The following is a 275,510-nucleotide window of genomic DNA, read 5'->3' as shown; positions in this document are numbered from 1 at the left end:
CTGGCAGGAGAGAGGGGAGGCTCGGTCAGGCCGACCCAGGAGCCCAGCCCCAGGCCCAGGGAAACCTGCCTCATCCCCCCCACCAATCCAGAAGATACCCTGTCCTAGCACTTGAAGAACTCTGAAGGATGATTTTAAGCGTGTGAGGGCAACATGTTCATTTAAAAATATATACATATCCAGTACATGTATTGTTCTTATACACCAACTAGAGAAACTCAAAATATATGGGGTTATGCAAAGACCAGAAGAAGGGAAAGATGTCTTTGACCTCAGATTGCCAGGTATATTATTAGGCTCTTTTTCTCTTTATGAATAGCACCCCTGCCCTTTTTTTTAAGACTTTATTTATTTGACAGAGAGAGTAAGAGTACAAGCAGGAGGGGCAGCAGGCAGAGGGAGAAGCAGACTCCCCACTGAACAGGGAGCCTGATGCGGGGCTCCATCCCAGGACCCCGGGATCATGACCTGAGCCAAAGGCAGATGCTTAACCCACTGAGCCACCCAGGAGCCCCAGTCTGTCCTATTCTAAAACCTATGTTCTGAACCCCTCTACCAGATGTCTTCCACCCTGGCTGTGCGGCAGAATTATCTGGGAGTTTTGTAAAACTAACGCAGAGACCCGAGATTGTGGGTCAGTGAAATGAAAAACGCCTGAAACGCAACTGGACATTTTTGGAAGCTCCTCCGTGATTCTGCGGGGCTCCCGCAGGGCCTTGAAAGACAAGTACTGGAATCTGTGCTCACTGAGGCACCGCCAGTAGTAGCTAACATTCTCTGAATGCTTACTGTGGGCCAGGCACTGTGCAAGTAATGTCTGTACGTGTATGATGAGCTCATTCGGTCCCCTCAACAAGTCTGAGGTAGGGGCTCTTAGTGCCCCCATTCTACAGATGAGAAAGTCGAGGCACAAAGATGTTCAGCAACTTGCCACCAGTCCCTGACCCTGGGAAGGGGCCAGATCCAGGTCCCACCTGTCCCTCCCTTGGACACTGCCCCCCTACCCCCGCCCCACAGCAAGTACCTCGACGGAGGAAGGGGATGTGGTCATCTTCTACGGAGCCAGGGGGCTCCCCCGGCTGGAAATACATCACTTCCTGGGGATGAGACTGTAGCAGGTTCAGGCGGTGCAGTCGCTTCTCTGGTGGCAGTGGGGGTTAGAAAGCAAGGGTCAGCCTCTCAGGGTCAAAGAGTCCCCTGTTCACAGATAAGGGCAGGGCGGGGGGGCTGGGGGTGAAGCACTGATCACGCCCACAGGGATGCAGTTTGCTAACCCTTACCATGGGCTCACTGTGTTCCCGGTCTCCTCTATTCCCTCTGAGCCTAGAAGGTAGATCCCCCTACTATTGTTATCATCGTGCCCATTTTACAGATAGGAAATAGAGGCTCAGAGAGATGAAGCCACTAGTCCAGGTTCACCCAACTGGGAAGAGGAACAGCCAGAATTCAAAGCCAAGGCTACTGGACCCCAGGGCCTGTGTGGAATCACTGCACTTGATTGCCGTGGGATCTTTGTGTGTTTCTGCTCTTAGAGAGACAGCAGGGAGGTGGAGGGCGGCTGGATGACCCCTCAGAAAACAGGTACCCGCCCCGCCCGGCTGTTCCTCCAGCATCCCAGGCCGCTGCCCGCCCCCCACCTTCATGCTTACCGATGCTCCGCAGCCGATGGAACCAGCGGGCTGTGTGAGGGAAATGACTGTAGAAGTTCGGATTAGGGGCGCCCAGGAGATCGAGAAGCATGAAGAGCTCCTAGGAAGAGAGAGGCCGGGTGGGATATCGCCAACCTTGTGTTGCCCTCTCCCGCCCTCACCGGAACCCAATGGGGGCCCTGGTCTTACGATAGCCTGGATCCTGGTGGGGCCTGGGCTGTGGGGGGCAGACTCCATGAGCTGGGCTAGGTGCCGGGAGCCATAGAGGGAGTCCTGGGGCCCCCACTCCTTCAGGGCCTCTTCACCGTCCAAGAAGAGCAGCTGCAGAGTCACCGGGGCCTCCTGTGGGAGCCGGGGGTCAGGGCCAGCTGGGCTCCAGCCCTCGGCCTCGACCCGTCCACGTTTCCTGCCTGCCTGCACCACTGAATAGGGCAAACTAGGTCTCTTCACTTGCAGAGCGTGGGGGCCAGAAGTTCGGAACCTGAGCCAGACCACCTGGGTTCAAATCCTGGCTCCGCCCCTTCGTAGCCGAGCAGTAACTTACAGGTAAGTTACTAACTTCTCAAGGCATCAGATGACAAAATGGGATTAATAACAATTCTAATCATAAGGTGCAAATCATAGGGTGCAAATCCAGGTCCTGGAACAGCACCTGGCATATAGTAACTAAGAAGGGGCGGCTCTGATTATTATTATTATTCTCTAGGCTCCTTTAACAGAAGAGACGGACCCACAGACGAATCATTACGCAGTGAAATGCGGTTGGGACGAATGCTTCCAAGAACTCTGGGGTTCCAAAAGAGCACGGGAAGGGAGTGGGGGATAACCTGGCCCGGGGAGCACTTTGGGTCTGCTGGGAAGGGACGTCTGCACGGAGGTGAGTGGGGGCTGGCCTGACAAAACGGGGCAGAGGGGCGAGTGTTTCCAGGCAAGAAGCAATAGGGCCGAGGGTTGGCACCAGAGCCAGAGAGCTTTGTGAAGAGGCCTGAGGGGGTCTGAACCACGGAAGGGGTCTGAGCAGGGGAGAAGCAGGAGGACACTTGTGCTTTCTTTTATTTTTTTTTTAATTTCATTTTTTTTCTTTTTTTTTTCATTTCATTTCATTTTCTCTTTTCTTTTTTCTTTTCTTTTCTTTTCTTTTCTTTTTTTTTTTTTTTTTTTGCTTTCTTTCATTTGCAAATCCTACACATTTCTCTTGACGTAATTTACTGCCAGGTAATCTTCTGGACTCAGGGAATACAGCAGAAGACAAGAGCTCCCAAATCCCGGCCTGAGGGATTTTGATTTAGCTGGGCAGACGGACAAACACATCCACATTAAACACCATAAAGGCTTGGGATACTGACGGGGCTCTCTCAGGGCGGCTGGGAAACCATCTCAGAGGTGGTGACATCGGAGTGGACACTTGAATGAAGGGTGGGAACCAGCCAGGAAGATGTCTGTGAAATGCATGTTCTAGCCAGACCAAACAGTAGGTACAAACGCTCTCGGGCGGGAATGAGCCCTGTAAGTCCGAGGAACTCGGAGGAAGTGGAGGGGTGGCTAGAGCGGGGTTAGGAGGGACATGGGAGGGAGAGGAGACTCACGGCCCCTATTAGAACTCTGGCTTATGTCTCCAATGGGGTGGGAGCCATGGGAGGGTTTTGGGCAGAGAGGAAACGGGATCTGACACTCAGGGGAGGGAAAGGTCCCTGTGACTGCAAGTATGGAACGGAGATAGAAAGACAAGTCCAGGCAGGGAGGTTGGACTAGGGTCGAGGCAGCCCCGGTCTCCCACCCTTCCCCCCACTCCTCACCTGCTCCTTGGCTCTACTCAGCTCCTTGTCGAGGGCCTGGGCCAGCTCCAGCAGCAGGGCGCAAGGCACAGCCGAATCCGTGGCCCCCACAAAGGGAGTCGACCCAGATGGGAAGAGCTTGGAGTCATAATGGCAGGCAAGGGTGAGGTGACGGGCAGCCCCTGGGTCCAGCGTGGCCACCACGTTGCCAAAGTCCAGTGGCCCCAGGGGTGTCGAGGCCGTGAAGGGATCCAGTTCCACATGCCAGCCTGCGGTCAGGGTCCGCAGAGTAGCCTCCAGGAACTAGTGGCAGGAGAGAGGTGGGAGGGTGGGTAGGGACTGGGGAGGAGGTTGGAAGAAGGGCCATGTGACCTGAGCCATGCAGAGCACTTGGGCTGACTCCTAATCCCCACTTTGGTTTAAGTCATTCCCTTGACACGCTTTTGCTGAGGGCCTACTGAGTGCCAGGTGTGTCATGACCTTGCCTCTCCACGCCAAGGCTAATCCCAGCTCACTCGTCCATAGCACTCTCTGAGTGCCAAGCCCTGTTCTAGGAACCCTGTAGGAATAGGGACTGTCGATGGCTCCATTTCATAGCTGAGAAAACTGAGGCACAGAGTGGTTAAGAAACTAGTCCAAGGTCACACTCCAAGTGGCTGAGGTGGGATCTGAACTCTAGGGATAAGTCTTCAAATGACTAGATGTTTTCTGGGAGTGTGCCAGCCCCGGAGCCAATCTGTAATTTGATTGAAACCCTAGGTATGACATTTATTAGGTCTTGATTTGGCCAAAATGCCTAACTGCTCGGGTCCTCAGTTTCCATCTTCATAGTGAGGATTACATGGGTGCTCACCTCATAGGGCTGTTGCCTAGCACACAGTAAGCTTCTGCGGGGAGTACAGACAACAATACAGCCTAGTGGATACCAACGTGGGACTCTAGATTCAGGTTAGCTCCAGTCAGAGTCCCAGCTCTGCGTCTTAGCTGCTTGGGGGATCTTGGGAAGAATGCCTATTTCCTATTCCCAGGCAGGTTGCGGGGCCAGGGGTTGGAGGTGGGGGCCCTTACCTTTCTGACTTGGAGATTGCCTGGGCTGCCCGGGGTCCGCACAACCAGCAGGGGGCGCAGGTAAGTGTTCCAGAGACGGTCTGGGTCCAGCTGCCCCACCACCCTCCGCAGCCGAGCTTCGGGGAGGCTTCCGATCAACCGGCCCTTAGGAGTGGATGGGATAGGGAAGAGCCGAGCGTGAGAGCAACCTCCCTTCCGACCCCAACCCGGATGCCATCGCCCCTAAGAAACCCCGGTTCTTCCTCCTAATTCGAGACTCCAGCATTGGAGGTTTCCAGGATAAATGTTAGACTCCGGAGAAGTCCCTGTAAGCCCCTGAGGTCCAGCCCACCCCACTCCTGACGCGGAAATCAAGGCCGAGAGAGAGGATGGACTCTTCCAAATAGCTGACTTTCAGATTAGAACCCAGAACTCCCAAGTCTTACTACTCCGGACCCTTCCTCTTCGGGAGAACCACCTATTGCAGAATAAGCCCCAAGCCTCAGTTCTTTCGCAACGGGCATGCGCTTTAACGATGGAGACCGCAGCACCTGCGGCTGGGGCCATCCGATACAGCCACGTCAACCTGAGACCGCAGCGAAGGGGAGGCAGGGATCGAGGGCTCCCGCGGTGCCCCTGTCCCTGCCCAGCCTCACCCCCAGCTCCCGGCCCCGCGGCAGCTCCTCAGTCTGGCGGAGCCAGCCGCTCCAGATGGTGTAGAACGCCGAGGCCACAGCCAGGGACAGCAGAAGCAGGGGCAAGAAATGCGCCCGCGGGAGCAGGCGGCGCTTGGGCGGTGAGGGTGGCTCCAAGAGGCCACGTTCCCCGAGCCGCAGCCGGGACCGCCCGCGGCCCCCGGAAGGCATGGCAGCTTCGCCCAGAAACCGGTCTCTGGCCGCGGATAGTTTAGGCCCAGCCAAATCCCACCCATGGAATCACCGGACCAATGAACAAGAAGAGCGGCTGCACCATCCCACCCTCCCTCGGTCAGTGAAGCCAATGAGGGCTGTAGTCCTGAGAACACGCCTCCTTGTCTCCCTGGGGCTTTTGGGGTTGGTTCCCCCGAGAGTTGAACAACCCCAAAAGGGAGAGAGAAAGGGGTAGGCTCCGCCTCAGCGGAGGAAAGGAAGCCAATGAGAAATGTTTGATCGCGGAAAACACTGGACCCAGGTGCAGGTCCACGCCCCTCCCGTACGAAGGCAAAGGATTGGTTACTCGGAGTCGGAAAGATCAATAGACACGTAATAGAACAGACCCTGAAGGAAAAGGGGCGGTGACCGTCCCTGAAGCAAGGAGCCGATTGGCTTCGTGGAGGCCGCGCCCCCGAAGGCAGGGCCGGCGGGCATTTGGAAAGCGGTGTCCTTTCCCTCCTTCAACCTGTGCCGCTCTACAACGAAATGATTTGAGTCGAATCCGTTTTTTCCTTCTCTCCATTGTCGTGAATATCTGCCCCGTATGGTCCCGCAACTCCTTGAACTACTAGGCAATGCTTCCATCCCACCTCTGCGCGGCGCTGGCGCGGGTCGCTATGGCAACAGGCCACGCCTCCGCAGGTTGGGATCGCGCAGGCGCCAGCGGAAGTGAGCTGCCGGAAACGGAAGTCCCGCCTGTCGCTCTCCCTTCAGAGGCAACCGCAACGCGGAGGAGACGGTGCTGACCTGGAACCGCGGCCACTATTACCATGTGAGGCCGGGCTAGGCTTTGGTGGCGGGAGTGGGGTTGAGGACGTAAATGTGGCCGCTTACCGGTGGCGGGCAGAAGCGGGACGAGGACAGAGATCTTAGGGGTAAAGTACGCACCTTTCTCCTGACGAGTTTGAGGACGGGCGTGGGGCCTTTGACGGGTCCTGAGTTCGAGACAGAAGGCATCTTTATCCGTTAACAGGCTAGGATTTCCCAGATAATTGGTCTTACTGAAACGGATTTTAAGGGGAAGCAAAGAACCTGGGAAACAGGAGTGTGGAGTTTTAGAAATAACGGCTTTAGGTGCGGGACTTTTCTGGACAGTTTGAGCGGGAGGCGGTTGGCTTTTCACCTCATTCGAGAGTTTTTCAGCTCACGAGTCGCCGAAATGACTTTCCTGATTTATTTACTCACTCAGCAGTTATTTATTGAGCAATCCCTTATCGGGCACTGCTTTAGACACGTGGGATACATCAGTGAATACCACCCCTGCCCCATAAGAAAAAAAATCTCCCCAGCCGCAGCTTCGGGGGTGGGAAAAGGCCGGCAAGGAATACACTGATAATAACATATAAAGCATAGGGCGTGTTAGGTGACCAGAGCTGTGAGTAAAAAAACAATAGAGCAGGGTAAAAGCAATGGGGTGTGCCAGTTTTGAGAGAGAGTAGCTTAATAACCAGTGCAGGACACAATGAGAAAGCTACAGTTGAACAAAGACCTGAAGACCCTGAGATCCTCCGAGATATCTGGGGAGGGTAAAGACAGAGGGAAAGCAAATGCAGAGGCCCAAGGTGAAAGCTTGCCTGATACCTTAAAGGACCACCTAGGAGGTTACTGGTGGACCAGAGGGATGGGCAGATGCAAGGCATTGTAAAAACTTCGGATTTTATCTTTTACAAAGAGATGGAAGGCATGGGAGGGTTTCGAAGCATGAGAAGATACGACTTACCTTTTGATACAACCTCTGGGACTCCTCCGGGAAACAGACCGCTGGGGAGCATGAGTGGAGGCAGGGAGGCAAGTAAGGCTGTTAGAAGAGAGAGGTGATGGAGGTTAGGCCATGGTAAGAAAGGTGAGCTTTTGGGTCTATTTTAGAGACAGATGACAGGATTTGCTGGCACATAGAATGTAGGATGTGAGAAGAGTCAAACTGATATCAGAGTTTTTTGCTCAGGGAACTAGAAGACGAGGAAGGCTGTGGATGGAGGAGGTTGGGGGTGGTTGGGAGATCTAGAGCTCAACGGAGGGTGTGTGAGGTGTGTGAGGCTGGCAGTGTCTGTTAAGCATCCGAGAGGTGATGACAAGTGAGAGGGACTGAGCAGGAGGGTGGGAGTGTTGGGGAAAGGTTGGGGAGACACCCCCAAGTGCAAGGCCATGTGACCACACAAGCTCCAGCACTGCGCCTCCTCACCTGTGGGTTCCATGCTTGCCCACTCAGGAGCCTCCTCAACAAGCCCAAGAGTGAGATGACCCCAGAGGAGCTGCAGAAGCGGGAGGAGGAAGAGTTCAACACGGGTCCACTCTCTGTGCTCACGCAGTCAGTCAAGAACAACACCCAGGTGCTCATCAACTGTCGCAACAACAAGAAGCTCCTGGGCCGTGTGAAGGCCTTTGACAGGTGAGCGCGGGGGTCCTGGAACGTGTTCTGCCCAAGCCCAGAGATGTGGTCCCAGCTCCAGTGGGAGGAGCCCGAAGTCAAGATTTTCAGAGTCCTGGGGCATAAGTACCAGCAGACCACAAGGTGCGACAGTGTCTTGCCATGTCTTGCGGTCCGTCCAGCCATGTGGTGCAGTAGTGCTGGGCACGAACATGGGAGCCAGGCTTCCTGGATTCGTGTCCCAGCTCTGCCTCTTAGCAGCCAGGCGACCTTCAGCAAGTAACTTTATCTCTTCCATACAATGACGCTAATTCTGGTGCTTGCAGACTTAATACATGCGATGTGTAGTGAAGTCATCAGCTAGTACAGCCTCGGGCACGCAGGAAGCTCTTCATCACTTTTTGCCGTTATAACGTAGAGTACCCGTGCCCAGTACTTGTTTTAGGGTCCAGAGACAGCAGTGACTAAAGCAAAGATGGGTCCTATACTCCGAGAACTTACGCTGTGGGTCGGGAAGCCGACAGTGGGCACGTAAATAATTTGTCATAAGAAAAGTAAAGCTAGGGGCGCCTGGGTGACTCCATTGGAGGGCATCTGCTCCCATGTACGTGTCATGATCCTGGGGTCAGGGGATTGAGCCCTGCGTCAGGGTCTCTGCTCGGTGGGGAGTCTACTTCTCCCTCTCCCTCTGCCCCGACCCAGTTCGTGCTTGCTCTTGCTCCCTATCGTGAATGAGTAAAATCTTAAAAAAAAGGAAAAGCCAAGTGAGACTTTGGAGTGCTGGGAAGGAGGTGCTGTCCTAGACTGTAACGCGAGAGGCCCCACAGGAAGAGGCCGTGACGATCAGACCTAGATACAGTGAAGGAGCAAGCTTCACTTGCGGTCCGAGTGTTCCGGCCAGACGGAACAGCGAGTGGTTTTTTTCCCTCTCTGGGCCTCAGTGTCCTTGTCTGCAAAAAGGGCCTCATAAAAATAGCCCTCGCAGGATGGTTGTGAGGATTGAGGATTTCTGTAGGAAGAGTCCTTGGCTCAGTAGCTCACGTGGTAAATGCTCAGTAAACATATATCCTGCAGGCTTCAGGTAGCATTTGGGAAGTAGTGTGGCAAAGCGGAAGTCTAGAATGTTTTTGCCACACGCTGTTATGTGACCGTGAATGGGTCTTTTCACTCTGAGCCTCAGTTTCTTCTCCAGGACAATGAGAATGAGAACAGGAAGTGCCGAGCCCATGGAGGCAGGTAGACCTGGATTTGAACGCGGGCTCTGCCACTACCAGAATGTCATCCCACTGTGCCCGGTATCCTGCACTGGAAGCTGGAGGTGACCCTAGTGTTTGCCTCCTGGGGGTGAGATGCAGTGAGGACTGTGGACTTCGTGCTTAGAAGAGGGACCTGGCACTTAGCAACAGCACAGCAGGTGGTGGGTTATTTATATACGTGTGTGTGTGTGCGCGCGCACACACATTTTTTTTAAGATTTATTTAATTTAGGGTGGAGGGGCAGAGGGAGAGAGAGTTCCAAGCAAGACTCTGCACTGAGGTCAGAGCCCAAGGCAGGGCTCAATCTCACAATGTGAGATTGTGACCCAGGCTGAGACCAGAAGTCACCGTTCAACCGGCTGCACCACCCAGGCACCCCACAAGTATACTTTTTTCCCCCCTTTTTTAAACATTCTATTTATTTATTTGAGAGAGAGACAGAGAAAGTGACAGAGATGGTGAGCTGGGAGGAAACAGGGAGAAGTAGGTTCCCCACCGAGCAGGGAGCTTGATGGGAGCTCGATCCCAGGACCCTGGGATCATGACCCGAGCTGAAGGCAGATGCCCAACTGACTGAGCCACCAAGGCGCCCCTGGTTTTTTTGTTTGTTTGTTTCTTTTTTTTGTTTGTTTTTTTAAGGTGATTCTCTCCTCTTCCCCTCCTGCTGCTTGTCCCCACATCAGCTTCCCACCTCTCCACCCTGCCCAGCCTCTCACCCTAGAACGTATCCTGCCACACCACACTGGACTCACACACATGCAGGGACCCCTCTGTGGTGTTAGCGAGCAGCTTTCTTGAGGTCTAATTGACATGCCGTCCTGTCATAAACTTAATTGTTTTTAAGACTGAATCTCCCCTGTGCTCTTCTGCATCTTGTTTTCACACTGTACCAGTGGTCTGAGAACGTCCCTGCAGGGCGCTAAGGCGTTCCTAACCCTGGTACTTACTGTATTAATTACGCTACTTTCTTGGGGGAGCAGGGAATTCAGTTGAGGCAAAATTGAAAAGAAACAAAAGCGCCCAATGAAGAGTGAGTCTTTGCTCCCTGCCCACCAGTTTCCCTCCCCACGAATCCCTCCATGGCGAATTCCTCAGGTCTGTCTCCTTACATGACATCAGACCGACGGACAGAGGAGGGTGCTTTCCTTTACTTTTAATTCACTTGCTAACGGCACATCACACAGTTTTAGACCTCAGCTTTTTCACTTAACAGTATACCTTGGAAATGTTTCCATATTGGTACGCTACTTCTTTTTTTTTTTTTTTTTTAAGATTTATTTATTTATTTATTTATTTGACAGAGACCGCAAGTAGGCAGAGAGGCAGGCAGAGAGAGAGGGCGAATCAGGCTCCCCGCTGAGCAGAGAGCCCGATGCGGGGCTCAATCCCAGGACCCTGAGATCATGACCTGAGCCGAAGGCAGAGGCTTAACCCACTGAGCCACCCAGGCGCCCCCCACTTTTTTTTTTTAACTTATTTTTCTCTAAATTGCTGACATGTTCACAGGATTCAAAAAACAGTAGTAGCAGTCTAATGAAGACTTTCCATCCAGCCTGTCCCCAGTCTACCCCGGTCACCCCACTGCCCCCACCCCCATCTCTGAATGTTTTCTAGGATTCTGTATTGTACAAGCAAGTGGGCAACATTGATGCTCCTCCTACCCCCTTTCTTCCCCTCAAAAGAATCAATTTCCTCGCGTACTTGGCATTTGTCACTCAGCAGTCCCTCCTGGATATTACTCCTTAGCAAGGTGCAGAGCTTCCCCGCTCTTGTTAACTATTTTCTGTTTTCTTGCCACTCGGTAACATTTCCTTCTCTCCTATCCCTTCGCCTGGCTTTAATTGTTCTTCATAGCAGGTAACATAATCTGACAGTGTATCAGGGCCGTCTGTTGACTTCTGTAGCCTGTAGACCAGGAATGCAGACCCGGTCAGGGCAGGGATATCTTCTGTGTGCTTCAGGGCTGTATTCATTTTAAGTGCCTGCGGAGTGAGCCAATGCATCCTGTCCTCACACGCGTCCCTCTGGCACCATGAAGAGACAGGGACCACGCGGGCCGGCAGTGGAGGCGTCGTGTACCCTGGGGCCTCTGGTTCCGCAGAGAAGCGGCTCCTTTGCTGCTGCCTTCGGAAGTCCTTGGAATTCGGAAACTCAAGCAGACCCATTTTGGTTACCTTTACCTTGGGCCGGGGCCCTGTTCTGAGTCTTTACGAGAATGCCGTATTGACTTATCCTCACGGCAGCCCTATGAGGAGGCTCTGGGAATGGCTCCATTTTAGAGAGCAGGACGTTGGGGCCCAAAGGGGTGAAGTTCTTTGCCCAGGCCTCAACCTGAGGACTGGCAGAGGTGGCGTGGGAGCCCCAGCTGTCCTAGTCCCAGGCCTGCACCTTCTGTGGGTGCTGCTGGAAGAGGGGCGGATGGAAGGTTCCCCCCTCAATCCCGGTGCCTCCCCCCACCCCAGGCACTGCAACATGGTGTTGGAGAATGTGAAGGAGATGTGGACCGAGGTCCCCAAGAGTGGCAAGGGCAAGAAGAAGTCCAAGCCAGTCAACAAGGACCGCTATATCTCCAAGATGTTCCTGCGCGGGGACTCGGTCATCGTGGTCCTGCGGAACCCGCTCATCGCTGGCAAGTAGGGGCCTCCTCCCTGCCGTCAGAATTCCTGCCCTCATCCTGCGAAGACCTGCCCTTTGTAATGGGGATAATAAAGTTCTCTGTTTTTTCTAGTGGCATCTGTCTGTTCCCAGAGCCTGCGAGCAGGTCAGACTTGGGGAAGGGAGGCAGCTAGGTGTGGGGCCGGGTGCTTGGGGTTAGGACATCTCTGCCTCTCCGGGGCCTCACTTTCCCCATCTGTGAAGTGAGTGGGCTGGATACGGAGAGTTCCCTTTCCTTTCCTAATCTTTTCTAGCTTCTCCTCATCACTGCATCTCTCTTCCCTCCCTCTGCCCCTCTCTCAGTAAGCGGAGTCTAGCTCAGAACTTCTTGCAGTCTTTTCCATTTGTTTAGTAGAAAACAGCCCCCCAAGTGCCGCCTCTGCCGGGTCTGTTTGCAGTGCTGGGGACCCAGCAGCACCCAGAAGAGCCCCGACCGGCCCTCACTGACAGGAGGAGGATGATCTAGTTAGAGCAACCAGTACCCAAATACTGGTAGCGATCGCGGCTAACACCTGCCGAGCTGTCAGGGTGCCAGGCCCTAGCCTCTGTGCTGATCTGACCTCTTCTCAGCCACCGTGAGCAGACACTGTTAAGGAAGACCTCCATTTCCAGAGGAGGAAACTGAGGTACAGAGAGGGGCTAGCACTTACCCAGGGGTACCCAGCCAGGAAGTGGTGATGGTGTAATTCAACCCCACCCTGCACCAGAGCCTGGGGCTTAACCCTGAGCTCCACTGGCCTCAAATTACAACTTCATTAGCCCTGGGAGAAATTCTCTGACCAATGTGGGGAGATAGAGATGGGAAGGGCTGTTCTCACTTATTGTGGGGGGATAAGGAAGATCCTGGTCTTGCTCTGATACGCACACATTGTGCTCTCCCCAACCCGTGTCTCTGTGTTCTGTCTCTGCCTACATCTCGCGCTCTGTTCTCCAGATAAGACCAAACACCAGGTGGGTGCGGGAGTTTGCAGGCCTCAGATCAGGATGAAAGGAGATGTCTGATACACTGACTTGTGGAAGGCACATCCTGAGTTAGTCCATGAGTCCGGTAGTGACAGGAAGAGGAAGCTTGACACGGGGCGACAGCTGTGAGGTTATAAAGATGCACGTTTACTGAGTGGCCCACATCTAATGGGAACAGTCACCTAGTGGGCAGATATTAGAGCCATTTTCCAGAGCCATTAGAGCCATTTTCCAGGTGAGATAGCTGAGGCCCAGAGAGGGTGAGTGACTTGCCCAGTGTTACTCAGGAAATGACGGAGCCAAGTTATGTGTAATGTGGGGGCAGTGGTGCCGCTGCAGGAGATGCTCCTGCCCCACTCCCCGCCCCTACAAGGATTTGATTCTTGTGCGGAGCTGGGACAGCACAGGCTCTGGAGTCCCAGTCCTGGCTTCAGATCCCTGCCCTGCGGGCGGGCAGCACAGGTCCAGCCTCGGGCACCCTGCTGGCCTTCAGGCTGAGTTTCCTCACGTCTTCGCCCAGCCCTGCCCAAATGGCTTCTAATCACCTCGTCCTTCAGTGGGTAAAAGCGAGAGCAGAAACTGCAGGAAAAGCACGCATCGTGCGCCAGGAATTACCTTAAGAATGACTCACTGGAATCTCAGACAACCGTAAAAATGTAGATATCATCATTATACCCACCTTCCAGAAGTAGGAAATGAGGCTGGGAATTTTTCCCAAGTCGCACCGCTAACAAGTGGCCAAACCGAGTTTGGACCAGGCTGGTTCCTGCAGTCTTACTCTTCCTACACTACCGTTTAGAGAAGCAGCCCTGGGAAAATGTTTGGCACATACACATGATTTTAATTGTATACACTGTAAATAGTTAAGTACGGGGAGATCACATGAGCAATCCCAGCAGGGCTTTCTCTTAGGCATGGGGGACAGGGGCGGCACATGGCTGCAGAGACTACAAGGTCCCCACGGGGGGGGGGGGGGGGGGGCGGGGGGACAGCCTGCCTCTTGTTTCTCCTGATGCCCTGACCAAGAAGATTCTCCCACACACCTCCCATGCACAAAGATAGAGCTGTTTCTCAAGCTTGAATGACAAGGCCTTAGAGCACGATCCCAAGCTTGAAGGACTCCAGCTGCTGCGGGGCACATCTGTCCAGGGGCTGGGGACCCTAAGGAAACCAACACCCAGGTGCTAACTGGATCTGAGTGTAGATCTGAGTGGCGGACGGATTTAGGAGCGAGAGTCTTCTGTGTGTACAGGTGGTCCAGATACAGGCTGTCCGCTTCTCCCTAGTTCTCCTAGTTCCCCAGGGGCTGCAAAGGAATGGGGGAGGTGCATCCACCACACCCTTCCCCGGGACCCCAGCCAGCAGCGGTCCTGCTTTCAGCTCTTGAGGCCTGCCCTGAATGGCTCCTGTTTAGTCTACACACCAAACCCTCCTTTCTGGCCCCCCCAGTGCTGCCCACATTTCTCTTTCCATCTCTCACCTCTCCTGTGAGCTCCAGGGCCTTTTTCCCAGGCTGACTTGCCCAGAGAGCACCTGGCTCACCCCACCCTGACCCCATCTCTCTCTCTCCACCATCCCAAACCTAGGAGGCTTCCTTGACTTCTCTTGATACACTTCCCTCCTGCAAAGCAATGGCAAATTCTCAGTTCTGCCTTTAAATACCACCGGCGCCCGACCACTTCACACCCCTCCGCAGCTACCTCTCTTGTCCCTAGTAATCTGTCTCATCACATGGCAGCGTCTGGTCCTGTCTGGTCCTCAGGCAGCGCCAAGCTCTTTGTTGTGGAAAGGCCTTTGCAGATGCTGTTCCTTCAGCCTAGAATCTTCTTCCCAAAGGGTCTCCTTCACCTCTTGCAGGCATGGCTTAAGTGGCACCTCCTCAGAGATGCCCTCCTGAACCACCTTAGGCTCCCTTCCAATTTTCCCTCATTAGCCATTCCAGAGTGTGTGTCTAACTCATCTGTCTTAGCTGCCCACCCCCGCCCCATTATGACCTGTGAACTCTAGGAGAACAGGGACCTTGTCTTGTTTCCCCCTCCCACCGCACCCCAGTTTCTCCAGCGCCCTCCATGCTGGGCCTGGTACACAGTAGGCTCTCAACAAATGCATGCGAACTCGAATGGACACAGCACGCCGCTGCCTAGCAGTAACTTTCCAAGACCCGGCTGGCCTCATCCCCAGGCCCTGGGAGGGTCCCCAAGGACAGGGCGCAGTCAGGGGCGCCCCGGCAGGGGCCTGAGCCGGAGGGCAGGATCCCCGAGGCGCGCTCCGATGGCTGGCGGCGCTCCTCCCCGAGGCTGTGGCGCAGGCGACAGCGGTGCCAGCAGCGGCGGATCTCCGACTGCACCTGCAGGGCGACCGCGCTCAGAAAGTTCCCCGCGCTCCCGTCCGTTCCCTGCGCGGCCGCCAGAGGGCGCGGGCGGCGAGCCAGGGCTGTCCCTACCTCCTTGTTGATGAAGCAGTACAGGACACTGACCATGAAGCCCTGCCGGGAGGAGGCGTAGAGGTTAACCGGAGAGTGGGGGCACGATCGCAGATACCCTCCGAGTGAGCTCGGCTCCTTACCGGGTCCCAAACCACCTGGGCTGCCGCCACCCCAGTCCTAGACCGCTTCAATCACCCTCTCCCTTGCCCCCGCTTGCCCTCGCCTCGCCCCTCGCCTCCCTTGCCCTCCCGGGTTTGCTGAGCAATGAGGGGGTTAACAGGGGACCCTGGAGGTAGGCTGCCAAGATATGAGAACTGCTTCCCCACTTTCTGACCCACTTGGGCAAGCACTTAACCCCTCTGGGCCTCAATTTCTTCATCTGGAAAATGGGGTCATAATACAGTGGTGGTTGTGAGAATTGTAATAATATGTAGGAAGCTGGAGTGCCTGGTACATAGCGTTAACCTTAAACTTGTTATAACATTATTATATATATTACATATATTAATAAATTATTTTTACTTAAGAATTCTCTTTATATAAGTATACATTTTACATATAAACTTTATAAAATCTAATTACGGGGCACCTGGGTGGCTCAGTGGGTTAAAGCCTCTGCTTTCAGCTCAGGTCATGGTCTCAGGGTCCTGGGATCAGCCCCGCATCGGGCTCTCTGCTCAGCGGGGAGCCTGCTTCCTCCTCTCTCTCTGCCTCCCTCTCTGACTACTTGTGATCTCTGTCTATCACATAAATAAATAAAATATTTTTAAAAAATAAAATAGGGGCGCCTGGGTGGCTCAGTGGTTTGGGGCCTCTGCCTTCAGCTCAGGTCATGATCTCATTGTCCTGGGATCGAGCCCCACATCAGGCTTTCTGTTCCATGGAGAGCCTGCTTCCTCCCCTCTCTCTGCCTGCCTCTCTGACTACTTGTGATCTCTGTCAAATAAACAAATAAAATCTTTAAAGATAAATAAATAAAATCTACTTACTATTGTTACTTGATAGAGTAATACAAATCAATTCTTTATGTTAAGATCTTACAAATTTTGCTATTAATTTCCATGATCCTGTTAAAAATCTAACTCTGATCACATCCCTCTGCTCCCATGGCTCCTGACTCCCTTGGGTCAAAGCCAAGGTACTCACTTGGCCCAAGGATCTGCCTGGGTACCTCACTTCTTTGTCGTGTCCCCCCTTGCTGCCTCTGGCTCCCACCGCCTCGGGCATGTTGCCCTTCTTCCATCAGGAAGGGTACTCTCTCCCATATTGGGGATCTCGCACTTGACTTTTCTCTTCCTGGAACATTTCCCCCAAATATTTGCCAGCCTGGCTTATTCTCTCCAGGTCTCTGCTCCAATGTCTTCTTGGTGAGGCTCTCACCAGCTGTTTATAACCCCATATTTTATCTGCTCCTCTCTTTTCTTGCTCCTTCCCTTCTAAGCACATCTCTCCGTCTGACACTCTGTATATTTTATTTATATAGCATGTTTAGCATCTGTCTCTCCCGCTACAGGTTAGGCACCATTTGGCTCTTGGCCTCCAAGAGTGCTTGGTACACAGTAAGGGCTCAATACATTTCTGCCGAATTTAATGAATGAACAGCCTTGTGAGGTGAGATTAGTATTGTTCCCACTTAGAGATGAGGAAACTGAGGCCCGACAAAGAAAGGCGGCATGGTGACTAGGGTCAGGCAGGGCAAGTGCAGGGTTGGCCTTAAATTTTGGAGTGCCTCCTTACATTTTGGGCCGTCGGCACCCCATTTACCTCACCGTAGCTCAGACTCTAGAAGGCCACAGAGCGGTGAAGTGGCAGAACCTGAACTTGGCCCTGGTCGGGCGGGGCTGCAGAGCCCTCCATCTGCACTAGGGGGCAGTGCTGCTGAGGCTTCCTGGTCTGTCCGCCTCCCCAGCTCAGGACAGAGCGAGCCCAGTTTTGTGCAGAATGTTTGAACGAACACGTGATCATGTTCACACCCCATTCAGGGGCCGCATCACTGGACGATTGTGGACCCCGTGCCTGGGGAGGAGGGGCCCAGGACGAAGGGTATAGCCCCTGCACCCGCCTTAGCGCCTTAGCACCTGGAACGAGCTGAGGAAGATCTCAAAGCTGAGCTTGGTGAAGCGCAGGGCACCCCGGGCCTGTTCCTCTGTCACCGGAGCAAACACCACCTCGTGGACGCCCAGCAGGGGCACCAGCGTCAGCGTAGAGCGAGCCAGCCTGGGGGTAGAGGGTGGCAGTGGTCCCGTAGACCCAGGTCCTCCATCTCGCACCCGCCCCTTTCCCTCCATCCCAGCCCTGCTCCCTCACCTCAACCGGTAGTCGGGGCAGCGCATCTGTCGCGTCCTCAGCTTGGACACGAGGATGCCAAGAATGCGAATGAAAATGAGGAAATTAATCTGCAGGGAGAGATAGAGGCTGAGTCATCCTGGGAGGCAGAGGGTGGCGCCCTGTTTCCCAGGGTGAGCGTTTCCAGAGGGTGGCCTGGAGTCAGGGTCGGCCGTACCAAGATGGTCATGAGGATGGGGGTGCGTATGATCCACCAAATGGCCTTGACATCGTTCCGTTCCCAGCACCTGGGGGAGGAAGAGTGGAGCTAAGAGAAAAACCCGCGTCTCCCTGGATCACACACCCTCTCTCGCCAGCTCCGCCCACTTTCCTTAATGCCACACCCATGTTCCTTTGAAGCCCCGCCTGCTACTATGCAGGCCCCGCCCCCATTCCGCCCCCCCTCCTTCCAGGACACCATCTTTCCTAGCTCCCCATTCCTTTAGATCCTACCCATCCCCTCCAAGCCCCTGCCTGCACGTGCCCTTCAAAGCTCCCCACTTTTCCATCACAACCCGCCCCAGTCCCTCAAAGCTCCGCCCGCCTCCCAGGCCCCACCCCAGACCCCAAGACTCACTGCGTGTTCTCGTACAGGTACCTGACGATCACCCAGGGAATGACGAAAAGCGCGGGGGCCCCTGTGCAGACCCGACCCCCGCCCCCCACCCCGCCGCAGCTGTCAGCGCGCGCACGGGCCCCGCCAGGCCCAAGACCCGCGGAATTTCCCCCGCCGGGGTGGGGAGGCAGAAGCCCAGAAAGGGGAGGAGACCCCCTGAGGGAGACCAGCAGGGGAGTCGGGGAGTGAAGGCGCACGGGACTGGGCAGGGGACAGGGTCGGGGCTCACCCCAGCCGAGAAGCAGGTAGCAGCGGAAGTGGCCCCCCTCGGAACCTCCCACAAGCACCAAGAGACTGTGTAGGTAGACACCCTCCACCAGCAGCCACGTGTAGTTGGCACCCACGCAGTACTGGGTCACGATCTGGGCTGTGCGGCAGGCAGCGAGGGCCTAGGGGTTGGCCAGACAGGGGGAGGGGGCGGTCAGGGCCTCCAGGGTGTCCCCAAACCTTCCTCCTCCACCTGGTCGTCCTTCTGCCTCCATCTGCCAACCACTATTCACTTCCCGCTCTGCAGCACCAGAGTCTGGTGTCTGGGATTGATTTCTCTCTTCCATTCTCTTCCCCTCTGTGAGCTGTCCCGCTTTTACCTCTTTAACAACTGGTATCTTCCATCTTGCTATCAGAGTCCCCTCCCCCACCACACCCCACCCCACACATGGGCCCCCAAATATGGTCTCTCCCACCTCATCACCTTCTAAAAATTGAACTCAACTACTTCACCTATCAAAAAGTTTCTCCCACCCCGTCACCCTTGTCCCTCCAGCACGGGAACTCCTCCACCCAGGAGGGGTGAGATAATGAGAGCCAAGTAAGGGAAAAGTCCCATATAGTAGGTGATGGGGCAGGTGATGGAGGAGGCTGAGTCGGGAGGACCCCTCTCCAAATGTGTTTGGAGAGGTCAAGAGAGAGAAACTGTTGATGGTGTAGGAAGTAGTAAATGGGCTGGCAGCCTCTTGGCCCCACCAGAGGAGGCAGAATCCCAATTTGAGAAAGAGAGGGGTGCTGCTCACCGGGTTCCACGGGACAGGAGCCTGGCCCCCGGGGTAGGGGCCCAGTGGAGGTAGCAAACGGTCTCGGGTGAGGATGGCTGCCGCCCGCAGCATGAAAGACGTGAACAGGTTGATGTGGATGTAGTTGCGAGTGCAGTGTAGCCGCCTACGGGATTTGGGACACAGTCTGGGGACCCCTGGAGACCTGTCTTCGGCCACACAGAGTCCCTTAAATCACCTCCCCGCCCTTCCCGCAGAACCCCATTGGAGGCCTGTCGCTCGTGGAGCCTGACCACACCATCTTACTGGGTACACTGAGGCCCAGGCCCTGCTGCTGTTACTCAAGGCTGGAGGTCGCACCTGAAGAAACTCAAGATGAGTAGGGCTAGCAGCAGCGTGGCGAGGGACAGGGAGTAGCCCACGGTGTACATGACCTGCAGCCGCTCCAGAATCAGCCGTTGATCCTAGGTCGGGGTCGGGGAGTGGGGGTTGCAGGAGGATAGGAGGACACAGGAACAGTTCAGTGCTTCCACTCAGGACCAGAAAGGGACCCCGCTTTTTGTTCCTGCCCAACATTCTCTATAACCTCCTACACGTGCAGACACACACACATACATACACAGTGATTATGGCAAGCTGGATGCATGACCCAAATTATTGGTCCTGGGACATTACATTAGAGCTATTAAGAACACAGTTCAGTCTCCCAGTCTTGTTTGGGAGCCTGGTGCTAAATAATGAGGACCACAGTTTCCATCCCACAGAACAGATGAGATCATCACAGAGAAAAACAAAGTCATGGTGTGTTGAGAGACAAAAAGATTCCCAACATCATTGAGCATCTAGATCCAGCTGTGCCTGAAGCTGATACTTTATACTTTTCAATCACAGAAGCCAATACATTTCTCCTTCTTTCTCCACCCAGCAAGTTTAAGCTGGGTTTCTATTGCTTGGAACCTAGAATCTTGAATAGTATAAGGGGTTTCAGGCTTGGCCTGAGGCAGCTGCCTTTTCATCTCTCCCTGCACATCCTGACCTGAATCCCTCACTGCTTCTTACCTGAAAGACCCCATTCTTTTCTGGATTCTCACACTGCGAATGGTCTCTCCAAGGTCCCCATTGGCCATCACTGCCGCACTGGCGGAGGACAAAGCCTTCAGCCACTGTGGGGGAAACAAAAGAAGGGGTCAGAGGCACAGAGAATGAAACAGAAAGACAAAAGTAATACAAAGGCAGAGATAGCCAAAGTGATGTGCTGATAATAAACCCTTATGTGTATAATTAAATTAATATTCATAACAAGCCTATAAAAATGATACCGCTATCAACCCCATCTTACAGAAGAGGAAGCTGAGGCATAAAGAAGTTAAGTAAGTTGCTGTAGGCCAAACAGCTAGTTAGGACAGGAAGACCAAGATGCCCAGAGAAAATAAGAACTCTTTGGTCCTCAGAGAGATAAAGAGACAGAGAAGGGGCATTAAGTGACAGAGCCAGGGTTGGTCAGGCAGGGGGAGACACCCAGCTGGACAGAAAGGTGCTGGAGATCAAGTGTAGGCAAACTCCTGGGAGTGGTGTCTAGGGAAGGGGCAGGAGCTAATTTTGTCAGGGGTGGGCCCGGGGTCCAGGGGATGCCTCACCATGACGATGCCAGGGCAGGTACCAGGGGCAGGACACACGGGCAGTATCGTTGGGGGCAGCGTAGTCCCAGCAGACGTACATATCGAAGGACGCGTTACAGGCGAGGCCTGAGGTGGGCGTCGAGGCCAGACATCGGGTGGATGAACCGCTCACAGACCAAGGCTTCTCCGCGGTTCCCAAGCAAGCTCTGCCCTGGCCCCGCCCACCTGGGGTCGTCCAGTCCCGGGCTCCGTCACAGCCCTTCCCACCAGACACCCCCGGCCCCGCCCCATCCACCGTCCACTCAGGCTCCACCCACCTGACTGCAGCCCCGCGGGAGACTCCGAGCTTCTACCCGGGCTTCTACCACTAATCCACGTTGCGCCCCAGTTCCCCAGCCACTCAGGTCTAGGTCCTTCCCACCGAAGCCAAGCATCACACAGGCCACTCCGACCCAGCCCACCTCTACCCCAGACTTCCTCAGGCTCCGTCAGTCAATCCTAGCCCCGCCTCAAGCACACCCCTCTCAGCCCCAGTCCTTCCCCTGCGCCCCAGTCTCCGCCTGCCTAGTCAAACCTGCTGGGGGGTCCAAGGCTTCCAGCGTCTCTTGGCACTCTCTGCGGTACCGTTCCCAGCGCTGGTACAGCTCCCCCGCCGTCTCCCCGACAGAGCCTGTCTATGGAAAGAGAGGAGGGAGACCCCCCCAACTCCGACCGACCCCCGCCTCCTAGACAGCACGGTTGGTGTGGGCTAGAAACACCCTACAGAGACTTGACGAGGCTGCCCTGTCCTGTCCCGGAGTCTTGGGTGACTTAGAAACCTCTTCTAGGTCTTAAGTGATGCCTAGACCAGGAGAGTTACTTGGGGAGGGTGGGGGGGAAGGGGCTGAAAACCTTCAGGAAAATTAGGGGAAGGAGCCGCTGGAAATCATCAAGAGGATTTGAGGGGGAAGGAAGAGAGACTGGAAACAACTTGAATCTGGACAGGTGGGCAGTCTTAAAAGTCTCTCTGCTGTGGCGGGAGCCTCAAAACTGTCCCCAGACCTCCCTTCTAGCCTTGGACTCCTGTGGTTCGTCGGGGTCCTCACCTTCGCCCTCCGGAGCAGCGGCCCCCACCACAAGAGCAGCACCAGCAGCCGCCAAGGCGGACAGTTCAGCATCATGAGGGCGGCGGGGCATCGGGGGCGGAGGGGCTGGTCTAGAAGGGGCAGTCCGGCCTAGAGGGTCAGGGCACAGAGTCAGGAGCCTTCGCCCTCCGCCTCCAGCCCCAGCGCCACCCGCTCCGCGATTCGAACAGGCGGACTAGGAGGCAGTGCCCCCCTCCTTCCCCACGAGTGGTGAATTGAGGGGTGGGGAGGGAGTGGAAGTGGCCAAGATCCAGCACGTGATTCCCAGGCCCGCCCCCAACTGTTGCTGGGGCAGTGGCGGGGGAAGGGGGGTGTTTGCTGAGGGCGAGGTTGCCCTAGAGCTGCCCGGGGTGGAAGCGCTAATGTCACCGGGAGTCTAGACCTAGAGATTCTGGGGAACCTGGGGGACTGCCTGGGAGAGGAGGGCACAGTAACCGTCAAGCGTGGAGCTTGGAAAGACCCTCAGGGCTCCCGCTGTCTAAGCCCAGAGGGTTCTCAAATGGCAAATAGGATCCCGACCCTATAAAACTTGCCGGCTGTGCATAAAGCCCAGAGTCAACGGAACAACCCTTTCCCTAGAGACCAGAGAGGAGTCAGACCCTGCCCAGATGAGGAGAGGGGCCCAGATGCCTGAAAATTAGTCTAACCCCAATTCCTCCCCCCACAGCACTTTGTGGAGAAAGGGGGAAGCAGAGGAGATCTCAGACAGAGCCCCAGAAATGGGTGAAACAGAAATAGAGACTGAGAGACATACAGGCTGAGCAGAATGAGACACGCAGCAAGAGATCAGAGAGCAAAAGACAGATACAGTGTGGGCTAGGAGACAAAGAGGGGCTAGAGACATAGAGAGAGACACAGAGAATGGGGCAAGGAGAGATGAAGGTACAGAAACAGAGCCATCCAGAGGCTAAACAGAGATGGGGAGACATGGAGACAGAGATATGAAGAGACGGGCAGACTGGAGAAGAGAGAACACAGGCACAGAGAGACAATGAGACAAAGGCAGGGGCTAAGAAACAGAGAAACAGGGACCCCAGAGGCTTGAGTGGAACATGGGGGCGGGGGGACGGGCTGGGATCGGGAAAGCCCTCACCTGTCCCAGATCTGCTCTTGGTAACTCACTCCAGCCGCTGCCGCTGCCGCCTCTGCTGCTGCCTCTACAGCCTCCTTCGCCTGGGCTCTGGAAGAGGTGACAGCCTGGGGTGGTGGGAGAGGGCGGGGCCAGGGAACAGGAGGGGGAGCTCTGGGACAGAGACCTGGGAGGGGGGGCAGTGGTGCACGAGGATCAGAATCACTCAGCGTCATGTGGAAGAGCAGTCACGGAGCCGGGGTCACAGTCTCTCCCACTGACCTGCCCATCCCACCCAGCCAGGGCACACAGCCGCAGTCACTCAGAGAGCTGAGGTCTCCCCCGCAGGCTGACAGCGACACAGCCCTGCGCCTGGACTCCGCTCACAGAGCCACGAAATCACGGCTTCCCACAGTTCTTGGGACACCGTGTCAGTCGCACAATCACTAGGTCTCGTCTCCCCACTGGCCTGCGGTTCCCACTGGGTCCCCAGAGCCGTTCAGCACAGGCTTGGGCATGGAGCAGAGGCTGGAAGGATGACCCCGATAGTGACATATACACACCTATACACGGTCCCTTGCGCATATAATCCTTGCCTTCCCCCGCTGCAGGCCCCACACTAGGTCATGCAACCATTACCCATCAACACTCTCACAGTTCCCACGGTCCCCAGAGTCCACAGCCACACCCGAACAACACACTTTCCCCAACTGTCAGTAAGGCCCACACTCTCAGGGTGTCATGTTGTCACGCTGTCACCATCACACGGTCACAGCCAGTGCCACGGTGGTAGGGATGCACGACTCTGCTCCCCATCCTCACCCATGCTCACGAGTCCCACAGAGTCATACACACATCGCATGCCACTGTGCCACCCTCATGGCATCCCACACCCCACGGACGCACACAGGATCACACCCCATCATGCCACCTTCACACACAAACCCACAGCCACACAGAGTCTCACGGTCACAGACGCCACCAAATCACACACCTTCCCACAGTCTCCACTTCCAGTCTCTTCCTTTGTTCTAAAATACAGGGAACGGGGAGCGTCTGTACAGGAGGGGGGAAGCCTTAGAAACCCAGTGCCGAGTGCCTTGCCGGTTCTCGCTGTTCTCATCTCCCAGTAATACAAACCGCCGATGCATGCACATTAGTCAACTTGTAACACTCAGGAGTACTCCGTCCCCTGGGACCCAGGGACTAAGTGGGGCAGAGGTGAATGTGCCCACTTTGCAGAGGAGAAACTGAGGCCCTGATGTGCCAGCATGGGCGGGGAGTAGGAGGGATACAAGGTCCAGCACCAGGAATGGGAAGGAGACAAGTCTGGGAGAGGGGGGTGGTCAGGGGGGTGGTCCTGGCTCCCTGGCCTCCAGCTGGCCTCCCTGCTCTCTGCCCCACATTCCTGACGCCCTCTGGGTCCTGGGAAAGGCTTAGTTCACGGAGTGGAGAGGGAGAGGGGTCTGAGATAGCCAAGCACCTCGGGGAGAAGCTGAGCTTGGGAGGGAGTCTGTCCTTGGCCCCAAGAGAGCCGAGGGTGGGGGGGGGCACTCAGCTAGGGCTGGGACTTTGGGGGGAGGCTAGGAAGGGGGAGGAGAGAGACTGGGGAAGGGGAAAGCAGTGGAGAGTAATTGAGGTGGTGAGAGAGACAGGAAGGGAAACTAAGGGCCCAGAGAGACCAGAGACAGACAGACAGGAAGAGACAGAGACAAGAGAAACCAAGAGAGACAGAGAGGAAGATATCGAAAGAGACAGAGACATAGAAGTACACACACAAACACAGACAAGGACAGAGAGAGAGAAAGAGATTGAAAGAGACAGAGAAAGATACACAGAGAGAGAAAGACAGATAGGGAGAAAGACAGAGACTGATATAGGGGAGGGGGACAGGGACAGAGCGCAGATCACATTGAGAGGAAAACAGGGAGGATGGAGGGAGAGTGAGCCTGAATGATGGGGCTTGAGGAGGGGCGAATGAGCCAGGACTCTGCTGGGGCTCAGAGGTCCTCACCCGCAGCCCTGCGGGGGACTCCGGTGGGGGGGGAAGGGAGCATGGGGTGCACAAGAGGTGTGTTGCCTGGGTCCCTGACTGGCCTTTTGCGCACTGCAGCCCTCCTGGGTCCTCTGCAGTCTCCCAGGGTCTGGGGAGGGGACAGGAGACACGCACACACACACACACACACATACACATACATAGCCCTCTCTGAATCCCACACCTCTGTTCTCCAGGTCTCTCGTTTCCCATCTTTAACCTTTCTCCTTTCCCTTCCCCTTGTCCCATCTCCTGTCAGCGCTCAGGGTCTCTCAGTTTCTCTCTCTCCATTGCCTCAGGTCTTAGATCTTGGCAGGGTGCCGTTGTCGCCCCACCCCGCAGAAAGGAGCAGGCAGTGCCCCTCAAGGGAAGTTGCTGGAAGGCCTGCGTCTCCCCCCGCTGGGGCTGTGGCCAAGCAGAGCCTGTGGGGAGCAGGCAGGGGCCCGGAGTGCCAGCAGATGGTACAGGAGAAATGAGGCAAAGAGAGATGGGGAGCGGGGGCACCCCATGGGGACTGAGGCCAGAAATGGGAGGCTGAGGGGGGCCCCCCTGAGATTCAGAACTGCAGATAGATGAGCCCTGAAAGACAGAGACCCACAGAGACACACACTACGTGTACACACAAATAGGATCCAGAAAACGCAGGAACCCAGAGATAGAAAAGAGACAGGGATCCAGAGACAGGGCTCAAGAGACAAACACAAACATGGGATCCAAGCGAGAGACAGAGACAAAGACCCAAAGAGAGACTGAGATGTAGAGACATGAAACCTAGAGAGAGACAGAGACATGGGGAAGCCTAGAGCTGGGAGACAGGAAAGAACAGAGACAGAAACCCACAGAGATGGCCCCCCAGAGAGACAGAGACCCGCAGACAGGTTTCCAGAGAGAGACAGAGCCAGGGATGAAGAGATGGTCCAGACAGAGATTTGGAAAGCAGACAGACGGGGATGGAGGTAAACTCTCCCAAAGAACCAGAGATGAGGCAGAGGTGCCCAGCACCCCTAGCCCTCTTCCCAGAGGGGATGCTCCCCCCACACCCTGCCTTTTGTTTCCATAGCGACCTCCCCGATCCTGAGGGCAAATATTGTCCTGGCTAGAAGCAGCGGGGCTGTGTTGACATAATCTCCTGCCGGTGGGGTGGGGGCTCCAGCGGCCCAAGAGGCCAGGCTGGGGGCAGGAGAGCAAAGGGGCTCTCAGGCAGGGGGTGGGGCACAGTTATCTCCTACTCCCCCCCAATCCACCACCACCAAAGCGAGGTGTAAACCTTTCCACCCTCGGAAAAGACGCAGGGATTCAAACCTGTAGCCTTGGCTGCCCCCTGGTGGTTGTGCGAACCTCCGTTCCCAGCAGCAAGAACAGGCCGGTCTGCGCATTTTTCCTCCAGGTTTCTAGAATCTTCCCCCAGCCCCTGCTTTGGTCCAGGGCCCCTCTCTCCCCAGTCACACCCCATTTTTTTTCCCATTTGCAACACCCCCTCCCATAGGACAGCCAGGCAGCCAGAGAGGCGATGCTAAAGCACAAACTGCCCCAGTCTCTCTCCAGCTTAGAACCTGCCATGGCTCCCCGGTGCCCTCAGGAGGAAGCTCGGGCTCCCCTTCGTGGCCTCCAAGCCCCTTGCTGCACTCCTCAGCCTTCTCTCCGAGATGTCCCAGCTCTTCAGACTCTTCCTGGGCCCTTGACCTTTGTTCCAGCAGTATTATATGCCTCAAGTGCCTTACCCAATTTTTGTTTTGTTTCCCAAGCCTGCCTGAGAGTTAGTTAGCTCACTCACTCATAAATCCATTCAACCAATAACTACTTCCTCTCCCAGACTCTGAGCTCTGCAAGGACAGGATCCCGGCTCTCTCAGTGGCTTCTGGGGCCCCAGCATCGCCCAGAGTAGGGTTTTATTCATTTTACTGGGTACTTGTTATATATCAGGTACTGTCCTTGGCCATGCTGGGGACTCCCAGGGGCCTGGCCCTCCTGCCCAGCCCAGTTGTAGACCCAAACAGGGAGACAGATTAACAGAAGGAGAGGGAGAAAGAGAAACACAAAGAAGAAAGAATCAGAAAGACGGGGGAAATAAAGCGATGGAAAAACAGTGTAGGATCGGAAGTAGGAGTAGCAGAGAAAGGAGGTCACTTGCTCAAGGGGACATAGCTCATAAGTGAGGGATCAAGAACCCATTTCCAGAGACATAAAGGGAGACAGAGAGAGAAGAGAGAAAAGTGGCCCAGAGAAGGAAAACTAGAGGCAGAGAGAAAATCCAAAGTCAGCCCAGGAATGCCCTCTCCGCCGGAGCAGATCTGCCTCCTCCCCAGTCCCATCTTCCAGGCTTTTGACATCTCCCTGTGAAATCACTTGTAATAAAACTCGCTCCATTAGTCTTACCCAAAAGCCACTCTACTGAGCACTTGACAGGCCTGAGCTCACTGAACCTGCTCTTCTCCCCTGGGAAATGGGTGCTGTGGCTCTGGGCCAAGGTCACTGAGCTCACGTGAATCCCAACACCTGGAGGGCAAGGACTGGCTCATCTTTGTGTCACCCCCCCCCCCATACACACATACACACAAGCATACAACACACCTGGATGAACTCCAACTGCCTGTGGTTCCACACCCTCCCCCAACACACGGAGCTTGCAGGATCTGAATTCTGGACTCCCACTGGGGGCCCTCTGGGGGCACGCCAGTAACAGCCTTTAGCACAATGCTGCCAGTGCAGAGTTCTGAGCTCATGGAGGTAGAGGGTGGGAGAAGTGGGCATTTGGGAGGCAGGATATCTGGGTTCTTGTTTTGTTTCTGTCAATAACACAACCAGTTTTGATCATAGAAGGATAATGGTCCACATCTACCTTGGCCATCACTTTGAACTCATTATTGACCTTGGTGCCTTTCATAGTAAGTGTTCCCTGAGAAATGGAGGGGAGTTGCTATCATGTGCCAGGCACTGTACTCATATGTGATTTACATCTGTGCCCTCACAGAATACAGGAACAAACTGCAAACATCTTCCCACATCTTTGAGGTCCTACAGGATCTGGTGCGTCTATCACCTCCCTGACCTCATCTACTTCCTGCTCTCCTCTCCTGCAGCCCCAGCCTCATCAGCCTCCTTGTTGCCCCAGGAATAGGCCACACTCATGCCTACCTCAGGATCTTTGCACTTACTGATTTCTCTGCCTGGAAAGCCGTCCCCCACACAACTTCATGCATGATTGCTTCCTTGTCATTTACATCTCAGCTCAAATGTCGCCTCCTCGGAGAGACCTTCCCTGACCCCATGCTCCCTAAATTAGCCTCACCCTCCTGTCCTTGGTCATAACACTCTTTCTTGTCTCTGGAATACCAGGCTCTGAAATTATCTTACCAACTCTGTGCCTGTTTCTTCACCTGTAAAACAGTGATGAAAATAGGGCTTGTGGTGAAGATAACTGGGTGTTTGGCATGTAGTAAATGCTCAATAAATGTTAGCTATGATTACTTAATTGTTTTGTGTATGACGGCTTACCTCTTCCATCACCCTGCAGGATCAATGAGAGCAAAATCTGGCATTAACTTGGTTACTAATGAAACTCCAGCACCTAGAACAGAGCTTGACACATCGTAGATGCTCAGTAAACATTTTTGTTCCCCCCACTTTTTAAATCAGTAAACATTTTTTTTTTTAAAGCTTTTACCTATTTATTTGACAGAGAGCACGAAAGCACAAGCTGGGGGAGCGGCAGAGGGAGAGGGAGAAGCAGGCTCCCCGCTGAGCAGGGAGCCCTATTCGGAGCTCCATCCCAGGAATGACCTGAGCCAAAGGCAGATACTTAACGGACTGAGTCACCCAGGCGCCCCAAATCAGTAAACATTTTTTTTTTAAGATTTTATTTATTTATTTGACAGAGATCACAAGTAGGCAGAGAGGCAGGCAGAGAGAGAGGAGGAAGCAGGCTCCCTGCTGAGCAGAGAGCCCGATGCGGGGCTCTATCTCAGAACCCTTAGATCACGACCTGAGCCGAAGGCAGAGGCTTAACCCACTGAGCCACCCAGTTTACTGCCCCTCAGTAAACATTTTGGAACGAATGAGAGAGGTAGGCACGATACGACCGCCCACGTTTCAGGTGTGGAAACTGAGGCTCAGGGTCACAACCAGAAACTGCTGGAGTCAGGATTTCAACTCGGGTCCATCCGTTTCCAAAGCCCCGGGCTTTCACGGTCTGTGTGTCCTATAAATCTCTTCCCGCTTTGAGGTCTCTTCTCCTTCCTATGCAACATGGTCTGGTCAAGATGTGGTGCTGGGAGCTGGGGGAAGGTGGTCCACTGTTCTTGAAATCCATTGTCAGGTTTTCTCCCCTCCCACCTCCCCCAACGACAGAGCCAGCTCCGACTGACACCGCCAGCCCTCCCGGCGTCACAGCTGAGCCTATGTCAAAACCCGGACTGGATAATGAAGTTGCGGGAGACGAGGGCTTTCGGAGAGGAACCAAGGGACGGTCGATAAGAAGGCGGAAGGAAAGGTTGGGGAGCTATATCAGACTTGGGGTGGGGGGTTGGCTAAACCCGGGGCAGAGCTAATCCTAAAAGAAGGCAGGATCAAGGGCTCTGGGCCAAGTACCCTGGCCCTCGGATACCTTGAGGGCGGTGCCAAAGACTCTGGGGGCAGGAATCGAACTTGAGCTCCCGCAGGATTCTGGAGGTGGAGCTAAGAGCCTGGGGGCGGGCCTACAACGAATAAACAAGGACTCCAAGAATTAGAGTTCGAGGGCGGAGCCAGCGGATATCTAGGGAGATTTGAAGCTCTAGGGTCGAGCCCAGTCCTGCGAGGGGACTTTTGGGAAATTCAGTAAAAGATTAAGGAGAAGGTTTGGAGGTTATGGGAGTGTCTTCCTCCACTCTCTCTTCCTCTCAGAGCCCGGGGCTACGCTTCAGGCTGAAAAGCAGGGAAGGCCCTGCCCCTTCCAACCCTTCTGCATCCCTATTGGTTGAGGGGCCTGCGCGACAGGCTCTCATTGGTCCTGAACTGGCGAGGAGGGGGTCTAGGGAGAATACGCGCCGATTGTGGGCGGGACCAGACGGTACCTACGGGGATCTAGGCTCAACCAATCCCGGTTCAAGGATTGTGTTGGGGGGCCTGGCAAGGGGTGTCCCGACCCCCCTTTCTTGGCATCCTGGGGGATGACCCCGGTGCCAGGCCCGGCGCCGGCCGCCTGATGCCGGGCGGGCCGAGCCGGGGATGCTGGAACGAAGGGCGTTGCTATGGCAACGGGAGGCAGGGCCTGGAGGGGGGGACCGGGCCCAGACTGGGGCCGGGGGGGGGCCGGCGGTGGCTGTGGCGGGGCGATGGCGGAGCGCGGCCCGGCCTTCTGCGGCCTCTACGACACGTCCTCGCTGCTTCAATACTGCAACGGTGAGACCCCTCCTCAGTTCCGACCCTGACTCCGCCCAGGGCTGGACCCATTTCCTCCTGCCCCAACCTCCTCCAAGTCCCCATCCGCGCCCCTTGCTGAAGATCTTCCTATCGCCCCCCCAAAAAGGACTCTACCCCAGAGCAAGGTCCCTGATCCCCAAAGCCCCCATCCCAGTCCCCCACCTGCTTCTACCCTCCCCTTCTCCGGAGGTAGCTGGATGAAGAGGAGGGGGAAGAACCTTCAGGAGCTTGGGGTTGGAGGGGGCAGGACTGAAGGTCTGGAACTCTGCTCTTTCCCCCTCAGTCCTCTGGGACCCTCCTCCTTCTTCCTGGCGGAGGGACTGACAGATGGGGGGGGTGGGATTTGGGGTTGGTTTGTGGGCTGGGTGTGGGAGCAGGTAGGATGACCAGAGGATTTAGCCTCCACTGTACCCCCAAATCCTCAGGCTCCACCACTTCTACCCATTAGGACTCACCCCATCTTCCTAGACACCCCTACCTTCCACCCGAAGGGCCACTGTGAATGTCAGGCCTAGATGAGGGGAGCTGGAGGTGGAGGGGAGGTGGAAGGGAGGGGAGGCTGAGAAGCCAGGGCTGGTCTCTGGGCAAAAGGGCTGGGGCTGGGGGTGGGGGTGAGGATGCTCAGGTGGGAGCCAGAGGACTTGAGTTAAGGGGGGTTGGGGGGGATGGGTCCAAGGCCTCAGAACGCAGCTGGCCTCTCCGGGTGGGGACTTGAAGGACCAAGGTTCTTTCACCTCCATTTCACTCAGGGGGCCCTGAGAAGGGACTATCTTCCAGTTTGGAGGTTCACTCCCCTGGTCACGCTGGAGTTGGCGGAGGACAAGATGCTTATTTTGGCCTCCTCTGCCCCTTTAAGAGGCAGCCTGGGTCCAATGCTTGTTCTGCTGCTGCAAGGCTGTGTGTCCAGGCACAAGTAACTTCATCTCTCTGGGCCTCAACCCCCTTCCTCCTCCCCTCCTCCTACAATGGAAGTAATACCACCATTACTAGGGTTGCCTGGAGCAGTATGTACCATAATAATAGTTAATTATATTCTGGGTTTACTGAGCACCATACCAGGAGCCAGGAAACCAGTCCTAAGTGAACAGTGCTAAGTGCTGGAAGAGTCTTGTCACACGTAAACTCCCTATACAGCTATAAGGGGCCTCTCTCTCCCCTCCCTTTTTTGGGTGTGTGTGTGTATAGTATTAGTAGTGGTAGGTAAGAGGAGGTCTGGCACAACGAGGTCATGGGGCCCTCCTGCCCCTTCACCTAGTGACCGGATTAGTCTAGGAACACTCCCCCAGCCTCCCTTAGTTTCCTCCTTTGGAAAATGTGATCCCAGCAGGACCCTGAGGGTCCCTTCCCTTAGAGTTCTAAGTCCTGACAGCTCCCTTTCTCCGACTTCGGGAGGCCCCCACCTTCCTCTGCAGGTCCAAGCACCGGACCAAAGAGGCGCTGGTGGGGGGCAGGGCGGGCGAGGCCAGGCTGGCGATTGGGCCGCCAGAAGGGGGGGGGGGAGGGAGGGGAGGGACGGACGGCTGCACTGCGGAGTCCAGCGGGCGGGCGGGGCAGCCTATGGACGCGGGATGGCAGGTGCGACCTCCACGCCCCGTCCCTGTTAATGACACCGCCTTTACTTCCACCCGGCTGGGAGCCAGGACTTCCTCGGTTGTTGCCAGCAATGAGTCTGGGTATGAGTGGTCTGGGAGGGAGAGTGGAGGGGGACGTCTCAGTCATCCACCCCTCCCACTTCGGGAAAATGGGCTGGGTGGGGAGCGATGGAGGAGTTATTTGGTTGAACCCATGGGCTGGAGAGGAGAGGGAGAGCCGAATCTGGGGCGTGGGGTACAGAAGTGAAATAAGGAAGACGAACAGGAGAGAAGCTCTGGCTGGGATAGAGAGTTTGGTTGTCAGATCCCCGCCCGCATCTCCCCCCCCCGCGTGGGTCTCCTGGGTCTGTGATGCGCTGCCTGCAATCCCCAAGTCTACCGCCAGGGGCCGCAGAAACTCTGTCCTTGCAGCCAATTCTGGGGTCGAAGCCTAAGGTGAGGAGAGAATGCGAAGGGGAGGGACCAGGCACGACCTTTTGGCTTGGAAAGTCTTAAGAAACAGAAAGGAAACGTTAGTACCCGGGATAAAATGTTGGTATTCATTAGAGAATATTGATGATCAGTTCTAGAGCGTTAGTGTCACTAGGAATAAGCTGGTGTCATTTAAAAAATGTCGGTATGGGAGCGCCTGGCTGGCTCATGAGCAGGCAACTCTTTTTTTTAAGATTTTATTAATTTATTTGACAGAGATCACAAGTAGGCAGAGGCAGGCCGGGGTGTGGGGGGGAAGCAGGCTCCCCGCCGGAGCAGAGAGCCCAATGCAAGGGCTCGATGCCAGGACCCTGGGATCATGACCTGAGCCGAGGGCAGAGGCTCAACCCACTGAGCCACCCAAGCGCCCTGAGCAGGCAACTCGATCTCAGTCAGGGTCGTGAGTTCAATCCCCACGTTGGGCGTGGAGCCGGCTTAAATAAAGATAAAAATTATTGATATCACTCATAGTTAATTTAGCATCTTAGTCATAAAATCTTGAAATCAGAGCCGACAGGCTCTTGATTGGTAGAATCTTAAAATGTAAGAGAGGAAGGGACTTCCCTAAGGTCACACCTCCAGGGCGGGCAGAAGAGTGTGGGGGCCTAGATCTGAGAGCGGTGGGGATTTCCTTCCCCCTCGGAGCCCTCTTCCTGGCCCATCTGCGAGCGTCCCAGCCACAGGTTGAGGGAGAGGAAGGGGCAGTGGCTGGCCCCTCTTTTAACCCGGGAAGGTGGCGGGACGGTAGGGGACGCGGGGAACACCTTAAACCTTGGAGCTCCGGAGTGGCCCCGGAGCCAGCGCTACCCTTCCTTCCAGATGACAATTTGTCGGGCACGAGCGGCATGGAGGTGGACGACCGCGTGTCGGCGCTGGAGCAGCGGCTGCAGCTGCAGGAAGACGAGCTCGCGGTCCTAAAGGCGGCGCTGGCTGACGCTTTGCGTCGCCTTCGGGCATGCGAAGAGCAGGGTGCTGCGCTGCGCGCGCGGGGAACCCCCAAGGGCCGAGCGCCTCCACGCTTAGGCACCACAGCTTCGGGTATCTTTGCTAGACTGGAGGGATGAGATGGGGAGGTCAGAACCTGGACCTCATACTCACAACTTCCGTCCTCTAACCCCATCCTCTAGTGTGTCAGCTCTTGAAAGGCCTTCCCACCAGGACGCCCCTCAATGGCGCGGGACCCCCGCGGCGCGTGGGCGGCTATGCCACCTCCCCATCCTCCCCCAAGAAGGAGGCGTCGACCTCCGGGCGCAGGTAAGGCACGGAAGCTGGAGTCCCCAGCCTCCTCCAAGACCCAGTGGGAGACGGAGGATGTTTATACGAAGAGGGATGGGCTCAGGGGCCCGAACTCCAGCAGTGGAAAGTGCCAGGAGATTCTCGCCCGCCTCGAACACCAGCCTACTAACCTCATAGGATCCTAACTATGTGCTCTCTCTTCGCAGCGCCCGCCGCTATTTGTCACCAGAGCGCCTCGCCTCGGTGCGCCGCGAGGACCCCCGCAGCCGCACCACATCTTCTAGCAGCAATTGTAGCGCCAAAAAGGAAGGGTAGGTGTCTGGGCGGGGTTATGTCACAGAGGTGGGCCAGGACCCCAGACAGGAGTGGGAGAGGGGATGGGGAATTTGGGGTGATGCCCCAGGCCACGAGGTGATATCTTAGAAAGAGGGCATGTAGTTCCGAACACAGGGACAGTGACGGAAACTTGAAGAGACCAATCTTGAGGTAGCATGGTCCAAGTGGAAGGCCTGGAAAGGCGCGATCGACATTGGGGGGCGTGGTCAAGCCTTAAGAGGCTGGACTAGGACTTGGGGGAAGTGAGTGGTTAGGGTCCTTTGGGTAAGCAGGGGTGGAACTTAAGGAGGAGCCAGGCTTGTGGGCGAGGCCATTGAGGTAAAAGAGTCTCCATCGATTCTCAGGGGTGGGGGCGGGACAGAAGCCTCAAAGGACTTTCTGCAGGTAATAGGGGAAGAGAGGGACGGGTATGATTGCGATTTGAGGTCACAGGCAGAGTGTTAGCCTGGCCGAATCAAGAGCCTGGGATGGGGATCACTGGTGGCAGGTGGAGCCAGGCTGGTACTAGGCCAGAGGGGCGGGGACAATCATCAGGGGGCGGGGCCAACCCGGAGGCTTTGAAGGGACTCTACCCTGGGACTGGATCCCGATAAAGTAATCTCAGTAGAATGCCTGGGGGACCCGAGGCGAGGGCTCAGGGGGAGCAGTCAATTATCAAGAGGGGTCAACTCTGGGAACAGATCAGAGAGGGAGGTGGGTGTGACGAGAATGTTGGGCGTGGTCCATTCCCTGGAGGCAGGACCACACTGACGGTCTGGGCAGAGTGAAAACCTGAGGGGAGTCACGACGCTGTGGGCTTAGGGCTGAAATAAGGCAGGAACTGGGTCAAAACCACACATTTCAACCCGACTCAAATAATAGAAAACACGTCCATAGGGCTATGTGCTAGGCACTACTCCAGGCGCTTTGCATGAATTAACCAGTATAATCCTCGCAATCACCCAGCGGGGTAGGTACTCTTATTCCCATTTTTTAAAATAAGGAAACCGAGGCAGAGTTTGGGCAACTTTTCCACTCTGCTAGGAAGTGGCAGAGGTGGGGTCTGAACTCAGGCAGACACACCGGCTGGTCCTGGTCTCAAACAACACTCTCCCCCCACTCACCCCCCCGCAAAAGAGCCTGTCAGGACCCCACAGCCCAGGATCTGAGACCCAGTGTGACCCGCCGGCTCCCGGGGTCGGCCGTGGAGGGCGGGGCAGGGCGCGGCGGCGCGGGCACCTCCCAGGGCCGGAAGCGGCGGAGCCCGTCCCGGCTCCACCCCCGGCCCCGAAGCTCCGCCAGCCGCCGCCATGAGTAGCTTTGGAGCTGGGTGAGACCCTCTCGCAGACCCTCGCCTCCCTGCACCCCTGGGGCCTGGAACCCAGGTCTCCCCTCGCCCTCGCTAGGGACCCAGGCTCCCGAGTATCAACCCTTTCCGCCGGCGAAGGGAATGCGGAGACACGCCCCTTCACCGCTTCCCTTGCTGCTTGAAGTTTGGGGCACTGTGGGACTGGGGGTGGGGAGCGCTGGGAGCTCTGTGCTGATTAGGAGGGAGGGGTCCCTGGTGACTCCCGTCTTCCAGGATCGCGTCCCTGCCACTTCGTGCTTTGTGATCTTTGGCGATCACTGCCTCTCTGGGCCTGTGTCTTAGGCTCTGCAAGATCAACCGAGCAAAGCACACGGCCTGCAGAGAGGCAGCGCTCCGCTCCTTACGCGGCACACCGCCCCCCCCCCCCCCCCCCCCGTTATTCCTCAGAGATCTCCAGGGAACCGGTGGGGCAGGGGAGTGGTTTCTCCCCTTTTCTGACCCGTCTGCTAATTAGGGTGTTTTTTTCCTCCCGCTTTCCTGACAGCAAAACCAAAGAAGTTATCTTCAGCATGGGTGAGTGGGGAGAGGTGGAGGGGCGTGGTTGGGGATCGCTGGAGGTCAGGGGACCTGGCTTATGGAGCCTTTGCCTCTCTGGTCTCAGTTTCCCCGCCCATTTTTTTTTTTAAGTGAAGCCTGAAGGGGAGAGGGAATAGGGGGTAGGGGCTGCTGTCAGCGCCTGACCTTTGGGGGTGTCCTGGCAGAGGAGGGCTCCGTGAAAATGTTCTTGAGGGGGCGCCCTGTGCCAATGCTGATTCCGGACGAGCTGGCGCCCACCTACAGCCTGGACACGCGCTCCGAGCTGCCCTCCAGCCGTCTCAAGCTGGACTGGGTGTATCCTTTTGCTGTAATCCCTTCCTCCCCGCCCCTCACTCCCCAGGTCTGGAGGGGACAAAAGTCCTCCTGTATGGCACTTCAAGAGGGAAGATCTTTGCCCTGAATCAGGAGGCACTTGCAGTCCTCTGTGGGCCTGAGGGGTCAGGATGGCCCTGGAGTCAGAAGAGAGCAGGAGAAAAGCAGATTAGCTGAAATGACCTTTTATGATTCATGAAAGCAGCCAAATGTTTGCTGAGTGCCTTCCATATGTCAGATTCTCTTCTATATTCCAGGCGTGAACCGGAGCTCACCTTCTAAAAGCGGGATGGGGGCGGGGGGTGGGGTGGGGGAGAGAAGGTACCAGAAGCCAGTGGTCAAATAAACAAGGTAATTTCAGTTAAGTAATAAATGCTGGGAACACAGGGACCCAAGGTCATGTGAGAGGAGTCATTGTGTGACCCTGGACAAGTCACCCCGCCTCTCTGTGCCTCAGCTGTGTCCTCTGAAAAATGGGTTTCGTGATCTCAGATTTATAAGGCTATGAAACAGTGTGTAAAGGTGCCAAGCTCAAACGTGCCTCATAATCAGGGATTGATAAATAGTGACTACTCATTATTTGAGCAGTTAGATGCCAGGCACTGTTCTCAAGTGTTTTATGGATAAATACAGTGAATGATAAAATCCTTCTCTTTTGTAGAATTGAGAATGTATTTGTACAAGCAGAACTTCCAAGAGCTCTCTGAAGCCTACAGGTTGGGAATTATGACCCCCACTTTCTGGATGAGAAAACTGAGTCCAAGAGAGGGACCCTAGCCCTGTCCTAGGGAGTCAGAACAGCTCCGAGGCAAAGAACTCCTAACTATGTGGCCCAGGCTTTTTCCAAAAAGCCCACAGGGGCTTGGGGTCAGCATCCTAGGGATCCGGTCCTTGTCCTCTTCTCTCAGGCTTGGTTTCTGCCCTGGGGGAGGCAGGGTTGTTGGAGCCCAGAGTCCCTTTGAGACAGCTGGAAATATTCACGAGAATCAAAGCATACTAAGCTGTTGTACCAGGCTGGATCAGCTAAGGCTGCAGAAATCAGCATGGGCCTCAGATGCCTGTCCCCAAAATAACCACGGGCTAGAGCAGTTTTCTGTGGGGTCACGATACATGCATGGGTCAGCATTCATTCGGATATTTTCTGAACATCTGGGGCCAAGGGGTGGGCGCCTGCCCTCCTAGGGCTCCCTGTCCAGTGTGGGGACAGACTCCTTGACAGTGACAACTCACAGTGATCAGGGCTGGGGTGGGGGAACCCAGAGGGGCAGCTGACCCAGCCTGGGGGTCGGGGAGGGCTTCCCAGAGGAGGAGTTAGAGAAGTGAATGAAACAGCCCAGTCTTGGCCACTGTGGAACTCACAGTCTCATTGGGGAATGGGGACAGTTAACATATAGATTAACCAGGTAATTACTGAGGGAGGTGAGGCCAGAAGAAGTGACAGCTGAGAAGAGTAGCAGGTCAAATGTATGAGGCGAAGCGGAAAAGGTTAGCGTCAAGGCCTGGAGTCATGATCTTGGAATTTTGAGGGACTCCATGATCAGAGAGAGTCAAGGAGGGCTGAAGCCCTGTTGAGGCCAGAAAGGGCCCAGCCAGGCCAATGGGGGGAGCCCCAGAAAGTTCTGAACAGAGGAGTCCGCCATTCCTTCATCAGATACTGAATTCCTGTGTTTGCTCTGTCCCAGGCTCTAATCTGGGCACAAAGGATACAGCAGCAAACCAAACAGTGCCTCCTGGAGCAGATACTCTGGCTGGGGAGACAGTTAAAACGTGTGGGATTCAGATGAGTATAGGACAGAAACAGGAGTGGGGAGGGGAGTGGAGGCAGTGAGGGTGAATGAGTTTGCGGTTTTAAATAGCATGGGCAGGAAAGGCCTCTCTGAGTTGAGCAAAGACCTGAAGAAGGTGAGGGAGCCATGGAGAGAGGAAGGGTAGAAGAGCTCAGGCAGAGGGAACAGCAAGTGCAAAGGCCCTGAGGTGATAACAGAGCGGAGGCCAGTGTGAGTGGAGCCTGATTCAGGAATGAGGAATCCGGCCCAGATCAGGCCAGGCCTCATGCCTGGACTTTTGTAAGGATTTTGACTTTTGCTCCGAGTTACTTGGGACCCATGGGAAGGTTGGAGCAGATGTGAGCTGACAGGTCTTAACAGGATCCTTCTGGAGAGAGGAGGGCACGGGCTTGTACTGGTGCTCTGTGGCTGCTGTAACAAATTACCGCAGGCTTCAGGGCTCAAAACAAAGTTTCTCTCACGGTTTTGGAGGCCAGAAATTGAAAGTCAAGGTGTGTGTGTTGGGGGGGGGGCGATGGACAGGTCAGGGCACGCTCCCTCTGGAGGCTCTGGGGGAGAACTTGTCCTGTGTCTGTCTTCTGGCCTTTGGTGGCTGCCAGGAGCCCTTTGGGGGCTCTTTGGCCTGTAGCCACTCCACATCACTCCAGTCTCTGATTTTCCTATGGTCCCTGGTGCACCCCCCCCCCCCCCCCCGCGTTCTCATCTTTTCCTCTCTGACTCTTTTACAAGGGCACTTGTCTTTGGATTTAGGGACCACCGAGATAATCCAGGATAATCTCATCTTGAGATCCTTAATTATGTCTGCAAAGACTCCTTTCCCCAGTCAAGTCACATGTGCAGATTTCCCCAGGGTTAATATTTTGGTGGACATGTTATTGGAGGGGATACCATCACCCCCACCGCTCGCCAGGGATCTGAGTGGAAGCAGGAAAACCGAAGCTCAATGCTTGATTCTGGCAGTCAGTGCGCATGTGCAATGCAAAACAGGCTCCTTGACCGGCCCCTGGGCATCTCCAGCTATGGCTACCGAGGACGAGACTGCCGGACCAACCTTTACCTGCTGCCCACCGGGGAGATAGTGTACTTCGTGGCCTCCGTGGCCGTGCTGTACAGTGTGGAGGATCAGAGGCAGCGGCATTACCTGGGACACAACGATGACATCAAATGGTAAAGGCCTGGGGGGTTGGAAGGGCAGGGCTTTGCTTGGCCTACAAGCTGGACTCAGGGGAAAAACAAAAAATGGATTGCTTATCAGTATTTTAAAGGGCGGTGAATTCACCCAAATGCCTGGATTTTTCACTTCTTTCGGAAACTAGCTAGTGCCCCAGACAATCCCACGGCATGTGGGAGCCAGGTAGAGACGGCCGCTTTAAGTGGGTGCACTCTCCTGGCCACTGTTTGGGTCCAGGCCTGAGTCCTGCAGGTATTGGAGTTAGAGACCCCAGGCCAGAGTCTTGCTTCTGAGCCCGAGTGCCCAGAAAGTGCCCCCTTCTTGTTAGCGGACAAAATCGGCGTTTATGGGCGAAGCAACTCACTCAACCAGCTTGTGGAATGAATAGCCAGGCCTGTGACATCGGCCTGCTCTGGGAGGGGTCCCAGGCTGCCCTGAGTCCCCTCCCTCCCCCTGAGCCCTGTCCATCTGTCCTCTCCCTCAGCCTGGCTGTCCACCCTGATATGGTCACCATTGCTACCGGACAGGTGGCAGGCACCACGAAGGAGGGGAAGGTAACAGATTGGAGGGGGAGGCACCTGGAGACCGGGGTGGGGTGGTGGTGGGGGAAGACAGGTGAGCCCCCCCCCAGGTAACAGGCCTCTTTCTTCCTTGCAGCCACTACCACCCCACGTGCGCATTTGGGACTCAGTTTCCCTTTCCACCTTACATGTGCTGGGCCTGGGGGTGTTTGACAGAGCTGTGTGCTGTGTGGGCTTTTCCAAATCTGTAAGTCCTGTGGGCCCTGCATCTACCCCATCACCTCTGAAGTCAGAAGCCTTCAGCCCTTACCCCTTCAGCCTTCCCCCCACCCCCAGAACTTTGGGATGGGGCCACACCTTCACTGTGATGCTGCAGGTATAGGCCACGACCCCTGGCAGAATTCCAGGCCCTCCAGGCTGAGCCCCCATCTTTGTGACCTCACAGGGCTCCTCCATTAGCCATTTGGAGGGGGGACCCACATGACCTGATTGTCCCCACATGAACTCCTCAGAGATCTTTGGATTGGCGCATGCTTGTAGCATTATTTTTGGCATCAACTTTCATTCTTCAAAGGTCCTTACCCCTTAGGCATTGGAGCCCGGTGTGTAGGGCCTTGTAGATCCCTGTGCGGGGCCTGGATGGGTGTTGGCAGGATGGGCGTTGGCAGGTCTGGGTGAGATAAGGCCAGAAATGGAGAGTAAGTCTTGAGGAATTTGTAGAGCGATTTGACATTTTCCACAACATCCAAGTCTGTGATTGGTGGGCTTTTTAAACATACTTTAAGTTTTTATCAAAATGTATTCTACCAAAGTACTGATATGCAAGGAATTGAGGAATGACGGTCCTCCCACCGATTGTGTAAGAAGCACTGATTAGAGGCTCCTGGATTTCCTGAGGCTCAAGGAGTCCTTTGAGGGCTCTGGGTGTGGGGGTGGGGAGGGGAGAAGAGCTCTTTTGTTGCCACAGTGTGTGTGTAGCAGCAGGGAAACCCTGCAAAATCAAAATTAAGCTGTTTAACCAAAGCTGTAAACACCCAACATTTTGTCAACTTGATTGTTCAATTACACGTATATATAAAAGTTTCTCCTTGTAAGAGTACGGATTGGGTGCTCTCGGGATTCCTGACCACATGGGGACTGCAGAGAAAAAGCTGAGGATGAAGGAGATGAATTTCTTAGGGACGGGTCATTTCAAAAAGAAAATTCTAGAAACCCTTTAAAATACGTGTCTGGCTGCCGGACAGGGAATGTATTTGAATGTGTTTCCTGTAATGTGGGCCCGGAGCTTTGAAAATCTTACAACAGACCTGCATGGGAAATGTCCCTGTGGGGAAAGTGTTGAGGGGATGGCCTCTAACCCACCTTCTCTGCCCCCTTCCTCTCTCTTCCTTCTAGAATGGGGGCAACCTGCTGTGTGCAGTGGATGAGTCCAACGATCACATGCTGTCTGTGTGGGACTGGGCCAAGGAGGCCAAGGTGGTGGATGGCAAGGTGGGGTGCCTGTGCTCATCCCCTCTCCTTGGGGTACCTCTGTGGGACTGGCTGGAGCTCAGCAGTTAGGAGTCTGGAACCTGAGACACTCATATCTAAGTTTAAGCTTTACCATTTGGTGGCTGTGTAACTTCAGGCAAGAGGCTTGCCTCTCTGAGCCTTGATTGCCTCATCTATAAAATGGGGATGATGGTAGTATCTTCCTAGTAGGGACTTGGCTTTGATGTTGGGATGCAGGGGTGCTGGACCAGACCCAACAGAAAGGTCGGTATGAGGCAGCTACTGACCATGGCCTTGCCATGTCCAAAACAATGACTTGCATCTCTGTGTGGGCCTGACTTCTAGATCAGTAATCTGAAGCATGGTAGAGGGGACAGCTCCTTGCTTCAAGGTCATGTGCCTGTTTTGGGCATGGCAGGAGACCTAGGTTCTGGATGGGCCCACAGTTTGGGGACAGAGACTTTGTGTTTGAGAGGCCAGGCTCTGGAGTCAGACCTGTGTTAGTTGATTTTGGATTTGACGCTTCCCTGGCTGTATGGCCTAGGGCAGGGGACTTCCCCTCTTTGAGCCTCACGTCTTCATCGGTGATAGAGAGCGCTAATGAGCTTCCACTCACAGGGTGCTGTGAGGATTACAATGGATGAGAGGCTTAGCACAGTACTTGATTCAGAGTTGGGGAGCTCCAGGGTCTGCTGTGACATTGACGAAGATGGCCTTAATGCTTGGCTGGCTGGCCCTGCCTCCTGTACTTTAGTTTGCCTGTATAGTAAAGACACAGGCAGTCAAGGTGTGCAGTGTACAACCTGCACAGCTGTGTAGGGCAGCCCTACATGGGGTGGCCCTGGTGGTTTTGAGGTCCTCATTCAGAATCTTCCCCACTCCCCAAAGTGTTCCAACGAGGCTGTGCTGGTGGCCACCTTCCACCCCACAGACCCCACCCTGCTCATCACCTGCGGGAAATCCCACATCTACTTCTGGAGTCTGGAAGGGGGCAGCCTGAGCAAGCGGCAGGGCCTCTTTGAGGTGAGTGCCACGGGAGTGGATACAGGCTGGCCCTGAAGAAGGCAGGCAGAGACACCCAGACAGACAACAAAACAGGGACCCAGAGGGTTCCAGAGCGTTCTAGAGGGTTCCAGAAGCTGGAGATTATGGGAATGCCAAGGTATTTCCTGCCAGACTGTGAGGGTAATCCTTCTTAACTCTCAGGTCGTGAGTCTTCAGGGGTGAAAAGTCTAGCAGCCCCTAGCAGATAGTAAGTGCTCAGCAGTATTGTGCTTGCCAAGAATATGGAAAAACACCAACGTCAGAGGCCGACTGGACAGAAGAGATGTGCACCCAGACAGACAGACACTGAGCGGGAAGCGGAGGGCATGGGAGAGAAGATGCAGGAACACCTCTGATAGGGCTTTCACCCCAAAAAGGGAGGCCCTGAGAACACTGGGTACAGATGAAACAGATATTGAGGAAAGGGTGGGGCAAGGCAGAGAGAAGGACAAAGAGATAGAGGGTGGGGAAGGAGAGGGGAAGAGAGAGGGGCAGGGGCAGAGCAGGGGAGCCAGGGATGGAGAGGGGAAAGCTGGGGACAGAAAGAGGGGGAGACCCAGGACAAAGAGGGGGAGACCCAGGGATGGGGAGAGGGAGATCCAGGAACAGAGGACAAGGGAGAGCCAAGGATGGAGAGGGAGAATCAGGGGCAGAGAGAGGACAGGAGAAAAGTCAGAAAGGAGATAGGAAGTGGGTCCGGGGGTGGGCAAGGGAGACAGCAGGGTCAGAAGCTCTCAGCCACAGAGCACCCATGGAGGCAGGTTGGAGATGGTTGGAGATGGGATGCTCCGCACTGGGCTTCACACCCAAAAGCATGGAAGGGATCCCCTGGACCATGGTCCTGGATGGGGGGTGAGCTCTGGGAGGCTCTCTGCTTCAGCAACCTTCTGACACCTTCCCTTTCTCCTCCACCCTAGAAACATGAGAAACCGAAGTATGTGCTCTGTGTGACCTTTTTGGAGGGCGGCGATGTGGTCACCGGGGACTCTGGGGGGAACCTCTATGTCTGGGGCAAAGGTTGGTGTCACCCCATGTGTTTGGTCCTTCACCCAGTCCTCCCCAACCCCCTTTGGCTGAGCCTTCCTCTGCCCCAGCTTGTGTGGAATGTCTGATAAAATAGGCCGAATCCTTACTTGTCTAATTCCCACCCCACCCCCCCATCAAGGCTCAGCTCCATATCCCGCTCTCCATGAAATCTCTTACTCCCCTCCCTTGTCTCCTGCAAATTCCATGGTCGGGATCAAGTGTGAATGATAAACAAATGAGCTGGTTAACCCTGTGTGGGTGGATGGATGGATGGGTGGGTGGGTGGATGGTTTGTCCCAGAGCAGTAAATGAAGAATAAGGGAATGAGGGAAGGGGTTGTCCTACTCAGTGAGTGGAAGGTTGAGGGAGTGAGTGCACTCTCCTCTTTGGTGGTGAATGGTTAAGTGAATGAACAAGTAAATGAATGAATGGTTGTCCCAACCAATGGCTTGGTGTGCTGTCCCAGCAAAGGCTAATGGGTGAATAAAAGCTTGTCCCGGCAGTTGGATGGTGTGAAACAGTCACTGAGTTTTTTGGCCTGGGTACGTTTGCGTTCATGTACGTGAGGCTCCTTATTCAAGGCTGCACTAAATCTTCCCATTTCACAGATGAAAAACCATAGGCTCAGAGAAGGGCAATGACCCAGCAAGTGGCCAAGCTGGGCATCCCGCCCCACCACACATGGGTGTATGGGAGACAGGCCCGAGTCAGGTGTTGCTTTGTGACGGCGACTCAGTTGCCCTATCAGTAGTATGGGTATAATAGCATTGCCTCCAACACCACATTGTTTGGAACATCCCTTGAGCTTAGACAGCTGAGAATAAGCTCGGAATCACCGGGCTATGTCTTTCTCAGCAGGCCGTGAGTTTTCTGAGGGCAGAGACTGTGGGTGATTCATTTCCATATCCCCAGACCCACTGCTGGGGCCATGCCCTGGGCTGCAGGGTGGGTGGGAAGATAAGTGGACAAGATGATGTACACGCACGTGGTTCCGCATCTGGGTTGAGGGATTTGGTCTGAGGAGGACTGTTCCTCTGAGTCCCTGTCCCAGCCTCCTCCCTGATCCTTGGCCTGTAGTCTTGCCTCCTGGAATTTCGTTTGTTCTCAACCAAGTATAAATCTGACCCCGTTCTTCTCCTGCCAGACTCTTCCATTGCTCCTTAGTTTCCTCAGGACAACGTCCAGGTTCCTCACTGAGGCCTCCATGACCCTGCGTGGTCTGGCCCTGCCTTTCCTGGCCCCTTCCATGTTACATGGAGTCACACCAGATTTCTTTATGAAGACTTTATTTACAAGAGAACGAGAGCATGTGGGCCTGTGCACAAGCTGGGTGGGGTGGGGTGGGAGAGGAAGGAGGAAAGAATCCCAAGCAGATACCTCGCTGAGTGCAGAGCCCAAGGTGGGGCTAGGGCTCTGTCTCACAATGCTGAGATCATGACCTGAGCTGAAACCAAGAAGTCAGATACTCAGCTGTGCTACCAGGCAGGCACCCAAGACCAGATTTTTATAGTTCCCTAAATAGTGCGTGCTCTCTCTCCCTGTCTTCCCTTTGCATATCTTGTTCCTTCTGCCTGCAGCACTTCTCCATACTCTGTTGTCCTCCTCATCCTTCAGATCCTTGCTCAGCCATCTTCTCCTCCAGGGAACTCTCCCTGACCTACCAGATGGGGTGTCCTCTCTGGGAATCCCACAGTCTCCTTGGTTTCCCCATCCTAGCCCCAACCACCTTGGGTTGCCACTGACTGGTAGTAGGTCTGTCTCTGAAATGGAACTGTGATCCCTGTGACAGCAAGATCTGAAGTTGTCTTGGTCACGACTGTGTCCCCAGTATCTCCCAGCATGAAGCTGGGCCCAAGGCAAATTCAAGTGAAATAATTGTTGATTGAGTGGGTTAGTGGATGAAGGAGTGGATGGTCAAATGGACAGCTGAGTGAACAGATGGGTGAATGGGTAGATGGATGAGAAAACAGACGGCAGATGGGCGGATGTTTGAATAGAAGGATAGATTTACAGGTGGATGGTAGTTGGATAAAAGAAGTGAATGGATGGATGAGAGGTGGTCATGGGTGGGTGGATCAGTAGACAGGTGGATGGATGGATGGATGGGGAGGTGAATAGATGGGTGGATGACAGTGAATGAATGGATGGATGAGGGGGTGAATGGCTTAAGGGGTGGATGGATGGATGAGGGGGTGAATGGATGGATGGATGGATGAAGGAGAAGATGGATGGATGAAGGGGTGGTAGGATGGATGGATGGATGGGGGGGTGAATGGATGAGTGGGTGGATGGATGGACAGACGGACGAAGGGGTGGATGGGATGGATGGATGAAGGATGTATGAATGGATAGATGAGGGGGTGGATGAATGGATGGATGAGTGGGTGGATGGATGAAGGGGTGGATGGGATGGAGGGATGAGGGGGGTGAATGGATGGATGGGTGGTTGAGGGGGTGGATGGATGGGTGAGGGGATGAGAGCATGGATGGATGGATGAAGGAGTAGATGGATGGATGGGTGGGTGAGGGGGTAAATAGATCCAAAGTGGATGGGTGGATGTTAGTTCAGCTGCCTTAATGGATGGATAAGAAGGTACTGGAATAGATAAGTACTGGGTAGCTGAATGGCTAAATGTAGGATTGAGCATTCCAGGTGCATTCGGGGATCTGTACAGGCACAGCCTCCCCGTGCTGATCCCAGCCCCTGGCCACCCCTCCTCACCCTCACAGGTGGGAATCGCATCACACAGGCAGTCCTGGGTGCCCACGATGGCGGTGTGTTTGGGCTCTGCGCCCTGCGGGACGGGACGCTGGTGTCCGGAGGGGGCCGTGATCGTCGGGTGGTCCTCTGGGGTTCTGACTACAGCAAGCTGCAGGAGGTGGAGGTGAGGAGGGGGAGAGGTTCCTGTGAAGGTGAGGGGACCTCCTCCCCATCCCATCAGGTCTCCGAATAGACCCTCCTCTCCCCAGCTGGTCTCCCCCCACCCCCTCTCTGTATGGGTCCTACCCTCATCTGCCCCTACCCTCCACCCTCAGGTCCCGGAGGACTTTGGCCCAGTGCGCACCGTGGCGGAGGGCCGGGGGGACACGCTGTACGTGGGCACCACCCGCAACTCCATCCTCCAGGGCTCTGTCCACACCGGCTTCTCACTGCTCGTCCAGGTGAGTGCCTCTCCCGCGTCTGCCCTCCTCCCCATGTCCCTCCATCTCTCTTCCCACCATCCTTTCTCACCACATCCCTGCCCCATCCCTTTTCCTCTGGCCCAGCAAACCCCACTCACCTTCCCATTATGTGTACCCACCCCATAAACCCACCCCCATCCTAGGACCCCCGCCACAGAACTCCCCATGGTCTGGTAGCCAGTGAGTTACTGCTGGCAGAGCAGAGGGGCCCCAGGACCCCCGCTGCAGCCGTGCCGCCCTCTGCCCCTCTGATCAAGGGTGGTGTCCATTTCTGTCAGTAAGTGCCCGGGCACGTGGTCCCATGGGCCACACACATCTTGGGCCACACACCTCCCAGCACCCAGTCCCTGGATCTGGGAAGGGCCCCTGGAGGCTGCCTTTTCCTTCTTGCACCTTAAGTGCCCTCTCCTCCCTCCTGTCATGCCCAAACACTACCCTGCACCCAGTGACCACGCCACCCCTACCCCACCCCTGCCCCACCTCCCACTGAGGGGCCTCATAGTATATTAGGCTGGTTTGGGACAGGAATTCTGGGGCGTGACTGCCTGGGATCGAATCCCCTCCCTGTCACTCTCTCACCATGTAATACGAGATGGTGAGGAGCGTCTGTGTCTCTGGGCAACAGGACAGTAACAGAACCCATCTTCGTCGGGGTATGTAAGGACCCCATGAGTCCGTTCCCATCCATCATTTAGGATGACCCTTAGCACAGAAGTCTTGGCCAGAATTATTTCTTGATGGTGGTTCTGCTTTCTTCACTCCTTCCATGCCTCTTCCCTGTCACAGGCCAGCTGAGGTCCATGCTCCTGCTTCTAGCTCTCTCTGCCTCTGGCTTCCATGGCACATGGAGGCAAACGAGGGTTAGAGGGATTTTCTAGATGTCCTAAGGCCAGAAGGGACCTTAGAGACCCCTAAAAATGGTATCAGTATTACATATTGTTGATTACATAATTAATAGGTTAAGGGGCGCCTGGGTGGCTCAGTGGGTTAAGCCTCTGCCTTTGGCTCAGCTCATGATCTCAGGGTCCTGGGATCGAGTCCCGCATCGGGCTCTCTGCTTGGCAGGAAGCCTGCTTCCTCCTCTCTCTCTCTCTGCCTGCCTCTCTGCCTACTTGCGATCTCGCTCTGTCAAATAAATAAATAAAATCTTAAAAAAAATAATTAATAGGTTAATGTATTATTTGAACTTTATTATTCACATTAGTCATTATACTAATGTCAACAATTATATGATCACTGTTCATTGTTATTCCATAGTATAGTAATAGCATGTGATAATAATAGTCACTTCCACTTCCTGAGTACTCTGCACTAGCCTCAGACACTGTCTGTCCATCCATGATTCAAGTGAGCACAGCAGTGTCTTCAGACACATGTGGTGATGAGTCCCATTTTACAGAAGATTAAACTAAGGATCCAGGGAGAAGTCACCTGACCCGTCAGTCACAGGGAACTGAGGTCAGACTCCCCAGGCTGAGTACCCTCCACAGGTTTCCCACGGCCTTCTGGACGCCACCTGACTCCCAGGGTCCAGCTCCTTCCCGGCATGGCTCTCCCCCATCCCCCTACAAACAGGAGAACAGAGGCCTGGGGAGATGCAGCATTTGCCTGGAGCCGCACACCAGGGCCAGGGGCTGCTGGCCCACAGCCTGCTCCAGACACACGGGGAAAAGGATCTTCCCTGGGTCCCCTGTAGCCCCAGTGTGTTGCTGAGGCTAGTCTAGCACAATTTTGTTTTTAAGATTTTGTTTATTTATTTTGAGAAAGAGAGCATGAGTGGGGTGGGGTGGGGGGGTGCCGGAGCAGAGGGAGAGGGAGAAGCAGGCTCCCCACTGAGCAGCGAGCCCGATGACATGGGGCTGGATCCCAGGACCCCGAGATCATGCTCTGAGCCTGGAGCCCTAAGCCGAAGGCAGATATTCAACCAGCTGGGCCCCCCAGGTTCCCCTAGTCCACCACTTTTTCTTCTTCCTTTTTTTTTTAAGATTTTATTTATTGGGGCACCTGGGTGGCTCAGTGGGTTAAAGCCTCCGCCTTCGGCTCAGGTCATGATCCCAGGACCTTAGGACCTGGACCTTAGGACCCTGGGATCATGACCTGAGCCGAAGGCAGAGGCTTTAACCCACTGAGCCACCCAGGTGCCCTCCACCACTTCTTTCTGGCACCAGGGTCTTGGGGAAAGGGCCTAGATTGGCCGTCTCCACACTGCTGTCTCCCCTTTCCACCAGGGCCACGTGGAAGAGCTGTGGGGCCTGGCCACGCACCCCAGCCGGGCACAGTTTGTGACATGTGGGCAGGATAAGCTGGTGCATCTGTGGAGTGTGGAGTCCCACCAGCCCCTGTGGAGTCGGGTCATCGAGGTAAGGGGAGGGGGGACCCGGCACCCTGTTCTAACAGAACCACCTGTCTCAAGGTGTCTGGGCTCCATGTAACGAGTGGAAACCACTTCAAGTCTTTTTAAGCAGACTGGGATTCGTATATATGCATACACACACATATATATATCTCTCTTTTAAGATTTTATTTATTTGAGAGAGCGCATGTGTGCCGGAGTCGGGGGAGGAGCAGAGGAACAAGCAGACTCCCTGCTGAGCACAGAGCTAGACATGGGGCTCGATCCCAGGACCCTGAGATCATGACCTGAGCCGAAGTCTGATGCTTAACCCACTGAGCCCCCTGGGCGCCCCGAAGCCAAAAGGGATTTAATGCAGGGACATGGGTGCTTACAGACTTGCTTGGAAGGGCCGGAGGAACGGGTTCTTCCCCAGAAGGAGGCCCAGAACCCACCCCTCCCTCTGCCACAGTCAGGAGCACCGGGTTCAAGAAAGTGCCCTTGTCCTCGCCTGGGAACCAGGAAGCTGCGGTCATTGTGCGGGCTGGCCCGGGAGCTGCCCCATTCAGTACATGTGGCTCGCCAATGAACTGTAGAACGTCAACAGAATGAAGACTTCAGTGCCTAGTGGCCCCCGTATTAGGAAGTACAGATCATGAACATCTCCGTCACTGTAGAGGCTTCTGTTGGACTGGCTTGGCCTCCGAGCAACCCAGCACTGGCCCCATTTACACTGTGTACTTGATACTCCACGCTCTTACCTTTCAAGGCTGGTGACTTCCTACGAGGGTAGCAAATGGCATTGCTTTCACAGCGCAAATGATGGATGGAAGAGTGGGGCGTCTGCCTTCGGTCTTCCGGACCCCAAGAGAGCAACAGATCGTCTGACCCAGATCACAGTGGGGACCCTCGCTGCAAAGGATTCTGGGCAGTATAATTTTTAAGCTCCCCTGCCTGTCCCCCTGGGACATGAGAACATCAGTCCATCATATCCCCCGCACCACTCTTTGAGGCTTTGCTCCAGGAATGCCAGGTTACCTCTGATCCTAGAACTCTTGATGGCCTTTGAACTCCTCTGAGTTCAGGCATGGTATGCTCTGGAAATTGTTAGGGCCAGGTATCATCATCCTTATTCCGGCGTCGAACTACCCGGGAGTCGCTAGAAACACAGAACCCTTCACCCCCTCCACAGAGCGTCTGATTCAGGAGTTCTATATTTGGGACCCAAAATCTGCAAGTTGGTAACGAGCTCCCTTAGATTCTTCTGATGCGGGCAGCCTGTCAACCACGACCAGAGGTGCTGGCTTTGCATGGTACCCACTTCGTCCTTTTAACTTCTCACAACCTCCCCAAAGCATTGGGGATGACAGATCCCCGCTTGGAAGGAGGCATGGAAGGTTAAAAAAATCACTTTGCCATCATCACCATGTAATTTCAGTCAGAACCAGCCTTTGTGGAGTCCTTCTGTAGGCCATCTGGCTTACCGGCTTACTGTTCCTGAGGACTTCACGTCTTGCCTGTAACAACCCTGTGAAGGATTGATGTTCTCCCTTTGCCAGATGAGGCAGGCCAGGCTCGGACAGGAAAGAGTTTTATGTCACCTAACGAGGGAGCATCAGAGCCCTCATGTGAACCCAAGTCTGATTTCAGGGTGCTCCATCACCCTGGGAACCAACCAAATGCCCCCAACATTCAAAACATGGAAATACTTTTAAAAAAAAAGGTGGGGGGGGAATACTCATTGCTGGGAACTTCACAAAAATGTGGAGAAATTGGCTCTCAGACCTGCCTGGTGAGGAGTTGATAGAATTTTATGGAAAGCAAAGTTGGCATTATCTATCAAAGGTCTTCAAACTCTGGATACCCTGAGTCCCAACAAGTTTACTTCTGCAAAGTTACCTAGGGGAGTCACAGTTGAGTAAAGCTGGGGGAATTTAGCCCAGGAGTATGAAAGGCACCAGTCAGCAGTGACAGCAGGGATGTTTTCTGTTTGAGCTGAAATGGTACAGGAAGGGAGAGTGGTTTGGGAATGTCTGTGGCCGCAGAGGAAGGTGACAGCCCTTGGCTCTGGGGTCGGGGAATGATGGCCAGATAGATTGTGGAGACCCCAGTTCTCAGTCCTGCTTCCTCTTTCCCCTCAGGACCCTGCCCGCTCTGCTGGCTTCCACCCCAGTGGCTCTGTCCTGGCCGTGGGCACGGTGACTGGCAGGTAAAGCTGAGTTGGGCATTTGGGGAGAGCTTCTCTGCTACCGTGAGAACTGTCCCTTGACACCCATCCCCCTATCCTATGTCCCTAGAGCCCACAGAATCTCTAATTAAGACTGTTCCCCAGACTGCTTTGACATTTGTCTGGAGTCAGCCTCTCCCTCAGATCTTTTCTGGGGTCCCTCAGGCCCCCCACATTGCTGCCCGCCCCCCCCCTCCCCACCACACACACACACACCAGATCAGCTCATACCCCCTCCCCCAACCATGCCTTCTCCTTAAAGATGGCTGCTCCTGGACACGGAGACCCATGACCTGGTGGCTATCCACACGGATGGCAATGAACAGATCTCAGTGGTCAGCTTCTCTCCAGGTAAGCGGCGGGGCCCAGGGATCTTGGAGAAGCCAGGCCTGGGAACTGAGGCTCAGTCATTAGCAGGGGGAAGGCGTGGCGGCTGTGTGGCAAGGCCGAGTCTAGGGCTGTAGTGGGGACGGAGCTTGGGACAGCTAAGGAGTCTGGAATAGCAGGGGACTGAGTCAGAGAAGGGGGTAGAGCCTGGGTGCCTCCTCATAGCCCCCCCCTCCCCCTCCCCCAGACGGGGCGTACCTGACCGTGGGCTCCCACGACAACTTGGTGTACGTGTACACGGTGGACCAGGGCGGCCGCAAGGTCAGCCGCCTGGGCAAGTGCTCGGTGAGTGGGCAGTGGCCCCCAGCCTGCGCCGCCACCCCGTCCAGGGGCTGCAGAATTAACCAGTTTTCTCCTTCAAGGAAGCACAGCTTCAACGCTACTGACTCTGCCCTGATCACTTCAAGGAGTCTTAGCCCCGCCCACACGTTGCCCCCACCCCCATCCCCTGTTATAAGCCCCCCCTCTGTGTCTAGCCTTGCCCACCTGTTCTAAACTCCCCTTGTGTTCTAAGCCCTTTCTGTCTGGCCCCGCCCACCACAGTCTGGCCCCGCCCCCGGGAGTCTGGCCCCGCCCCCGCGCTCCAAAGGCTGTGTATCCTTCCTTTGGCCCCTTTGTGTTCTCACCCTACCTCTGTATTTTGCCTTCCACCTCTCCTGGTCCAACCCCACCCCTTCGGGCTCTAACTCCACCCCTTCCCTCCCCCTCCCCCCACAGGGCCATTCCAGTTTTATCACCCACCTGGACTGGGCCCAGGACAGCAGCTGCTTTGTCACCAACTCAGGGGACTACGAGATACTGTACTGTGAGTGCTTTGAAAGTCAAAGGCCACCCTCCTTCAGCTTCCTTATTTCCGTGTGAGATTTCCGTAGGCTTCCCTGGCCTCTCTCCTCTATTCAGGGGCTGTTTTGATTGATCGGGTCTCCTGGCTTTGGATTTGCTCCCCTTTCTGGTTCAATGGTTGGGGTACAGGTTTCTGAGCGGATCTCCTGCTCAGGCCTGGGGCTGTCACGACTGAAATTCTAGTGACTTCAGTCAAGTCTGGAGAGGTGGAATGAGCCCTAGGACCTTACCCTCTTGTCTTGGACCTCCATAGCCCTGGACTGTAAAATGCATGGGATAAGTCAATAGTTCTTTGTGCTCTGAGCACACCCCCCCCCCCCGTTTTCTGCCCCAGGGGACCCAGCTACCTGTAAGCAGATCACTAGTGCAGATGCTGTGAGGAACGTGGAATGGGCCACAGCCACTTGTGTCCTGGGATTTGGGGTGTTCGGTAAGTTCTGGAATGGGGGAGGTCCCACTCAGGATAGGAGTTCCAAGAAACATCCTTGACTGGTGATCTTTGGAGTCTCTTACTGGTTATCCCCAGGCCCGGCGTGGGCCCTGCCATCCTGAGCCTCACAGGCTAGTGGAGGAGACAGACCTGTCTGTCCCCAGATAGCCCAGAGTCAGCTGGGTGGGGACTGGGCTGCCTGCCACCTGACCCCAGCCTGGGAGGGAATCAAGGAGGGCTTCCTGGAGGAAGGGCTATCGAAGCTGGACCTGGAGGATGAGGAGGCAGTGAGGAAGGAAAGCAGTCCTGAGGCATAGGGAGTCATAGCATGTCTCCCACAAAAGCAGGGAGGTGGCAGAGAACTTGGCATTTAGAGAAGTCCAAGAAGGCAGGAGGGCTAAATCATTGTGGGGTTCAAGGGGAGCCCTAGGGAGGAGGAGGCTGGAGCAGCGGTGGGCAGAGCCTGGGGGTCATGCTGAGAAACCTGGGCTTTCTGGGGAGCCTGGCTGGCTCAGTCGGAAGAGCTTGTGGCTCTTGATCTCGGGGTCGGGAGTTTGAGCCCCGCCTGGGGTGTAGCAATGACTTACATAAATTAAACTTAAAAAAAAAAATTTTTTTTAAAGATTTTATTTATTTATTTGTCAGAAAGAGAGAGAGAACACAAGCAGGCAGAGTGGTAGGCAGAGGCAGAGAGAGAAGCAGGCTCCCTGCCGAGCAAGGAGCCCGATGCGGGACTCGATCCCAGGACCCTGGGATCATGACCTGAGCTGAAGGCAGTGACCTAACCGACTGAGCCACCCAGGCATCAAAAAAATTTTTAAAAAGAGGCAGCAGTGGCCTGGGCTTTCTCCCAAAGCCACCAGGGAGCCACAGAAGGATTTTGAGCAGTGGAAGTCCAGGGTCAATTACACATTTGAAAAAGATCATTGTAGTTCTCATCCCTGGCCAGAGACAAGCTAGGTGGGAGGAAGGAGGGAAGCTGGGACCTGCTCACGCCAGCTGACCACTCACCCCCACCCACCCCTCATCTTGCCCACAGGGATCTGGTCCGAGGGAGCAGATGGTACTGACATCAATGCCGTGGCCCGCTCCCATGACGGGAAGTTGCTGGCTTCAGCTGATGACTTTGGCAAAGTCCACCTGTTCAGTTATCCCTGCTGTCAGCCCCGAGTGAGTCCCCACCCCGGGGGGCTGGCGGGGTGGGGATGACAGGCAACAGGTGGCGGTGAGAGTGAGGCAACACGTCCCCAGGCCTGTTTCCCCATCTGTACAAGGAGCGCAGTGACTTGATCCTAAGGGTGGTTCTTGACCTCAGAGTTGATAACTTTCTGTCTCTAGCGCTAACGCTCTTCTCGAAGTATCTGCGATTTGGAGTTCTTTGGTTCTCTGATCCTTATTCACAGCAGAAATAGTCACTGAGCCCCTACTGTATGCCTGGCACAGGGGCTCCAGCCAGGAAAATGACATCACCTTTCACATCTTTCTCTCCCTCCCCCAGGCCCTCAGCCACAAATACGGCGGACACAGCAGCCATGTGACAAATGTGGCCTTCTTGTGGGATGACAGCGTGGCCCTGACCACGGGGGGCAAGGACACCAGTGTGCTGCAGTGGCGGGTGGTCTGAAGTGGGAAAGGAGAGTCCCAGGGATGTGGGGCCAGGGGAGAGTCGGGGCAGGGCCGGAGTTCTATTTTCGGGAGATGTCTATTGCCGAGTAGAGTAATATATACCCAGAGTACGTCTATAGCAGGGGGGTTCCGGGGGCGGGGGGGTGGACTGACAGAAATCTCTATTTATCGGGGTGGGTAGAGGGGCCACATTGCTTTGGGGGAGCCATTAAGGTGTTTGAGTTGGAGTGTTTTTTTAAGTTCATTCTTTTATATCATCCAGAAATAAAGACACATGCACTGACGCAGGGGGGTCAGGGTCTGTGTGTGTCCGTAGAGTCGGTGGCTTTAAGCGAGTGCGTGGGGCGGGCGGGGGGCGTGTCGATGACCGTGTTTGCAGTGAGGGACCGTGACTTGGGTCTCAGTGGGCCCCCATTGCCAACTGAGAAAGGCAGGTGTGCCTCCCGGCCTTAGAGCCATCGAAGCAAAGATTCGTGGGCAGTCAGGATATTCCCTCCCTACCTCCTCTGGCCTTTCACGACCCAGAATTTTTCTCTGGGACCAGCATCTTCTACGCCATAGAAACAAGGCTCTGAGGCTCTTTAATTTCCAGCCTCGGGCCTCACATCCCGGGGAAAAGTTGTGATTGGCTCATCTGTGGCTCAATCAGCGTGGCCTGGCTGCTTGGGCTACTGCGATTGGCTCCCCTTGGGTGGAGATCAGCCGGGGACCCATCCTCTGGGGATTGTGTGAGGACATGGCAGCCTCCACCTGAACCATAGTTTGAAGCAGGCACGGGAACTTTTCAGAGAACCCAGCCGGTGACACAGTAAATGGCTGGGAGATGGGTTGAGGACCCTGGGTTGCAAGAGCCAGAAACCCAACTCTATCTAGCATAAGTAATAATAAAAAGAAGTTGCCAGTCATGACACTGGGTGATCCAGGAGGGGCCCAGCTGCATTGGGTGGGACACACATTTTTAGCTTTTTATCGATCTTTAATGTAATATTCAGGGAAATAACACTCGTCAACAACATACAGTCTCCTGGATTCTCAGGTTCATCCAGCCCTACAAGCCAGCTCCCAGGCAGATGGCCAGAGCCCCCAGGCCCCCAGCAGCCCTCTCCCAAACATTGCTCCCCCCCCCCACAACAACCACCCCCTTGACTTCTCACACCACAGAATAATAAATCAGAGATCGGCAAACTGAATACTTTAGACTGTGAGCCACCCTGTCTCTGTCCCAACTAACTTGGACACTGTCCTATGAAAGTGACCACAGACAGTGCATACAGGACCAAGCCAGACTGTGTTCCATAAACTATTGATGGGTACTGATGTCTGAGTTTCTCGTTTTCACCTGCCACAAAATACCATTGTTTTGATTTCTTCTAGACATTAAAAAATATACAAGCCATCTTAGCGCATGAGCCTTTCAAAGACAGGCAAGGGGGAGGGGATTTATTATAAGGAATTGGCTCCTTCTTACGGAGGCTTACGGAGGCTGATAAGTCCCAAGGTCTGTAGGGTGAGTGGGCAGACTGGAGACCCAGGAAGAGCTGATGTTTTGGTTCAAGTCCAAAGGCAGGAAAAAGCCAGTGTCCTAGTTGGAAGGCAGGCAGGAAGGAGGATGTCTCTCTTACTCAGGGGGAAGGTCAGCCTTTTTGTTCTATTCAGGCCTTCAACTAGTTGGATGAGGCCCACCCACTCTGGGGAGAGCAATGTGCTTTACTCAGTCTATCGGTTAAATGTTCGTCTTGGGGGCCTGGGGGGCTCAGTTGATTGAGCGTCCAACTCTTGGTTGTGGCTTAGGTTGTGGTCTCAGGGTCCTGAGATGAGCCCCACATGGGGCTCCATGGTCAGTGTGGAGTCTGCTTGGGATTCTCTTCCTTTCCCTCTCCTTCCCCCTCTGCCCCTCCCCCACATGCTAACTCTCTCTCAAGTAAGTAAAATCTTAAAACAAAACAAAAACAGACTCTTTTGGCAAGATTTCTCTGGTGCTCATGGTTCAATTCGATCTTAACTATCCATGAGCTATATGGGCAGTCATGAGACCCTATAAGGATGTAACAACCAGTACTTATTTGATCCTTATCAAAACTATGCAGGTCAGCCTTCTGGGCTAAAGGTGAACATTTTTTCTGCTTTTATCCCTCACTGTTTCCCCCCTTGACCAATGTTCGGTCCTTGAATCTTGAAGGGCAAAGTGCACATAGTCTGTAACTGCTTGAAGCTGGGAGGGGTCCTAGACATGTCCTGACCTGTGGACTGAAACTGATCACTATCTATCCGTGCAAGCAGTTATTATGGGAGGCCATTGCTGCAGGGTCCAGAGGGGACATCGAGGTGAATTTGTTTCGAACAGTAAGGATCATCCGTCAGCTGGGCCAAGAAGTCAGGAACTGCTTGCATGCATATCAGCAATACAAGAGAACAAAGCAAAAGAGACAACATGTTAAGATTACTACTATAGGGGTGCCTGGGTGGCTCAGTGGGTTAAAGCCGCTGCCTTCGGCTCAGGTCATGATCCCAGGGTCCTGGGATCAAGCCCCGCGTCGGGCTCTCTGCTCAGCAGGGAGCCTGCTTCCCTTCCTCTCTCTCTCTGCCTGCCTCTCTGCCTACTTGTGATCTCTGTCTGTCAAATAAATAAATAAAATCTTTAAAAAAAAAAAAAAGATTACTACTATAATAGGGACGCCTGGCTGGCCCAGTCGGAAGAGCATGCAACGCTTGACTGTGGGGTCATTAGTTCGAGTCCCCCTTGGATGTCAAGGTTAAGAAAATAAATAAACTTCAAAAAAGGATTAACATTATAATAAAAAATGAGAAGTGTGGTAAGAAGACCCTTTAGGGGCGCCTGGGTGGCTCAGTGGGTTAAGCTGCTGCCTTCGGCTCTGGTCATGATCTCAGGGTCCTGGGATCGAGTCCCGCATTGGGCTCTCTGCTCAGCAGGGAGCCTGCTTCCCTTCCTCTCTCTCTGCCTGCCTCTCTGCCTGCTTGTGATCTCTCTCTCTCTCTCTCTCTAAATAAAATCTTTAAAAAAAAAAAAAAAGACCCTTTGGGATGGACCCGCAGTCCACCTCCGGACCAGGTGTTTAACCCATCATCAAGTGATCAGTGTGGTTATTTATATCAGTAAGTAATCCTGTATATTTTGTCATAATCTGGAACACAGATGCGATATCAATGGTAATAATGGCACATGTTCCTCCCTGTGCTGCCCTTCAGACATCTCATGCCATTCTGTGTTTGAGTATTGTGTTACATGTTTGGGTTACTTAAGCCTTTAATAACGTAAATGCTCGGGGCGCCTGGGTGGCTCAGTGGTTAAGCCGCTGCCTTCGGCTCAGGTCATGATCTCAGGGTCCTGGGATCGAGCCCCGCATAGGGCTCTCTGCTCTGCGGGGAGCCTGCTTCCTCCCCTCTCTCTGCCTGCCTCTCTGCCTGCTTGTGATCTCTCTTCTCTCTGTCAAATAAATAAATAAAATCTTAAAAAAAAAATAACGTAAATGCCCCTGGGGCCCCTGGGTGGTTCAGTCCATTAAGCATCTAACTATTCTATTTTTTTTTTTAAGATCTTATTTATTTAGTTGAGAGAGAGAGCACAAGTGGGGGAGAGGGAGAAGCAGGCTCCCATGCTGAGCAGGGAGCCCGATATAGGGTTCAATCCCAGGACCCTGAGACCATACTCTGAGCCGAAGGCAGACACTTCACCGACTGAGCCCCCCAGATGCCCCTCCATCGTTGTTTTCGGCATGGAAGGTTATTTGGACACGTTAGGGTCTTGGTGCTACAGGCCGTCCATCCAGACAGAACCTAGGACACAGCTTCCAATGCAGCCTGGTGGAAGCCACGCCCCCAGTTTGGCCCCATAACCACTGCGCTCTTAGGTACCAGCCGTCTGATGCTGGGTCGCCTTGCCGGGCCAGTAGCAAGCCAAATGGTTTGCAAGGTGGTAGAAATAATGGTATGGTCACAGGCTTCTGGGGGGAGTACTCTTTGGTGAGTACTATCGGGCCATGAATCAAGGGTATGGTTTTAAAGGGCCACTTTTTAAATTTGTGGGTGACTGGGTGACTCCGTGTTGGGTTGGGTTCAAGGTGGCCTCTGTATGCTCAGCTGATGCCTCTACTTGTTTGTTTGTTTTATTTAAAGATTTTGCTTATTTATTTGTCAGGGCAAGAGAGCACAAGCAGGGAGAACAGCAGGCAGAGGCAAAAGCAGGCTCCCCGCCTTAGCAAGGAGCCCGATGTGGGACTCAATCCGAGGACCCTGGGATCATGACCCTAGCCGAAGGCTTAACCGACTGAGGCACACAGGCCCCCCCTGATGTCTAGCCATAACCATATCCTAATCACCAGGAATCACTGTTAAGTGCAAGAGGACATGTCTCAGGAGCTAAGGGCATCACTAAGTGGGTTCCCCAATCCGATTATAAAGAAGGCGGGGCCAATCCTTTAGCTTCCATAAATTCATAGTTAACCCCATGGCGTGGGGTACACTCTTTCAAGGAGTGATTTTGTTATCTCAGCCACATGGAATTGATCAAGGTGACAACCAAGTTACACAATTATACTGCTTAAATAATCGTAAGCCCACGGCGTCCCTTTCATTACCCCCACAGAGGAATAGTCTGTATTTGAGCTCTGATGGCGATCTCTCTGAAGCCTCCCTCAGGCTGTCCAGCTTAAGCAAACAACACACATTTCAAGACGATTACTCAAAACTTGAATCTAACATCCATAAGGTTGTGCTATTGAAGCATAATTTTTCTCTCTAAATTCACCCTTGTTTCCAGAGATTGCCAAATCAAGACTAGTTCATTTGAAAAAACATGTCCACCCAGGGGCGCCTGGGTGGCTCAGTGGGTTAAAGCCTCTGCCTTCGACTCAGGTCATGGTCTCAGGGTCCTGGGATGGAGCCCCTCATCGGGCTCTCTGCTCGGTGGGGAGCCTGCTTCCCCCTCTCTCTCTGCCTGCCTCTTGGCCTACGTGTGATCTTTCTCTCTCTGCCAAATAAATAAAATCTTTAAAAAATAAAAATAAAAAAAATCTTAAAAAAAAAAAAAGATCTGATAGGAGAGTTCCTGATAATGCAGTTGACATGGAAACCTGGTTGTATCTATGACACACATTTCAAGAATTCAAGTAATGACCTTATATCAGGACGTATTAAAACTTCAGGAATTTCATATATTTTCTGGAATAGTTCTATTACTTACCCGTTCAGTACAACCTAAGGCTTATCGTTATCTGTTGGACATGCATTCCAAGTAACTTAAATTGGGGGGCGTGTGGGTGGCTCAGTTGGTTAAGCATCTGAGTCTTGGTTTTTGGCTGAGGTCTTTTTTTTTTTTTAAGATTTTATTTATTTGACAGAGTAGGCAGAGAGGCAGGCAGAGAGGAGGAAGCAGGCCTCCTGCTGAGCAGAGAGCCCGATGCGGGGCTTGATCCCAGGGGCTTGATCCCAGGACCCTGGGATCATGACCTGAGCCAAAGGCAGAGGCTTTAACCCACTGAGCCATCCAGGCACTCCTTTGGCTGAGGTCTTAATCTCATGGCTCCTGACATCACGCTCTACGTCTGGGCTCTCTGCTCAGCGGGAGTCTGCTTGGATATTCTCTCCCTCTGCCCTTTCTCTCTCTCTCTCTCTCATAAATATTTTTTCAAAACAAAAACAAACCCAAGTAACTTAACATACCAAAGAAACAAGACTGATTAGTCAAAAGGCATTCGTTTAGAATTTAAATCTGGGGAATTTTGTGGAAAATCTCAGAAGGTTTTAAAGCACATGCCCAAATAGAATTACAGATCGTTATAAAACTATATTTCACCAAGGTGGCAATAAAGGGTCCTATTGGAAGTTACACAGTGGTGAGCAAAACTCGGCTCCTTTAATATTGAGAAGTTTTAACTTTAAGTAATCAAAGCCCTGATAATATCAAGACAAAACATCGAAGCTTCGGTTTTCTGGGAAGATAAAAGAAAAAACTTTGTTTACATTTTCTTACCAAGAGGAGACTGACAGTCTTAGAAAACTCTGTGAGAGAAAGAAAAGCAGAATTTCATTCTTAAACCAGTGCACTTTTAAAATCCTATTCATTTTTATCATAGTCAGTCCTGACCACATATAAAATTCTTCTGCAAAGACTTCCCTTTACAAACCTTCTATAACTTTTTTTCTTTTCTTCTTTCTTCTTTTTTTTCCTAGAGTCATGTGCTCTACCGACTGAGCCAGCCAGGCACCCCTGTAACTTTCGTTTTCATTTATATTTCGTCCTAAGCCCTTTCTCTCCAAACAACCAGTCTTTTTTTAGGACACAATTACTTTCTTCTTCCCTCTACAAAATGTATTCCCATGCCTTACATCTTTCTTATTAAAAACGCATCGTTTCTTGCATACGGAGTTCTTCCCTTATTTCCAGGAGTCTTTTTTAATTAAATTAAATTTATTTGTCAGAGAGAGAGAGACAGCACAAGTAGGGGGAGTGGGAGAGGGAGAAGCAGGGGCCATGCTGAGCAAAGAGCCAGATGTGGGGCTCGATCCTACAACCCTGGGATCATGACCTGAGCCGAAGGCAGATGCTTAACCAACTGAGCCACCCAGATGTCCCTTCATGAGTCTTAATTACATTACATTAATTATTTTTACATAATCTCTACACCCAATGTGGGGCTTGAACTCGCAACCCTGAGATCTAGAGTCACACATTCTTCCAACTAAACCTGACAAGGGCCCCTGGAATGAAAGTTTTTATATTTAGGGGCACGTGGGTGGCTCTGTCAATTAAGCCTGCAGCTCCTGATTTCAGCTCAGGTCATGGTCTCAGGGTCGTGAGATGAGGTTTCACTCTGGGCTCAGAGCCTGCTTTAGATTCTCTTCTCCCTCTCCCTCTCCCTAATCTCTCTCCCTCTCTTAAAATAAAAAAATAAAAAATTAATAATAACAATAAGGTTTTTATATTTAATGCTGAAACTCTACAGATATGTTTAATTAAGCTAACAACTTAAATTAGTTTAAATGCCAAATATGTTGCACCTGGGTCCACCAAAAGTCAACCAATTTGCCCCCGCATTGCTCAGTTTTAGATGGGGCACCTGGGGGGGAAATCTGAGGTGAGCGATGAAGTCCAGGGAGGGGCGGTCTTCGCCCTGTCATAGCGAGGGTAGGAGAAGCAGGAGCCAATGGCCTGAGGCACTGAGGATGGTATAGAACCAGTTATGAAAACCGAGCCCATGGTGGTGCAGAGACAGGAATGGGGGGGGGGGGCTGGAGCGGAATAGGTAGGTGCTCCCCTCAAAGCTGGAGGCAGATAAAAGCCCAGAGGGCAGAGAAAGACAACTCCTATCCTAAAGCTCATCCGCTTGGACAGACCAACAGAAACACGTTTTCTTTCCAGCAACAAAAAGTGAAAATAGGTTGCAACCGGCAAACAAACGGTGTCTGGGCAGCTGCTGGAGAATATTCCTTAAAGCCCTGTGCTGACTCACCAGGTGATTGCCTCCTATTCTCCTGTTCCTTAACCCAGGAACGAATGATGGGGAAACCCCACACACAAGGAGAGGCTGGCAGGACCCATCCAGGCCTCTCTGTTCCAGATCTGACGCACAAAAGAAGCAGCAAACAAGGGGGAGAGGTTGGGGGGGGGATGCAGAAAACGGAGAGAGGAATGGACAGGACCGGGCAAAGGTTGGGGGGGAGTGGGGGTTGCAGGGAACGGGACAGAACAGTGAACAGCTGAAGGGCCCGAGAGAGCGGATTGTGGAGAGGAGAGGGGTGTCGTCAAGGAGTGTGGACAGATCAGGTGTTTGGGCACAGCGACATAAAGGCCAGACCATAAGGGATTTTGGTCCATTTTTCTGCTCAGACGTTCCCATCTTCTAGCTTCTATCGAGGCCAACAGAGTTACAAAAGAAGCAGAAGGGAAGGAAACACACGAGGTGTCCTTTTTAGGCCTTTTCCTGTTAGATCAGAGAGAGGAGAACAAAGAGGGACAGTGACTAAGCAAGTCTCTGGCCGGAGGAAGGCGAGAGTGGGAGACTAACCGAGGAAGGGGGGCGCTCCAGAAAGATGTGCCCGGTGAACTGGGGAGACTCCGGGCCCCTGGGTCTTGACCTAGTTGACCCCAAAGGAATCCCCACGGAAGGTTTTTTGGGCTTGTCACCAGAAGGAGTTCAAGGACAGACGTGCAGCACAGTGGGGAAGGGTATTAAAGCAAAAAGGACACTCTTGAGATCTGAGAGCAGGTGTGCTCAAGAGAATCGCGTAAGCCCCCCCCCCACCCCCCAGGGGTGGGTTTTGTGCTTTTTTTTTTTTTAATTTCTTGCAAAGATTTTATTTATTTATTTGAGAGAGAAAGAGAGAGAGGGAGAAAGCGCAAGGGGTGGGGGGAGGAGTGGCGGGAGGAGAATCAGACTCCCCGATGAGCAGGAAGGCTGATGGAGGGCTCAATCCCAGGACCCTGGGAACATGACCTGAGCTGAAGGCAGACACTCGACGGACTAAACCACCCAGGGGCCCCACTAGAAGTATTTTCAATCTGGGAGCAGGATCAAGAACACCAACTAGCCCATGTGTAAGATCAAATTAAAGCCATGAAAAAAAAAAATCAAAAGATGGAACTTAGACAACTTTCTCCCAAGCTTTCTCCACGATCCAGCCCCAAGGGAGCAGCCCCCGCTTAGGTGAGTGCCCCACCTGGGTAATAGCTCCAATCGGTCCCTTTCGGGAAGCACACAGTCAGACGTATCTTGACTTTTTGCTCATCGAGGGATCACACGTGGTTATTTGGAAGGAAACCTTATATGGGAGTCTTAAGAACACAGGCCGTCCTGATGACATGTATGGCTGTCTCACGCCGAAGAAGAATACAGGTATTAAAAGAGCAGGTAAGGGGCATCTGGGTGGCTTAGTCATTAGGCATCTGCCTTGGGCTCAGGTCATGATCCCGGAGTCCTGGATGGATCCCTGCATCTGGCTCCCTGCTTGGCGGGGGGCCTGCTTCTCCCTCTCCCACTCCCCCTGCCTGTGTTCACTCTCTCACTGTGTTTCTCTCTGTCAAATAAATAAAATCTTTAAAAAATGTTGGAGGACCTCCTTGGCCCAGTTGGTAGAGCATCTGACTCTCGATTCCAGAGTTCTGAGTTCAAGCCCCACCTTGGGTGTGGAGTCTACTTAAAAAAAGAGAGAGAGAGAGAATGTTTCGACCAGACCAGCATTTATTTAATCCTTCCCAAAACTATGCAGGCTCTACTTCAGGCTTCTGGGCTAGAGATCAACATTTTGGGGCACCCGGCTGGCTCAGTCTGTAGAGTACGTGACTCTGGCATACGGGATTGTGAGTTGAAGCCCCATATTGGGCACAGAGCTTGTAGAGGCTGCTTTTAGGCAAACAGGCTTGAATGGGTGAATGTAGGAAGGGCCCACAGTGACCTCAAAATATCTTTAGGCTCTCACTGCCCAGTGGGCTACTTAGAACCAGGCTCACTTACCAGAAAAGGGAGAATTCCATATATCGCCATATGCTATGTCCTCATCTTCTCCCTTTATTTTTTTTCTTAAATTTTAAAAATTTTACTTGTTTATTTGACAGGGAGAGAGAGAGAGAGTGCACAAGTAGGGAGAGGGCCAGAGGGAGACGGAGAAGCAGACTCCCTGCAGAGCAGAGAGCCCTATGAGGGGCTCCATCTCAGGACCCTGGGATCATGACCCGAGCTGAAGGCAGACACTTAACCAACTGAGCCGCCCAGGCGCCCCTCATCTTCCCCCTTTAAAAAAAGGCCCCCACCCACTGCCTCCTTGCAGGCAGCCTCTCCTCCGCTGTCCTGCCCACTGCTCCCTTGCGGTGTGTTCGGTAAACGTCTATCTCCTTTATTCTGTCTCGGTGAATTCTTCCACTGTCCAAGCCACCGGCTTCCACCTGATCATTGCCCCCTATTTGGGGACCCCCATCCAATCGAGAGAGACACCCTATTTAGACACCACAGAGCTTTATTTTTTTTAAAGATTTTATTTATTTGACACAGAGAGAGAGATTACAAGTAGGCAGAGAGCCAGGCAGAGAGAGAGGCAAAAGCAGGCTCCCTGCCCAGCAGAGAACCCGATGCGTGGGCTCGATCCTAGGACCCCGAGATCATGACCTGAGCCGAAGGCAGAAGATTAACCCACTGAGCCACCCAGGCACCCCAGAGCTTATTTTAAAATAAAATAAAATAAGATAAAATAAAATAAAATAAAATAAAACAATGGCTCATAGTCTTAAAAAAAATAAGTGAACACTTTCCTGCTTCTATCCCTCATTAGAATAACCGATAGCATCCTATGAGGGCAAAACTGCTAGAATATCACCAGTGACCCTACCAAGTTGCCGGGGGAGGGGAGGTTTTGAAATGTTCTGATCTTCTCCATCTCTGATAGCCAAGATAATTTATAGGGATGCTATCTAATTACATCTTGTTTTTTATTTTTTTTTAAGGTCTTATTTATTTATTTGAAAGAGAATGAGTGGTGGGAGGAGCAGAAGGAGAGGAAGAAGCAGGCTCCCTACTGAACAGGGGATGTGGGACTTGATCCCAGGACTCTGGGATCATGACCTGAGCCGAAGGCAGATGCTTAACCTACTGAGCCACCCAGTCACCCTTACATCTTGTATATAATGTTGGAGGCGCTTAGAATTGCTTTGGGAATTTTTTTTTTTTCCTATTCTCTAGTTCAGTAGTTCTCAAAGCTGAAGATATATTAGATATAGATATATTAGAATCACCTGCAGGCTTTGTTGGAATGAAAATGCATTTTCTCCTCTTGGTCAGCCTGAGGTCCTCCAGAGAATCTGCATTTCCAAAGAGTTCCCAGAAGAGTACTGATGCCCTGAGCATCACACTTTGAGAACCACTGCTCCTATAGAAACATTCTAAGGTAGCAAACATATAGGATTCTTCTGGACAAAACAATACATAGGAATTTTGTGGAGGGGCTCCTGCCCCGCTCAACTGGTAGAGCACATGACTCTTGATGTCAGGGTCGAGAGTTTGAGCCTCAGGTTGGCTACAGAGATTACTAAAAAAAAAAAAAAAAAAAAGTGGGGGGGGGGCACCTGGGTGGCTCAGTGGATTAAGCCTATGCCTTTGGCTCAGGTCATGATCCCAGGGTCCTGGAATCGAGCCCCGCATCGGGCTCTCTGCTCTGCAGGGAGCCTGCTTCCTCCTCTCACTCTCTCTGCCTGCCTCTCTGTTTACTTGTGATCTCTGTCAAATAAATAAATAAAATCTTTTAAAAATGTTTTAAAAAAAGAATTTTGTAGAACATTACACATTTGTGGGTTGTTTTTTTTTTTTTTGCTCAACTTGCAAGACGATCTCTTAGGTTCTTTCTGTTCAGAGCCTTCTAGTTTCAGAGTGGCAAATTAGCGTGCTTGCTTCAGCAGCACATATAATAAAAAAAGAGTGGCAACTTAGCAAGCCCATCTCTTCCTAAAAGAGGAAAAATTTATTGCAGGAGAAACCTGCAAAGCCCCTTTTGGTCAGTAAGGAGGATTGTCTGTGAGTCTCCAGAAACAGCAACCTAAGCTATAATTTCAATTATTTCTTTATTTTAAAATATTTTATTTATTTATTTGACAGACAGAGATCATAAGTAGGCAGAGAGGCAGGCAGAGAGAGAGTGGAAAGCAGGCTCCCCGCCAAGCAGAGAGCCTGATGCGGGGCTCGATTCCAGGACCCTGAGATCATGACCTGAGCCGAAGGAGCACTAATCATAGGTATCTTGAGGACAAGATAGCTTTCCTTGAGGCGACGTATTCTCAAAGCAGGTGCACAATGTAGGCTTGACGAACTGTAAATCAGGCTTTTAGTTTCAAGAATGTGTACACATCATCATGCTGACTTAGAAAGAAATCTTGAAGTGGGGGAGCTCCTGGGTGGCTCAGTTGGTTAAGCATCTGTCTTTGGTTCAGGTCATGATTCCGGGATCCTAGGATCGAGCCCCGCATTGGGCTCCCTGCTCGGCATGGACTTTGCTTCTCCCTCTCCCACTCCCCCTGCTTGTGTTCCTTCTCTCTTGCTGTGTCTCTCTCTGTCAAATAAATAAATAAAATCTTTAAAAAAAAAAAGTGGCTTCCCTTATATCTCAGGCCTTTAGAGAGTTTTTTCTTCTCATCAGATCTCAATTGATATGACCAGAAGTCAATCAGTTATTCACTAATCAATTGCTCACAAGGGTGAGGATTTTGGCTTTTGAAGATTGTATCCCCAGTACCTAGCACAGTGTCTAGCGGGCAGTAAATGCTTGACAGATACATATGTTGATGAATGAGTTAATGAATTCTTTAATAGGGCAAGGAGCATACTTATTCTTTTTTAAAATTTATTTGGTTTTTATTTTTTGGAGCATGTTTATTCTAGGCTATGCCTTGAGCTGGGCAATGGTTGGACACAGTGCTGAGTGAGACTGCCCCGTCCTGCCCTCAAGGTACTCACAGTCCGGTGGGGAAGGCAGACCCATGCTCAGACAATGGTGACCTTGAGGAGGCAGAGGAAGACTAAGGGGGCATCCGGGAGGGCTTCCTGGAGGGGACAACTGAACTGAACACTGAAGGTTGAGTAAGAAATGAACCAAATGAAGGGAGTTGTTTTGTGTGGAAATTCTGAGACTTTTGTCCTCCCTCCTTCCTCCTATTTGCCCAACAAACTGTGACAAAACCCCTCTGGGTTCCAGCATCCCCCTTGATCCAAGGGGTCCCTATAAGGTATACATCTGTTACCCCCACACTGGCTGCCAGCCCAGGGAGAGAGGGGTCATGGCTGCTGTGGTCACTGCTGTGTCCCCAGCACTGCCTAGCTCAGCAGCAGGGGATCAGGGAATGTTTGCTGAATGAGTATTCCAGTTTTATCTGGGTGTTGAAGTGTGTGAAACAATTGTGTCCTATATGAAGGGGGTCGAAGTTCAAATTCCTCAACCCTGTTTCCTGCTCCGAGAAACAGCATAATCGTGGTGAAAGCATCGGAACCCGCTACCAAAACTGCTGCTTTTTGACAGCATCTGTGCCTCATTGTTCTCATCTGTGAAATGGTACCTCCCATAGAGGAGATTTTCACAGGAAGTGCTTAGAACTGCCTGGAATGCAGTCAATGCTCAGTGCGTTCAGCTGCCCTCCCCCCCACTTTTTCCCAATTCTCTCTTCATCTTTGCTGTTTCAGCCAGAATCTTCTCCTGTCCCCAGTTTTCATCTCCAGCCATTTGAATCACCCGTATTTGCCCTTCCCTGTGACATTTCGTGCCTCGGAGCCTCCATACACGCTGTTCCCTGGGCACCCGCCCCGCCGCGTCTGAACGCGTCCTCTTGGAGAACTCCTACTCGGCCACCAGGGCTCAGCCATTATATCGCCCCTCCAGATCTCCAGGTTTCAGAAGCCAGTTTCTGCCGCTCTCGGTTCATAGTCTCCTTTACTGTCCCCCACCTTTCGACCCCTCTCGACTGTCCAAGTTCTGGAGGGGTGGCAGGTGCTGGCGAAGCGGCCTTTTCATTGGTTCTCTTGATGCTCTGTCGCCCCCTTGTGCCCAGTCTTAGCCCTGCAGGGAAGAAGCGCTGACGATTCTCTCTATGTGCCCCCCAGAGTCACCCCCAGAATCACTTTGAAGCCTTTCTCTCCCTGCTCTGGACCTTGGGAGACCGCCGTGCGTGATCTCCATCCATGGGGCTCCCTTGCCCACAGAAGCACTGATGGGAAATCGGAATGTAGGAGGAGAAAAGTGGGAGTATTTATTTGGGTGGCCCCCTCCCCGCATCCCTGCTGTTCTGGCAGTAGCTTTGTTCTCTACCTAGAGCTACAGGTTCTATGGGCTCCTCTCCAAATTCCAGCTTCCTGCCCTAAGCGTGGTAATGGCTTGGCTCTACCCATGGCCAGTCCCTTGGTGTTGCCTCCTGCTGTGTGGGTTCCTTTCGCCTGCTCACCCCTCTTAAATATCGCTTTATTAAGTGCTCCCACTTAAGCTCTGAATGGCTACCTATTTCCTACCAGGATCGGATCCTCAGAGAACCTAGAGTGAGCCTAAGAGAGAAGAGGATCCTCCCCTCCTAGAGGACCCTTGGAATTTTTTCTTAAGAGGAGCTTGGAATGACCAAGGTTCTGACAGGAGGGCTCTGTGGGACTTGTCTTGAGGCTGATAGGATGAGGCCGGGGTTATACATGGGGAGGGGCCACAGCCTTCGGGATACCTTCCTTAGTTCTTTTCCTGTCTCCTTGAGGGAACAGGAAAGGAAAATGCCTTCATTCCCATGTGCATTGCAGGTCTCTTAGTGAACTCCCTAATTTTCCGTGTCCCTCAAGAGCCCTGAGAAGTAAGTAATAGGGCTCAGAGAGGTGAAGTCACTTGTCCAAGAGCACACAGCAAAAGTTCTAGAACAGGCAACACTAATGTCTGGTGTAAAAAGAGTTGCCGCCGGGGGTGAAGTAGACTGTGAGTATTGCCTGGAAAGGAGCAAAGAACAAGGTTCTTAGGTGCTAGAAATGTTCTGTCTTGATTTGAGCACTTAGGCACACAAGTGTATCTGTCACAATTCATTGTCTTGTTCCTTAAGATCTGGGCTTTTTAACTTTTATTAAAAATGAAGAACGAGGGATGCCTGGGTGGGTCAGTTAGTTAAGCGTCTGACTTCAGCTCAGGTCCTGGGATCGAGTTGTTCTCCTGCTCCAAGCTCAGCAGGGAGTCTGCTTGTCCCTGGCCCTCTGCCCCTCCTCTGGCTCATGGTCTCTCTGTGTCTCAAATAAATAAATGAGATCTTAACAACAACAACAAGAACGGAAGAAAAAAGAATTTGTGATCAGGGGTGTCTGGGTAGCTCAGGCCATTAAGAATCCCTCTCTTGGGACGCCTGGGTGGCTCAGTTGGTTGGGCGGCTGCCTTCGGCTCAGGTCGTGATCCCAGCGTCCTGGGATAGAGTCCCGCATCGGGCTCCTTGCTTAGCGGGGAGCCTGCTTCTCCCTCTGCCTCTGCCTGCCACTCTGTCTTCCTGTGCTCATGCTCTCTCTCTCTCTCTCTCTCTCTCTCTCTAACAAATAAATAAATAAAATCTTAAAAAAAAAAAGAATCCCTCTCTTGATTTCAGTCAGGTCATGATCTCAGGGCGGTGAGATCGAGCTCCATGTTGGGTTCCATGTTTAGTGTGGCGTCTACTTGAGATTCTCTCTCTCCCTCTCCCTCTGCACCCTCCCCCCACTCCCTGGCTCGCGTGTGCTCTCTCCCTCTCTCTAAAAAAAAAAAAGAATTTGTGAACCCAATAGCTATCATTTCTGAGTGCTGCCTGATGCCAGGTGTGTCCCAAGTGCTCTGATCGAGAATGAATTCTCACGACCAGTTTATGAAGGATGTGATGATCATAATAAAAATCAGCAAATACTGTTTTACCCTTATGTATTCACTCCCTGAGAACATGTGTCTTGCATACCTATCGCGTGCCTAGCCGGCTTCCAGGCAAAAGACACACAACAGTAAACAAACCAGATGCAGACATGACTCCTCCCTGCTCTAGCGGAGGGGGACAGATAATTTAAAAGTTCTGTGGGGAAAAGTAAAGAAAATGGAGAAATTGAAGCACTGGCGGGGGTCATGTTTTACAGACTTGATAGAATTGACACTAAAATGACATTCGCCTGACAAAGAGACTGTGAGTGACCACTTTGACAGACGGGAAACTGAGGCACAGAGGACCATTATGCTAAGGTCTGGTTGACCAAGAGGCAGGACTCCTTACAGAGGTGGCCCTGAGTCCAGCAGTGAGGACAGACTAGTTTTCACTCTTCCTCGGGAAGGGAGGCACACAATCATCAGAGTTAAGGACTTGGGCCTCAGAGGGGAGGAAATGGCTCAGCTCAAGGAGGGTCAGAGGCAGAGGGCTGGGTCAGGCAGGAGGTGTAGGGCTGGACGGAGGGGAAGCAAAGGGGTTAAGGAGATGGGGGCCTCCAGGCTGGGGCCTTGGAGGGGCTGGGGAAGGGGGTTGCTGAGGCAGCAGGTGAGGTTTCCCCCCTTCTTACCCCCACCCCGGGGCTGGAAGCCTGGAGTGGGGTGAAAGCCTAAAGGGGTTAAGGGGCGGCGACAAGGGAGGGGTTAACGGGGGCGGGGCTGGCGGGGGCGGGGCTTCGGCCCGCGGCTCCGGCCCGGGGCCGACTGGAGTCGCCGCGGGGTCCCTGCTCCGCGGTCTAGCCCAGACGTCGCCGCAGCCCGGAGAGACGCCGCCCGCCCCGTCCAGCCGCCGCGCGCAGGTAGGCGCCTCTCCTTCCCCTGTCCGCGCCAGGCGTCCGGCCGCCGCGGGGCCCCTCCTCCGCGCGCCCCTCGGGGACTCTGCGCCCCTGCGTCGGTGCCTCGGTCTCCGGCGCCGCGCGGCCCGTCCCCGCCCCTCTCGGGTGCTCCCGCCGTCTCCGCGCGGGCCGTGTCTCTGGGTCCGTCTCCCTCTCTCCGCCCGTCTCGGATGGGTCTCCGTCTGCGGTCCTTTCTCCCTCTTGGGTGTGCCTCTCCTTCTGCATCTCTGGGTGTCTCTGTGTCTTTTTCTTTCTCTCTGCTTCTCCGTCTGTCTCTAGCTCTGTCGCTCCCTCCGTCTCTGTAGCCTTTCTCCCTGCCTCCCTTTGCCTCTATCCCTCAGTCTCTCCAACTCTCAGTCCCCGTGGATTTCTGTGCCTCCCAACTCCGTGGTTCTCCCCTGTCTCTGTGCATCTCTTTGCCCTTTCCCTTCCTGTGTCTCTGTCTCTTTCTCTGTGTTTCCTGAGACCCTGTTCTCGACCCCACCGTCATCTCATTCCAAATTCTGGTCCATCCCAGAGCTTTCCCCTGGGCTGAGGAGCTGCTTGAGAGTGGGGTGGGGGTGGGGTGTAGGGTTGCCGCTTGGGGCAGGTGGCCTCTGAGGGACACTGTGACCCCAGCGCCCCCTTTAGAGAGTCCCCCCACTGCTCCTGAGGTCGCACCCACCCCACCCTCCGATTTCAGGAATTCCTGGCTGGGGGGTGGACTTCCTCCCTCACTTCCTCCCTTCCAGGATTTGGCTAGATCACCATTAACTCCTTCCTGCCTCCACCAAACTCCCCCCACCCCCTGCTTGCACAGGACATCCCACCACCCCCAACAAGGCTGAAGGACAGCTCTGGAATTTCTGTGAGCCATTGTTGGTGGTGGGATGTGTTGTGTTAACTCAGGCAGGATGTGCGCTGGGGTACTTACTGACACAGATGGAGCTGATAGGGGCCACCCCCTAGTGCCCCCAAGCCTGGGCCACGCCACCAGCTCCCCTCCTCCTGAACCCACCAGGAGGGTATCTCCCAATCTCTCTCTGTAGATGAACTCAGCTTCAGGTTTGGGGTGAGGATGGGGAGATTTCCTTTTTTGAGGGGGTCCCAGTAGGAGGAAATAAGAGAGATGATAGGTGGCTCCCGGGCTCTGGGAATCATAATCAAGAACCCTTGAGCGTGAAGTCTTTGAATGGAAGGACTCAGGATGGGAGAATGATCAGAGGGAGGCCTGGGGCCCCACAATCTTCAGATCACAAGTCCTCAGGATATATGAATGTTTCAATCCAAAAAGATTAGTGTTGGAATCTTGGGCAGCTTTCAGGGTTCCAAGCAGAGAGAGCTCAAAGGGCTTACGGAGCCATGGAGGTCAGGCACCCATTTTACAGATGGGAAAACTGAGGCCAGGGAGCGGAAGTCCCCATAATGAGTCCGTGCCAGGCTGGGGGCTGGGAGTCCGGTTCCACTGAAGCCCAAATGCAGAGAGCTGGCTTCTTTTGCTGCCACTAAGTCGGATTAATTTGGGAAAAGAGGTCTTCACAGTGAGGAGGGAAGAATGCCAGGGTGAGTATGAATGGTTGGAATCCAGAGGGGAGCATTTGAGAAGCAGAGGAGAGAAAATATTTCCAAAGCCATGTGCTGTGGAGAGGAGAGGGGACAAGAGTTGGTTTGGGTGGGAGGGGTGGAGTTTCAGAGAAGGAGGGAAGAAGGGAAGGGAAATGGGGGGGCAGGGATTAACTCCCGCCTGCTTCTGTCTCCTGACCCTCCCCATGAAGCCCACTGTTCCCTCGGGACAGGGCCTATAATTTGGTTTGTGTCTAGACAAATAATAACTCAGCTGGTGTGAGCGAGCTGGAGGGATGAGAGAAGGCCGGCAGGGCTCGGGATGGAGGCAGTGGGGGCTCCTAGCAGTCCCCCCAGGGCAGGGAGAATTTAGGAGCTAGGTGGTGGTGACAACCAACCCAACTCCCCCACTCCCAATCTCCCGTGAATCTCCCGTATTTTAGAATTCTGTGCCACTTTAGACCTTCGGGCTGCTGGGTCGTTCGTTAACAAGCAGAATAGATAAGGAGGGAAAAAGGAAGTGGGGTTTCACGGTATATAGAGTGTGTTCCCATTTCTGTAAAAAAAAAAAAAAAAGGAAGGGAAATACGTATTCATGTTTGCTGGGCCAAGATAATAATCACTGAGAGTTTAATAATAGATGATGAAAGTCGTAGAAATGTTTAAAAAAAATCATAGAGCGTTCTAACAATAGAACTTTAGGATCTTGGAATGTGAGACTCCTGGAATATTAGAAACTTAAAGGGTAAGGACATGGAAAGCCGCTAGGATAATAATAATAGAATGGAAGAAAGGTAAAGCTCTAGAAGGTTACAATAATAGAACGGTAAACTGTGAACTAGACTAACAATAGATCCGGAGGATTTTCTGAGTGCTGGAATGGATGATGTCGGAGGGGTAGAGGAGGAGGACTCCGGTGTCCCCTCTGGGTGGTGTGGGAGCGGTGGGGGGGGGGGGTTGGAGATGGGGACTACTTTGGTAGAAATGGGGAAACTGAGGCCCAGCAAGGTGGTCACGGTGGCCTGACTGCCCCCTGGTTTCCGGCGGCCGCCAGGGCACCAGGTGGGGAGCGAGACACGGTGATCACATTTCGTCCCCTAATGAGCAGACCGGAGCTGGCCCGTCCCCTGGGGCTGCCAAGGGGGTGGCGGGAAGCAGAGCAGGCAGAGGAGGGAAGGGGGGCAAAGAGGCAGTCCGGTGGCTTCTAGGACAAGGCTGGTGAGTGAAACCTGACGTTGGTCAGGGATGCGGTTGGGGGGGGCGCTGCATCACCTTTCCCTCGTGTCCTCTCAGCCCTCCAGAGTCCTTTAGCCTTACTGGATTTGGGGTGGCTGGTGGGGTCCAGAGTCTTATCTGGCTTGAGCAGCCAAGAGACGAAGTGGGGGCTGGGGTCTGACCAGTCCTTCCGGTCCCCTCACTATCACTCCACACTTGGGCTTATCTCTCCTCCCTTCCCTGGGAGGGGCTAGCAGGGACCAGAGATGGGGGCCTGGGGGCTAGGGGGAGTTCCTTTTTTTTTTTTTAAGATTTTATTTATTTATTTGACAGAGATCACAAGTAGGCAGAGAGGCAGGCAGGGGGGTGGGGAGCAGGCTCCCCGCTGAGTAGAGAGCCCCATGCGGGGCTCGATCCCAGGACCCTGGGATCATGACCTAAGCCGAAGGCAGAGGCTTTAACCCACTGAGCCACCCAGGCGCCCCTAGGGGGAGCTTCTTGTTAAAGACTTGGGGGTTCAATCTCCAATAAACCTCAAGTAAGGGAGGAAACATAGATCCCAGCTAAAGAGGAGCTTGCCCCCACCCCCCGCCCCGGCCCGCCCCAGGCTAGGCAAGGGAGTCAGGTGTTGGGGGTGCACAAAAACACTGTGGCGTTGCTTTTTGGTGGGGAGAAAGTCCTTCCTTGTATCTTTCAGCAGGTTCTCAAAGGCGGCTGATAACCCTAGAAGGACTTGAGAAACATTACAGGAGCACAGGGAGTGAGGCGAGAAAACATTTGGGGAAAGGGGAAGCTCTTGGGTCAAGAAGGACAGGAGATCTGCCCGACGCTGACACGTCACGTGACTCAGACAACGGTCTTGCTGCTCTGGGCCTCAGTTTCCCCACATGTACAAGGAAGGGGTCAGAAACAGCCTTACACTCCCAGTTGGAGCGTATAGACCTATAGCACTGTGAAATGCTTTGAGTCTTAGTTCTGGTTCTGTGATTTTGATGGTTTGATGGTGGGCAGATCTTAGGTGGCGAAAAGAGAGGGCTGAGTGCCCCCCGCCCATGCCCAGAATCCCCAGGAAGCAGGTGAGTTGAGGAGGAAGGAGGAGGAGGGGGAGGTGAGCCCCCAGCTGGTTCCCCCTCGAGGAAATTAGCCATGAGAAGCGTATTTCCTCTGGTGTCTGGAAAAAAGTCTCACGCTTGCTGTGCTGTACCCGCTCCAGGCTCAGCAGAACCCAGGAGGGTCTGGCCAGCGCAGGGCAAAGGGAACTCCCAGCCTGGGTTCCTTTCTTGTCTCAGCTCTCCTGTGCCTGTGGAATAATAGTAATTGTTCAAATGCTGCGCATTTTGCAGATGATATGCCATCCTACCAAGGATTTTCTCGTCTGTGATGTGAATAGTATAAACGTTTTGCTCCCTCCCCCTTTATACAGAAAGGGAAACTGAGACTCTGGAAAAAGCATGAAGTTTCTCGATGTTACAAGAAAAGGGAGAGACAGAGGACGAGAGAGGAGGGTTTTTTGCGTGGACCTGGTCTGGGTGGAGAATATTCGAAGGGAGGAGCTGGATTGCCCTGTTCCAGCCCTGGGAGCTTGTGCTGTCTCCACCCTTTGTCCACAGGATCCAGGAACCGCTGTCTGCGAGTCTGAGGTGGGGGCAGCCTGAGGTGGGGGCAGCCGCTGGACTGCTAAGGACCCCACAGGGGGTAGGGTTTACTAAGCGGGACTCAGCCCTGACCTTTCAAAGTCAATTATGTAGCGGATAGATCCTGCCCTTTTCATTTTATTTCCCTTCCGACCTCTTTCCCTGGGACCCTGCAGGGACTTCTTTGAACTTGCAGCTGCCTCAGAGGGAGAGGGAGCCTGCTTTGCAGGATGGGCTGACCAATGCCTGTTCCTTCGACCCACAGTCATTTACTGAGTGTCTACTATATGCTCGGCCTCTTCTGGGTGCTGGGAGACAGCAGTCCACACAAGGTTACTGCCCTCCTGGAATGTCCATTTCAGACAGACAGACAGATGGGAACAAGATACAAGGTGATGTGAGGTGACAGCCCTGGGGGTGGGTGGGCAGGACTCTGGGGGATGGGGAGGGCCTCCCTTGTGGGAGTGAAGGAGGCGAGGTAGCAGAGTCCTAAGAAGATCCGAAAAAGAGCAAAGGTTCTGAGGCTGAATCAAGAAGGTCATGGGTCTTGAGCCTGCTGAGGTGGGGGAGGAAAGAGGCGGGGGGGGGGGGGGGGAGTGAGGCAGTGCCTTATTCCCTGGGGCAAGGAGTTTGGATATTATCAGCAGTCTACTGGGAAGGCACTTGGGGATTTCAGGATTTCAATTTCCAGCAGAGAGGTAATGAGCGCTCATTTTCATGTTAACAAGACCTTGGCAGCTGCCCTGTGGGAAGTGAGTTGAAGGAAGCCAGAATGGCAGCCAGGAAAACCAGTGAGGAGCTACTGCACAGGTCCGAGCAAGCAGCGATGGTGGTGCAGAGCAGACAGGGGCAGGAGGTTCTGAGAGATATGCATGGATTCAGGGTTTATTGTGGAGGTAGAGCCAAGAGGACTTTCCCATGGAAAGATGCTTTGGCATCTGGGAGGTTCCCAAGAACCCAGTGTATGATGTTGGGCTCATCCCTTCACCTCTCTGGGCCTTGGTTTCCTGATAAATCCAGTTGACTCAACCAGTGGTTTTCTAAGTGTGTCCTGGGGGCTTCTTCAGAGGTGGCGTCCCCTGCCCCCCACTTGATTTCATTGAGAACATAGAGCAGCTTCATTTTTCCACTGTCTTGGATGGCTTTCCAGTTTAAGATCTTATTTAAAAGGATAGTTATAATACTAATAAAACCTTTCACATCTTAAAAAACTAACCCCATGCAAAGCCCTGGATAGAGTGACTTACAAAGGTGCCTCTGACTCAGGACTTCGCTCCCCTACCCTCTGGGCTGACAATGGTCAGGATCTTGGTCCATGACTGTCCTTTGCCCCGTGTTTGCAGGTCTTCCCAAGGGGGTGACAGGCCGAGGGTTCTCACTCAGGAAGTTGGCTGGGGACAGAGACAATGAGGGAAGCAGACCCTGAGGGAGGGATGCTGGCCCTGCTGCCAGGGCTCCCCTTGCTGCTAGAATGTGATCACTTCCAGTAGCCCCTCCTCTCTCCCCCCGCCAAAGCAGCTATGGTTCCCAGCCCCCACTGCCCAGCCCAGGGCCCTTTCTGTCCAGTTATTCTTGGGTGGAAACGTGCACAGGCTGGAGAAAAGGGGCGAGAGCCGATATTATCCCTCAGTCATCATCAGGACCTTGGACAGGTCTCCGAAGGGCTCTGTGCCTCAGTTTGCCAATTAGGAATGATAACGATATGTTCGTTGTAGGGATCTTGAAAATGTAGTGTATTAATGCCCATAAAAGTGCTTAGAACAGGGTCTGCGATGTAGTAGGGCTCAATAAGCTTTAGCTGTTATTATCTGTCTCTGTCATTGTCAAGGATGGGGTGTCCTGGGTTAGCAGCAGAAGACTGATTCCAGCCCTAGTTCCATCACGACCTTGCTGTGCATCCTTGGCGGGAGTGAGCAGTCTTTCTGGGCTTCACGTCTGTTTGGGAAATGACAGGTTAGCATTTGCCGAAGCATGATACAATTCTTGTGCGTTTTACACAGTTTCTGGAAGGAAATTATAAAATCTGAGTGGGGTTATTAATGTCTATCAGGGAAAATAGATCCGGACCCCCAAATCTGCATTTACAGAGATATGTTGCTTAGAACGAAGCTCAATTAGATATCGCTAGGATGCCCGCTCTCAGCAGCCCATGGGTTATGGTGAGGGGTGGGGAGAGAAGGGGGTGTCCGTGACTCCCCTCACTGCAGACCTCTCTCCCCACAGGCACCATACAGTCAGCTTTGAACTGTGAGCTCCCACCACGACCAAGCCAAGCCAGAGCCCCTCCCCTGCCCCCTTCAAATTCCTCACTCCATCCGTAATCCTCCTCCATAATAGCCTTTACTCACCTCCTTCCTGTTTCTTAAACACCCTTCCCACATTTCCCGGACTAAGGGCACCTACTTTTCCATAATCTTGTTTGTTTCCTTATTTCTTACTGGGGTCCTAGGGAGCACCAGCACCCAACTGACCCTGCCTGGTGTTTTCAACCCTCCCTAACTGTAGTCTGTCCTATCTCAACACTATCGCACATATTTCATGCCTCTTCTAGAACATTCCATCCCCCATCCCTTCAACGTGGCCACGCGTACTTTCTATATCCTCTACCAATATCTCCCTCTTACGACTGCCCTATGAGGCCTCCATCTCTTCCATAAACACCCCCTTCGGCCAGTTCTTGGGCTACCCCTCAACTCCCTCCTTTCCACTCTGTTTGGGTCTGTAAATACCCCCTTGACAAAGCTTTTTTTTTTTTTTAATACCCCCTCCCACCCCAAGCCTCCCTCTGATCATAATTCTATCCTTCCCCTGACTTTTCCCTCTCAAGCTCTCCCCTTCCCTGCCCAGGCCAGTCCAGGATTCACGGTCACCCTCATCTCTCCCCCGTGGACTGCCACCCACCATGTTCCCCTGAGCCTCCAAGGAGGGGGCTCAGGGGGCCCGATGGCCTCCCGCCCCCCGTGGCCCCACAGCCCCCGTGGGCCGGGGGAAGAGCCTCGGGAGCCCCAGTGCCGAGGATGGGCAACCGCACGTGGGACGGCTGCCACGTGGACTCGCGCGTGGACCACCTCTTCCCGCCGTCCCTCTATATCTTTGTCATCGGCGTGGGGCTGCCCACCAACTGCCTGGCCTTGTGGGCGGCCTACCGCCAGGTCCGGCAACGCAACGAGCTGGGCGTATACCTGATGAACCTCAGCATCGCTGACCTGCTGTACATCTGCACGCTGCCACTGTGGGTCGACTACTTCCTGCACCACGACAATTGGATCCACGGCCCCGGCTCCTGCAAGCTCTTCGGCTTCATCTTCTACACCAACATCTACATCAGCATCGCCTTCCTGTGCTGCATCTCGGTGGACCGCTACCTGGCGGTGGCCCATCCACTGCGCTTTGCGCGCCTGCGCCGGGTCAAGACAGCTGTGGCTGTGAGCTCCGTGGTCTGGGCCACGGAGCTGGGGGCCAACTCAGCGCCCCTGTTCCACGATGAGCTCTTCCGCGACCGCTACAACCATACCTTCTGCTTTGAGAAGTTCCCCATGGAGGGCTGGGTGGCCTGGATGAACCTCTACCGGGTTTTTGTGGGCTTCCTCTTCCCCTGGGCCCTCATGCTGCTGTCCTACTGTGGCATCCTGCGGGCTGTGCGGGGCAGTGTGTCCACTGAGCGCCAGGAGAAGGCCAAGATCAAACGGCTGGCCCTGAGCCTCATCGCCATTGTGCTGGTCTGCTTCGCGCCCTACCACGTGCTCCTGCTCTCCCGCAGCGCCGTCTACCTGGGCCGCCCATGGGACTGTGGCTTCGAGGAGCGTGTCTTCTCAGCCTACCACAGCTCGCTGGCCTTCACCAGCCTCAACTGCGTGGCTGACCCCATCCTCTACTGCCTCGTCAATGAGGGGGCCCGCAGTGACGTGGCCAAGGCCTTGCACAACCTGCTCCGCTTCCTGGCCAGTGACAAGCCCCAGGAGATGGCCAACGCCTCACTCACCCTGGAGACCCCGCTCACTTCCAAGAGGAACAGCATGGCCAAGGCCTTGGCAGCTGGCTGGGCAGCGGTTCCACCCTCCCAGGGGGACCAGGTGCAGCTGAAGATGCTGCCACCCGCTCAGTGAACCCCCAACTCGCGCAGAAACCCCTCACTCCTCCAGTCTTAGCTCCCTTCCCTTCAGGTCTGCTGTATGCAAATTGTATGTAAATGGAGCTGTGCTCGTATTCATAAGAGTAGAGGAAAACAGGAAAACAGTGAGGTTGGTGGGTCACTGGCCAATCATCAGCCTCTACCATGACCCCCTAACAACTCGGTTGAACAATTCAGGGGCACTGTGCTGGGTGGTGCTAGTGACACAGTGGTGACAATCCTGGCCCTCACGTGCTCCCACTCCCATGGGGGAGACAGACCTGCCCCCAGAAAGGGATGACCCAGAGGGGGTGAGGCTCAGACAGGGGCACCCAGAGGGCCTCTGACCCAGTCTGAGGGTCAGGGAGGGCTTCCTGGAGGAGGAGACAAGTAAATTAAGTCAAACATTTGGTTTCCAGAAGGTAACAACAAGAAGTGGGGGGGGTGATAAAATTTGGGGACTGAAGAAGATGGGAGAAAAAATTCACCGAGGGGTAGCATGGTCATTTTTGCCCCTGGGAAGCCCCTGGTCTTCTAAGGAAGTGAGGGCATGAAGGGCACGTGTGAGTTTCTGGACAAACAGCATTCTCCAAGTCAGGACTGGGGAGGAGGGAGACTCAGAACCCAAGCAAAGGACAATCGGGGCAGACTAGCTGGAGAGCTGACTAGGCAGGCTGGGGCAGGGGCTCAGGACAGGAGAAGGGTATTTATTCATTCATTCAACAGAAATTTATTTATATCTACTCTTGGCCCAGCCCTGTGCTGGCTGGGGCTGGGGAACGCGAGGGTGACCAAGATAGCCTAGGCCCCCACCCTCATGGGGCTTACGGTAAACAAGTAAATAAAAATAAATATAATGTTTGGAATTGATAAGAGTGCTGGGGGCAAAATAAACTCAATGTGGGGGGGCAGCCACTGGCATGGACTCGGATCTAGAGGAGGTGGTCAGGGGAGGGCTCAAGGGAAGGTGAAGGTGAAGGTTGGAACAAAGAGCAGGTGCTGGTAGGCCCTGGGGCTGTCAGGGGGAAGAGGACTTCAGGCAGAGGGAACAGTCAGTGCAAAGCCTCTGGAGTGAGAGAGTGCCTGAGTTTTGAAGGAGAGCAAGTGGAGCAGGGCAGCTGGAGCAGAGGGAGGCCGGGAGGGTGAAAGGAATGGTTGATGATTGATGGGACTGGCAAGGGACCAGCCGATCTTTTTGGATCTTTTGATCGGGGCTTTGTAGGTCCTGTTGAGGACTTTGCCTTTTACTCTGAAATAAAGGAGAGCCACAAGAGGGCTCTTCGCGGAGGAGGGATGGGATTTGACTTAAATGTTAACAGGATCCCGCTGGCTGCTGAGTGGGAAACAGAATATGGGAAGGGAGCTGCCAGGAGGCCAGTGACAGGTGACTGCAGGAGGCCAGGAGGCAGCTGAGCAGGATGGTGGTGGGGTGAGCAAGGAACAGTGGTCAGCGCTGGGATTTGTTTTGGAGGCATACTTCAAAATGACGGAAGAAGAACAGGGCGTTTTGGGATTATGTAACACAAGCCCCTTGCCCATCTTGAGAAAAAGGGCGACCAGGGGCCCTGAACTGGAAGGACCTCTCAGAATGGTCCCGGGCCCTGTTCCAAGACGGTCACCGGAGAGGCCAAATGACTAGGCCAGGGTCACAAAGCTGGTGAGTCAGCGCTGGGGTTATCCTGGGCTCCCTCTCCCCTCTCCATCTCTGCCTCTGTTCCCATGCCCCAGGGTGGCCGAGGCTGCCCGCCTTGGCTGATGGGGTCACCCTCCCTCTCCTGGCCCTCGGGGATCACCAGGAATGGGCATCCTTCCATAACCAGGCTGGAGAGCAGGAGCAAGCACCCAGCTCTGGATAGGCCTTGCCCTTTCTGCTAGGTCACCTCCCTCCCTTCCTCCCAATGGATGTATAATAGGCTCCAAGCTCCTGATGAGATGTGAAGATCCTCCTACACATACACACCCCGCCTTGTCCCAGAAGTTCCCAGAAGAGGTTCCTGGAAACCCTTCTCAGAGAAAGGAAGAGGAGGGCGGAGGGGAATGAGAAAAAAAAAAATGAACTTAATGAGGAAAATGGTTTTACAGGAAGGGAGGGGGGATCACTGAGATGCAGGAAGTTGGGGCTTTGGTACTGGGTGCGGAGAGAAAAGAGGGAAGCCTGGGATCTATGGGGCCCAGTAATTTTCCCACCCTAAAGCCATAAAGCTACTGGGATGGAGATGTAAGGGGCCAGAACCTTTTGGAACACAGTGCCCTCGGAGAATCAGATGAAAGCCTGCACTCCACTCCTCCATGAAATGCTCATTCCCATTCATTCAATAAATATTTATTGAGCATCTACTGTGTGCCAGGCACTTTTCTAGGAGCTGAGGAAACAGCAATGAAATAAACAGAAAAAAAGTCACGTACAGTTTGGAAGTTTCCTAAATCCATCCTGGGAACCTCACCCTCTGAGTAGGCCCCTAGGCCCCCTGACTACCACCCTCAGGAATCAGGAGATGACTTGATTGGGACTCAAGAAATCCCAGCCTTGGCTCCATCCTGATTATGCCTGGAACTTTGGGTAAATCCTTTTCTTCCCCTAGCCTCAGTTGGCCCGTCTGTAAAATGGGAAGGGGGGTATCCCAAGGAGATAATGGACCTTGAATAGACCCCAAGCTCTATCACACCTTCAGTCCAGAAGGGATCTTGCAAAGTGTTGTGGTTAGTTTTTTTTTTGTTTGTTTATTTTTGTTTTTTGTTTGTTTTTTTATTTTTTATTTTTATTTATTTATTTTTTATTTATTTGACAGAGAGAAATCACAAGTAGGCAGAGAGGCAGGCAGAGAGAGAGGAGGAAGCAGGCTCCCTGCTGAGCAGAAAGCCCGATGTGGGGCTTGAACCCAGGACCTGGGATCATGACCTGAGCCGAAGGCAGCGGCTTAACCCACTGAGCCACCCAGGCGCCCCTGTTTTTTTAAAAAGGTTTTATTTATTTGTTAGAGAGGGAGTAGGGGCGGGGCGGAGGGAGGGGCTGAAGAAGAATCCCAAACAGACTCCCAGCTGAGTGCGGAACCTGACCTGCCAGGCTCCATCTCACGACCCTGAGATCATGACTGGAGCTCAAATCAAGAGTCGGACTCTTAACTGACGGAGCCATCCAGGCGCCCGGGAAGGTTGTTTTTATGGAGTCTTGGTATTTTAAGGAATTTAGAATATCTGGGTTCATGCATGTCAGTGCCATCATTATTACTGATGGAGAAATGGAGGTCTATTTGTGTCAGGGATTTGACAAAAGGACACAAAGGAGCTGGAGTGGATGCTGAGGAAAGCCCTGAAGGCCGAGGGGCCCCGATGGGGTTTCCGCCTACACACTGCTCCTCTGCTCCTCTCTCTTCCCCTTTCCCTCTCTTAGACGTTCTCAATTACCCACCAAGACTCGCCATCCAGAAATTTCTCTCAACCCTTTCCTGACCTTGTTTATATGTTCTTGCTCCCTGATGGCTAAAGGACGACAGCCTGAAACATGTCCTTAAACTCCTTGAGCCAGCTCCCTGGGGACCCTCGCCCACCAGTGGAGGAAGTGGGGCTGCTTGAGAACGGGTGTGGTTTTAGCAGCCAAGACACGGGGCCATCACCTTCTGGGGGCTGAGAGACCTTCTCCCGCGGCCCCCTCTCTGGGCCTCCGCTGGTCAGTTCCTCAGGAAAGGGCTGGATTCGCTAATTCTGGGATGAAATGCACCCTCAGGACAGTGTTCAGACCCGCAGAGCAATAAGGGCTGCTTCTCGGGGGCTGTGCCTGGCACCATTCTAAGCACCTACCACGGTTCCCTCACTGTTTTTACATTCAATATTTGCATGCAAGCCTTACAACTACCCAACAAGGTGTTCTTATAGTTCCCATTTTGTAGATGGGAATACTGATGCCCAGGAAGGTTACGTCACTCGCCTAACATCACAAGCAAGTAAATGGCGGAGCTGGGATCCCAGCCCAGGTCTGTTTCACTACAGGGTCGGTTTCTTCTTATTCCCAGGGAGAGGTCTAACCTGAGAGGAAAGCGTATCTGGGACTCATTATCCCTAATTAGGACTAATTAAGAGCCTCTTTTAAGCGGGGAAGCCACCTATGTACAAGACGTCACGAAGGAACACGGCGACAGCAGCCAAGGCGGGCGTGGGAATCCAACCACGCTCCGGCGAACAGCCGTTTAACGGCACCGCCCCCTGACCCGCCTCACTACCGCCTTTATTTGCATATTCAGCGATCGGACGTCAGGCGTCAGCGTCGACGCGGTGACATCAGGGAGCGCTCCTGCAGTGCTCCACCCCCGAGCGTACGTACGTACGCACGCACGGAGACGAGAGGGCGGGGGAGGGAGAGATCGGAGGCGCCCCGCCCAGTCAGCAAGGTTGCGCGTGCCCCGTGCGACCGCCAAGATGGTGGTGGGCGCGTTTCCTATGGCGAAGCTGCTATACCTGGGCATCCGGCAGGTCAGCAAGCCGCTTGCCAACCGCATTAAGGAGGCCGCCCGCCGGAGCGAGTTCTTCAAGACCTATATCTGCCTCCCGCCGGCTCAGCGTGAGTTTGACCCCACGTCCCTCCAACCTTTTCATTCTCCAACCCCTCTCTGGTGGTTGCTCAGGGGATGGACTTCTCTTTACAACCAATCACAGCCCGAACCGGCAAAGTCCTGCAGCCAATAGGGAGGGATCCTGGAAGAAGGGCATGGGGGTTACCCAATAGTCCGCTCAGGCGTGGGGCAGGGAGCGGGGCGGGACGCTGGGGGGAATACAAACCAATAGAGGAAGAGAGCGCGTGGAGACTGACGTCCAGACGAACCAATAGTAGGGGAGAAGTGAGTAATATGGGTGGGACATCCCAGGACGAGAGGAGTTGGGGGCGGGACTAAGGAGAGACTTGACCGGGTGGTTTGCCGGGCCACTCTTAGATAATTTGAGTTCCAAAACCCCACCCCGTGCTTCAGTTGCCCTCTTGTCCTGGGCGGTGAGGTGCCTGACCTGGCATGGCGTTCAGGGAGGGCTTTCTGACAGAGGAGACCTCTGGGCGGGGATCTGAAGGGTGAGGAAAACCTCACCAGACCGCAGGGATGATGTCGAGGGGGTGCGGGGAGCACCAAGGCCAGATGGTTAAGGGGAGCGTACCTTTATTCCTTGTGAGTGTGGGTGCACTCATAAGTTTGCAGAATTTTTGGTCCTTTGGTGTTTGTGGGGCCTCTGCCAGAGTTGCGGATCTGAGAATGGAGAAAGTTACCAAAGTGCTCTCCTATAAGCTCTCTCCTTTGACCCTCGCTTGTTTTTGTCCCCACGTCAGGGAGGGGAAATGACTTCCCTAGTTTATAGCAAACAGGCCTCGAGACCAGAAGTGAATTGCTCAGGTCACACGTGGAGTCTATGCCAGGGTCAGTACTTGAATCCCAGAGCAAGTTTGTTTCCTGCCACTGGCTTTCCCATAAACCGTGTGATGTGTCTTAGCGCCCCCGTGTAGAAAGTGGCTTCTTGGGTCAGACTGGCATGGGTTCTCATCTGCACAACCCACCCCACCCCCTGGCCGAGTCACTTAACCTCTTCGGAGCTCCGGTTTTCTCTCCTGTACAATGGGTATTATATAATAGCAACATTTAATGGGCACTCGACTTTGTGCCAGACCCTACGCTAAGCACTTCACTGGCCTTCCATCCTTAAATCCTCACAAATTACGAGGTAGGCGCTGTTATTTTGTGTATAGGCTCTGTGCATTTATGCTGTAAATAATACTTATGTTGTTATGAGGAGTGAATGGATTTCAAATGTTAAGTCAGTGGGTGGCACCAAGATATGGCTGTTGTGTAGATGGTGTGGTTACAGAAAAGAAGCAACGGCAAAAAAAAATCTTGTCCTTGGGAATTTTACATTCTTGGGGCGGGGATGGGGTGAGGGAGTAGCCAGCCAGTAAACAAAATAAATGAATATGAATTAAAATATGAATTATATTAGCTAGCAGTACTTGCTCTGGAGAAAACATGAGGGAGGCAAAAAGAGGACTGTCTGGGGGAAGGCTGGAAGTTTCCATGGGGTGTCAGGGAGACCTCAGTGAGAATAGGAGGAGAGGAAGGAACAAGCAGTGCAGGTACCTGAGAAAAAGCATTCTCTCACATGCAAAGGCCCTGAGGTGAGTTTGCCTGGTAGGTTTGATGAATGGCTACGTGGACATTGCTCCTGAGTGGATGGGTCTCACCAGAAGGAGGGACAGGGTCTGAGGCATATGTTAATAGGATCCCTTTGGCAATCATAGGGAGAGGTTGGATGCAGGGAGGAGGTGAGCCCAGTACTCAAGGTGGGAGGTGAGTGGGGAGGAAGGGTCAGTTTCTGGAGACTTTTCTTCTCCCATTCTTTTTAAAATTTCAGACCCTCAGAACAGTTGAAAGAAAAAATGGTATAGGGGCACCTGGCTGGTTCAGTCGGAAGGGCATGTGACGCTTGATCTTGGGATCATGAGTTCGAGCCCCACATTGAGAGTAGAGATTACTAAAAAAATAAATAAACTTAGAACAATAATTATTAAAAATGAAAGGAAGAATGGGATAGTCATCAGTTACCGCCTACCGAACTTTACCACCTACCGAACTTTACCACCTAGTTCACTAGTTATTAGCTTCCAGCAGATTTGCTTTGTCTTCATTCTTTTTTTTTTAAGGTTTTATTTATTTATTTGACAGACAAAGATCACAAGTAGGCAGAGAGAGGGGGAAGCAGGCTCCCTGCCGAGCAGAGAGCCCAATGTGGGGCTCAGTCCCAGGACCCTGGGATCATGACCTGAGCTGAAGGCAGAGGCTTTAACCCACTGAGCCACCCAGGTGCCCCTGTCTTCATTCTTGTATATGGATGTGTTTATATATGTATACACTTTTTTTTGGTGAACAATTGGAAAATAAGTTATGGATGTAACACTTTACTCCTAAATGTTTTAGCCAGTGTTTCCTGAGAGCAAACACATTTTCATATATTACACAGCACCGATATCACACCTGAACAGTTTAACATTGATAATAATGATATTGATACCAATATTATTTAATATATAACTAATATTTAGTATGTAGCTCATAATCTGATTTCTCCAGTTATTCCCAAAATGTCCTTTTTAGCTATTTTTTATTATTGTTATTTTTTAAAAAGATATTTATTTATTTATTTGACAGAGAGATCACAAGTAGTCAGAGAGGCAGGCAGAAAGAGAGGGGAGAAGCCCCGATGGGGGGCTCAATCCCAGGACCCTGGGATCATGACCTGAGCCAAAGGCAGAGGCTTAACTGACTGAGCCACCCAGGTGCCCCTATTTATTATTCTTTTTAATCTAAGATCCGCTCAGGGATCATGCACTGCCTTTGATTAGCGTCTGTTTTTAGTACATGTGCTGCCAAAGCGAGCACAGCATGCCTCTTTACTATCCTTTAATCTACAGAGCCCAGCAATCCCGCCCACAGCCTGTCTTTGTAAATAAAGTTTTATTGGCACACCTGTTGGTTTGCATATTGTCAGTGGCTTCAGAGATGGGTTTTATGGCCCAGAAATCTAGAATATTGACTCTGTGGCCTTTTACAGAAGAAGTTTACTGATCCTCCTCTCTACTCATGTTCTTGTTTTTTTCTTTCTTTCTTTTTTTTTTTTTTTAAGGGCGTTGACATTTGGAAGAATCCAAGCCAGTTGTCCCATAGTGTCTCACAACCTGGAGTTTTCGGACTACTTCCTCTGATTTGATTCACACTCAGCATCTTTGGCAAGAACCCCACACACATGACGGTGTGTCCTGAGGACATCACCTCAGGGGGCTCCTAATGTCTGTTTGTTCCGTCATTTGTGATGGAGACTTGGATCTCTCGGTTAAGGTGGTGACCACTGAAAGAACCTTTCCTTTTCCCCTTGGTAATGAATACCCAGTAGATTTGTTTAGAAGACCATGCTGGCAGGATTTCCCCTGGAGTGGGCGTGACCTGGTTGGACAGAAAGGACCAGGCGCTCCGTTTGGGATAGGTCTAGTGGGCCATGATGTTATTACATATTGGACTGTGCTGATATTGATACTTTAAAAATCACGTTGTTTCCATCTTCATGCTGCTGCTTGCCCTTTGCTGTGGCCCTCCCCGTGTGATCGGAATTTTCCAGAGCTGATAGCAGCTGTGTGTTCTGGGTCAGGCCTCCAGTGCTGACCGGCACATCTAGCATCTGTGCCTCTGGCTGAAGTTCTTTTGACTCAGCAGGGTGGGCTGGCTGTCTTCCCCCAGCAGAGGCCAGAGTGGTGGGTGTGAACAGTAAATGCAGGAGCATAGATCATCAGTGATGCGCTGTGGAGGGGAAGCAGGGATCCTTCTTTCTTTCTTTCGATAGAAATTTATTGGATACACAACAAGGGAGCAGCGGGCAGGACAGCAAAGGAGAGACTGTCTGCCAGGAGGCAGTGGTAGGGGCTACAGTTAAGAGGGGGAGTGAGGAGGTAGGAGAACATGTGGAATTTTCCTTTTTTGGTACCTGTGCCTGGTTATAAGTAACCTGTTGGGCAGCTGGGGCTTATGGATATTTCCAGGTGGGCTGTCTGTTGGGCCTCTGCATTCAGCCAGAGGGTCACCGTGGGCCCTTTGAGCTTACTCAGGTTTCCACTGCTCAAGTCTGTTGCCTAAAGGTGGCCTCTACACTGCTGCCCCCCCAACACAGATGGACAATGATGGATCTCTGGCACTGGGGCAGAGTTCCCATCTTCAGTAGCTGCTTCATGGTGGCGGGGGGGGGGCACTGTCCCTTCCTGGACAGGTGGTCTAGCAGGGGTTCTGTGCAGTGACACACCAGAGCATGGTGTTAGTTTAACATGCTGATAGATGATTTGGGGGAACTTCCTTGGTGGCCAGAGCCAAGGGATTTAGGAAAGGGGACCCTGGGATGGTATGGGCTGGAATTCTTGTTGGACCATGACTTGTATATGGAATTGGTGGATTCACTCAGACGCTTAGGAATGTGTCTGTAGATCAAGATGGTGGCTGGACCCACGGGAACGAAGGGAAAAGGTGGAGAGGAGGAGGAGGAAGGTGGCTGAGAGCCAGCATCAGGGGAGGGTCCCATCTGAGTCCGTAATGTGTTGTCTGAGGGGTATGAGGGTCAGGCTGTCGAAGGGCCAAAAAGAGAAAGGAGAGGGAGGGAAGGATCCCTCCCAAGGGTACGAGGGGGAAATCCTTCACCCTTTGGGGCAAGGGCAGGCGGGCTGGATCCCCCTGGGGCTTTGGATCCTCACCGAGGGGAAGTGCCAGGAAATTCCCAGAGAATCAGGGGAGAGTCCTGGGCTGCAGAGGGTCCCCACGAGGGCCACCAAAGTGGGGCAGCCGCATTGGGTGGGGGCCTGCAGCACGGGCTGGGCAGTGAAAGAATTCACCCGAGGCCCAACAAAGGAGACACAAGTTTATTGAATCTACTGCAAGGAAGCAGTGGGAGAGCAAAGGAGAGCCTGTGTGCCGGCAAGGATCTTTTTAAATACGGCTATCTGGGGGAGAAAAAAATAAAAGGTTGGTGACGCTGGGCGGGTTGGGACCGCTCTTGCTGAGGGCATCGCTGATGTTTTCCAGAGGGGCCATGGGGTGCGTCTGGGCAGTGGGAAAATTCCAGTTTGTTTCTGCCTATTCATTTAGAGTATGCTGGTCCTTTGTCTAGTGTACTACTCATGGTAGGCCGCAAATTGCCCCCCAGAGATGTCCCCATCTTAATCCCAGGAACCTGCTGAATGTGTTCCTTCCACGACAGAGGGGACTTTACTGATGTGATTAAATCAAGGATTTGGGCCTAAGGAGAGTGTCCTGGCTTATCCAGGCGGGCCAGTGTAATCATACGGGTCCTTGTAAGTGAAAGAGGGAGGCGGGAAAGGGACTGATTTGAATATGCTGCCGGGCTGGTTTGCAAGGTGGAGGAGGGGCGGGCAGCCTTTGGAAGCCAAAACAGGTGAGGAAAAGAATTCTCCCCTGCTCACACCTTGAGTTCAGCCTCCTGAGCTCTGTTCTGAGCCACCAAGTACCCCTCCTCTGGAGCTAGGCCGCCTGTGTGTGGATCCCAGTCCCACCACGTTCCTTGTCACCCTGGCCAGGCCACTGAGCTTCTTTGGGCCTCAGTTTCGCTGTCTGTACCCTTATTGTTAGGCCGATTCCATGGGTTTCTACCCGTGGAGTGTTCAACAGTGCCCCAGCCCTGAAATGCCGCATAAACGTTTGTTGAGTGGCTAGAAATGCCAGGCATCATGGTCATTGCTTCTGTCTTCATCCTCTTCGTCCTCTTAATGCAAAACCTTCCATTGAGATCCTTCTCGTGCACTCCTGGCCTGCAGTACTTCCCGCCTGCCCATGGTATGGGTCCCTCTTCCCTCAGTCAGCACTCGCAGGCTGACCACAGGTGGAAGGCTCTGGGCTTTCCCGAGAATGCTTCTCACTAGCAGCGGGCAGTGACCCTGTGTGTCTGATTAGGAGCTGGGGTTGGAGCTCTGTCTCTGAGTCAAGCAGAGAGAGGGCAGTATGGCGCAGTAGAGGGCCTCCCACTACCTTATGCTTCACAGAATACTTAAAGCATCCTTTGAAAGGAATGTTGAACCTGCAGGGAAGGAAACTGACTCCTCCCAGAGCAAGGAGAAAGCAGGAGCAGGGAGCCAAGGAGGGGAGTTAAGTACTGAAGGTGCCTTATATACTCATGGGGATGTGGGCAGATGTATATGGTCTTGGGGACAGGGGCTATCCTGTGGGAACACTTGGCAGGGGACTATCTTGTGTAAAACCAGATCCCAGGAAAAGTACCCCTTGGGGACAGGGTAAACTAGGAAAAAACCCACCCTGCAAAGGCACAGCCTTAGGGGTGGATGGAGATGGAAAATGTCTCCTCTGAGAACACTGCCTGTCCCTCCTGTGGGCCTGGGGGACTGAATTATACTCTCTGAAAGGCCAGAAGCAGCAAGCTGAGAGTGAATCCAGGTCTGTGTGCACTTGACAAGGACAAGACCTCTCTGGAGGAGTGCTCCCTCTGACTGAGCCTTGGAGAATTCCTTCAGGTGGAGTTGGGGCCTATCTCGTGATACAGAATTACACACTATACAGAAAAAGAGGCACCATGAGTGAGAGTCACCAGACACAAAACATGGGAGGTCAAGACCTCCACTGTGGCTATCAGAATGAAAAGATGTGGGTATAAAATATGTTTATATAGGAAAAGGATAAAATAGGGCTATGGAAACATGAGTACAATCAGAAATTACCAGGAAGTTGGAACAAGAACCAACTAGAACTTTGAGAAATGATACAGTTGACGTTCAGAGCTCAGTACAAGGACTAAATAAATACCAGATGAAACGTAGCTGCTGAGAGGATTGGTGTGCTGACAGACATCTGAAGAGGGGAAGAAAAGTTTTGTGGGGTGCTCCCCCTAGCTACCCAGTAGGGCCACCTGTGGGTCCTGATTGGGTCCATCTGGGGAAGGAAGGGCTGGACGTTTTTATTTTTAACATTGTCTGGAGGATCGCATGAACGTTTGAAAAATCACTTCCCTGGAATCTATTTATAATCTCGAGAGCACCACAGGCGTTCTCTTGCCTGACAGCCAGGCTGCTGCTGGTGACCTCCACACACTGCTTTTATTATGGTCTCTTGGTAAGGAAACATGTTGTGCATTCTGTGTGTGTGTGTGTGTGTGTGTGTGTGTATGGTCAGCACTATAATACAGTGAATATGTTGTATGCATTTTAAAATGTTAAAAATTAGAAAGTGTGGGGGTGCCTGGGTGGCTCAGTGGGTTAAGCCTCTGCCTTGGGCTCGGGTCATGATCTCCAGGTCCTGTGATCGAGCCCCGCATCGGGCTCTCTGCTCATCAGGGAGCCTGCTTCCTCCTCTCTCTCTCTGCCTGCCTCTCTGCCTGCTTGTGATCTCTGTCTGTCAAATAAATAAAATCTTAAAAAAAAAAATTAGAAAGTGTGGCAGATGCCTGGGTGGCTCAGCCTGTTAAGCATCTGCCTTCAGCTCAAGTCATGATCCCAGGGTCCTGGATCAAGTCATGATCCTAGGGTCCTGGATCAAGTCCAGCCTCAGGCTCCTTGCTCAGCGGGGAGCCTGCTTCTCCCTCTGCCTCTGCTGCTCCCCCTGCTTGTGCTCATTCTCTCTCTCTCTGACAAATAAATTAAAAAAATCTTTTTTAAAAATTGGAAGGTATGGAATTAATATACACATTTTAAAGATTTTATTTATTTGTCAGAGAGGGAGGGAGGGCACAAGCCAGGGGAGCAGCAGAGGCAGAGGGAGAAGCTGGCTCCCCGATGAGCAAGGAGCCTGAGGCTGGGCACCCGAGCCCAAGGCAGACACTTAACCCACTGAGCCACCCAGGCATCCCTGGAATTAATATTTTAAAAATATTTTAGTTTATATATTCATGGCTGCCCAAATATTTTTGCTCTCGTTAAAAATATTTTCTTACGCAGACATTGTTAAATACATTTGGAAACTCTTGGTGTAGCCCTTCGTAAGAGTCTAGTTTTGACATTCTTTGTGTTCAGCTGTCAGAGCTGGCAAAGACCTAAGGGAGGCACAGAGAGCCAAATGAGAGAAGCGTGCCGTTGGCTCCATTTAATCCCGCTGCTCATTTTTCAGGCCCACCCTTCATATGCAGAGGCACTTGTTGGAATTTGCCTGATCTCACATTGTTTAAATCTTCAGTCCATGGTTTCCGAGCAGGAGTCTTTTTTAGGAAGGCCTTTTGTGCGGGCTGGTTTGAATCACAGTCTGGGAATATCCCCAGGAGTCCATCAGCCTGGGCTGCATTACGCAGAGTGGCCAGGAGAGGGCGCCCGTGCCGCCCTTTCAGCATCTGGGGTTTGCTGATGACACCTGTCTGCTGAGAGGCACTAGAGAAGCTCGATTTCTTCTCTTCCTCCCCCCATTCCCTTATCTTGTTACTCTTCCCTTTTCCTTCTTCCTCCTTCCCTCTTCCTCTTTCAAGACATAAGCATAAGTTCTGACGTTTTCTTCCTGTGCCCCAGAGAAACACCTTGTCTACTCTGTGCTCACCCCTCCTTGAAACTCTAGTCATTTCTTGAGAGACCTTCCCTGAAGGCTCGGCCCCCCCAGGATGTCCCTCTGTCCCTCCCTGGAGTCCTACCCCGCTTCCAGCTTCTTGGCTCCTCTTTTCCTGCTCTCCAGCTCCAGTCAGCCCCAGCTCATACCCCCATATAGCTGGTGATGGCCTCAGGAGCTCCCTCGGTCCCCCTGTGTACTAAGCTGTCCCTCTGCTGTCAGACCCACTCAGGCCCTGCCTTCGATGAGCATAAGGCCACAGCAGCTACCCTCTACTGAGGGCCTAATGTGTAGCCATTATTATTTCTCTTCTTAAATTGGATCAAAGTTTATGTTATTTTGGGGCTTTAGGTTTTTCTTCTCCGTTGAGGTTTTCTTTTTTTAAAAGATTTTATTTATGTATTTATTTATTTATTTGTCGGGGGGGGGAGCACGCAGGCAGGGGGAGAAGCAGGCTCCTTGCTGAGCAGGGAGCCCAATGCAGGGCTTGATCCCAGGACCCTGAGATCATGACCTGAGCCGGAGGTAGATGCTTAACCGACTGAGCCACCCAGGTGCCCCTCCTTTGAAGTTTTCTGAAGCAACTTACTAAATTTACGAAAGTCATATACGTTTATTGTGAAAGAAAGAGCAAGATAGGAATCGGTTTGTGCTCCTCTGTGCTTAATTGAAAACCCAGCCAGGAAATCTTAATTAAACCTAAATCAAAAGGATATTTATTGTTCGTGGAGGAAGGTGACTCTGTGGTTGGTTTGGTGGCTTGGTGGCTTGGTGGTGTCATTAGGGACCTGAGACTCTTTCTGTCTCTACCATCTTCGTGTTCAGGCAGTAACTCTCCTCAAGTCTTCAGAGGGCTGCTGGAGATCCAGACATCATGCCTTTATACAGCAGTGTCCAAGGGAGGGAGTGTATGTGTATGTGAGTGTGTGTGTGTGTGTGGGTGTGTGTGTGTGTGGAGGGATGGAGTGGGGCTGGGAAATGCGAGTGTGCTCTTCAGACAGAAGAGTCTTTTCCCTGAAGCCCCCAAGAGACTTCCTTCACTGTTTATTGGCCAGAATTGAGTCTCATACCACTGCTTGCTATCTGGGAGGTCAGGGGGCTGAATGGTGCTTCCAGACTCTAACAGCAGGGAAGGATATTATTAACAAGACAGTAGAGACTTGTATACAGCAGGGGCACCTGGCTGGCTCAGTCAGTAGAGCACACAACTCTTGATCTCGGGGCTATACGTTCAAGCCCCCCATGGGATGTAGAGATTACTTAAAAACAAAAAAGAAATCTTTTTTTTTTTAAGATTTTATTTATTTATTTGACAGAGAGAGATCACAAGTAGGCAGAGAGGCAGGCAGAGAGAGAGGAAGGGAAGCAGGCTCCCTGTGGAGCAGAGAGCCTGATGCGGGGCTCGATCCCAGGACCCTGAGATCATGACCCGAGCCGAAGGCAGAGGCTTTAACCCACTGAGCCACCCAGGCGCCCCAAACAAAAAAGAATCTTAAAAAAGAATAATATAAAGTCGCCTTACTGGTCATGTAAGCACGAATACTACCTTAATGGCTGAAGAAACTGAGCAGAGTTGTTCAGTGACCTGATGTAAGTCATGCAAAGCCCTGAATGTGCCAGCTTCCCCACAAGCCAAGAAGAACGATCTCCATTTTGAGAAAGAGGAATTGGAAATGCCAAGAGGTGGAGAAATTCGCCCAAGGTCACAGCAAGTAAGTAGCAGAGGCAGGACTTGAATCCAGGACCACCCGGCTCCGAGCACCCCTAGCCTTGAGCTGCCTCCCTTGTGCCTCCGAAACTCCCCGATGCCGCGTGTACTGAGTCAAGGTGGTCTCTCCGGGTATCGGTGGGGGCCAGCGGTGGGGTTATTCTCTGGGACAAGGACATGCTTGTATAATCCACTCACTCCACGGAGCCTTGCTTAGTGGCCGCTGGATGCCAGGAACTATTCTAGGAAGTTTGACTAACTCTGCAGTCACCAAAACAGGCAAAAATCCTCTGCTCTCGCAGAGCTCACATTTGAGGATATTAATTAGCTGCCTGGTGACTCTGGGGCCCAGAGAGGTCCTTCTTCCCAGCAGTCCCACCCAGATTCCCAGGCTGAATCTCGGTGGTCCAGATGGCTCATGCCCATCTTGAGCCAGTCGTCATAGCCCGAGGAAGGCAGTCTGATGGGCCTGTCTGAAGGGCAGGGTTCGTCACTGCTGAATCCTTTGGACCCAGTGTGGAGGACATGGGATTCCCCTAGATGCTGGGTAGACAGAGCCAGTCGTGTCCCCTCTGCTGACTGGTGGCAGCGTGTGTCCCTGCTGTCTCCAGAGGCAGTGATGGAGGAGGGGACCACATCCCTCCATCCGGGGGTGGAAGCTTGAGTCTTGAAATGCCCGGGGCAGTGTTGGGGTGGGCGAGCAGCGGACTGGAACACAGCCAGGAAGGGCCTTCCTGGACAGGGCATGGCTCGAAGCTATTTACTCTTGATCATAATTTCTTAACTGATGATAACAGTTTTCATTCATTATGGTTCCTATGATCTCAGCAAATATTAATCACTTTATTAGGGAATTTATGTGATTGTCCTGGTTTTTATGAGTGGGGACATGTCTCAGCGAGGAGCAAGTTCCCTGAGGAACAAAGAATAAGAAATCAACCCCTTGGCTCCCACATTCCTCTTGCGTTTAATTTTTATTTTATTTTTTGCATGTCATTTATTGTACAATATCTATATAACAATGTACAGATCTAAAAGGTGTAGTTTAGGGGCGCCTGGATGGCTCAGTGGGTTAAAGCCTCTGCCTTCGGCTCAGGTCATGATCTCAGGGTCCTGGGATTGAGCCCCATGTGGGGCTCTGTGCTCGGTGTGGCGTCTGCCTAGGGTTCTCTCCCTCTCCTTCCACCCCTCCCCGCCACTCGTGCACGTTCTCTCCCTCTCTCTAAGAAAAATAAAATAAAATGTCTCGTTCAGTGAGTACTGATAAATGCATATGCCCACGTAACCAACTTCCAAGTTCTAAAACATCTCCATCACCCCTGGGGTTTCCTCCCTTTCCTGTTCTGTCACCTGTGGGACCGCCATCACTATACATCACTTTTACCTGTCGTTAAGCTTCGCCTTTGTTCACAGGCTGCTTTAGAGCTATTTCTGCTGCAGGTATGAATAGTTTGTTTCTTTTGCTGCTCTTCGTATGTATCTTTTATTCCAACATGTGAGCCTGCTTTACTTGGTTTATCTAGTCTCTTAATGATGGACATTTGGACCCTTGGGTGTCCTTTTTCTTTTTTTTTTTTTTTTTTTTTTGTTATTACCAGTAAGGCTACTATGAACATTCTTGTACAAGTGTGTTTTCATTTATTTTGGGTGAATACCTAGGAGTGAGATGTCTGAGTTATATGATAAGATAAAGTTAATTCTTTTTTTTTTTAATTTAAAGATTTTTATTTATTTATTTGAGGGAGAGAGGGAGAGAGCAAGGGGAGGAGGAGAGAGAGGGGGACAAACAGACTCAATGCCGAGCGCCGAGCCAGACGTGGGGCTCGATCCCACGACTCACATGATGGGACCCAAGAATCAGATGCTCAACTGACTGAGCCCCCCAAGCGCCACCAAAGATAGGGGGGTCTTCATTTTATAAGAAACCACCAAAGAGTTTTCCTGTGGGTCTAGTTGCTCCATGTCCTTGCCAGTAATCCTTGTATTCACAGGTTAATTTTAGCCATTCCAGTTGGTGTAAAATGGCAACTCACTTGCTTTTCTCTGATGAATTGTGATGTTGAGTACTTTTTCGTAGGAAAATAAACATTTATTATCTCACACAGTTCCTAAGAATTCAGGAGTGGCCTTGCTGAGTGGTTCTGGCGCAGTGTCTCAAACAGAAAGCTCGCCAGGCACTGAGAGGTCTGCTTCCTGGCTGACTCATTGGCCTGGTCGATGGCGGGGCTCAGTTTTTCACTGGCTCTCAGGCCAAGGGCTCTGTTGCTCTGCCCATGGACCTCTCCTTAGGGCTACTCATGGCCTGGCTGCTGGCTTCCCCCAAAGAGAACGATCCGAGACTGAAAATGACTAAGACTGAAGGGTCAGCGCCTTATTACGTAACTGTGGATGTGACATAGACCACTGGGCCATATGCTGTTGGTCACATGGACCAACTCTAGCATAACGTGGGAAAGGACTATAAGGCTGTAAATGCCGGGAGATGGGGATTATCAGGGGCTCTCTTGGAGGCTGGCAACCACAGTTCTATTGCTACCATGAATGCAAGTTATCTTTTTTTTTTTTTAAAGAATATTAAATCAGTCTTGTATTCCTGGATAAATGCTGCTTGGTCATGGTATGTGATCCTTTTTATATATTGGTGGCTTTGATTTGCCACTATTTTCCTAAAGATTTTTTTTTAATACCTGTGATCATGAGTGATATATTAGAGAATTTTATTTTCTTGTAATGTCTTTGACAGGTTTTAATATCATGGTTTTGCTGACCCTGTTAAACACTTGGGAAAATGTTCCCTCATTCTCTATTCTCTGCAAGATTTTGTATAAAATTGGAATGATTTCCTCCCTAAATATTTGATACAAGTGTCCATCTGGGCTTTCATTTTTCTTTAAGGGAAGGTTTTTATTTTTTATTCTATTTTTTTAAAAAAGATTTTATTTATTTACTTGACAAAGATCGATCACAAGTAGACAGAGAGGCAGACAGAGAGAGAGAGGGAAGCAGGCTCCCTTCTGAGCAGAGAGCCCCATGCGGGGCTCGATCCCAGGATCCCGGGATCATGACCTGAGACGAAGGCAGAGGCTTTAACCCACTGAGCCACCCAGGCGCCCCAATGGAGGGCTATTAATAACATTCAATTTCCTATCTTTGGAAAGGAATTTTATATGTGGTCAGGATGGACTAAGATAGAAATAAATGGATTTTTAAGTATACTGGTATAGGATTGAAATTCTGCTTTTCTCTCTTAAAAAAAAAGGACAGTTTTCTCGGATAAGAAAATGTAAACGGGGCACTGGGTGGCTCAGTAGGTTAAGCCTCTGCCTTTGGCTCAGGTCATGATCTCAGGGTCCTGGGATTGAGCCCCGCATCAGGCTCTCTGCTCAGCAGGGAGCCTGGTTCCCTTTCTCTCTCTGCCTGCCTCTCTGCCTACTTGTGATCTTGCTCTCTCTCTGTCAAATAAATAAATAAAATCTAAAAAAAAAAAAAAAAGTAAACAAAGTTTTTTTTCTCCTCTTTTGACTGCCCAGAAAACCGAAACTTATGTTTTGTCTTTATCAGGTCTTTGACTACTTAAAGTTAAAACTTCTCAATATTATAAGTTTTGCTAACAACTATATAACCCTACATATTTGCCTTTAGAATCTCTTATTGTCACCTTGATTAGATAAATAATTTTTAAGTTTCATCGTGATCTATAATGTTATTTAAGCATGTGCTTTATAACTTTAGGAGGTTTTTTTTAACAAACTGCCCCAAGATTTAAATTGTAAATGAAGTCTCTTTGATTAGGCTTCTTTATTTGGTGTATTATGTTCTGGTATAAGGCCGTCACTTAATACTATGATTATTGAAGTGTTAGGTGTCACAGAGATAACTGGATTTTCTTGTCAACTATAGTATAATAAATTCTAATCAGATCTTTAAAAACAAAACAAAACAAAATTCAATTTTCTTAGTATTTATAGGACTGTTCAGATTTTCTACTTCTTTGTATCAGTTTTCATAAATTATGTTTTTTTAACATATATAGCATTCATATAAGTTGTTGAATTTGTTGGCATAAACCATTTCATATTCTTTTAGTACTCATTGATAGATTTTATTTTTTTAAGTAATCACTAAACCCAGCGTGGGGATCCAACTCACAATCCCAATATCAAGAGTCGCACATGGGCCGACTGAGCCAGACTGCCCCTCCTGCTGTATCCTTTTAATAATCGTAGGATCTGTAGTAATGTCTCCTCTTTCATGCCGGATAATGGTAATTTATGTTTGTTTGTTTTTTTCTTTATTCTTTTTTTTTTAATTTTTTAAATTAATTAATTAATTAATTTTTTTTTAAAGATTTTATTTATTTATTTGACAGAGAGAGACCACAAGTAGACAGAGAGGCAGGCAGAGAGAGAGAGAGAGAGGGAAGCAGGCTTCTTGCTGAGCAGAGAACCCGATTCGGGACTCGATCCCAGGACCCTGAGATCATGACCTGAGCCGAAGGCAGCAGCTTAACCCACTGAGCCACCCAGGCGCCCTATTCTTTTTTTTTTTAAGATTTTATTTATTTATTTGACAGACAGAGATTACAAGTAGGCAGAGGGGCAGTCAGAGAGAGGAGGAAGCAGGCTCCCTGCTGAGCAGAGAGCCCTCCATCCCAGGACCCTGGGATCATGACCTGAGCCGAAGGCAGAGGCTTTAACCCACTGAGCCACCCAGGCGCCCCTCTTTATTCTTGATCACTCGTCCTGCTAGTGGTTTATCAGTATGTATTTCAAAGAATCACTTTTGACCTTGTTATTTTCCTCTCATTTGTCTGTCTCTCGCTGTCTCTCTCTCTCACTCTCTGTCAAATAAATAAAATCTTTAAAAAAAGAATCTTAGATTATTGCTTTCTTCTTTTTAAAACATTTTTAAAAAGATTTTATTTATTCACTTATTTATTTGAGAGAAAGAGATCACGAGTAGGTAGACAGACAGACAGATAGATACAGAGGGGGAAGCAGGCTCCCTGCTTAGCTGAGAGCCAATGCGGGGCTCGATCCCAGGACCCTGAGATCATGACCTGAGCCTAAGGCAGAGGCTTTAACCCACTGAGCCGCCCAGGCACCCCTTCTTTTTAAAAAAAATTTTAAAAGATTTTATTTGACATAGCATAAGTAGGGGGAGTGGCAGGCAGAGGGAGAGGGAGAAGAAGGCTCCCCACTGAGCAAGAAGCCTGATGTTGGGCTCAATCCCAGGACACTGAGTTCACGACCTGAGCCAAAGGCAGACACTTAGCCTAGTGAGCCACCTATGTGCCCACTTTCTTCTTTTTTGTATATCTAAATATAAATTTCCCTCTAAGCACTGCTTTATTTTTTGAGTAGGCTCTATGCCCAAGGTGGGACTTGAACTCATGACCCCGAGATCAAGTGTTGCTTGTTCTTCTACTGATTGAGCCAGCCAAGTACCTCTCTAAGCACTACTTCAGATGCATCCAACAGAATTTGATGTGTTGTGTCTACATTGTCATTCAGTTCTGTGTATTTTCTAGTTCCTCTTGTGATGTCTTCTTTGATCCATGGGTTATTCAGATGTATGTTGTCTAATTTCCAAATATTGGGGCCTTTTTAGATTTCTTATTGTTACTGATTTCTAATTTAATTCCATTATGAACAGCAGTAATGTACATGGTAGAAAAATTTAGGTGGTAAAAAAGGATTGAATGTGGTAGAAAGTACATGTTTCCCATCCCTGCCTGCCTTCCCCCCTGCCTGTCTTCCTTCTTTTCTTTTTTCATTAAGAAATATTTGCTAGGGGTGCCTGGGTGGCTCAGTGGGTTAAAGCCTCTGCTTTCGGCTCAGGTCATGATCTCAGGGTTCTCGGATCGAGCCCCGCATCAGGCTCTCTGCTCGGCAGAGAGCCTGCTTCCTCCTCTCTCTCTCTCTCTCTCTGCCTGCCTCTCTGCCTACTTGTGATCCCACTCTCTGTCAAATAAATAAAATCTTTAAAAAAAAAAGAGAGAGAAATAGTTGCTGAACACCTTCCTGCCAGGCACTGGGGCTGTATCCATTTAATAAGAGACCCAAGTCTCTGCTGTCCGTATAGTATTGAGCTTCTCCTGATAGGAGACAGATAATAAACAAGTTAAGGAAGTAAAATATATTCTGTGTCTGGTGACAATGAGTAGGAAAGAATGAAGCAAGGAAGGATTAGGTGTGATGGGAGAAGGTAAATGCTCTGTGAGGTTGGGTTTAGGAAGGCCTCTCTGATGAGGTGAGTGATTAGAGACTGGAGTAAAGTGAGGAAGTGTGGATATTTGGAGATGTGTGTTTCAGGCATAAGCCATAGTAAGTGCAAAGGCCCTGAGGGCAGAGCATGCCTAAGGCCAGAGGTCAGAGGGGGAGCCACCAGAGGTCACCCTGAGCCACCTTCCAGAGGTATTCTGTGCATGACCAAGCATAGTCTAGGTATGTGGTGTTTAATTCACATAAACGGCAGTATATTTATTCACTCTCTTTTGTGTCCAGTTTTTTTCTTCTTCACAGCATACCTTGAAAATCCATCCCACATTCTTTTTCATAGCAGTTAGTACAGAGTGTGAATGTACCAGGCCCTGTTGGTGGACATGGAGGTTATTTCTGGGTTGTGCTTATCCAAAGGATGCTGACAGCAGTGCTCCAGCTTATGCGGCACTTGGCGGGCAGGCTTCGGACCGAGGTACACGTGCCCCACATCCACCCCATCCCTGTACTCCTGCTTGGAAGGTTTTAAGGGAATCCTTTACAGATCTCCAACTTCACCTGACTTGCCTGAGGAATCTGCTGGGTTTTCCTTCCTTTCTTCCCTTTCCGATGGCCCAGCTCTCCGGAAAAGATAGGGGGGATGTAAAGTATGGAAAGAAATCTCTTCCTCCTTTCTAGTCATACAATGATGCCTTGCTCCACGTGTAAAAACCTCAAGAATCACAAAAGAACAATTTGAGATGTCTATGACAAACACATTTTCCAGCCCACCTTATTAAGGCATGTGACTCTGGTAAAAAAAAAAAACTGGGGGGTGAGGGCACCCAACTGGCTCAGTCGGTAGCCGTGCGACTCGATCTCAAGGTTGTGAGGTCAAGCCCCATGTTGGGCGTGGAGCCTACTTAAAAATAAATAAAATTTTGGGGCACCTGGGTGGCTCAGTGGGTTAAAGCCTCTGCCTTCGGCTCAGGTCATGGTCCCAGGGTCCTTGGATCGAGCCCCGCATGGGGCTCTCTGCTCAGCATTGGGGTGGGGGTTGCTTCCCCCTCTCTCTGTCTGCCTGTCTCTGTCTACTTGTGGTCTCTGTCAAATAAACAAAATCTTAAAAAAATAAAAAATAAAAATTTTTTTAAAATGTCAGTATCTCTCAAATGCCAGAAGTTCATGCTCTTTGCAGTTATTTTGACTTACAATGGAAAAGTGGATAGGACAGTCTCAAAGTTTATAAAGACTATGCTAAGGGGCGCTGGGTGGCTCAGTGGGTTAAGCCGCTGCCTTCGGCTCAGGTCATGATCCCAGGTCCTGGGTTCAAGCCCCACATCGGGCTTTCTGCTCAGCAGGGAGCCTGCTTCCTCCTCTCTCTCTGCCTGCCTCTCTGCCTACTTGTGATTTCTCTCTGTCAAATAAATAAATAAAATCTTTTTTTTTTTAAAGATTTTATTTATTTATTTGAGAGAGAGACAGTGAGAGAGAGCATGAGCGAGGAGAAGGTCAGAGAGAGAAGCGGACTCCCCGCGGAGCCGGGAGCCCGATGCGGGACTCGATCCTGGGACTCCAGGATCATGACCTGAGCCGAAGGCAGTCGTCCAACCAACTGAGCCACCCAGGCGTCCCAAATAAATAAAATCTTAAAAAAAAAAAAAAGACTATGCTAAGTTTTTTGAAAATTTGGTAAGAGTGTATAGGAGCAGCAGGTTGTGCGGACACTGATTTAGCTACTGCGCAGGTGTGTCTCCCTGTAATTATTCCCTGGGTGTGTATTCTGGGGATGTGAGCGGTATTATCGTTGCTTGCCACCCAGAGTCCCCTCCCCACTGAGCAGCATGGTCCCCTTCCTTTGCCCATACACAGGGCCAGGCCACTTGATCTCTTCCAGTTCAAGAGGTATAAATCAATTTCTCATTTGCAGTTTCCATTAGTACTTCCCTGCAAACAGAGGTGTACGTCTTCTCATCTGTCTAAGAGCCATTTGAATTTTTCAGTAATCACTCTGAAGTCTCAGCCCGTTTTTCTAGCAAGTCATTGGGGTGTTCATCTAATTAATTTACAGGAGCTCTTTCTATGAGAAAATGAACAAATCTTTTTTTCCAATATTGTCATTTGACTTTGTTTATTGTGTTTTGTTGTTTAGCATGTAAAACCTTTTTTTTTTTTTTAAACCTTAGTCAAATCTCTTCATTTTTTCTCTTATTACCTTTAGGTTTTGTGGTGTATTTAGAAAGATTATTTCTAGATAATAAATGGTTTCTCTTCTGTTTTCTTCTAGTAGTTTTTTTTTTAAGACTTTTTTTTTTTTAAAAATTTGAGAGAGAGAGAGAGAGACAGCACAAATGGGAGGAGCAGAGGGAGAGGGAGAGAGAGAATCTCAAGCAGACTCCACACTGAGTGCAGAACCTGTTGCTGGGCTCAATCCCAGGACCCCGAGATCATGACTTGAGCTGAAACCAAGAGCTGGATGCTTAACCGACTGTGCCACTCAGTCACTCCTCTTCTAGTAATTTTATAGTCCTGTTTGTGGACATGTTTAAGTCTTTGATGCATCTGCAGTTTGTTTGGGGTATTAGGTGTGAGGTAGGGATCCTTATTTTATTTTCTCTTGCCGTTGGCTGTCTGCTTGTCCCAACAGCATTGATTGAATAATGTGTCTTTTCTTCACCAAGCTGATATGTTTTTATCTCACTTTCACTTTTGTTCTCATTCTTTGAACATACCTCCCATGAACTTCTTTTTATTCCATGCTCTGTGCTAGGTGCCTAGGACACAGGAGTGAAACAAACCCTGTCCTGACCTTGTTTGTTCATCTTTCTCTCATTCATCCACCCAGTGCTTCCTGGAGTCTCTTCCCTGTTGGGTCCTGTGCTAGGTAGTGGTCACTAGACAATTGGTCAATGCTAGGCTGGGGGAGCCTTGCGGGGAGGGTCCTTAGTGAGTATGGAGCTTGGGGAGGGCCCCCAGAGAAGTGGATGGCAGAGTCAAGGAAGAGTGTGCCAGACAAAGTGGAAAGATGGAGGCGTGGGTAACCACATGTGCCAAAGTAAAGCTGTAACGGGGAATTTATGGGAGGCTGGCTTGGCTGAAAAGTAGCCGGTGGGACCGGAAGTGGTAAGAGCAGAGCCTGAATGGCTCTTCAGGGACAGATCATGTTAACACATTTAGACTTGATCTTGAGGGCAGCGAGGACCCTGTGTCATGGTCACAAAAGAAACCGAGGACAAAAAAGGAATGAAAGAGAATTTGCTTTACTGTTTTTCAAAGACAGTTGCCATTACTCTGTGCAGAAGACCTACCCATGTTTATCCGCCTAGGCTTTTTGCTATGATGTTGGTGCCTACTTGAGATCTCTGTCTGTCAAATAAATAAATAAAATCTTAAAAAAAAACAAAACTTAAAGGATCAAGGTCACAAAATACTGTTTCTCTGTGCTGTCTTCTTTCTCAGGCAAGCTCTCTCTTTTGGGGGGACAAGATGGCCTCGTTGGCTCCAGGTTCACATCGTGTTCACGAAGCAAACCCAAGGGAAGGAGAGGATGACTCTTCTGACATTCCAGGAAAAATCCCAGGGCTGAATGTCAGCACCTAAAGCTGGGGGGTGGGGTTGGCCTTCCCTGAACAATGTGGAGGAAGAGTGAGGGATGGGCTTCCCCCAAAGAGAGTTAGGGGCAGTTTTCAGAGAAAGGGGAGTGGATGGTGGCCCAGTAATACTAGCTAATACCCATTTCACTGTGGCTTTGGAGGGCGAGAAGGGAAGGGTCCCTGTGTTCCTGGAGAGGGGAGCAGGATCTGGAAGTTATTGAGATGTCCTTGGCCCAGTCTTTCTGAGCTCCTGGGATGACCAAGGCTCGTGGTTGAGGAGAGCCCCTTTCTGCATCTCATGGGAAGGCATGGTTTCACCCCCACCAAATCCATGCAGGGTCACTGAGGTTCAAGTCCAAGGGCTAGCAGATGTCTGACCTCTGTGCATTGGCCACCAACCCCATGCCAGAGGGGCAGGCCTGTGTTCACCATGGTCCCCCGCCCTCCACTGTTCCTGGAGTCCCCCTGTTTCACCCTCTGAAGTCTCCTATGTCAGGCTTGGGAGGGTCCTGGGGGTCCTCAGCTTATCTCCACTCTCAGAGTGACCTGGTGCCTGCTGTTCTAGTCTCTCAGCTCAGCTGCCTCTCGTTGCCCCCCACACCCCTCCGTGGGTACCCAGAGCCTCCCTTCTGGCTCAGTCACCTTGCCGCTGTCGGCGTCCCCTAGCTAGGCCTGTGTGGATTTCCTTCCCTTCACTTCCCTCCTTTCCCCAGGGTTCACGTGACTTCTAGCTTCTTTATACCCGACTGCTGTCTTTGTGGGCTTAAGGAGAAAGCAGAGTGTTCAATCTAACAGGCTTGACCAGGAATCCTGGGCTTGGGGTGGTTTGCTTGTTGATTGATTGATTGATTGATTGATTTTTTTTTTTTAAACTACAGCCTGTTTAAAAGATAATCAGTTCGCATGCCTTAAGGTTCAAAAGAGGATGTGATTGGTAAAGTCTCCCTCCACTTCTGTGCCCTGGGCACCCTGTTCCCCTCCAGCAGAGCAAACCACTCTTACCTTGTGTGTTTTCTGGAAAAAAACAAAAACAAAAACTGCCTTTCCAAGCAAATGCTGATACGCACCCCCCTCCACCTCGCCTTTTTTCCCCATGCGTAGCAAACTGAATGTCCCGTGCTGGACCTCACTGTTTCTCACCCACCTCAGTACCCGGGAGAGAGGCACCGATCAGCACGTAAACACCCTCCTTACTCTTCCGTTCAGCTGCTGGCTGAATGACTATAATACAGGAGGCCAGAGGTAGTCTTGGAGGGTCTCTGCTGGCTTTTCTTCATTGCTTCTGTAAACGGTGCTGCAGGACTAACGTGCCGGGCCAGGCTTCCCCACTTGTGTGGGTGAAGCTGGCATCCGTCCCCAGAAGGAGAGTTACTGACTCTGGGGTGCTTAGCGAGTAGAGAGGCTCCCTGTAAACACAGAACCACGAGCAAACCCAGGAACGAATGAGTCTCAGCACGGTCACCGCCACGACGGACCTCATTCATGGTTTACCAGTTTTCCCACCAGTGTCCTTTTTCTGCCTCAGGATTTTATCCAGTTTCCCTTTGTATATAGCTGTCCTGTCTTCTTGGTCCCCTTTAATCTGTGACAGTGTCTCAGTCTTTGTTTTTTGTGACCTTGACCCTTTAAGTTTTTTGTTTTTTTTTTTTTAAGATTTTACTTATTTTTTTTAAAGATTTTATTTATTTATTTGACAGACAGAGATCACAAGTAGGCAGAGAGGCAGGCAGAGAGAGAGAGAGAGAGAGAGGGAAGCAGGCTCCCCGCTGAGCAGAGAACCCAATGTGGGGCTCGATCCCAGGACCCTGAGACCATGACCCGAGCTGAAGGCAGAGGCTTTAACCCACTGAACCACCCAGGCGCCCCAAGATTTTACTTATTTATTTGACAGAGATCACAAGTAGGCAGAGAGGCAGGCAGAGAGAGCGGGGGAGGCAGGCTCCCTGCTGAGCAGAGAGCCCGATGCGGGGCTTGATCCTAGGACCCTGGGATCATGACCTGAGCCAAAGGCGAGGCTTAACCCACTGAGCCACCCAGGCACCCCACCACATCTTCTTAATCCTTTCGTCTCTCAATGGACACTTGGACTGCTTCCGTAATCTGACTGTTGTAAATAATGCTGCACAAACATCAGCGTGTATGTATCCCTTTTAATTAGTGTTTTTATATTCTTTGGGTAAATACTCATTAGTGTGATTATTGGATCATTGATTGGGTAACTCTATTTTTAACTTTTTGAGGAACCTCCATACTGTTTTCCACAGGGGCTGCACCAGTTTACATTCCCACCAACAGCGTTAAGAGGGTTCTTTTTTCTCCACATCCTTGTCAACACTTGCTTACTTGTGTTTTTTGATTTTAGCCACCCTGACAGGTGTCAGGTGATATCTCCTTGTGGTTTTGATTTGCATTTTCCTGATGACAAGTGATGTTGAGCATCTTTTCATATGTCTATCACTTCAGATGTGGCCATCTGTATGTCTTCTTTGGAGAAATGTCTGTTCATGTCTTCTGCCCATTTTGAATTGGATTGTCTGTTTTCCGGCTGTTGACTTGTATAAGTTCTTTATGTATTTTGGATACTAGTCCTTTATCAGATATGTGATTTGCAAGTGTCTTCTCCCATTCCATAGGTTGCCCTTTAGTTTTGTTGACTGTCTCCTTTGCTGTGCAGAAGCTTTTTATTTTTTTTATTTTTTATTATTTTTAAAAAATGTTATTCATTTATTTGACAGAGCTCACAAGTAAGCAGAGAGGCAGGCAGAGAGAGAGGGGGAAGCAGGCTCCCCACTGAGCAGAGAGCCCGATGCGGGGCCCGATTCCAGGACCCTGAGACCATGAGCTGAGCCAGTAGCAGAGGCTTAACTCACTGAGCCACCAAGGTGCCCCCAGAAGCTTTTTATTTTGATGTAGTCCCAAAAGTTCATTTTTGCTTTTATTTCCCTTGCCTCAGGAGACATATCCAGAAAAATGTCACTGTGAGAACTTGGCCCTTTTGAAGAGTACTGATTAGTTATTTTATAGACTGTCCTTCGTGGGTTTTTTTTTAATTAAATTTTATTTTATTTTATTTCATTTGTCAGAGGGAGAGAGAGCACAAGCAGATGGAGTGGTAGGCAGAGGGAGAAGCAGGCTCCCCACTGAGCAGGGAGCCTGATCCTGGAGTCGATCCCAGGACCTGAGCCAAAGGCAGGCACTTATCAAGACTGAGCCACCCAGTGTCCCTGTAGACTGTCCTTCGATTTGCGTTTGTCTCATGCTTTCTCGTGATTGGAAAGAGCTTCTGCATTTTTGGCAGTAATGCCCCAGGAATGACGCTGTGTCCTCCTCAGCGCGCTGCATTGGGACATCACAGTGTCAGTTTGTCTCATTTCTGATCGTACTGCCCTTGGTCATGTGGTTGCTAGGTTTGTCCACGGTATTACTTTTTTCCCTTTGTGAGTTAATAAATATATTGGAGAAGATAACTTTGAGACAATGCAGATATCCTGTTTCTCCTCCAACTTTTGCCCACTAATTTGAGCATCCATCTGTGGGTGATGATGGGAAGGTGAAGCATGTGCTTCTGGAACCCCTTACCCAGAGTTCTTTGTGGCAGAGGAGACATGCTAACATCTGTTAGCAAGCGCACAGGCTGAGCTGAAGGCCCCAGGCTGCCGAGTGCACCCCAGTGCGGTGTAGGAGCTTCTCTCTGCAGCTCCTCCTTCCTGGCAGTCCTCCTGAGCTGGGGCCTCTCCCTGGACATCCTCATTGTGCACTTGGTTGAGCATCCGACTCTTGGTCTCAACTCAGGTCATGATCTCAGGGTCATGAGATCGAGCCCCGTGTTGGGCTCCATGCTGAGTGTGGAGTCTGCTTGAGATTCTCCCTCTCCTTCTGCCCCTCCTGCTCTGTGCACTCTTCGCTCTCTCTCTCAAATAAGTAAATAAATCTTTTTAAAAATTTACCAAGAGGGGTACCTGGGTGGCTCAGTGGGTTAAGCGTCTGCCTTTGGCTCAGGTCATGATCCCAGGGTCCTGGGATCGAGCCCCGCATCAGGCTCTCTGCTCAGCGGGAGCCTGCTTCTCCCTCTCTCTCTGCCTGCCTCTCTGCCTACTTGTGCTCTCTCTCTCTGTTAAATATATAAATAAAATCTTAAAAAAAAATTTAAAAATTACCAAAAAAAAAAAAAAAGAAGTGGTGGCAGGCTCAGGAGGAAAGAGGAGAGGTCGGGAGGGGAGGATGCTTCCCAGGACCTTGTTGTTCTTCCCATTGTATTTCCTGCAGCCGTCATGTTCTGACTTGGTGTTGTCCTTGGGGATGATGAGGACATCTGGGGTGCGCTGCACCACTGCGAGCCGCCCACAGCAGCCCCGCATGCCATCCTGGGGGCCCTGACCTCCGTGTGGATCACGAGCACCTCTCCTGGGCCGCCCTGGGACCCCTCTCCCCTCCTCCCTCAAGTTCAGCTCTTCTGTCTGTTTAATGGCGGGGAGGAAGGAACGGGCTCCAGGGCTGCTGAGAGCCGCACAGGCGGGGCTCATGGTCAGATCTGCAGCCCAAGGGGCTCCTCAGTCTGGGGTCTGCAAGCTGCAGGTGGAGGCGGGACAGTTGAGAGGCAGAGCGGTCAGTGCAGGCCTCAGAAGTCCAGGCTTTCCAAGCCCCTGGGAGGCTGCCCTCAAATAGGGTCAAGTGCAGCTCTCATCTACCTTCCGGGAACTGCTCCTCATCCCCCTGCCAGCTCTGACTCCTCCTTCCTGGCCGACTCAGTCTATCTGGCTCTGTTTTATTCTCTTCTGTTTCTTTTCTGTTTGATGGCTCCACTGAAGTAGAACTGACATGCAGTGAGTTCATATTTAAAGTGTACAACTGGTAAGCTTTTCTTAAGATTTTACTTATTTGCGAGCGAGCTGGAGCGGAGAATAGGGAGGGTCAGAGGGAGAGAATCTCAAGCAGACTCCGTGTTGAGCACAGAGCCCGATGTGGGGCTCGTTCCCACGACCCTGAGATCATGACCTGAGCCAGAATGAAGAGTAATCCATCAGAGAGTGGCCACAGCAGGAGGAAGGAGGCTTCAGGGGAGAGGAGAGTGAAGGCTGGCTGCCGGGGTCCACCTGAGGAGCAGAACCAGTGTCTGTCTAGCGGGAGAAGCCCTTGGCCCCAGCATGCTGGCTGCTGGCGGAGCCCACTGCCGTGCTGGTACACGACCCACTCGGTGGCGGGAGAGCTTCCCGACGGAGATCCAGAGGCCCCTCACATCCCAGCTGACGTACTTCCCACTGAACATCCCAAGAACCCATTATCCCAATGAGGATTATTCACAGTGACCTTGTCCTGTGGCCATAAGATCTTTGGGTCACCATTTGCCGTGCACCACTCACATGCCTCTTGCTGTAAAAGTCACCCGTCCACTCCCCTCCTTGGAGTCCCAGCAATCCTGTAGGTCAGCCCCACAGGGGTGGCTGGTGCTCACATTGTGTCCCCGTCCACTAGGGGCTGAGGGCAGAGCAAGTGCCTAGCCCGGATGTTGAAGGAAGCTCCCCGCTAAATGGGCTAGGGGTGTGTGGGGCAGGGATATGTTTCTCTGGTATCTTTCGATACTTTATATAAATCCATGCTTCCTGGGGACGCCTGGGTGGCTCAGTTGGTTAAGCATCTGTGTTTGGCTCAGGTCAGGATCTCAGGGTCCTGGGATCACACCCCGCGTCGGGCTCCCTGCATAGCAGGGAGTCTGCCGCTGCCTCTCCCTCTGTCCGCTGCTCCCCCTGCTTGTGCTCACACACTCTGTCAAATAAATAAATAAATAAATTCTTTAAAAAGAATCATAATAAATCCCTGTTTCCTTTCTTAGAAAAGAAAGTGATAAACTCCTAGAATCAGAGTTGTGGTTCCCGGATTATACAATGAGCATTTTTCCATGTTTATTGTAGAAAAAACTTAGAATATAGATAAGAAATAAAAAGACCGCATACTCTGTATACTAGTGCTGTTAGTGCTGACTGATAACCAAAAGTTAATGTTTGGTATGTTTCCTTCATTTCTTTTTTTCATTCCCTGAACCCTCTGAATGCTTACTCTGGGTCCAGTCTCATGCTGGACATCCCTGGGGACACAGCATCAACCCAGACAGCCCTGTCCCACTGTCCTGGGACTCAGAGTCTATTGGAGGAGACAGACTCCTCCCTAGACAGTGATGGCCCCAAGTGGGCATAACTCAGCTCCGGAGGCTGAGAGAACCCAGAGGGGTACCTGACTTAGCTTAGGGGTCAGGCTTCCTGGAGGAGAGGCCCCTGAGCTGAGCCCTGGGCCGAGGGAGCACACATAAAAAATGTTTTGAATATCGAATATAATTCTGTGCATTTGAAGGACTGGTAGTAGAAGATATGCTGATCATATATATGGGACCTGTAGGTCATTTTAAGGAATCTGGACTTTATATCTTAGAGTCAGTAGAAGCCATTGAAGAGTTTTAAGCAGGGGAGTACCTTGATCTGATGGTCTGTTTGTTTATTTATTTATTTATTTTTATTAAAAGATTTTATTTATTTGACAGAGAGAGATCACAAGTAGGCAGAGAGGCAGGCACAGAGAGAGGGGGGAGTGGGCTCACCGCCGAGTAGGGAGCCTGATGTGGGGCTCGATCCCAGGACCCTGAGATCACGACCCGAGCCGAAGGCAGATGCCCAACCCACTGAGCCACCCAGGCACCCCTCCGATGGTCATTTTAATATGGTGACTTCGGATGTGGAACATGCATGAGGATGGGACCAGAGATCGGAGAGGCAGCTGGGCCAGGGCAGAGGCCTGGAAACCCAAACGCACTGTTTATGTTTCTGGCTTGGACAAGTTGTTTGGTTTTGTGTTATATCGAGGTGTAACTGACATACACCATTATATTAGTTGCAAGTATAGAACATGATTTGGTATTTGCTTATATTGCAAAATTATCTCCACAGTAAGTCTAGTTAATACCGATCACCGTGTGTAGGTATAGAGTGTTCTTTTTTCTCATGAGCACTTTTAAGATTTGCTCTCTAAGCAGCTTACAAATTTGCAGAACAGTATTATTAACTGTAGTCACCATGCTGTATGTGACACCCCCAGACTTGTGTATTTCATAACTGGAAGTTTGTTCCTCTGAACTCTCTGTGCCCATGGGCCTCCCTCCTGCCCTCTACTCCTGGCAACCAGAACCAGTCTGTTCTCCATGTCTGTGAAACTTTTTTTTTCTTGATTTTGTTTTAGATTCCGCCTACAAGTAAGATCATACAGTACTTGTCTTTCTCTGCTGTGTTTCACTTTGGATAATGTCCTCAGGGTCCATCCGTGTTGTTGCAGATGGCAAGATTTCATTCTTCTTTTATGGCTGAATCATATTCCATTGTCCATATATGACACACTTACCACATTTTCTTCATCCATTCATCTGTTGATGGACACTTCGGTTGTTTCCATACCTTAGCGTTTTGGTTTTTTTTTTTTTTTAAGATTTTACCCATTTATTTGATAGAGACCACAAGTAGGCAGAGAGGCAGGCAGAGCGGGAGGGGGAAGCAGGCTCCCTGCTGAGCAGAGAGCCCGATGCAGGGCTCGATCCCAGGACCCTGAGACCATGACCCGAGCCAAAGGCAGAGACTCATCCCAGTGAGCCACCCAGGCGCCCCTATTGCTGGGAACTTCTGTCTTAGAACTGCTTTTGCTGTGTCCTACAAGTTTTGGTACATTGTATTTCCATTTTCATTTGACTCAAGATATTTTTGATTTCTTTTTTTTTTTTTTTAAGATTTTATTTATTTGACACAGAGAGAGAGATCACAAGCAGGCAGAGAGGCAGGCAGAGAGAAGGGGAAGCAGGCTCCCTGCCGAGCGGACAGCCTGATGTGGGGCTCGATCCCAGGACCCTGAGATCATGACCTGAGCCGAAGGCAGAGGCTTAACCCACTGAGCCACCCCAGCGCCCGGTTCATTTCTTTTCTGATTGCTTCGTTGGCTTGCTGGTTGTTCAGTAGCATGTTTCATGTTGACGTACTTTTGAAATTCTCAGTTTCCTTCTTGTAACTGATTTCTAGTTTTATACCACTGTGGTCAGAAAAGATGCTTGATACGATTTCAGACTTCTTTTTTTTTTTTTTAAGATTTATTTATTTGAAAGAGAGAATGAGAGAGAGAGAGAGAGCATGAGATGGGGGATGGCAGACTCTCCGCTGAGCAGGGAGCCAGATGCGGGACTTGATCCCAGGACTCTAGGATCATGACCTGAGCCAAAGGCAGTTGCCCAACCAACTGAGCCACCCAGGTGCCCCAAATTTCAGACTTCTTAAATTTGTTTGTGGCCTAACATATGATCTTGGGGTTCATGGGAGGTTCTGAGTTACCCTGGAAGTGGATGCGATGGAGAATGTTCCATGTGCACTTGAGAAGAAAGTGTACTTTTTTTTCTTTTAGATTTTATTTTTAAAGTAATCTCCACACCCAGCGTGGGGCTCAAACTCACAACCCCGAGATCAAGAGTCACACGCGCTACCCACTGAGCCGGCCAGGCGCCCCATGAAGAATGTGTATTCTGTTGCTTTTGGATGGAATGCTTTGGCTTGGGCAGGTTTTTAAAAATGTGTTTCTGTTTTAAACATTACATTAATTACTGATGTTGTCAAAGGAGTACAAGTACTTAGTTTAAAGAGTCAAATACATTTGTGATTTATGATAAAAAGAAGAAAATGCAGGGGCGCCTGTCTGGCTCAGGCTGAAGGGCGTGCGTGCGTGCGACTCTTGATCTCAAGGTCCTGAATTCAGGCCCCATGTGGGGTGTAGAGATTACATAAATAAATAAACTTTAAAAAAAGAAAAAGAAGAAAATGCAGCCATTTCCTTCCCCACTTCAATTCCTGCTCCCCACAGGTAACCACTTTAACTCTTTCGGCTGGTTTTCACATTTACCACCTTATTTATTTAGTTAGTTTTTTTAAGATTTTATTCGCATTTACCACCTTATTTATTTAGTTAGTTTTTTAAGATTTTATTTATTTGACAGAGAGAGAGAGAGACCTCAAGAGAGGGAACACAAGCAGGGGGAGAGGCAGAGGGAGAAGCAAACTTCCTGCTGAGCAGGGAGCCCGACGCGGGACTTGATTCCAGGACCCTGGGCTCATGATGTGAGCTGAAGGTAGACACTCAAGGCTTGACCCACCCAGGCGCCCCGACCACCTTATTTCTAAAGGAGGTGCCGACACTCCCAGTTTTTAAATTTTTCCTTTTTTTTTTTTTTTTTTAAATTAACTGTTGATCTCCTAATACGGAAGACAAGGATTCAGTGCTTTTATTCCCTTCATACTTCAAAAGGCGCTTCTCTCTCAAACAGTTAACTGTCCCATTACCAGTGACGTCCGTTAGCAGTTCCGTGCTTCATGTCCCTGTCGCGGCCCTCCCGTCACCCGGGCCACCCGCGCAGTACGTAGGCAGGGTGGTCACGATGACCCTTCATGGCCCACAGAGGGGATGGTGTTAGGAACACGCTCCCCTCGTTTTACGAGGAAGCAGTGAGCGTGTGTGTGCAGACGAATCTCCAGCAGTGGGGAGGAGGCCTGTGTCAGCCGCCAAGGTGCCCAGCCCCCACTGGGAAGGAAGAGGAGCCCTTGTCTTCGCAGCACAGTTTCCTGAGGAAAGAGCTACATTCCAGCCACCTGCAGTTCCACGCTCAGGAAGACACCTTCACAACAGTTAGCTGTGGCCAAGTACTTCATCTGGATGGACTCCGTGGGTTAACATAGCCTTCCTTTCCCCTGGAGAACAACTGGGGGCTGGTCGGCCATCGTGCTGTGGCCCGGAGAGTCCGAGGTGCCCAGGGCCTGGAGCTCTGGGGCTGAAGAGGGAGATCCGAGCCCTGGGGTTGGGGTCATGAGGGTCTGAGTTGCCCCTGGAAGTGGTTGTGATGGTTGAGTTTGAAGAGGACCTTGGGCAGCAGTGTCCTGAGACGTAGCAGTCCCTAAGGCCAAGGAAAGGCTTCTCACAGGAGACAGATGGGCAGACAGGGCAGTCTGAGGGGGGAGGGCCTGGAGCCAAGAGATGCCAACACCTCCCAGAGGAGTGGGTGCTGTGCAGTGCCTCCTTGTGTTGAGGGGACAGATGAGCTGGAAAGCAGGAGGGACATGGGTAGAGCCAGGTGAGAGGGAGCCATGCCCGGGGTCCATGGCTGCCACCTGTGGACTTCCACGGATCAGCCCTTTCATTGAGTACCTGCGCTGTGCCCCCCTAAAGGCTGGGGACACTGCAGTGACTGAGTCAGCCCCAAGCCCAGCCCTCATGGGGCTTGCAGTCCGGTTGGGGCAATAGGTTTGTCACCACAGTGATTACCCAGAGTGGTCAGAGCTTTGGCAGGGGAGCCCAGGGCTCTGGAAGTCAGGGCAGGCTTCATGGAGGAGGGGATGCCTGAGCTGGGATACCCTGCGGTATGGAGGACAGATCAAAAGGAACAAGACCTAGGACACAGAGACCAGTGAGGAGACCGAAAACTATTTTATGTAGCCCAAGGTCAGAGCTGAGACCAGTGGGTAGGACATATTTCCAGGAATAAAATTCCAGACAGGAGTCAGGAAGAGTTCACATTTACTAAACGGAGTGATTTCTCACTTAAGCCTCTCATCGCCATTCTCCCAGTCCTCACAGTTGCGTATTTTGACCCCCAGTTTACTGATGGGGGAACTCGGGCTCCGCTGGCACATCCCGAAAGTGAGAGAGCCGAGATTGGAGTCCAGGTCTGTCAGACTCCAGAAGCCTCACTACTTTCGTCCAGCCTGGCCCTGAACTGAGAAGGTTTCTGCAGATCTCATTTCATTATTTCAGCAGCACTGTCCCGCAGGTGGAAGGGTCCTCATTTTGAAGATGAACTAATAAGGCTTAGGGAAGAGCACTCCTTTGCCCGCGGGTAGCTGGCAGGGGTAGCTGGCAGGGCGTGGCCAGCGGGTACACAGGCAGGAAGTGAAAGCTGCACGCAGGGGTGGGGGTGGGGGTGGGGGTATTGTTAGAAGTCCCAGCTGGGTGACTGAGGGCTGACGAACAGGTTAGACAAGTATTGCCTTTTCCAGGGCTAAAACAACCTGTTATATTCTCTCCCCCTCTGGAAAAGCAGCATTCTTTTGATTCTTTGGAGGCAGGCTAAACAGCAAACTTTAGTAAAAGTATAAAATCGGTAACAGACAAGAATGTTGTGAGAAAATGTGGATGCTCATAATGACATTATATACAGCGAATTTGAGGAAACTTCAAGGAAAGATGGGCTGTTCGTCTATTCATTAAACATTCCGTGGTGCCTTCTTGATACCAGGTTCTGGGCTGGGTGTTTCTGGGAAACGGTCTGCCCTTTAGGGACTCATAGTACAGTTTCCAGGCAGTGACAGTTGAGTTACCCATGGAACAGGGAGAATTTGCCGGGGCCTCAAGGAACTTGAAAACAGTGAAACCAGCCTTTGGGGGCTGGTAAGATACATAAGGCTAGTTGAAACATATTTATGTAACTATTTTAAGAAGGAAGAGAGTCTGGATCATATTTTAAAAATAATTTAACCCAGAAGAAACAGTGTTGTGATGAGGGCAGCGCAGGGAGCTTTGGGAGCATTAGAGATTGTGTCTGACTTGGCCTCGGGATCAGGGAGGGCTTCCAGGAAGAAGGGATGCTCCAGCTGAGATCTAAAAGATGAATTAGGGTGAGTTAAGAAAAGAGGATTGGGGGAGTGTTATCCCTGGCAGAGGTTAATTTAGGTGTGAGATGGAAGGGTGAGCCCAGCCATTGCAGAGCCCATGATCCAGTGGGGGAAACAGATGTCACCAGGGACACCCAAGATTGATCAGGGCTGAGATGTAGGAGCCCACGGGGCATCTGACTCAGTGCCAGAGGGAAACACCTGAGCTTCCTCCTTGCAGGACAACTAGGAGTTAGCAGACAAGTAGTAGAGAAATGCAACAAAACCAAAAGATGGTCCTTTGAAAAAATTGATACTACTCAAGGGAAAAAAAAACATAAATTTCCATTAAAGGGAATGAAAAAAATGAGGCATTAGTACGGATCCTAACTATAGGATGACAAAAGGATACTGATCAACTTTAGTCAATAAATTCGATGATGCAAAGGAAATGGATGGTTTCCTTGGGGAAACACAATTTAACAACATTGGCACAAGACGAAATAGAAAATCTGAATAGTAGGGGTGCCTGGCTGGCTCAGTAGAGTGTGTGACTCTTGATCTCAGGGTTGTAAGTTTGAGCCCCACATTGGGTGTAAAGATTACTTAAAAATAAAATCTTTTAAAAAAACGGAAAATCTAAATAGTTCTGTATCTGTTAGAGACATTGAATCGATAATGAAAGACCTTCCCGTGAAGAAAACTACAAGCCCCAGGTGCCTGAGTGGTTCAGTTGGTTAAGAATCGGACTCTTGATTTTGGCTCAGGTCATGATCTCGGAGTGGGAAGATCGAGCCCCGCGTTGGGCTCCATGCTCAGCAACAAGTCTGCCTAAGAAGATTCTCTCTCCACATGCCCGTCCCCCAGCATGCGATCACGCACGCTCAAAAATAAATAATTTTTTTAAAGAAAAGAATACTACAGGCCCAGATGGCTTTGCTGGTAAATTCTTCTAAACATTTAAGAAAGAAACAATACCATTATCTAAACTCTTCTAAGTAATAGGAAAAGTGGAAACACTTGTTTAATGAGTCCAGTAGAATACTGATAGCAAAAACCCAACAAAGTCCTTACAAGAAAGGAAAATTTCAGGCCAAGATCTCTTGCAAACATGGGTTCCGATATCCTAAACAAAAATATTAGCAAGCAGAAGCCAGCAATATGTAAGAATAACAAGTCATGATCTAGTGAGATTTATTCCAAGACTGCAAGGTTGGTTTGCATTTATTTGAAAAGCAATCGATGTAATTCACCTTAGGAATGGGAGAAGTGAGAGAAACCATATGATCATTTTATACAGAAAAGCATTTGATAAAATCAGCACCTACTCATGATAAAAGTGCTCCAGAAACTAGGAATAGAGAGGAGCTTCCTTAATCTGACAAAGCTTATTTTATCAAAGTCGTTCAGTTAACACCATATTTATACTTAAAGATTAAAATGAATACTTTTCAGGGCGCCTGGCTGGCTCCGTCACTAGAGCATGTGACTCTTGATCTTGCGATGTGAGTTTGAGCCCCATGTTGGGTATAGAGATCACTTTAAAAAATAAAAGCTTTAAAAAAGGGGGGGGGGGCCGCCTGGGTGGCTCAGTGGGTTAAGCCGCTGCCTTCTGCTCAGGTCATGATCTCAGAGTCCTGGGATCGAGCCCCGCATCGGGCTCTCTGCTCAGCAGGGAGCCTGCTTCCTCCTCTCTCTCTGCCTGCCTCTCTGCCTACTTGTGATCTCTCTGTCAAATAAATAAATAAATAAAATCTTTAAAAAAAATAAATAAAAATAAAAGCTTTAAAAAGGGGGGGGCGCCTGGGTGGCTCAGTGGGTTAAGCCGCTGCCTTCGGCTCAGGTCATGATCTCGGGGTCCTGGGATCGAGTCCCACATCGGGCTCTCTGCTCAGCAGGGAGCCTGCTTCTCTCTCTCTCTCTCTCTCTCTCTCTCTGCCTGCCTCTCCGTCTACTTGTGATCTCTCTCTGTCAAATAAATAAATAAAATCTTTAAAAATAAATAAATAAATAAATAAATAAATAAATAAAAGCTTTAAAAAAGGGGGGGGGGGCGCCTGGGTGGCTCAGTGGGTTAAGCCGCTGCCTTCGGCTCAGGTCATGATCTCAGAGTCCTGGGATCGAGCCCCGCATCGGGCTCTCTGCTCAGCAGGGAGCCTGCTTCCTCCTCTCTCTCTGCCTGCCTCTCTGCCTACTTGTGATCTCTCTGTCAAATAAATAAATAAATAAAATCTTTAAAAAAAATAAATAAAAAAGCTTTAAAAAGGGGGGGGGGGCGCCTGGGTGGCTCAGTGGGTTAAAGCCTCTGCCTTTAGCTCAGGTCATGATCCCAGGGTCCTGGGATCAAGCCCCACATCGGGCTCTCTGCTCTGCAGGGAGCCTGCTTCCTCCTCTCTCTCTCTGCCTGCCTCTCTGCCTACTTGTGATCTCTGTCAAATAAATAAATAAAATCTTTGAAAAAAAAAAAAAGAGAGAGAGAACACTTCCCCCGACATTTGGAATACGACAAATTTCACCTCTTCTCGTCAATATAATATTGGAGGTTGTAGCTACTATGAAAAGGTACACACACACACCCAGAAAATTAAAATTTTAAAAAAGCTAATTAAGAAAAACTAATTAAGGGGCGCCTGGCTGGCTTAGTCCATAGAGCATGTGACTCTTGATGCTGGGGTCATGAGTTCAAGCCCCATGTTGGGAACAGAGTTTACTTTAAAAAAAAAAAAAAAAACCCAAAAACCTAATTAAAAGCATACACATTGAAAAAGAAGTAAAACTGGTTTTTGGCTGATGATAGGACTATGTACATAAATAAGCCAAAAGAGCCTAAAAACAAGCCATTAAAATAAATAGATGGTTTTTGGAAAGATTGCTGGATACGAGATGAATATACAGAAATCAGTTGTATTTCGATAAGCTGCAAACTAACAATAGGACAGTGGGTCCTAAAATACCGTTCACAATAGCACCAAAAGTCTTCAAATATCTAGAAATAAGTTTGATGAAACACGTACAAGAACTCTACTCTGATGACCTAAAATACGGCTGAGAGGAATTTAAAAATCCTTGTAGAAAACAGATAAAGAGGCAGCTGGCTGGCTCCATTAGTAGTGTGTGACGCAGTCTCAGGGTTGTGAGTTCGAGCCCCACACTGGGTGTAGAGATGACTTGCAAAGAAAGTCTTAAACAGTAACAACAACAACTACCAATCAGATATTACCCTGTTCATGGACTGGCAGATTCAGTGATGTTGTTAAGGCTCCGCAAGCTGAACTCTAGATTCGGTATAACCCCAGTAAACATCTGCACCTGCCTTCTTGTTGTCAGGAACAAGTTGATTCTAAAATGTGTAAGACATTTAGAGATCCTAGAATAGAAGATCTCAAGGAAGAACCAAGTTGGAAGATTCACATGAACAGACCTAAAGACTTTATTTTTTTATTTATTTTTTAATTTTTTAATTTTTTTAAAGATTTTATTTATTCGACAGAGATCACAAGTAGGTAGAGAAGCAGGCAGAGAGAGATAGGAGGAAGCAGACTCTCTGCTGAGCAGAGAGCCCAATGCGGGGCTCGATCCCAGGACCCTGGGATCATGACCTGAGCCGAAGGCAGAGGCTTTAACCCACTGAGCCACCCACGTGCCCCTATTTTTTTTATTTTTTAAAAGATTTTATTTATTTATTTGACAGAGATCACAAGTAGGCAGAGAGGTAGGCATGGTGGTGGGGAAGCAGACTCTCCGCTGAGCAGAGAGCCCGATGCGGGGCTCGATCCCAGGACCCTGAGATCATGACCTGAGCCGAAGGCAGAGGCTTTAACCCACTGAGGCACCCAGGTGCCCCAAGACTTAGCTTTAAAGCTGACGTCATTAACACAGAGGAGTGTCGGTGCAAGGACAGACAACTAGACCAATGGGACAGGATAGACTGTCTAAAATTAGACCTCCACGTGAGTGGCTTTCCAACAAAGGTGGCACTGCACCTCAGTGGGGGAAGGATGGTCATTCGGTAAATGGCGCAGTTGCATAACCATATGGGAAAAAACCCCTTGGTTCCCTCCTTCTCTTGGACATTGGCAATGTCGGGACATACGTTTGGTTGTCAAAACTTGTGGAGGGCTACTGGGAGGGACCAGGGAGCAAAATTGCCCCCAGCTGAGAACCCCCGGCGTGTACAAATGTAAAAAGTCATGGAGCTGAACTCAATGGGGCATTTTTTGTATCTCATTTCTCAACTGAGAAATGAAAGCACACACACACACACACACACAACACACACACACCCCACACACCTCTTGCTGAAAAAGCAGTCCCTCGGTCTTAACCCTAGAGAACAAACTGATGGTTACCAGAGGAGAAGTGAAGGGTAAGGAATGGGTGAAATAGGGGGAAAAAAGTCGTTTCGCATGTTCTATAATTATACATCAGCTTAAATTAGACTGAACTAAATCAAAATATTTCCTTCAAGAATTTAGATTTATGTCTTCTAAAGATATCACACAATTTAAGGCTACAGAAAGTGTATTCATATTTTCTGTGATCAGATGATAAAAATAGCATTCTGCTTTGTGTGTACTAAACACACCTAACAAGAGAGCTATGGGGGCACCTGGGTGCCGCAGTCGGTTGAGGGTCCGACTCTCGGTATTGGCTCAGGTCGTGACCTCAGGGTCAGAAGTTGAGCCCCGCGTCCGGCCCGGGCTCAGCGTAGAGTCTGCTGGAGCTTCTCTCCCTCTGCCTCTCCTGCTCGTGCTCTCTCTCTCTCAAGAGAATGAGTACATCTTTAAAAAAGAAAAAGAGAGCCATGTACTTTAATTTGTCTGGTATTGAACGAGCTGGTCTGTCTCCACCTTATTAAACTTTATTTATTCATTACCAACATTTTACTTCATTTTGCAAGAAGCCTTTTCTCTGCTTTTTATTTATTGACGACCTCAGGAGCATCCGTTGCAATTCCGAGCGTGATGAGAGAAAATAGAGAGCTAATAAAACCTACTGTATGAATCAAAAAAAACAAAACAGAACAAAACAGCCTCTCGAATTCTCTGGAAGTTACCTGGGAGGCAGCAATGAAGGAACCCACTGAAGTCAAACAGTGAGCTGTGGCCCTTTTCACGTCCCTGGGACAACCCCAGCTGAAAGGTCCCCCTGCCCTGGCCGCTCTCCCAGGCTCTGTGAGTAAAGCAGCTGATGGATAAAGAGCGCTGCCTCCCTGTTTTCTGTCTCCGGGGTGAGGCAGTGTCCTGTGACTCAGCCATCTCAATGTTGGGAAAAGTGCTGCTCTAGGCTACCTAAATGCCCACGGGGAGGGCATGGTCCCCACGGGTCCATCCACACAATGAATGACCACTCTGCGATAAAAGGCAGCTACGAAAGCCCACAACAACTCAAGCGATCTCACAGACGTAACACGAGCAAATGAGGACAGAACAGGGAACACAAATGTTTTACTATGAAGAAGTCAGAATAGGACTTGAAGCGTATATGTATATCTATGGGGGAGGTCAGATGGTGGTTTGGGAGGGTACTAACTGGAAGAGGGCTTAAAGGTAGGAAGCCTTGGGCGCCTGGGTGGCTCAGTTGGTTAAGCGACTGCCTTCGGCTCAGGTCATGATCCTGGAGTCCCAGGATCGAGTCCCGCATTGGGCTCCCAGCTCCACGGGGAGTCTGCTTCTCCCTCTGACCTTCTCCTCGCTCATGCTCTCTCTCACTGTCTCTCTCTCTCTCAAATAAATAAATAAAATGTTTAAAAAAAAAAAAAGGAAGCCTTTTGGAGTACAGGAACGTTCTAGATCCTAATCAGGGTGATGCTCAGGTAGGTGGAATGTAGCAATGTTGGGAGTGTTTGAGCCCCACATTGAGTGTAGAGATTATTTAAAAATAAAATCTTAAAGAAATTTTAAGATTTTAAATTTAAAATTTTAAGAATTTTAAAAAACCATCCCGCTCTACACTTGCTAGTTGTGTATTTTATGTAAGTTATTTTTCATTGAAAAGGAAAAAAGAATGAATTTACTGAGGTCATTGGTTAAAAAAAACCCATTTACGTAACTCAGTTGTATTTCTGTAGGCCAGCTGCCACCAAATTGAAAGTGGAATTTTTTTTTGAAGATTTTTATTTTTAAAAAAAGTTACTTATTTATTTATTTGAGAGAGAGAAAGAGCATGACTAGGGGAAGGTGCAGAGGCAGAGGGAGAAGTAGGCTGTCCATTGAGCAGGAGTCTGAGGCAGGACTCGATCCCAGGACCCTGAGATCATGACCTGACCTGACGTCAGATGCTTAACTGACTGAGCCACCCAGGTGCCCTGAAAGTAGAATTTAAAATACCATGAATAATAACATTTTTTAAAAAATCAGTACCTAGGAATAAATATAATCAAAGAGACTTGCAAAGAAGAATTATTTTATTATTTTTTAAATTTAAGTAATCTCTGCACCCAACATGGGGCTCGAACTCACAACCCTAAGATCAAGAGCCCTGAGACTTGCAGAGAAAATTAGAGGCTAAGTGGAAATCAGATATTACATTCGTGGGTTGTGGATTGAAAGACTCAGTATTGGGGAGAGGCCGCTATCCTGGAAATGATCTGTAGAGTCACTGGAATTCCAGTCAGAGTCTAGGACAGTGACTTTCAGCCTTTTGCCTGGGTTCCAGTTACACACGCAGTCACACACAACACAAGAACAAAAGTTTTGGGAAACCATACGTGTCCTGACTAAAGGTTGCCTTTGATGCTTCTGTTACATTCTAGAGTTTGGGGTTTTTTTAATTGCATCCGTGAGCTTGGCTTTGTTGTTATTTCATTCCACATATAAGTGAGATTATAGGATATTGGCCTTCCTTGGACTTATTTCTCTTAGCTTGATGCCCTCAAGGGCCATCTGATGGTTTCTCTTAGATTCTTGATCATATATATATATTCTTAAAGATGTTTTTTATTTATTTGACAGAGATCACAAGTGGGCCGAGGGGCAGGCAGATTGAGAGGGGGAAGCAGACTCCCCGCTGAGCAGAGAGCCTGATGTGGGGCTCGATCCCAGGACCCTGAGACCATGACCTAAGCCGAAAAACCCACTGAGCCACCCAGGTGCCCCTCTTGATTGTATTTTTAATGCCGGTCTGAAATGGATTGCGTGACCCACTACTGGGACAGGACCTGTGGTTTTAGCAATATCACGTGAGGTTAGATCAAATTCTAGAAAATCATTGTTCAGCTGAGAGCCGACTGACACATGGTGGAGTTCTCAGTGGCATGATGGAACATCAGGATAGAGACACCACCTGACTTTGCCACCAAGCCCTCTGCTATAGGCGGCTCCCTTCACGACATAGTCACATCGCACTGGGTGGTGTGTCCGTCATCGTCACGCTGTATGTGCTCTTTTTTTTTTTTTAAGATTTTATTTATTTATTTATTTGACAGAGAGATCACAAGCAGGCAGAGAGGCAGGCAGAGAGAGAGGAGGAAGCAGGCTCCCTGCCAAGCAGAGAGCCCGATGCGGGGCTCGATCCAAGGACCCTGAGATCATGACCTGAGCCAAAGGCAGCGGCTTAACCCACTGAGCCACCCAGGCGCCCCTGTATGTGCTCTTTATTTTAAATTTTTAAAAAATATTACTTGGCGATTCGCAGACCTGTACCCCTGGGGATAAAAATATATGTTTATAAAAATTTAAAAAAAAATTATATAAAAAAAAAATATTACACAGAGTACAAGGGGTCTTACTCTAGCCACCAAACAACCCGGGGGCCAGACCTGGGTAATGCGGAAGAATGATCTGGCCTGGGGATGGGGGAGCAGAGGAGCGCCCGGAAGGAAGGAGACCGTGACAAGCGAACAGTACAAGAAGTGTGTAAACATCGTCTGTGAAAATGGGGAGGCGGAGGACAGCCTGCGTGGGGACGGAGAGCTCGTCTTTTACACCAGGGCTGGGGGCTCAATAGAAAACGTGTAAAAAGCAGCAAATTTCCAGGTGAAAAACTCAGAGGCGAGCGACCTACGCTTACTATCAGATGTCAGGGTCATGGTGCTAGGAGGAAAGAAGGCCAGTTAGGGCAAGATTCAGGGGACCGTTGGGGTGGACCCGAGGATGGGGCCTCTGACTTCTAAGCTTATAGCTTGCGTACTTGAGTTTTCATGTAGTGTGTTAATTTTGTTAATGAAAAGAATGGCGGGTTTTTGTGTTTTGGTTGTGTTTTAACCAGCTTCTAGCACAGTTCAGGGGCAGGGGCGGGAGGCTGGGTGGGGACCTGCTGACGCTTTCAACAGGATATACTGGGGGTCGCCTGTGTGCCTGGCCTGCTGCTGGCAGGGGACACGCAGTGATTGGGACAGCCCCGGGCCCTGCCCCTCATGGGGCTCACGGGCCGGCACAGAGTGCAGGCAAGTGACTGGATGACCAGATCGGTCCCAGTTGTGACAGGTGCTCTGAAGGGAAGACACAGAACGTCAGGAGGGACCGACGTTCCTGAATAGGGAGCTCAGGTCAGGGGACATGGGTCAGCAGATGGGGTGTGGGAGAGACGTTCAGGAGATGGAGGAGACACGTGGCTGAGAGGCTGTGGGGGCGGGGAACACCTGAGTCCCAAGTCTCTCGCCTGGTGACGGGATGGACCCAGGAAGAGGAGCAAGTGTCTGTTGGGGGTGGGGAGCTGGGGTCAGGTCTGGACACATATCCGGGAGATGTCTGGGGACCTGTTGGATGCCCAGGTCGGGTGCTGTCCTGTCTTGTCCTGTCCTGGCTCCTCACGGCTACCCCTTCTTGCCAACCCCCCATTCCCACACGGACCTTGTTTCCTGAGCCCCAGATCCGAGACTGCCATCGGCCCCTGCTCTGAAAGCCTTCTCTCACACACACGCTATTGAACTTTATTTCCTGTGCCTGCGTGTGTGCCTGCACCCCGCATACCCACTCCCATTTGCACACCCAGGCTCGACCACTGACCCGGCTCCTCCTGCTCTGTCCACAGTGGGATGCTGGGATGGGGGGTGGGCAGTAGAAGCTGCCACTGTCTCTCCTCACCGCTCTCCCGCCACTCTGCCTTGTGGTCCTGACAGGCTCATGTGACAGTGACAGGCCCGGCACCCCAGGGCTGGTGTGTGGTCATCACCTCCCTGTTTTACAGGGGCAGCCCGAAGTGGGCTGTCATGGCAGTAGGTGACAGAGCTCCAGGTGGACGCCAGCTTGGCCTGAAGCTAGGGACCTCAGTGTGGGAGGGGTTTGCACAGCCCGGAACCCAGGAACCCCACTGCACCAGGGCCTCTGTAACAACTAGCGGAACAGCGACCTCAGCGGTGGCAGTTTCGGGGGGACCCTGGGAATGCTCCTCAGATCCTCCCGCTGGCTCCAGGCAGAGCTCGTCAAACATTCCCGCCCCCCCACCCCTTTCAAACAGTGAGAAGTTATATACCCTCTAGTGCATTTTCAAGGTGACAGCTAAGACTTCTCCATGAATTCAAGTAGACGCAGAGGATATAATTTCTGATGTGTCATGAATATTGATGTTTTCCCGAGTTGGCGCCATCCTTCCTTCAAAGCATGGAATGCAATCCGCATAACCCTTGTGATTTGGCGCCTGCTGCTCTTGGTTTAAGGAGGGGGGGGGGGTAAACGAACAAGCTGTTCTCTTACAGTCAGGAATTTCATATTGTTCCTTGAACTTTTGTCCTTGAACTTCTATTCATGCTTCCCTTACAGAATTCTGTCTAATAAAGTGTGTGTCAGCAACCACAGTAGGTACAGCCATCCATATTTTAATTTGTGCTTCACTTCTGGGGACCATAAGGTTATAAATGTCCAAACACCTTTCTCTGGATTTTCAAAATCACTAGCGCACAATTCACGTAAAACAGTTCATATGTTAGGCATTTACGTGGATGATTGCAAAACGTTAGAAGCGAAGTGCTGAATGTTGGACCTGAATCTCCACGTGAACTAGACCACAGTTCTGTGTATCCGTGTCTCCTGGACGGATGAGAATTACTGCAGGAGGGAGTCAGGGGCCGGCATCAGCTCTGCCTTGGTTTTTAAGACTCAGATGCCGAGCATCTCCCTGCACAAAGGAGCAGCTAGGCAAGAGAGCTTTGGTTCCAGCAGCCGCAGTGAGCTCGTGAGCCTCATGCAAGGTACGTGCCCCATACCTCACGGCAAAGAGTTCACAGGACCGTTCGCTCCCTCCTCAGGGTTGGTGAAAATCGGGGATGGGAGCCACAGGACTTGCCGAGAGGCTCGGTTAGCCCCGTTCACCATTGCTTCGCGTGTGTTCCTGCATTGCGGGGGCCCTTTCTTTGGAGCCAGGAGGACCCTCTACCCTGCAGCCCTAACTCTGAATTTGGGGAAGCTTTGGAAAGAAATTGGTGGGGGGGGGGGTCTGCCTTTCTCCTGAGAAGTGGGTTGGATGACTGCTGCTTAGCAGTCCCACTGGGGGCTTGAGGGGAAGAGCAGAGTCTGCCCTTGAGCCTTTACCTTCCAAGGACTTTGTGTCCTGGAGCTCCTTGTAACCCTGCAAGGGCGTTTCTGCCCCATCCCCCCCCACCCAACAGACTGAGGACTTCCCTTCCTGGGCAGGGTTTCTGATTCCCGGCTGCTTGGCAGAATCCTCTGGGAAATTGAGAAAGATACCCCGGGCGACCCCAGGCGGCTGACTCAACATCCGTGGGCGAGGCCAGTGCGGTGTTGTTTAAGGTGATCCCGCCTCCTCCCAGTTCTGGCAGTGGTGTCCCCAGTGCTCCAGCCTGGATGCCCCAAATGCGGAGGGGTGGGGCTTGTAGGGGTTCCTGGCACACAGACCTGACCCCTGTCTTCCCCCGCAGTGTACCACTGGGTGGAGATGCGGACCAAGATGCGCATCATGGGCTTCCGGGGCACGGTGATCAAGCCGCTGAACGAGGAGGCCGCGGCCGAGCTGGGCGCCGAGCTGCTGGGCGAGGCCACCATCTTCATCGTGGGCGGCGGCTGCCTGGTGCTGGAGTACTGGCGCCACCAGGCGCAGCAGCGGCACAAGGAGGAGGAGCAGCGCGCGGCCTGGGACGCCATGCAGGACGAGGTGGGCCGCCTGGCGCTGGCGCTGGAGGCCCTGCAGGCGCAGGTGCAGGCGGCGCCGGCACACAGTGCCCTGGAGGAGCTACAGGCGCAGATGCGGGAGGTGCGCGCCCAGCTCTGCGCCCGGGACCCGCCGGCCACGCCCCAGGCAGCATCCGCGTGCAAGGTGCCGGAGTCCGCGCAAGCGTGAACTTGGCCATGGTTGTGTGTGCCCCGATGTGGCCTTCTCCCCGTACTGCCCCCGCCTGCACTGGCCCTGCGGAAACCCCGGGGATCTTGATGGAACTTGGATTCAGTCAGCCCCTCCTGGCCCGCGGGACCTTCCACGGGGGCCAGGCCCCAGCGGTGAAGCCGTCCCCCCAATCGCCCTCCAGCCCTGACTCATCGGTACAGCCCACAGTACTCAGCGCTCCACACCCTCCCTGAAGCACATGGACCTGTGCGGTCCCAGCCAGGAAGACAACAGGCTCGCTCTTCCAGCAGGAGGAAAAACGAACCGGACTTAAGTTGAATCAAGCTGTGACCCCACTCCCACCCCACCCCCATGTCTGTGACACCCTTCCCTGGGACGCTCATCCTTGTCACTGGGACACCCCTCCCCCTTGGTGGGTCAGCACAGACCATTGTAAAGAAATGCAGCGGGGTTTGTGCACTTCTGTCCCGGGCGTCTAAGGTAGGCTCTAGCTGGGTTTCGCCACTCTCTTTGAGGGGCAAACGGGGGATCCTGGCTTGCAGCTGATCCCCCGAATGTTCTGTCTTCCCCCTTAACCGGAGCTGAGGTACCCCGCTGCGACCCCAAGTGGGAGATTCCAGAAGATCCCCCAACACCCCTTTGTGGTGGAAGAATGGCTCCTGCCTAAGGCTAAATCCAGCCCTGGCCCCCTGTTTAGCTGTCCTCCAAGTCCCTCAGCCTTTCCTGACGTGCCCTCTTCCGTGGCCTCTCCCGACACACACTGCCATCACATTTCTCGTGTGCCGTCCAGATCTGCTGACCTCTGTGCCCTTGCCCTTCTCCTCTGGGGCTCTGGACCGGTTCGGCCGTCCCCCTTCGCGCAGTGGCACCCTCGTGCCTCCAGCGACCTCAGCCCCACCTCCATCCCACTAGCCTAGGCCACCCGTTGGTCTTGACCTTTCTGAGTTTCCTAGGGCTACCATAATATGACCACAAACTTGATGGCCTAAAACCGCTGAAATGCGTTCTCTCACAGTTCTGGAGGCCAGAGATCTAAAGCCAGAGTCTCAGCAGGGCCGCGCTCCGTCAGCGCCCCGTCCAGGGCCATCCTTCTTGCCTCTCCTGACTTCCGGGCACTTCAGGAATTCCTTGGCCGGTGGCTGCAGAGCTCCGGTCTCTGCCTGCATCTTCACGCGGCCTTCTCCTCTGGAGTCTCTCATAAAGGCACTCGTCTTTGGGTTTAGCCCCACTCCCCCAAACCTAGAGTGATTTCACTTCAGGGTCCTTAACTTAGTTTACAGAGTTGGGTTTTTCTTCCCAGATATGCTCACGATCACAGTTCCGTGGGTTACTGTGTGGACATGTCTTTGGGGGAGCCACCATTCAACCCACTACACCTCCCCGCCCCAAAGAGGCCGCTGGGACTCTTGCCAACCCCACGGGACATGTGGCCTATCCCCACAGGGATGATAGGAACAATCCAGAAACCAGCCTTTACCACTGGGTGTCTCTCCCGGGAACCTCACCGACGCGGGAGGGCTGTGTGATGTTGCCCTAATGAAAGAGCCCCAGAGTGAGGAAGTCAACTTCAGGATGTGTCTGAGGACATAGGGATCTTCAAAATGGGGGCAAGTCTTGTTAAAATGAGAGAAGCCGATGTGTGTGCATGGGCAGCGATCCCATGAACTCTTTCTCTGATGCGGAAGCTGAGACCCAGGGGAAGCAAAGGGACTTGCCCAAGGCCACGAAGCCCACGAGGGACCCCATGAGGGACCGGCCGACCAAGATGGTGAAGTAGCCAGAGCAGAGGGGGGTTGGGGCTCAGTGAGGGCGATGGAGAAGAAGGGGTGCAGGTGCTAGAGAGCCCCGGTAGGGGAGAGGGGAGCAGGGAGCCGGTTACTGGGGAGGAAGGGTGGTTAGGGATCTCCACAGAGACCCAAGGCATTTCCCAGAGGCAGTGTTGAGAGTGGGGGTGGGGGGCTCAATTTCCGTTCCAAACAGCCCCAGACCACACCTGAAATCTCAGCATTTAGTGAGCAGGGTCAGATCCTAGATCCATTCTACCTGGGCTGGGTTCCAGCAGCTCGAGTTGAAGCGGGAGGGGCAGGCTTTCTCTCAACTCCTTCCTCCCTCACCTCTCTGCCAGGGCGGGCTGGGGCAGGGGGGCCTGGGCGGGGGGATCTGGACACAACTTCTACCCAGACAGAAACCCAAGAAACTGGGGTCCTGAAAGATCATCTTCGTCTTCTAGATGAAGGGGAGAAGCTGATTGTAGTGGGAGCTGAGGAGGTGGCTTCTGGGTGGAGGTGTCTTTACGATCGGAAGTGACCTGAGTGGGTAAATGAGAAGAGGATTCAGAGAGAGTGAGCACTGTGTGGATGGGGTGCGGGACGGAGCCAGGTGAGCGGGCTCAGTGCCCGGTTTCCATGACTACTTCTGGGGGTGCCCTGGGGCACTGACCCATCTCTGGAGCACAGGTCGGGGAGGTCAGTGACTGTGATGTGCTCCCCACTCCCACGATGGCCATAGATAGTGGCCCTTACCAATATTTTCTTCATTGCATTCATGGGAAAATGGAGGCACAGAAAGGGGGGTCACCTGCCCAAGGACCTACTTGCAGGAGAGAAGCAGGAGTGGGACCAGAGATGGACAGTCTGTACCAGAGCCCAAGCCCCACACCCCTACGCCGCTCTTGACCCTGATGCGCCATTACTGTCCCGTCTCCGAGACTCAGACCTCAGAACTCAGCCCTGCGCGTCCTTCCGTGTGGCCAGACCTTGTGGGATGCGTCGGCTTCACGCAGTGGGTGGGATCAGGGTGTGTGGAAATGCAAGGAATCCCCTCTTGACGCACGAGGCTGAGACGGGAGCATGCTTCATTACTCTGGTTTCCTACTAGCTGAAGTTTTGTATATATTTGTGACTTGGAGAGAGGGGTAGAATAAATTCATAAATGGGGGTGCTTGTCTTCAAGTTGATGTATTCTTTTTTTTTAAATCTTCATAAAACGCCTGTTGCAACCTTAGAAAAAAACATCTTCCGACTCCTTTCATTCAGGAAGCTTTCAGGTGTCCGCCGTGTCCCCCGCCCTGCTCTGTGTCGCGCTGGGGTTCCAGCAGTGAGCAGGACAGCCACAACCCTGCCCTTGTGGCATCCCCAATCCAGCGGGGGGATGAGCATATCCAGACTTTGCTTTTACAACGTTAACCTGTGTGCCCTGCGGTGATTTGGGGAAAAATTGCCTCATTGAATCCAGACGGGACTCAGGACCGACGTGGGGGGTTGGTGGAGGGGGGCCGAAATCCATTTCCCATTTACACTGGCTCACAGAAGCCTCAGTGTCTTGAGTGCCTCTCCCATCTCTGCCTCGGCTCCATTGTCCCTTCTGCCTCTGTTGGTTTCCCAGTCAGGCAGCCCCTTGCCTGGAGAAAGCCACCACTAGAGAAAGTGGACTTCAGTAAGCCTGTGCCTGATTCATGGGTCCATATGGCCGGCCCTGGGCGCTAGCCACCGTGACTCTTGAGGGGCCAGGCCTGGGCCCCCGACCTCAGTGGACAGAGGGAGGGAAGCGTGCCCAAAGGAGAATCGAGGGAGCACCTTCCACCCACTCTTTACAGACAAATGTTTACTGAGCACGTACTGCATGCCTGGCCCCATTACAGTAGCTGGGAATTGGCCAGGAATGAGATAAGGGCTGACCTCTAGGGCAGGAGATGGGCAGGAGAGTCGTAAAGGACTGATCCAATGGCAGAGTTCAGGAGTAAAGAGTTTACTGTCCTCTGGAATATAATAAGGGGAGTCAGGGGAACGAAGACCAGCACCCTTGCCTCAGTTGGCCCAGCTCTGGAGGTTCCTCCCAGCTCTGGGCACCCCAGAGGACTGGCGACTTCATCTCGCCTCAACTACTCCAGACACAGCTCTGCTTCCTTCCCTCCCCGCCTGCAGGCGTCATTCGCCAAAGACTCGGCCGTGACCCTGCTACACACGGATCTCAAGTCCACCGGGTGCCTGGGTGGCTCAGTCGGTTAAGCTTCCGACTTGATTTCGGCTCAGGCCATGATCTCAGAGTCATGAGATCGAGCCCTGCATCAGGCTCTGCACTCACCTCGGAGTCTGCTTGTCCCTCTCCCTCTGCTTCTCTTCTCTCTCTCCTTCCCTCTCAAATAAATAAATAAGATCTTTTTTTTTTAAGATTTTATTTATTTATTTGAGAGAGACAGTGAGAGAGAGCATGAGCAAGGAGAAGGTCAGAGGGAGAAGCAGACTCCCCACGGAGCTGGGAGCCCAATGCGGAACTCGATCCCGGGACTCCGGGATCATGACCCGAGCCGAAGGCAGTCGTCCAACCAACTGAGCCACCCAGGCGTCCCAATAAATAAGATCTTAAAAGAAAATAAAGAAGTCCCCATCTCAACCCATGGCGGCAAGCCACAGTGAGAAGCAGAGTTTACGCCATATACGGAGCTATGTAATTTACAGTTCGCACTCGATGTGTGTATTAAAAATAGGGCATAATTCATGCATTATGTGCCATAGTATATAACAATATAAAAATATTTTTATGTAACATAACATTGTATAGTATATGTTGTGTGTGTGAATCATTGGAATGAAAATTTCACCAAACACCCTTAATATGTACTGTGCGGTCTGATACTTCTTACCGTGTATTCCCTTTCATGAAGAAAAACGACAGCTACAAAAGTATCCTACATACCTAAGATGTATTCTTTTTATTTTTTAAGATTTTATTTATTTATTTGACAAAGACACAGCGAGAGAGGAAACACAAGCAGGGAGAGTGGAGAGGGAGAAGCAGGCTTCCCGCGGAGCAAGGGGCTCAATCCCAGGACCCTGGGATCTTGACCTGAGCCAAAGGCAGATGCTTAAAAACTGAGCCACCCAGGCGCCCCCTAATATGTATTCTAAACATATAAAATCTGTTATATGCATTTGATAACACAACATATGTTAACATCATATATTATATATTACATACATGGTTAGAACAAAAGTTCCGGTAAATGTTAATTGCCCTAACCGTGGGCAATGCACACTTGTTACTTTCTATTTTATTCTGTCTCGTAAAGAGGAGCATATACGTCTGTGTGTATTATATAGACCTACATAAAGAGGGCTGCTGTGCACCTTTGGCTTTTATTCTTGGCAAGGCAGGAGCCCCTGGAGGCTCTGAGCAGAGCAGGGACAATGAGCTGACTTAGGACCCCCCAAGCCTTGACGGACTATGGGGGGCAAAGGTGAAGGCCGTCAGTCGGGTAAAGAGATGACTGTGATTAATCAGATGTGGGGGGCATGGTGGCTGGACCGGGGAAGACAGTGGAGGTGGGGAGATGTGGGATTCTGGGCATATTAATATTTCAGAGGTGGACCAGACAGGATTTGCTGAGCGATGGGATGTGGGGAGTCACTGACAGCTTCTAGGTCTTTGCTCTATTCACCTAGAAGGGAAAGCCTATGAGGGAGGCTGCAGGAGAGCCCCCGCCCTCCCCCATCCCCAGCTCAGCTCAGATTTCCAGATTTCCTCTGGCAGGTTTTTGTTACTCTGAACGGTGGCCAGCGAGGGCTGGGAAGACTGTTCTCATCTTTACTCATCTCTGATGTCACTGAGCTCACCCTTGTGCTGTGTCTCTGACATTCTTTATCTCAACCACACCCCCATCAGGGGACGCTCCTGGTGTCTATTTGGGACCTCCTGGAGGAAGGAGGAGAGTGGAGGTGGTGGGCTGGGACTTGGGACCCCTGGGCTGAGAGCACCGCTCACCCCTGGAATGGCAGTGCCCAGGCCAGGCTCCCCGGAGGTGCCTCCACTGGGTAGGGGCGGTCGTGGACCTGGGGGGGTGGGGGCGTGGTCCCCGATGGCTCCGTCACATCCAGTGTGCCCACCTTGCTCGAAAAGCCCATCCCTGTGCTTTGAACTTTGCACACTCTTCATCAAAGTTGAACCATTTCAGAGAAACCAAAATCCTCTCCCTGAAAGGAGTCTTGCCTCTGGTTTGGGGGAACTCTGGCAGATCCCCTTTAGGAATGATCTGGTCATACTTGAGATCCCCTTATGAGCTTTCCACTGCTTTCCGCTTTTGACACTCAGCCGTCTCCATGTGCTTCTCTGCCCTGCATGAGTCTTTCCTTAGGGAGATACCAAGAGCTGAAGGAACCGAATGTGTTAAACATTATTTATAGTTAAAATAAAAAACGCCCTCGAAAATTCTGCGGAGGGGCAGAGGGACTATCAATGCTTGGAATGATCCAACTTGAAAAATTTTCAAGCCATAGATGTGCACATGGAATGTAATTGTTCTTTTAACTTGTATTTTCTTTTTCTTTTTTTTTTTTTAAGATTTTATTCTTTTTTTTTTAAGATTTTATTTATTTATTTGACAGAGAGAGATCACAAGTAGACGGAGAGGCAGGCAGAGAGAGAGAGAGAGGGAAGCAGGCTTCTTGCTGAGCAGAGAGCCCGATGTGGGACTCAATCCCAGGACCCTGAGATCATGACCTGAGCCGAAGGCAGCGGCTTAACCCACTGAGCCACCCAGGCGCCCCTTATTTGTTCTTTTGACAGACAGAGATCACAAGTAGGCAGAGGGACAGGCAGAGAGAGAGGAGGAAGCAGGCTCCCTGCTGAGCAGAGAGCCGGATGCAGGGCTCAATCCCAGGACCCTGGGATCATGACCTGAGCTGAAGGCAGAGGCTTTAACACACTGAGCCACTCAGGCGCCCCTTAACTTGAATTTTCTGCTTACCTGAATGTCGAGCGTCTTCGTAGCTATTTATAGGACATTTGTACTATTTTTGGAAAATGCCTGTTCTCATTGTCCCTTTAATGTTTGTTTCTGGTAGGCCTCTTCCAACTGAAGTTTTTCATCTTAAAATAAGCAAATCCAGGATGCCCGCCTGTCTCAGAAGAGCAAGCGATTCTTAGCCTTGATGTTGTGAGTTTGAGACCTGCGTTGGGAGTACCCATGACTTCAATAAATAAAAATAAAATAAAATAGGGGTGTCTGGGTGGCTCAGTGGGTTAAAGCCTCTGCCTTCGGCTCAGGTCATGATCTCGGGGTCCTGGGATCGAGCCCTGCATCGGGCTCTCTGCTCAGCAGGGAGCCTGCTTCCCCCTCTCTCTCTGCCTGCCTCTCTGCCTGCTTGTGATCTCTGTCTGTCAAATAAATAAATAATAACTCTTTAAAACAATAAAATAAAATAACCAGGTCTATTAGTCTTTTTCCTTTCAGGCCTTTGGTTTTTTCCTGTCCTTATTTGAGAAGGACTCCTTTGCCTCAAGGATATCTGACTACAGCTCTATTTTATCATAGTTTTCTTTGTGTTTCAGTCATCTATCAAGAGTAGCTTTTTGTTCTGTAATGTTTTGGTTTTTGAAGAGTGTAAGTTTGGGATCTGTGTTCTTCAGTTTCCGAATGATCGGTTGGCCCGTGTCTTGAATTGTAAGGGATGCTCTATCCTTTCCGCCTCCCGCAGGAGTGGACAGCAGTACCCACTACATCTCCTTGACGGTCGTGCCTGTTTCTCGGTCCTGTCCCACCGTCCGTTTGTCTGTCACACTCAACACCATCTTGTTTTGAATGACAAGAGTTTGAAATTTTATATAAATATATATAATTATAAATAAATAAATATTTTAATTAAATAATTATTAAATAATTAACTAATTAAATATTTAACTAAATAAAGATTTTATTTGTTTATTTGTCAGAGCAAGAGAGTGAGCACAAGCAGGGGAAGCAATAGGCAGAGGGAGAGAGAGAAGAAGACTCCCTGCTGAGCAGAGAGCCTGACTTGGGACTCGATCCCAGGACCCCACGGTCATGACCTGAGCGGAAGACAGACACTTGGCCAGCTGAGCCACCCAGGCGCCCCTGAACATATGTTTTGATCTCTTCTCAGCCACCCAGGCATCTTGTTCTTATGTTCAGATTTATCGGAGTTATTCTTGTATTTTTAGAAAGTTAATAGACTTTATATTTTTTGAGCAGTGTTAAGTCTCCAGAAAAATTGAGCAGAAAGTACAGAGAATTCCCGTCTGTCTCCCCCCAGCAGCCGCGTACATTCACAGCTGTCCCTGTGATTAACGTCTGGCGCTCATATGGTGCATTTGTTACAGCTGGCGAGCCAATATCGACATGTTACTAAAGTCCGTAGTTTTCACTGGGGTTTCTGCTTAGTGTTGTACATTCTACCGGTTCAGACAAATGAATATAGTATCATGTCTCCACCATTACAGTATCACACAGAATGGCTTCACTGCCCTAAAACTCCCCTGTGCTCCACCTGCCCCTCCCTCCTTCCCTGAACCCCTGCAAGCCCAGGTGTTTTTACTGCCTTTTCCAGGGTGTCAGTAAGTTGGCACACGGACTTTTCAGCCTGGCTTCTTTCACTGAACAATATGCATTTAAGATTCTTCCATGTCTTTTTTTGTGCTTGATCGCCCATTTCTTTTCATCACTGAATATTGGTCACTGAATGGGCGTACCACAGTTTGTATATCCGCTCTGCTAAGTGTTGGTGCACGTTTCCACAACAGCTTCTCCACTGGCTTGGAAAAATTTGCTCTTTATGTTGCAAGACCGATTTGGGGGAGACTTTGTGTCTTTTGCCTTAGGGGTCATGTTTCCTGCAGAACAGCTAAGTTCTGTGGAATAAAATAATAATAATAGTAATAATAACAGCATCAGTCTGTTGAGTGCTTAGTATTGAGCTGGGTGGTCAGTGCTCTTTGTCACAGACCCCTTTAATCCCTCCTGTACCTCCACCCCTGAGCTTTGCTTAGCAACTCGAAGTGCTGGGAATACTGGTGGGACCGAGAGCGGCATCAGTCCTTCCATCTGGCAGTGAATGTCATGTATTATCTTAAAAGCTGTTCCAGGGGGAGATGCCACGTGTGGCAAATCTGCCAGTTGGAGTTGGGAGGGGCGCGGCATCTAAGCAGAAGTCGGAGTTCGTCTTCCAGATTTTAGCATGCCCAGAATTACCGTGTCCCGCGCAAGCATGAGCATCTCCTAGGGACATTCCACCTGATGCCATGTCACCCCACGTCTGTATCTCCCTAGGGGCACCTACAGTCACACGGAAACGTGGTGTCTGGCTAGTCATGCCTGAGCGGGGAGACAGTGGTAGGTGATGGACGCTTAGCTCTCTGCAGCTTTCCTAAATTAAGTTCCGGGTATGTAAAACCAGAAAAACGCAACATCGTTGAGAGCAATGAGGTTCAGGCCAGGGCTGAAGTCACCCCAAGGCTCGACAGGTGCACAGTCCCATTTGCAAGGAGGCTTACTCATGCGGCCAGCAAATCGGGGCTGGCTCTTGGCAGGAGCCTCTGTTTCTCCCCACCAGGACCTCTCCAGTGTGGATCCTTTCCTCCTCCCTCCGTCACTCACTAACTCTCCTGCATTTGCTGAGTCAGCAAATCCATGAGTATTCCAAGATACCTGGCCAAATCCCAGCCAGCCTGTAACCTCCAGCCTCTTCTCCCCTGACCTGGCGTGGGCAGAATGGAATGGTGCCCCCTGTCCTCGGAACCTGTGAATGTGACCCCACGTGATAAAAGTTTTGAAGACGTGAGGAAGCTAAAGATCTCGAGATGCAGAGATTTTTCTGAATTGTCTAACCCGGATCTTAACTGCCCACAGTGTGCTCCTGAGACATGGTCAGAAGGAACACACACACAGGAGAGGCCACATGAAAATGGCTGTGAGGATGGGATGGGGCCTCCGGGAATCCAGGAAAGCCAGCAGCCACCAGAAGCTGGGAGATGCAGAGAACTGACTCTCCTCTTGAGTATTTTGGAGGGACTGCAGCCCACCTGACACCAGTGATGCCTCTTTTGGACTTAGGCCCTCCAGAACTTCGAGAGAATGCATTTCTAGGTTGAGTTGTCAAGTTCGTGGTTGTATGTTACAGCAGCCAGAGGTGACTAATACACTCCCACAGTCTCTCTCTGATGGCTACCCCCAAGACCCTGCTCTCCCAACAGCTCTGACCCCTCAGGGAAAGAACAAGCCTACTCCATTTTGCTGGCAGAATGGGGGGCCCAGATTTTCCAGAGATTCCTTGTGGCTTTCTGCTCTGTTGCCTGGGAGAAAAAGTAATTTCTCAACTATAGACGCGTGTATTTCGCCAGTGCATTTAAGTAGTATATACTGAAAGAGTAATTCTACCTTTGCTGGGTACATTTTACTGAGCAGGTTATTTATTCTAGATTGTCAGAACTCTGTTTCTATCCTCGGGTCATTTTCCTTATTGGATGTTTCTCTTTTCTCCTAATTATGGTTTTAGTTGAAAAAAAAAATAAACATATGGTAAAGTATATAAGCCGCACTGGTATATGTCTCTGTGAATTCTTACACACATGGATATACATAGTAACCAGCACCCAGATGGAGACGGGAGGTTTCCAGGAACGCTCCCTTCTGCTGCCTCCCTGGCAACACCCCCTCCCAGCTGGAACCACTCTTCTGGAATCTGTCACTGTTGATCAGTTTTGCCTGTTCCTGAACTTTGTATCTGGTGAACTGGTATGGAATGTTCTTTTTTTGGATCTGACTTCTTTTGTTCCACGTAGTATCTAAGAGATGCATCTGTGCTGTTCTGTGTTGTAATCCTCTGTTCTTTTTTGTTGCCGTGCGGTATTCCGTTGTCAACTAAAACACACTGTACTTACCAGCTTGTCTCTGTTACGAGCAGAGCTGCTAGGACTGACCTGGCACAAGGCTTTGGTGGGCATTGCGCTTGGTTATATCTAGGAGTGAGTCATAGGTCAAGAGTGTTTACCCTTTTTTTTTTAGATTTTATTTATTTATTAGAACTTGAGCATGAGTGAGCATGCACAGGGGGAGCAGCAGAGGGAGAGGGAGAAGACTCCCAGCTGAGCAGGGAGCCTGATGTAGGGTTCGATCCCAGGACACTGAGATCATGATGTGAGCCAAAGGCAGTCTCCCAACTGACTGAGCCACCAAGGTGTTCTAAGTGTTTACCCTTTGGAGAAAATGCCAGGTTTTTTTTTAAGATTTTATTTATTTATTTGAGAGAAAGAGAGAGGGAAGAGGGAGGAGCAAAGGGAGAGGGACAAGCAGACTCCATGCTAAAAGTGGACACGAGGCTCGGTCCCAGAATCCTGAGATCATGACCAGAGCTGAAGGCAGATGCTTAACTGACTGAGCCACCCAGGTGTCCTGTCCTCCCTCCCTTAAGGGGAGAACCTGTTCCTTGCCTCTGCCAGCTGCTGGTGGCCCCTGGCACTCCTGCACTCGTGGCCATGTCCCTCCCATCTCTGCCTCCATCCTCACACGTGGCTTTCTGCTCTGTATCTGTGTCTTCTCTCCCACCTTTTATGAAGACACTTGTCATTGGGATTAGGGACCACCTGGGTAATCCAGGATAATCTCCCCATTGCAAATCCTTAATTCACTTCATCACATCCGTGAAGTCCCTTTGGCCGTATGGAAGACTCAGAGCTTCCAGGCATTGCGGGGGCGGACGTGTTGGGGGGCCATCCTCCAGCGTCCCACACGCACCTTCTGTAGGCTGCCCATTCTCTCTCCTAGTGATCCGATGTGCCCTTCATAGAATCTGCACGCTGTGTTTGAGATGGGGAGGCTTTCTGGCAAACCTCTCACTGGAGCTGTGCGGTAAGACGCTTAGCGTGGGGAACTCTGTCTGTGCTTCTCTGATGACCCCTAGCGGGTTCGGCGTATGTTCAGCTGTTGATTGGATACTCCAGTTCCTGTGACGAATGCCCGCTTTACTTGTCCTTAATGCTTGTTTAGGGTGTCTTTTGTTCTACAGATTTTGTTTTTGTTTTATTTTGATAAGCCAGATTTTCTCATCTTTTCTTTTATGGCTCTTGCTTTTCCTCCCTTGTTTGAGAAGCGCTTCTTCACCCCAAATTATAAACATCTCCATCCAAAGAGTACAGGGCAATTATGACCCCCCCATTTTACAGAAGAGGACGCTGAGGCAGAGGAAATGACTGTCCTAGATTTTTTTTTTTAAAGATTTTATTTATTTATTTGAGAGAGACAGAGGGGGAAGCAGGCTCCCGGCCGGGCAGAGAGTCCAATGCGGGGCTCGATCCCAGGACCCTGAGATCACGACCCGAGCTGAAGGCAGAGGCTTAACCCACTGAGTCCCAGGAGCCCCAGTGACTGTCCTAGATTTCACATTTATTGGTTTGCAGGTCCTGTGTGAAGGATCTTATAAGAACCACATCTTTGGGCACCTGGGTGGCTCAGTGGGTTAAAGCCTCTGCCTTCGGCTCAGGTCATGGTCCCAGGGTCCTGGGATCGAACCCCACATCGGGCTCTCTGCTCAGCAGGGAGCCTGCTTCCTCCTCTCTCTCTCTGCCTGCCTCTCTGCCTACTTGTGATCTCTATCTGTCAAATAAATAAATAAAATCTTTAAAAAAAAAAAAAAAAAGAACCACATCTTTGACTCTTTGACTCTCTTTGTGTTGGGGGTCCCCCAATGATTTGCTAGGACTCACAGGACTCAGAAAAACTGATACTCATGTTGATTCCAGTGTAAGGACACAGAATGAAATCAACAAAGCGAAAAGGTGCATGGGGTGAAGTCCAGGGTAGGCCAGATGCAGAGAGAACAACACATGCAAAGGCCCAAAGATGCCAGTGGGAAGGAAATTCATAAAAACATTGTTTTTTTAATGTTCCCGTCCCTGAGCATAGAGTATGCAGCCTAGCGGGACAGGACTGAGAGGTCGGTAAGCAGGTTACACAGGCTCTGGGCCACAGAGAGGAGGGCATGTGGGGAGCCTCCACGTGACCGGACACCTGTGAACACTGCTCTGTCCAGAAATGAATTCCATTTGGGTCATTTCTTTGTTTTCCAATCATTATTTTCTACATATCTCAACGCACAGCAGGCTCCCTAGGAAAACTCAGCAACAATGAAAAGCATAAAATGGAAGGATAAAAATCATCTGTGATCCTACTATCCAGAGATGATCAGTGTTCACTTCTAGCTGTGTTTCATGTCCTCTGCACGTGCATGTGTGCCTGCACTGTATAGATTTTGCACTGTATAGATTTTGCACTGTATATTATGCACTGTATAGATCTTGATAGATATGCGTGCATGTACAAAGTGAGAATCATTCTGTCAAGTGTTCTGTGTCTGTCTTCTAAGTGATCGGTAAACAGTCTCAGCGGAGAGGGAAGAGATTTCAGTACAGGATGCAGGTGTTGGTGAAGGGATCCAGGGAAGGATGCTGAGGGACCCAGGGAGCGGGCACAGCAAAACTGAGAACTATCCCGAGATCTCGGCAAAGCCCCAGGAGTGATAAACAGCCAGAACGGCAACCTCAGGTCAAGGGCACAGCCTGCCGCTCTGGCCCTGTGGGAGAACAGGAGAGATGGGCCCTACCAATACCTTCTCCCATCCCCCTCCTGTCTTGTGGGCGCTGCCCAAACCTCCCCGGCATACAGAGGACGGTTCATGATGATGCCTTCCCAAGCACTCGGCCTCCTGGGAGCAGACAAGGGCGGGCAAGAATGGAAGGGGTGGGACTTAGGGAAGTGTCATAGCCCCAGTGGTCTTTTGTGGGGAGCATGAGACCAGGCACCCCAATGCCAGCTGCTCTGGGGCAGAACCTCCCAGTCCTGTTTGCGTTGAGTGTTGGAGCCCAGCCAGTTACTGTAACCGGAGCCAGCGAGAGTTGGTCCCCCCACGTGCAGCAAGCCAGCCGAGAATGACACTGAGCAAAGGGTGCGGTCTTTATTGGTGACACAGGATCCGGAGAAACGGGCAAATAACAGTAGAATCTGCTTATCAAAACCCATTCGTGATATGCACCCTTTGTTTACACGTTGCAGCGTCCGGGTATCTTCACGCAAGAACGCGCACGGGTCTGCGTACTGGTTTTCCTGTTACTCTGCAACATGTAGAGAAGAGAAACCCAGACACCCTGGTCATGACCAGTCCAAGTTTAGAGACAGGGTTTCCCTTGACCTTGAAGTACCCCTGGGAGACCCTTGAAGGGGCAGCAGGGGCACGGCTGCTGGATGGTGGCCACCGGGTGATTTCCACTTGGCCATGACTTCCTACAACCAGATGAGCCTCTCCGCTTTGCCCACACACCCTTTCCTACCTACTTGTGGAGTCAAACATTCTTGCGGGACACCCAGGGGACTTCCCATCACACGCTTGGCGATCTGGGACCTGGTGGTGGGGAGGGGAAGGGGTCAGGAGAGGGCAGTACACCAGAAGGGCTGCCCTGTTGACTTGCAAACAGATAGGACACACCCCTCTAGACCTGTCAGCAGGGTAGGGACCTACCTGGGGTTTCCTGGGTGTACGTCCTGCAGTCCTCAGCCTCGGACTTCTGGGGGTCCATGGGGATGACGATGAACTTGTCCCAGGTCTAGCAGCACCGCTGCGTGGGGTGGTGGAAGGGATAGAAGTCTCTGCAGCAGTTCCACTTGAAGTCCTTGGGGTCCAGGGCCACAGTGCCACAGAGCAGCCACCGCTCCCTTCTGGTCATGAGCACCTCCCCTGGGGGCCACACACGGCTCAGCCTCTGCCCTTCTCCCTTCTCCCGCTCCTTCTTGCCCTTGCCCCCCCCCTTTTTTCCCCCTCTCCTTTTAAGGCGCCAAGTGGGGTTGAACTACAGGAGTTTTCATAGAAAAGCTTCACCAGCTGGGCCCCTAGTGGGACGGGCCTCTTGACTTTGGCTCCTGACTCAGCCCAACACTCCCCTTCTCTCTCTGAGCCCCGAAGACATACCATTTCTGCTCCCACCCGAGAAGCACGCCCTGCCTCCAGCCGCCACATGCAGCTCGAGGAGGGATCCTCACCAGGGCTACCCCAGAACCCAAAGTGGGGAGCATTGGGAGGCAGGTCAGAACTCAGCCCCGAGGCTTACACCGCAGCAGGGCAGGGGCACCTGGTAGAAGGTAGGCAACGCCCTTGCCCTTCCTTTCTGCGCCCCACCCAGTACCAGCTGCTTTCATAGTCCAGGCCCCTGGGGGCCAAGGACGGGGTCCCAAATGGCAGCTCTGTCCTAGGGCCAGCCCCTTCTGCCTTTATGGTTTGTGTCTGAACTTGGCACAATCCCGGTTTGTGAGAGCCCCAACCTTCAGACCCTGCTGTTCCCCTGACTCACCCACGCAAAGCCAGCCCAGCAGGGTCCCCTCCAGAGACCACAGCCTGTGCTTCTGCAGGGACCAGAGCCCTTCTGTCCCTGCCTGGGGCTCCCAGCCCCTCCAGAGACCGAGGTTCAGCTCACCACTCTGTGCCTCAGTTGAACTGGCTGATATTTCATGTTTGCCTCTTAGATGTTCCCCAGAAAGCCCTCCCATCCTCTGCCACCCCAGAGGGGTCAGACTTCCCTGTCCCCGACACCGTGCTCACCTCTGGGGGAATGGAGCCTTCCGTGCAGGGATGGGAGCAGCAGGAGGAAGAGAGCTACGAGAGAGAAAGCAGGGGGTGGACGTGAAGGTGGGGGCTCTGTCTGAAGGTGGGGGCTCTGTCCGGAAGAGGCAGGTGATGGGAGGCCCTTACCCAGGAAGATGAGGAGTCGGGACTCCCAGCAGACGCCACTCCAGAGCTCTGGCCTGCACTGGGCAGCCCCTGGTTGGTGCATAGTGGGGGAGCCATGGCTTGTGTGTGTGTGGGAAGATGTCTGCTGAGTACCTCCCTTAGTCTTTGCAGGGTGACAAAGAAGATATCGGCTAACCAGATTTACCTGTTCTTTTTTTTTTTTTTAAGATTTTATTTATTTATTTGACAGACAATGATCACAGGTGGCAGAGAGGCAGCCAGAGAGAGAGAAAGGGAAGCAGGCTCCCTGCTGAGCAGAGAGCCTGATGCGGGGCTCAATCCCAGGACCCTGGGATCATGACCTGAGCCGAAGGCAGAGGCTTTAACCCACTGAGCCACCCAGGCACCCCCAGATTTACCTGTTCTTATAAAGCTTCAGAAGCTTTTGTTAAATTCATAAGTGATGAGTATATCTTTGTTATGCTACCAAGCTGAATCTGGGTGGGGCTGGTGGAAAGACCTAGCATAAGATGATGAGGAAACCAGCCACAGTCCCTCCTACCCTTTACCTGCTGCAATTGTAGGTAGAATGTTTCCAGAGCATTCTGTGAGTGGTTCCAGTGAAGTTTGGGGCCTGAGGGGTCTTGTGGGATCCCCCTCATTTGTCACTTGGGAACCCCACTTGGCTGCTACCTGGAGTGGGAGGCCTCCTGGGGGATGGAGCCTTCACCCCGTGGAGTCTGCTCGAGCTCCGGGTGATTGGTGCCAGAATGGCAGTACACTGTGCTTGTTGAGCAGTTGGGGTGAGCAAGAGCAGTACCCAGGCTCATTTCTCTTTACCAAAGTATCTTTTCTTTTTTATTTTTTTAAAGATTTTTATTTATTCATTTGACAGAGAGAGAGAGATCACAAGCAGGCAGAGCAGCAGACAGAGAGAGAGGGGAAAGCAAGGTCCCAGCTGAGCAGAAAACCCGATGCGGGCTCTATCCCAGGACCCCGAGATCATGACCTGAGCCAAAGGCAGAGGCTTAACCCACTGAGCCACCCAGGTGCCCCTCTCTTTTCTTCTTAAATTGACAACATGTACATAACACATCAGGAATCATTCTAGCCATTTTAAGTATACAATTCAGTGGCATTGAATACACGCCCAATGTCGTCTAACCATCACCAGCCACTCTCTTTGTGCAGAACGTTTTCATCATTCCAAACAGGAACTCAGTACCTTTTAAACAATCGAGTTATTTTATTATTTTTTTATTTTTTCGCTACACATTGGGCCCCTTAGTCCCCTCTTCAGAAAGTAATTATAGGGAGAATGAATTACTGCTATCCTTTGACTGTTTGAGGGGGAGATGGAAGATGGTCTTTTGGAGGAAAGTGAGAGAAGAGAGGAAGGAAGTCTTTGTAAGCTGTATTAGTGAGCAGGTTAATTCTGTGGGCATCTGATGCTTAATCTTACAGGAGACAGTGGACAAGGCACCTGAGGATTTACTCCCTGCCTAACTGCCCATGGGTCTTGAGGTTTTTTTTTTTTTTTTTTTTAAGATTTTATTTATTTATTTGAGAGAGAAAGAGAGAGCATGAGAGGAGAGAGGTCAGTGGGAGAAGCAGACTCCCTGCCGAGCAGGGAGCCCGATGTGGGACTCGATCCCGGGACTCCAGGATCATGACCTGAGCCGAAGACAGTCGCTCAACCAACTGAGCCACACAGGTGCCCCAATTGAGGTTTATTTTTATGTGTCTGTGTGTGTGTTGTTTTTTTTTTTTTAATTTTTGAGTCCTCTCCCTGCCCAGTGTGTGGCTCAGACTCATGACCCTGAGATCAAGAGTCACCTGCTCCACGGACTGAGCCAGCCACGCACCTTGGGTCTCAAGCTTTAAACTTAGACAATGGAGCTCTCACACACCACACACTGGCACAGCCTCTCCTTGCCCTGGAGGGCACCACTTCAGCAATTAACAGGAAAGGACCTCCCTAGAGAGCCATGCTGGGCCTCAGGGGCCCTGGGCTAAATCTTCTTGCATCCCATTGTGAGTTTCTTAAGAATAATTCCTGGAAATGACAACTGCTCAATCTGATCATGTGTACATTCTGGGTTTTCCTCTCTTATTTAACTGAGCAAGTCCCCAGTATTCAGAGGAGAAAATTTAAACATCAAGACCATCATAAAACCTAGTGGCCAGAAATCATCAGCACTTTTTTACATTGTGGTCTATTTTCTTTATGTACTTAATTTTTTTTTGCATGTATTTCTCTTTGCATGTATTTTGCATGTATTTGCAATATTTTATTGCATGTATTTTGACAATTGGAAAATTGTCAAACCTACCAAAAAATGGAAAAAACTATGCAGTGAACACCCAGATGCCCTTACTAGAGTCACTGCTTGTTCCCATCGTGCCATGTGTGTGCCCTTCAGAGATCTTGGATCTGCGGGCTCAGCAGGAATTTATTTTTTCACCATTCTGGAGGCTGGGAAATCCAAGATTAAGACACTAACAGATTCTGTTCCTGGTGAGGTCCTGCTTCCTGGTCTGTAGACAGCTGCCTTCTCATGGTGTGCTCATATGGTGGAGAGAGAGGCAGGAAAGAAAACCTGGTTTCTCTTTTCTTCTTCTTCTTTTTTTTTTTTTTTAAAGATTTTATTTATTTATTTATTTGACAGGGAGAGTCACAGTGAGAGAGGGAACACAAGCAGGGGGAGTGGGAGAGGGAGAGGCAGGCTTCCCTCTGAGCAGGGAGCCTGATGTGGGGCTCCATCCCAGGAACCCGGGATCATGACCTGAGCTGAAGGCAGATGCTTAACAACTGAGCCACCGAGGCGCCCCTCTTTCTCTTCTTATAAGGACATGAATCCCGTTCAGGGGCCCCTGCCCTCATGACCTCATATAAACTGAATTACCTCCCAGAGGCCCCACCTCCAAATACCATCACACTGGGGGTTAGGGCTTCAACATACGTCCTGGGTTTGGGGGGGGCACAAACATGTAACCCCTACGCTTTATGTCTCTATCTCTGTCTCCATATGTACACAGATTTTTTTCACTGAATCATTTGAAAGTAATTTGCAGATGTCATAGCACTTTACCCTTAAAAATTTAAGTATATGTCTGGGGCGCCTGGGTGGCTCAGTGGGTTAAGCTGCTGCCTTCGGCTCAGGTCATGATCCCAGGTCCTGGGTTCAAGCCCCACATCGGGCTTTCCGCTCGGCGGGGAGCCTGCTTCCTCCTCTCTCTCTGCTTGCCTCTCTGCCTACTTGTGATTTCTCTCTGTCAAATAAATAAATAAAATCTTTAAAAAAAAATTTAAGTGTATGTCTTCTAAGAATAAGAACCTTCTCCCACACAATCCAAAAAGCCATCATATACTAAGAAAGTTCTTTTTTTTTTTTTTTTTTAAGATTTTATTTATATATTTGACAGAGCACAAGCAGGGGGAGTGGCAGACAGAGGGAGAAGCAGGCTCCCTGCCAAGCAGACAGCCCGATGCGGGGCTCTATCCCAGGACCCCGGTCATGACCTGAGCAGAAGGCAGATCCTTAACTGACTGAGCCACCCAGGGGCTCCACATTAAGAAAATTCTTAATAATTTCATAATGTTATCTAAGATACTGCTTGTTTTCAAATTTCTCCAACAATGTCAAAATATATTTTATAGACCTCTTTTCCATACAACCCAGGATTCAGTCATGGCCCACACATTACATTTTACAGTCCTCTCTTTAATCTTTTGAAATCTAGGACAGCTCTGCCTTTTTTGGACTTGTAGGACTTTGGATTTTTGAAAACTTCCAGCTCAGTTGTCCTGCACAAAATGACCCACACTCTGGACTCATGATTAGATCCAGATTGAACATTTTCAGCAGGAAAACTCTGTGGGTGATGCTGTGTCTGTCCCATGCCACCTTCCTCCGGTCATGATGTCATTTTGTCCCATTATGGATGACGCTCAGTTGGACCACTCGGTTTGAGTGCTGACCCTCCAGTCTGTCCACTGTAAGAGTACCCTTGGCTCTTTTGCGGTTGGAAGGTTGTGTATTCATTGGTTGACTGATTGATTGATCGATTGATTAACTGATGTTTTTAATACATATTCCCCGAGTACCTGCTCTGTGCCTCACCCCTTACTAGGCTGTGCTGGGGATACAGGAGTAACCAAGACACTCTTAGCCTTGCATTCCTGGGACTCCCAGTCCATGGGGGAGACAGACCGCTCCCCAGATGGTGACAGCCCAGAGTGGTTGGAGCTGGGTTGGCAAAACCTTTACGGAGGGTGACAGACCCAGCCAGGGTGGTCAGAAAGGGCTTCCCCCAGGAGGAAGCATCTGAACAGGACCTGAAAATTCAGGATGAGTGTAGGAAGGAGTGTGTGTTGCAGGCAGAAAGAACAGCATATGCAAAGGCCCAAAGATGAGAGAGAGCAAAGGGGGCAGAGAGCGCTGAATGAGGTTCCTTTGGAAATAGCCAGAACATCAACAATGGGATAGATCACATGCACCCTTGTGATCACTTTAGAGTCAGGACTTTTTCTCTCTGAGCAACAAACTCTCAGTCCTTCTGTCTGTTTCTAAGCTGCTTGCCCTGCCTTACCTTGGTTTCTTTTTTTCCTGAAGCACCTTTAGTAAGGGATCAGTGACGCACAATATAACACACGGACATAAAGTGTGTAATGACTTTTTACCTATGTATGTCCTTGAGAAGCCACTTCCATGCTGGAGATCGTGAAGGTATGTCATCACTCCCCAAGTTTGCTCAAGCCCCTCCTCGATCCCCTCCCTCAGGCAACCCACGATGGGCTTTTGAGGTCTCACTACCCACCACAAATGCCAGGCTGCAGAGCCTGTGGTGGGCACGTGTGTTCTCACTGTAGCTTCCTGCAGTGGGCGGAGCTCCAGGAGTGGGAGGAGCATCCTGGCCCACAAGCCTGAGAGCTGGTTACCAGGTGGGGAGAGAAGCAAAGAGTCTTCTTGTGGGGGGGGCTATAGAGACGGGTGAGAGCCCACCAGCGAACTCACTTTGGGAGACACTTGGCTTCTTGCCAAGTCGCCCTTCTCCCCTGCCTCTCCATCATGAGAACCCCGGTTGGATTAGGTATGAGCATGTGGCTAGGCAAGGGTATTGGACTCCCCCGAAGGGAAGGGTGGATCCATGACATGAGGCCAGTCTGCTCCTTGGGGTCTCCAGGAAATCCAGTGGCTTCCTCGTAAAAAGGGAGAGATCAGACGCCCATGCTTTCTGACCACCCCCGCCCTGCCATCGGCTTAGAAGGAGGATAGGGCCCCCCAGGGGGACAGCAGGCGTCTTTGGGGCATGTGGCTAAAATCCCCCATCACAAGGGAGGTAAGGCTGGGACAGCGTCAGTCAGGGTCCCCGGTGACATCCAGGGGCCACCATGGCAACCCTGGCTGCTGGTCTCACGCCCTTTGGGTGTGGGAGAAGAGTAATCCCCACCTGGAAGAGCCACGGGGGGCTCCGGGTTCTATGTCCATTCCTGGCTGACAGCAAGGGCGCATCCCCAGACCAGGAGAGGGGTTTCAACTTTGGAAAACTGAACACGCCGCAGATAGGAGCACTCGTTCCTGAGGCCCCTGGTGCTTGGCAGGGTCCCCCCTTGGGCTCAGCAGGGAGCCGTCGTCATCAATCTGAGAGCCCTGCTCATGACAGCATCAGCCCCTTTTGGTGGCAGACGCTCCAAGACCCCCGGCATTTCATTTTGTTTATTTAAACAGTTTTATTGAGGTGTAGTCTACTTGCTGCAAAATTGCTGTTTCCAGTGAATGCTTTTATCATTTTTAGTAAATTTACCCAGCTGGGCGACCATGACCAAAATTCAATTTTAGAATATTTCTGTCACTCCAAAGAAGTCCCGCATGTCCATTAACAGTCACTCCCTCACCCCCTCACCCCTACGGTACCATGCCGCCCCCACTCCCACCCCAGCCACTACTAATCTACTTCCTGTCTCTATAGATCTCCCTGTTGTAGTCATTTCGTATAAAAGGAACCGTTAACACTACATGGTCTTTTGTGTCTGGTTTCTATCACTCAGCATAATGTTTTCAGGACTCATCCATGCTGTAGCCTGGATCACTGCTTCCCTCCTTTTTATGTGTTAAGAATACTCCACTGTAGGGGTGCCTGGGTGGCTCAGTCGTAAAGCATCTGCCTTCAGCTTAGGTCAGGATCCCCGGTTCCTGGGATCAAGCCTCGAATCCAGCTCCCTACTCAGCGGGGAGCCTGCTTCTCCCTCTCCCACTCCCCCTGCTTGTGTTCCCTCTCTCGATGTGTCTCTCCCTGTCAAATAAATAAAATCTTAAAAAATAATAATGATAATATTCCACTGTATAAATACACCAGATTTTATTTACCCATTCACCAGTCAACAGCCACTGGGTTGTTTCCACTTTTCAGCTCTTGTGAAAACGTTCCACTGGGAACATTTGTGCGCAAGCATGTGACGTGTGTTATTTCTCCTGGCATAGATACCCAGGAGTGGATTTGTTGGGTCTTATGGTAAATTGATGTTTAACTTTTTAAGCAACTGCCAAACTGTTTTCCAAAGTAGCTGAACCACTCGACATTCCCACTCAAGGTAGATGAGAGTTGCTTTCTCTCTGAAACCTTGAAAGCAGTTGGGTTATGTTTTTTGTCGTCTTGATTATAGTTATTCCAGTGGGTGTGAAATGGTGCCTCATTGTGGTTTTGATTTGTGTGCCTCTAGTGACTAATGTGTTGAGTATCTTTTGATGTGCTTAGTGGCCATTTGTATGTCTTCTTTGGTGAGATGTCTGTTCAAAACTTTTGCCCATTTTAATTGGATTGTTTATCTTCCTACTGTTGAGGGTATTTTTGGTTTTTGTTTTAAGATTTTATTTATTTATTTGACAGACAGAGATCACAAGTAGGCAGAGAGGCAGGCAGAGAGAGAGAGAGGGAAGCAGGCTCCCTGCTGAGCAGAGAACCCGATGTGGGGCTGGATCCCAGGACCCTGAGATCATGACCTGAGCTGAAGGCAGACTTTAACCCACTGAGCCACCCAGGTACCCCAAGAGTTCTTTATGTGTTCTGGATACAAGTCCTTTATTAGATAGTAATTAAATTCTTATGATGATATTATTAGATAACAAATATATTATTATATATCAATTTATAATATTCCTGTATATTATTTGTAATATTTTCTCCCAGTCTGTGGTTTTCCTTCTTACTTTCTTAATAAAAGAAAGTATAAAATTCCCTTTTTTTTTTTAAAGATTTTTATTTATTTATTTGACAGACAGAGATCACAAGTAGGCAGAGAGGCAGGCAGAGAGACAGGAGGAAGCAGGCTCCCTGTTGAGCAGAGAGCCTGACTCGGGGCTCGATCCCAGGACACTGGGATCATGACCTGAGCCGAAGGCAGAGGCTTTAACCCACTGAGCCACCCAGGCGCCCCCCCCCCCCTTTTTGTTTTTTAAAGTAAGCTCTGTGCCCCAAGGTGGGGCTTGAACTCCCGACCCTGAGATCAAGAGTTGTGTGCTCCACCCAAGGACCCAGCCAGGTGCCCCTAAAATTCCTTTAAAAAAAAAAAAAAAGATTTTATTTGTTTGTTTATTTACTTACTTAGAGCATAAGGTGGGGAAGAGGCAGAGGGAGAGAGAGGCTCTCAAGCAGACTCTACGATGAACACAGAGCCCGACACGGCTCGATCTCACCACCCTGAGATCATGACCCGAGCTGAAACCAAGAGTTGGATGCTTAACCAGCTGAGCCACCCAGGTGCTCCTAAAGTTTGTGGGTTTTTTTTTTTTTTTTCTAAGCAGTCTGTACACCCAGTATGGGGCACAAACTCACAGATCTGAGATCAAGAATCGCATATTCTACTGACTGAGCCAGAGACTAAAATGAATTCACATACCTCATTGATGCTTTGCAGTCAACTAACAGAAACTCGTCCTGGCCTGCTCTGGAATGGGGACTTCCCAGGGAACAGACATCTCCTACGAGTGTCCTAGATTAGCATCCTGCTGGTGACTACTTACCTTCCCCAATAGTTCAGGGTCAAAGAAACCAACACACTTCTATCACAAGATGTCTGCTGCTCATTTAAAAATTAATTTCAGGGGCTCCTGGGTGGCTCAGTTGGTTGGGTGACTGCCTTCGGCTCAGGTCATGGTCCCAGAGCCCTGGGATTGAGTCCCACGTCGGGCTCCCGGCTCCATGGGGAGTCTGCTTCTCCCTCTGACCTCTCATGCTCTCTCACTCTGTCTCTCTCTCAAATTAAAAAAAAAAATTAATTTCAGATAATAAAAGTCTGTATGAAAATAGGAAATATGGGACGCCTGGGTGGCTCAGTTGGTTAAGCAGCTGCCTTCGGCTCAGGTCATGATCCCAGCATCCTGGGATCGAGTCCCGCATCGGACTCCTTACTCATTGGGGAGCCTGCTTCTCCCTCTGCCTCTGCCTGCCATTCTGTCTGCCTGTGCTTGCTCTCTCTCCCTCTCTCTCTCTGACAAATAAATAAATAAAATCTTAAAAAAAAAAAAAGAAAATAGGAAATGTTGGTAGGGGCTTGGGAATGGGTGAGTTCTTTCCAAAGATCACCCTGCAGAGATGTTCAGAGACCTTAGACATCATGCTAGGGACTTTGGCTTTTTTTCCTGAGGACACTGTGAGCCACAGCACATTCTGAGCAGGGGAAGGTCTTGGTCAGATCTGTACTTTAGAAGGACTCTTCTGGCTACCTTGTGGGGGCCATGCTGGAGGGGGCAAGGGTGGGAAAGGAGAGGCCTGGATCAGGGCAGGGGCTTCAGGGAGGGAAAGGAGCTCCTAGAAGGCCCCAGGAGAGACACTGCCTTTGGGTCAGCACCCGGTGTCAATCCTGCCCCGATTTTGGCATTGGCTGGGCAGTGCCTGCACCCCATTTCCTGCACGGTAACCTCAACTGCAGTTAACTTCCAGTTAACACAATGGGCCCACATGCCGGGAGTTCTCACTTAGCTCACTTATCAAGATGTTGATGTGATAGAATCGAGTGGCGACTCTGAACTTGTCTGCATGTTTGGATCTTCTATAATACCATGTTTCGATAAGGAAAGATGATGAAAATCACAAATATGGTTGCCAAATCCCCCTGAAACTGCTGGATGATCTGAAAGGAGAAGTCAATGAAAGCTACCAGGATCTGGAGGAAGAAGGAAGGGTGAAGAAAACAAGAAGAGGGACATCTAGAGGCCTGGAGGGTCAGTGCAGGTGGCGCCTCAGATTGGGCGAGTTCCAGAAGATATAAAGGGGAAACGGAGAGCAGGAAATGCATAGGATGTACAAAGTGAGGGGCTCATTAAGTTCACCCTTACTTCTGACACCAACTGCAAGCTCGGGGGGGACCCCACGACAACCCCCAGTTTCGATAACTTGCTAGAAGTCCTCACACAACTCACTGAAAACTTTTATACCCCTCCTTACAGTTAATTACCGTGAAAGGATACAGATTTTACCATCAGCCAAGGGAAGAGACACGGAGAGCACAGCCCAGGAGAATTCCAAGTGCAAGCTTCCAGCCGTCTCTCCCCGTGGAGTCATGAACAGCACTAACTTCTCCCAGCAACAATGAGTAATAAACATACGGAGTATTGCCAACCAGGGAAGTTCCCCTGAGCCGTGGCATCCGAGGTTGTAGTGGGGATGGGACATATAGACGAGATTTACCACCTGTGTGGCTGACCTTAGTTTCTAGCCCTTCCAAAGGCTGTGCTGATACCACCTGGCCCAAAGCCCCCACCATAAATTACATTGCTGGTATAGATTATCTGGTGAACAAAGATGTCTTATCTGGCAGGACATTCCAAGGGTAAAGACCAGATCTCTGTTTTGGTAAGGTTAATCCTTAGATGCATGTACAAGAAAAATCCCCAGGACTAAAGAGAGAAACAGGGTTCAGATAGAAGGGTATAAAATAAGGGAAACTCACTCATAGGCCCATTCTGGTGCAATGTCGGTGCCACAGGGATGACAAGAAAGCTTGTCTGCCCATTACAGGTAATGAAGGTCTCCAAACTGTTGAGGAATATGGCTTTGTCTTTTGGTGGTTTTTTTGTTTTGTTTTGTTTTGTTTTGTTTTTCTTAATTAAAAAGAATTGGATAGAGTGAGCACAAGCAGGGGGAGCAGCAGAGAGAGAGGCAGAGGCAGGCTGTCCACTGAGCAGGAAGCCTGAGGCTGGAATCAGGACCTGAGCCTAAGGCACGTGAGTAACCCACTGAGCCCCCCAGCGCCCCCAGGCGTATGATTTTTGAACCAGTAATTCTGACCTAAAAACTATCATCTAGTCCAGTGCGAACGTGGAAAAAATTATTTCAAATATGCAAAGATTCAAGGGTACCAAGCACCCATTCTGAGAAGGTACTTAGGGAGAGACTTCAGCCAACCTAGGATGGAATTCCACGAAGAATCAGTTCCTTGAGAGGAGGAACAGTGTGAAGGAGAGCAATGTGAAGACAGGATGAGAGGACGGCCCCTCCGCAGCCCAGAAAATAGCTCACAGGTCTACAGCTGACTATTTGGTAAAGAGAATGGGGGGGAAAGAGAGAGAGAGAGAATAGGAGCAAAGAGCTGGATGGTCTTGGTCACATGGTCAGCTAGGCATTGGTGGGTCACATCGGGCATTTGTGGTGAGAAACCAGTCTAGGGAAAACTAAAAGCTTCATACGGTAAAATAAAACTAAATATGAGAAGACTGGGCACCTGCTTGGCTCAGTCAGAAGAGCATGCATCTCTTAATCTCAGGGTCGTGAGTTCAAGCCCCATATTGGGCATGGAGTCTACATAAACAAACAAACAAACAAACAAACAAATAAAAATAAGTATGAGGGACACCTGGGTGGCTCAGTCGGTTAAGCCACTGCCTTCGGCACAGGTCATAATCCCAGGGTCCTGGGATCAAGTCCCGCATCGGACTTGCTCAGCAGGGAGACTGCTTCTCTCTCCGCCTCTGCCTGCCACTCTGCCTGCTGGTGCTCTCTCTGAGACTCTCTCTCTCTCTCTGACAAATAAATAAATAAATAAATAAATAAAATCTTTAACAAATAAAAAGGAAAAATATATAAAAAATAACTATGAAAAGACTAAAAATGTGACATGACATGTAGCAATGTTTAGAGCCACCAATTAATGTTACTGCTTCAGAATGCAGAAACGAAATTACATCTACGTTATGGGTTCCCAGTGATTAGTATTTATATAACCTTAATTATATACATGCTCTATATTTTCATTTTCAGACTCAGTCTGTGTACCAAGCACTGAAGACTTATTTTAACCTTAGAAAGACACTATGGCGGGGCACCTGGGTGGCTCAGTCGATTAAGCGCCTTACTTTTGACCCAGGTAGTGGTGATCTCGGGATCGAGAGCCACGATGGGCTCCCGGCTCGACGGGCAGTCTGCTTTCTCCCTCTGTGCTTGCTTGCTCTCTCTCTCTCTCAAATAAAGACAGACAGACAGACACAGTGGCAATGTAACAGTGATAGTATGGGGCACTGACCATAGAAGGGGGGAGACTGGGGGGCAGGGTAGGGCAGTTAATATACTGATGGGTACACTTGGCAGGAAGTTCAGGCAATAGGCACATTATCTACAATGACAAAGATTACCAATAAACAGTAAAAAAGTAGCTTAAATTTAACTCACTTGTGAAAGTTGAGAGTGGGGGAAGGAGAGGATACAGAATTGGTGATAAAGTCACATAAGGGCCGAGTTGGAACAGAACAATCAAAACAGAATATTTTTAAAAAATTCAACTTAGTAAGTCAAGAAATGGAGGTATAAGCTTGTTATTTGGCATCGTGGCGATAAGCTGGAAGTAATCAATGCAGAAAGGACCAAAAGTGGCGGGAGTGGGAGCAGGGCTGAAGCTGGAGGTGGGAAGGCGGGCTTGGGTTTTACAGTCTAGCCCCTTGCGTGTGGTCTAAATCATTCCCCCCACGTGCATGTGTTACTCTTCTACCTAAAAGGAAGGAAAGGCAATCATGTCAGGCTGGTTGCGGTGGCAGGGGAGAAGTAGAAGATGTTTTCCTTAAGTTCCTTCCTTAATGAGCCCGGGGACCCGTATTTTCTCGGTCAGCAACTACTTGTCTCTGGATGGATATTAATGATTCCTGGAGTGACTCGGGTTTCAACATCTGTGTTGCGCTTGTGTTGTGTTTATGGACGATGACAATGCTCCCAGCCCTTATTCAGCTGAATAAGTGATTAGGTGAAGAAGTTAGCACAGCCTGGCTTAAGCCCCAAACCCCGCAGCCGACGCGCGTCGGGAGACCAAGAGTGTCAGCGCCACCTTCAGGGGAGGAGGGGAGGAGCCTGGAGGGCCCTCGAGCGCGCTGGGGAAGGAGCTGAAGCAGCAAGTTTTACACCTACCGGTGGTCTGTGACCCCCCACCCCCACCCCCACCCCCGAGGTGCGGCCCCCATTCAGGACCTCCTCTACAGAGCAGCATTTCTCATGCCTGGCTGCTCGCCAGAATCTTCTGGACGCTTTCAAAAGATGACCCCCGGGCCACCCCAGGCCAGATGACGCCCTCCGCCCCAGCGCCTTTCCTCTTGAAAGACGCCCACTCCCTAACGCCGGCGATTCTGGCTGCCCTGTGCCCATTGCTCCGGCCCGGACACCGAGGCGTCGAGGGGCGGGGATTTCCGAGGCTCCCGCGCCAAAGATCCCTTACTCCTCTTCCCCCGCAGTGTACCACTGGGTGGAGATGCGCACCAAGATGCGCCTCATGGGCTTCAGTATGCAAGCCGTCAAGCCGCTGAACGAGAACGCGGCCGCGGAGCTGGGCGCCGAGCTGCTGGGCGAGGCCACCATCTTCGTGGTGGCCTGCGGCTGCCTGGTGCTGGAGTACTGGCGCCACCAGGCGCAGCAGCGGCGCAAGGAGACGGACCGGCACGCCGCCTGGAGCACGATGCGGGACGAGGTGGACCACCTGGCGCTGGCGCTGGAGGCCCTGCAGGATCGGGTGCAAGCGGCGGCGCTGCAGAGCGCCGTGGACGAGCTGCGGGTGCAGATCCGGGAGGTGCGCGCCCAGCTCTGCGCCCGGGACCCCCCGGCCGCGCCCGAGGCACCGCCCAAGGAATAGAGGCCGCGCGCGGAACCTTGGTCTTCGATGTGGCTGTGGTGTCTCCGACGTGACCTCCTCCTGTCCACACTGTCCCTTCCTGAACCGGCCCAGCTAATACCACCCAGTCCTTTTAGGGGCATAAGGGAGGCTGGAGGGGTGCTGGGGCCACCGGGCTTTTTGGTCACGTCCCGACTAACCTGCTCAGTGGCACCTTCCACAGGGACTTCACCCATTAGTGGGTGGAATGTTCCAGCAGTCCCCCTGCCTTCCCAGTCCACTGATTCAGCACTGTGTCATGGAAAGACATTGTCTTCCATTGGATCCCACCCACCCACTACTAGATGGGCCAGCAGGACACACGGACCTTGCTAACTCATTCCGTCACTCACACTTCCACTCATGTGAGTGGCTCCCCGCCCCCCATCCATTACACCAGAACACCCTCTCCCCCTTCTTCATTGGCAAAGACCATTGTAAGGAAAATGCAAACTCCCAGGGGACTTGCAGACCCCGTCATTTTCCATCTACCTCACTTGGAGGGGGCAGACAAGGATAGATCTTGGGACTGTCTTAGGTTGAGTCCCCCCTGTGGACTGTACCACCATCCATTGGTACCAATGGTCAAGTGGTCATCCCAACAGATACCCGCCCCCCCCCTTTAGTCTGTGCCCTAACACACAGAGGAGCTGTGCAGCCCCCCCCCCCCCCATCCCCACCTAGACCTTCTGTGGTCTGTTCCAACTGGAGTTGGTCCTCCGGGGTAGAAAAATTGGTGGTGCCTAGGGATGAACCATTCTGTGTTTTGGTCTTAGCTTTGTTTACCTGTCTCAAGTTCTGGACCTACTGTTGTCCTTGTTCACTGTCCTCTGTTGGCCCCTCATAGGAATCCCCCACCTGTTCCCTTACCTCGTGGGGCACCTGTCACCCCCCCCATCTCCCATCCAAACCTGCTCTTGAATACTCAGGGATTCCTTCTTTCTTCTTGCCTTCAGACTGATCACCCAGCTCACCCTCACCTTCCTTCCTACAAAGGCTTCCTCCAGTGGGACAACCTGCCCCACAGCCCTGAAGTTCCCCACCCCCATCCAAATGGAAAATTCCAACCAGGCTATGACCTGCCAACCCACTGAACCACCAAAGGGGGTGTGTATGAGCTGTCATTTCTGAATTCTGATTTTTTAAAACTGTTAAGTTTCACAATTAAAGGCACTCTGGGGTAAAGAAGTCATCTGTAAGAATGTGTCTGAGAAGCATGGCGTACATCTGCAAAATGGGTACAAGGCTCACTGGTTTTAGCAGAGAGGCTGGGAGGATTCCCAGAGGAACTGGGCAGAGTCATACTATAAGCTGTTTCCCGGATGAGGAAACTGAGGCCTGGGGGTAGCAAAAGGACTTGCCCAATGCCACACAGTGAGGGACTGTCCTTAGCTTTCTCAGGGTGGTAGATCTGGGAACTGGAACAGGTACAGGGTGGGGAGGAGGAAGAGGAGGGGAAGGTGGATTACTGTGGGAGGGGTAGCCCCCATCCTCATCAGAGCAGCCCTTTGAATCAATCCAGCAATCTTCACATTTATAAAAAACTGGCAGATTTATTCCGTTGGGGTCCATTTTCAAGAAGCTAAAGGTGAAGGTGGGAGAGGAGAAGTTTCCTCCCCTTTTCCTTTCTCCCTCATCTTATTTTCCCCAGGGGGTAAAAATAGCCTGGACCCCAAAACCTACCCAAATAAAAAACCAAAAAACTGAGGTTCCAAAAAGTTATAGCATCTTAATTCCTCATAGAAAAGGGGAAGGAGCCTAAGGGAAGGGAGCTCCCTGGGGTGAGGGTAGGGGAGGTGCCCCCAGCCTGGTAGGCCACCCCGCCCTTATATAGCTGCCCCGAATGAGACAAGCCTGGGGTACAGCATTTAAAAAAATTCCCCACACCCCAATTTTATCAAAACCAAAGAGAAACAAAATTTCCCTCCCCCCCCAACCTAAATATATATATATATATATATATATATACTTTTTTTTCCTTAAAAAAACAAAAATTCGAAGGCATTAAGCGTTAAAGTGAATCTAGAACAAGGGAATGTGAAATTCCCTCTTTCCTTCCCCCTTACTCTGGGGTTAATTGGTACATCCCCAGCAGAGGAACCAGCCCCAAGGGGATGGCAGAGGGGAAGGACCAAAGGGAGCAAAGGGTGGGGGCCTCCCCAGCCAATCAGCAGCCAGTATGGGTGTGGGCGGACCAAGGAAGCCACACCCCTTTGGAATTTTCCAAGTAGGAGGGGGAGTGGGGAAGATGCGTTCCTGTGTAGTCTTCAGCCAATTCCAAGTCAAGTCGAGGCAGGGAAAGCGGGGTAACAGGCGGGTGTGCAGAAAGGAGATATGGGATCTTCTGGGGCCCTGTGGTCAGGGAGATCCCCGCTTCCTCAGCTCCTGGACAAACGCTGGAAGGAAACAAGGGCCAGAGATCAGGGGCAGAGCCTCTTCCTCCTTCCCTTCCAACACGGGGCCCTTCCAGGAGACGCAATGCCTCCAAAATATATTCTTAAAATAAAAAACAACCTCACCTTCAATGATTTCCTCTTTTACTTTCTGTAATTCCTTCCTCACCTCTTCCAGAAGCTCCTGGAAATAATGGGGTACAACCAATCAGAAAGGGCTCCTGGACTGCAGAAATGAAGCTGTCCGGTCTTAATGACCGAAGGGCCAGAGGTAGAAGGTTCAAGACCCCCCCCCCCAACACACACACACCCCAAACACGCACAGTGACATCACTGATAAGGTCACAGAGTAACTGGAGAATTCTAGGGGAAAATTCTGGATCCTTGGAGCCAGATGAAAAGGACTGGAGAGCATCCAGTACCAGGGCTGGGAAATACAATCCAGTCTCCTGCCAGTTCCAGTTGGTGCTGGCTGTCTGGGTCTAGTGTGCTGGAAAGGACTCTGGGTGCTCATCCGGAATGAGTGCAGTGGTAGATTAGTAAGGTCTGTCCCCAGCACAGGAAAAGGAGTTGTGGTATGTGTGTCCTCCCCGCTCTGATTCAATCTCTCCCTTGCTCAGGCTGGAAAACTGAGGTTTCTGAGGCCTTTTCATAGAATCCCAGGACAGGTTGGTGTTAGAGTTTGGACCCAGATCTCCTTTCTTCCTATGGCTCCTTTCTGGCCCCCAAACTTCACCTTGGGGCCCCTCCCCAAGCTACCTGTTTCACTCTCTCCAGGTCTGACTCATCACTGGAGCTGGGTGTAGAGGGATGGGCCTCAGAAGTGGTCACGGAAGAAGAGGACTTCATCCTAGGAGAGTCGGTGTGATTTGGAACGAAAATGAGGTTAGAGAGAGGGGTCAGGATCCCTGCTTCCCGGTCCGGGAGTCCCATTGTGCTCCTTCCTACAAGGAAAGGTACACAAATTTGGCAAATCCCTCCTATTTATAGGGGGGTGGGGCCCCAGCATGGATGGCCCACCTCAGCAAGGTTGTGCTGTTCTTCTCCCAAGGTCTCCGCACAGGTTCTGGGGGAAAGGCGACGAATCAGGAAGATCAGGGACAAGGAATGCCCCGCCTGCCTCTTTCCCCCCAGCCCCATCAGTCCCTATTCCAAGAACCTTCTTAGGAGACTCGAATTCCCATCACTGTTTGCACAGACTCCCCCCATCAGGGGGCATTCCCTGTGAGAACAGGGCACCCTGAGACTCCATTTCTGCAGGGTAGATTGGCTCACTCACCGCTCTGGGCTGGGACTCTGGCCTCTGGCTCCTCCTGCTGGTGGGAAATAAAACTGTCAGGAGACCTAGGGCTCATTCTCCTCCTCCGGCTTCAAACCCCACCCATTCCTAGCGCACCCCCGGCCCTCCCCAGTCGCCCTGCCCGAATGGTATGGCCTAAGGTGCGGATGGCAGGAAGAGCCCCTAACTCACATTAGCGGATTCATCCTTGGGGGGTTTCTCCCCAACTTGGGTGGCTTTCCTTCTGCAGGAGGGACAGGCAAAAACAGATGACTTCAGCCCTCCCTCAGCCACTCAGTAATTCTTACCAGAGTTCTAGAAAGGTGGAGTCTAAGGTGTAGAGTTCTGGAATTCTCCAAGGCTAAGGAAACTGGAGTTTTAGAAGTCACCGAAGAGTGCCGCTCTCCAGCTAGGGTGGGGGTTTACGGTTCTCGCATTTAGGAATCACAAAATTCTAAGGAAGCCTCTGTCTCAGGCGGCTGGAATTCTGGGGATTGGAGCTTCCAAGATTCTGAGGCAGGCTCTCCTAAGGGGAGACCTCCTGAGGTCCTAGAATTCTGGGTTTCAGAACATTCTGGAGGCTACCTCGGTGGTTCCAAACCTCAGCCATCTCAGGAGAATGGAATCTCCAGCATTATACCCAAATCTGCCTGTCAAAGAGGGAACTTTCACCCAAAGAAACAGACCAAGCCGGAATCTGAGCCCTCCCCCGACCTCGCCCTACTGAACTGGAATCTCCAGGTGCTAACTGCGGGTCTGAGGGGTTTCTCTCCAGAGCTTTCCAAGGCACTGATGGCTCCAGGCTCAGGCTCACCTCCGGGCCAGCATGGCGTTCATCTCTTCCATGAGCCCCCCACCTGTGCTCCGAGTGCTCTCTGTTTTGGGCGCTGAGGGCCCCCCTGAGGCCTCCTCCTGCTGGAGAAATTACAAAGAGGAGGGGGCTTTATGGGTGGGCTTCTTGGCCCCCTCCAGCCCTCTTGTGATGCACCCCATCCCCAGCAACTCTGGCCTCATCCCATTATTCCATCAGAGCTGTCACCCCACATCCTGCCCAGCGTGGCCCCCTCACCTTGCTGACTTTCCTGAGTTTGGCTCCAGCGATGGCTGCCGCAAGGCCGGGGGCCCCTGTTCCCCCACCACTGGGGCCTTGTGCTGTGGGGAGAGGGGGTGCAGGAGGCGGGCCTCCCCCTCCTCCATGCCCTGTGGCTGAGACCCCTGAGGGGGCACCAGGGGGTGGAGGGGGACCAGGAGGAGGAGGAGGTCCTGGTGGTGGGGGTGGTCCCCCAGCTGGGGGAGCAGGTGGGCCTCCTGGAAGAAACACAGAAAAGGAGGGTGTTAAGAGAGGAGCCTCACTCCTCATTATCTAGCTGGCGCACCCCTCCTCAGGGAGCCCCCCCACCCAGGGTCCCCGTCCCCCCCACCTCCCCCATCCCCCCACCTCCCCATCTCCCCCATTCCCCCGCAAGGCCACCGAGTAATCATCACCTGCATTGGAGACTCGGCGCTCCATGTGCTCTGGTGGGCCCGGTTGCTGCCTGAGAAGGGGTGATGGAACGGCCATCACTCAGGGCCCCAAGGATGGCCAGCAACCTCCCAGCTCCTCTCCCAGGTCTCCAGGGAGGCGTACTGCCAATCCCCGCCCTTGCCTTCCTCCCCCAGGGGCCCAGGAAAGAGATGGGGGCGAAGGACAGGGACAGGGTGGGACCGAGATGTGAGCATTCCAGTCATCAGATTGTCAGGAACATGGAAATTACAAAATGCCCCAGATCTTTTAAACAACCACCTTTTGGACTCGGGGTATGTGGGGGACCAGAGCTTGAGGGGGTCAGAAGGTTCTGCAACTCTGAGTGGGGGAGTTTCTCAGACTCCTGGAGGTGGGGTTTTCTGAAAGCCATTCATTTCTAGCTCCCCAGGGAGTAGTAGGAACACTGTGGAAAGTGAACGCTGGAGCGTTCTCCACTCTGGGAGCCAGGGGTTCTGGAACACCCTAGAACGCGGGCGCTGGTAAGGTTCTCCACTCAGGGGCTGGCCCCACCTTTTCTGCTGCTCCACCTCCTCTGGGGTGGGACCGTTCTGGACAGACCAGGTGGAAGGTGCCGCAGGTGGTGGGGGTGGGGGGGGGCCCCCTCCTGGAAGGCGAGAGTAGAAAAGCATGGTGAGTCAACCCCAGAACCCTGCCCCACCCCGTGACACTCTCCCTCAGCTCTCCCAGGAATCCCTCCCAGAGGTGCTCGCTTCCTCCTTCCTCCAGGACCCTGACCCTGGGGCTGCAGTGTGGGACGCAGGTCAGGCCTGGGTGCGGGATGAGGGTGGGCACCAGCCTCCCTTGTCCGCACAGAAATGAGGCCGGTGCTGTGATGACTCCCAGCAGAAGCCCAGTCACTTGCTCCACGCCTTGCAGACCAGAGCTTGCGTGAACAAGACCAATTCAGGCTGATTTCTAGCATCAGGGCTCTTAAGCACTGTCTCCGCCACTCAGACCCCAGCCCAAGCATGCTTGAAAGTCTCTTCCTCCCGCCACAACCTTAACCACCCACCGTACTCTTCTGTACCCCCAGCCGAGCAAGCCCTTCCCCACTGGCAAGGAGCTTACCCCAGAAAGCAAACGACTCTGCCATTGGGGGGATGAGAAGTCCGACAGCAGCCCCCCACCCCCAGACCCTGGATGCCCCATGGTCTCCTAAAGCCTTGCCCTTCGGAGTCTGGATGGACAGCCTTATGACCAGAGCCCGGGTTACAGATGCAGAGGCTTGGGCTGCACCTGGGGCCCAACTGAACCAGAATCTGCGTTCACGCACCTGCCCCAGGGGATGCCTGTGCGCGCTCACATTTAAGAAATCCCAACTGGTGATATCTTTCTCAAGAGCGAGGCCAGAAAACTAACCCATGACCCGTCACTACAACAACTGCCTAGTGAAAGGGCGCAGGGGCCTTCCGGGGGCTGGAAGGATCCGGATCCAGATCTGGATCGGGGAGGTGGGCCCCTGGGAGTGTGTGTGTGTGTGTAGACACATCCCTCTAGGAATCGTGCATTTTACGCACAGGTGCACGAGGGGCACACAAGAGCCTTGACAAAGTTCTCACTGGATTTCTCCAGGGGAGCAGTGCAGAAGCAATTAAAGAGAACAAGGGGTGATTTGGGAGTGGTAAAGCAGCAGCCCCCAGGCGGGGCTCTGGAGCTCCCCCCCCCCCCCACTCACCTTCCAATGCCTCTAGGGCGCTGGCCATGGCTGCAGCGAACTGCGCCGCGTCCTCCTTGCTCCCGAAGTTGAGGCCCCAGACCTGGCGGGCGTCGCGCCACTGGTGGAAGCTGGGGGTGGCCTGGTTATACTTGATACCCCGGACGATGGCACAGTTGATGACCACCTTGGCAGGAGGGGAAAGATGGGTGAGGATGCAGGGTTGCACGGGTGGGGGCCGGGAGCCACAGAGGGAGAGGGAGAGGGGGGCAGAGGCTTCACCTGCTGTTCCGGCTGCATCTTCCAGCCCACCACCCGGAAGGAATTGGCTGTGGGGTTGTGGTAGATCTGGACGCGGCTGAAAGCCTGGGGGCCCGTGCCTGCGGGCAGCCATCGCTTGTTGCTGTCATCGTAAAGCATGACCGTGGCCCAGCTGGAGCAGATAACCGTCTCACTGCGGGGAGGGGAGCAGGGCCAAGGGCAGGTTAGCAGAGGGGAGCACGGCCCCCACCCTCCAAGGGGCCCATCAGCTGCATCTGGGTCTCCCAGGGACACTCAGGGCTTCCCGGCATGTGAGGGGGAGGCAGACACCCTGAGCGGGGGAGAAGGTCAGAGACAGGCGGATGGGGAGACCAAGCAGAACCTGGGAGAGAGAAGCTGACAGGTGGGACAGGGACACACTGGAAGGGAGACAGAAACACAGGCAAACTGGGAACATGAGGGAGAGGAAGCGTCAGACAGACAGACGGGAAGAGACAAACATACAAACAAACGGATGTGGGGGGAGAGGGGAGAAGGGAGAGACAGAGACAGACCGGGAACAAATTGGAAAGGCAGGGCCTGGAGAGACAGACAAGCACGGAAGGGAGTCAGACAGACAGACAGATGGAGGAAGACAGAGTGGGGAGACGGACAGACAGATGCAGAGGAGCACAGGTGAGCTAGCTGGATGAGGGGACTCAGAAGTGGGAGTGGGGACCCAGCAGGAGCTCCGGGCAGCACTGGGACTAGCCTGGTGCTCTCAGACTCGGTTTCCCTGTCTCTGCCAGGGTGCTTGACCCGTCCCCAGCCCCCACTCCCTGCTCAGGTCAGAAGAGGAAGCCAAGGCTCAGGGAGGGGAAGGGTGAGGTCTGCAGGACGCTGGGCATGGATGCTAGATCCCAGGCTCTTCCGCCCCATCCATCCGGCTCCCCCGGGGCACCAGCGGCCATCAGCAGACACTCCCTGCTCTGTCAAGCCGAGGTCTTGGGCAATGATCCAGACAGCCCCGGCCCCGCCCTCCAGGGCAGGAAACGCTCCTGTCCCCAGATGGTGCCAACCCAAGGCCAGGGCTGGGGTGCCCAGAAGGAGCACCTGCCCTGGCCTGGGAGTCAGGGAGGCCTTCCTGGAGAAAGCGTCATCTGACTCAGGCTTGGCGGGGAAGGGTCAGGAAACTGGTTCAGAGTTCAGGATCTCACATCGACAGACCTGGGTTCAAATCCTCACTGAGACACCTACTCCATGTGACTCAGGGAAGCCACCCTCCCACCCAGGTAACTCTTCTTCCTGGCCGGCAAAGTGGGAGTCTTCCAGCCGATTCGCAGGGAGGGAAAAATGGAGTCTGGGCACAGAAAGCTCTTGGCACAATGCCTGGCACGTACCGAGTGCTTAGTAACTGTCAGCATCCCTTTCAGGGCATCCTGAAAACCTGCCGGGGAGCCCCCACCAGTCCTTCTGGGCTGGTCCCAAGCCCCCTCCCCCAATGAGGAAACTCAGGCTTCCAGATGGGAAGTGACTTGCCCAAGGTCACACACAGACCAGGGGGAAGCACTAGTCCCCACCCCACCCCAACCCCCAGCAGACTTTTTCCTGAAAAGAGGAAGTTGGTGGTCAGGGGTTTCCGGGGAGATAAATTATACCGGGCACGGGCAGTGGCTCTGTCTCGGCAGGCGCTGGGGGCTGGGGTGTGACGCTAGCCTTGTAAAAGGCAGGACAGGAAAAGCCCCTCGGCAGACCCAGCTCTTGGTCCCTAGGCCAGGAAGCTGAGCACCGCCGGCCCCCGGTCCTCCGCATAAGTTTATACAATTGATACACCTCCCTCTTACTGGGCTAGTCCGGTGCTCTAAGCCCTTTCCAGAGACACTCATTTTATTCTCACTGCAGCCCTCCAAGCTGGGCCCTATTTCATCTTCGTTTTGCAAGTGAGGACTGCAACTGGAGGCCCAGAGAGGTCAAGTGACTTGGCCAGGATCACACAGCTGGTAAGCAGCAGAGTGAACATTTGAACCCGGGCCACCTGGCTCTCAGGTCCCCAGTCTTAATTGCCGGAGACTGCGTGGGCCCTACCCCAATTTCAGGTGCTGTTTCCAGACAAGTGTAGCCGCAGGGATGGTTTCTGGCTCCCAGTGCCCTTGGCAGGGCAAGGTTAGGACCTCGCCCACACCTGCCACCCACACCCAGGGGAGACTCTGGCCAGGAGCCCGGGGCTGGAGTTGCTACCCCACCCTGGCTGCACTTTGCTCTCCCAAGCACACTTGCCCTGCTGAGTGTCTGGCCTGGCTGGAGAACTGGGCGTCTGCTGAGTGACCCCAGGCTAGTCCTGCCCCTCTCCAGGCCACAGTGTCCCCATTACAGTACAAGGAGCCTGTTAGAACACAAGTCAGACCCTGTCCCTCCTCTTCTCGGAAAGCTCCTGTGGCTCCCCGCAGAATAAAAGCCAATTCTCTCTGTGGTCTGCGTGAGCTGTGTGATCTCTGATCTCATCCCTTCCCTCCCTCAAGCTTGCTGTTCCAGCCCCACGGCCCTCTCTGTTCCAGCCCCACTGGCCTCCATGCTGCTCCTTCAGCACTGCCAGACAGATTACCCCCTCGGGCCTGTGCATTTTTCTTCCTCAACCTGTATTCTCACCTCCTTCAGGTCTCCACTTACATGTTACCTCTTCTGAGAAGCCCTCCCTGACTACCCTATCTGGGAAAACCCCTCCTTCTGGTCCTGGTCCATAAGTCACAGCGGGGATCCTGCCTGTCGGATCCCTGTCTCCCCTACCAAACTGTCAGAGCAGAGATTGCTTTTCTTTCTGTTCCCAGCTATGTCCCCACAACCCAGAAGGCTGCCCGGCACACAGTACATACGCCTTCGCCACTTAGTTGTTCATGGTTAAAAGGAAAAACTCTCCACGAAGGCGCTGACGTTCATGGGTTAGCTTTGTGTCCCAGACACTGTTTTAGGCACCGGGCCCCCCTTTGCCCGCGACCTCATGGCGTGGGCTCTGGTGCTCACCCTTTTCACAGAGGAGCAGCCGTGGGCACAGAGAGGTGAAGACGCTTGTCCCATGTCATTCAGCAAGAACGAAGAGGGGCTCAAATTTGAACCCTGGTCTACCCAAGTTCTTAACCCCATTTAAAGATGAGGGAACAGGGGCGCCTGGGTGGTTCAGTGGGTTAAGCCTCTGCCTTCGGCTCAGGTCATGATCTCAGGGTCTTGGGATCGAGTCCCGCATCAGGCTCTCTGCTCAGCAGGGAGCCTGCTTCCTCCTCTCTCTCTACCTGCCTCTCTGCCTGCTTGTGATCTCTGTCTGTCAAATAAATAAATAAAATCTTTAAAAAAAAAAAAAGATGAGGGAACAGCTAAGCTGAATTTTTTAAGAGGCGAGGTAGAAACTGGTGTGGATCAGAGGTTTAAAAAAAAAAGGTGAGGGGATATAAATACATCCGCTCACGGGTGGGGGGTGTTGGGGGGGGTGAGGTGACTTAGGCAGAGGTTGCTTCTCAGGAGGATACCCTCGCAGCTGCCTCAGAGGAGGGCCCCCGCCCACCACTGGGCTGCCTGAGGAAGGAGGGAGGAAATGGATGTTTTGTGCTGTTTACTCTTTTGAATTGCTTATTTCTTTTCTCTTTTTCAACCACAGGGCAGGCATTACCTAGAAAACACTAATTCATTACTTAGGTTCAAAAAATACAACTAAACCAGGCGAAAGCTTGAATGGAAAAATCCCACAGCCCAGGAAGCAGGGAGCTGGTCCGTACCAGGGGTTCGCCTGATTCCCATGGGCTCCCCCTCGATTTGACAGGAGAGAGCCGTCTCTCCCAGCCAACCCAGGACCCCACACCTCCCCCAGAAGTCCCTATGTTCTAGAAAACTCGCAAACATGTGGCGGATGACAAAGGGCACAAGTCACTCCCTTGCTACGTGGCTTCACGTCTCTGAGCTGCAGTTTGCAGCCCTGGAAACCAGAACTCACTGGGTTTGCTGTAAGGATATAGAGCAATACGAAAAACCCTAAGCTCAGAACCTGGAACTTGGCACAGACTCTGCTCCGGCAGCTAAGCATCAAAACAGGAGGAAGAGGGTTTCTCATCACTGGAGGCAATCAAGCATAGTCACTCTGGTTTACTCAAGCCTTCCAGATTAGAGGCTTGCCCTTCCCTCACCCCTTCATTCCCCCTCCTCGGGATTAAGCCCACAGCCTCTTTAGCCCATCAAACTTGTAATTCACCCCACAACTCCAACCCTTCCAGACTGCAAGTCTTTGCAACAAGCCTGGGTAAGGAACCAGATCTAGGGTCTTTGGTTTTCTGTGGCTTCACTCTTGTCTCTCCTCCCCAATAAGCCTCAGTTTCCCACAAATGAACAGGAAGCGAAAGGGTTCTTTTTTGCTTATCTGCAGTATCTTAAGTGTTCATATAGAGAAAACCGTGTTACCTGTGGTTTTATTTTCCTTTTTCTGTCATAGCATAATAGTCTGGAGACCGCCCTAAATTCAAATCCAGAGTTGCCTACTTCCAAACTGAGTTTGATAGGTGATTTACTTAATTTCTCTGTGCCTCAGTTGTCCCGTGCGCGGGTGGGGGACACAGTCATAATAATACAGTGCCTGGCACAGAGTAGATGTTTGATCAAATGGTCTCTTACTGTTCTTTAAAAAGAAATTTAAGGTAATAATAATTACCATTACTGGAAGAGGAAAGAAATGGACCCAAATACTTCTTGAGTCCCTTCTACCCTGAGACTCTCAGACCTCTGCCCCCTTTCTCAGCCTTGCCAGAATCCCAGCTGAGTCCCGCACACAGCAGACACTCAACAAATATTTGTCAAACTGGGAGAAAAAGAACGATATCTTGTAATTTTCCATTTTAACATCCTGTCTTCCAACTGCCCCCAAGGCTGTCCCTGGCCAAACCAGACAGAAATCAGAGGATCCCAGTCCCCTCCCCTCCCTCAAAACTGCCTGTGAACTGCTGAGGGATCCTGGGCAGACCTTTCTCTCTTTGAGACTCAGTTTCCCCAGGTGTCCTCATATAGGGGCATGGGTCTTTTGAATCCTAGCTGTCCTGGAAGAGGGGGCACAGCCCAGCAAGTTGGGTGTGGCCATCGGCGGGGAACACCACTCCGGGAGGTGGAAGTAACCCTCCGGTGGGATTCCTGCCCACCCCCCAGGAGGTGGGAGGTTTGGCCGCATCCAGCAGTAGGGGGGCCCTGTGGGAGGGCCAAGGCCTCCGGGACCGGGGGAGGGGGAGCGGCGGGAGGCCGGCCCAGACACTGCTCCTGCCCTTTTACGGTCTCACAGAGAGTGAGGCAGCACTAACTCGGACATCCGCCATCCGCCTTCCACCGGGCCTGGGACCGGAAACGCGAGGGGGGGCGAGGGGCGGGGCTGGGGAGCAGTGGGAGAGGAGAGTCCCCTGGGAAGAGGGTGAGGGAAGTGAGCCTCGCTCCCGAAAAATGCCCCCTCTCCAGGGCAGGCCTTGAAGAGATGTTGCTATAATGGGGATAGGCAGGAGACCTTGAGGGTGTCTGTGGCTTCCTCCTGGCTCCAAATTTTCCAACACTTTCACATCAGGAGGAACACATGAGGAGGGGACTGTCTAATGGTCATAAAAAGCAGTGCCACTCTTGATGTCAGAGGGCAGAGGCATGAGAACGTAAGGGGAAAGTGGGAGGATGTGGTCAGCAGGGGGTTAATCCCCAGTCCTCCTCGGGGGCCTCCCCCTCAAGCTGGGGGCTTTGGGGGCAGGAAGTCCCCGAGAGAGTGGAGGAAGGGAGATAGTATTGTCAGGCTCAGTCCCCAGGGGAGAGATTATGGGGGGGCAGGGGGGAGGGGAGAATGGGGGAGGGTATACTCCGGCCCCCCAGCCCACACTGGCCCCGCCCTCAGGTAAGCCCAGGAGTTCCGAGGGAGGACGGGGTAAGACAAAACCCCTTTGGGCTCCCCTCCCCTAGGATTAAATTCCTGGGAAGATAGCTGGAACTGTCTTGGAAGCCTGAGTCCCATGGGGAGAGGGCTATGACCTTGAAGCTTTACCGCGCCCCTCCCAACCCCACAGCTCCCGATGGCCAGGAAGGGGGGTGGTGGTGAGAGGAGGGGGAGGCGCGTGGTGGGGAAAGCAGCCCGCCCACAGCGCTCCTTGCCCGCTCCCCCACACCAGCTGTCTCGACAGGTGAGTCAGGAAGACAAAGGCCCCTCTTCCCCCAGCTGCCGCGCCCCCTCCCTCTCCAGGACCGCGCAGGTCGGGGCGAAGGGCCGCCCTTCTGGCCCCGGGCCGGGGAGCCGCCCTCCGCGCTGAGCGCAGGAGCTCGGTCCTAGGCACCGCTCGTTTTAAGCAGAATGTAGGTGGGGAGCGGCGGGGGAGGGGAGTCCCAACCAGACCCTCGAGGCTGCGTCTGGATCCACGCGTGGGTCCATCCGCACCAACCTCCACAGGAGGACGAGAGCCCCCCCCCCCAATTTAGGGGGTTAAGTACCCGAAGTTAAGAAGCGAGGTCCCACTTGGTAAGGCTTTTTCGAGCGCGACGTAAAGGGAGATCCAGCAAACCAAGGTCTACGTCTCAAATCTCTCTTCCAGGTCCCAGGGACCCCGAAACCGGTCCCCCCATCCCTCCCAGACCCCAAGTTAAGATTTGGGGGGAGTCTGAGCCCTGCGTAAATCCTGGCCTCTATGCAGGGAGTATCTGCCAACTTGGAGGTTCTCTGAAAAGTCTTTAAGAAATTCGGGAGTCCTTAGAGCGCCCCTAAATCTGAGGGCTTCCAGGAAAACCTCGCAGGCACCACCCCCAACCTTAGGAGTCATGGCGAAGTGGTCAGTATTTGGAACTGGTCCAAGGGGGCTCGGCCTCAAATCAGAGGCCCCCAGTGTCCTGTCCCCAAATTCCAGCCCGGAGCAAGCTGGGGGAGGGGGGACAAAGGCGGGGCGGGGAGCCCGCGCTGAGCGCGGAAGGGTTTGGAGACAGTTCTAGGCTCACCTCATGGCTGCTCAGCAGGAGAGCGGCGCACCCACGGGTGGGTGCTCCCGGGGCGCCCCTGGCTCAAGGTTCAGGGTTTCGGGGCTGGCTCCAGATTCTGCTCAGTCTCCCCCAGGGTCCCGCCCCATAGAGTCCGGCTTCCTGGGGGGAACGTGGACGGGGCCGGGGCGGGTCCTCAGGCGCCTCCTCCCTCTGGAGGTTTGATCCGGGGTCCCTGCGGCAGAAAGGGGGTGCGGCGTCCCGTCCGCGGCGCGCCCCCTCGGCCGGCGGCGGGTACAATGTTACTCTTACTACTGTACTTCTCTTCGCTACATTTCGTTCCAAAATTCCACTCCCCGCACCCACAATGCCCTGCGCCTTAAAGGGGCCGCGGACACCTCAAGACGGTGGGGTGAAGGGCGCTTAAAAGGGCAACGCGGAACCCTAGACTTCCGCTATCTACCTTCTTCCCCAACATTATTGCATAGGGATGCACGCCGAGGGTCACCCCCAAATTAGGGGGCAAATTTGGTGGAGGGTAAGAGATCCTTCCTGATTCCTCGTTCTCTTCCACGATGGAAATTCTTAGGAGGATCTTAATGGGGACACAATTTCTTCTCACTCTCCCCAACGATTTCTCCACTTCTTCACATTCTATTCAATTTGAAGGGGCAGGGGGGGGGCTAAGAGGATCCTCTGGTGAAGCATAGGTTCTCTCAAATTTTGTCCCTTAAATGCTATCTTCAGACCCGCAACGTCTCTCTTCTGTGCCAATTTATGAAGGGTTATTAAGGGGTGAACCCTCCCTTCCCCAGCACGGGAGGGGGATGGGCGGGGAGGGCCTGGTCCTTCTCACCGCCCCCCGCCCGCCGGGGGAAGGTGAGGAGGAAGTGGGCCGAGGGGGCGCGGCCCGCCGCTGACTCACAGCGGAGGGGTGGGGGTGGGGGTGCAGCGCTGGACCTGGGTGGGGATGGGACTCCCAGGTTCCGGTGTGGATAAAGCCCCTAGACCTCTCCCCACGCACGCCCCGCCGCGACTCAGTTTCGCCCGCAGAGGATGGCGGGATCATCCAGCAATAGGAGGGCGCGGAGGCAGGGGCACCCACCCTAGGGCTGGCTCCTGGGAACCCCCTCCCCCATGCGGCAGCTTGGGGCTCGGCCCCAGCACCCTCCTAGCCTTCCGCAGCGGGTCCCGCAGGCCCCGCCCCATGTGACGCCGCTAGTGGCCACTCCCCTCCCGTAGAGCGCCACCTGGCCAGGGTCAGGGACCCGAGGCTTGGGCTGGATGCCTGGGAAATCATCAGTGCAACGTGCCCAAATGGGTAAACTGAGGTCTGGAGGTAAAGAATAAATCTGGGCCGGAGCCCTCTTGCAGGAGTGTAAAACCAACAACAGGGCCCAGTTGACCAGGTAAGGGAATCACCTTTCCCACTCCTTATTCAAGCGTGGCCACCTACCTAGGTGCTGTTCTGACCTCCTTCACCTCATCCTTCGAGGCCATGCTCTGACATTAATTCTTCTCTAAAGAACTGAGTAATATCCCCTTCTCTCCCTTGCTCTGGGACATCTTGAACAGTGATTCACCTAGGTTATGATTATTTCCCACTGTGTCTCCTCAGCTGTGAGTTCATTGGGTACAGGGGTAGACGTGATCAGTTTTTATACCTCACTCAATCCAGCAGAATGAGAACCCCAGTTCTGGGTGACCTCGGGCAAATTTTTTCTCCTCTCTGTTGCTCAGCTTTCCCATCTGTGAAATGGGAGAGCTAGTGCTTTCATGTGTCACCTTGGCACTTTGGGCCGCAAAGTTTCCTTTCTTTTTTCTTTACAATTTTATTTATTTATTTATCAGAGAAAGAGAGAGAGAGCACAAGCAGGGGGAGCAGCAGGCAGAGGGAGAAGCAGGCTCCCTGCAGAGCAAGGAGGCTGATGCAGGGCTGGATGCCAGGATCCTGAGATCATGACCTGAGATGAAGGCAGACACTTAAATGACTGAGCCCCCCAGGTGTCCCAGCAAAGTTTTCTATAAAGGTCCAAATAGTAAGTATTTGGGGCATATCAGACATAGTGTCTTTCACATATTCCCTTTTTCCTCCCATCCTTTTAAAAATGTAAAAACCATTCTTAGCTCAGGTGCCATACAAAACAGGTGGCAAGGGGCACCTGGGTGGCTCAGTCATTAAGCCTCTGCCTTCCACTCAGGTCATGATCACGGGATCCTGGTATCGAGTCCCACTTCGGGCTCCCCGCTCCGTGGGAAGCCTGCTTTTCCATCTCCACTCCTGCTGCTTGTGTTCCCCTTCTCGCTGTCTCTCTCTGTCAAATAAACAAATAAAATCTTAAAAAAAAAAAAAAACAGGTGGCAGGACCCCTACCTAGAGAGACTGACCTATGTACACAAGAAGATTGATCAAGGATCAAGCAGCTGCGATGTCAAAGCAAGAAATTGAAAATAGTTTAAATATCCATCACAGGGCACCTCGGTGGCTCATTCGGTTAAGTGTCTGCCTTTGACCCAGGTCATGATCTTGGGGTCCAGGGATCAAGTTCCATGTGGGGCTCTCTGCTCTACAGGGTCGGCTTCTCCTTCTCCTTCTGTCCCTACCTCCTGTTTATTATCTCTCTCTCTCTCTCATAAAGAAATAAAATCTTAAAAAAAAAATGTCCATCGGGGCGCCTAGGTGGCTCAGTGGGTTAAGCCTCTGCCTTTGGCTCAGGTCATGATCTCAGGGTCCTGGGATCAAGCCCCACATCAGGCTCTCTGCTTAGCAGGGAGCCTGCTTCTCCCTCTCTCTGCCTGCCTCTCTGCCTACTTGTGATCTCTGTCAAATAAGTAAATAAAATCTTTTTTAAAAAATGTCCATCGGGGCGCCTGGGTGGCTCAGTGGATTAAGCGTCTGTCTTAGGCTCAGGTCATGATCCCAGGGTCCTGGGATGGAGCCCCAAATCAGTCTTTCTGCTCAGCAGGGAGCCTGCTTCCTCCCTCTCTCTCTGCCTGCCTCCCTGCCTACTTGTGATCTCTATCAAATAAATAAATAAAATCTTTAAAAAAAAATGTCCATCAAGAGGAGGATGGATAGTGAAAACCATTGTAGATCCCCTTGTCTATAGTGCTGGGCAGCAGTGAAAAAAAAAAAAAATGAGGTGTTTGTAAATAGCGTGAAAGTAGTCTCCAAGGTATCACTGAGGGGAAAAAAAAATAATTGTAAAGTGATCTACAGTATGAAAAAAATTAAGAAAACATCAAAGTTCCCACATACATGTGTGTACATGCAAAGTAAAAGGTCTGAAAAGAGCCACGCCAAACTCATTACAGTGGTTACCAATAGGATAGAGAATGGGCATTTGATGGTCATAGACATGTCAAGACATCCCAAGCCTCATCTTGAAAATGCCACGTTCCATCCAGCCTCTAGGCTTTTGCACTGGCTGTGCCTTGGGACACGCTTCCCTGGGATATTTGCATGGCTGGCCCCTTCTCAGAGAGCTTCCCTTTTTAAAACCCCAGGTGGAAAACTGAGTGGCTGAGGGATAGGGGGCATAAAGACTTTTCATTTTTTTTTTTTAATTTTATTTATTTATTTGACAGAGAGAGAGAAAGAGAGCACAAGCAGGGGGAGCTGCAGAGGGAGAGGGAGAAGCAGGCTCCCCGCTGAGCAGGGAGCCGATCTAGACTCAATCCCAGGACCCTGGGATCATGACTTGAGCTGAAGGCAGATGCTTAACCGACTGAGCCACCCAGATGCTTTCTTTTTCTTCTTTTTCTCTTCCTTTTAAAATTTTATTTATTTATGAGAGAGAGAGAGCACAAGCAGGCAGAGTGAGAGAGGGAGAAGCAGGCTTCTGAGCAGAAGGCAAATGCTTAACTGACTGAGACACCCTGGTGCCCCAAGACATCTCATTTTTGTACACCATTTTGCACCCTTTGAAATTGGAACCAGGTGAACTTTTCCCCCAATCCAAAAAAAAAAAAAAAAAAACCAACAAAGTAGGGGCGCCTGGGTGGCTCAGAGGGTTAAAGCCTCTGCCTTCGGCTCAGGTCATGATCCCAGGGTCCTAGGATCGAGCCCCACATCGGGCTCTTTCCTTGGTGGGGAGCCTGCTTCCTCCTCTCTCTCTCTGCCTGCCTCTCTGCCTACTTGTGATCTCTCTCTGTCCAATAAATAAATAAAATCTTAAAAAAAAAAAAACCAACAAAGTAGTCCCCCTAGACATCTTATCACCCTCTCCTGTTTTATTTTCCTTGAGACACTTATCAGTATCTGAGATACTATCAGTTACCTTGTTCAGCGTTTCCCCACAAAGGAGGAGGTGGCTTTTCCCCCACCCCCGCCGCGGGAGGGGAAGGGGCGGGATCTCAGTGGTTCTGCCAGGCTGAGAGCAGCCCCTCCCCCTCCGCACACAGCAGGTGCCTCAGTACGCATCTGCCAAATGACTAGACAAGTAATGTCTGGGTTGTTTTTGTTTTCTACAAGAGAAATTTATTTTGAGTTCTATATCATTAAAATTTAATAATCAATACTCTTCTGTAACTCCTCCCAAAGCATGAAAAATTGGAAGGAAGAGAAGGTTACTGAACTGGGTGATCTCGTAAGGGTCCATTTAGCTCAAAATATTTCAAAAACACTTGATTTCGTTTGGGGTGGGTTTTTTTTTTTTTTCCTTTCTTCCTTTTCTTTTCTTTTCTTTTCTTTCTTTTTTTTTTTTTTTTTTTTTTCCAGTTCAGAGGGTGGTTGGAATTTCCCCTCTCTTAAGACTTTCTGTGAGAGGGAAGTAGGAGAAGAGGAAATAAGCATTCTGGGGTTCCTCCCCCGTTTGTCTTCCTTCCGCTGGTCTGTGTAGCTGGGGAAGGAGAGTTTTCTTTCTTAGTTCCTTTGAGGCCCCGGCTGGGCAGAGGGTCCCCAAAGGGCAACAGCTGTCAGGCCTCCGAGTCCGAGGAAGAGTCCAAAAGGGTGCTAGTGGGTTTTCCTGCCCCATGTAGGCCCTTCTGGAACAAAGAAGGTGGGAAATGGCTACTAAGAACCTCCTCTTCGTTCTCAGTATCTGCTCCCCTCTATTCTGCAATCACCACTCCTATTTTCCTATCTCCCCATCTCCCAATCCATCAGGTTTGGGTGGAGTCGATCTCAGCCCCAAGTGCTAGGCGTCCCCATCTGGCCCAGCCTGGCCAGTCAGAGACGGGGTGACTGGTCAGGCAGGTGGTCCGGGGTGGTCAATGAGAACCAGCCGCAGAACCAGGGCTTCTGCTGCTGGGAACCTTGTGAGCTCTCTTCGCTGGGGATGTTGGGCTCCTGGCACTTGGGAGGCTAGAGCTGCAACTCTCTGCTACCTCGTGCAGAGATCCTGCCTGCAAATGATGTCAGAGATGAGAAAGTAAAACTAAGAGGTGGTTCCTGATGACATCATCTGACAACTGGAGTAGTCGTGCCTTCAGTCCTTGAAGTCTTCAATTACATGACCCAGTAAGTTCCCTGTTTCGCCTTCCCAGGTGGAATTGGGTTTCTGTCAATTGCAAATCAAGTAATCTTGACAAACACCTCCACTGCTGCTGAGGAATTATCATCAATCACTCCCAGATGGGAGCTATTTACCTGAACTCCCTTTTCTACCTTGCAAAGGACTAGGGGCTTGAGCCCTGGCTTCCTCCCTTCCATTTCCTCCCTGACTCCCATCCCCTGCCTTAGTTTCTGTGGCTCTACCCACCACCTCTTCCCAAAGCTCCAAGCTCTCTCTGAGCCCAGTTCACCACTTATCTCATCCAAGACCCAGACCATCCTCAGAGATGTCCCCGGATGGTCTCTGTAGCACATTCAGGGTTTGGGATTAGTTGTAAACATTCCTGGAATTTCTCTGCCTTATTTATGGATGGAAGCGGTGGTGCTTGGGATGATGGGGCTTTACAGAGTAATGCAGGGGACACATTTCTCAAGAAGAGGAGCAGTCTCTTCTCTGCTTCTGCTTTCCTCCCTCCCCTGCCCCCATCATGTCTAGCACAATGCTTTAGGGCTAGGAGTGAGAATTTATTAATATACCAGGCAAGTCCCTTGTCTAATCTGGCCTTGAATTTCCCCAACACTAAAAGAAGTAGGAGGGCTGGGTTACAGGCTTCCAAGAGCAATGTTCAGGAACATGGGGTCCTTACCTGCCAGCGGCGTCCTGAGGCTTGACGGAGCTGAGAATAAGCTTCAGCAATGACCGTGGCCCTGGAGAGCAGAGAGAAGCTCTTAGGAGGGGACCCTCCTTCTACCACCTCTCCCCCCATCCCACCTCACACCCCCCCACACTCACTTGCAGTACAGCCCTCCCCCAGGAGGTAAGTCTGGGATGTCCTCTGAGGCTAGAGTCCAGAAAACCGTGTTCAGGCTGGGGGGCTCCTGAGCAGACGAACACAGCTCTGAGAGGGAGGCAGGATTACGGGGGTGTCCTTGCCCGCTGACCACCCCTCCCGCTAGGCTCCTGGAGCCTGCTCACCGGCGACCCTGCGGCCCAGGGCTGCGTCCAGCGCCAGCTCCTTCCTGATCGCCTCCTCACAAGGCCTTGGGGCCCCAGGAAAGCAGACCAGGATGCAGGTCATGTTGTCCAGGCTGCCCTGGAGAAAGTGGAGAAAAGGGAGCCTGGTGGGACACAGCTGAATGCCCCAGCACGGGGCTCCCTGTCCTTGGAATTGGAGCTTCCCAACAATCTCAGCGTTCTAGCGCCCTCCTCCCGTCTGATTAGGCCCATTTCTCTCAAGTCTCACCCATCTGCCAGTCTAAACCAAGTCCTCGGACCAGGACCAGACACCTAGACCACGCCCCCCTCACTGTCCTAGTCTTACTCTATCACGGAACCCTGCCCCTTCGCCGAAGCTCCTCCCACTCCGCCACCCTGTTGCTTTTCCTTCTGGCACTAATCATACCTCAGGACCCACTCCTAAAACCCAGGGCAGTCCCGTTCCAAAAGGCCTCGCCCTTTTCTGTTAAGTCCCTCCCTCTTACCTATCCAGCACCACAGGGCTCTCCCACCTCGCTTCAAGACAGCCCTCAGTCTCCGCCCCCTCCATATTTTGGCCCTGCCTACTCCGGCAGGCCACGCCCCATGGTGGACCCTTACCCGTCCTCTAGTTTGAGGGAGCCTCTCCCTCAAAATCCTTTTTCCCTAGATCCTTTAAATTCTTCCCCTCAGTGACTCCAAGCCCCGCCCCCAGGACCTTGCACAGACACGTGTCCAATAGCTGCGCGCAGAGAAGCTCCGGGGCCAGGCCTAAGCAGAGGCGCGACGCCACCAGTCCTGCCAGGGCAGCGCCAGACATCGCGTCCCACACACCGTCAGAGGCCAATAGCACGAACTCGTCCTCAGCCTGGCGAGCCAGGGCGGTCACCTCAGGCTCCGCGGAAACGCGCTGCAACTCAGGGGGCCTTCCCGGAGCCTCTTTGTAAGCAAAGTCGCCCAGCGCTCGGGATACTGCCAGAGAGCCTTCGAGGCGCCGGCGGCAGATGGTGCCTCCCGCGTTGTGGATGCGCTCCCGTTCCCGGGGCCGGAGGGGCCGATGGTCCTCGGTGCTGAAGGCCATGGCGCCGGCGCGACTCAGCATCGCTCGGGAGTCACCGCAGTGCGCCAGGTACAGAAAACGCGGGGAGACGAGCAACGCCAAGGCGGTGGAGCCCCCCGGCTGGCCCCGAGGCCATAGCGCACGCAGCCGTGCGTCTGCGCTCAGGAAGGCTTGGCGTAGCGCCCCGCGCACTCCCTCGGGTTCGCCAGGCGCCGGGCCCAGTGCCTCGAGCACGTGGTCCGGCAAGTGGCGCGCGCCGAAGAGGGCTGCTCGCGCCCCGCCGTGGCCGTCGAGGACCGCAAAGAATGCCCAGCCTGGCGGTAGCCCGGGCAGCGCGAGCCAAACGCAGTGCGCATCCTCCATGTGCGCGCGCCAGCCTTGCACAGCGCTCGCCCCGAAGCTCAGGCCGCAAGAGGCGGCCGCACCCCCGTGCGGCCGCTGGACGCATCGCGGCGCGTCTAGGAGCGACTGAGGCCCGTGGTGAGTCCTGTGCCCCTCCTCCTCTTCCTCTTCTGACTCCTGTTTTTTAGAGGCTGGCCAGAGGAGACGCTCCAGCAGGCGGGCGAAGGCAGCCATCCTTCAGCCCTGGGATCAGGAAGTCTCCACCCTCTGCACCTGGACCCCACCCCCCCACTCCATTAATCCCCTCCACGTTGAGATTTTAAACCACCTAAATCTCCTTCCTGTGCCCTTGACCTGGACTCAAGTCGAGTTACTAGAAGAGACTGGACTCCTGGGTGTCCTCTCTCTTGCACCTTCAAAGTGATGTTTGGGATCTGGGTCACAGGAAAATAATAGTAGTAAACAGCACTTACCATGTGCTACCACTATTTACATAATCTCTGATTTAACGAAAAGGAAACTGAGTCATAAAAGAAGTAAACAATGTGGCAGGAAAACGAACTCTAGAATTCATGTTCTCTATACTCTTAGCTTTGGGTCCCAGCTTTGGTCCCTCTAAGATCCTCCTACCTCAGTGGTCCCGCCCCCAGTTTCAAAATTTTTTAAGTCCTTTATTTAATCTGTTCGAACTCTGCACTTCTGGCTCTTGCCCCGGGACTTCAGTTGCGTCTGTTCCAGGTCCTACCCATCCATTCAAGCACACAGCCTCAGACGCTACTAATTTCCGCAGTTTTAGCTCCTCCTCTTAACTACAATCCCAGTCCCCACATTCTGGAGAGCCTGGCCCCCTCTCGGTAGGTTACGTCTACCTTCTGGGCCGCGCCCCCTCCCCAGCCTGTAATTTCCTATTTTTTCTAGGCCCTGCCTCTACCTTCTTGGTCTTTGACGTCGCCTAACTACCTGCATAATTCTAAATTAACTTAAGCCCCACTCACATCTGAGCCCCTCCCCTTGTCTCAAACTTTCTGAGTAGTTTCACCTGCCCGCTATCCCACTCACTCTGAGGATCTCAGCTCCGACCGTACCTCGGAGCGGTAGTCTTTACACCCTTTCCTGAATGCCTCCCCTGGTTCCACCCCAACCCACTCTGAGATCCTCGCCCTTATTCTAGGCGTCTTCAACCATTCTCCCCCACCGAGCCCCTTCCCCTGCCCTACCCTAGGCTCCTCCTCTCTTCCGCTAGGGGCCGCGCCTCCTTCCATCAGGCCCCGCCCTTCAAGCCTCCTTCCGCGCCTTTTCCTCCCAGTAGTATAGCCCTGCTCCGCCCCTTTCGTAGAAAAGCCACGCCCCCTCCCTTTCCCCTCTGTGATTACCCGCGCCCCGCCCCCACCGCCCTTAGGTTCCGCCCCGCTGGTCCACTGGCCCCGCCCTCTGGCCCAGCGCTGCAGTGCTTTCCCAGCCGCGGCCCCGCCCGCCCCCGCCGAGCGGAGCAGAGGGCGGCGGCGGCCGCGGCTGCTGCTGCTGTTGCTGCTGCTGCTGGAGCGGCCCGGGAGGAGGAGGCGACGAGGATGGCGGCGGCGTCGTGGGCGCGGCGGAGATGAGCGCCGGCGGCCCCAGGCCCAGGGCGGCGTGGCCGGAGTGGGCGGGGGTCCCGATGCAGGCCGAAGGAGGGCCATGGGGCAGGTCCTGCCGGTCTTCGCCCACTGCAGTGAGTAGGGGGAGGCTCAGGCCTGGTGGGGGGCCCAAAGGCCTGGGTGGGCTCCTTCCCAGTAACCCCTCCGTGCAGGGTCGCGGGAGAATTGGGATGCGGGAGGAGGCAAAAGAGACAAAGGAAGCTCTCCCCTCCCCCCCGCGGTCTAGCGGCGATGGGGGCGACTTGGCCCGGAGGACCTGAGTGAGTCAAGACGGAGGTGGGGTGCACTGAGATAGCTAACGGGGGTCGCGCCTGACTCTGGGATATGGCGCCGGACCCCACCCAGAGATGAGTACGCTCTCCGGGAGCTGTCCCTTCGCCCTGGTGCTGGCCGCAGCCAGCGCGGGGGGGGGGGGGGGGGGTGAATGGAGTGGTAGAAACAGGATAGAGAAGAGGGATTTAACCACCAGCCTCCATCATCCATCTTCGCATACCACCTTCGTTTTCTGCCCAGACTCAGGCTGCGCCGACCTCGCCCAAATTGTCCAACATCCTGCCCCTTGGAAACAGCCATCCCTGGGTTGGGGCCAGGACTCCTGGGTCCTTACTGAGCTTTACCACTAGTAGTAACCCTGGAAGACACCCATTCTACCCTGGGCCTCCGATTCACCAGCTGCCAAAACGAGGTGGGGGGCGGGAAGGGCATCTGATTTCAGTTTCCAAACAGTATTGAGCATCTCATGTAGGCAGAAGCCCCAAGCTAGCTCTGAGGGGCTAAGTTCCACAGTTGAAAATACCTTATCTGATCCTCGTGATCTCTGAGACCAGAGCTCTAACAGTCCTCGTCTAACATTTTCTGTCTCACACCCCTGTGGTTTCCGCAGCTAAGAATTTCAGCACTCTCAGGTCTGGCCACTTGCATGTCCTAGGAGTCCAGATGCCAAAATTCTAAGCATTTGTTATTTCAGCATTAAGTGTTATCATCCCAACATTCTAAAATCTTGTCCTTACCTGGGCTTGCAAAGGAAAGCCATAACTGATCCTTAACACCACCACCTCCCTGCCCTCCTCTCCCACCCTTCTCCCTCCCAGTCACTCTGTTCCAGTCATTTCTTCTCACCTCTCTGTTGCTCAGATTTGCCAGGGATAGTGCCTGCCTCAGGGCCTTTGCACTAGGCTTTTTACTCTGCCTGGAAGACTCTTTCCTAGACATCTGTATGGCTCCCTCATTTCATTCAAGGCTCTATTCAAATGTAATCTTACCAAAGAAGTTTTCCTGGCCACCCTATCTGAAAATAGCACCCTCTCACTTTCTCTTCCCTCACCGTGCTCCATTTTTCCCCACACACTTAGCACCCAGCATCATATATGTGTGTATTGTCTTTCTCGCCAGGAGAGTGTAAGCCCCAGGAGGGCAGGGATTTTGTCTGTTTTGTTCACATTTGTATTCTCAGTCTAAAACAGTGCTTGGTACAAAGTAGGTGTTCAATAAATGGTTTTTGAAAGAGTGAACTAATAGAAACCTCCTAAAATTCCTAATTTGAAAACTCCTGAGATTAAGATTCCTTGATTTGAATTTATAAGGCTGAGCTTCTGGTAGCACTATAGTAAGGTTTTACAGTCTGTATGTAGAATGTTCTAAAGGTCCTGTGATTCAAATATTCTAAGATTCCTTAATTCGGACCATCCAAGTTTCCAGGACTGGCACACTTCTGTGATTCCGACAGTCTAAGCTTCTAAGAATCTTCGATTCTTTCCCTCTCGCAGAAGAAGCTCCGTCTACAGCGTCCTCTACCCCTGACTCCACAGAAGGTAAGGGTGGGGAAATGTGAGAGCGGGACTTAAAGGGGCTCACAGCCGGGAAGGGGAGTGAAGAGAGTGGGTCGGGGTCCCACTTAGAGTAGCTCATACCCTCCTTTGCTCACTGCAGGAGGGAATGACGACTCAGATTTTCGGGAGCTTCACACAGCCCGAGAATTCTCAGAGGACGACGAAGAGGAGACCACGTCGCAGGACTGGGGCACCCCCCGGGAGCTGACCTTCTCCTACATCGCCTTTGACGGTGTGGTGGGCTCTGGAGCGCGCCGGGATTCAGCTGCACGCCGCCCCCGGCCCCAGGGCCGCTCAGTCTCAGAACCGCGAGACCCACTCCCTCAGCCCGGCCTGGGCGACAGCTTGGAGAGCATCCCCAGCCTGAGCCAATCCCCGGAACCTGGGCGCCGCGGTGACCCCGACACTGCCCCTCCGGCCGAACGCCCTCTGGAGGACCTAGGGCTCCAGCTGGACCAACTGGGCTGGGCAGCCCGGGGAGCGGGGTCCGGAGAAGACTCTGCCACCAGTAGCTCTACCCCACTAGAGGACGAGGAGCCTGACGGGCCAGAGGCTGGAGAGGCCGGGAAAGGTGAGATGTCAGAAGGTGCTGGGACCAAAGCCACAAGGGGTGGGTGGTCTCTTCTCAGGGCACCTCCAAGGTGAAAGCTCACAGCGTTCTCTTTCTAACGCGCCAGAACTGGACCTACAACTTGGACTCCCTCAGTCCTCACCGCCGCCAGAAGTCTTGACTCCGCAGCCCAGCCCCGGCTCTGGAACCCCCCAGGCCGGTACCCCGTCCCCACCCCGATCCCGGGATTCGAACTCTTGGCCTGATGAGCCCTCGCTGGACCAGAAGGAGGAAGAGCCGAGGGGGCATCTGGAGCGGGAGCCAATCACAGGGCAGTGCCTCGATAGCACGGACCAATCAGAATTCACATTGGAATCACTCCTTCTAGGTAAAGTGCCTGAGCGAAGGTACTCCCTTGGACTATAGTTAAGGTGGGAGGGTTGGAATTTAAAGGGACCAACCTCGTGAAGGAAGTGAGAGTGGAGAAGAGGAGGTATTGCTATTGGCTAGATATAAGCTCCGCCCTTCAAAAATATTTTCCCGTTTTCTAAGGTTGCCATTGGCTCTTTATGTAGTTCTCCCTCCCACTTGAGCTGTGAGTCCGCCTTTGAGCATTGGGATTGGCCGACGGCTAGAAAAAAACAATCCCTCTTTTGGAGTGCTCCTCCTAGAGGCTGATTTTGGACAGGACAAACCCCTGAAAAAATAAGGCTGTCTTGTGGTTGTGGCCATGGGACATTTACAAGTAAACTCTATGCCTTTTTAAAACGCTATCCTTCCCTGACTGCATCCATTGGCCAGTTGCAAATAGAGCCCGCCTTCCTCTAAAATACTCTTACCCTCCGCCGTTGTGATTGTAGACATCATTGCTTTTGGGTGTTTACAAAGAGAGCCACCCCTTTTTGGAGCTGTCCCCACCTCTATGGAGAGCCATTGGCTGGGTACAGAGGGGCCCCGCCCCCTACTCCCTCCCTCCGGGTTCCACTGAAGTGGGCAAAATCCCCGAGAAGTAGCAGTGTCCTGTCCTCAGCCTCTCACTTGGAGCAGAGATGGGGAGTAAAGGTGGGCTTGCGGAGCGGGCCGGTGGGACCGGGGTTGGGGGATGGAGCAAACGGGTCCAGATTTTCTCTCATCTCCCTCAAATCTGCGGGTATGTTTCCTATTGGTCCCCGATTCCCCAGAGCTGCAGGCTGAAGCTGGGGGGTTGTGGGGGTGTCTAGAGAGGGAGTGGAGTGAGCGTGGGGTCCCCTCTCCCCCGAGCCGAGGCTTTGGGGCCCAAGAGCATGGAGGGCCCCCTCCCCCAGTCTCAGGCCCAGGCGGCGCTGTCACTCAGGACCCGGACAGGCCAACACAGCTGCGGGCCAGGCACCCCCCCTCCCCCCAGCGTGCCTAAACTTAGCCCCCGCCTCAGGCGACCCGGCCCCTCCCCCTCCCACTGGCACAGGCCTTGGGGAGGCTACAAGGGAGGGCCCTGCCTGGCAGATAGGGGGAGGCCTGCCCTAGTTAGAGGTGGATGGGATGGTGAGTGTTAGAACAATACAGAAGTGGGGGAAGTCAGACCCTGAGGAGGACCCATCAGGATGGGTCAGAATTTGAGCAGGGGGGGGGGGGGGTGGAGGGTCTGGAAGGATATTGGGCTCCCAGCTCAGGGCTGAGAGGGGATCACATTATTGTCAAGGCTGTTAACGTTTAGATGGGCAAAATGAAACATGGGAGGGGCACCCAGCTGGCTCAGGGGGTAGAGCCTGTGACTCTTGATCTCCACTCTTGATCCTGGGTCCTGAGTTCAAGCTCCACATTGGGCACAGAGCCCATTTAGGGGGAAAAAATAAAGAAGAAGAAACATTGGAGTCCAGAGGTCAGGGCTCAGGTTGGGCTTGTGAGGTGAATTTAGCATCTCAGAAAGGGGTCAGAAATTTGAATCAGGGCTTAGAAAGGAGGATGTTGTTATTAATACATGTAGGACTTAGAAAAGAGCGTGTGGGTGGGAGTATCAAGAAGATACCACTTTACACTTGTTAAGTTGGCAAAAAAAGAAAAAGAACAATAACACCCATTGCTGGGCAGGATGCTGGGAAAAGATCATGCTCAAGTTGCTCATGGAAATGAAGATTGTTAACAGTTTTGTTAGTAAACAATCTGTTAGTATTTATGATGTTCAGAAACACAGAACTAGTCCACCCAGCAATTTCTCTCTGGGATTCTATCTCTGAAATAGACTCTCTCTGCAGGAAGATAAGAATATCTGTAGAGGGCTGGTGCTTGCAACACTGTTGAGGAATGGGGGTTAAGAAACCAAGTGAATGACCCAGCAATAGATAAATGTTGAATGAAATGAATGATGGCACAGCCACATGCCAGAATATTGTGGAACCCTTATAAAGAATGAATCAAGAGCTCTTCCAACTGCCAAGGAGGGACTTCTAGGAGGGAAAAGAGTGGGTTGTGCATGAGGCAAAAAGTGTATAGATGATTCCATTTTTCATAAGTAATGACCAAAAATTGTATCCACACATGATATACAGGCAGGACTTGCTAGACGGTTAACTTGGGTTTTCTAGGAGAAGAGAGGAAGCAGCTGGGAAGAAAACAAGATAATCAGAAATCGGGAAATTGAGTTCAGGGGCAGGCCAGGTGTGTCCAGAGGTCAAGGTTCAGCCCTGAGACAGGAAGTGGGAGGTCAAGAGATCAGACAGGCCAGGTGCAAAGCCCAGCCTGAGCGCCGGGCCCCCTCTCCTTCCACAGTGGCGGACCTGCTGTACTGGAAGGACACAAGGACGTCAGGAGTGGTCTTCACTGGCCTCATGGTCTCCCTGCTCTGCCTCCTGCACTTTAGCATCGTGTCCGTGACCGCCCACGTGGCCCTGTTGCTGCTCTGTGGCACCATCTCTCTCAGGGTTTACCGAAAAGTGCTGCAGGCTGTGCACCGAGGGGACGGTGCCAACCCTTTCCAGTGAGAACCCCTGGCCCCTGACCTTGACCTCTGTCTGGACCTCTGTGTTGACCAAAGGGGTGGTCTGACCCTTGACCTCCAGTCAGGCACGGCTCATGCTGACCCTGACCCTTCCTGTTCTTATTTCTGTCTAACCTGACTCTGACCCTGACTTTCCAGCCCTAACCTCTGATCCTAACTTCTTAACCTTAATCCTTGATCCCATCTCTTGCCCCTGACCTTGGCTGTAGCCCACTACATCTGGCCATCTCCTCAAAACCCTATTTCTTGCCCTTGTCCCAGCCACACCCCTCAGCCTGGGCTGGTCCACAATTGAGGTGTCTGACACCCCGTTGTCCTCCAAGGGCCTATCTGGATGTGGACCTGACCCTGACTCGGGAGCAGATGGAACGTTTGTCCCAGCAGATTGCCTCCCGAGTGGTCTCTATGGCCATCCAGCTGCGGCATTTCTTCCTGGTAGAAGACCTCGTGGATTCCCTCAAGGTGCCCCTAAAACCCCCACCCCCTCCTGGGTTCACCTTGCTGCACCTGGGGGGTAGGGAAGGCCATTGCTGGGGAAGTTCACAGGCCTGGGGAGGGCCCTGTAGACTCTGCTGACCCTGACCCTAACCCTCACCCCCAGCTGGCCCTTCTCTTCTACATCTTGACCTTCGTGGGTGCCGTCTTCAATGGTTTGACTCTTCTCATTCTGGGTGAGCTGGGAAGGCTGTGGGGGGAGGGGTGGGGAGGTGGGTCATTGGGGTTTGGTGGGAGACAGGGTTCTAGATGGAACTGTTAATCCCTTGGGAGGACCCTGACACACCCCTCCCCCCATTTCTGTGCCTACAGGAGTGATCTGTTTATTCACTGTCCCCTTGCTGTATCGGCAACACCAGGTGGGTGTGACAGGCTCTCAGTTGGCAGTGTCCTGGCCAAACATGGGTGGTCTGCCTAACCCGCTTCCCCACCCCCCAGCCAGTGTCCTACTGACAGATGTCCAAGCCAGAGACAGGAGGATCAACCAGTATTTCCCCCTCTGGAAGAGTAAGGTCTGATTGACAGATGTCCCAGTCAGGCACAGGTGTGTCCCGGGTGGTCTGCTGTGGATCTTACTCAGTGCAGCTAAAGTCTAACGAATATGTCAGCAGCCAGAGAGAAGTGTTTTGATCGGTGTCCCCTGTGCAGAGCCAGGATCCAACTGACATGCCCCAACCCAAGGCAGGTGCTCTAACTGATGCTTTCACCCCGAAACTGCCAAGGATGGTCAACACTGAGTGGGGCGGCTGTTGCCCAGAACACGGAGAGAACCGAGGACAAGTGACATATATCCCACCCAGAGACTGGCAGATGGACTGACGTTCCCTTCTCCCGCACAGCTGAGACCCAAACAATACACATGCCTACCAGAGAGAGTACGAACTCCCTCGTGTGCTGGAAGCCCCAAGACTCTCAGAGTTGGTCACACTGTGAATTAAACTCGTGTTTAAGTCAATCCACGCAGGGACTTGACAACCAACACCAATGGCCCACACTCTCACCTGACTCACACACAGACACACGCACGTACAACTCCCTCGAAGATTCATCGTCATGCTCAGGAAACAGAACTTACTGGCAAAGTCCTGTGTGTTTGCCTGACGTCATTCCCCACACAGAACTTGGCCCAATGTACTGACACTTCAGCTTGAACTTCTGACTTCCAAGACTATTTTATCAGGCTTAGAGTTGAAGGTGGAGTAATGGATCGCTCTCCCCAATTTCTCATTTGGTGTGTGTGGGGAGGGTAGGAAGCAGCCTCCTGAATGAATCAGGGAGAAGAACTCCAATCTCTCCTTCTTGGTCTCCCCAGGCCCAGATGGACCAGTATGTGGGACTGGTGACCAATCAGTTGAGCCACATCAAAGCTAAGTAAGGGCATGGGATGGAGATGGATGGGATGGGGACTGGGGAAGCTCAGGAACTTTTTTCCCAGATATTACCTGTCTCTAAATCTCTTGGGGAGGGCAGGGGCTGGGTTTGGCCACTCAGGTCCTCCACCCTGCCCCCTGCCCCCCACGCCCCGTCCAGATTTCCCCTTAGTTCTCTGATTCCTACGGGTCATTTGCCCTCCTCTGTGACTCCCACTTGTTTCTCCCGCAGGATCCGAGCTAAGATCCCAGGGTCCGGAGCCCTCGCCTCGGCAGCAGCCGCAGTCTCTGGAGCCAAAGCCAAAGCCGAATGAAAGGGGTGTCTCTGCCTTCAGGACGCCTGCCCCCATCCCCCGCAGCCCTCTGCCCAATTCCGTCTCCCTTCTATCCCCACCCTCCCTCCGCCTCCACCCCCGCCCGAGCCATTTCCCCCCGGCGGGTGTCTGGATCACCCGAATCAGGGAGTTTGTGGGAATTGCCTGAGCGGCCAGGACTACATCTCCCGAGAGGCTCTGCTCCAGGAGTCCCGGAAAGGCGAAGCACCTTGGCTGCGGCGCCTGCTGGGACTTGTAGTTGCCTAGATAGGGCACCCGCCCTGCACTTCCGCGACCCCGCCGCTGGAGGCGCCGTGAGAGATTGGTGTCTCCTGGACGCCACTAGCCCCAAAGCCAGGGCTTTGCATGGGGCCCAGGGGAGGCCTGAGCTTGGATTTACACTGTAATAAAGACTCCTGTGGAAAACCCAAGGCCTCCTGTGCTTCCAGCCTCCTCCAGCTTTCACCTTTCTGCACCAACAAGCACCTAAGTGCTATTCCAGGAGGAACCTTCCCCATCTATCCAGAAGGAGCTCCCTCATAATCTGTCTATATTATGAAATGATTGAGGGGAAGAGGCCAAGTGACCCTCCGTCCCAGGGCTAGCCAAGCCTTTGACAGCTGTTTTCCGTTCCTGTGCCCAAAGCAAACATCACTAGTCGATCCCCACACTCTGCCCACACGGCAGCCCTCTCACTGGAGCCCCAGATCCATGCCCAGGTGCTTTCTGGACGGCTCCCTCCACAAACACATCCAAACCTTTAATTGTCCTATCTCATTTCCAGCTCAGGGATGTCCGCTCTGCCGCTTTGTCATCAGGCTAGAGACCTCGGTGTGGGTGGCCCTGGATTCCTATTTCCTCAGCCCCAACTTCTAGTAAGTCAGGAGACGATGCCTATCCTCTCTCTCAAATGTCTCTCATCCCACCACTTCTCTCTATGCATTTACCATGGGACCGAATGAATAAAGGGCCTCGTGGCCTTTCTGGGCCTCAGGTTCCAAAACCTAGGAAGAAAGGAGGCAGGAGACTGGGTTCTTTTTTCTTTTTTTTTTTTTAAGATTTTATTTTTATTTATTTATTTGACAGAGATCACAAGTAGGCAGAGAGGAAGGTAAAGAGAGAGGGGGAAGCAGAGTCCCCACCGAGCACAGAGCCTGTCGCGGGGCTTGGCCCTAGGACCCCAAGATCATGACCCAAGCCAAAGGCAGAGGCCCTAACCCACTGAGCCACCCAGGCCCCCCCCCTTTTAACATTTTATTTATTTACTTGACAGCACAAGCAGGGGGAGCAGCAGGCAGAGGGAGAGGGAGAAGCAGGCTCCCCGCTGAGCAGGGGGCCCAATGAGGGACTCAATCCCAGGACCCTGGGATCATGACCTGAGCAGACGCTCAACCGACTGAGCCACCCAGGCGCCCAGGAGACTGGGTTCTAATGACCCACAGAACTGGATTTGAATCCTGGCTTCACTACCTCTTGGCTGTGTGACTTTGAACAAGTGACTTCACCTCTCAAGGCCTCAGTTTCCTCAAATGGAAAACTGTTACCATAACCGGATAGATGTGGAAAGCCCTTGGCAAAGGGCCTGGCATATACTAAATGCCCCGTAAACAGAACCTGCTTGTGAGCTATGACATTGTTTCCCAAATCTCGGTCATCCGCTCACGACCCTCAGGATCTTTCTGACCCTCGTTCTGCTTCTCTTCTAATATTTCCCTTTAAATTGGTTAATTACAAATAGAACAAATGTCTTTTAAAAAGAAATGTTACTTCACCACCAAGTCAGTATCACTTGCCAGGAATAGAAGGTAACAGTAAAAATAAACACAAAACTATTAACATTTAAACTGTTTGTTCATGCATCACCTAAAATCATCACACTTGCCTCTAGCGACGCATGTCACATTTTCGGAGACAGAGAATGATGTTGTAGGACTAGTAGTTACAGCCCGTCTCTGTGTGTGTAAGGGTTGCCTAGCAGCAGCTATGGAACAAAAAAGAAAAAAGAAAAAAAAGCTCTTAAGGGGGCTTCTCTTGGATCTAGATCTGCTAAGCAGGAACTATGCTTTCAATTTCCAAATTAAAAAATAGCGAAATTTCCAAAAGATGCTTTTATTCACACTTTCCATAAGATAGTGTTGCTTTGTAACGTAGAATGGAGGGGGACACCTGGCGCGCTCAGGGGAGTGTTCCACGCCTCATCTTAGGATTCTGAGTTTGAGCCCTGCACTGGGAGTTGAGATTACATCAAAGTAAAATTAAACAAACACAAAAAACTATTAAAAAAAAGAAAAAGATGGAGGAAGAGGGACTGGTTGAAATTATGGGGCCAAGAATGGCTAAAGCCCCTAAGTCCGTCCTTGGCTTCTAGTGAGCCCACCCTCACTAGAAGCTGGAAACAGTCTGGAGTTTGAAACAGCCTTTATTGAGTGCCTCCCCACACTTTTATATCCATCTGCTCACTGTGATTCCTCTAGTGAAATCAGCTGTACGAATCTTGTTTTCCAGATGGGGACCCTGGGACTCAGAGAAGGATAATGTAATAATCTTATATTCACTCTACAAACATTTACCAAGCATGTGCTAAGTTCCCAAGCACTCTTTAGGCAGTAGGGACTCAGAAATAAGCCAAAACAAAGTCCATAGTTTCATGGACGTGATAAGTCCAGTGGGAGCAGAGAGAGAATAAGCAAACAGACGTAGTACATGGCGGGTGGTGCTCAGAGGGAGGGAGAGTAGCCCATCAGGGAAAGGGGATGGAGTCAGAGGACTTTTTATTTTATCAGGGAAGACTTCACCAGGTGGTGGTATTTGAGCAGAGGCCAGAGTGAAGGAGGCAGTGAGTCAGTGAACGTGTGGGGGAAAGGAGATTCAGGCAGGGGGATCAGCAAACACAATGGCTCTGAAAAAGAAGCACTCCTGATCCTGGTGTGTGCAGCAGGAGCTCTGTATGCCAGAAGCCAAGTAAATGAGCAAAGCAAACTAGGAGATGGTGTCAGAGGAGGGAAAGGAGCTAGCATACAGGGATTTTTTTTTTTTAAAGAAAGATTTTATTTATTTGACAGAGTGAGAGAGAGAGCGCACAAGCAGGGGTTGCTGCAGGCAGAGGGAGAGCGAGAAGTAGGCTCCCTGCTCAGCGGAGATCCCAGTACCATGGAATCATAAAAAGGCAGACACTTAACCGACTGAGCCACCCAGGTATCCCAGTATAGGATTTTGTAGGGCTATGGTGAGAACTTTGACTTTTATTCTGAGATGGGAGCCCTGGGTGGGTTTCATGTGGTCTGGAACGATAGCGTTGTCGAAGGATCCCTGACTTAGGTTAGAGAAGGGTCAACTTTTTTTGAAATGACAGGATGGCACAGGTTTTATTCCCCCAGGTGGATAGGCTGCGAGAACTGGGGTACGGTACGAGCCGTTTCTAAGCGTCGGTTTCCTTGGCCATAAAACACAGGCAGAAACTGATGATCCCTAGTGTCTTAAGCTCAATGGGGACGAATTTCTGTAATGCCGCTGCCTAGAACCGTGCCTGGGCTTTAGTAGGCGCTCAAATATTTGAATGAACCTAGGACTCTGGAGGTCGTTGAAGTTCCAAAAAGGAACAGCAGGTGTCGCGCCAGCCCCATAACCGCCTACCCGAAATCTCCGGGACTGGGCTAAATCAAACTCTAGCAGGAACTAGCTCACTCGAACTCGGATTTTTTTTCAGAGAAGGGGCTTCTGAAAGCCGACTTATGACTTTCTCCTCTTAAAAAACAAACTTCTCACCTGGAAAAAAAACGGTTTCGGACACTTTTACATCTAGAAGCGAGGGAGCCCCGTCCTCGAACGCCGCTTCCCAGAATGCGCGGCGCTATGCAAATGAAGGCGGTTTCCAAAGAGAGGATGATTCATGCCCATGCAAGAAAAAGGTAACATTTTGGAAGGATATATGCCGTAGTTGGGGAGAATTTATAGATATTGGAGTCAACAATATCACACACTCCCAAGTCACGTGACCATAACTGTAAAAAGATAACAGTTTTTGAGTTTTATATAGCTGTGTGGGAGAGCGTTCATCTTGCCCGGATGATCCTCAGTGGTCTGGGGTGCAGGCTTCAAACCTGTAGCTGTCTAGCGACAGAGTGGTTCAATTCCACCTTTCGGGCGGTACCAACTTACCTTTTTCATATTCCCGTGGGACTGGACATTGGATCAAGTTGTTAGGGAGAAGTTCCCTCCTGCCGGCGCCTATCATCGTTGTAATCACAGATCAATCTCCGCCCCGCGGGTCTTATTTCCCACGTGGAGTATCACTTTTACTGGGAGTATCAGATGATTCCAAAAGATGATGAAAGTCATCCTGGATCTCTCCCCTTCGCTTGCTTATTCTCCCATTCAATCATGTGCTCACTCACGTATTTAATCACGCATACACTTATTCATGGGTCAGATACTCCATTCATTCATTCATTCATTCACGCACTCATTCAACAAGTATTTGCTGGGTGCCAGGGGCTGGGAATACAATGTTGATCACAGCCCCCGCCCTGGCCTCATGGTGTTCTCAGTCCAGGGAAGGAGATAAACATTCAACAATCATTAATTACATATTTAGTGAACAACTGCAAAAATGATAACTACTGGGAAGGCAAGTATCAAACTTAGAGGCCATCTAATAGGGAGACCTGAGCCCAGGTCAGATGTCAGGGTTACATGTGGGCAGACACTTGAAGGATGAGAGGGGATGAACCAACAGAAAAGGGGAATATTCCAGGCCGGGGATCAAAGTGGCCCCCAATAAGAGCAGTAAGGATAGTGATGACTGCACCTTCTTCGCTCTGCACTTGGCATGGGCATGCATGAGCTCCCTGATTCCTCATAGCCCCATTCTGCAGCTGAGAAAACTGAGGTTCACAGAGATGAAGCTTCTTGTCCAAGGTCACCCAGCTTTGGTAGGCTCTCAGACTCCTGGCCCAAGCTATTTACTACTTACTGTCCTGTGCTGTCTTTCTGAAACTAGCTTTTCACTAAGTCCTCTCTGTTCTGCCTCCTACTATCTTTTCAATTCCCATCCTCCTCTCTGATTTCATAGCCCTGCTGCTGTTCCAGGCTTCCTCACCCTAGATCAGTGTCCCCACCCTAGAACCTCCCTGGCCTCCTGCCCCAGTCTTGCCCCTTTCTCTGCCAGCTACCCTCAACTTAGTGGTTAAAGCTGTCTTTCTAAAGCACAAGCCTGCCCCTACCTTTCTTTCACTCAAACCTGCTATGGCTCCCCAGTGCCCAAAAGAGATGATCTAAATTCTTAGTCTGGAATTTAAGCCTGCAGAATCTGGTCCTTGCTGAACAATTTCTCCATACCTTTTGCTCTGTGAACCTCTAGCTCCCTTACTATATCAAGCCCTCTCCCCACCAACTTCTTTGTGCTCACTGCATCATTTTCTATCCCCTTCTATGTCCTCTGTGTAGCCTCCAGGACTCAGCTCACCAGTCCCTCCTCAAGGAAGTCTTTCCTTGTCTCCCTGACCAGGTTACGTGCCCCCACTGGGCTCATGGATTCCCCCAACTCTGTGCCCTCGAGATCATCCCCGACAGATCTGAGTCCCTCTCTGTACTGTGAGCCCTAGGAGGGGAGGGCCTGGAGATGTCTCAGTCCATGCTGTGTCCCCAACACTGCCCAGCACTGGGGTGGGCACACAGTAGGTACTGAGGAAATGTTTCCTATTGATTAATAAATTAAATGAGACAGTATCTTTGGCTCAGCCCATTTTAGGTGGACCCCTATAAGTTCATAACCCAGAAAATATGATTGTCTGAAAAGCAAAAGGAAATTCATCTTCAGTGTAAAGTGGTCCATGTTTTTGTGTCTCATAAAACCCCAAGGACTGATAGGCGCTGTCTGAGCTTTGGTCCTGTGGGATGTGTGCTTCAAATTTCTCGATCTGTTCCACCTTCACTCAGGTCATCCCCAGCCCACAGGGTCTGGGTGAGTTCCTCTGTTGTCAAGAAACTCCAAAAAACACCCTTTGGCATTTCAGGACCTCTCGCCCACTGTTCTGCCTCATCCCCTCAGAGAGGAGGCAGACCCTGTAGGAAGTCCTCTGACTCCCTACCCTCCTCTGTCCTGTTGTCCTGCTGTAGACTGATTCACAGGTGGGAGTCTCACAATGTGTTGTGTGCGGGCGAAGCCCCCTCATCCGGAACAGACCCTACAGCTTGGCAGACTCATATTTAAGAGCTTTTTATTGGCGACAGTGCAGAACCACGGCGGGAGGGTAGTGGCCCAGTGCCAGCCAGCCCCAGCCCCCCAGGGTCAGGTGCAAAATACAAAAAGAGAATCACAATACAGCATGGGGCGAGGGGTTGGGATTCAGCAAGTTGTGGTCCAGCAGGGGCAGGCACCCCGCTCACAGTCTCACACTCACACCCAGAATCCTTAAAAGATACAGACTGTAGAAGTCTATGATTCCTCAGGCTTCAGTCACAAAAATAAAATCTCACGTCCCCAACAAAGCCAGAGTCAGGAGACAGCTGGAGGACCGGGGACAGTCAGCAAACAGACCCAAAAAGACCAGGTGAAAACAGGGAGAGAAAAGACGGCCAGAGACTGCCCCGAACCACCGAAGGAGAGACAGCCAGAGACAGCCAGAGGAAAGGGATCCTGAAACAGGCTGACTCGAAGTTTCCAGAAGCAGTGTTTCCGAGTCAACCGGGCGCTGCTTTGGGGGCCAACGTGACGTAGGCCGACGTTGCAGAAGCGCTCACACACTCACGCGCACACACGCACGCACACACCCATATATAATATATTTATTTATACATAATAGATATAAGTGCCTTTCGGAAACCAGGAAAGGGATAAATAGCCACGGGGCGGGGGGGCGCGGGACAGGGCACGTGGAATGTTTTCCATGCAGCACAGAAGGCGGCGTGGCCCACCCGAAGTTAGAAAAATATCAATCCGCCTCAGGAGAGAATTCTCGAGAGGTGAAGCACAAGGACAGGCGGGGCGGGGGAGCCCGAACCCAGAATCAGGGCTTGGGGGTGGGGGGGCTGGGGCAGGGAAGCTGGGACCGCGGGAGTCCAGCCCCTTCGAGTTTGCCAGTCCGAAAATACTGGGGCTTGGGGGGGCCAAAGCCTCGGCCTTTAAGTCTTCTCCCGAAAAAATACTGGGGGTCCCCTGGCAACCTCCCATTGTTCCCTTTCTAGAAAGGATGTAGGGGTGCCACGGGAGGGAGAAGTTGGCGTCCTAGGCCGGGGTAAGGGGACAGGCCTTAAAGAAAAAGGCCAGGGATTGGGGCGGGGGGTCCTGAGGACAGAGGCCACGCGGATGGAAAACTGTCACCCCCACTCTCGATCCTGTCACCCCTGGAGTCTAACTCACTGTTGAGGGGAGGAAGGAGGCAGCTGGGGCGAGGGGAGACCAAGGAAAGGATTCGAGGCGGGAGGGGGGCACAATCCGCTCCCCACCAAGGGTTCTGTCCCATCGGGCTCCCCCCGCCCCCCACCCCCAATCCGGCCAACTCGGTTCACAGTATAAAGCACTCCAGCAGGACGGGCGTCACAGCGCCCCCTGCTGCCTGAATCAGAGAGGCCCAGCAAGGAAGGCCGGGAGGGAAGGCTGAGCCAGGCTGGGGAGGCTTGGGGTAACACTGTAATCAGAAAAGGAGGGCTGGGGGCCGAATTGGAATTGGGGGGGGATCCTTAGGAGGCCAAGAATTCAGATCAGAGCCACTTTTGCCGGGAGGGGGAAGGCTGGACAGCCAGGGAGCGAGGTTCACATTTCAGACTAAGTCGGTGGGAGGGAAGGAGATTATCATAAGGGGCATCAACTTCCCTTAAAGGGAGGCTCAATTCCGAGGAGGATCTAACCACGTGGAAATGTTGGATAAATAAGCTAGGGTCGGGGGAGCAGGGAGAACCAGCCTGGTCACCCCCTGAAGGGTGGGTGTGGGAGGCGGTGGGGCAGTGGTCTGTGGCATTTCCTTGTCGGGCCTCTCTGGAGCAGAGTTCAGCCCACCCCGCAGCCCACCACCAGCACCCCATCCCTCCGCCCAAAGCGAGGCGCCCCCCTCCAAACCCCCACCCATCCCCAGAGGTTGGGTTGAGGAGAAAGGGCCAACAGGCAGCTGGGGGCGGGGGTCCATTCCCTCCCCGCCCCCTGCCCCCAAAGTCACCAGCTTCCTGGCCTCCCTGGGCCACAGAAACAAGAGGCGGCACAAAACACAAGGAGGTCCTCCTGTCCGATGACAGTGATCGCAGAGAGTCAGACAGGAGAGGCAGGAAGGCCACACACCCGCTTTGTCTCTTCCCCTCTCTCTCTCTTCCTCCTCCTCTTCCAAATCGCTCCCCCTCGTGTGTTTGTTTGTTTTGTGTCTAAAGAGTTCACAGAGCAAGAAGGGAGGGCGAGTTCAGGGGGTCGGTGGGCTGGTCACTGCCGCTGGGGCGTTGGGCGCCGGTGAACGCGGAGACCTCCGGGCAGGTGAGGACAAACGAGGAAGTGTACGAAGGGTTAACAACGGGGAAGGGGTCGCCGAGGACTTGAACTTCACTGTGTGTAAAGAGAGAAGCTGTCAGGTTGGGGGATGCGTCTTGGCTGGTCTGGAAGGGCAGGGGCGGTGGTGGCGGGGGCGGCAGCAGCCAGCTGAAACCATCTTCCTTAGTGGATGCCGACCCCGGCAAATCTCTCACCTCCGCCATCGGGCCGGGCCCCGGCCCCTCTTCGTAGGGGATCTTGCAGCCCGGTTTGTGGGCCACCAGCACAAACTCCAGACGCTCCTTCTCCTTTTGGAGCTCAGCGATCTCGGACTCCAGCTCTGCCTTTTCTTCCTCCAACTGATCTGTCTCCTGGGGTCCAGTCACACGGAGGAGGGGGAAGAAGGAGAAAAAGGCCGTGAGTGACCAGACAAGGTGGGTCATGGCTGAAACCATGTCCCTTACACCTGCTGCTGAGGCCCAGGGCTGGAAGGCAGCTGGGGCTGAGTGGCAAGACCCCCTGATGTGGGGTCCGGATGTGCTACAGGAGTCGGGGCAAGGGTCTCGCCTGCCTTCCGGAAGCCTGTCCCCCCCGCGCCCCTCCCCCGCCATGTGTTCAGTGGGAACTGAGAAGGGCACAGGGGCACATGGAGGGCTCTGGTTGCCAGAAGCACTCAGAGGTTTGTTGAATGAATGAATGATTGTTCCATGTTTGTAATGCCACCTCTTCCCCGCCTTTCCCCTTCCCCCTCTGTCTCCCAGGGAAGAGACCCGGCGGGAAAGGAGAGGATTTTCCCGATTTCCTTTAGGGGCAGCAGGTCACCCTGCAGGAACCAGTCCCAGACCAAATTAGTTGTAAAAAAGGGAAGGAGGCGTTGGCGCATGCCACCTGCCCCCCCCCCCAGCAGTCTGGGTGTGTGTGGTAAGAAACTGACATGGGATCAAAGCTTTTGGCTTCCCAGACTCTCCAGAATGTCAAAGCTAGAAGGAGCCTGGAAGATTCCAGGAGGGGTGGAAGAGATGGAGAAACCAAGGTAAAAATGGGCTATGGCTTGCTCAAGCCCAAAAGGGAGAAGAAAGGACAGGACTTCTGGGAAAGGTCATAAAGCAACCGGCATGGCCGGGTGTGTGGGAGGGTCTGTGTGTGCACGGGGGGGGGGGGGGGGGGGGTGTTGTTACCCCACCTGGCCACACCCATACCTAGTTCACGTGCGGAACGTCTGGCTCTCGGCCCAGGACCAGGGCAGAGGTGGCAAGGGGCAGAGGATGGGGGAGAGCTCCCTCCCGTGTGCCCTCACTCCTCCCTCCCCAGGCCACTGCTCACCGCCTGCAGTCGGTCAGTCAGCTCCCTCCGACGGTTCCTACACTTAGCTGCCGCCAATTTGTTGCGTTCCCGACGAACCCTTCTCTTCTCCTCCTCCTCCGGAGTAAGCTGAGTAGGGGAGACAGAGGCCATGAGGTCTGCGGACACGGTGTGCTGTCTCCATCCGTCCCAACCCCCCTCTTCTTCCCCAGTGGCCACAGGAGGACCCTCTAGTCCTCCCTGACTGTAGCAAGGATGCTAGGGTTTCTGCGGCACTAAGGCCTCAGTGGTCCCTCACCCCACTGGTGAGAAAGTTCCCGCCTCTCTTGCTTCCTACTCCCAGGCCAAGTTGGGATGCCCCTTACTCACCGTCTCCTCTCGGGGTCTCCGAGGCCGGGCTCGGGCTGGGCGGGCAGGCCCAGGTCCACTGGTGGTTCCGCTGGTGGAAGGCCCACCACTGCCAGTAGCTCCGCCGCTGCTGTAGCCGCTCATGCCCGGTGTGGAGTAACTGGTTCCTGGCATGTCATAGGGGTCGACGGCTGGGGGCTGGGAGGCCAGTGGTTGCCCCTGGGACTGGGCCATGGAAGAGATGAGGGTGGGTTGCACGAGCCACTGGAGGTCCTGGCTGGTTGTGATCGCGGTGACCGTGGGCACGAAGGAACCGGGCATTTCCCCGAGACCGGCGCACTCCTACGGGGTGACACATACACACACAGGCGTAGACACACAAACAGAGACACCGACACACACACACCCAACACACATACACACACCGACCCCGTGAGTGAGCACAGGGCGAGCGGGTGTGGATGTGTGTGTCACAGGCAAAAAGCCACAACACCCACCCTTCCACTACACCGTGACGCAGTGCTAATGAGAGGATTTCTGCTCAACTGGCTTCTACCTCCTCCTTCTTCTTCGGGGAAAGGTTGCACGGTTCCAGCGGGTGGTGAATCACACCCCGGGTTGGTGACTCTTAGGTGGGGGGGTGGGGAGGAGGCTGGACACAGCCGGGTGACAGAACCCCCGGGAAGGAGTCACAGCCACACACACAGCCACAACACCCCACCCCCACCCCAGAGGCAAGGGGAGGGAGAGGGAGAGGCCTTAGGCCAAGCCTTCCTCTACACTCACACACGTACACACACCCCTCTGAGCCGGGGGGATGAGCGACTGGAAGGTCCATGAGACCTCCGTGCAGAGGCGGGGGGTCTTAGTTAAAAGGGTGTTGGGGGATGGCCCTAGGAGTTTTGAACAACGTTTCAAGTAATTGTCTCTCTACAGAGTGAGACTGACAAGAGACAGATTACGGTGAACGGAACAGGTAGAGAAAAGTGACGATCGGGCTCCCTCAGACTACCACGGAGGGAGAATGGTGTACGTCCTGCGCCCTGAGCCGGAGCGGCGCTCATCTACCCCCACCCCCAAATGGAACCCTAGGACTGCTTGGAAGGCTTAACTACTCTCCCAGGGGGCGTGGTGAGGGATGGGCTGGCTCGCTGGCCAATGAGAGTCCAGGAAGCCCAGAGGAGGCGGGGCTCCTGGAGACCACCTGGCTGGTTCCCCTAGGGCTAGCGGTTCTGGTCCTGTCTTCCAACACAGCGAAGGGATCGGGTGACTGGAGCAGGGGGACTGGGACTGTGTCTGTGTGTGCCCGGAGAAGAGGGTGACGGCCACCCATGTCTCCCAAAGAGACCCCGGCACACAGACGCTCTCGGTCCCTGAGATCGGAGGGCCCTGATCCCCGCGAGGTCCTCGCGAACCCATTGGATCGCAGAGGGTCGCTCCTGTCGCAACAGGAATCCCCTCTCTCTGCCTTTAGAGGCCCGTAAAAGAGACCCCAGCGCCGAGGAACCACGAGTTCCGGGGACGGAGAGGGGGGAAGGGAAATGCACCCTACAAATAGGAAGAGAAAGTTGATTGGCCGTAGCCTGCGCCGCGGCGACCAATCGGAACGCCGGGCTGCCCCCTCCCTTAGCAACGTGGCCCTGGCGTTCCAAAATAGAACGCTCCGGGACGTCAGGGGCGGGGCGGACGAAGGGGGCGCCGCGCGCCGTGCGTGCCCCGCGTCAGACGGAGGATTCCAGCGCGTCAGCCGTTACGCACGGGTCCCCCGTTACGTCTCCGCGCAGGAGGCGGAGGCAGAGCTTCCAAGCGAGGGTTCGAGGCCAGCTCGCTCGCGGGATCGAGGGCAACTCGATGCCGGAGTAGGCGATCCGATGGAGAAGGAAAAGGGAAGAGGCTACTGGAAGCTTCCCCGGAATTTCCCCCACCTGCCTAACTGCGCTAGCTCCAGGTTGGGGACCTGAGTCGGGAGCAGTCCCGGAGCAAGCTAAAAGTTCTCAGCCCTGCTACCGCATACACGTTGCACTGAACGGAGCATTCTCCCCACCCCCAAAGCTTACCCCTCTGCCTTCCCTCCCAGCGATCCACGCACACCACCAACTGCAAACACGTCCCGACTCTGCAGTTTGCCAAGTGCGCGGTGAGCCTATTCCCTCTCAGATCCCGAGTTTTGGTGCGTCTCTATTTGGGGTGGAGGGATTGCTCGCTCCACTCCTGACTTTAAAAAAATAAAGCCCATAAAGCGGCACCCTAACCCTCTAGAACTTACCTGGGAGGCGGCGGCGGTGGGTGGACTGCCGAAGGAGTCCACTGAAGACAGATACTGAGACTCGGCGGAGGGTGAGGAGCTGCACCGGGAGCCGGAGTCGTAGTCTCCGGGGAAAGCTTGAAACATTTCCCTGGGCACAGGGGGGGCCCTGTGACCACGCTGAGGTCGCCGGGAAGCCAAGGCTATGGCCGGGTGGAAAAGAAAGGTGCGAGTCCGGGGTGAGCCGACCGCGTCCCCTAAGCGCGCTGTCCGAGGAAACTCGGGATGGGGGCAGCGTCCCGCTCCAACAATGGCAAAGTTTCTGTGCAATTCCTCTGCGGTGCCCAGGCCCCCACAAGATGCCGCTGTGCCTCCTGAAAGTCCAGGCTCCGCAGGACCCAGGGGCGTGGGGGGGGGATCGCTCCCCCAGAGGCGGAAAGCGCTGTCTTGCTGTACAGAATCGGCTTCGGGTGCGCTCTCCTCCACGCGTTCAGCGAGTCCCACGGGGGGAGGGGAGTAATAAAGAAGACAAAAAGAGTAAGTCGCTCCTCCAAAATGAAATGTAGAATTATCTAGAAGAATCCTCCCCAAAACTTTCTCGCCGGAAAAGAAAAACCAAACTGAACTTCACAGCCCCCAAGAAAAACCACAACAATCAAGTCCCCAAGTTCCAGCTCCGCCAGTCCCTGCCGAGGCCGTAGCTCTCAGTCTTATGAATGAACCCCAAAGCCGCCAGCCTGTATTTATATGCCCGGGACCCGCCTCCCTGCTTACGTCACCCTACCCCAGCTCCACAAACTTCCTAAAATCTCCGGCCCTGCTGAACTCAGCCCCGCGCCGTCCGGCAAGAGGTCTGCCCTAGCCTCGGTCTGTCCACCTGCATCACCCTCGCGACCCTGGGGGTCGTGGGGGCTGCATTCCAGAGCCCTCGGCGGGAGGGGATCCCGGCCCCGCCTCCCAGGAGTTCCTGTGACGCAATTAGCCATATAAGGAGCTCGGCCGGCGCGGCAGAGTGTTTGTTTGGTATCCTAGCAATTACGTCAGAGGGAATCCCTCGCTCGCTCGCGCGCTCACCCCGCGCGCCTGCGGAACCCGCCCGCACCTGCGCAGTGCCGCGCCGCCCCGGGGGCTGGTATTAATAGGCTCTGAATCTAGCCTGGGGAAGACCCGGGTAAGTGGGTACTTCTTACCTCCAGCAGCCCCTCCCAGCCCTCCCGGTGGAGCAGCGCCCTCACTCAAGAAGGTCAGATCCCCAGAAAGAGACCCTGGCTGGTGTGGTGTAGCCACGTAGGCGGGGAAACTGAGTCCCGAGCGGAGTGGGAGGGACTGTGATGTTCCAGATGAAAGTGGAGGTGGGGGTGGAGTCCCGAGGCTTCTGGTAGCTTCGGTCCTGGTGGCCCTGACTCGGAGAAATGTTTTTCCTCTCTGAGCTTCAGCTTCAGTTTTCCCGTCTGGACAAAGAATGTGTGTTTTGGACCCCCTGACCCCGCACGCAGTCCGGCGTTTGGGAGGTACGCGGGTTTGGAGCGGGTAGAGAACGGAATTCAGCGTGAAAAGTCCCTGCTGATGGTGGTGGTAACCTCTCCTTCCCGCTTCATAATCCTGCCTTTAGACCTAAGAAAAAAATGTGTGTTGAACAAGAATTGATAATAATAATAGATGGCGTGTATTTAACTACGAGCAAATACCAGCCTCCTGTTGTAAGCCTTTCACCACGAGATCCGTAATCCTTAAACCAGCGTTTGAAGGTTAAGGGAGGAAAATCTTCATTTTATTAAAGAGGGAAAAAATACTCGAAGAGGTTAAGTGACTTTTTCAGCATCCCATGGCAAGAAATTCAAACCCAGAATGTTAAACTCCAGAGCTCCTACCATCTTCCTGATTTCTGAGAACTGCCTGGTTCAGCGGAACTCCCTGAAAACCCTGGGTCTTGGGATTGTTTAAACGGTAACGGTGAGGGGCGCCTGGGTGGCTCAGTGGGTTAAGCCGCTGCCTTCGGCTCAGGTCATGATCTCAGGGTCCTGGGATCGAGTCCCACATCGGGCTCTCTGCTCGGCAAGAAGCCTGCTTCCCTCTCTCTCTCTCTCTCTGCCTGCCTCTCTGTCTACTTGTGATCTCTCTCTCTGTCAAATAAATAAATAAAAAATCTTTAAAAAAAAAAACAAAAAACGGTAACGGTGATTTCAGGAAACCTAAGCCTTTCCAATCTACCTTCTGCTACCTTCTGCTAGTGGTGTATACTGTTGTGACCCTGGCTTAGAGCGGTAGAGCTGCTTTCCTGAGGCCTCCCACAGTTAGGAAACAGGGTTCAAGAATTTAATGAAGGTATTTGGGATGCCACAGCCCCCAACTCTTAAGCACCACTGGGAGGGGTCCCACCTGCTGCTTCGCAAATCTCAGAGATCTGGTGCTTCCCTCCCAGTGCAGAGCCTGACCCAGTCCTGGCCATGGAGGGAGAAGTGCTTTGAGATTGTTGAAACCCAGAGAGGGGGAGGCCCTGGCTCAGGGTCACACAGCGGGTCTGAGGCTGAGCAGGAGGGGGTGAGCGGACCCTGATTCCCTGCAGAATCTTGCTTCCCTGCTTCCATGGATTGTGGGGAAGGGGAGGGAGACGTGGAAGGCTGGAGGGACACAGGGGGCAAGATGGTGGTGGGAGGTCGAGCTTTCCAGACAAAAGCACAGCCTCCAGCCTCCCCTCCACCTCTTTCCCCCACGCCCCCTCTGTCTGCCACCAGTCTGGAAGTAGGGACAAGGACTAGGAGATGACACAGCAACCACCAGCAGGCAGTGACTCGGCCCTGGCAGCAGACAGGGAGTGACCCCTCATTCCCTGTCCTGTCCAAGCCCCTCATCCCTGCCACAGCATAAAGGAGATAACACAGGAGACACCCAGGCTGCCCAAAAGCCTTCACACTCCAACACAGGTGGCGCACGTATCCACCGGCACGCAGGTATTCCAACCTTCACCTCCGATGGGCAACACACATGCCCCCACACACTGAAACACAGTCATGCGGTCCCCAGCATACTTGACCCGTACACCTTCGCTGTGGTTGCACTCAGATACTCTTCATACCATCATTACAAGGGCTCATTCTTCTTGAGCCCTCATATTCATTTCCTTCCTTCTCACAACCCTCCTATGAGGTAGGAGCTGTCATTCAGCCTGCAAGGAAACGGAGGCCCAGAGAGGTGAAGTCACTTCCCTAGAGTCACACAGCACATGAGTGGCGAAGCCAGGATAAGAATGCAGCGCCTCAGCTTCAGAGCTCATGTTTCTATTTTATTTATCTATTTATTTATTTTTCAGATTTTATTCTTAAGTAATCTCTACACCCAGCATGGGGCTCAAACTTCCAACCCCAAGATCAAGAGTCACATGGCCCACCTTCTGAGCTGGCCAGGCCCCCGACCCTATGCTTTTAGTTATTTCATGAGTTCACGTGTAGATGGCCATGTTTGTGCAGACACTGGATATTTATCCCCTTGACCGGCGGACCCAGAATCTAGGTGGCCTGGACTTACATTCTTGTCCCACCACTTGGTGGTTGGGTGACCCTGAGTTAGTGCTGTCTGGAGCTTCTCTCTCCTGACCTAGGAAAGGGGTTAGGAATCATGCCTAGCTCATGGGGCTGGAGGGGGATTACATGAGGTGAAGATCAGGATAGCTTCTGGAACAGGCCTGGCACGTTGTAGGGATTTGTTTTATTATTAAACAGAGCTAACCTGACCTTTGCAGATAGAGACCCTCCCAGAGATGTCAGCTGGCAGAGACACACAAGGTCACATTATAACTCTCTTCTTTTTTAAAAGATTTTATTTATTTGACAGAGAGAGAGAGAGAGAACAAGTAGGCAGAGAGGCAGGCAGAGAGAGAGGGGGAAGCAGGCTCCCCGCTGAGCAGAGAGCCAGATTCGGGGCTCAATCCTAGGACCCTGAGATCATGACCTGAGCTGAAGGCAGAGGCTTAACCCACTGAGCCACCCAGGTGCCCATCATTGCCTTCTACCTCCATAAAGACATCTTTGAAATTATATTTTATTGGGTGCCTGGGGGGCTCAGTTGACTGGGGGTCCGACTCTTGATTTCGCCTCAGTCTCAGGATCCTACATAGAGCCCCGCACTCAGCAGGGAGTCTGCTCGAGATTCTCTCTTTCCCTCTCCCTCTGCCCCTCCCTCTCTCTCACCCTCAAATAAATAAATCTTTTAGAAAAATAATAAAATAGGGTTATTATGACTACATTGGTGTAAAGGCAGATAATACTATATATTAGAACATCTTCTTTTATCTAGAAGTTCAGGATATTTTTTTCCTTCTGATTTTTTTTAAAGATTTTATTTATTTACTTGAGAGAGAGAGCATGAGTGGGGAGGAGAGGGAGAAGCAGGATCCCTACTGAGCAGGGATCCCAATGCAGGGCTTAATCCCAGGACCCCGGGATCATAACCTGGGCAGAAGGCAGACGCTTAACTGACTGAGCCACCCAGGCACCCCACCTTTTTTATTAAAGATTATTTATTTATTTATTTGACAGGGCAGGGGGTTGGACACAAGCCAGGGGAGAGGAAGAGGGAGAAACAGGCTCCTGGCTGAGCAGGGAGCCTGAGGCAGGGCTGCATCCCAGGACCCAAAGGCAGATGCTTAATGACTGAGCCACAAAGGTGCCCCTTTTCTTCTGATCTTAAAAGAAATTACATTTTTGGTGGGCCCCTAAAATTATCATAGGCCACAGTACTGTGCCATTTGTGCCTAAGGGAAAAGGTGGCCCTGCTGACCCCCCCCAACATACACAAAGTCACACACACACATATATGCATACCTTGTCCACAGAGCATGGGGTGGGCAAGGCAAGTCTCTTCAGAGGGCTCAACCCCAGGGAGTTTCCAGGAGGTGGAGGACTGGAATGTGGGGGAGAGGGCAAGACCTTCACTCCCCTACCCACCGCCCCACCGGAGCTCCAGAGCTCCACAGGGTTTGGCTCTGCGTGGGGAGGGGGCAGGGGCAGCCCTCAGCCTTCTGGCCCCACAGGTGAGGGCTGGGGTGGCAGTGAAGCTCTGGCTTGCTCAGAGCATCCTCTAAACAGCCCTGGGGGCAACTCTGCCAAAGGCAGATGTCAGCACATCCTTCCATCCTTCCGTGGGCAAAACTTACGCTACCCTGTGCCTCAGTTTCCCCACCCAGAAGGCTGGATGGCGGTGGGCTCAGAGTTCTCTTTGGCTCCAAAATTTAGTAATGCAAAGGAGGAGGGGGAGGAGGAGGGAAGCAAGTACTTAGTAGGCTGTGCTTGGTGCTGCCACGCATGTTAGAGCGCCGGCCCCATAAGGAGGTTGCGTTGTTATCCACATTGTACAGGAAAGAAACGAAAGGAGGTGCAGCCTTCTTCCTAGTTGTGTGATCGCGAATCCGCTGGGGAATCTGGTTACACCGCAGATCTGGTGGAGCCTTTGGCATTTCCAGCAAGCCCCTGGGTCATGCTGGGGTTTCAGCTGCAAGAGAAAGGTCTGTGGGTATTTCTGTGGCATGGAGTGGGGTGTGTGTGTGTGTGTGTGTGTGTGCAGGTGTGTACCTTGCTGTTGTGACTGTCGCCTCCATGACTGTAGAGCCAGGCCAGTTAGTGATTTGCAGGCTCCTTGGTACCCAGCACTGATAGTGTTACTGGCTAGCCAGGCCAGCTCCCCACTAGCAGTCCTGGAGGCCTCCTGGAGGCAGTGTCTGTGGAGTTTCAGGGAAGCCAAGTGGTCCAGACTGAGGACTCCTAGCTTGACTTTCCCAGTACACTGGCATTTGGAATTCAAATTCCCCATTCACCATGGCCCACAAGGTCTGGCATAACCTGGCCTGTGCCAACTGTCCATGTTCTAGATGCCGCAGTCTCCCTCCAGGTCTCTGCATGTGCTCTGCCCTCTCCCTGGAGCACTCTCCCTGTTGCTTCCTGAGTCTATAATCTCCTCCTCCAGGAAGCCCTCCCTGGGGCAGCCCCCTCCCAGCTCTTCCTCTCTGGGTTCATTGTCCTCTGGGGACAGAAGCTCTTTCTCCCGCTGGGCTGTACTGTTATTGAGGCCTGGGCTGGGGCTGTCCTGGTCACCACCATGTCCCCAGCACAGTGCCCGGCCCCCTGTAGGCGCTCAGTAAACATTCGTGGTTCACTCATTGGTGCATTCAAACTCTGACAGATTGTCTCTGGCAGAAACATATCTGGGCCTCTCTGTTCCTTTGCCATCATGCTGTGGGAAGGGGGACGATGTTCTAGACCCGTTGACAGGCGGGAATGCTGCCCGTGGGTGTTGGGGCCTGGCTCCAGATGTCGACGAACGGTCAGCCTCCTGGTACTTTGTGCCTGTGTCCAAGGGGGAACTGAGCTGAGCTGGTGACCTTGGGTCTTTCCAGGGGTGTTTTGGGGTGTGGAAGGGGAGACACATTTTTCAGAGCTGCAAAGAAGGCTTGGTTTACAGAAGCCAAACGTGGAGACAGAGACACATACACGCCTTTTGCTTTTGTCTGCAAGGATACACAGATGCCGAAGCCACCGCACAATCACACACACACAGCTAAGCACTCATTGTGGTGCGGACACATCACAAAGGCGCGTGGATGCCCAACCACACAGACACGACGGGCACGCTCCTTTGTGTGTCTGCAGAGACACACAACTCCACATGCACGAACTGGCTGAGGCCCCCAGAGCTGCAGATGCACAGAATTTCTTAGCTATCCACAGTCGTGCCAAAGGGCCTCTGTGGACTCGCTCAGAGTTGTGTAAAAACCTATAGACCAAGGCACACAGATAACACGGAATCACACAGCCAGCTCCCATGACTGTGTCCGCTCTCTCCCATGCACGTTCACACCACTCACACACACAGTTCCACGTATGTGGGCCTGCGCACAGAGCTAAGCAGAGGCCACTCTCAGCTGCTGGCCAGTCTCAGGCCCCGGCACCAGGGGTGCTGTGGACCACTGTAAGGGCTCGCTTCTCATTCATTCGCAACCCAGACCCACCCAGCGCGATGGTGTATCACTGACTGTAATCACTCCAGGCAGGGGGAGGCAGGAGTGTTCAGTGAGGTTAGAGCAAGCCAGGAGAACTTCCTGGTGGAGGTGAGTCTGGACGATCACGACGAAGTCCTGAAAAGATTTAGATGAGGAGAGAGTCCCTCAGAGCACTCTCTCCCAACTGTGGATATGCAAGACCGAAGAAGAGGAAGCAGGAGAGACTGTGGGAAGCTAAGAGGAAGGACCAGACCAAGGTGGTGAGGGTGACTGTTTTGGAGAACTTTCCAGCTGGACTTAGGATGAAAATAACATGAGTAGTATTAATAATATTGCAGCAGTCGTTTAAGAAAACTGACCATGTGACAGGTGTTACGTTTTACAGAACCACTGTATCTTTTCTTTTTTTTTTTTTTTTAAGTAAGCTCCACGCCCAGTGTGGGGCTTGAACTCACAACCCCAAGATCAAGAGTTGCATGCTCCACTAAAGGACCCAGCCAGCATGCCCCCTCCCCCGCAACGATCCACTGTATTTTCTTGTTTAACTCTCCTGTAACACTCTAAGGAGGTCGCTAGCTGTGTGACCCTGGGCAAGTGACTTAACTTCTCTGAGCCTCAATGTCCTCATCTGTAAAGTGAGGAGAACAAGGGCACCTCCCTCCTAACATTGTTCTTAGGAGTAAATGAGTTTATATGCAAAATGCTTAGAGCAGGGCCTGGCAGAAAGTATGTTCCCCGCAGAGTGTAGGCGCCCACAGGTGAGAAGTATTATGCCCATTCCCCAGATAAGGAAACTAAGGCCCGGAGACCTTAGGGAATTTGCTCAACTTGCAGGCTTGTGGGGAGGTGAGGCCCAGGTGGCAGCCCAGGCAGGGAGGTTCCCCTGCCCCAGGGTGGATGGCGCCAGGTCCTCCCCATCTGGGGTTCCGAGTGTGCGTGCCTGCAGGTGTGGGTGTGTGTGTGCGTGTGTGTGTGAGCGTGCTTGCGTGAGCACATTGTATGGCAAGTCCATTGTTTCCCGACCCCGTGGTTCTCTGCGCAATCAGCCTGGCCCACCCCACCCCAGCAGGTCATCCAGCCGCTGCCCACAAGCCACAGCCTCCCAGTCACACCCACACAGGCTTCCTCCTCCAGCTCTGGGGCCTCCCCAGAGAGCTCCCCAGAGAGCTCTGCACTGCTCTCCACCCCACGCTCTCCCTCCTGCACCTTCAAGACACCTGTGGCCCCAGTGGTCTTCGCCGGTAGCCAGCCCGTCCCTGACTCACATCCCATGCCCCCTCACTGACCCCCAAGCAGCCTGCCAGCCCCCACAGCCAGACGGCCATGCGGAGGTGTCTCGTGGGGGTCACAGCGGGCCACGTGCCTGCGCCCGCGGTGGCTGAATTCCGCCTGTGATTCAGTCGGCTTGTCTGGGCTGCTGGGGGGTGTCCTGGCTGGATGATGTCAGTGGCCAGGTATGCGGCCCGGGGTTTCTCTGAGGTGACTCAGGCGCCTGAGCTACCCTTTCCCTCCTGTAGTAGACACTCTGGGCAGCTGTCCAGGGGCCGGCAACGGGCCGGCGGCTTGACACTCCCTTCCCGGCCCCTTCCACGCCCTCGGAAGGCCTGAGCTGTGGGAACAGTGGGGTGGGGGGAAGGCACTTGGCAGGGCATAGAGCCTCATGGCCCAGTGCCAGCCCTGCCAGCCCAGCGGGCTTTCCCCACCTCCCCGCAAGACCCAGACTCACAGGTTGTTGTGGGATGAAATTCATTCATTCATATATTCATTCAATCAGCTGTTCAGACATCTACTCAGCAGGTCCCCTGTGTCAGGCACTGGGGATCAGAACTGGGGACAGAGCTGGGACCGAAACAGACAGAAATCCATCACAAAGCTCCTAGCGGGGTCTACACACTGTGCCTCCTAACCATTGCTAGTGTTACCCCCTCCCCAAATTCTGTTCCCCCAGCCTTCAAGACTCAGGCTGGTGTCTCCTCCTTCTAGGCAGCTCTCCAGACAGTTCTATCTTCTTTTAATCCTTAGTTCCTAACAGTCCTTGGAAGAAGTCCTTTCTGGAATCTGACCGTCCACCAGCCTGCCTCAGTAAATTCTCTTTCTTCTCTTCAACTGTCTGCATGTCCCATCCCCTTGAAGGATTTGCACCTCTACTCTTCCCACCCCCAAACTCCACCCTTCCTCGGCCTTCTCCAGAACCTGAACTTGGCAGTGATGATGCGATCGGGCCTTATAGACCCCGACTGCTCACTGTGTACCTACCCCAGAGCTGAGACTTACGGACACAGCTTCCTTTGGCCGCAGTAACTTCTCGGAAGGTCTGTCATCATGCCCATTTTTGGGGAAGGAAACAGAGACTCAGAAGTATTTTGGTACCCACTAGCTCAGGACCACACAGCCAACACCCGAGTCTGGACATGTGCATCTGGGGCCATGCAAAGAGGAAGGAATAATACCATTGATAATCCAAAGTGATATTTTGGTAAATGTTTATTTTGTGCCAGGCACTTTCTAAATGCTCTCTAGATGAACTCCTTCACTCCTCACAACAGTTTCATGAGTGGGCCGATTATTATCCCCATTTGACAGATGAGAAAACTGAGGTATGCAGAGGTCCTAATGCTGAAACAGAGAGAACTGCACAGTTCAAGTCCACAGATATTGACAGTTAGGTCCTCCTATGCATCCCACATTGTGGCGGGTGCTGAAAATTAGAACTGCACAGCCAGACGCAGTGCCCCCTCCTGCGGTCCGAACCACACACAGGAGACCACCACCTCAAAGCACAGAACCAGCCACACAGTTACACCGACACTTGACATGGACACACATGAATCACTGATTCATTTACTCAGTGAATAATTACTAAGTACCTACTGTGTGCAGGGCAGTGCTGGGGACCCAGCAGTGACCACGACAGCTTTGGGCCCCACCTTCATGGGGCACACAGTCCAGTACGGGAGACAGACGGTAGACAAACGAAGGTATAACTAGAAATTGTGGTAAAAGCTGTAGAGAGAACCCGAGATAAACTGCTTGCAAAAACAGCATATAGTTAAACATACAGATGACGTATACAAGACCCACAATGACACACTCACAGGGAACCCGAAATGGAAACCAGAGGCAAAACTATACACATGCACAGGTATGCACACACTTACTGTTTCACGTGTGACCACACGCAGAGACACAACTACACACACACACACACCCCACACACACTTTCCACAGTTATCAGGGCTCCAAATACCCATATATCCAGATACACAAATGTAAGCTGGGGAAACTCTCAGTCCCGTAGTCAAAGGAAACCCTCATGATAGTGCTTTCACACAGGAAATACCCGACGTACACATTGTCACCGGCCAAGTCATGCACCTCCAGTTATATCCATTCACACTGTCACACACCCAGTTTTTTCTCTCTGCTTGGAGATTCGCCCCAGCCCTGGTCACATGAAGCTACTGACTGTGGGGTGTTGGGGGGGGCGTGAGTTGGCGATGAGTTATTAGACCCTCCCAGCTGTGGACAGCATCGCGGACACAGGATGGAAGGACCGTGGGGGCTGCCTATCCGATGAAAGAGGCTCAAGAAGGACAGGCAAGAGAACAGAACCCGAGGGGACCGGGGAAAGGAACGGGGAGGGAGCTCTAGGGCTGTGGCTCCAACTGTGTGTGCGAGTACTGGTTGGGACCTCCATAACAACAGTTCACCCAGAAACCCGGGAGTCTGAGGCAAAATTTTGTGTCTATTTTGGTTGTTATTGTTTGGGGGAATATGAGACAGCCAGGGCGCGGGAGACGCTGGACAAACAGACATGCCGGGGAGGAGGGGGCCCAGACGAACAGATACCCAAGCGGAGGCGGTCCTGGGTCAGACAGGAGGAGCGGGCGACAAGCAGACGGCGGCTGTCTAAAGGGAAACCGGCAATTTGGGGACCCGGTTCTCCCCCGCTCCCATCACCGCAGGGCGCTCCCCCACCCCCACCCAGCCCCGGGCTCCCGGTCCGCCCGTCTGTCCGCCCGGGCCGGTGCAGGTTGCGCCCTGTGCCGCCGCGCAGCCGGGCCGGGACAAACAGCCTTCACGTTGCTAGGCGACGGCGTTCCACAGTCCGTCGCGTCACCGCGTCTGCGCGGGCGGGGGAGGGGGGGGCGCGCGGAGACGGCGGCCGAGTCGTTTGTTGACGTTGCCTGGCAACCACGTTGGTGCTGCTGGGCAACGCCGGCCGACTGTTCGCTCTCCTTAAAGGGGCAGGAACATTTTACAGGCGCCAAGCGGCAGCGACACTGAGGCGCTGCAGGGAGAGGAGAGGTCCCTCCCCAGACGTCGGGGAGGTGGAGGGGAATGGAGGCCGGGTTAGGTCCTCCCGAGCAGAGAAAGAACACGAGGCGGGAGCACTGAACTAAAGTGTTTGAGATGTTAGTGTTCGATGTTAGACTGATTGCACGTGTGCATAGGCGCGCTGTGGGCACATCCAGGGGGAACGGGTGGTAGTGATAACGGGCCAGACAGACCTGGGTGCAAATACCCGCTCTGTGACCTTAGCCTGTGACTTCCTTTCTCTGAGCCTTTTTCCTTCCTGAAATGGATGTGATAGCATCACTCACCTCCAGAACTGAGACTCTGTGAAGTCCCGTTAAGCACTTAGTACTTAGTAAGTGGTCCATCCATAACGGGTACAATTACGCTATTTAATAACCGGGTTCTGTTCTACCTCAGCGGGTTTTGGAATAAATGACATGGTGATTTTAAAGCACTGCAGCACAATGCACTCAATACAGGGGTGGAAGGGGGCGTTGTCTTATTACTAGTGTTTGTATTTCTTCTCCTCCGTAAAGAAACTCATCAGAGGGCATTGACTGTCGTTGTCCTTCCCAGTGCCTTGGGGTGCAAAGGCTATGGAATTAGGCAGATATGGTTGGAATTCCTGTCCTGCTGGTTGCTGTCTTTGTGACCCAGAGCAAGTGCCTTGCCCTTCTCCAGCCCTCTGCTTCCTCCTCAGTGAAACGCGTGATGGCTCACATCTCGCAGAGTCATTTCCAGATACTGGTCCTGGGTGAAGGGGTCCCCTCTCGCTGGGTGTGTCGGGTCAGTGCCCCATGTCTGCAGCGTGACTCACAGGGCTATGTTATGTAAAGCTCCTAGACTGTGCACAGAGGGCAGGTTATATAAATGTATTTAATGTGCATCCTACATACCAGGGCTGGGGAGGAGACCTGGCTTGGTAAGTTTGCAATTGCCCAACCATGGCCTAGGCTGCTTCTAGGAAGTAGGACCTATAAAACGGGGACCATGTGTATACTGTCTCATTGAAAACGTTCCCTTCTTAGGGTATCTCTAGCCCCCTTAAATGGCTGTCTTAATCCCTGCCTTTTTTTTTTTTTTAAAGATTTTATTTATTTGACAGAGATCACAGGTAGGCATCGAGACAGGCAGAGAGAGAGGAGGAAGCAGGCTCCCTGCTGAGCAGAGAGCCCTGATGTGGGGCTCGATGCGGGGCTCGATGCGGGGCTCGATGCGGGGCTCGATGTGGGGCTCTATGTGGGGCTCGATGTGGGGCTTGATCCCAGGACCCTGGGATCATTACCTGAGCCGAAGGCAGAGGCTTTAACCCACTGAGCCACCCAGGCGCTCCCAATCCCTGCCTCTTTATCTGTGTCTCTCTCTCTGCGTCTTTCTGACCCCTGTCTCTCTGTCTCTCACTATCTCTGTGCATCTCTGTCACTGTCTCTGTTCCCTCTAAGTCCCTTTCTAGGTCTCTGCCTACCCCTGGTACTCCCTCTTTTCCTGAGTCTCTATATTCTGAGTCTCTGCTCATTTCTGGGTCTTTCTTTCTCCGTCTGGTTCTTTTTTATGTTTTATTATTTTATTTTACTTTATTTTATTTTATTTTATTTTATTTTATTTTATTTTATTATTTAACTCTGAAACTTGTTCTCAACGGGAGTCCACCAATTCTAGGCAGCACAGGGCCTCTCACAGCGGGCTGCTGTGTGATGTTGGGTTGGAGCTTCTGGTCTTTGAACCTCTGCTCTTCCCTGGGTGCAAAATTAGGCAGAGTAACTAGCACAGGCCAACAGGGGTCCCAGTCATCTAGGGAGCTTTTTAAAGGTGGCTTTCTCCAGTCCTGCACCCAGAAGCTGTGGGTCAGAGTCTCAGAGAAGGAGGTGACAGTTAAAACCGGTGAGATCCAGCCTGAGTGGTTCTGATCAGCCGGCCAGAACCGCTGACCCAGAGCCTCCGACCCACCGTCTGGGCGCCAGCTTCTGATGCCACCTGATAGGTGAGCTTCTATGGAGACAGGTGGCCAGGGATGAGAGTGATTCCCACTGCACGTAGAGGGTCCTGAGTGTGGAGATTCAAATGACAAAGACGGAGAGGGAGTGAGGGTGCGGTCAGAGAGAGAGAGAGAGAGAGACAGCAAGACGGAGACTGACAGAGAGACAGGATAGAGCCAAAAGGAGAGGAAGAAAGAGAAACGTCAAGAGATGGCAAGGGACAGAAATTTGGTGTTTTGGGCACACTGCCCCGGAAATGCACCTCCGTGGCAGAGGGCCATGTCCCTGTCTGCGTGCGAGTGTGGGACCGTTAGCAGGTTGCTGCAGGTTGGGCTGGGGTGTGCCCGGACCCCTGCTAGGATTAAGTGTGGGAGGCAGATGCCCGGCGGGGAGGTTCTGGGCGGACCCCCTCTGCGTGTACCTGCCTGCCTCCAAGCCAGTGTCCCGGGCCAGCATAGGTGACTCGCTGACAACTTGAGCACCACTTGGGCGGTATTCTCCTACTGGGTCACCCTTCTCAAGGCCAGCGGGTGGGGCCAAGGACTATCTTGCTCCTGCGGTCCTGGGGCTCACGTGGAGGAGTCAGAGGATAGGTCTGGATGCTCAGGGTGTTGCGAATTTGACAACAGTACCATCTTTGGAGCCTGACTGAGCTGTGAGTCCTGAGGCAAGCTGAGTGACCTCTCTGGGGCTCAGTTTCCGCATCTGTGAAACGGGGGTGATAAGAACTTCTTTGGAGATGGGTTGTGAGCACCAGCTAACATAATGGTGACTACTGCCATCTACTGAGGGCTTGCTGTGAGTGTGCTTGTCAGCAAATTCTGCAGCTCCAAGTTCAAACACCTCCAGAATCAGATCCATGGGACCCCAGTCCAAGTCAGCTTCGCCTGTTACCTGAGCCATTGCCTGGGGCTCCTCCCAGGTCTCCCTGCCTCCCCCTTAGCTTCCCAAGTCTATTCCCCACATACAGACCCAGGGATGCTGTTCAAGTCAAAGTCAGGTCGTGCTCCTCGTTTTGCTCAAAACCCTCCCATGGTTCCTGCCTCACTCAGAGTAAAAGTCAAAGGCTTCACTATGGCCCATGAAGCCATCCACATCTGACCTTACTCCCTCTCTCTGTCTCTGCCACTCTCCTCCCCTTGTTTTCTCTGCGGCAGCCACACACTGGCCTGCCTGTTCCTCCATTGCACCAGACATGTTCCCACCTAAAGGCCTTTGCACTTGCTGGTCAGGGGACTGCTATCCTCTTAGCGGGGAGCCTGCATGACAGTCCCCTCCCCCATCTGGGGTCTTTGCTGATATCACCTTCCCCCACCACCCTATTTAAAATGGCAAATCCAAAGCTGCCTTTCTCCCCTCTCCCCCAGCACTGCACTTCCCAGTGCGCTGCTGTCTGCAAATATACTGTTCACCACCTCCCTCCTGGGCCCAAAGCAAGTGCTCCTTCGAGGACCAAAACCTTTGCCTCCTTCACTGTTCCAGACCCAGCACTTAAAACTGCGGCCGGCGCGTAACAGGTGCTCGATGCATAGCGGTTGCATGAATGAATGATAGACGGAATGGGTGAGAACTGTGCTACGAATTAGCTGAATCGTCACCACACCTCTATAGGCTAAGTGCTACCCATTTTACGGACGTGGAAACTGAGAATCAGAGAGGGGAAGTCCCCGTGACAGAAGTGCAAAGGCCCTGAGATCTGAGCTAGATTATCCTGCCTTCAGAGGCGTCCCTGCGGACCTGGGTTTGTGTGTGTTTATCTTGGCTAACTCTGTGTTCATTTCGCGCCCCCCCCCCCCACTTCCTTGTGTCTCGTGGTCTCTCTTCATCACAGCGTCCCGGAGCGCACCCCATGGGTTTGGCCTCCATGAATTTCTCCGAGCTTCTTGCTCCGGGGTGCCGAATCTCCAGGTCCGTGTCGTTGGCTCTCGGTCACCGGGTCTCTGAGACCTGCAGGCCTCTGGGGCCGAGGGCCCCGGGCTTCAGTCCGGCCCCGCCACCTCCCGGCCACCCCGCCCCGGAGCGGCCCGACTAGCTTCGGCCGCCCCCGGGGCGGGCGGGGCCTGTTGCCCGGAGACCAATGTTTTGCCGCCGCAAACTGGGTCTCTGGGCCACCGCGGGGGGGCGGCCTGGGAACCCGCGCCGGGCGTGGGAGCGGGCCGGGGAGGGACGCCGGCCGGCCTGGGGGCGGGGAGGGGCGGCTGGCGGGAGGGAAAGGGTTGGGGGGAAAAGACTGGGGGAAAGGGTGGGCAATGAGGTTGGGATATCCGGGCAGTTTCGGGACGGCAAAAGGGGACTGGGGACTGATACTAAGGACAAGAAAGAGGATTAGGGGTCAGTTTGAGCGTGGTGGAGGGAGTGTTTGGGGAAGACTGAGATCCTGGGGCAAGCTCGGCGCGGGCGGAGGGGGGGGGGCTAGGGAGGAGATTTGGAGGGCGGGGTAGGAAGGTGGAGGAGGAGTTTGAGGGAGCCGGAAGAGGAGCCCCGGGATGGGTGAAAGAAGGCGGGCATGGGAATCTGGAAGTTTCGAGAATCACAGCGGCGGGAGTGAGAGCCGGGAGCTGGCGGGGGAGGAGGATTGCAGAGGACAGATATTTGGTGGGGTCAAAAAGCTGAGTTACAGGGGTACTCGCATTGAGGGTAGAGACTTTGGGGGGAGTTAAGGATCCCTGAGGAGTTGGAGGATAAAGGGGTCCGGAAACAAGGGTGAATCAGAGGAGGGAGCACCCCTGCCACTTCGGGCTCCTGGCGGTAGGGGCACTCCCCGCCCATTGTCCCCGGACCCGTCAGGACGTCCGGCGACATCCCTGGGGATGCGACGTCTGGTTGTGTAACACCGCCAGGCCCGGGGGAGGGGCCGGAGTTGACTCCCGGTTCCTTTCCACTCCCCATCCCAAGGGAGTGACAAGGGTCGGGATCCCCCTGCGGTTTGTGACATCACAAGTGGGCGGAGTCCACCGGAGGCTTGAACTCATTTTCTTTGGTCATCCCTCCGCCCCACTGGAGAAGCAAGGTCTGGGGTCCGAAATCCTTGGTGGGGAGGGGTATCACGATGGACGCCTTTGGTTGAGGGGCCCTGAGGGCCACAGGTTTTAGGGAAGAGGGTAAACTGAGTCTCAGAGAACGCTGACCCCTTTCATCTGATTCCGTCATTCAGTAAAGATGTATATTGAGAGAGCAGAGTCTCGGCTACCATCCTAGGTGACTGGGACACAACAGTGAACAAAACATGAGTCCCAAATCCCAGCAGCCTTGGGCTCACGGGTGATTCTGAGCCCAGACCAATTCCACCCCAGCCCACCTCCTTGAAGCCAGAGGTCCCTCGCTAGACACAGCCCAAAAAGATGGATCCTCTCACATCCAGCCTCTGGGTGGCCCTTCCCTAGTGCCAGGGGCAGAACACATCTCTCAGCTCCTGAGTCCCTGGTCTTTGCATGACTGTGTCCCTGTCACCCCACCCCCATCCCATGGCCTGTCACTTCCTCCTATCCTCATCCCCCCCACAGGGCATGACTAGAGATGCTGGTCATAACAGGCAGTTGGCGAATCACTCAGACGTCATAACAGCCCGCTGTGCTGTCACTGTGTTCCTGAAATGTCATCGTGCAGCCCCATTTTCTATAAACACCTCTGGGGTCCTGTGGGCCTGAGGAGAGGGCACTGCTCTGCTTCCAGCGGTAACTCAGCCGCCTCCCCAGAGGAAGTGATTTCATTCCATCAGACTCTTCCTCAGAAGTCTCTGGAAGCTTGCTTCTGGTTACACTCACTCCTCCTCCAGGCAGCCTTCCTTGAACTCTCCACTGTATTCTCTCTCCTCTCCCTCCTCCCCCTTATGGTTTCTGTTTCCGGGCTCTAGGCTCTGGCCCTACTCTGGACCTTCCCTCTCTGACCTCACCAGTTCCCATGCCTCCAATTTTGAAAAGCTGTCAGACCCAAGCAGGGAAAGGACTTCTGTGCACCTCTTTTCACTCCTAAGATGGGCACAGCACTGGTGCCCGGCGCACACACCGAGTGGTGATCGAGTGGTGATCGGAGCGAGGGCATTCCTGCGCTGGGTTTAGCACAGGCCAGGAAGGACGGTAAGAGCTTTGACTCCTGTTCAGTCTTTGAGTCCTGTTGGCCAATGTACACAAGAAATAGTTGACAGTGAGAAGTGGGGATCAGAGGGAGGAGGGAAATGTACTTTTTCAAGGTATGACCTTGGTTTTGCCAAGACATTTTCCAAAAACTAAAAAAAAACCAATACCTTATTATTTAAAATTTACCATCTTTGGACTGACTTTGGAACTTATCTCCACCCACACCTGCCCCTTCCTCCTCCTAGGCCCCATCTCAGGGGGATCCCCACCATCCACCCTGACACCCAGGCGAGGAGGACCTGAGCCTCCTCCCAGGGGCTCCCCTCTCTCCACAGTCTCTTGGCCACCAAATCTGGTCCTTCCTGCCTGTCTCTCATATCTGTCCTGTCCTCTCCCTTCCCTCCTCAGCCTACCTCCACAAGGCTGGAAAGATCTGACTAAAGCCATCAATCTGCCCTTGTCTCTCCCCTGCTCAGAACATGCCATGGCTCCCCAGCGCCCTTGGGGGAGTGGTCCAGGCTCCTCAGCGTGGCTCACAGGACCCAGTTCGGTCTGGGCCTTGCAGACTTTTCCAGCTTTTTTTTTTTTTTTTTTTTTTTAAGATTTTATTTATTTGACAGAGAGAGAGAGAGAGAGAGAGAGCGTGCACAAGCAGGCAGAGCAGCAGGCAGTGGGAGAGGGAGAAGCAGGCTCCCTGCTGAGCAGACAGCCCAACGTGAGGCTCCATCCCAGGACCCTGCGATCATGACCTGAGCCAATGGCAGACACCCAACCGACAGAGCCACCCAGGCGCCCCATTTTATCAGCTTAATTCCTTGATCCCAAACACATGATTCTTCATGCCTTAAAGACCTCCCAGTTCAATCCCTTTCCTTCGTGGTGAGATCCCCAGCCATCCAGACAACAAGCAGGCACCTGGCTGAACCTTGGTGTCCTTTTAGCGACAGGGACCTTCCATCCACAGCCAAGCAGTTCTGCCCAAACCAGCACCTGTCTACTACACCCTGCTCCCTGGGGCCGCACGGGACAGGCAGTCCCCCTGTCCCATGATGTGTCAGAGGCTGAAAGATGTTGGTGTTGCCTTTGAACCTTTGGAAAATGTGGTGTAAGATTTCTTGAGGCTGATCCTTGGATTAAGTCACAAGACAGCAGCACCATCCAAGTGCAAAGGGGACACCTAGGCCCAGAGAAAGCAGGGTTCAGGCTGTCCCCGCTGCCTGTCCCCAGGCCTGGAACTGTCGTGTCCAATCACTGACTTGCAAGGGAGGGAAGAACTGTAGTGGATTTATAATTGGGAACAAAACAGTGAGTGCTGGGCTGTGCCCTGACTCTGAGGACGCAGAGACCCCAATATTGGTGACGGAAGACCTGCACCTCGGCCCCAACCTGAATCCTGACGCTGGGCATTGGGTAAGGAAACTGACCCAGACCCAGACCCAAACCTACCGGGTCCACTGTAGAAACAAACCAAGAAGTCAGAGCCTCACCCCCAACCGTCAGCTTGTTTGACTTCCTGTGATCGCCCCATCTCCCCCGCAACCCACCCCTGCCCATCAGAAGTTGGGCTGAGAACTGGGACGGGGAGGGGGCAGAAGCAGATTCAGAAACGGAACAGATCCGGTGCCGTGGCTGGGGGAGAGTAGGGCCAGGGCTCCGGGATGGGTAGGTTGAGAGCTGGGGATGAATACCCGGTGGGGACACGGTCGCGGGGCAGGGCTGGGACTGAAGAATGTGAGAGGGCAGGGGAGAGGAGGGCCAGTGGTCAGGGATGAGGAATGGAGGGGACGCTTAGGGTGGATGGGGACAGGGTTTGGGCAACGAGGGGGGCAGCGGGGAGGGTGAAGCCAGGCTGGGGACAGGCTGAGGGCAGCGCGGTGGCCGGGGGTAGGGGGGGTACCGGCCGGGACTGCGCGGCGAGGCCCCGCGGAGCCCGGCACCATCCTCCGCCCCCCGCTGCCTCCCCTTCCGCTCCCCGGAAGCGCTGAGTCGTCCTGCCTTATCTGGGGGCCGCTATTTCGGGCTAGGCTCGGAGCGCGGCGACTATTTTTAGCGGCGCTCGGGTAAAAATGGACTCGGCGCCGCGCGGGTTCCCGAGGCCGTGCGCGCCCCCTCGCGAGAACTGGGGGCCCGGGACGCGCGCCTGAGTCACCTCCCTCCCGGCCGCCCCCCTGCGCGGTGAGGAGCGTGGCCCGCCGGCTCCGGACGCCTGCATCCGCTCGAGCCTCCCGGGTTCCGCTCGCCGGGGCTCAGAACATTCCAGGAACGTCGGGACGCGTCCACCGGGGCTCGCGCTGCCGCGGGCGGGCTTTGGGCCCAGGCGCCGCGCCCCCTGGCGGCCCCCTCGGGGATCGCAGGCAGGAGCTGGGCCAGGGGTCCCTCCGTTTGATTAATGCGGAAACTGAGGCTGGAGAGGACCCGGGTTGGGGCCTTGCAGCATGAATTGCGAGGTACGATCCCTCTGCTTCAGCCTAGATACCTCTCTCTCTCCATTTTTTTTTCCTAGATGCCTCTCTTAATGGGAAACTCACTACCTCTCAGAAGTGGTATTTATCTCCTCGTTCAACGGAGTGTGCCAGGCGCTGTGGTGGGTGACCTGGACAGATCGGTGAAGAAGACAAACAGAGATTCCTGCGCTCGTGAGGGCTAACGTTCTAATGGGGAGACTGAAAGTAAATAAGATGTTTTCAGATTGTGATAAGTAAAGATAAGGATAAGGAAAGTAAAACGGGATGATACATTAAAATAAAGGGGGATAGGGGCTCCTGGCTGGCTCAGTCGTGGTACAGCATGTGACTCTTGACCTCGGAGTCCTGAGTTTGAGCCCCACGCTGGGTATAGAAATGCCCTGAATGAATGAATAAATGAATGGGGATATGTTGGCAAGAGTAGTCAGGAAAGGCCTTTTCCTGAGGAGGTGATGCGGTGGCATCTGATGAGAAGGGGCATCTGAAACGACCTTGTGTTTTATTTTTTTTAACCATTTTATTTTTTAAAAAATATTTTATTTATTTGTCAGAGAGAGAGAGATCAAAGGAGAGAGCACAAGCAGGGGAGCAGCAGGCGGAGGGAGAAGCAGGCTCCCCGCTGAGCAAGGAGCCCCATTCAGGACTCCATTCCAGGCCCGACTGAGCGCCCCCACCTTGTGTTTTGACTCAACCCCCTCATCCCATTTCACAGATCTGGAGGCAGAAGCCTGGAGAGAGGGCTCCTTGGGGGGCTCAGTCCATTAAGCAGCTGCCTTCAACTCAGGTCATGATCTCTGGGTCCTGTGATTGAGCCCCAAATGCTGATTCCTGCTAAGCAGGGAGTCTGCTGCTCTCTCCCCGCTCCCTCTGACCCTCCCCACCACTCATTCTCTCTCTTTCTCAAATAAATAAATAAAAATCTTTGTTTAAAAACAAACAAACAAAAACAAAGAAAAACCAAAAAACAGCCTGGAGAGAAACCAGCTGGGCCCTGAGCTTGCACAGTGTAGACTGCATGACCTCCCTGTGTGTGCTTGTTCAACTTCAGGTCTCATCCTATGCCTGGGAGCTTACTACCTCCGAGGTTATAGAGATCGTCCATCCTCAGCGATGGTAATATTGATGAATGTTTTAAAAATAATAGTCGCAGGGGCACATGGCTGGCTCCCTGGAGTGTGTGACTCTTGATCTCAAGGTATAAGTTCCAGCCCCACATTGGGTATAGAGATTACTTAAAATCTTAAAAAAAAAAAAAAAAGAGGGGCACCTGGTGGCTCAGTGGGTTAAGCCTCTGCCTTCAGCTTGGGTCATGATCTCGGGGTCCTGGGATTGAGCCCCACATCGGGCTCTCTGCTCAGTGGGGAGCCTGCTTCCCTTCCTCTCTCTCTGCCTGTCTGTATGCCTACTTGTGATCTCTCTGTCAGGTAAATAAATAAAATCTTTAAAAAGCAACAACAACAATAACAACAACAAAAAAACCACCAGCACATACACATTTTAAAAAAAAAGAAAGAAAAGCAAAAGAAAAAGAAAAAGGTGCTGCTTATTCAGCACCTAGCCTACTCTTCTCAGAAAAGTCTGCTAAATGCCTCACCTGCGTTATTTCACTGAATCCTCTCCCTAGACCTAGGAGATAAGGTGCTATTGCCATCCTCCATTAATAGGTGAGGAAGCGGTTTCCCCATCTTCCATTTCTCGCAGCCTCATGGATATCTGTAGCTTTGCCAGCCTTCTGCCTTCTGCTTGTCCTCTGGGAAACCACCCCTTTCTAAATTTCAGTGCACCTGTTTATCTCACCCAACTCTCCCCTTCTGGGGAAGGGAACGTGATCTGGACCCAGCCAATCAGAGCATTCCAGTTCTTCTGCCTTCTGATGACAGTGCTGGTTTCAAGGGTGAACATGGGGTCCAATCCAGTTTGTGTGTGATGGAACCATTGGGCAGGGGACCTTTCTTCCCTTTGGGGTCACTAAGCTGCTGGGACCACGTTTACTACTTCAAGGGAAGTCCTCTGGACAAAAAAAACAAAAACAAAAAACCCCCGAAAGATATGGAACCTAGAGATTGGACAGTGACTTCATATCATATTTGAGCTCCTAGATCAAGCTGTGTCTGAAGCCAGTATGACCCTTTGACCTTTTTTTTTTTTTTTAATGTGAGACAATCCATTTCCCTAAACATGTTTGTGCTTGAAGCTGAGAGACTTCTGATTAATTCACTTTCCCTCTCCAAGCCCTTTCCTGGAACTGGTCCTGATGCTTCCACTGTCCCTAGTCCTTGGGAAGAGATTTCTGTACTTCCTAGAGACTTCATTCATTGCACGCTCCCACTGTGGAGGCATGGACTGCTTGTGTGCGTCTAGGCTCTTCCACTGATCAGGCACTCCTGTGGGGCTCTGGATCTGTCCATCTCTATGTCCTCAGGCATAGACCATCATGAGAACCTGGGGAATGAGGCTGCTTTCCTGGGCCGGGCCGTTTTGCACAGTCCTGGGTGGCCGATGTGAAGTTACCCTGCTGCACATTCCACCTTCTCCCACTGTCAGGATTTCAGCCCTGTCTGATCTCTGATAGCCTCCTGGTCTCAGTCCTGCCATCTCTTCTGCTCTCTAGACCCAAGTGTCTGGCAACTCTTGGATGACCTCAGCAGCTCTCCTCCAGGATCCCCAGCCCAGGCACAGGCTCACCATTGACTCCGTCTCCTGGACCAGAGGTCTGCCCTCATCCTGGTTGCCTTCTTTCTCTTCCCCCCATAGCTTGTCCCTCTTCTTCATTCTATCTTTTTTTTTTTTGAAGATTTTTTATTTATTTATTTGACAGAGAGAGAGAGAGATCACAAGTAGTCAGAGAGGCAGGCAGAGGGGGAGGGGGAAGCAGGCTCCCCACCGAGCAGAGAGCCAGATGCGGGGCTCGATCCCAGGACCCTGAGATCATGACCTGAGCCAAAGGGAGAGGCTTAACCTACTGAGCCACCCAGGTGCCCCACTATCCTTTTTTTTTTTTTTAAGTATTTTATTTATTTGAGAGAGATACTGAGAAAGTGCATGAGCGGGAAGGAGGGGGAGATGCAGACTCCCCACTAAGCAGGGAGCCTGATGGAGGGCTCGATCCCAGGACCCTGGGATCATGACCTTAACCGACTGAGCCATCCAGCAACCCGTCATTCTGTCTTGTAAAGATTTCATACGTTCTGCCTCTTCCCCCTTTCTGCTTGATCCCTTATCCGTACTTCATTCTGCCCTATACTCCTCCCTGTTCTCCTTCCCCACTTCTATCTCCCCTCCCATCCAGAAGGATCTTGCTAAAACACAAACTTGCTCCTGTCATGTTTTTCTCCTGCTCAGAGCCTGCTATGGCTCCCCAGTGCTCCAGTCCAATCACCTACAAGACCCTCTGTGGCCTGAATGCTGCTGTTTCTTCATCCTCATCTCTTGCCCTCCGTTTCCCCCAACACATATTCATTCTGCCCTCAGTCATACCCAAGCTGCTTGCCTTTTCCCGAACGTGCTATGTTCCCTTGTGCCACGTGAACTTGAATTTCTGTTCCTTCTGCCTGGAAGACCTTTCCCGTCCTTGGCCACCTAGTGAATATTTCTCCATGCTTCAAGGGCCAATTCAACCATCCCTTCTGCTCAGAACCTAGCATGGATCCCTCTACCTAAGCCAGGTCCCCAACCCTATGAAAAATGGTCGGCGGCTGGAGCTCATTCTCTGCTGGGCAGTGTGCTGGGCCTTTGCACATTCTTTTTTTTTTTTTTAAATGAGATTTTATTTGTTTGACAGAGAGAGACAAAGAGCACAAGCAGGGGGAGCAGCTGGCAGAGGGAGAAGAAGAAGCAGGCTCCTTGATGAGAGGGAGTCTGATGAGGCACTCAGTCCCAGGACCCTGAGATCATGACCTGAGCCCAAGGCAGACGCTTAACCCACTGAGCCACCTTTGCACCCCGCCTTTGCACCTTCTGCCTTCAGGAGTTCCCCAGTAACCCTCAGGGCCAGGAACAAACATTCCCACTTTCTGGATGAAGGAACCGGGCCCCAGGGAGAACACGTGACTTACCAAAGGAATCACAGCCAGGGAAGGGATGGAGTCAGGACTTGAACTCTCGACCTTGAGGCAGCCTGGCTTGTCCAGTTATGCTGAGTATTTATCTCGGCTTTGTAAATGTTCATTTTGTAGCATTCTCAGGAGAGGCACGTACTTATATAATTGTCAAACAAAAAATTATACAGAGTGGCTGAAAAATCTTCTCCATCTGCGCCTGGTGGCAGCAAGGATTTCAGACCATCCTTTAGCGGCCGTGGTTTGACACAAGTATCAGTCACACCACTTGAATGTACTTCTGGCATGGATTAGTCGAGCACATCGCAAGGAATCCTGAGGTTCGGTGGCCCCAGATGGAGAACGTGCTGAGGACAAGTCCCATGGACCAGAGCTGCCCATGGAAAAATACAACGCAAGCAAGTCTGAATGTTCTAGTAGCCACCCTAAAAAAAAGCAAAAAGAAACAGGTGAAAATAATTCTGTTTTTGTGTATTATTTAACCGGATATATGCAAAACATTATATCAACATGTACTTAATATCTGCAATTTTTTAAGTTTATTTTTTTTAATAGTCTCTACATGGGACATGGGGCTCAAACTCACAACCCCAAGATCAAAAGTCACATGTCCTTCCGAATGAGCCAGCCAGGTGCCCCTCTCTGTCAGCATTTTTTTTTTTTTAATATTCTTTTTGGTGGGGCACCTGGGTGGCTTAGTGGGTTAAAGCCTCTGCCTTCTGCTCGGGTCATGATCCCAGGTCCTGGGATCGAGCCCCACATCGGGTTCTCTGCTCAGCCGGGAACCTGCTTCCTCCTCTCTGTCTCTGCCTGCCTCTCTGCATACTTGTGATCTCTATCTGTCAAATAAATAAATAAAAAATTTTTTAAAAATCTTCTTTTTTTTTCAATTAACATATTGTGTATTATTTGCCCCAGGGGAACAGGTCTGTGAATCGTCAGGCTTACACAATTCACAGCACTCACCATAGCACATACCCTCCCCAGTGTCCATCACCCATCCACCTTATCCCTACTCTCCACCCGCCAGCAGCCCTCAGTTTGTTTCCTGAGATTGAGTCTCTTCAGGTTTGTCTGCTTCCCTGGTCCCATCTTGTTTCATTTTCTCCCTACCCCCCATGACTACCCCCCACGACTACCCACCCTGCCTCTCAAATTCCTCATATCAGAGAGATCATATAATAATTGTCTTTCTCTGATTGACTTATTTTGCTCAGCATAATACCCTCTAGCTCTATCCACGTCCTTGCAAATGGCAAGATCTTGTTTCTTTTGATGGCTGCATAGTATTCCGTTGTATATATATACCACATCTTTTTTTTTTTTTTAACCACATCTTTATCCATTCATCTGTTGACGGACATCTGGGTTCTTTGCATAATTTGGCTATTGTGCACATTGCTGCTACCAACAATTTTTAATGAGCTACAGTGCATGTCTTTTGTCCCACTCAGTCTTGGAATCCCAGTGTAGATTTCATACTCAGGGCTCCTCTTGTTTTGGACCTGCCAAGTTTCAAGCACTCGAGAGCGCCGCCATTCGGCCAGTGGCTGCCATATCTGACAATGTCGCCAGACGATCGCCTGACCCCGGATCTAGGAGTGTAGCTTCCTCAAAGTCCAGATTTATTTATTTATTTATTTATTTATTTATTTATTTATTTAATTTATTTCAGAAAGAGAGAGAGTGAGAAAGAGAGAGCAGGGGGAGGGGCAAAGGGAGAGGGAGAGAGAATCTCAAGCCGACTCTGCACTGAACACAGAGCCCCACGCAGGGCTCGATCTCATGACTGTGAGATCATGACCTGAGCTGCAAGCAAGGGCTGGCCACTTCATTGACTGAGGTGCCCACCCTCAAAGTCCAGATTTAACATGTGACAGTGTGCCTCCAGGAGACAGTGTCTTGGCTTATAGTCAAGACCCAAGACTCTAGGGTCCCTGGATGGCTCAGTTCATTAAGCATCTGCCTTCAGCTCAGGTCATGATCCCAGGATCCTGGGATCGAGCCCCGCATCGGGCTCCCTGCTCAGTGGGGAGTCTGCTTCTCCCTCTCCTCTGCTCATGCGCGTGTGCTCTCTCTCAAATAAATAAATAAAATCTTAAAAAAAAAAAAAGACACTAGACTGAAGCCATACTGCAGGCTTCCAATATTAGCTCTGTGTCTTGGCAATCCAATGTCTTGGAACCTCAGTTTACTCTTCTATAAAAGGACCTCAGGGGTTCTATGGGGATTAAGTGAGTTAATAAATATCAAACACTCAGAATGGAGCCCGGCGTAATTAAGTGCTGTGTTGAGTGTTGGCTTTTACTATTGTTTAGGATTTTTGTGTAAGAGAAGGTCCCTCAACCGCACATTAACAGTAGAAGAACGGGGGCTCAGTTGGTTAAGCGACCGGCTCTTGGTTTCTGCTCAGGTCATGATCTCAGGGTTGTGAGATGGAGCCCCACATGGGACTCTGCGCTTAGCACAGAGTCTGCTTGTCCTCCCTCTGCTCTTCCCTCGCACCCCCCCATCTCTCTCTCTCAAATAAATAAATAAAATATTTAAAAACTGTTGAAGAAGGAAAACTCCCTTCAAGACTTCCCATCCTCAGAGTGGAGGCTGTCCAGAATTCGTCAGCAGCACACACCACCTCTTAGAGCCTCATGGAGGGCGTACAGGTCACCTGGGTTCTCAAGGGAGGGTTCTCCACCATTCCACGCTGGAACGGACGTGTGCAGTCATGGAGCTCTGGACACCTCCCAGTCCAAACTCTGCCGTGTACTTCCCTGTTCTCGGTTTTCTCGTTCCATCTGTGTAATGGGTTGAATGATGCACCCCTCCCCCACCCAAGACTTGTCCACCTGAGCCCTGGGGACGGGAGGTGCTTTGGACAAAGGGTGTAATTAATTAATACAAGAGTAATTAAGGTAAGGCTCTCCGGATGAGATCATTTAGGATTATCCAAGCAGCCCCTCAACCCAACAGCCTGTGTCCTCACAAGACAAAGGCAGGGGGCGATGGGACCCAGACAGGAGAGGAGAAGCTTTGTGAAGACCCACAGAGAGACGGGTATGATCGGACCACAAGCCTCAGGAGTGCCTGGAGCCACTAGAAGCTGGAAGAGGCAAGGAAGGATCTCCCCAGATCCCTTTGGGGGGTGGGTAGGGGATGGGAAGCGTGGGTCTGCTGCTGACACCTGGATTTAGGATTTCCTGCTTCTAGAATGGTGGAATAACAAAATTCTGTTGTTTGAAGCCACCAAGCAGTACCCAAGTTTGTGGTACTTTGTTAGGCAGCCACAGGAAATGAATACAATGTATTTGGGGGCCTGTCTCCTCCACTCGGAAGGCAGACTTTCTGTGGCTTTCAGATACCATCTCTTCCAACCCTCCCTCACAAGAGGAAATTGAGTCTAGGCAAGGGGGCAGAGCCAGACCCAGACCTCAGCCCACCCTCCCCCACCTTCGTAATTCAAGATTCAGAGGTCCCTGTGGAAACTTGCAGGGTATTTTGCCTGTTGAAAAAAATATATAGAATATTTACTGAATTTCCTCTTAAGGCTGTGATTGAAAACACAAGCTTTGGTTGGAATCCTGGATTGACTGTTTATTTGCTGTGTGGTCTTGGGCAACAGAATAACTTCTCTGGGTCTCAGTTTCTCCCTCTATAAAATGGGGATAATAAGTCATCTTAGAGGGTTGTGATGTGCAGTGCATGAGAATTGATCAACCTTGCCATTTGACACAGTCCTGGAAGTCTTTGCAAATGCTATAAGACAAGAAAATAAATGAGATGGAAAGATCGGAAAGCAAGAAAGAAAACTGACGTTTGGATCATTTTCAAGGAAAAACGGAAAGACTCAGCAAACTATTTTGGTATGAGAATTTGGCCAGGGGGCGCCTGGGTGGCTCAGTCATTAAGCATCAGCCTCTAGCTAAGGTCATGATCCCAGGGTTCTGGGATCAGGCTCCCTGCTCAGCGGGATGCCTGCTTCTCCCTCTCCCACTCCCCCTGCTTGTGTTCCCTCTCTGGCTGTGTCTCTCTCTGTCAAATAAAAAAATAAGATCTTAAAAAAAAAAAAAAGAATTTGGCCAGATGGTCTGTTAGAAGGCCAACCACCAAATATTTGTGTTAATGAAATTTTATCTGTTATTAAAAAAAAATACAAAGATAGGGATGCCTGGCTCAGTCGGTTGAGCGTCTGCCTTCTGCTCTGGTCATGATTATTCCAGGGTCCTGGGATGGAGTCCCATGTCTGGCTCCTTCAGTGGAGAGTCTGCTTCTCCCTCTGCTTGTTCTCTCGGTCTGACACATAAATAAAATCTTAAAAAAAAATAATAAACCCAAATATAGTTGGAAATCCTTTGTTTGTTTGTTTGAAGATTTTTTTTTTTTTTAATGTTCAATGCAGATCAGAGAAAGGTTTTGGTTTCTTTTTGCTTTTTATTTTTTTAGATTATTTATTTATTTGTTTGACAGAGAAAGAGATCACAAGTAGGCAGAAAGGCAGGCAGGCTTCCCGATGAGCAGAGAGTCCGATGCGGGGCTCGAGGATCCTGAGATCATGACCTGAGCCGAAGGCAGAGGCTTAACCCACTGGGCCACCCAGGCGCCCCTTGTTTGAAGATTTTTAAGTAAACTCTGCATCCAGGGTGGGACTCAAACTCACAACCCCTAGCTTAATAGTCGCATGTTCTTCTGACTGAGCCAGCCAGGGGCCCAACAGTTGTAGGTCTTTAACCGATAATGTTTAATAGCAGTAATCAGCTAGAAATTATAATAAAAATAAGGAGTTAAACTAGAGAAATACCACCTGCATGTACACTGGTGACTCTCAGTTTTTTTTTGTTGTTTGTTTTTTTAGAGTTGGTTTTGTTTTTTTTTTTTTTTTTTTTTTTTTTTGAGAGAGAGAGCGCACAAGCAAGGGAAGGAGCAGACAGAAGAGTGGGAGAAGCTAGCTCCCTGCTGAGCAGAGAGCCCAATGTAGGGCTTGATCCCAGGACCCTGAGATCATGACCTGAGCCGAAGACAGACGTTTAACCAGCTGAGCCACCCAGGTGTCCCGATGTTCCACATTCTTGTCCTTTATATAACACTTAACTGGTATATGATTATTAGTTCAGTGATTTGTAAACTTTTTGGTCTCAGGACCGCTTATGCTCTTAAAAATGATTTCTGGGGATGCCTGGGTGGCTCAGTTGGTTAAGCCGCTGCCTTCGGCTCAGGTCATGATCCCAGCGTCCTGGGATGGAGTCCCACATCGGGCTCCTTGCTCAGCGGGAGCCTGCTTCTCCATCTGCCTCTGCCTGCCACTCTGTCTGCCTGTGCTCACTCTGACAAATAAATTAAAAAAAAAATGATTTCTGACTCCAGGGGTGCCTGGGTGGCTCAGTTGGTTGAGCCACTGCCTTCGGCTCAAGTTGGGATCCTGGTGTCCTGGGATCGAGTCCTGGAATCAAGTCCTGTATCAGGCTCCCATTGGGGAGTCTCTTTCTCCCTCTGACCTTCTCCCCTCTCATGCTCTCTCTTACTCTTTCTCTCTCCCTCAAATAGATAAATAAAATCCTTTAAAAAAAGTTATTGCAGACCCCAAGGGGTTGGGATTTTTTTTTCTTTCAAAGAGTTTTTTAATTTGCATTATATCTCTCAATATTTACTGCATTAAAAATTAAAACTGAGGAATTTTTTAAAAGATTTTATTTATTTATTTGACAGACAAAGATCACAAGTAGGCAGAGAGGCAGGCAGAGAGAGAGGAGGAAGCAGGCTCCCCGCTGAGCAGAGAGCCCGATTCGGGGTTCCATCCCAGGACCCTGAGATCATGACCTGAGCCGAAGGCAGAGGCTTAACCCACTGAGCCACCCAGGCGCCCCAAAACTGAGGAATTTAAAAAACATTTGATTCGGGACGCCTGGGTGGCTCAGTTGGTTGGACGACTGCCTTCGGCTCAGGTCATGAATCTGGAGTCCCGGGATCGAGTCCCGCATCGGGCTCCCGGCTCCACGGGGAGTCTGCTTCTCTCTGTGACCTTCTCCTCGCTCATGCTCTCTCTCACTGTCTCTCTCTCAAATAAATAAATAAAATCTTAAAAAAAAAAAAACATTTGATTCATTTTAAAAAATAAACAATTTTGGGGCACCTGGGTGGCTCAGTGGGTTAAAGCCTCTGCCTTCGGCTCAGGTCATGATCTCAGGGTCCTGGGATGGAACCCCGAATCGGGATCTCTGCTCAGCGGGGAGCCTGCTTCCCGCCCTCTCTCTCTGCCTACTTGTGATCTCTGCCTGTCAAATAAATTTAAAAATCTTAAAAAAAATAAACAGTTTCATGTTAACATAAAATCATATATTTTTAAATTAAAATAACCATAGACTCCAGGGGCGCCTGGGTGGCTCAGTGGGTTAAGCCGCTGCCTTCGGCTCAGGTCATGATCCCAGGTCCTGGGTTCGAGCCCCGGGGAGCCTGCTTCCTCCTCTCTCTCTGCCTGCCTCTCTACCTACTTGTGATTTCTCTCTGTCAAATAAATAAATAAAATCTTTAAAAAAAAAAAACACAAAAAAAATAACCATAGACTCCAAAACAAGAAAAAATTTAATGAGAAGAGGAACATCGTTTTATAATTTTTGCAGGTCACTTTAATGTCTGGCCTCAAGAGTAGAGAGCTGTGTGTCCTCGTATCTGCAGCTGTGTTTAGTGTATTATAATATACAGGCTACACTGTGCACTTGTGAGACAGTGATTATGAAAAAGGCAGGTAAGTGTCTTAATATTATTATAAACATCTTAACCTCTTGAATCCCTTGAAAGAACCCCCTCCAGGCTTCCATGGACTGCACTTTGAGAACCATTCCTTAGCTTCGGGTTTGATAGAGCTTAGAGACAGTATCCTGGGAAACTGAACACCTTTGGGGACCAGGTGACGTGGTTCAAGAGACAGCTCTGCCTACAAGCAAGAGGAGCTTGTATGTTCTCTGACCTGAGATACTCTCTGAGCTCAGATACTCTTTGAGCGGGGGTTTCTTCATCTCTAACATGGGGATAGGCTTCATTAAAATAGTAAAAGCACCTCTTCCTACGAAGGTTGTAGTGAGACCCAGAGGAGGTGACTCTCCGACTCTTGTCTAGCATGGAGCATACAATAAACATTTGCTGTTATAATTTGGGAAACATCATTTTATTACCAATACTTTTTGTGCATGTAGTTGATTTCTCCGGAGCCCTGTCTTGGGCTGGGCGGTGCTAGGGACGTGGTGATGACTGAGACGGGTTTGGCCCTATCCCGGGGGCGCTCCAAGTCCAGTGAGTCACAGCGTTTTCATTTGTGGGGGATTGCCCTTAGCACCGGGTCCCTAAGGGACATGAGTTCTTAAAAATGGGGAAACAGGGAAGGGCATTCTAGGCAGTGGGAGGATCACCCAAAGAGCCCTGGAGAGGGGGACAGCTCTGGTCTCAGGACTGACTGGCCAGGTTATTGTGTTCGTCTCCAAGATCCTTCAATCCTGGGGTGCCTGGGTGGCTCAGTCCTTAAGTGTCTGCCTTCTGCCTTCTGCTGGGGTCCCTGATCCCAGAGTCCTGGGTTTGAGCCCCCCATCAGACTCCCTGCTCTGCGGGAAACCTGCTTCTCCCTCTCCCACTCCCTCTGCTTGTGTTCCCTCTCTCGCTGTGTCTTTCTCTGTCAAATAGGTAAAATCTTAAAAAAACAAAACAAACAAACAAAAAAACCCCCCCAAAACTTCGATCCTTTTGCTGGTGGGAAATAGGTGTGCATATCTAGGTGTTTTGTTTTTGTTTTTTAAAAAATCTCCCTTCCCAACCTCTTTTTGTATAAAGTTAGTTTCTGGAGGGGGCCCCTGGCTGGCTCAGTCGGTAAAGCATGCGACTCTGGATCTCAGGGTCGTGAGCTCAAGCCCCGCATTGGGCAGAAAAAATAAATAAGCAAAGAAAGTTAGTTCCTTGGTTCTGGGGCCTCCGGGGAAGTCCCACCTATGATCTAACCTCAGTATCTCGTGCTGCAGATCCTCCGTTTTGCTGCATATCCAACCCCAGCGACCGGTGCAGAGTTGGGACGGCCGGGCAGAAGAGGTGCCAGGGATGGCGCGGGGTCGGGGCCGGGCGCCTCCACTGTCCCCCATCCGGGGGCCGCCGCTCGGGGCCGGGTGAGTCAGTCCCCGGCGGCTCCCGCGTCATGCAGGCCGCTCCGCTCCGCGCTATTTCGGGCTCCGGGCGCTATAAATAGAGGCTCACGGAGCGGAGCCGCCCCCCTCCGCTCTGGCCCCCCTGCGTCCCCAGCCTCGCCGCGCGATCGCCGGGCCGCGCGTCACTGCGGCTAAGTTTAGAGGCGGGTGGGGACGGCGGCCTGGTCACTGCGCCCCTCGGTCGCATCCCCGCTTCCAGAGCCTTCGGATGGCGGCTCTGTGCCCCCAGCCCAGAGTTCCTCCGGCGGAATTAGGGGCGGGGGTCCCAATATTCTCAGTCTCCATTCCAATATCTCCGAGGCGCAGAGGAAACTCAAAGTTAGGATTAGGGGCAGGTTTGGGGACTGGAGCCAGGGTCTGATTCGAGAAGCCACCCGGGGAACTGGAATTGCGGCTGGGATTTGAACTTGGAGCGTTTGGAAGGAGGGCGCGGAATCAGAGTGGGGACAGGTGAAACATTCGAGCTCGCCACTCTGGGAGTCGGGAAGCTTCCAAAGAAGGATCCGAAAGTTCTGTTAGGGAATCGAGTAGAAATCAAACTCGGAAATGATGTAGAACCGAGGGCAACTTTTCCGCACGCTAATGCCAACAGGCTCGGCGTTACATTAGCCGCAAGCGGCGGGGCCTTTGCCGCACTTCTGCCCGCAAAGAATCGAGTCGGAAGTAGCGAAGAGGCCGCCTGCGCGGGGTCTTGTCCCCCGGCGCGGGGCGCGGAGACTCTGGCAGAGCAGCTCCCCGCGCCCCTACACCCCAAATCCTCTTGCGGGGCGACATCGCCCCCTGGCGGAAAAGGCCCGAGTTGCAGGTTGGTTTGGCAATTCCATTCCACGAAGGGAGAAACTAAGTCCCACCCAGGCTGGTCTCTTTCTAGAATACAATCTCTTGCCCTTGGATTCAGGGACACATTTCCAAGGTCCTTCTCTGTGTCGCTGGGGACTCAGTTCCCTCATATGTCAAATGACCTGTCGAGACTTAAGGGGAAGATTATCGTGAGGCCTTAGCTCATAGTAAGTGCTCAACCTATTTCGATGGGACTCTAGTTGGTGGCAATATTTTTATTATTTATAGAGCTCCTCACCCTGTGACATTGTGTGCCCTCCTCCCGCATTACCTGCCTCACAGCGCCGTGCTTTTTCTTCTTCATAGCACAGGTTGCCCTCTGAAACTCTGATTCGTGTGCTTCCTTCTCGTGGTCTGTCTCAGGGACCTGGGCTGACTTGTTCACCACTGTGTCCCCAGTGCCTGGCACATAGTAGGTGCTCAGTATGTAGGGATTCAAGGGATGGGTGAACTGTCCATCTCGATACAGTTCCCTGTGGTCTTACTGAGTCCTCAGCAGTTACAGATGGGGAAACTGAGACCCCCAGCAGTGCAGTTGCTTGCTGTAGCGCTTGGCCTCTGCTCTCTAATCATTCACACAATACCCTGTTTGGTAGCCCCTTCTGGTTGCCAGGCGCTGGGGGGTGGAGCGTGGGGGCTGGGGAGTGGGTGAGTGGGGAGGGGTGCGGGAGGTGGGGCGGTAGGGTGAGGTGGGCAGGGACACGGTGATACAGCAGTGGCCACAACAGCTTCAGCCCCTGCTGTCCAGGACTTGGTTAGGGTTATTTTATTCTTATGACAAACTCATATCAAATATAGCACCTACCGTGTGCCAAGTATAGTTTTAGGCTCGTGACACGTAACTCATTCCATTCTCATAACACATCTACTATTGTTATTCCCATCTTATTTATTTTTAAGATTTTTAAAAAAATTTATTTGTCAGAGAGAAAGAGAGGAAGAGAGAACACACAAGCAGGCAGAGAGAGAAGCAGGCTCCCCACCGAGCAAGGAACTGGATGTGGCACTTGATCCCAGGACTCCAGGATCATGACCTGAGCCGAAGGCAGACACTTAACCGACTGAGCCATTGGGCAGGTGTCCCCCCCCCATCTTATTTATTTTTAAAGTTTATTTTATTTATTTATTTTTAAGTAATTGCTACACCCAACATGGGGCTCAAAGTCACCACCCAGAGATTGAGAGTCACTCACTCTACTGAGTGCATCAGCCAGGCGCCCCATCCCCATTTTAGAGATGAGCAAACTGATACGAACAGAGAAGCTGAGTGGCTGGCACAAGGTCACACAGCTAGTAGATGACCTTGGGGGAGAATTACACCCAGTGATGAGCATGCATAGGTAGGAGGGAGAATCATGGGGATGGTACGCTTCCTATCAGCCACGCAGAAGCCAGAGAGAGAGGACTGGTATCTTCTAACTTTGCAAGAAAAATAACTAGGAACCCGGAATCAGAGATTCCAATTGTGAGGACAAAATGAAGTTACCTTTGAGATGAGCCAGACTCAGAACATGACTATCCAGAAAGCTCTCTGAAAGCATTAGAAGTGAATGGACTCAAGCAAATAGTAAAATGAATTCTGAAGAAAGAAGGTTATAAAAAGTAACAGAATTGTTATAGGTTGACGCTTGTCCTCCAAAAAAGATGTATTGGAGTCCTAACCCCTGGTACTTCAGAATGTGACCTTATTTGGAAATAAGGTCTTTACAGAGATAATCAAGTTAAAATGAGGTCATTAGCATGGGCCCTAATCCAGTTTGACTGGTGTCTTTATAAACAGGGGAGTTTAGTCACAGAGACAGACACACACACAGAAAAGACCCTGACGCAGAGAGATGATGGCCATCTACAAGCCAAGAAACTCCTGAGGCTACCAGCAGTTGGGAGAAAGGCCTGGAACAGATCCTTTCCTGGTGCACTAGGAGGGGACACAGCCCCGCCAACACCTTGACTTTGAACCTGTAGCCTCCAGAACCGTGAGACAATTCATTTCTGTCACTTAAGCCACCCAGTTTTGGGTACTTTGTTACAGTTCTCCTAGGAGACTAATAAAAAATATATTTATGAATCAATTGTACAAATAAAAATTATTTATAAAAAACTTTTATAGTAGGCTCCTAACAAAAGCTGGAATTGTTGGAGAGATAGAGACAATCAGTATATTCAGGTATATGAAAAAGATGTCTTTTAATTAACCCATCAGTTGAGGCCCCTAGGATGGCTCAGTTAGTTAAGGGTCTGCCTTTGGCTCAGGTCATGATCCCAGGATGCTGGGATCAACCCCCCTGTGTCCGGCTCCCTGCTCAGCCCAGAGTCTGCTTCTCTCTCTGCCCCTCCCCTTTGCTTGTGCACTCTCTCACACTCTCTCTGTCTCAAATAAATAAATAAAATCTTTAAAAAAATGAAACCATCAATTCATTGAAATTCCAAGCTGCTAAAATCCATCTAGAAGAGAAAAGGTGTAAGAACAGTAAAGACAGATTTGAAACTGAACAGGGGGGGACTTGCCTGATGTGATCACAACATGCATTAAAATAAAATCATTAGGGGTGCCTGGGTGGCTCAGTGGGTTGAAGCCTCTGCCTTCGGCTCAGGTAGTGGTCCCAGGGTCCTGGGATCGAGCCCCGAGTTGGGCTCTCTGCTCGGCGGGGAGCCTGCTTCCCCCACCCTCTCTCTCTGCCTGCCTCTCTGCCTACTTGTGATCTCTGTCTGTCAAATAAATAAATAAAATCTTAAAAAAAATAAAATAAAATCATTAAACAGTACAGCATGGACGCAAGGAACAGATATAGAGATTAATAAAACTTAACAGAAATGTCAGAAATAGACATATATAGACATGTATATATGGGAATTTGGGTCATGATAAAGGTGAAATATCAAAATTGGGGAAAGGGGGGAGCCTGGGTGGCTCAGTGGGTTAAAGCCTCTGCCTTTGGCTCAGGTCATGATCTCAGGGTCCTGGGATGGAACCCCGAATCGGGTTCTCTGCTCGGCGGGAAGCCTGCTTCCCTCTCTCTCTCTCTGCCTGCCTCTCTGCCTACTTGTGATCTCTGTCTGTCAAATAAATAAATAAAATCTTAAAAAAAAATAAAATAAATGGTATTGGGACAGTTGGCTACATTCATCATAAATTCCTGCCATAGTGCATCTTCAAAATTAAGTCTTATATGGATTAAAGACAGAAACAAAATCGAGACTCTGAAAGTATTAAAAGTAATTACAGGATATTTTTATAACCTTGGGGGTATGGCAGGTCTCTTAAACAACACACCAAAAGCCAAAGTCAGCACCGAACAGACTGATAAACAGTTCTGAATAAACACTAAGAATTCTCTGTGACATAAATAAATAGTTAAAATACAAAGTACAAACTAGGAGGGGATACTTGGAATTAACTAAGAATTAGAATTAGATACTTGGAATTAACTAAGAATTAGAATCGGAATCCATAAAGTACTCCTACAAATTAAGACTAATAAAAAAAAAAAAGGCATACAACCCCATTAAAAAAATGGGCAAAGGATATGAGCAAGCAATTCACAGAAGACAAACTACATAAGACCAATAAACTCAACAAAAAGATGTTCTCTATCCTTAGTAACCGGAGAGCCGCAAGTTAGAACAGTGTGATGCTGTTCTTTCAGGAAATGACTAATACTAACTCATCAACTAGGTCTCTGCTCAGATGTCTCTTCCACAAGGAAGCCCTTCCCTACCCTGGGGCTCGGTTCGGTGGCCCCTTCTCTCCCCTCCCCTCCCGCGGGCGGTCCCCGGTCTCCCATCCCAGCCTTGCCCACTCCGGGCGGTCACTGGGAACTCAAGTGTGTCTCGCTCACTGGACTGGGAGCTCCAGGAGGACAGGAGGGAGCTGTGGTTGTCAGGGGTCACTGCTGAGTCACTAGCACTGCCCCGCACAGGGCCAGGAACAGAGGAGGCGCTCGGGAGTACGTGTGGAATGAACGAATAAATGAATGTGGAAACCGCGGCCAAGTCAATGGCCTAGAGCTGGGTTGTGAACCCAAGTCTGGACTGAGAGGAGGAACCTCTTTTTTTTTTTTTTTTTTTTTTTAAGGTTTTATTTATTTATTTAACACAGAGAGAAATCACAAGCAGGCGGTGGGGATGTGTGTGTGTGAAGCAGGCTCCTGGCTGAGCAGAGAGCCCGATGCGGGGCTCGATCCCATGACCCTGAGATCATGACCTGAGCCCAGGGCAGCGGCTTAACCCACTGAGCCACCCAAATGCGCCGGGGGGAACCTAATTTGATCTCCCGCCATTCCCCTCGAACCCACCCCGCCCCTCCACCCCACCCCACTCCACCCTCGCAGTGAATCCTGTCCGGAGCTCGAGCACAAGGAGGTGCCTCAAAAAGGCACCGAAACTGAACTTCTCGGCAACCGGAGACGTTCAGGTGGCTAGGTCAACCTCTCTCTCCAACCCAAACCTCCGCAGTCCTCCAGGACCATAGAGAGCTGCTCGGGGACAGCCCCTCTCGAAGCTCTACCCCTCTGGGGAACGGTGAGAGCGGGATCGGGGGCTAGAGAGGCCGGAAGTGCGGCGAGCCCGGGGACGCGCTGGCCGCGTCGGCGGTGGGAAGCCTCGGTCCCTCTCCGGTTTTTCACTCGCGGCTCCGGGGCAAGGTGAGTCCTCGCGGCGCTCGGACCGCCGGCTCGGTCGAGAGGGGCGGGGGGAGGGGGAGGCGATTGGTAGCCACAGGAGCCAATCAATCGTTGTAGTGTTTCAGAGAAGGACGAGATGGAGCTAGGGGAGGGTATCAGGTGCGAGCCCTGTGGGCGGGAAGGAGGGGACAGAGGCTGGACTGGACCAACGGAGGGCGGGGCGAATAGAAAGTGGGGACCGTGAGGGGCGGGGCTAATGGAACGCCTAGACTGGTAAGGGGCGGGGCGAGCTGAAGGTGGAGGCTCCCTGTGGGCAGGGCTTTAAAGAATCCGGGGCACTGGGTGTTTGGAACTTGACGCTGTGGAGCTCCGGGATTTTTGGGGTGGGGTGGCTGTGAGTGGGGGTTCCTGCTGGGAGGATGGGAAAGCAGGCCCTGGTGTCTCCCTCGCCCCCGCCGCCACGTCTTCATTTCCAGGCCCCAGAAGAACCTTGGGATGGACGAAGAGGGAGTGCGGCAGCCCTCTGGGCCACCCACGAGGAAGAAATTCTTCATACCGCTGGAGGAGGAGGAGGCCCCTCCTGCAGGGGTAGGACGAGGAGATGGGGAGAAGGCTGGGAGGCTGGGCGGGCGATTGAGAGGAATGAGGACAGGAACGGCACTGTGGCCACAGGTGTGGGTTAGGAAATGGGACCTGGGTCACCTTGGGAAAACACCTCTGCTCCGCAAGTCGCTTTCCCTCTCTGTAAAATGTCATGGTGATTCCAAGAGAGGGCTCCAGACAGGGACAGCGAACCGGCAAGCCCTGTTTTATGTGGCCGGCACCCTGGTTTGCAAAACATCAGTTTATTGCTGACGTTTGAGAATTGGAAGGCTTTGCAATTAAAAAGAAAGTCTGCGCTTTTGGCATGTTTTGGTAAATGGAAGGAGCTGACAACACTGAGATTGCATTCCTACGGGAAAACAATTGGCTGGTGCTGAGGACCGGCTGGTCACTAGGGGCTAGGAAGAAAAACAAAGTGGGCTAACGGTATAGGGGGTGTTGGGGGAAAGGTGCTACCTTACTTGAAGGGACTGCTTCTCTGAGGAGGTGACATCTCGCCGTGATCTGAAAGAGGTGAGGGAGTGAGCTATGTGAGAACATCTGGAGGCAGAAGGGACAGCCAGTGCAAAGGCCCAGGGAGTTCGAGGGCAGCAAGAAGGCCAGTGGGGCTAGACTAGAGAAAGCAAAGGGAAAGAGGTGAGAGGTGAGACCCTCCTGAGGCAAGGGGGCAGGGACAGATCGTTCAGAGTCTTGTGGGCTGTGGTGACAGCTTCGGCTTTTGCTCTGAGATGGGAGCCACCGAGGTCTCCAAGCAGAGTGTCATGAAATGACAGTGAACAGACTGTGGGGAGTAAGGGTGTCGGCAGGGAGCTGGTGAGGAGGTGACTGCGGGGGTCCAAGGGAGAGAAGACGGTTGCCAGGACCAGTGCAGAGGCTGAGGAGTGGGGAGAAGGGGCTCGATTTTGACTTTGACACTCCCCTTCCCTGCACAGGTCAAGCCCTTATTCAAATCCACCCGGAGCCTGCCCACCGTGGAGACCTCACCTCAGGCAGCCCCTCAGACATATGCTGAGTATGCCATCTCGGGACCTCAAGGAGGGGCTGGAGCGCCACAACCCCCGGGGCCTGAGCTCCTGGCAGGAGAGACTGCTAATCAGGCCCCCAAACCAGGGGCGAAATCCAGCAGCATCATTGTGAGCCCCCGCCAGGTAAGGAGGGGATGGAGAAGTGGGGGAAACTTGGGTTATGGGGCGGGGAGTTCTGGTGGGTAGTGGAAGGGAGGCTGAGCTCTGGCCACTGTGCTCCGGGCTGGGTCCCTCTTTCATTCATCCATTCAAGTACCATGTATGAGCTGAGGTTGCCCCGTGTCCTGTTGTTTGTTATGACAAAAATACCATAGGGTGGGTAGTTTAAACAGCAAACATTTATTTCTCAGAGTTCTGGAGCCTGGGAAGTCCAAGATCAAGGCCCTGGCAGATTCAGTGTCCAGGAAGTGTCCTGATTCATAGACTGCTGTCTTCTCAGTGTGTCCTCACACAGCAGAAGGGGCGAGGGAGCGCTCTGGGGCCCTAATCCCCTTCACGAGGGTTCCACCTTCATGACCAAATCGCCTCTCCTCACTTCCTAATACCATCACATCATGGGTTAGGATTTCCACATGTGAATTTGGGCGGGGGGGGGGCACAAAAGTTTATCTGTAACACTCTGACTCTTTGGGTGCGACCACGTTAGTGCAACTAAGTTTCCTGTCCCCCCCCCCCCCCACGGGTTTGTGCATTCATTCAAAAACTGTTTCTTTTTTCTTTCTTTTTTTTTTTTTTTTAGATTTTATTTATTTATTTGACAGAGATCATAGGTAGGCAGAGAGGCAGGCAGAGAGAGAGGAAGGAAAGCAGGCTCCCTGGGGCTCGAACCCAGGACCCTGGGATCAAGACCTGAGCCGAAGGCAGAGGCTTTAACCCACTGACCCACCCAGGCGTCCCCCAAAACTGTTTCTTGAACGCAGGCCCGAGTTCGCATCCTGCTCTGGCATACAGTAGCTGTGTGATCTTGAGTGAGTGACTTAACTCATCTGTGCCTTTGAAATGAGGTTTCGCCTGCCTGCTGTCCGCAGATATGTTCAGAGGTTGCCAGGTGCTCGTTCTAGGCCGGGGATAGAGTGATGGAAAGGCAGCGGGTGAGGGCTCTGCCGTTGGTGGAGGTCCCGTTCTGCAGAAGAGCGGCCACTTACAGAGATACTGGTAGGACCCGAGAATGTGAAAAGATGGGAATGTGAAAAGATGCGCAGTATTGTCTGCCGCCAGGGAAATGCAAATCAGGATCCCAGTGGGGTAGCAGCTTATGCCCTTGAGGATGGCTCTCATCAAGGGGCCATAGAAGGGTCTCCAGGCCAGGAAGGAACTGGAGCCCACATGGGCTGCTGGTGGGAATGCACAATTGTGCAGACACCTTGGAAAACAGTCTGGTAGTTCCTCAGACACTTAAGCGTAGAGTTACTGGGGTACCTGGCTGGCTCAGCTGGTGGACCTCAGGGTTGTAGGTTCAAGCCCCATGTTAAGTTTAATTACTTAGAAATATATATAATTTTTTTTAAAGATTTCATTTATCTATTTGACAGATCAAAAGTAGGCAGAAAGGCAGGCAGAGAGAGAGGGGGAAGCAGGCTCCCCGCTGAGCAGAGAGCCCGACGCAGGTCTCGATCCCAGGACCCTGAGATCATGACCTGAGCCGAAAACAAGAGTCAGATGCTTAACCAGCTGAGCCCACCCAGATGCCCCCCACAAAAATAAAATCTTGAAAAAAATAAGAGTTACTGTATGACCCAGGAAGTCTACTTCTAGGTAGATGTTCCAGAGAAAAGACAACATACATCTGTACAAAATCTGGGGCACAAGTGGTCCCCGCAGGTTTGTTTCGAATAGCCAAAAAGTGCAGACCACCCACACGGCTGTCGGCTGACATCTGGCTCCTTTCGCCTAGCATAAGACTTTCAGGTTCCTCCACGAGGAAGCGCAAGTCCGTGCTTCCTTCCTTCCCCTTCGCGGGCCCGAGGGTACCCCCACGTGTGGGGGCGCCGGGCCGGGGTTCTCCTCCCTCCACTGTTGGTACTTGTTGGTTATTCTGAAGATGCTGCCCTGAACGTTAGCGTTTGGGTTTTTCGGTAGATGTGGGTTTTCGGTTCTCTGGGGAATTTATGCAGGGGTGGACTTGCTGGGTCCTGGGGCGGCTCTAGAGTGAGCTTTTTTAGGAACTGCCAAACCATCTTCTCCAACACAGCATCGGTTTAGTTCCCGCCAGCAGTGGGCGGGCGTTCCAGCTTGCCCAGATCCTCACCGCCTTTCCTTGTCTGTCTTTTTGACCGTTTTGGCCATTCTTGTGAGTGTGAAGGGGACAAGGTGATCCAATTATTTATTTATTTATTTATTTATTTACGATTTTATTTATTTATTTGAGAGAGAGTGAGAGAGAGCATGAGAGGGGAGAAGGTTAGAGGGAGAAGCAGACTCCCCGAGGAGCAGAGAGCCCAATGCGGGACTCCATCTCAGAACTCCGGGATCACCACCTGAGCCGAAGGCAGTGGCTTAACCCACTGAGCCACCCAGGTGTCCAGTAATACTATTTATTTATTTATTTATTTATTTTTTAAAGATTCCGTCTATTTATTTGACAGAGATCACAAGTAGGCAGAGAAGCAGGCAGAGAGAGATAGGAGGAAGCAGACTCTCTGCTGAGCAGAGAGCCCGATGCGGGGCTCGATCCCAGGACCCTGGGATCATGACCTAAGCCGAAGGCAGAGGCTTTAACCCACTGAGCCACCCAGGCGCCCCCAGTAATACTTTTTATTTTTTTATTTTATTTTATTAAAAAAAAAAAAAATTTTTTTTTTTTTTAAAGATTTTATTTATTTATTTGACAGAGAGAGATCACAAGTAGATGGAGAGGCAGGCAGAGAGAGAGAGAGAGGGAAGCAGGCTCCCTGCTGAGCAGAGAGCCCGATGCGGGCCTCGATCCCAGGACCCTGAGATCATGACCTGAGCCGAAGGCAGCGGCTTAACCCACTGAGCCACCCAGGTGCCCCCCAGTAATACTTTTTTAAAAAAGTATTTTGTTTATTTGAGAGAGAGAGATCACGAGCAGCGGGGAGGGGTAGAGGGAGCCGGGAGCCCGATGGAGGGCTCGATCCCAGGACCCTGGGATCATGACCTGAGCCCAAGGCAGATGCTTAACTGACTGAGCCACCCAGATGGCACAAAGTAATCCTTTAAAAATGAAAATGGGGGACGCCTGGGTGGCTCAGTGGGTTAAGCCGCTGCCTTCGGCTCAGGTCATGATCTCAGGGTCCTGGGATCGAGTCCCGCATCGGGCTCTCTGCTCGGCAGGAAGTCTGCTTCCCTCTCTCTCTCTCTGCCTTCCTCTCCGTCTACTTGTGATCTCTCTCTGTCAAATAAATAAAATCTTAAAAAAAAAAAAAAGAAAATGGGATCCTGTCTCAGGTAGACATCCTAACTGGAGGAGGAGGGGGAGAGGGACATGTCCATGATCAGGCTCAGGTCTCTGGATGGTGGGGCTGTCCCCGAAGTGGGGCCTGTTGGAGGAGCAGGTGTGATGGCTGATGCTGAAGGCACTTGGAAGCAGTGAGGCAGACCTCCTGGAGGAAGTGTCCCACGGCCCCAGGACACACATGTGGGGCCAGGGGAGAGGGCTGAGCTAGAGAGACTCAGGGATCCTTTAGTTAAGGCTCAGGGCTGCGGGGAGGGGCCTAGGTCAGAGCCAGAGCACCAAGGACATTCAGGCTGAGGAGGTAGACTCTGGAGAGGAGGTCCACAGGCACAGGCAGAAAGAGGTGGGGAGGTGTTGACCGTGGTGGGGGAGGGGGCCCTGGGGTGGCAGTAGTCCCAGGGCTATTCCTGTTAATGGCTTTGGCCCTTCCTCCCTCCCCAGAGGGGCAACCCCGTGCTGAAGTTTGTGCGTAACGTGCCCTGGGAGTTTGGTGATGTGCTTCCCGACTACGTGCTGGGCCAGAGCACCTGTGCCCTGTTTCTCAGGTGAGCTCTGAGGGGCTGCCCACCTTCCAGGGAGGCCTGGGAGTGTACGCTCCAGTGTTTTGGACCGTTCACTGGGAGACGTTTGCATGTGGCCCTGTTGGCTTTGGGCCTCCATGGGACCTTGTATGGAAGGAAGAGGTCTTAGCCTGGAGGTGCCCAGAGTCAGAAGAGCTACAGGCCCAGACTGTGGGTCTGAGGGAGGAGGGGCTGGGGGCACGGGCTCCTCAGTCTGAGGGAGGACAGGGCTGGGGGGCCTTAGGCTCCTGGTTCTGAGGGAGGAGGGGGTTGGGGGCTTGGGCTCCTGGGTCTGAGGGAGGAGGAGACTGATGGCCTGGACTTCTGAGTCTGAGGGAGGAGGGGCTGGGGGCCTGGACTCCTGGGTCTGAGGGAGGAGGAGGCTGGGGGCTTAGGCTCCTGGGTCTGAGGGAGGAGAGGGCTGGAGGCCTTAGACTCCTGGGTCTGAAGGAGGAGGAGGCTGGGAGCCTGGGCTCCTGGGTCTGAGGGAGGAGAGAGCTGGAGGTCTTAAGCTCCTGGGTCTGAAAGAGGAGGAGGCTGGGGGCCTGGGCTCCTGGGTCTGAGAGAGGAGGAGGCTGGGGGCCTGGACTCCTGGGTCTGAGGGAGGAAGGGGTCAGGTCACTCATGTCCCAGACATCTAGGATGAGTTGATGAGAACCAGGATTTCTCTACCCTCTGCCCCTGTGAAGCCCATTCCCTCTCTACTCCCCGGGGTTCCTCTCCAGACAGAGCTCGAGGGGGAAGTGAAACTTCTAAGTTCCTGTCCTCCCTGCAAGGTGGGAGAGCTGGTGGCTGCTGGGCAGAGATGTCCCCTAGTTCCCTGGGTGGGAAAGCCACCCCTTCCCCCTGCCAGCCCCTTTTGAGGCCAAAGCAGACAGTCCCTGAGATGGGCCTGCCTCCCAAGATCAGCTGCAGTGTCCCCCAGTCCACGCTCTCTGAGCCCTGGTTTCCTATCCTCTACTCAAAGCCCAAGTCTCTTCCCTGCCTCCGTGAGGAACCTGGGGTCTGTCCCTCCAGGGAGCCAGAGCCAGGCAGCCCTCGCTGTGAACCCCACTGTGCCCCTGCCTTGCTGAGTGAGCTGAGCCACGTCACTTCTCTGAGCCTCAGATCCCTGTGTTGCCCACACCCTCTGCCTGCCAGCGAGAGTGAACAAGGGCTCCTGGGGTCTCAGGGAGACTGAGGCCTCCCAATCCCTCCCTCTCCCTTGCCCCCCAGCCTCCGCTACCACAACCTCCACCCAGACTACATCCACGAGCGGCTGCAGAGCCTGGGGAAGAGCTTCGCCCTGCGGGTCCTGCTCGTCCAGGTAGACGTGGTAAGCAGTGGTCACTTCCCTACCGGCCTCATTGGCCCCGTCTGTGAAGTGGGGCGCGTTGGGCCTCACGGCCGCCAAGTGGACTGTTGAATCCTGAGGGAAGATGCAAGCTGAAACCTCAGTGAGGAACCACCTCTCACATCTAGGATTGACACCCTATATTGGCAAGGGGGGTCGGAGGGTAAAATCATCCGTCTCCTCCTTCCCCATCCCACTTCGGCAGAGCCCAGCCTTCTGCCGCCTGAATGTGTCTTGAATCGGTGTCATCCTCTCATCCAGGGGCTTGGCTCCAGCCTCTTTCCTTGTCTCATGGCCTCTAACCTCAGTGCCTCCCCTCCTTACCGCAGCCAGAGGAGTTTCCCTAAAGCACAGATCTGTCTAGATCTCTCCGTGGCTCTCCAGTGCCGTCCATGGCCCGTGAGGCCCTGTGTGCCCGCCCCCCATGCCCCACACTCTGGGTTCATTTCTTTTCTTTTCTTTTTTTTCTTTTGAGATTTTATTTACTTATTTGACAGGGAGAGAGATCACAAGTAGGCAGAGAGGCAGGCAGAGAGAGAGGGAGAAGCAGGCTCCCTGCTGAGCAGAGAGCCCGAAGCAGGGCTCGATCCCAGGACCCTGAGATCATGACCTGAGCCGAAGGCAGAGGCTTAACCCACTGAGCCACCCAGCCTCCCCTTTGGGTTCATTTCTAAGCTTCCGTGTGGTTACCCCTTTACATTATTCTCACCTACTATGTGAATCATAACTCCTCAAGCCCTCTTTCCCCTCCCATCCTTTGGACAAGCTGTTCTCTGTGGAATTCCATTTTTGCTCTCCTTTGCCTCCTTCGCACCTCTTCATCCCCCTTCAGGTCTCAGCTCAGATGTCCCTTCCTCCAGGAAGCTCTCCCTGATCCCCTGGGCAGGTCAGATGCTCCTACTCTCCCATCCCAGTCCTGGCCACTGTGGCTCATCAATGTGCGGGGACAGTTTATCTGCCTCATCAGACTGTGAGCCCGAGAGGGCAGAGCCTGGGCCGTGTTGGTTGCTGTGGGGTCGCGGCACTGCCCAGCCCAGTCAGCTTAGCGCGTGTCAGTCGAGTGGAAGGTGCTTGGCATCCTAACCTACTGTGTTTTCAAGACTGTAATTCCTGCTTTCTACCAGATTTCTCATTCTGACTTTCTTTTCCACCCAGAAAGATCCTCAGCAGGCCCTCAAGGAGCTGGCCAAGATGTGCATCCTGGCTGACTGTACCCTAGTCCTTGCCTGGAGGTGAGACCGAGGCTCCCCACCCAGGTCAGGCTCCATCCCGAGAGTCAGTCCACCCCAGCCCCGCCCAGACCTTTCCTTCTCCTGCCATGAACTCCCCGTATGAGCCTGGTCCAGGCACTGCCTCCCTCTGGGCCTCAATGTCTTCATCTTTAAAATAGGGTCTTAATATCTTAGAGGGCCATGGTCACCAAAACAGGTGACCTGGGTCAGATTGCCAGAACCATACTAGGCACTGATGAGTTAGATATAAAGTCTGTCTGAATAACTGATTCCACATCTGGGTTTCTAAAGACTATTTAGATTGGCTAATTTCTCTCTCTTTTTTTTAAAAGATTTTATTTATTTGACAGACAGAGATCACAAATAGGCAGAGAGACAGGCAGAGACAGAGGAGGAAGCAGGCTCCCTGCTGAGCACAGAGCCTGATGCGGGGCTCCATCCCAGGACCCCGGGATCATGACCTGAGTCGAAAGCAGAGGCTTTAACCCACTGAGCCACCCAGGTGCCCTTAGATTGGCTAATTTCTAATTGGGAAAAAGATATCCCTTCCTCACACCATAAAGAAAAATTAGATCCTGACAAATTAGAGACATTAAAACAAACCAAACAACGTGTTAGAAGAAATCTTATAGGAGAATGTTTTTTGTAATCTTGGGGTAGGAAAAGTTTTGGGTCTAAGCAAGACCCAAAACCCCAAAGCCATAAAGGAAAAAGTTTGGCTGATTTGAGAATATTAAAACTTTAAAACTTCTGGGGCGCCTGGGTGGCTCAGTGGGTTAAGCCGCTGCCTTCGGCTCAGGTCATGATCCCAGGTCCTGGGTTCGAGCCCCGCGTCGGGCTTTCTGCTCAGTGGGGAGCCTGCTTCCTCCTCTCTCTCTGCCTGCCTCTCTGCCTGCTTGTGATCTCTCTCTGTCAAATAAATAAATAAAATCTTAAAAGAAAAAAAAAACAAAAAACCTAGTGGTTAAAAACTAATGTATTAAAAAAAAACTTTAAAACTTCTGGATAGTCGGGGCGCCTGGGTGGCTCAGCGGGTTAGAGCCTCTGCCTTCGGCTTGGGTCATGGTCCCGGGGTTCTGGGATGGAGCCCCACATCGGGCTCTCTGCTCAGCGGGGAGCCTGCTTCCTCCTCTCTCTTTGCCTACTTCTCTGCCTACTTGTGATCTCTGTCTGTCAAATAAATAAATAAAATCTTTAAAAAAAAAAAAAAACTTCTGGATAGTAAGAGACTGTAAATAAAGTTAAAAGCCAAGTGACAAATTACAAAAAAGTACTTGCTGTGCACATATATATATACACGTATACAATGTGTATATATATGTATAAAATAAATATTTAACATCTCTAGTTTATGTATGTACATATGTTATATTTATACAGTGTTAATACACTTAAATATTTATACTTACATGCATATATTTAAACATTTATTATATATTTGTATGTGGAAAGAAATTTCCAGAAGTCAGTAAGAGCCCAAATAAGCGTCTAATTCAGGTTGCCAAAACACATGAAAAAAATACCAACTTTATTGTTTATTAGGAAAAAAATAAATTTTATTTTATTCTATTTTTTTAAGATTTTATTTGAGAGAGTGAGAGGGAGCACGTGTGGTGGGGGAGGGGCAGAGGCAGAGGAAGAAGCAGACCCCCTGCTGAGCAGGGAGCCCGATGTGGGGCTCGATCCCAGGACGCTCGGACGATGACCTGAGCCGAAGGCGGACGCTGAACCGACTGAGCCACCCAGGCACCTGAAAAAAGCTGCTTTTTAAAAATGAGGTGCCATTTTCCCCTCATAAATCTGGTGAAAACGTCTCAGATGGATAGCATGAAACGGGCACCTGCATGTTTGGTTGGCGGGAGACTTGATTGGCTATTAACATGAAATAGACGCAGCTCTTCAACGCAGACATTCCCACACCAGGATGAGCCTTGCGCGCATGTGCAAGTGTGCATCTGCGATGACGCGGGCCATCAGTGCAGCTTCCGTGGTGAGAACCGGACAGCACTGTATTTTTATTTATGGGCAGAAGGAAGGAAAGGGAGCCGTGTTTTGGAACAGACACGTATGCGGATAAACTAGAAAGGGCTACAATGGGCTCCAGGCCTTGGACAGCGGTGACCTCTGGGGAGGGGATTCCAGGGTCCTGGGATCGAGCCCCCCATCGGGCTCCTTGCTCAGCGGAGAGCCTGCTTCTCCCTGTCCCCCTACCCCAGTTGTTTTCTCTCTCAAATAAATAAGTCTTTAAAAAACATAGAACAAAGATGCTCCTTGTGCTTTTTTTTTTTTTTTTAAGATTTTATTTATTTGACAGAGATCACAAGTAAGCAGAGAGGCAGGCAGAGAGAGGAGCAAGCAGGCTCCCTGCTGAGGAGGGAACCGGATGCAGAGCTCGATCCCAGGATCCTGAGATCAGGACCTGAACCGGAGGCAGAGGCTTTAACCCACTGAGCCACCCAGGCGCCCCATCCTTGTCCTCTTTTCTCTGAGGAAGGTACAAGGGTCTCCTGAGCTCTGTGCCGGAAACCAGTGTGCAGAGACCGTAGAAGTTTCCTCTTACCTCACAGAAACCTTTCCAGATTGGCTTCTCTCACTTAGCAATACGCTTCTAAGGTTCCTCCAGGCCTTCTTGTGATTTGGAAGCTCACTTCTTACTGCTCAATAATATCCCATTGTCTGGATGCACATTCTTTCCCAGCTGTGTAATGTTCTGTCAGGCAGATGGGCCAGGTCATGACCTTGAACTCACGACCCCAGAGATCAAGAGTTGCATACTCTACCAACTGAGCCAGCCAGGCGCCCCCAAGTTAGTTGTATATTAAAAGCAATTGTAAACATTACTCTATTTTGTGGGAAGTAGCGTCACGTCACATAAAGTTAAAGGTGCTGTTTCTTAGCCAGCTGTGTCATTTTGGGCAAGTGACCCCACCCCGCTGGTCCATGTTTTCTCCTCTGTATAATGGTTTGAAAATATTAAGTGCCATATAGGAGCTTTGGGGTGGGGGTGGGGGGTTCTGGAAGCTTCTGACCATAATGAGTTAGAGCAGTGCCTGGCATGCATCTAGACTCCCATGATGGCGAATGTTTACTGTGTCTTTACATGCAAATCATGGAATATTTTGCAACCATTAAATAAAAGAGGCGAGGGTGCCTGGGTGGCTCAGTGGGTTAAGCCTCTGCCTTCGGCTCAGGTCATGATCTCAGGGTCCTGGGATCGAGGCCTGCATCGGGCTCTTTGCTCAGCGGGGAGCCTGCTTTCTCCTCTCTCTCTCTATGCCTGCCTCTCTGCATACTTGTGATCTCTCTCTCTGTTTCAAATAAATAAATAAAATCTTAAAAAAAAAATAAATAAAAGAGGCGAAGTTCCTTCTGCTGACAGGGGAAGACATCCTGCTTATATTGCAGAGTGCGAAAAAGAAAGCAAATTCTAGGACGTGACACAATGTGGTAACGTGAGGGTCCCGAACAAATTATTAAAGACTGTAACAGGAGGGGCGCCTGGGTGGCTCAGTGGGTTAAAGCTTCCGCCTTCGGCTCAGGTCATGATCTCAGGGTCCTGGGATTGAGCCGCATTGGGCTCCCTGCTCAGCAGAGAGCCTGCTTCCCCCTCTGTCTGCCTGCCTCTCTGCCTACTTGTGATCCCTGTCTATCAAATAATAAATAAAAATCTTAAAAAAAAAAAAAGAACTGTAACAGGGTCGCCTGGGTGGCTCAGTGGGTTGAGCCTCTGCCTTTGGCTCATGTCATGATCTCAGGGTCCTGAGATCGAGCCCCGAGTCGGACTCTCTGCTCGGCGGGGAGCCTGCTTCCCCCTCTCTCTCTGCCTGCCTCTCTGCCTACTTGTGATCTCTCTCTCTCTGTCAAATAAATAAATAAAATATTAAAATAAAAGAACCGTTAACAATAATCCTGCTGAAGAGAAAAGCCGCAACGCCCGTCTAATGGGAAAAAAAGAATTAGAAAAATGAAGGTTTCTTTTGAGAATATGAACCATCACTTAATTAAAAAAAAGAAAAGAAATAAAAAAAAATTGCTCTTTACCTTTGCTGAGGCCTTGACCCTGAATCCTTTATTTACTTCCACTCAACTCAGTCTTCGCAGGCTCCCCGAACAAAAAAAGGCAGTTTCTTCCCAGAGCCAATAAACTTGAGTTACTTTCTTCTGCACACAAATAGAGCCTTGTGAAGATTTGCTTAGGTCGCCTACCTTTGAAGCAGTTGGTTACAGGTCAGAGGAACCCGTGCCTGATGTGAAAATTGTGATTCTCAGGTCATGTTAGCGGCTATAGTAAGATTCGGCCGCCAGCTCGCCCGCAGCCTTCCTCTTGAAGGCTGGCTACATTAAAAACTGGCAGTGGGGACTAAAGGCCTCCTGAATTGGTCTTCCTGGGGCTGGGAAGAGAGTAACAGTGTTTGTGGTTTTTTCTCCCTCTCAAACTCCACATACCCGCTTCCCTTCCAGAATAGCTCATGTTTCTTAAACGGGTCTCTGAGCGCTTGAAGCCGTGGCTCCTATAATTGTCGCAATTCTGCCATCCACTCCACTTTACAGATGAGGAGACTGAGGCCCAGAGAGAGAAAATCACTGGCCCCAGGGTCACTCAAGTGGGCAGGAGCAACCTGAATCCAGCGGGTCGGGCTCCCAGGCTCAGCCCCTAAGCTCAGCCCCTTAGTGCGCCTGGCTGGGGTTGTCGCCAGGGAACATTTAGAGGAGGAAAGTTTGTTTTTTTTCCTCTGTATTAGTTAGCATCAAAATGAACATAATGAACCTAAAACATGCCCCCCTCCCCCTGGCTGACCCAAATGTTCTCACCCCAGCCCCGAGGAGGCCGGGCGCTACCTGGAGACCTACAAGGCCTATGAGCAGAAGCCGGCGGACCTCCTGATGGAGAAGCTGGAGCAGGACTTCGTCTCCCGGGTGAGGCCACGGCACCTCCTTTCCCGGGCCTCCCCCAGCTCCTTCCCAGGGCTCAAACCTTACCTCTTCTCCCCATCCCACTCTCAGCTCCTTCTCCCCTTTCTCACTCACACAGCGGCTAGAGGGGTCTTCTTTAAGCACAAACTTGATTCTGCCTTCCCCAGCTCAGAACCCTCCCATGGCTCCCCAGTGCCTTCAGGGTACGCCTGGCCTCCTCACAAGGCCCTGCCTATAATGCCCAGCAGCCCCATCTGCCCCTGGTGTCGCATTCTGTCACTTCTCCCAGATGTGGCTCACTCCTCTAAGCTTGTGACCTTCTGTTCCCTCTGCCTGCCTACCTGCCTAATCCCATCTTTCCCATCTCAGCTTTGATGCCTCCTTCTCCAGGAAGCCCTCCCTGATCCCTTGGCCAGGTCAAGTGCCCCTTTTGGGGTCTCCCCGCCAAGCCCTCCCTGTGTGGGTCACCACTATCAGGAGCTGCTGTGTCTCCCACACTGGACTGGGAACCCCAGGAGGGCCAGGCTGGCTCGGTCTCGGCTGTGTCCCCAGCACACGCAGCACTCAGTTGGCGCTCAGGGAGTACTGGCTGAATGAATTACTTAACCTGGGCTCCAATGACTGAATAATGGTGGACATCCACTGCCACCGCTGAGGTGGGGAATCTTAGGGCCCCCCACTTGCCTGAAAAGAGGCCCAGAGGGGTCAATTCCCATGTCCAGGCCTCACAGGGAGCAAGCAGTGGGCTGTGGTTTTGAACTCACATGGGACTTCAGAGTCTGTAGTCTTCCCCTGGGCAGAATGAACTCGAGATAAATGGTATTTATCTTCTTATGATGGGACTGACACCCTCTTACCTGGGCGGGGACCACTCTGAGATTAACTTACATTTTTAAAATTTTTTAAAGTTTATTATTTTTTTAAAGATTTTATTTGTGAGAGCATGGCGTGGGGGTGGGGGGGAGGAGGAGCAGAGGCAGAAGGAGAGGGAGAAGCAGGCCCTGCACTGAGCAGGGGGGCCCGACACAGGGCTCGATGCCAGGAGCCTGAGCTGAAGGTAGACACGTAACAGACTGAGCTACTCAGGTAACCCACTGAGATGAACTTTTTAATCAAAGAAAAAGGCATTTAGTTGAATGCCTCCTGCATGCAGGGTGTCCGGGGACACAGTGGTGACCCAGCACTGCCCCCCACAGGCTCCCTCTCACGGTCATTTCTTCTAGCGATGCATCTCTGCCTCTTTCCCTTCCAGGTCACTGAATGCCTGACCACTGTGAAGTCAGTCAATAAAACAGACAGCCAGACCCTCCTGACTACTTTTGGGGTAAGGAATGACTCCCTCGTCCCAATGGGCATTCTGACCCCTTTGCCTTTTCAAGGACCGCCCCCCACAACTGTTTCCTTCCACTGCTCTGCCCCCTTCCCCCCATCCTTCCTGCCTCCCCTGCCCTCGCACAGGACCTCAGCTCCTTCCTGGGATCTCTGAGACCTCCGATCAGCAGGTATAGGGTAGTCTCGTGCTCCCCATCTCTGACCCTTTGCTCCCATCTTCCTCAGTCTCTGGAACAGCTCATGGCCGCATCGCGGGAAGATCTGGCTTTGTGCCCGGGCCTGGGACCCCAGAAGGTAAGAGCTGTGGGAATGGGCTTGAGAGGCCGAGGCAGGAGACAGCTCCAAATTAAAGGGACCTCAGATGCCAAAGCTCTAAGATTTCAGAAGGCTCACAGTGCTTCTCCTATAGCTGGGGAAAACCGAGGCCCAGAGAGGGTGGGGACCAGCCCAAACTCACACAGCCAGTCTGGGACAAACTCAAGATCTGGCTCTCTCACTCCTAGTCCCCAGAGGCCCCTCCAGCTGAGAGGGAAAGAAACAAAGCCCACTCCAGATGCAGCAAACAAATGGCTCATTTAATGACAGGCTCCTCGTTTCTTTCTTGCTCTCACCCAGGCCCGGAGGGTGTTTGACGTCCTGCATGAGCCCTTCCTGAAAGTGCCCCGATGACCCCAGCTTCGAAGGAGGCCCTTGGTGTAACAATAAAGCATTTTCCTGGCCCAGGCTGCTGCTGGTGTGCTGGGGCAGTCACCCGGGGCGGGGAGGAGGCCAGGGTCCTCTGTGCTCGCTCTCTGCTGGTCCAGGTGGTCACCTCCAGCTTTTCTTAACGGTGGCCCTCAGTTTCCCAGGAGGAGACTACATGGGATCCTGCTGTAGCTTCTTCTGCTTCTTCTCCCGTCCTGCGGGAGCCGCCTACCCGGACTCTGGATGCAGCGGCGGTCTGGGCATCTCCTCTTGGGCCGCCATCTCCGGCACCCCACTTTCCCGGCCCCGCTTCTTCCTCTTCTTGGTGGATGCTGGATCTGCCCTGGCCTCGGGCTCCCCCTCGCTCAGCAGCTCCAGCTCCAACACCTCAGCCTGGGGGGCGCTCATCTCAGCCCTTGGCTCCATCGCTTTGTGGCCACGTTCTTTCTTCTTCTTCTCGGTGGCTGCTAGGGCTGTTTGCAGCTCGAGGTCCCCAGGCGGCTCAGGCTCCATCTGAGACTCCCCTGGCTCCCCCGTCACGTTTGGCCATTTTTCTTTCTTTCTCCTCTTTCTGGTGGACGCCGGAGCAGCCTCAGACTCAGGCTCAACTTCATGTGGTAGTTCGGGCTCCATTATCTCCCCTGGGAGCACCAGAGGGCCCATCTCCAGCTCTGTCGCCTCGGTTGAAGGCTCCATCATGACTTTGTACCCCTTTTCTTTCTTCTTCTTCTTCTTCGAGGAGAGCAATGGGATGGCTTCCTCTTGGGGCTCCACCTTCAGCGGGAGCAGAGCCTCGGCTGGCATCCCTTCCCCTGGCTCCCAGCCTTCCGTCCCCTTCTGCCTCTTCTTCTTCCTGGTGGGAGACAAGACCATCTCTTCCAGAGGCTCCTTTTTAATTGTGCGTTCCAGCTCCACTGTCTTTTCTTCAGGCGTTGGCTTCTGTTCTTCTGGTTCATCTGTTTCTGCCCCTTGGGGCTTCTTTTTCTTCTTCTTCTTGGTGGTGGTGGACGGGAACAGTGCTCCCGGGGGCTCCGATGTCTCAGCCGTGGGCTCTGCTGCCATGGGCTCCATCACTACTGGTTCCCTCAGCTCCTGCTTTTTTTCCTTCTTCCCCACGTCCCCATCTGGAGACCCTAAAACTGTGTCCACCTCCAGGGCCCCAAGCCCATTAACCGCCTCCTGGGGAACTAAGGCTTCTGGTGTATGTCTCTTCTTCTTCCTCTTCCTTGAGGCTGCCGACTTCAGTGCCAAGATGGACCCAGGCCCTGTTACTGGTAGGCTGCCTCCAAAGGCACAGAACCGAGGCCTCAGGCCAGGGGGTATCTGTGGCGGGGGGCTTGCTGGGATGGGCTGCAGCAGGGTCCCGGATGGGGATTCTTGGGGACCGTCAAAGATCCTTAGGCTGCCCTGGGGGGCTGGGGCACAGGTGAGTCCCCCTCCAGCCTCCCCTGAGGGAGCCAGCAGGATTGCTTCTCCAGCCTGGGGGCCGCTGCTTCTGAGGACCCGGTAGCGGTGCCGCTTGCCTGCCAACTTACCCTTCACAATCTGAGAGCCCGAGAGAGGCACCAGCCGGCCATTGAGGCTGAAAGGAGAAAGGGGAAGGCAGAAGTTTTATCAGATTGTTTTGGTGAATGGGAGGAAAGGAGCTGAGAAACAGCACTAAAAAAAAAAAAAAGAAAAGAAATTTTATTCATTTGAGAGAGGAAGCACCAGCATGGGAGAGGGAGAAGCCAACTCCGAGAGCGATGCAGGGCTTGATCCCAGGACCCTGAGATCATGACCTGAGCCAAAATCAGATGCTTAACCAACTGAACTGCCCAGGTGCCCTGAGTGCCTTTGGAAAGCCCCTCTAAACTTCCCCCTTGTTCAGCCACTGGGGTGGGGGGTGGGTATTCCCAGGAGGTGGCCAGGGACCACTCACCAGTCTGGGGCGAAGTCTACAGGAGCCTGGATAAGCCACAGTTCCGTATCTGGGTCCCTTAACACCTCCAGAGAGAAACGAGTGGGCTCTGAAGCTGGGGATGTCGCGGTAAAGTTGGGGGGACAGGAGAACGGAGCAGCACCTGCAGAAGAGGAAACGGGGTCTGCCATCACTTCCCCGCGGATCCAATCCTCCAGGGTGCCCACTGGCCGTTGGGTCCCAGCCTCCTGAGCGCCTCAATCCCCCCCACCCGGTTTCCTCTCTCCTGCCTGTCCCCCAGAGGCACCCCTATCTCCACTGAGCCAATTCCTGGAGGCGTCCTTCCCTCCACCGGTAGGTTCCCCAACCCCATACCCTCCCTCAGTCCGAAGTATCTCCCGAAGGGCGGGAGATACTCTCTCCGGAGGTCCTGTTTCTGGGATGTCCCTTTTTCCGTCCGAACGCCCCCGGCGCCCCTTTCTCCTCCCGGCAGCCAGCTCTGCACCCCGCCGGCCGGTCCTGATGCAACTCACCGCCGGACGGGGTGCCCGCCATCCCGGGACCCGTGCCTTCCTCAGACCCATCCGCCGAGAGCCACCCGAGTGGCGCAGCTGACCACGTGAACCAGGGGGCGGGGCTTTACCCGGGAGCGCCCAAGAGGTGCGGGAGCACGGGGGTGTCGCTCGGGGCCCGCTCGCTCTACGAGCAGAATGGGAGGAGTTTCCGCTTGTACACAGCAGACAACAGAAGAAGACGTCTTTTCCCGAAACTTTCTCCCCCATGGAGCTGATTAGCTGCTTGGCGGGTGTTTGCGCCTCGCCGGTCCTGGCGGGTATCCCCCCCCAATCTCTCATATTATTTGCTCCAACGTCGTCTTAAAGGGGCGGCCCGCTGGTAGCTCCTAACTCTTAAAGAGACAGGAAGCTCGATTGGTGTGAGATTCTGAAAGAGACAGGTAAGAGTCTAGCTAGGTTGGCAGGGCCGTGCTTTTAGTTTTACAGCCCCTTTCTGGGAGGCTCAGATGCCTGCGAAATTCGGGACTTGGGTGGGACAAGTGGGAAAATGGAGAAACGGGATAATTCCTCCGGAGAGCGTGATGTACCAGCTTAGGGGCGGGGCTTCTGAACTCCTAGGGAGCGGGAAATGTAGAGGGAGGAGCCTGTGCGCCTCGGGGCGGGGCCTCTAGACTCCTAAGCTAAACACGCGTGGGGCGGTGCGGGGTAGGGGGCGGGCTTTGTGGACCAAATGAGACATATAGATGCCACCGAGGACTTAGTCTAGTGCGTGGGGGACATTCCCGAAGGCTTTGAGGATGGGAGAGGGAATAGAAGGCTTGATTAGCGCCCTTTCTTCGCCGGGGGTGGGGGCGGGGAGGCGCGTGTAAACAGCGGCACGTGGACACAGATTTGGGGGTCGCGTCCACGCCCCTTTCCACAGAGACTGCACCGCTTGGGGCGATGGGCGGAGCCGCGGGACGGCGGCTAGACTGGGTGACCCGACTGCATTCCTGGACGGTGTGTCAGCGCCACTTGCCGCCCCCTCTGCCGTGATTTCGGATCCTATTCGAAAATTGGGGCGTCTCCCTTTCTCGGGGTGTGAGCGGCTTTCCAGAACGGAAGGAGGGTCAGGGGAAGGGGACGCGTACCCTCAGCCGGGGATCACCAGTTGGTTCCCCAGAGTGGGCGAGACACCCGGGCGCCGCCCCTGAGTGCTCCGAACTACAATTCCCAGAGGACGCGAGGAGGGAGACGCCCGATGTCCATCCCGAAAGCTGCTGGGGATTGTAGTCCCAGCCTACGATTTTGGACTCCGTTGCTGGGAAAATCTGTAAAGATCCAACCCATCCTTTTTATCGACGGGGAAATTGAGGCTCAGAGACTCGAGGTGCTACTGATTTTTCGAGGCTCTCTTCTCGCCTTAGGGACGGGGCATATGGGTCTCCCCCATCCTCTAACTTTCTACCCCTTTGGTGGCGTCCAAATCTTTGTACAAGGGGGAACCTAAACCTAGAGGGGTAGGGCAGGGATTCAGGAGGCTGCCTCCCTCAATCACGACGTGGTTAAAGTCGATTCTATTTACGTGGTCAGGTCGCCCTGGGCTTCCGGACCTCGCCCTTTCTGTCTGTGAAATGGATTTTCACTGATTCCCAAAGGGAACGTCTCAGGCTGCGTACCGCCCCTCCAGGACTACAAGTCCCAAGGTGCTCGAGGCGACCCCTACTCCTCCTCTCCTCCGGGACCCGCCTCCCAACAGCCGGAGTCACGTCGTCTAACCTGTTCTCGGCGCCTGCCCCGCCCGGTTCTCCGCTCCCCGCAGCCGGAGCCGGAGCCGGAGGAAGTTCCCCGGTGCCAGGATTTGCCCCGGATCCGTGAGTTCCACTCCACTGGGGTCCAGCGGCTCTGAGGAGGCCGACACCGTGTCCCTGGGAGGACTGGGAGGGGGCTCGGACGCCGAGTCCCAGGGCGGAATTGGGGGTGCGCAGATGCCAGGGTCCTTCGAAGGAAAGAACTCATATTTACTAGGGAAAAGGAAAGGGGACTCTGATGCCTGAGTTCTTGGGGTGGAGGGCTCGGACGCCATGGTCCTGGGGAGACGTTGGAGCTGGGACCCCTGAGTCCCACGAATTGGGCACTCTCAGAAGTCTGAGGCTTTGAGTAGAATTGGGGTATTGGATCCCTGAGTCCTGAGCAGAAATGACAAGACTCGGACTGACGGGGTTCTGGAAAGGGCTGTCATCCCTGACGCCCTCCAGCTGCCTTCTCCACCGAACCTCTAGGTCTCGAGACAGAATTCGGAGTGGGATGGGGATAGTGGAACTCGGGGCCCTGAAATGTAGCAGGACAAGCCCCCGAGGTCCCTCTGAAGGCTGGGTTCCGGCGCTCCCTACACTTTCCGGCTCTGGTGTGGGGGCCAGTGGGGGGGACCGGGGCAGTTCTCCAACCTGCGTGCGGCTGTGAGATCCCCAACATATCATTAACCGGCGCGTCAGACCTGCCTAACCAGAGGAGGGACCTCCATCCCAGGGCGCCCCCTGGTGGGGGCGGGAGCCTCCCCTTACCCCTTGGAGGTGGGAAATATTTGGGGTTTGCCGAGGGGGTTCTAGAACCCAGGGCAGAATTCCAGAAGGTGGGATTGGATTCCGGGAGGCTTGCATGGCCGGGCACTACAGAGGCATGAGACTGAGAGGACAGTGGTAAACTGAGGCTAAGAGGTCACACAGGTAAGAGTTGATTGGACTATGTGGCCCCTTCTGAGCTGCTGTCTCAGATAGCAGAGCTGATTAGTTTATAACTTCTTCTGCAGCTGCCCGGGGGATGGAATTCCATCCGTTCCCACCAGATTTTCTGACTAACCTTCCTCCTCCTAGGGCTCCTTGTCCTGACCCTGAGGTGAGAAATGTCACCTCCACCCCCATCTGTCTGACCTGAGGTAGTGTGGGAGATAAGCGAGGGATAGAGGCTAATTCTGGAGGTGTGTGTCTGTCCTTGAAGCTGGGGGAGGGCAGGCATGGGTACCTCCCTCTGTCTGTCTCTCTCTTCTCTCCACCCCTACGTGTCACGTGAGGGGATTGAACAAGGGGGTGGGGGAGGCAGGGGGTTCTGATGAGAGAGGGAAGAACTTCCGAATGTCTGGGCTTGAAGGGCATTCGGTGATAGCCTGAGATGAAATTAAAAATAATAACCAACCGTGGCTGCCAAGACAGAGCTTACAGCGCGCCAGGCTCAGCGCTGGTAGGTAGGATGGCGTGGTTCCCACTGTCTACAGAGGTCTCAGGCACTGCCCGCAGGTGGTTTGCTGACTCCACCCCAGGCAATGACTTCTCTCTACTCCACTGGGGAAACTAAGGCTGGAGAGCGGGCAGGCACAGCCCACACCCTGGGCTTTTGCCACCTTCTCTCTGGAATCTTCCAGGGCATCCCATGCCCCTCCGCCTGAATTTTTGGGGATGACCACAAGCCAGAACTCACTAATGTACAAGGAGAATTTAGGGTTTAGGAAGTTGAGACTCCAGGGATCAAAACCCAGGGCTTTTAGACTCTCAGGAAGAGTCAAAAGGCCTCTTTTGTGTAAAAAAATGAAATTCCTCTGGGTCTTGACCCCTCGCTGTGTGTTAGATTCTGTGTTATCTTAATGAACAGCCCTAGGAAGGTCCGTGATTCAGAATCCTCTATGTGTGAACTTTATTTGGTGCCCTGCATTGTTCTAAATGCAGTCCAAAAATTATGTCACTCAAACCTTACACCCTTTTGAGGAGAGGGGATAAATTCCCCCATTATACACACGAGGAAACTGAGGCACAGAGAAACTATATAACTAGTCCAGGGTAGAGACTTCGAGAAGGGAAGGCCCTAGCCTGTTCCACAGAGGAGGAACACCAAGTCCCGGAGAGGGTGGGGTCTCTTCCAGCGTCTGTCTGTCTGGACAGAAATGTAGGTTTCCAACCACAGTATTCCCAGCCTAGCCTGGCGCTTTGTCGCGGTTCCCACTGAGGATGATGATTCCTCCAGGAAGCTCCCCCGGGGTCCTTAACCCCGAAGAACTTGCTTGGCCTGGCCGCGTGCACGAGACCCTGGGAACAGAGAGTTAGGGGTGGAGAGGAAGGGGACAAGTGAGACCTGGGGTTAGAGGGTACCCAGGGGTGGACTAGAGCCCGCAGGAGGGAGAGCGGGGAGCTGGAAGTGCAGGGCAGGGGCCTGGGAACAGAGGCGCGCCGCGCGCCGCCCTCGCGCCCCGCCCGGCCCCCGCTCCCCTGCGGCGGGAGGTGAGGCACCTGCCCAGGCCCGCAGCGCATTCCCGGGGTCTGAGCTCAGGCGCTGTCCGCGTGACCCGGAGCGCCCCCTGGTGGCCCCGGCAGCCCTTCTGCCCACACCAGTGCTGGGAGGGCCCCACGCCCAGTCTCGGCATTTCCTTAGAGCCAGAAGATGTCAGCATGGGATCTGAGAGTCTTAGAAATTCGGGAATCCTGAAATCTCCCAAAAGAACATCTCGCTGCCAGAATTCTGGCACTGGAGGCTGCATAGAACTGTTCGTTTTTAGGGGCGCCTGGGTGGCTCAGTGGGTTACGGCGGGGAGCCTGCTTCCTCCTCTCTCTCTGCCTGCCTCTCTGCCTACTTGTGATTTCTCTCTGTCAGATAAATGGATAAAATCTTTAAAAAAAAAAAGAGAGAACTGTTCGTTTTTATATTTTAGCAGACACAGAGTGTTTCCTGTGTATCTGAGATTCTAAAAGCCCCGAGTTCTGATTCCTGTAGTTTTCTACGTTCTAAGGCCTGAGTTCTCAGAGCCTCGTTCCTCTTGCACCTTCTGGCCAGTTGGATCCTCACTATAGTCCTCTATGACGGATTGCTATATATCTGCGTTGTACGGATCAGGAGGCACTTTTGTCAGCATCAGTGGTTCTCCAAGAGTTGAACCCCGGAAGTCTGGCTCCTTACTCGTGATCTTACCCACTCCCCTAACCAAGCATTCAGCTAGACTTTTAGGGCAGCGAATCCTGGGATAGATAGAACATGGTGCAGGAAGATGGAGAAATCTGAGCTAGCAAAACTGGAGAATTCTAGAATGTTCCAAAGATGGACTCTTGGACTCAGAACGTTTGGACAAGATACTCTCAAGCTGAGAGTTTTAGGCTCTGTAGAGCTTTAATTACAACCTCAAGGTCCTTACAGTTTCTAGGGCTCTGAGACCTTGAAGAGGCCTCTTAGAATAGCTCCTTTGCCTCCTCCTTTCACTGTTGGGGAAACTGAGGCCTGAGGAGTGGATGGGACTTGTTGCCCAAGGTCACACGCTCCCAACACACCCAAATGAACCACCAGCCCCAACAGGTTCTGTGCCAAGGCTTCCCAGACAGAGGCCAGAATCAGCATGTCCCAGCCCGCCCCACCGCCCACGCCTGTACCTCCGAACCTGAGGGGCTGGTGCAGCCTGGCGAGGTGGCAAGGCTGGCGGGCGTGGTGGCTACCATGGGGATGGGGATGGTGCTGGCCTGACCGGTTCCTTGTGGCCTAGCTCTTTCCCACTGAGCCGGTGACCACAGAAGCCCAGCCACCCCCAGCCACCTCCCTGTTCTTCCTGTGAATGCTGGGTCTCCACGAGCAAGGTCGACTCTGGGGAGGGGAAGCTGAGTGGTCCCTGTCCTCTGGGACTCTGCCAAGTCTGGTCACGGCGACCCAGACTAACAAGTTAGATGCAGGTGTGAAACCTAATACCACCGACTCCTTGCAAGGTGATCTTGAACAGAGGGCTCTGAGCCCCACTTTTTTTGCCTGCTACTGTGATTTTGACCATCGCATGTGGTATTGGGTGCAAGCCCTTGGCACAGTTTTAGGAGGTAGTGGCCCTTCAGTTAATAGTTATTTTATTTCATTATGCCCTCAAGCAACTCTCACAGATACATGGTAGGCAGTACAATTATTATTATTATTATTTTTAAAGATTTTATTTATTTATTTGTCAGAGAGAGAGAGAGCACAGGCAGACAGAGTGTCAGAGGGAGAAGCAGGATCCCTGCAGAGCAAGAAGCCTGATGCGGGACTCGATCCCAAGACGCTGGGATCATGACCTGAGCCGAAGGCAGCCGCTTAACCAACTGAGCCACCCAGGCGTCCCAGTACAATTATTATTTTTAAAAAATATTCCTTGTGGGGTACCTGGGTGGCTCAGTCAATTAAGTGGCTGCCTTTGACTCAGGTCATGATCCTAGGGGTCCTGGGATCGAGCCTGCATCGGGCTCCCTGCTCGGCAGTCTGCTTTCCTTTTTTTCTTTGTTTTTTGTTTTTTTTTTAAGATTTTATTTATTCATTTATTTGACAGACAGAGATCACAAGTAGGCAGAGAGGCAGGCAGAGAGAGGAGGAAGCAGGCTCCCCGCTGAGCAGAGAGCCCGATGCAGGGCTCCATCCCAGGACCCTGGGATCATGACCCGAGGGGAAGGCAGAGGCTTTAACCCACTGAGCCACCCAGGCGCCCCTCCGCAGCCTCCGTTTCCCTCTGCCGCTCCCCCTGCTTGCGCTCGAGCTTTCTCTCTCAAATAAATAAAAATCTTAAAAAAAAAATAAAAAGATCCCTAGCATAAAAAAATATATATCCCTGGCATCTAGTGTCGTGTCTCCGGGTCCTAGTAGACACTCGGTAATTGATGGTTACTTTTGCGTTCTTTGTTCCCTCACATGCCTGGTGCACAGTAGATAATGAGTGGCTAATTGTTGAAGGAGTCATTCAGGACTTATTAGGACTGACCTAGAAAGATGAACAAGGAGCTACGTAAAGAGAGTGAATTGTCCAGAGCCATCCAGGAGGATTTGAAGGAGTTGGCATTTCCCAGCCAGGGAAGTGGCTGGGCATAGCGGTTCCAGTGGAAGGACCTAGGAGAGTAAAGGCTCTGTCTGGCTTTTCTAGGACCCCTGGTTCCCTGCGGGCGGGATCTGAGAAGGCTTCCCTTCCCCCGCCCCCCCCAACACACACCTCGGCAGGCGCCCCGCTTTGGCAGGCACCATGGACAGCGAGGCATTCCAGAGCACGAGGGACCTTCTGGACCTGAACTTCCAGTGTGAGCTGGGGTAGGGGGCGGGGCTTGCCCCGGAGGGGCCCTCAAGGGTAGAGGCGGGGCGCTGCCCGGAGAGGTCCGGGTCCTGACCGCTACTCCCACCTGCCCAGCTCTGGCCATGAAGCACATGGACCTGAAGCAGATGGAGCTGGACACGGCGGCGGCCAAGGTGGACGAGCTCACCAAACAGCTGGAGTCGCTGTGGTCAGACTCACCCACGCCTCCCGGTTCGCAGGCTGGAGCCCCCCCTAGGGTGAGCCTACTCGCCTCGGTCCCCACCTTGGCCCCCAAAGCCAGCCTTTTTCTGCCTAAGGTTCTGTCCCATCGGGTTGTACAGGCTGTGGGCTATTTGAGGACACTTGAAAGAAGGGACCAGTATAAATGGACTTCTAACAGGACCCTTGGGGGAAAAGGGTCTTTTTCTTAGAGGCAGAAGGGCACCGTGTGGGCTAGCTTCAGTCCTGATCTCAGGGCTGTCTCGCCAGTACCTCTCACCAGGACTCCCTGTGCCTCACTCTCCAGCCCTGCTCCAACTCCCCTAGGTTAATTTCCGATGACTTCTTTTGGTCTCCTACTAACCCCTACATTAATATCTCCTTTGGCCCCTCAATGTCCTGGCTTCCGCACAGCCGTCCCGGTACAGCTCCAGCCCGGTCCCCGAGTCCTTCAGCAGCCGCGGGTCTCCCCGGAAGGCGGCCACCGACGGTGCAGACACCTCGTTCGGACGCTCCGAGAGTGCCCCGGCTCTGCACCCCTACAGCCCGCTGTCCCCTAAAGGCCGGCCTTCATCACCGCGCACTCCGCTCTACCTGCAGCCGGATGCCTACGGCACCCTGGACCGAGCGCCCTCGCCCCGGCCCCGCGCCTTCGATGGCACAGGCAGCTCCCTCGGCCGTGCGCCCTCCCCGCGGCCGGGATCCGGCCCGCTCCGCCAGCAGGGCCCCCCTACGCCCTTCGACTTCCTGGGCCGCGCGGGTTCCCCGCGGGGCAGCCCCCTGGCGGAGGGACCCCAGGCCTTCTTCCCGGAGCGCGGGCCCTCGCCACGCCCCCAGACCTCAGCCTACGATGCGTCCGTGGCCTTTGGGAGCCCCCTACTGGGCGCGGGCGGTAGCGCTTTCGCTCCACCTCTGCGCGCTCAAGGTGAACGAGGGGGGCCTGGTTTGTGGGGTGAGAGGGATGCTGGCACGGGACCAGCCTCCTGGTATAGCCCGATTCGCCACCTCTCCCTAGACGACTTAACGCTGCGCCGGCGGCCCCCCAAAGCCTGGAATGAGTCTGACCTAGACGTGGCGTATGAGAAGAAATCTTCGCAGACAGCAAGCTACGAACGTGAGTGGTGGGAGACCAGAGGAGGCGGGGAGCCGGGAGAGGCAGCCCCCAGACCCTAATGATTCGCGCCTTGCAGGCTTGGACGTCTTCTCGCGGCCCGCTTCGCCCGGCCTGCAGCTGTTACCCTGGAGAGAGAGCAGCCTGGATGGGCTGGGGGCCACCAGCAAGGTGAGGGGGGGCTGCGGAGGACGGGGCTGGGGGGCAGGGGCCGGAAGTGCAGTCAGGACCACCTCCCATTCCTGGCTCCACCCCCAGGCTCCCTGCCCTCCACCCCAGGCTCTTCCTTCTTTATCTTGAATTCCACCCCCCCACCCCACCCCCACCCCCAGCCCGCCTAACTCCCTTTTCCCTCACTCCCTCTGGCGTCCCTCAACTTCTCTCCTTTCTTGACCTTTTGTCCTTACCTCCTTTCCCCTCCTCCTCTATCATTCCCTCCCCCTAACTTCTTCCCACCTAAGCCCCTTCTTTCCTCCTTCCCTCCTTCTCCCCAGGACAACCTCACCAGCGCCACTCTGCCCCGCAATTACAAGGTCTCTCCTCTGGCCAACGACCGGCGTTCTGATGTGGGCAGCTACCGCAGATCGCTGGGCTCCCCGGCGCCGTCAGGAACTTTGCCCCGCAGCTGGCAGCCTGTCAGCCGCATCCCCATGCCCCCTTCCAGCCCCCAGCCACGCGGAGCCCCACGCCAGCGCCCCATCCCTCTCAGCATGATATTCAGGCTGCAGAATGCCTTCTGGGAGCATGGGGCCAGCAGGGCCATGCTCCCTGGCTCCCCCATCTTCTCCAGAGCACCCCCACCTAAGCTGCCTCCCCAGCCCCAGGCACCCCCTCAGCCCCAGGCACCCCCTCAGCCCCAGCCGCCGCCTCAGCCCCAGCCTCCACCCCCTCCCCAGCCCCAACCCCAGCCTCAACCCCCTGTCCCAGCCCCACAACATCCCCAACAGACTTGGCCCTCTGTGAGCGAAGGTGAGTCAGCAGTGGGGGGCACAGAAGGCTGGTTAAAGGGAGGACAAATGGCTGGGGACCAGAACAGCTTGGGGAGCCATCACAGCAGACACCCATTTCCAGACACTGTCCCTGCACAGAGCGAGGCTAGAGGAGCTTGGGAATTCGTTCAGGAGCTAGGGGGAGCACGGTGGTTAAGCATGGACCCTGGAATCAGACTGCATGGCTCCATGCTGTGTGACCTTTGATAAGTCACTTAACCTCTCTGGACCTCAGTTTCTTTGAGTGTAGAAGGTGATAGAGCCCATCTTATTATGGTATTAGATTATTTAATCTATATAAAGTCATTAAAATAGAGCCTGATGTGGGAAGATTTTAATAGCTATTATATTAGTTATAATAATCATTAATATGTTTGTGTCTGGGAGACCAGCCCAGGGCCTAGAGTTAAAGCCAAATGGATTTTGAGCCCCTCTCCCCTACTGACTTGCTATATGAGTCAGGATAAACTAGCTAAGCTATCTGAGCTTCTGTTTTGTCATCTGGGAATTGTGAGGGACATTATCAGGCACCAGGATTCTAGTCCCAGAATGAGTATTCTGCCTGAAAGGGTCGGCAAGCAAGTTCTTAGGATCTCAGCAAGTCAAGACCATCGTGATGGTATTAGCACAAGATTCCGAAGTCAGAGGGATCAGTCGCAGCCAAGTGGCATTGGGCAATTGACTTGCACTCCCTGACGCTCAGCTTCCCTCCCTGTAATAAGGAAATGATAGCAGGTTCTACCTCACAAGGTCGTGGTGAGAATTCAGTAAGACTAGCACACAATCATGTATTATTCACAGCCCATGGTATGTAGCCCAGAGAGAGCAAGGAACTGCCCTGAGGTCACACAGCAAATCGGATGCTGGCTGCAGGTCCTGGAAGTTGTAGACTTGGAGAGGGGAGTCATGGGGTTCTCCCAGGCACCCATTCACTGATGGGCTTCTTGTTCCCTCTAGGCCCCCCCAAACCTCCCCCGGAGCTGGAGCCAGAACCCGAGCTGGAGGGGCTGCTGGCACCAGTGCTGGAGGGCGGTGATGCAGATGAAGGCACTGTAACTCGGCCCCTCAGCCCCACGAGGCTGCAGCCAGCCCTGCCCCCTGAGGCGCAGTCAGTGCCTGAGCTGGAGGAGGTGGCACGGGTGCTGGCAGAGATACCGCGCCCCCTCAAACGCAGGGGCTCCATGGAGCAGAGCCCCGCTGTAGCTCTGCCCCCCACTCACAAGAAGCAGTACCAGCAGCTCATCAGCCGCCTTTTCCATCGGCATGGAGGGCCTGGGGGGCCTGAACCCGAACTGTCCTCCATCAGTGAGGGATCCGAAGCAAGGGCAGGGCCCCCTGCTCCTGCCCCACCAGCTCCCATCCCACCCCCGGCCCTGCCTCAGGTCAGCCCACCAGAGCAGCTGCAGAGCATGGTAAGTAATACAGGAGGACACGGGGATCTATTAGCACATGGACGTGCCCCTTCCCTTTTAGGACAGAACCTGGAAATGGCATGCCTCACATCTGCCTCTTCCAGTTGGCCAGGGACCCGGCGGCTGCAAGGGAGGTCGGGAAATGTAGTCTTTAATCTAGGAGTCAACCTGTGTTCTGAAGACAGGGAGAATGTCTTGGAAGAGGCATTTGCAAGTCTCGGCCACACAGAGACTTTCTCTGCTCCTCTCCAATCACCTGCTTCCCCCCCAACACCGCCACCCCAGGGGCATCTCTTCAGGAATCTTGGAATCTTACCACCTGGAAATGAGTGTGTCAGTGGGTTTATTCCAGGACCTGAAAAGCCTGCCCGAGTAAGGTAGTCACCATGCTGCATGGTCTCTCGTGTCTGCCTTCTCTGGGAATTGATCTCTCCTCTCAGACCTCAGCACGCCTGTGCCATGGCTAGAAATGGCGGCTCAGAATGACCTCTCACTTCTGGCGCATGGTGTCCTCTGATGCTTCTCAGAGGCGCTTTCATTCAAAATTTCGAGAGCAAGTCTCTGGTATCCGAGGCTGTGGGTGTGGTGATTAAGCCTAGCTGCAGAGCTAGGCTGCCCGGTTCAAATCCCAGCTCCATGCCGCTTATCAGCTGTGCAACCTTGTGCAAGATGCTTAGCCTCTGGGCCTCAGTGTCTTCATCTGTAAAATGGGGATGAGAGAAACCATAGAGTTGCTTGGAGCATGAAATATATGAATATAGCGCTTAGAATAGTGCCTGGCTCTTAACTGTTAATCACTATTCTTATTGTTAGCATTTGACCAGGGGATGGTGGCCTTTGAAACTTGCTCCAGTCCCTGCATCTTGGCCGGGGTGTGGGTGGCGTGTATGGAACAGTCCTGTTCTCTCAGTGTGGATGGACAGAGTGAGGGGAGCGATTCCGAGAGAAGAAGCAGGGGCTAGGCTGACACCCCAAAATGCCTATTCCCAAGCCAGGAAAGGTTGAGATCCGGGATCTTGAGATCAAGAATGGAAGAATGAAATCACCTTATGGGATCACAAAGTCCTGGCCATAAAGAAACTTGAAAATTCACAGAATTCAAGAATTAAATCCTGTTCTCAGTCTCAGAACAGTGAGCCTTCAGAATCCTAGAGTGCCGAAGTTTCAAAGAACGGGATCTTAGAATTTAGAAGTCAGTAACACTGGCCCTGGTTATTAACTGATTCGTGAAGTCACCAAACTGAAAATTAAAGGCTCTTCTCGTTTGAGTCAGGAAATCACAGATTAGTGCACTAATATGTTGAAATACAGAATCCTGTTTTATTTTATTATTTTTAAAAGAGTATTTTCCAAAAATTTTTATTTATTTGTGATAGAGTATGGGGGGCAGAGGGAGAAGGAGAAGCAAACTCCCTGCTGAGCAGGGAGCCTTATGCAGGACTCGATCCCAGGACCCTGAGATCATGACCTGAGCCGAAGGCAGACACTTCACCGACTGAGCCACCCAGGTGTCCCTAAAGAGTATTTTTTGAAAGATACCTCTACACACATCATGGGGCTTGAAGTCACAGCCCCAAGATAAAAAATCTCAGCTGTACCAACCGAGCCAGCTGCGTACCCCCAGAATTATATTGTAAAGGAACATTTTCCACTAGAAAAGTAAATACACAAACACCGTAGTAAGTAGGAGGAAATAGAAAAAAAGAATAAAGAGGCCAAAAATCACAGCACTCAGAACCGTGATTAACATTCTAAGTATCTCCTTCCAAACTGTTGGAAGGAAATTCTAACCATAAAATAATTAAAGTTCCCATAGAATCTTGGGAATGCAACGACTTGGGTCTTCAGCAATTGGACATGGCGTAAATTAGCATTCCTGGATTTACAGTATTTGAAATAGCTGAACCTCAGAGAATTTTGAAATCCGTGGCTCTTGAGATCTCCACATTCCGGGATCTTGAGATCATCGACATCAAAGACCAGAAACACAAAATGCTACATGCTCCCAATAAATGAACCTTGTAGGAGGACCTGTAAACATCAAAAATAAGAAAGCACAAGGAATAAGAGGCTAAATATTCTCATTCCGAACATCTGGAATTAACACTGGACAACAGTTTGTTATGTGGGTTTCATAGCATTTATGTTTTATAAAAGCATTAAGACTGAGGACGGGTTGAATACCTACCTGGCTTCTACAATCATCAGCTTGGTGGTCTGCCAGCTTCCTTTCGGGTCTCAGGGGCCAAGATCCAGATTCCCTGACTATTGTAGGGAATCAAAGGCTATAGAACTGAGGCATCCCTTTCCCCATGGCCCGTCGGACCCAGGCTCTGTACCTCCCCGCCTTCCAGTCCCAGCCCCACCTCCGACTAGTTGGATGACCTGGGGCGGCTGCGGCCGGGTTCCTGAACCTCTATTTTCCTCTCTAAGTAATGGGTATATTAATAATCCCCCCCAAGTCACCGGAGCCACCGCCCCCATCCATTTCCCCAGGAGATGCGTTCGGTGCTTCGGAAGGCCGGCTCCCCGCGCAAGGTTCGCCGCGCGCGCCTCAACCCACTTGTGCTCCTGCTGGACGCCGCGCTGACCGGGGAGCTGGACGTGGTGCAGCAGGCGGTGAAGGAGGTGAGTGCTGCCCGAGCGCAGGGCAGGCGGGGTGGAAGCAGTGTTCGCGGGATTGTGCTGGGGACTGAGCCTCTGCCTCCGTGTCCCCCGCCCGCCCAGATGAATGACCCGAGCCAGCCCAATGAGGAGGGCATCACCGCCCTGCACAACGCCATCTGCGGCGCCAACTACCCCATCGTGGACTTCCTCATCGCGGCCGGTGCCAACGTCAACTCCCCAGACAGCCACGGCTGGTGAGCCCTGACCCTGACCCTTATGGGGTGGGACCACGCTGCTGGCCCGGGCACCCGCGGGCAAATGCGCGGCCACTCACGCACGCCTCCACGCCTAGGACACCACTGCACTGCGCAGCGTCGTGCAACGACACGGCCATCTGCACGGCGCTGGTGCAGCACGGCGCAGCCATCTTCGCCACCACGCTCAGTGACGGAGCCACCGCCATCGAGAAGTGCGACCCCTACCGCGAAGGTTACGCTGACTGCGCCACTTACCTGGCAGGTGCGAGGCTTGCCTCTGGAGGAGGGAAGGAGGTGGTGGGGACCCAGGCCACCCAGCTGGTCACTGCGGAGGGGGAAGGGGCAAGACTGCCGGTCGTGGGAGAGAAGATGTGGGGACTGTACCAGCCAGGTAGCAGGATCACAAAGGAAGGGCGGTGGGATGGACCACCTGCGGGAGAGCTGGACTGGTCCTCCCACCTGGCGGGTGCGCACGGGGTGTGTGGGGTGAGCAGACTGCCAACCTCATGGGCTGGAGGACATGGGCACTGTGTCATGCAAACTGGACACCTATGGAAAGAAGGGTGGTCTTGGAGATTGCACTGTTCACCTGCTTTCTCACCCGACGGCATGAGGGGGTTGGACATTCCAACAACACCATTTACCTGGCATAGGGCTGGGCAGGTGGGCTGTGCTACCTGTGGAGACACAGGGCCACACCGTTGACAGGTGAGGCTTCCCTTGGGGGGGGGGGGGAGGGCAGATCACCCAGGCAGGTGATGGGAGGAAGTGGATAGCTTAACATCAAGGGAGTGTGTAGAGCGTCACTATTACACACCTGAGGTGGGTGGGCAGATTGTATCATAGGGTGGGATTAGGAACATCACAGAGCTGAAGTAAGTCAGGCTCTAGGATCTGGGGGTGGGACAATGTTTTTGAGAGGTGAGCCACCTCAAGGCAGAAACTGGATGAGAGCCTTGGGGCTTGTGGGTGAGCACGGGTAGACGGGGACTGCACCCCAGGGGCACGAAATAGACTAAGTTTCGGGGTGGGGCGTTGGCCCTTACACGTTGGTACAAGGAGGTGGAGCCTATGAGATGGGGCGCTTGGACTGTTTTGCCTGCCTCGGACGTGGAGAGTTCTAGGAGAGTCAAGTAGAGATTGGACACAAGACCTGGCAGGGAGGGAAGGCAGGACCGAAACCCAGTGGACTGAACCACTAGAAAGAGGGAGCAGCGTGGACTGTACCATTTGGAAGGGGGGGGGCTAAATTCTTGATGGAAATTTTACCACTTAACAGGGCGGGGAAGAGGGTGGGCTGTACCCTCTGGAGACGTTATTGCATCCTCTGGAGATTTTGTCACTTGGGGAGGGGGAAAGCAGTGTGGACTTACCATCTGGGAAGGGGGAGGTGGGACCACTTAGTGCGAGGCGGGGAAGGGCTCTACCATCAAAGGGGGCGTTGAGATTATGGAAACTGTACAGTTGGGGTGGGGGCGGTATACAGCCAACCGCACCTCTGGGAGTGACGCAGGGACTTGACGATGTCCAAGAGGGGATGGGGACCATTGACCCTGCCTCGGGGCTTGGAGGCCCCAGTTTGATGAACCCTGATATCCTCGAATGTCAGAGACTGCCAGTGGCGAGCAGCTGACTCCAGCTTAGGCGCCCCTCTCCAGACTTTGCTGTATGTGTGTGATGGGGGGGGGGGGGTGTGCCACATCCCAGGGCCCGTCCCTGTCCTCAGCGTGTCTTGTGTCCCTGAGTGTCTGATGCCTCCAGCCCTCCATCCCCACCAGGTGCTCACAGCCCCTGCGGGTTCGTGTTTCAGATGTGGAGCAGAGCATGGGCCTGATGCACAACGGGGCGGTGTACGCCCTCTGGGACTACAGCGCGGAGTTCGGAGACGAGCTGTCCTTCCGCGAGGGCGAGTCGGTCACCGTGCTGCGGAGGGATGGACCCGAGGAGACCGACTGGTGGTGGGCTGCGCTGCATGGGCAGGAGGGCTACGTACCTCGTAACTACTTTGGGGTGAGCAAAAAAAAAAAAAAAAAAATCTCTTCTACAAAGAAGAGATACTGTATCCGAATCCTGGGGCTATTTGGGGGAAGAGAGTGATTCTGGGGAAAAAATGAGCAAGAGGGACAGTCCATTACACTAGGGGCGAGGTAGGTCAGAAGAATCTATTACTGGTCCGTGGGGAATGAGGAAACCCAATTATAATAACGCAAGGGAGGTGAGGGACAGCGCCCCTTATAGTTGGGAGAGAAAGTGCCCCTTCCCTGTGGTACTTTGTGGGGAACTCACTGCCTGACTAGTTATTTGGTTCGTGCGCAATTTTTTTTTAATCATCCTTAATTATATTACTGGGGAGGCAAGGAAGAATGTATTTTAGCCAAGGGAAGCCATGAAGAATCCCATTTTAGGTACGCACGAGGGGAAGTTAAAAGAATTGTTTATTACTGGCGTAGTGGGGAGGAAGCTTTTGTTACACTGCAAGGGGGAGGGAGAGGAAGATTCCATTATTAAAAGGATGGTAGAATTGAGGGAGATTGTACTAGGTTAAGGGAAGAGACCAGAAGATCCCATTATATTCCTAGGAGAGAAGATTCTTGTAATTTGGGGATGGGTGGAGGTAGGTCTGAAGGAGATAGCCACTGTGGTAGGGAGAGACAGGTGTTCATTTCATGGCAGAATAGAAGCCTCAGAAAATTACATTTCATCAACTCTAGGCTCCATCTGGTGCTTGGTGGTGACAGGGGCCTTGGGGATTCTGGAGCAAATCCCCAAGGGGAAGGAGTCGGTTAGGAAGGGAGGGGAGGATGGAGACAGCCCATCTGTTTGGGGATGGATTAAGTGACTCCATTAAATTTGGGGGTAGGAGGAAGGAGGGAGAGTTCCTGGTGTCTAAAGATTCTGCCTTCCCTCAGCTCTTCCCCAGGGTGAAGACTCAGAGGAACAAGGTCTAGCTGCACAGAAGGTCATTGCAAAGGGAGGCAGGAGCGGGCAGCCCTGCCTTTGCCACAGACCTCTCCTCAGTAACTGCTGCATCTCCTTGGGCCCCAAGCCCTACAGGGGTGGGGTCCTCACCTCCAGCTCTCTGCTTCCCTGGAAGCCCAGGGAAGAAGGAGAATCTCAGCCTTAAGTTTAGAAGCTGCCTTAGCCTTGGGAGATCACCGTGGGGCTGGGAATCATCGGAGGCAAGAGACTTCCCCTCCTCCCCCAGCCTCCTCCATTTGCCAAATCAGATCCTGTCCCAAGTGCCTCTCACTCCTGCTGCCAACACCTCCCACCCCCTCCAAACAAGCCAACATACCATCCTAGGAGAGCCTGGGGTGTGTCACTTCCACCGGATTTCCCCGGGAGTCACCTCTGCCCTCATCTCTCCAGGGCTGGGCGAGACACACTGGTCCCCACCTCTCCCCACTCAAGTGCCTTCACTCAGTGCTGGTTTTATAACCAAATGGGGACATTTTTCCTTATAAATAAAGGTAGTTTGCACAGAAATGGACTTCCCTCTCTTTAGATCCCCTTCTGACCTAATAAGTGCTCATCACCCTTACCGTGTTTGACAAACCAGTTTTAAGGAAGCCCCTTTCTAAGGGATTTCTGTCTTGAAAATCCAGTCCTTCCTCTTCCAAACACATCTGTTTTTTTTTTTTTTTTTTGTGGGTTTTTTTGGTGGGGGGAGGGATGATTTTTGGTGGGGTTTTTTTTTTGTTTTGTTTTTTGTTTTTTAGTGTCTCAATATTTTTACATGTTTTGGATTCTTTATGTCTTTAAACATTTTAAGCTTATTTTGTAGTATATGTATGATAATTCTACCATCTGAAGTATGGAGCCATCTACTTCCATCATCCGCTGTGTCTGCTGGTTCTCGCTCGTGGTGGATTGTTCCCTCGAGTGTGTTGAAATTATGGTTTGGGAGACCGTCTTCGACAGGGCTTTATCTTCCCGTAATCCATGTGGCCTTGTTGAGGGTATGACCCTGAAGAGGGACTTTCCTTTGCTCCTGCCTCACTTCTTTACTGTGTAAACTGATTTTTGGTAAAGCACAGGCATAGGTCTCCTGTGTATTTCTTGACAAATCCCAAGGCAACAGCATTGTTGTTGTCTGAGATGTCCAGTACAAATGGCCACCAACCTCATGTGGCTGTTTAAATTTCAATTAATTAAAATTAAATAAAAATTCAGGATCATTTCTCAGTCCCTTTTCTAGTGCTTGGTTGCCATGTGTGGCCAGTGGCTACCATTTGAGGCAGTGCAGATAGAGAACATTTTCATCATCCCAGAAAGTTCTACTGGGTAGAGCTGAAAGACAACATTTCCAGTATATGGAAGCCTCTTCCCAGTCAACCACTGTTGTGATTTCTATCACTGTTGATTAGTTTTCATGAATATATTTTATTTTTATTATTATTTTTAAAGATTTAGTTCATTCATTTGAGACAGAGAGTGAGTGAGAGAGACAGAAGGAGCAGGGGGAGTGGGAGAGGGAGAAGCAGACTCCCCACTGAGCAGGGAGCCCACCGCAGGACTCAATTCCAGGACCCGGGATCATGACCAGAGCCAAAGGCAGATGCTTTACCAACTGAGCCACCCAGGTGCCCCTGTGAATATACCTTAAAAACCAAATAGTACCGGGGCACCAGGCTGGCTCAGTCAAAAGTGGGGTCATGAGTTTGATACCCACATTGGGTGTAGAGATTACTGAAAAAAAGAAAAAAAAACTATACTAAAATATTTATGAGAAGAAAGCAGTCCTCTGTGCCATCATCTCTCTCCACTCCCTTCTGCTCTCTAGAGACCCCTTTCAACGGCTTTATCTGTTTCTTCTAGTATTTTCTCCCATGTTTCTAAATATGCTGATACTGCTATTTCTCGATAGCCAATTTTAGATGTTCTCTACCAGACTTCCTGCTACAGGAGGGGAGGCTTGCGTTCATGCTGATGCCACTTTCTCTTTTCCAGTGAAATGGTGTCATAATTTCTATATCAATCATAGTTTTTACCATGTAATATGTAAATGTTTTCACTGCAAAGCCATGTAATATACTAGCATTTTCCTCCTCATGTAAACTTTAAGACTTTTGAGAATTAATGATTACCTTTGTCACATGCTTAATTTTATATGCAATTATACTTAATGTTTTTCAAATGGTCTGTGGGATTGTCCATACTCCTATCAGTTCACTCAGGACTTTTTTTTTTCCTCCCTCCTGAAGTCCTCTCTCTTGCTTTCAGCTGAACTCTCTGCTCTCTAGGACTGTGCTAAGCTCTGCTGGGACATCTCTGAGTTGGACACTGTTTCCTGGGTCCCATATCTTTGTCTCACTTGATTGACTCTTCATTTGGTGGAGCACATCCTCTAGTTGTTCTCTCAGAAAGGTGAAGAAGAGGTTGATATTTTTGGGTTCTTATTTTTTGTTTAAGATTTTATTTATTTATTGGACAGAGAGAGAGATCACAAGTAGGCAGAGAGGCAGGCAGAGAGAGAGAGAGGAGGAAGCAGGCTCCCCACCAAGGAAAGAGCCCGATGTGGGGCTCAATCCCAGGACCCTGGGATCATGACCTGAGCTGAAGGCAGAGGCTTTAACCCTCTGAGCCACCCAGGCGCCCCTTTTTGGGTTCTTAAAAACTAAATATAGCTTCATTCTATCCTCCCACTTTTTTATAGTTTGGGCTGGGTATAAAATTCTAGCTTGGAAATAGATGTATCCTCTTTCATTCAAATCTGTTTGCACCGTGACTTGGAATGCAAATTTAGAGACCAAGGGAAAGCTGTTTTTCCCCCCTTAGATTTGTTTCCATTCCCCCTTTCCTTTCCTTTGAACTTGTATTTGAACTTTTTTTTTTTTTTTTAGAAAGAGCTCCCCTGACAGTGGGTTGTGGAGGGTCAGAGGGTGAGGGAGAATCTCAAGCAGACTCCATACCCAGCACGGAACCTGGTGCAGGTCTCGATCTCATGACCTGGGCCAATATAAAGAGTCAGACACTTAAGCCACCCAGGTGCCTCTTGACTTTTTTATTTATTTATTTATTTTTGGCTTTGTGGCTTTGTGGCTTTTTTCCTGGAAGCTTTTAGAATCTTCCCTCTTTCTCTGGTTCTGAAAATTCATTTATATGCCTTACTTTAGTCTTTATTCATTAATCGTTCTGACCTTAAGTCTGTCCTTTCTATCTGGCGATTCATAGCCTTAGGTTCCGGGAAATTTTCTTATATATTTCTTTGCCGATTTCTTCTCCTTCCCCTTCTCTGGGTCCCACCCAGATAATCCAGGATGATCTCCCCATCTCAGGATCCTTAAACTTAATCATGTTTTTGCCCACATAAGGCAGCAAAGGAGAAGACGTAGACGACGAGATGGGAATCCCTGCCCTCGGATTCAAACCCTGTCTGGACCTTTGAAATTAATCAGTGATTACTACTTTTGTTGGAAGTGTGCTAAGGATAGAGTGGTTATGCTTTTATGGAGTGTCTACTTTTAGAGATTCATTCTGAAATACCTATCATAAAATGAGAGGGTGCCTGGGATTTGCTTCAACATAGTTGACTGGTTTGGGTGTGGCTGAAGCAGGATCAGTCCTCGTTTGACATTTAATGAAGTCTGGGGGATGTGGGTCTTCATACGGTTCTCTTGACTTTTGTGCCCGTTTGAAATTGTCCCTAATAAACAGTTATAAAATGACCATGGCATTAGAGCTGATATTCAAGTGGAAGAAGCAGACAATAAATAGAACAATAAGCCAAAAATAGCATCTCAGATACTGCTCGCTATTGGGGAAAAAAACGAGTTAGGTGAAACAGATATATTTTTGCCCCTGACTGGGACAAATACTCAATTTTTGTGGCTGTTGTAACAAATGACTCCATACTCGGTGGCTTAAAACAACACATTTATTTTCATACAGTTCTGAAGGTCAGAAGTCCAAAATCAGTTTCACCAGCTGAAACCCAGGTGTTAGCAGGGCTGTGCTCCCCGAGGCTCTGCGGGAGAATCCGCTTCCTCGCCTTTTTCAGTTTCTAGAGCTGTGTTCCTTGTGTTCTTTGGCTCTGCCCCCTTCCTCTGTCTTCAGACACTACAGTGTAGCATCTCGATCCTGTTACATTGCCTCTGTCTCTGTTCTGCTGTTGAATCTCCCCCCTTATAAAGGCATCAGTGATTACACTTAGGCACGCCTGGATATCTCAAGCGCCTTAACTTCGTCACACCTGCGAAGTCTCTCTTGCCATATAAAGGGATGTTCCAGAGATCGGGGCCTGAAGATCTCTGGGGACCACTATTCAGCCTATCCAGGGAGTGATGCAATTTAAATAGAACAGTCAGAAAGGTCTTGCTGAAGAATGGAACTTTACAGAAGGCTTGAGGGAGGTGAGGGAAGAAAGAAGCCGCAGAGATCTGGGGGAAAAGCCTTCCAGACAGAGGGACCAGTGACCACAGGGGGAGCCTGCAGGAGAAGGGTCTGGAGCATCCCTCCCTCCTGCTGTTCATGCCCTTGAGTAACCTCTCCCCTTGACCATGGGCTGGCTGTAGGGATGTATTTTTGGTGGGTTTTTTTTTTTAAGATTTTAAAATTTTATTTTGAGAAAGAGCACAAGTGGGGAGAGGGGCAGAGAGGGAATCTCAAGCAGACTCCATGCCAAGGTCCATCCCATGACCCTGAGACCCTGAGCTCAGGACCCAAGCTGAAACCAAGAGTCAGACAGTCACCCCGCTGAGCCACCCACGTGCCCTTGGATGCGTTCTAGGAAATGGAATACAGCAAAAGTGACCGGCTGTCACTTCCGACATCAGATTGGAAAAGACGGTGACTTCTATCTTCCTTGCGTCTCTCTTGGGCTTCTCTTGCTTTTCCATTGGATGAAGCCGGTTGCCTTGAGAGGTGCCCACGTGGCAGGGATCTACAGGTGGTCCTGGCCAACAGCCAGCCAGGAAATGAATCTTGCCAGCAACCACCTGGTGAGCCTAGCATCGGATCGTTTCCCAGATGAACAGGGATGTCTGCAGCTGCACACAGTCCTGACCTACAGAAACCGTGAGATAATAAATGCTGTTGTTCTTGACCATTACGTTTGGGGGTAATTTGTTGTACAGGTGAGCTGGCTCCTGCAGGTCTGGTGCCTGCGTGGAAGAGCCAGGAAGCCAAGTGTGGCTAGGAGGAGTGGCTTGGGAGCAGGGGGACAGTGAGGAAGGACATCAGGGAGGTAGCAGCATGCTTGCTATGATGCCTGACTCACGTCAGCCCAATACTCAATTTCATTTTATTATATTCTGGGTTTTAAGATGTCCTTCCTCCTTTCCCCCATTCGCTTGAACAAGGTAAGCACGGATGGGATGGGGGAGCTCAGAGAAGATGCCTGACCCAGTCGGGGGGTGGTCAGGGAGGGCTTCCTGCAGGAGGTAATGTCTCTGAGACCTGCGAGGCAGGGTAAGGTAGGGGTGATGGTCCTGTGGGCACAGGACACCACTGGAGACAAGTAGAAAGCA

The 275,510-nt window shown here is 52.3% G+C and overlaps 13 protein-coding genes, 2 long non-coding RNA genes and 1 other non-coding gene across 50 annotated transcripts in view; 8 read left to right on the top strand and 8 right to left on the bottom strand.

The window, feature by feature from the left end:
• Nucleotides 1-5,377, bottom strand: part of QPCTL (glutaminyl-peptide cyclotransferase like) — a 6,123-nt gene extending 746 nt beyond the window's left edge. The window contains exons 1-6 of one of the 2 annotated variants that reach the window (XM_047711498.1): nt 5,128-5,375; nt 4,493-4,636; nt 3,446-3,727; nt 1,839-1,991; nt 1,650-1,749; nt 1,025-1,141 (exon numbers count right to left, since the gene is read on the bottom strand). In XM_047711498.1, coding sequence (XP_047567454.1) covers nt 1,025-1,141; nt 1,650-1,749; nt 1,839-1,991; nt 3,446-3,727; nt 4,493-4,636; nt 5,128-5,337 — 1,006 coding nt within the window. In that variant the 5' untranslated portion in view covers nt 5,338-5,375. Of the gene's footprint in view, nt 1-1,024; nt 1,142-1,649; nt 1,750-1,838; nt 1,992-3,445; nt 3,728-4,492; nt 4,637-5,127 lie in introns of both variants that reach the window. The other variant, XM_047711499.1, reaches the window with a different exon arrangement.
• A 629-nt stretch (nt 5,378-6,006) lies between these two features.
• SNRPD2 (small nuclear ribonucleoprotein D2 polypeptide) lies at nt 6,007-11,736 on the top strand. Its single transcript, XM_047712002.1, has 3 exons — nt 6,007-6,154; nt 7,592-7,771; nt 11,469-11,736. Coding segments are annotated over exons 1-3 (357 nt in total). The 5' UTR covers nt 6,007-6,152; the 3' UTR covers nt 11,644-11,736.
• Nucleotides 11,737-14,150: 2,414 nt separating this feature from the next.
• GIPR (gastric inhibitory polypeptide receptor) lies at nt 14,151-22,943 on the bottom strand. Of its 3 annotated transcripts, XM_047712000.1 has the most exons (14): nt 22,816-22,943; nt 21,684-21,812; nt 21,173-21,272; nt 20,617-20,724; nt 20,039-20,142; nt 19,340-19,443; nt 19,001-19,145; nt 18,220-18,379; nt 17,952-18,012; nt 17,553-17,622; nt 17,357-17,445; nt 17,128-17,266; nt 15,068-15,109; nt 14,623-14,971 (listed from the first exon to the last, which is right to left on the bottom strand). In XM_047712000.1, exons 2-14 carry the CDS (start codon nt 21,756-21,758, stop codon nt 14,765-14,767), a joined length of 1,404 nt encoding a protein of 467 aa, XP_047567956.1. In that variant the 5' UTR covers nt 21,759-21,812; nt 22,816-22,943; the 3' UTR covers nt 14,623-14,764. The 3 variants fall into 3 exon arrangements, with proteins under 3 accessions (XP_047567957.1, XP_047567956.1, XP_047567955.1); XM_047711999.1 differs by having other exon boundaries at nt 14,623-15,109; XM_047712001.1 differs by lacking the exons at nt 17,128-17,266; nt 20,039-20,142; nt 20,617-20,724; ... (1 more) ...; nt 21,684-21,812; nt 22,816-22,943 and having other exon boundaries at nt 14,151-14,971; nt 17,952-17,972; nt 19,340-19,982.
• Nucleotides 22,944-29,906: 6,963 nt separating this feature from the next.
• Nucleotides 29,907-54,416, top strand: EML2 (EMAP like 2). The gene is given in 23 exon segments (XM_047711867.1): nt 29,907-30,106; nt 30,109-30,205; nt 33,109-33,327; nt 33,417-33,543; nt 33,732-33,836; nt 35,694-35,722; nt 35,911-36,040; nt 38,863-39,012; nt 39,501-39,570; nt 39,674-39,784; nt 40,933-41,028; nt 41,917-42,051; nt 42,990-43,089; nt 45,829-45,983; nt 46,135-46,260; nt 48,510-48,641; nt 50,755-50,822; nt 51,103-51,191; nt 51,415-51,512; nt 51,945-52,032; nt 52,405-52,500; nt 53,540-53,670; nt 53,999-54,416. Coding segments are annotated over 23 exon segments (2,553 nt in total). The 5' UTR covers nt 29,907-30,031; the 3' UTR covers nt 54,125-54,416.
• Nucleotides 54,417-70,244: 15,828 nt separating this feature from the next.
• On the top strand, nt 70,245-79,342 carry GPR4 (G protein-coupled receptor 4). Of its 7 annotated transcripts, none has more exons than XM_047712158.1 (4): nt 70,259-70,361; nt 75,054-75,180; nt 76,617-76,741; nt 77,636-79,342. In XM_047712158.1, the coding sequence occupies exons 3-4, from the start codon at nt 76,735-76,737 to the stop codon at nt 78,892-78,894; spliced, it is 1,266 nt and encodes a 421-aa protein (XP_047568114.1). In that variant the 5' UTR covers nt 70,259-70,361; nt 75,054-75,180; nt 76,617-76,734; the 3' UTR covers nt 78,895-79,342. The 7 variants fall into 7 exon arrangements, with proteins under 7 accessions (XP_047568116.1, XP_047568120.1, XP_047568115.1 ...); XM_047712161.1 differs by having other exon boundaries at nt 77,012-79,342; XM_047712159.1 differs by lacking the exon at nt 75,054-75,180 and having other exon boundaries at nt 70,256-70,361.
• A 3,842-nt stretch (nt 79,343-83,184) lies between these two features.
• On the top strand, nt 83,185-156,335 carry OPA3 (outer mitochondrial membrane lipid metabolism regulator OPA3). 3 transcript variants are annotated; one of them, XM_047712602.1, is made up of 3 exons: nt 83,340-83,454; nt 124,808-125,235; nt 125,923-129,280. In XM_047712602.1, the coding sequence occupies exons 2-3, from the start codon at nt 125,148-125,150 to the stop codon at nt 126,339-126,341; spliced, it is 507 nt and encodes a 168-aa protein (XP_047568558.1). In that variant the 5' UTR covers nt 83,340-83,454; nt 124,808-125,147; the 3' UTR covers nt 126,342-129,280. The 3 variants fall into 3 exon arrangements, with proteins under 3 accessions (XP_047568557.1, XP_047568556.1, XP_047568558.1); XM_047712601.1 differs by lacking the exons at nt 124,808-125,235; nt 125,923-129,280 and adding an exon at nt 154,561-156,335 and having other exon boundaries at nt 83,185-83,454; XM_047712600.1 differs by lacking the exon at nt 124,808-125,235 and having other exon boundaries at nt 83,222-83,454.
• On the bottom strand, nt 140,086-140,892 carry LOC125090036 (uncharacterized). The gene is made up of 3 exons (XR_007124147.1): nt 140,645-140,892; nt 140,457-140,527; nt 140,086-140,238 (listed from the first exon to the last, which is right to left on the bottom strand). It is a non-coding gene; the product is annotated as an uncharacterized LOC125090036 (long non-coding RNA).
• A 171-nt stretch (nt 156,336-156,506) lies between the features above and the next one.
• On the bottom strand, nt 156,507-169,377 carry VASP (vasodilator stimulated phosphoprotein). Of its 3 annotated transcripts, none has more exons than XM_047712599.1 (13): nt 169,043-169,377; nt 162,107-162,278; nt 161,846-162,011; nt 160,681-160,774; nt 160,131-160,180; nt 159,715-159,953; nt 159,460-159,560; nt 158,838-158,889; nt 158,646-158,679; nt 158,387-158,432; nt 158,126-158,216; nt 157,493-157,550; nt 156,507-157,369 (listed from the first exon to the last, which is right to left on the bottom strand). In XM_047712599.1, exons 1-13 carry the CDS (start codon nt 169,045-169,047, stop codon nt 157,332-157,334), a joined length of 1,146 nt encoding a protein of 381 aa, XP_047568555.1. In that variant the 5' UTR covers nt 169,048-169,377; the 3' UTR covers nt 156,507-157,331. The 3 variants fall into 3 exon arrangements, with proteins under 3 accessions (XP_047568555.1, XP_047568554.1, XP_047568553.1); XM_047712598.1 differs by having other exon boundaries at nt 158,646-158,682; nt 159,460-159,557; XM_047712597.1 differs by having other exon boundaries at nt 158,646-158,682; nt 169,043-169,376.
• A 4,098-nt stretch (nt 169,378-173,475) lies between these two features.
• PPM1N (protein phosphatase, Mg2+/Mn2+ dependent 1N (putative)) lies at nt 173,476-177,358 on the bottom strand. 16 transcript variants are annotated; one of them, XR_007124143.1, is made up of 7 exons: nt 176,210-177,355; nt 175,492-175,609; nt 175,309-175,414; nt 175,163-175,223; nt 174,449-174,565; nt 174,278-174,367; nt 173,993-174,007 (listed from the first exon to the last, which is right to left on the bottom strand). XR_007124143.1 is itself a non-coding variant. In XM_047712591.1 (6 exons), the coding sequence occupies exons 1-6, from the start codon at nt 177,125-177,127 to the stop codon at nt 173,939-173,941; spliced, it is 1,191 nt and encodes a 396-aa protein (XP_047568547.1). In that variant the 5' UTR covers nt 177,128-177,358; the 3' UTR covers nt 173,707-173,938. The 16 variants fall into 16 exon arrangements, 13 of the variants coding, with proteins under 13 accessions (XP_047568543.1, XP_047568541.1, XP_047568547.1 ...); XM_047712591.1 differs by lacking the exon at nt 174,449-174,565 and having other exon boundaries at nt 173,707-174,007; nt 176,381-177,358; XM_047712584.1 differs by lacking the exon at nt 174,449-174,565 and having other exon boundaries at nt 173,707-174,007.
• A 1,073-nt stretch (nt 177,359-178,431) lies between these two features.
• On the top strand, nt 178,432-186,485 carry RTN2 (reticulon 2). 2 transcript variants are annotated; one of them, XM_047712582.1, is made up of 10 exons: nt 178,432-178,601; nt 180,294-180,338; nt 180,457-180,927; nt 181,034-181,294; nt 183,652-183,859; nt 184,204-184,342; nt 184,482-184,551; nt 184,688-184,734; nt 185,688-185,746; nt 185,978-186,485. In XM_047712582.1, exons 1-10 carry the CDS (start codon nt 178,568-178,570, stop codon nt 186,057-186,059), a joined length of 1,416 nt encoding a protein of 471 aa, XP_047568538.1. In that variant the 5' UTR covers nt 178,432-178,567; the 3' UTR covers nt 186,060-186,485. The 2 variants fall into 2 exon arrangements, with proteins under 2 accessions (XP_047568538.1, XP_047568539.1); XM_047712583.1 differs by lacking the exons at nt 178,432-178,601; nt 180,294-180,338; nt 180,457-180,927; nt 181,034-181,294 and adding an exon at nt 181,799-181,968.
• Nucleotides 186,486-190,118: 3,633 nt separating this feature from the next.
• On the top strand, nt 190,119-190,205 carry TRNASTOP-UCA (transfer RNA opal suppressor (anticodon UCA)). The gene has a single exon. It is a non-coding gene; the product is annotated as a tRNA-Sec (tRNA).
• A 2,055-nt stretch (nt 190,206-192,260) lies between these two features.
• Nucleotides 192,261-199,143, bottom strand: FOSB (FosB proto-oncogene, AP-1 transcription factor subunit). The gene is made up of 4 exons (XM_047710053.1): nt 198,428-199,143; nt 196,183-196,503; nt 195,835-195,942; nt 192,261-194,882 (listed from the first exon to the last, which is right to left on the bottom strand). Exons 1-4 carry the CDS (start codon nt 198,551-198,553, stop codon nt 194,421-194,423), a joined length of 1,017 nt encoding a protein of 338 aa, XP_047566009.1. The 5' UTR covers nt 198,554-199,143; the 3' UTR covers nt 192,261-194,420.
• Nucleotides 199,144-211,265: 12,122 nt separating this feature from the next.
• LOC125088717 (uncharacterized) lies at nt 211,266-230,384 on the bottom strand. Its single transcript, XR_007123760.1, has 6 exons — nt 230,246-230,384; nt 222,269-222,696; nt 215,629-215,782; nt 213,519-214,874; nt 212,094-212,377; nt 211,266-211,739 (listed from the first exon to the last, which is right to left on the bottom strand). It is a non-coding gene; the product is annotated as an uncharacterized LOC125088717 (long non-coding RNA).
• On the top strand, nt 216,935-251,043 carry ERCC1 (ERCC excision repair 1, endonuclease non-catalytic subunit). Of its 6 annotated transcripts, XM_047710046.1 has the most exons (13): nt 216,935-217,158; nt 218,252-218,417; nt 230,266-230,406; nt 235,741-235,928; nt 236,384-236,495; nt 237,443-237,658; nt 241,392-241,495; nt 242,726-242,825; nt 243,999-244,075; nt 248,893-248,992; nt 250,242-250,313; nt 250,547-250,615; nt 250,937-251,043. In XM_047710046.1, the coding sequence occupies exons 2-13, from the start codon at nt 218,403-218,405 to the stop codon at nt 250,988-250,990; spliced, it is 1,248 nt and encodes a 415-aa protein (XP_047566002.1). In that variant the 5' UTR covers nt 216,935-217,158; nt 218,252-218,402; the 3' UTR covers nt 250,991-251,043. The 6 variants fall into 6 exon arrangements, with proteins under 6 accessions (XP_047566002.1, XP_047566004.1, XP_047566003.1 ...); XM_047710048.1 differs by lacking the exon at nt 230,266-230,406 and having other exon boundaries at nt 216,940-217,158; XM_047710047.1 differs by lacking the exons at nt 216,935-217,158; nt 218,252-218,417 and adding an exon at nt 217,784-218,195.
• Nucleotides 250,876-253,507, bottom strand: POLR1G (RNA polymerase I subunit G). Its single transcript, XM_047710045.1, has 3 exons — nt 253,439-253,507; nt 252,927-253,068; nt 250,876-252,587 (listed from the first exon to the last, which is right to left on the bottom strand). The coding sequence occupies exons 1-3, from the start codon at nt 253,458-253,460 to the stop codon at nt 251,234-251,236; spliced, it is 1,518 nt and encodes a 505-aa protein (XP_047566001.1). The 5' UTR covers nt 253,461-253,507; the 3' UTR covers nt 250,876-251,233.
• Nucleotides 253,508-254,478: 971 nt separating this feature from the next.
• On the top strand, nt 254,479-271,225 carry PPP1R13L (protein phosphatase 1 regulatory subunit 13 like). Its single transcript, XM_047710044.1, has 13 exons — nt 254,479-255,273; nt 260,304-260,454; nt 260,562-260,704; nt 261,081-261,591; nt 261,682-261,780; nt 261,857-261,948; nt 262,272-262,746; nt 263,724-264,178; nt 266,675-266,806; nt 266,906-267,039; nt 267,138-267,304; nt 268,853-269,052; nt 269,952-271,225. The coding sequence occupies exons 2-13, from the start codon at nt 260,400-260,402 to the stop codon at nt 269,988-269,990; spliced, it is 2,502 nt and encodes an 833-aa protein (XP_047566000.1). The 5' UTR covers nt 254,479-255,273; nt 260,304-260,399; the 3' UTR covers nt 269,991-271,225.
• The last annotated feature ends 4,285 nt before the right edge of the window (nt 271,226-275,510 follow it).

The sequence above is a fragment of the Lutra lutra genome, chromosome 17, assembly GCF_902655055.1.
Source record: "Lutra lutra chromosome 17, mLutLut1.2, whole genome shotgun sequence".
Classification (NCBI taxonomy): Eukaryota; Metazoa; Chordata; class Mammalia; order Carnivora; family Mustelidae; genus Lutra; species Lutra lutra.
The sequence above is the reverse complement of the archived record's forward strand: the minus strand, read 5'-3'. Positions and strand labels throughout refer to the sequence as shown.

Bases quoted from the DNA above. Each gene is read 5' to 3' on its own strand.
- SNRPD2 (XM_047712002.1), top strand. The intron at 7,772-11,468 runs GTGAGCGCGGGG...CCCCCACCCCAG, and splicing joins CGTGTGAAGGCCTTTGACAG to GCACTGCAACATGGTGTTGG.
- GIPR (XM_047711999.1), bottom strand. From the start codon at position 21,758: ATGATGCTGAACTGTCCGCCTTGGCGGCTGCTGGTGCTGCTCTTGTGG. The intron at 18,013-18,219 runs GTGAGCCCCGAC...GGGTCTGCACAG, and splicing joins CTACCTGCTTCTCGGCTGGG to GGGCCCCCGCGCTTTTCGTC. The intron at 17,446-17,552 runs GTACGGCCGACC...CTCTCCCTGCAG, and splicing joins CCATCCTCATGACCATCTTG to ATTAATTTCCTCATTTTCAT.
- OPA3 (XM_047712600.1), top strand. From the start codon at position 83,313: ATGGTGGTGGGCGCGTTTCCTATGGCGAAGCTGCTATACCTGGGCATC. The intron at 83,455-125,922 runs GTGAGTTTGACC...CTTCCCCCGCAG, and splicing joins CTGCCTCCCGCCGGCTCAGC to TGTACCACTGGGTGGAGATG.
- VASP (XM_047712597.1), bottom strand. The intron at 159,561-159,714 runs GTGAGGGGGCCA...TAATTTCTCCAG, and splicing joins AACTCAGGAAAGTCAGCAAG to CAGGAGGAGGCCTCAGGGGG. The intron at 157,551-158,125 runs GTAGCTTGGGGA...CATTATTTCCAG, and splicing joins ACCTGGAGAGAGTGAAACAG to GAGCTTCTGGAAGAGGTGAG.
- PPM1N (XM_047712585.1), bottom strand. From the start codon at position 177,127: ATGGCTGCCTTCGCCCGCCTGCTGGAGCGTCTCCTCTGGCCAGCCTCT. The intron at 175,610-176,209 runs GTCCTGGGGGCG...CACTTTCTCCAG, and splicing joins TGGACACGTGTCTGTGCAAG to GGCAGCCTGGACAACATGAC. The intron at 175,224-175,491 runs GTGAGCAGGCTC...TCTGCTCTCCAG, and splicing joins CCTGGGCCGCAGGGTCGCCG to GGCCACGGTCATTGCTGAAG.
- RTN2 (XM_047712582.1), top strand. From the start codon at position 178,568: ATGGGGCAGGTCCTGCCGGTCTTCGCCCACTGCA. The intron at 180,928-181,033 runs GTGAGATGTCAG...CTAACGCGCCAG, and splicing joins GGCTGGAGAGGCCGGGAAAG to AACTGGACCTACAACTTGGA. The intron at 184,552-184,687 runs GTGAGCTGGGAA...CTGTGCCTACAG, and splicing joins TTTGACTCTTCTCATTCTGG to GAGTGATCTGTTTATTCACT.
- FOSB (XM_047710053.1), bottom strand. From the start codon at position 198,553: ATGTTTCAAGCTTTCCCCGGAGACTACGACTCCGGCTCCCGGTGCAGC. The intron at 196,504-198,427 runs GTAAGTTCTAGA...GTCACCCCGTAG, and splicing joins CCACCGCCGCCGCCTCCCAG to GAGTGCGCCGGTCTCGGGGA. The intron at 195,943-196,182 runs GTGAGTAAGGGG...TCCCCTACTCAG, and splicing joins GGAGACCCCGAGAGGAGACG to CTTACTCCGGAGGAGGAGGA.
- ERCC1 (XM_047710046.1), top strand. The intron at 244,076-248,892 runs GTGAGACCGAGG...TTCTCACCCCAG, and splicing joins ACCCTAGTCCTTGCCTGGAG to CCCCGAGGAGGCCGGGCGCT. The intron at 250,616-250,936 runs GTAAGAGCTGTG...GCTCTCACCCAG, and splicing joins CGGGCCTGGGACCCCAGAAG to GCCCGGAGGGTGTTTGACGT.
- POLR1G (XM_047710045.1), bottom strand. From the start codon at position 253,460: ATGGCGGGCACCCCGTCCGGCG. The intron at 253,069-253,438 runs GTGAGTTGCATC...CCTCTTCTGCAG, and splicing joins GGCGGGCACCCCGTCCGGCG to GTGCTGCTCCGTTCTCCTGT. The intron at 252,588-252,926 runs GTGAGTGGTCCC...TTCTCCTTTCAG, and splicing joins GTAGACTTCGCCCCAGACTG to CCTCAATGGCCGGCTGGTGC.
- PPP1R13L (XM_047710044.1), top strand. From the start codon at position 260,400: ATGGACAGCGAGGCATTCCAGAGCACGAGGGACCTTCTGGACCTGAAC. The intron at 266,807-266,905 runs GTGAGTGCTGCC...CCGCCCGCCCAG, and splicing joins TGCAGCAGGCGGTGAAGGAG to ATGAATGACCCGAGCCAGCC. The intron at 267,305-268,852 runs GTGCGAGGCTTG...TTCGTGTTTCAG, and splicing joins CTGCGCCACTTACCTGGCAG to ATGTGGAGCAGAGCATGGGC.